The 277,763-nt window shown below is 38.8% G+C and overlaps 20 protein-coding genes and 2 long non-coding RNA genes across 32 annotated transcripts in view; 4 read left to right on the top strand and 18 right to left on the bottom strand.

Annotated features, from left to right (window-relative positions):
* tnfsf10l (TNF superfamily member 10, like) overlaps positions 1–16,720 on the top strand; it is a 19,369-nt gene extending 2,649 nt beyond the window's left edge. The window contains exons 2-5 of the mRNA XM_017473213.3: positions 4,618–4,767; positions 11,577–11,613; positions 11,748–11,840; positions 15,160–16,720. Coding sequence (XP_017328702.1) covers positions 4,618–4,767; positions 11,577–11,613; positions 11,748–11,840; positions 15,160–15,617 — 738 coding nt within the window. The 3' untranslated portion in view covers positions 15,618–16,720. The remainder of the gene's footprint in view (positions 1–4,617; positions 4,768–11,576; positions 11,614–11,747; positions 11,841–15,159) is intronic.
* Positions 16,721–23,926: 7,206 nt separating this feature from the next.
* clcn5b (chloride channel, voltage-sensitive 5b) lies at positions 23,927–52,568 on the bottom strand. Its single transcript, XM_017472268.3, has 13 exons — positions 52,221–52,568; positions 50,690–50,827; positions 41,315–41,463; positions 41,135–41,234; positions 38,446–38,633; positions 37,746–37,868; positions 36,814–37,020; positions 36,179–36,259; positions 33,169–33,744; positions 32,249–32,417; positions 30,737–31,135; positions 30,202–30,412; positions 23,927–26,967 (listed from the first exon to the last, which is right to left on the bottom strand). The coding sequence occupies exons 2-13, from the start codon at positions 50,817–50,819 to the stop codon at positions 26,877–26,879; spliced, it is 2,424 nt and encodes an 807-aa protein (XP_017327757.1). The 5' UTR covers positions 50,820–50,827; positions 52,221–52,568; the 3' UTR covers positions 23,927–26,876.
* Positions 52,569–53,940: 1,372 nt separating this feature from the next.
* On the bottom strand, positions 53,941–69,818 carry pygmb (phosphorylase, glycogen, muscle b). The gene is made up of 20 exons (XM_017471528.3): positions 69,461–69,818; positions 67,848–67,949; positions 67,558–67,636; positions 67,356–67,459; positions 67,107–67,238; positions 65,573–65,684; positions 65,260–65,342; positions 64,950–65,093; positions 63,909–64,001; positions 62,942–63,088; positions 61,656–61,819; positions 61,268–61,382; positions 60,178–60,279; positions 59,580–59,727; positions 57,938–57,996; positions 57,628–57,769; positions 57,184–57,391; positions 56,560–56,694; positions 56,268–56,334; positions 53,941–55,226 (listed from the first exon to the last, which is right to left on the bottom strand). The coding sequence occupies exons 1-20, from the start codon at positions 69,701–69,703 to the stop codon at positions 55,077–55,079; spliced, it is 2,529 nt and encodes an 842-aa protein (XP_017327017.1). The 5' UTR covers positions 69,704–69,818; the 3' UTR covers positions 53,941–55,076.
* Positions 69,819–72,479: 2,661 nt separating this feature from the next.
* On the bottom strand, positions 72,480–85,559 carry sf1 (splicing factor 1). Its single transcript, XM_017471529.3, has 12 exons — positions 85,162–85,559; positions 83,089–83,217; positions 81,028–81,103; positions 76,760–76,912; positions 76,582–76,671; positions 76,218–76,401; positions 75,991–76,106; positions 75,148–75,255; positions 74,848–75,031; positions 74,398–74,620; positions 74,066–74,230; positions 72,480–73,942 (listed from the first exon to the last, which is right to left on the bottom strand). The coding sequence occupies exons 1-12, from the start codon at positions 85,391–85,393 to the stop codon at positions 73,620–73,622; spliced, it is 1,983 nt and encodes a 660-aa protein (XP_017327018.1). The 5' UTR covers positions 85,394–85,559; the 3' UTR covers positions 72,480–73,619.
* Positions 85,560–87,307: 1,748 nt separating this feature from the next.
* rbm4.1 (RNA binding motif protein 4.1) lies at positions 87,308–91,190 on the bottom strand. 2 transcript variants are annotated; one of them, XM_017471530.3, is made up of 3 exons: positions 91,095–91,190; positions 89,972–90,411; positions 87,308–89,504 (listed from the first exon to the last, which is right to left on the bottom strand). In XM_017471530.3, the coding sequence occupies exons 2-3, from the start codon at positions 90,381–90,383 to the stop codon at positions 88,630–88,632; spliced, it is 1,287 nt and encodes a 428-aa protein (XP_017327019.1). In that variant the 5' UTR covers positions 90,384–90,411; positions 91,095–91,190; the 3' UTR covers positions 87,308–88,629. The 2 variants fall into 2 exon arrangements, with proteins under 2 accessions (XP_017327019.1, XP_017327021.1); XM_017471532.3 differs by lacking the exon at positions 91,095–91,190 and adding an exon at positions 90,863–91,079.
* Positions 91,191–92,534: 1,344 nt separating this feature from the next.
* Positions 92,535–96,412, bottom strand: rbm4.2 (RNA binding motif protein 4.2). 2 transcript variants are annotated; one of them, XM_017471533.3, is made up of 4 exons: positions 96,306–96,412; positions 95,063–95,496; positions 93,929–94,680; positions 92,535–93,711 (listed from the first exon to the last, which is right to left on the bottom strand). In XM_017471533.3, exons 2-3 carry the CDS (start codon positions 95,472–95,474, stop codon positions 93,947–93,949), a joined length of 1,146 nt encoding a protein of 381 aa, XP_017327022.1. In that variant the 5' UTR covers positions 95,475–95,496; positions 96,306–96,412; the 3' UTR covers positions 92,535–93,711; positions 93,929–93,946. The 2 variants fall into 2 exon arrangements, with proteins under 2 accessions (XP_017327022.1, XP_017327023.1); XM_017471534.3 differs by having other exon boundaries at positions 96,299–96,379.
* Positions 96,380–97,645, top strand: LOC124628333 (uncharacterized). The gene is made up of 2 exons (XR_006982813.2): positions 96,380–96,429; positions 96,547–97,645. It is a non-coding gene; the product is annotated as an uncharacterized LOC124628333 (long non-coding RNA).
* A 245-nt stretch (positions 97,646–97,890) lies between these two features.
* Positions 97,891–101,142, bottom strand: rbm4.3 (RNA binding motif protein 4.3). The gene is made up of 4 exons (XM_017471535.3): positions 101,074–101,142; positions 99,581–100,025; positions 98,834–99,493; positions 97,891–98,529 (listed from the first exon to the last, which is right to left on the bottom strand). The coding sequence occupies exons 2-3, from the start codon at positions 99,987–99,989 to the stop codon at positions 98,862–98,864; spliced, it is 1,041 nt and encodes a 346-aa protein (XP_017327024.1). The 5' UTR covers positions 99,990–100,025; positions 101,074–101,142; the 3' UTR covers positions 97,891–98,529; positions 98,834–98,861.
* Positions 101,143–103,358: 2,216 nt separating this feature from the next.
* tifa (TRAF interacting protein with forkhead associated domain) lies at positions 103,359–110,076 on the top strand. Its single transcript, XM_017471536.1, has 3 exons — positions 103,359–103,629; positions 108,561–108,670; positions 108,855–110,076. The coding sequence occupies exon 3, from the start codon at positions 108,893–108,895 to the stop codon at positions 109,466–109,468; it is 576 nt and encodes a 191-aa protein (XP_017327025.1). The 5' UTR covers positions 103,359–103,629; positions 108,561–108,670; positions 108,855–108,892; the 3' UTR covers positions 109,469–110,076.
* A 3,466-nt stretch (positions 110,077–113,542) lies between these two features.
* Positions 113,543–125,089, bottom strand: ponzr6 (plac8 onzin related protein 6). 4 transcript variants are annotated; one of them, XM_017471538.3, is made up of 5 exons: positions 124,963–125,089; positions 124,417–124,507; positions 116,055–116,178; positions 114,176–114,336; positions 113,543–114,026 (listed from the first exon to the last, which is right to left on the bottom strand). In XM_017471538.3, the coding sequence occupies exons 3-5, from the start codon at positions 116,161–116,163 to the stop codon at positions 113,742–113,744; spliced, it is 555 nt and encodes a 184-aa protein (XP_017327027.1). In that variant the 5' UTR covers positions 116,164–116,178; positions 124,417–124,507; positions 124,963–125,089; the 3' UTR covers positions 113,543–113,741. The 4 variants fall into 4 exon arrangements, with proteins under 4 accessions (XP_017327027.1, XP_017327028.1, XP_017327026.1 ...); XM_017471539.3 differs by having other exon boundaries at positions 124,466–124,507; XM_017471537.3 differs by lacking the exon at positions 124,417–124,507.
* A 4,915-nt stretch (positions 125,090–130,004) lies between these two features.
* fxr2 (FMR1 autosomal homolog 2) lies at positions 130,005–148,500 on the bottom strand. The gene is made up of 18 exons (XM_017471543.3): positions 148,147–148,500; positions 147,800–148,000; positions 144,714–144,766; positions 143,021–143,114; positions 142,361–142,432; positions 139,279–139,427; positions 138,859–138,952; positions 138,634–138,750; positions 138,199–138,369; positions 137,694–137,772; positions 137,153–137,262; positions 136,887–136,973; positions 135,190–135,409; positions 133,086–133,265; positions 132,748–132,948; positions 132,545–132,643; positions 132,228–132,322; positions 130,005–131,806 (listed from the first exon to the last, which is right to left on the bottom strand). The coding sequence occupies exons 2-18, from the start codon at positions 147,848–147,850 to the stop codon at positions 131,696–131,698; spliced, it is 1,983 nt and encodes a 660-aa protein (XP_017327032.1). The 5' UTR covers positions 147,851–148,000; positions 148,147–148,500; the 3' UTR covers positions 130,005–131,695.
* Positions 148,501–156,683: 8,183 nt separating this feature from the next.
* On the bottom strand, positions 156,684–161,089 carry si:dkey-165a24.9 (probable G-protein coupled receptor 132). The gene is made up of 4 exons (XM_017471140.3): positions 159,853–161,089; positions 159,255–159,373; positions 158,539–159,121; positions 156,684–157,573 (listed from the first exon to the last, which is right to left on the bottom strand). The coding sequence occupies exons 2-4, from the start codon at positions 159,262–159,264 to the stop codon at positions 157,225–157,227; spliced, it is 942 nt and encodes a 313-aa protein (XP_017326629.1). The 5' UTR covers positions 159,265–159,373; positions 159,853–161,089; the 3' UTR covers positions 156,684–157,224.
* An 81-nt stretch (positions 161,090–161,170) lies between these two features.
* On the bottom strand, positions 161,171–173,634 carry ugt5g1 (UDP glucuronosyltransferase 5 family, polypeptide G1). 4 transcript variants are annotated; one of them, XM_017473243.3, is made up of 2 exons: positions 165,687–165,947; positions 161,171–164,712 (listed from the first exon to the last, which is right to left on the bottom strand). In XM_017473243.3, the coding sequence occupies exons 1-2, from the start codon at positions 165,805–165,807 to the stop codon at positions 163,118–163,120; spliced, it is 1,716 nt and encodes a 571-aa protein (XP_017328732.1). In that variant the 5' UTR covers positions 165,808–165,947; the 3' UTR covers positions 161,171–163,117. The 4 variants fall into 4 exon arrangements, 3 of the variants coding, with proteins under 3 accessions (XP_017328732.1, XP_017328734.1, XP_017328733.1); XM_017473245.3 differs by lacking the exon at positions 165,687–165,947 and adding an exon at positions 173,410–173,603 and having other exon boundaries at positions 161,173–164,712; XM_017473244.3 differs by having other exon boundaries at positions 161,176–164,712; positions 165,557–165,937.
* A 3,735-nt stretch (positions 173,635–177,369) lies between these two features.
* On the bottom strand, positions 177,370–179,412 carry LOC108267307 (cornifelin homolog). The gene is made up of 4 exons (XM_017471312.3): positions 179,360–179,412; positions 178,796–178,906; positions 178,244–178,398; positions 177,370–178,126 (listed from the first exon to the last, which is right to left on the bottom strand). Exons 2-4 carry the CDS (start codon positions 178,896–178,898, stop codon positions 178,001–178,003), a joined length of 384 nt encoding a protein of 127 aa, XP_017326801.1. The 5' UTR covers positions 178,899–178,906; positions 179,360–179,412; the 3' UTR covers positions 177,370–178,000.
* A 1,558-nt stretch (positions 179,413–180,970) lies between these two features.
* On the bottom strand, positions 180,971–182,933 carry LOC108267264 (cornifelin homolog). The gene is made up of 4 exons (XM_017471255.3): positions 182,596–182,933; positions 182,198–182,311; positions 181,731–181,885; positions 180,971–181,431 (listed from the first exon to the last, which is right to left on the bottom strand). The coding sequence occupies exons 2-4, from the start codon at positions 182,298–182,300 to the stop codon at positions 181,312–181,314; spliced, it is 378 nt and encodes a 125-aa protein (XP_017326744.1). The 5' UTR covers positions 182,301–182,311; positions 182,596–182,933; the 3' UTR covers positions 180,971–181,311.
* A 5,370-nt stretch (positions 182,934–188,303) lies between these two features.
* On the bottom strand, positions 188,304–193,476 carry cnfnb (cornifelin-like protein b). Of its 2 annotated transcripts, none has more exons than XM_017470993.3 (4): positions 192,409–192,525; positions 192,054–192,167; positions 190,471–190,625; positions 188,304–189,294 (listed from the first exon to the last, which is right to left on the bottom strand). In XM_017470993.3, exons 2-4 carry the CDS (start codon positions 192,160–192,162, stop codon positions 189,172–189,174), a joined length of 387 nt encoding a protein of 128 aa, XP_017326482.1. In that variant the 5' UTR covers positions 192,163–192,167; positions 192,409–192,525; the 3' UTR covers positions 188,304–189,171. The 2 variants fall into 2 exon arrangements, with proteins under 2 accessions (XP_017326482.1, NP_001188228.1); NM_001201299.1 differs by lacking the exon at positions 192,409–192,525 and adding an exon at positions 193,461–193,476 and having other exon boundaries at positions 189,125–189,294.
* Positions 193,477–196,342: 2,866 nt separating this feature from the next.
* LOC108268321 (cornifelin homolog B) lies at positions 196,343–201,452 on the bottom strand. Of its 2 annotated transcripts, XM_017473217.2 has the most exons (4): positions 201,407–201,452; positions 201,196–201,318; positions 200,903–201,057; positions 196,343–197,024 (listed from the first exon to the last, which is right to left on the bottom strand). In XM_017473217.2, exons 2-4 carry the CDS (start codon positions 201,302–201,304, stop codon positions 196,848–196,850), a joined length of 441 nt encoding a protein of 146 aa, XP_017328706.1. In that variant the 5' UTR covers positions 201,305–201,318; positions 201,407–201,452; the 3' UTR covers positions 196,343–196,847. The 2 variants fall into 2 exon arrangements, with proteins under 2 accessions (XP_017328706.1, XP_017328705.1); XM_017473216.3 differs by having other exon boundaries at positions 201,196–201,439.
* A 2,913-nt stretch (positions 201,453–204,365) lies between these two features.
* LOC108267142 (uncharacterized) lies at positions 204,366–205,782 on the bottom strand. Its single transcript, XR_001813027.3, has 4 exons — positions 205,623–205,782; positions 205,100–205,156; positions 204,918–204,998; positions 204,366–204,789 (listed from the first exon to the last, which is right to left on the bottom strand). It is a non-coding gene; the product is annotated as an uncharacterized LOC108267142 (long non-coding RNA).
* Positions 205,783–209,979: 4,197 nt separating this feature from the next.
* si:dkey-112a7.4 (calcium/calmodulin-dependent protein kinase II inhibitor 2) lies at positions 209,980–213,500 on the top strand. Its single transcript, XM_017472750.3, has 3 exons — positions 209,980–210,137; positions 210,475–210,770; positions 212,680–213,500. Exons 2-3 carry the CDS (start codon positions 210,545–210,547, stop codon positions 212,763–212,765), a joined length of 312 nt encoding a protein of 103 aa, XP_017328239.1. The 5' UTR covers positions 209,980–210,137; positions 210,475–210,544; the 3' UTR covers positions 212,766–213,500.
* A 289-nt stretch (positions 213,501–213,789) lies between these two features.
* On the bottom strand, positions 213,790–221,675 carry cldn7a (claudin 7a). The gene is made up of 4 exons (XM_017472752.3): positions 221,285–221,675; positions 218,216–218,380; positions 217,800–217,884; positions 213,790–217,063 (listed from the first exon to the last, which is right to left on the bottom strand). Exons 1-4 carry the CDS (start codon positions 221,505–221,507, stop codon positions 216,904–216,906), a joined length of 633 nt encoding a protein of 210 aa, XP_017328241.1. The 5' UTR covers positions 221,508–221,675; the 3' UTR covers positions 213,790–216,903.
* Positions 221,676–228,832: 7,157 nt separating this feature from the next.
* On the bottom strand, positions 228,833–242,217 carry chrnb1l (cholinergic receptor, nicotinic, beta 1 (muscle) like). The gene is made up of 11 exons (XM_017472751.3): positions 241,539–242,217; positions 239,818–239,951; positions 239,032–239,076; positions 238,379–238,488; positions 237,977–238,085; positions 237,710–237,857; positions 237,156–237,341; positions 236,723–236,946; positions 235,620–235,801; positions 230,768–230,909; positions 228,833–230,547 (listed from the first exon to the last, which is right to left on the bottom strand). The coding sequence occupies exons 1-11, from the start codon at positions 241,627–241,629 to the stop codon at positions 230,407–230,409; spliced, it is 1,512 nt and encodes a 503-aa protein (XP_017328240.1). The 5' UTR covers positions 241,630–242,217; the 3' UTR covers positions 228,833–230,406.
* A 4,304-nt stretch (positions 242,218–246,521) lies between these two features.
* On the bottom strand, positions 246,522–272,538 carry chrnb1 (cholinergic receptor, nicotinic, beta 1 (muscle)). Its single transcript, XM_017471158.3, has 11 exons — positions 272,343–272,538; positions 270,706–270,839; positions 265,652–265,696; positions 265,050–265,159; positions 260,066–260,174; positions 258,976–259,120; positions 258,636–258,824; positions 254,884–255,107; positions 252,808–252,980; positions 248,432–248,579; positions 246,522–247,141 (listed from the first exon to the last, which is right to left on the bottom strand). Exons 1-11 carry the CDS (start codon positions 272,401–272,403, stop codon positions 246,995–246,997), a joined length of 1,485 nt encoding a protein of 494 aa, XP_017326647.1. The 5' UTR covers positions 272,404–272,538; the 3' UTR covers positions 246,522–246,994.
* Positions 272,539–277,763: the final 5,225 nt, after the last annotated feature.

The following is a 277,763-nucleotide window of genomic DNA, read 5'->3' as shown; positions in this document are numbered from 1 at the left end:
GTTTGCAAATCATGCACTTGAAACACACACACACACACACACACACACGTACATGTTTGTTTTACTATCCATGTGAGGACAATCTACTAACAATTATTAATGTGGCTAATTAATAATTAATGCTATGCCTACAATTAAGCCTAACCCTAACCTTCACCTTAGTAACCAAAAGGAATCCTTTATGCTATTTTAGGTGTTTTTGTTCCTCAAGTGGACCAGCTGCAACCTAATGAAGGGTCATTAGAGCTAATGTAAATATCCCGAGCTCACACACGGCGTAGCGGCCAGATGGGTCGGCCTACCAGCACTGTTGTCCTAGAAGCATGTAAACATTTCTGCTCAGGCTCACGTTATCACAACCCGTAAGAACAATATTGGCAAAATAAAAAGACCCAGCCGTTAACTGGACCTCTGGTTTACTCCAGCCCTACATGAAAAGATAGATGCTATCTCTTCATTAGGGCTCATTTGTGAGGCACGTCACACACAGCAGGTTCTTCTCGCTTCTCAAGGCTCTTACTTGTGCTGGAAATAAAACTTCAGGAAGGGAGATTACATTTTACAATCATATCACACATACTTTTCTTTTTGAATGTGCTCAGAGCTGATGAAGGCTGGACAGGCTGCATTCCTTCAGGCCCAACAAGCAACACTTTAAGATTTAAATGTGTTTGTTACTCCAAGAGCCGCTTGAGTCTGGACTGATTTTTGTATAAATTAGAATACAAGGGGAATTACCGCCTATCCTGAGCGCCTCGCTGCCTTAATGGGAAACTTTTGGTGGTTTTTGCTGCAGGATATCGATCTGATTCAACTGTCAGGCCTATAGTTAGTATGCCGCAAGCACTCTCTGTGATGAACCCGAGCTGAAGACAAACAGCACAGAAAGCAAGAGAATTGAGAGGCATTCGAACGACCACAATCTCTTTGAAAGCGTCTTACAATGACGTCTCAAAGGGGCCAGTCTCCACTGGTCATTTAAGAGATTTACGAGCCAATGAGAATAGGCAAAAGAAAGGAGATTATGCGTAGAAGCATGGTTTTCTGTAGCAACATGTGGGTGATTTTTTTGGTCATCGTCTTTCTGCCTTGTGTGATTGCCTTTGTGCTTGTGCACTCAGGTGTGAGATTTGGTGTTATGGAGCTGCCGAGATGGCATGTTAATTTTCACTCAGCGATCTACAGGGAAGCGAAAATTAAACATTCACTACACCTCTGGGGCTTATCAGCAGGCACTCCTTGTTGTGCAGTGATTTCTGAGAAATGGAATAATCTCCACCCGGAAGGCTTTCTAGTCTTATAATACGGAAGTATGTTTAAGTGCTATGTCAATACCTTGATCTAATGTCTCGTAATTTCAACTTAACTTGTTATATAGACATATTACTTCGATTTCTAACAGTTAAACTGACCAAATATTATTTTGACAGTTTGAATTAGACGTATCATGTCTGAACCCATTTAGGTGAATTCCATATTAGTAGATGTATATGCGTGTATATTAGACGTAGATGTATATTCCACTTAAGCAACATCTGGGAAGCAGCATACTGAAGAAGATTTATAAGCTAATAGTCAATAATTTAGTCTTACTTTGATTGTAGGGTGTTTTATATTGTCTAAGTCAAACTAAACAATATAATACAGTACTGTGCAAAAGTCTTCGGCACGTGCAAAGAAATGCTGTAAAGCAAAGATGCCTCCAAAAATAATTAAATTAAATCTTTCTCCGTTTGAAAAATACTACAAAGAGCTGTAAACTGTAATAAATGAAACAAAGGCAATATATAGTGTGACGACCCTTTGCTTTAAAAAAAATAATAAAAAAATAGTCTCCAGTAGAATTAGTGCAGTTTTATAAGGAAATGAGCTGTAAGTTTTATTGAGCATCTTGCAGACCCAGACACGGTTCTTCTGGAGATTTTGACTGTCGCAATCGCTTCTTATTTTTGCAGCAAAACCCATCAGCCTTCATTGTGTTTTTTGTCTAAAAAGTGTCTCTTACCACTTAATCTGCTGCTTTCTTTACTGACATACAAACATTTTTCTGTTACATTTAATTTTGTGCTGGACAACTAAAGTTTTTGCACAGTAATGTATGTCAAAATAATGACAAGTCTAAATAATGAGTTATAACATTGAAATAAATATGTAATACCTTGAAATACCAAGTTTTTAAGCTAAAAAGTCGTTTGTTTACAACTTAAAACAGTTCAAGACTTCAGGAGTATTAGACTTCATTTGCATTACAGCAATTAGGAACAATAATTAAATAGTTATTATCCTTTACAGGGTGCAGTTACATAATGTATAATTAAACAATAGTTATTATCCTTGACATTGGATTATTAATGGTTACTATTGACATTTAGTTTTAATCCTAGTACAAGAAAGATCTTCGAAAACTTTTTCCACTTAGCGGTATGAGTAGCCTATATTTTAAAAAAAAACTAAAAGATCTCCCCCAGTCCGAGTTTAGTTTCCCAAAGCTCAAGCCAAGCAGATGAGCTGGAACAGAGAGAAGCACAAAAACCTTTCCCCACAAACCCTGATGAATCCTGCTGTTTCCTTCTGACATCACAGGTGAGAATTTGGAAAAAATCACCAACAAAAATTTACACATTAAAAAAGAGACAGGATGATTGAGAGGGGGAGAGAGAGAGAGAGATCCTGGCAGGGCTTTAAGTTACTGGTTTCTCTTTTTAATCCTTCCCCAAAAAGTAGCGATATGTTGAGTGAAGCATAAAGTTCAGCAGTGGCAGGTCCACTCCACTCTTCCCCCGGCTCCAGAAACCAGGAGTAACACTAGAGCATTGTTCCTCAATTCCTGCTACTCTCTCTGGGATCAGAAATCCTTGCTCACCATTTCTGGACCCCACACTTGCATCCCTACAACCGGCATGCAACTACTGTTGATTCTATAGCATTTTGTTGTACTGTATATTTTACTACCAATACATGTAATACGTTACATGTGGATATGGAGCCTGCTGCACAGATTCTATAAGGAAGCATGACTAGGTACATAGCTCTAATGCCACAGCTTGTTTTGTATCTTAAGCCATGGGCGTGCCACAGATTACTGGCATATAATAATAAGCCACACCTTGGACAGTGCTTTCAGATATAATATATAGTAAACAAATATGCTACTACCTGTAGAATTCTTTTCTTTCTTGTTTTTTGCTGCAACTTCAATCAAGCATGAACTTGTAAAAGCCAGGCTGTATTTGTCAAGTAGACAGTAAAATATTAAAGTGGCTCCAGCAGTTTGGCATGAACCAAGAAAAACGTTAACAGTCCTACCAAAAATCCAAAATAATAACCGTACCCATTACAAGAAAACCACAAAGCTGTCCTCAGGTCATTTTTTAAAGACCTCAGTGTGCTCTGCATGTCACAGACACAATTTAGAATCTATACAAGTAACTGAAAAACTGATGAAATGCATGAAAAGGAGCTTGATTTCCCGTAAAGCATTGAGGTTGCCTTGTCCAGTGTAAACCAACGTTTGTTTTTAATTGAGGGTCTGTTCGCCTCCCAAGTCATAGCCCTAAAATCATGATATAACCTATAAAACTGGCCTCGATTCAGCCGTGCCCTACATGCTGCAAGGGTAAAGCCCACTCATTAGCTGCCTGATTCACACTGCCTGATTTGTTTAACATCATTGGCTCTGAAAAAGAGACCCCTTCACCCTGCCCTCTCTGTCATGCTCTGGAGGCAACTGCTAAAGAATCATTAAGAGCAAATGCCAACCGTGACGCTAAGCAATTTCTGATCCTAGGCTTCAAATTGCACGCAGACCTCCTTCCTAGATCATTTGCAAAGATTTGCGAATGTGGATAAAGAGAAAGGGAGAGAAAGGACTTGCCTCTTAGCAAGGTCACTTAATCTTCTCCCTCGAGGATGTAACAGCTCTTCACCTAGCTCACAGTCGTTGAGTTTAACATGTCCTTACTTATTTGCCCTAGCATGTTCATATGCACTTCTCACAGAAAAGGTCAAGAATTGTGTTCAAACTGGCCACAAACCGTGTCCTGGGCTTCAGACTGCTCGATTGTTAACCACCCCTTGGGTCTTGTTCGGATTGTTCTTTGATTGTTGTTCAGAATTTGTTGGGTTAGATTCATGACAGCGGGAGAACAAAGCAATCTGAGTCAGTTATAGTGTTCCTTTGCCAAAGCACACATCGGTCCACTGATTTCTCTAGGTACATGTCTCTAAATCTAAATCAGATCATGGATAGGAGATATGAAATGCATAAAAATGAGTAGACAATAAAAGATGAAGATATTTACAGGTGTACAGTGTGATGCAACTGGCGAAAAAAAAGAAGTGTAAAAAAAAAAAAAAAAGAAGTCAAATCTGTCAAACAATCAGAAATGCCAGCCTGATCTATAAAACTTGGTGTATTGGAGGGTGTTGAGCCGATGAGTGAAAGTTATAAGGGGTCATATATAAAGTATAATATATAATGGATGTCAGTGTGCTCTGTGTGTCACAGGCACAATCTATAATTTTTCATTATCCAAAATAATATATATAGCTAACTGAAAAAAACTAAAGAAACTCAGCTTGATCATTGAAACCTTCCTGTGATTGGTGCATTGACAGGTGAAGAACCAAGGAGTAACAGAAGAGCTGCGATGCCTGGGATTGCTCAACGCCCTGGATAAAAACCGGGATATTCCAGAGGACCTGGCCCAGCTCTTAGGAGAATCTTGCATCAAACTGGCTGAAGGCATCAAGGCCTACATCTCTAAGGTAAGTCTACATCTGGAACCAGTTAAGAAGCCCAAGCGCTCCATTACAAAACCTGTGAAGCTGATGCGTGCCGTCGCCAGGCCTGTTTATCAACAGGCGGCTCATTTCGCTGACTTCGACAGATCAGTGCTTTTTAAATAATATGTTTCACTCGAGTGTTTGGGCTCAGTGGCGAAACCAGTAGGCGGTTTCTAGTTATGCTCTTCATTACTGTTACCATAAATGTGTCAAAGCAAGTCAGTCATTTCTTAGTGCATAAAATATAGACGCCTGACTCATTAATTGCTTTAAGGCAATGATTGTGCCTGTGTTTCTCAGCAATAAGCCAAGTGAGTCACCAGTGTGCCCTATTCATGAACCACTTCACTATCCCAGCTCAAAGGGAAATACTTGGTTTTCCCCAGGAACATCTGGTTAATCCTGTGTTCAGTTATTTCATGTTCTATCCTGTAGAAAAACGCTGAGCAAGTTTTTGTCATCGAGTATCTTTAGGTGATGGAGGACCACACGTTTGACCGCACGTGTGTTTTGTGTGTAAAAGTGCATCTATCCATCATAAGCACCAAATATATATGATTTGAATCAATTTCTTTTGTTTGCTCTAGTCCAGCACCTCCATTTCTCCACACTTACAGACTTTATGACGCATATCACCCCCTCCCACTCTGTCAAATCTTTCGCTACTAATTGAGTGAGGCTGCAAACAATTTATTGGTGCTGGGAGACTGAGGCATTTGGCACTTAATTCAAAACACATGTGCCATTTTCAGAGAGATGTGGACGCAATTATGGCTCCTTAAAGAATACCCAGATCGACTTAGGGGTCAGCCACTGGAAAAAAAAAACTTATGAGGACACATATATGTCCTTGACACAAGAACAGAGAACGATATATAATATTATATATGGATACACATGACTCTCTGTTTGTATTTGCTCGCGTGTCTACACAAGTTAGCGAGTGAGATTTGGGCTTAGAGGAAGAAAGAAACAGGTCCTGTAAGCAGTTGGAATGAGGGAGAGAGAGAGAGAGAGAGAGAGAGAGAGAGAGGAGAAAGAGAAACAAAACAACTGAACAGTCGAGAAAACAACTGAGGCAGTGAAAGAGAGAGGAATGTTTATTAAGAGTAGGCCTTCAGAATGTTGTGAACGCCAGCACACGTGGTAGTTATTACTAATGGATTGAAACAAGAAAAAATCTCAGTCTCACTCTTACACATTACGTAGCAGAGTGTGAGATTGCTATAACGCCCCTCGAACACGCACACACACCATCGACCCAGGCCTTTGTTACTGCGGCAATAATTGTGCTCAAATTTGATGTGAAGCCAAAACAAATATATGCTGCTCAACTCCAATATAAAGAGAGTTTTTCTGTTTAATCCTGCACACAGAGACCTGCACGGATATTCTCGAGTAGAAATGAGCAGTTGTAAATGCATCAGAATGCACCAGGCCGAGACTGATAATATCAGCCTTCCTGTGCCAGTTAATATCATGAACACTGACTCTACCTGAGTAAGTGGGAGCAGAGGAGAAGCCAACAAAGCCCTCTGAAAATCCCTAAATCCAGGCTCTATTTCCCCCTTGTTGCTCAATGGGACTTTTTGTCCCTTCATCCTGGTCCCATGTCCATCTTTGATTCAGTCTAATGACTCATTAAATCATAGAGAAAGCATTCCTTCTTCAAGCTCAAGAATCACTTTTCCACCATCCCAAAGTAAAAATACAAAAAAATCTCCTTCTGTCTAAATGTTAGAAGCAATGCTCAAATGCCACAGCAAAATCCTATAAGTAAAATCGAAGGGGAAGAATATACTATTGCAAATTGTATCTCTCAGGATTTTTTTCTCCTCAAAGGTACAAACAGTGGAATGCATTGTAAAGTACAATAGCTGGCTCTTAAAGCACAGTTATGTACCGTCCTTCAATCTATACCATAGCACTATTCGATTCTTGAATCTGATTGGCCAGAAGGTGATGTTTAATTAATGATTAAACAGAAAACTACTTAGAAAATAACCAAAACATCAAGCTCTAGAAAGACGTTTTGCCAAACTTGATCTATAGAAACGAACTTTTATTAACTATTGGCATCTTAACATACACTATTTGAACAATTCTTTTATTTGTGATCATTAAAGAACATCTGTAAAACACAACACACTAAATGCCGCTTTGGTTAAAAAGGTTCATTTATCCTAAGGGTATACAAACTTTTGCACTCAGCGATATGCATTTTTTCTAACCTTCTTTTCAGATGTTTTTGAGGTAGAGAGTGTGCATAGGGATCGTGAGCAAGAGACATTTGGGAAAGAGAAGGGACAAAAAAAAAAAAGTTAGAAAGAAACGCAAAAAGCCAGGGAAGAAAAAAGGAGAAGTTAATAAGGTGATGGAGCTGGGGCCTGCTGGCGCTCTCGTGTTGCTCTGCTGCGGAGTACGCGAGGGCTGACCTCCTGCCAAAAATGTTCTCGAAGTGCTCAAAGCTGGTTCTACTTAGAGTCAGATTTCACTAACCCACTACAGCGACCTTCTGAGTGAGAGAGGCAGAGCGCTTTAAAATGTTTGGAAGCCACCGTGACAGTTTTGTGTACTGCCAAGGCCGAAGGCAAACTGTCATGTCTTTAACACCCGCATTAAGTGTTGAAAAGTCAAGTAAAGGGGAAGGAACGAGTCCAGACGAGACAAGGGTGCACTCTCGAACAAGATTGAAAAAGTCTGAAAAAGTGTGTATCGGATCAACAACGAGGTCTCTGCTCAGGGGCAACAGAGCGGGACGCCGTTTTTGGGTCAGCTTCATCATGCAGCCGTGAAAGCCAAACTGCACTGACCCGAAAACACAGCAGAAATACACCGTGTTTGAACACACATATACATGTGCATGAAAAACATAGGAACGACATAGTTTATATGTGTTTTCATTCGTCTAATCAACACTGTGATCAATCTCTGTTGGTGCATTCCACAGTGCAAAGTCTGGCTATTTGAGATTTATGGTTAACTCAGTCACTCTCTTCCTGAAGCACAGCCACTGTTACTTATTAATGCTTCTCCTTAAGAATGCACAGTGGAGAAAGTGTTATCTAGAAAAATAAAATTGACTCCAAACCCCAATCTCATGCTGATATTAAGGAATTAGATTATCTGCTTAGCTCAGGCAGAGAAGAAGCTAAATAGTTTTCTCCACAGTGTGTGCTTTTGTGTGTGTGTGTGTGTGTGTGTGTGTGTGTGCGTGTGTGTTTGGAGAAATACTCCCCAGCACCTCTGCCCATCTCTTTCACTTTGCGGTCAAAGGTTTCACGTCGAGTTTGTTTACTGTTATTGTTGGGGCGCATTTATAGTTCCTATTCCTGACCTCAACCGTCAGCGTCTTGCAGTTTACAAAACAGCTGTTTTCTCTGCACACCAATTATCCCTGTTTCCTGTCTAACTTCCTGTAAGTCCTATGAGTATAAACTCAGGGATTACAGATTTCAAAGGCTTTACGGAGCCCAGCATCCAACAGAATTAACGTTCTTTTATGGACCGAATAATTAACATTATGTACTCTAACAGGCAAGGGATAACCTACAGACAGTCAGTGATTATCACAAAGTAAACCGTGGTGCAGAAAACAGAGGTCTTGTCTTGCCCTAGAGGAGTTGATATTAACCCACCTATTACACGGCTACTTAACAATGATGTCATACATTTGACACAGAGAATATTTATTGCTGAATATCTTCGAAAATAGTCCAGCAGGACTACAAAGCCATGTACATAGCAACACTGAGTAGAATTTGTAAACCTCCATTCACACCCCTCCCACATGCGAAAGAGATGTTGGAAGCACACAATTGTATAGGATGTGTTTGTGTACCATTACAATTTCCCTTCACTGGAGCTAAGAGGACCAAATCTGTTCCAACATGACAATACCCCTGTGTATAAAGCGAGCTTCATGAAGACATGGTTTGGCAAGAACCCGCACAGACAGAGCCCTGACCTCAACCCCACTGATAGCCCTTTTGATATGAATTGCCATGTAGACTGCACCCAGACCTCCTCACCCAACATCAGTGGCTGATCTCACTAATGCTCTTGTGGCTGAATGAGCAAATCCTCACAGTCACATTCCATAATCTAGTGGAAAGCCTTCCCAGAAGAGTGGAGGTTATTATAACAGCAAAGGGCATTGAATCTGTAATAAGATATTCAACAAGCACATATGAGTGTGATGAGCAGGTGTCCACAAATTTTTAGCCTGGTTAGCAATGACTTTTTATACTCACCTATTCTATAACTTGACACTCGTACTCTTGACTCATTTTTATATGATTTGACGTTTGATTAGGATTTGCTTAATCTATGACTTAGACTTGGACTCACTTTTTATCATTCTAAGACTTGAGACTCTACTCAGACTCACTTCTCTAAAACCTGAGACACTAGGCAGACTCACTTCTCTAAGACCTGAGACTCTACTCATACTCACTTCTCTAAGACCTGAGACTCTACTCATACTCACTTCTCTGAGACCTGAGACTCTACTCATACTCACGTCTCTAAGACTTGATACTCAGCTTGGGCTTGCTTATCTATTACTTCAGACTTGACTTGGACTCGTAAATAAAGACTTGAGAGCCGACTTAGATTCCCTTCTGTAAGACTTGAAACTCTACTCAGACTCACTTATCTAAAATTTGAGACTCAACTCTGACTCACTTATCTATGACATGAGACACCCCATCCCTGACACACTTATCAGACTCATTTATTTGTGAACTGACACTTGAATCAGACTCATTCATTTATATAATGACTTATATAACTTGACACTTGATTTGTCACTTATCAATGACTTCTGACTCACTTATCAACCACTTGAGGCTTGACTCTGTCTCACTTACATATGACCAGAGATTCAACTTGGACTCATTTATATACGACTTAAGCTGTTTAAGAAGGATTGATCAATATTTGTTTCTTTAACAATCAATAGCTTTGCCCAAACTGCACTGCTACATTCTTCTGCAATCTATTATTCCCATGCCAGAAGCCCCATTCTGGACTTAATTTGATGTGAGTAACATCTTGACTGGGATGTAAGGGTGAGATCACTTAGACTCAACATAGACAAGGGTAAACGGCTTGATTACAACACTAGCATGTGACGGTACTGCAGCTAAATCTTTGCCATTACAGTACAAACAGCTTGGGTGTAAGTTCATCACATTACAATACATTTACAGTATATTACAATAAAAATAGTCTTAATCAGTGTCATGTGTGAAACAGTGTTGGCAGATTTCATGTCAAGTCGACGGAGAGGAACTCCAGAGGCGAGCGTGCCTCCATCCGCTGGCCCTCATGCTGTCACGGGGAGATTATGTCATTTTAGTGAGTGCGTAGGCGCTTCTATGTCTGATGAATAGCAAGACAGCTTCGCGCCAACATCAACAGAGTCTCCATAGTGCACTTACACAGAGCGCTGAAGGCTAGACGGAGAAAAGGAAGAAAAGACTGAAGGAGGGGGCGAGTTCTGCATCTGCAGGAGAGAACAGAAACAGACCATAAATAGAGAATGATAATAAACTTTACTTATGGAGAAAAATGATTGCTTTGCATTTCTGCAAGCAGGCACTTGTTAGGAATATACCAAGTGTTTCACATTTCTGGTAAAAACTAGTCAGAGTCATGGGTTTTATGTTTGTCACTGTATCAGCCTAATACACTGTGTAGATAGAAGGAAGACCGGTTTCTAATCCAGCATAAAGGAGTTGCTTCACCGAACATGCTACTTAGTAATTTCTTGAAATCCGATACATACAGAAGACATTCTTTAGCCCTTGAGTAGGTTTTTTTTTTTTTTTTTGAGTGTTGCTTTTCAAGTCACCATTTTGTTTTCCCACCATTGTGTGCTGAGACTTCACAGTCGACACCAGTTTGAAGACTGATGTGTGTTACATAGGCATACTGTATGTCTCGCAGCATTATGCTTGGCATTATGTTCAGAGATTTCCTTCTTCCAAACTTTTTCATTCAGGCACCTGCAAGACATTAAACGCACGTGCCTTTGTTGAAACGTACAGTTTGCTCACAACACATTTTTAAGTATAATGCGAGCATTTCCATTTAACTACACAATCAAAAAGTCATTAAGTGAGTGATTAGTTTAATTGGATGTTTCCATGTGGGGTTAAAACAAAATGAAGTCATAGGTTGGGACTGGCCTTGAGGCATGCGAACACAAGCCCATTATGCTGAAAGTTGCTGGTTCAAATCCTGGTCAGCCTGACAGGGACAAATGGACTGGATACTGGAGGATGACTGGTATAAAATATGACTGTCACAGGTTACTGCAGATTTCACCCCCCTGAGCAATACAACCCCCACAAAAAAAAAAAACTAATTCCAGCCTTCATGAACTACCTCAGGCCCCAATTTCACCTACACAGCTGGCAAGTACCCCTTCAGCACAAAACTTATCCAAAATTTGTACATGTAGCTGCAAAAACTAATCTAATTTCTATTGTATAATAAACTCTAAAATGCAGCTGTAATGTTGGCACGCTTGAGATAAACCAAAACTGCACACAGTAACCCGGAATGCGTGAGAGATATAAGACAGAAGGTTGGGGGGCAGGGGGGGACTTTCAGAAAACTGAAATGTACTGTGTTAGGTTGCACAGAGCTGCATGCCAGGACGGAGACACAAACAAAACAGATAAAATATCCTCAGGTGTTTAAGATGGTCAGGAATGTTGATGAGTCATTGCATGTTCTCTCTGAGCTTCCTGCACTAACAAGATATGTCTTGTCTGTCACAGGTAACAGAGAATATCATCTCCAGACAAACATTACAAGGTGAGCATCAAATTATTGTATGTAATCATGTTCATTCAGCCATGTAAAACCGATTACTGATTAACTCAAGGCTTCTCTTCGGACTTGGGTTTGTTTTGTCAGTCCTGCACTGATTTGATTCTTTCCTACTCCAGAAGCGAGAACCTTACCACATAGTTACAACACTACAGGGGCAACGTTTGTGACACAGAGACCTTCAGCCCACCTTACACTCAGCAGCCTACAAGGTGAGTCATGTCTGCTTTAATTAAGAATTAAGCTTTATAAGTAAAGGTCATTGTTTTGTACTTTTAATTCTACTGTATATCCAGTTAACTTTTTACTCCGCTTTGTGTTGGAGTGTAACCAAAATGTAGAAATAGCCTAAGCATACACTGAAAGGAGTTGATGTACATTTACAAGTTTAACTACTTTCAGACATTAACTCTATGCACTGTGTACTCTACTGTCTAGTGTATGAATTCTAGAAAGATAATATCATCTCAAATATATCAATAGCGTTTTTTTTTACTACCCGGAAGTATAAGCCGCTTCCTAGTCGATGGCGCATGACGTCATACGCACGTAACGTGACGCCGCTAGCTTTAGCCTAATACCCAGAGTCACCGACAATGACTTTCTTCAGTTTACTGTTTATATACTTAGTTATATACTTAGTTTATTTTATATATTAGTATTTATGCGTTATTTTTTTATGGATGCACAAAAAGCACTGAAATAACTACAGTCCTAAATGAACAATATATTTTCTGGTGTGTGTGTGTGTATTGAGTTCTTCTATAATTGGGTCTTGTATAATTGGACAGACAGTCGTGTAAAGTTTTAGTCTGAAGTTTATATTTGCAACACTCAGTTTGTGGATTTTATTTAAAATAAATGGAAAATGGTACTGAAAGTAAGCCCCCCACCCCCACCCCCCAATTAATCGAAGAAAGAAAAAAAAAATTGGGCAAATAATGGATTATGAAAATAATCGTTAGTTGCAGCCCCAATGTTCACTCTTGTTTTTGCTTTACATTTATTTCCTTTCTGTTTCTAATCTTTACATAGTGCTATCCTGTGTTAATCCTCTGTTAAGACAATCTTTCATTCTTAGACATCGTTGCTTTGGTTTAAGTGGCTCTGAAACGCTTTTTCACTGGGGGAAACAACGTGTCATCATATTTTAACGTTATGTACAATGCACTCTGGTTTACACAGCACTTTAACTGACAACTGAATGTCATTCTGGAAACAAGCATTCAGTACTGAGAAGGCTTGGGTTTTGGGTTATGACAATTCAAGCAAATGCATCACTGTGTAAGATTTGTACACAGTATAAAACTATCATCAACTGATTTTGTTAGAAAAGTGAAGATAAACACAGTTGAATTTTATTTTTCATGCATTTTGTATTTTGCATGAGGACAAAATGAAAGGTGTTTTTGCAAGTAAAATATTGTTAAATCACATCCAGATTTTCGTTATTGGAAAGCTTTATTTCGAAATCTTCACCGGACATACTCCCACCTTGTGATCCAGATGGAGGAAAAGGTTGAACACTTCTCCCTGGTCAAATATTAAGGGTTGTGCCAAAATACTGCAGAGATTATTATTCCTTTATATTTCAGTAATGAGATGAAACTTGTTTTCAGAATTGTTGAAAAAGTTTTAAAGGTCAAGACAAACACATTTGAATTTAATTTCAGTAGAGTTTAAAAGGTCGTTTAAGAAGAAAAACACATCACATTTATGAATTCATTGTTTAAAAGATTCCAATTGTATCTGTAAATACTTTTATAAGTTTATAAATATACTTTATTACCTCATATCAATTCAAAAAGCACATTCCTCAACTGATTTTAAGTAAACCAGCTGATCTTTGTTAGCCAGCAGTGTTACACACACACATGCTAAGCAAGCCAAAACGGCTGTGGTTCCACACCATGAGTCACAAGCATGATAATTAAACTGCGAAAGAGTTGAAGCTGGAGTTTCACTTCCTCAAGTGTTTTCCTGTTTGATTGCAAAGATATGCACTGATTTCACTCCAAAAAAAATGTCGACAGACAGTAAAGAATTGTTCTATAACATGTATGTAAGTGATCTCACTTACAGGCATGTATTACATTCAAAAACCTCAAAATGCCACGACTCTGCAAATGTTTATATCACAGAGCTGGCGATGAAAGCAAAAGTCTAATGTAGACATCTGCTGCTCATCTGCAGATTTGTGTCTGTGTCTCAGGCAGCTTGCAGTTAAGAAATCTTTTGAATCTTGGAATATAAGTCATGGATTTCGTCTTGCGTGATCTATTGATCTTTATTGAGGAATTCTGCTTGTTTTGTTTGAATAACCTCCCACTGTGTCTCCCACATACACACACACACACACAAACTCCTCACTTGTCCTGGACATTCTTCCTCTTCTTCTTCCTCTTCTTCCTCTTCTTCTTCTTCTTCTTCTTCTTCTTCTTCTTCTTCTTCTTCTTCTTCTTCTTCTTCTGCTTTCTGTCAGCTTCAGATCCATACCTTCCTCTAAGCACTAATCCTCTATATTCATCACTCAAGATTCTCTGAGCTCCATCCTGTCCTCCTTACATCCCAGCACTTGTGTTCTTCAGTCTCGCCCTGTTACGTGATAATATGATGAGGAAATCTGTAATAGTTACATCATTAATGTTAAGCTGCAAGGTTTTCAGAAACATGGTCTTAAAGCATATTAAACGTCTGTCAGATTTCTGCATTCACATGGTTATCTACTGAAATTTAAGTCCATGAAGTCCATTTTAACCAAAAAAAAGTCAATTTTAACCAAATCTATAGAACAGAGTTGCTGCAGTTTTGTACCATTTAATGTCGCTCCTTTTTATGGAGTTGTTTGGCACAGTGACAAAAAATATAAGTGATTACTATATCCTGTTGAACTCGTAAAAGTCTAATTGGTCAGAAGGTATATGGCAAATCACAAGTTTATATCAATGCACTAGTTCTAATATTACTATCGTTACTGTCGATGTTACTGTTAATGTGGTAAAGTTTTCTGTAAAGAGGTGTTTATAAAGCATTTTTGGAAGGAGTCACCAGTGTCAGCACTTTGTAACAGTCAGTGAAAAACTTGTAGTTTTCTAGTTACACAGTAGCATTTTCAGGAAGGAGGGCTTCGTAGTTTCTCTACTTATTAACATCAAGAGAAAAAAAAAAGAGACGCATGTGAGGCATATAACTATATGAACATTTATACAGGCTTATGCCAGGCATCATAAGGTGTTATGTATGCTGTCCTATAAACAATAGATTCATAAGAAAGTGTTACAAATTGTTTTTGTATTTTAGAATAAAAACAAACAATATTAGACTTTTTAATACGTTGTTATTAATATGAAATATCGTATTAATATTTGTGTTTTTTTATGTTGAGATTCTGCGGGGTTTTTATGCGTCGTTCCAGTTGTAAACTCAGCAAATATGAATATCACGATGCGTATCACATATTGTAAAAACATCTCCGTCAGATGGCCTGCATTCTAGACATGCATTGAATCTGAACATATCTCCCTCTTGCAGGTGCCACTTCTCAGTATCCGAGTCCGCAGGCGGACCTGCACCAGTCCTGCCGCCACCCCGTGCGCTCCTGGGCCAATCAGAGCTTCGGCGCCCACCTGCACAACATGACACTGGCCAATGGGCGTCTCCGCGTGCCTCAGGACGGTCGCTACTACCTGTACGCACAGGTCTACTTCCGCTACCCATCACCCAGCGAGGGCGAGCAGAAGGGCACCAGCCACCAGCTGGTTCAGTGTGTCTACAAGAAAACATCATACCTGAGGCCCATCCAGCTGCTGAAGGGTGTAGGCACCAAGTGCTGGGCACCTGACGCTGAATACGCCCTGCACTCCGTCTACCAGGGAGGTCTGTTTGAGCTGCGTGCTGGCGACGAGGTGTTTGTGTCCGTCTCCTCCCCCTCAATGGTACACGCCGAGGACTCCTCCAGCTACTTCGGAGCTTTCCGGCTGGACCTCTGAGGGCAGATCAGAGAGACTGCGCCAAGGTTACATTACCCAAGAGGCACTGGGAGGCTTTCGTTGTCTCTGTGTGGTCCCAGAAGACAGCTCAGACATTGCATTGTTTTATTTTCTTTTAACAGATTGAGATTTTTTTTTTTATATCATATGTGAAGGAAGTGGTTCAGACAATTGGACCCCCCCTTGTTTTTTTAAGGCGGAAGAATGTATGTATATTTTTAAAAGCACATCAAAGATGTGGATCTTGGAAATGGTAGCAAAAAGGACAGTAGGATTGTCAGAACTTTGCGAGGCTTTATCTGTGCCAATCATGTGCATGTCTGACGTATGAGGAAAAACTGTGCTTTCACCTCAGGCCACTGGGCATCGGATATAATGCATTTTTTCAAATGTACTGAGATACAAGAAGAGGAACACGTGCCAGGGGAAAGAGAGGCGTATGCTGTGCAGATGCAGGAATTCTCTGTGGCCCGTCCAACCAGTGGAGCAGCATACAATCCCAGATAGAGACCTAAAAACAGATACCACCACCTGGACTCTCTCTTTCTCTCTCAGACACACACGCAGATACAAACACAGACAATACAGAATGCACTTACTTAACCCAGTAAGCAAGAGACGTTGGCGCATGAGATTTGTTGATCCTTTCATTAAGTAGTCAGACTCAATAAATCAAAGGCAGAGACATGTTTATTTTCGAATACACATAAATCATATACTCCCGCTTAAGTCCTGCTTTCTAAAAGCACACACGCCTCACTCACCCAAACACAAACACGCCCTCAATCAACAAGAACGCAGTCCACTCGGCTTGGACATCTGTGATTTAAAAAAAATGACTGTATGAAAGGTTAAACACACAGGGTGCCATACAGTTTAAATGTCACACCCGTGGCCTTTTAATGCTTTGTTTTCTCCAAAACAACAATCACATGATCGCAAACATTTTCAGTATGTACAGTAAGTAACCCTTTGTCTCTTTCTCTCTCTCTTTCTCTTCTCAGTTGTGTGTGTGTGTGTGTGTGTGTGTGTGTGTGTGTGTGTGTGTGTGTGTGTGTGTGTGTGTGTGTGTGTGTGTGTATATATATATATATATATATATATATATATATATATATATATATATATATATATATATATATATATATATATACATACACACACACACACAGTACATGATGGATATTTAAGTTTTCAACATGCCTCATATATTGGGAGTGTGACCTCAACTCCAGCGTACTGAGGTTCTGAATAAGCAATGGGTGACTGCAAATGAGAAGAAAAATCAGCAGGCCAACGTCTCTGCCTGTACATATCATTTGATGGACAACAGACTAAGGGTGAGGCAATAATGTGTAATATAAATGGCCAGATTCTTGATAAAGGGCCAAGCTGGACTTCAATGTAAAAAAAATGTTTCTTCCTGACTGGACTCCAGCCTGAAGTTTCCCTGATAATGCCACTATTCTCAAGGCTTAAAAAGCAACTGCTGCCAATACACAATACACACAAGAGTGAAATGCACAGCCCGGGCACTTTCTGTTTCCTTTCCCAAGGACTTGGCTGTGAGCCACAACAAACGTTATAAATCATCATCTCCATCTGGGACGACATCTTGGAAGGAGTAAATGCATCAAGGAGACGTATTGTGCAACAGGCATAATCGATTCGAGTAAGCATGAATGCGCAAGATCAGTCATTGTAGACTCAAATGCCGAAGTGCCTTTCAGTGCTGCATTGATCCGAATGTGTTAGCGTGCAAGGCTATTGGACTTGGTCTGCACAATCAGTATAACAGAGGTTATGAGAAGGTGTTACAAGTGATTTGGCAGAGGCTGAGCAACAACAAAAAAGACTATACAGATTCAAACAGTGTGTTAGGATTCATATTACAGGCACAAGGCACAAACATGTATGCTAGGATTTATTTGTTTAAACTATAACTTGTTTCCTAAAACTTTAGCAAGGCTACACATAAGGTTTACAGCTTTGTGTGAATCTTGGGGCCGTGGCACACCAAGTCAGAGTCGAAGAACTAGCACTAACAAGGGTAACTAGTGATCATTTCCTGATGCCCTATATCCTGCACACAAAAACACAACACAAAACTACAGCTGAAAGCATGTAGGCATGCATGTCTGTTCCTTTCTTGTGTCAAAGAAAATAACTCTCCATACCAGCAGGTGGCAGTACTCTGTCTTCATAATCAAAGACTTTACAGTTAGGTCTCACATCTCACACTACCGCAATAAATAGTATGTAACTATCACACATCATCTACTGAGTAGGTACCCTGGATTATTAAAGTAGCATACGATTTAGTACAGTAGTATGCAGAGATGCCAACATCTGTAATTTTGCCATAATATTTACGAGTTGATTCCTTGCTATGACAATACAGGAGATCCATCAAAACATCGTCAGCTAAAGCAGTAGTCAGAGCAAACAAATAAAATATGTGCAGCAGAAAAAGTCTATTCACTGAAGGGGAAAGGACACTGGGCATGAAAGAAACACATTTTCTCCGGGTAGCAGATTTTTTGCATTACTTTTGTTTTGCGTTGTCTTTATCTGGATGAAGGATTTTGACCTGTGAATTCACTGTGGTTTTGTGGCCTATAGAAAACAAGTGGGTGGAGCTATGTTCTCTGGTGTGTGTAGTGCATGGTGCTGTTTATTATTTACGCTGTTAGCATGAAGCCATTTCTTTAATCGACATATGCTATATGGCCAAAAGTATGTGGATTTCTGACCATCACCCCCACATGTGTTCCTTCGCCAAAGTTGGAAGCACACAGTTGTATGGAATGTGTTCTGTATGCTGTAGCATTATGATTTCCCTTCACTGGAACCAAGAGGCTCAAAGCTGTTCTAGCATGACAATGCCTCTGTAGACAAAATGAGCTCCATGTAGACATGGTTTGCCAAAGTTGATGTGAAAGAATTTGTGGCCTAGACTGAGCCCTAACCTCAACCCCACTGAACACCTTTGGGATGAATTGGAACGCCAAATGCACCCCAGGTCTCCTCACTGAACATCAGTTCCTGGCTTCTCTAATGCTCTTGTGGCTGAATGAGCAAGGAAACAAGGAAAGCCTTCCCAAAAGAGTGGAGACCATTGTAATAGCGGGGGGGGTCTGAAAAGGCACGTTCAGCAAGCACATCAGTTTGTGATGGTCAAGCCTCGACATACTTTTGGCCATATAGTTTCTGCAAAGATTTTTGTGGTAAAAGATTTTTTTTTTTCTCTCTAGCTGCTAGGACTTTCTTGCTTGGTGTGTAGGTACAAACTAGCCTAGCTGGACACTTCTTGTTTTTTTTTTGTTTGTTTGGTTTTTTTTTTTATACGTGCTGTCTTGTGATTGTAGTTTCTTGTCTTGTGATGTAGCTCGTCTCTTCTCTTCTCCTTTTTCTGTGCCACCAATTCAACTGGTGTTGATGAGAACCAACAGTACAGAACAAACCACATAAAAACTCTGATAGTTAGCCACTCACATATAATGTCCTCAAATTACCGACAGTCAGCTTGGTGTGTCAGGGTCCTCACTAGAAACAGTCAGGTCTGGTTGCACAGTAGCCCAACAGGGCCACATGTTTACCTAAGAGTAACCCCACACCAATCTAAAGCACATGTATCTGTGCGAGTTTGAACAATTTAGAATTTCACTGTGGAATACCGGCTAAACACACAAACTCCACTACAAACAAGCAAACACTACCCTCTAACCCTGATATCGAGCGTTAGTGTGTGGCAGGTAGCGGGTCTCCATGGAAAGGCCGAAACTGTTACATTCTGCAGAATCCCCGCGGCTTTAAACAGATTCCAGACGGGATCACCTTCTCGACATACAGCGAGGAACCAAATGTGAAATTGGTGGAAGAAACGTGACTTAAAGTGAATGTGTTTAAAAATAGACAAAATAGTGCATCCACAAAATAGTGGATGTAATTTCTAAAATGCCCGGATCTGAAATATTCATGAACTGTATGAGTTTTATTTGACACCAGACTGTGTTTCGGTGAAATTCCTTGCGGAAAAAAATGAATGTAGTCCGAACCCCGTGAGCAATACCGAACAAAGGGGCTTTTGTTTTTCTTCTGCCCAGGGCTGTGTATGTTTTTTTTTCTCCTTTCGAATTGTTCATAATCTTTAAAATCACCAATATGTGGGTCTCATTTTTCCATTGATGAAAGATAACATGCACTGTTTACCACTGTTGTTTTCTCTCTATACGAATGTAAAAAAAAAAAAAAAAAAAAAAAAAAAAACAATCCTTTGATCTTTTGTGATCTGTGATTTTGAGGGACATGTGTCATTTCTAACAATAAAACTGCTTGTTTTCCAGCAGACAGTTTACTCATGAGTGTGTTTTAAAAGTCTAGACGGGTTCATTAATTTTGTTTTACTCATCTGGTTGCCATACATCATGTTCTCTTAGAGCTTAAAACTTTTCCTCTCTCTCCCCCACATACCCCCCCCCCCCACCCCCCAGACTTAATGCTGAGTTTCAGATCACGCCCCCGTCCATCTCCCACCCCCACATCTCTCATAACTCACCGAGACAAGCCAAACGTGAGTCACCATCAGTCTCATACTTGTTGGGGGTCCTGACCCAACCCCCTCATCCTCCCTCCTGCAATCTCGTACACACACACACTTGGTCATTTACACAAGGACAGACCACACACACATCTAACCAATTCACACAAACCCCCAATCCAACCTATTCAGCAGTGACCACACACCTACTTATTCTTTGTCTATCAAGCAAACATGTGTATACACACCCTGTCTTTGTCCAACTCGACCTCACATACACAGTGACCCCACACACTCGTCTCACCAGCTCATTCTGTTCACCAGCCTGTTCGACTGTGCACACGCATGTGTCATCTTAACCCATCATGAGTCCTTCTCCGAGACTGCCAGACATTCTGTCAGATAAATGCATCCTTCTGCTTTCTTGTGCTGGAATGCCATCAGATACCATGCGCAGGAACAAGACCTGTCTAAAACCACTCAGACTTTCAACACACAAGCTCCCGACATCGTCTTCCCCTGACAGACAGTAAACACAAACAAACAGATGAGACCAGCTGGCAGTGCAAGAGCAGCTCCAGAACGTCTCGTTCTCTCGAGAACTCATGCAGACGCCCAGTGAGCGACTTTAATGAGTGTATAATGTATGTAACTGATGAAAAAAATCCCTCAGTAAAAATATTCAGTATTTGAATAGGGTTTGTGGTAATCCATTAAGCCATACCCATTAAGCATTTGAGTAGGAAACTTATAAGTAAAAGCAAGTTCTCAAGATTTATAATACATAAAAATGGAAGTAAAAGTGCTTGAGCGTCATTGGAGGAGACGTTCCAAATACTTGTTCCACATATCAAACGCATGACTTATGCACATTATTTATGTACTGTATTTATTCCACAGAGTTCTCAATTCTGATTAGTCAGAAGGTGTTGATTAGTTTTCTATAACAGCAGCTCTGACACCTGTAAGGCAAATAACATCATAGTTTTTTGAAGGTAAAGGTTTAGTTGATGCATGCAACATGTTATAAAAAAGTTGGGATAGAGGCAATTGGGGAATTGGGGTTGTACATCACTTTTCAATGATATGGTAACCATCGTCAGTAATTTTCGGACATTAAAATGGTTTTGTCAATGCTCTTCTTCGAATATGTTATTGCTTATATATTAACTTGTATGGTGGATATGCCACATAAACAGAGTGTGCAGTTGGTTTCATCATGATGCCTTCTGTGAGGGGACGTTTATTGAACACTTTTGGTCTCCAGTGACAGCACTTTGTAACAATCAGCAGTAAGAGATAAATGGAAGTTTTCCACCCTTGCAGAATCTTCAGGACAAATGACTTTACACTTTCTAGTGTCTCTGTAACATGACAGCTGACAGCCCATCGTTTTGTTTTTGAGTGGCTATAAGACTTTTCAGTATTTTTCAGTACTTCCTTTCAACCCCGCATAAGAGTCCACATAAGAGTCCACATAAATTTTAACAAATTGTCAAGAATTGACAAAGAAATTCATGAACAGAGACATTTGACAGCCTAAATGCTAGTTAAGCAATACCATTTAGAAATGGCGTAATCTTTGTGATATACACACACACAGTGTACACTATATCGCCAACGGTAGTGGACACCTGATCAATTACACCTGTATGGGCTTGTTAAATACCCCATCTCAGATTTAGTCCCCTTTGCTGTGATGATAACCTCCACTCTTCTGGACCCTCGCTTTGGGACGATTGAGTAGCGAATGTTTTCTTGGTGCTTGAGTGAACTCGCTTGTTTGTTATACTGTGTACGAGTGAAAGAAGCGAATGATTGTCTGAAGTTAATGAAGTTTCATATCGTGGTGTTTAGGTAGGATATTGTGTTGTCCCATTCCCATGTAATGCCTTATATGTTGTGGCTGAGTGTACACCTTTATTTGTACATACACCTATTGTACCTATTGTAAATATTTATTTTCAGGGTATCACGAAAGCTGTAGGGATTGGGTGCCGTTCATTTTGAGTCAATCTTTGTTCTCTGTTTTTGAATCAGCTAGGGAGTTAGGTTAGACTCTGTATTTTACTTTGAATGACCTTTTCTGTTGTTAGGTTATTTAAATTAATACGGGGCAAGATAGCACCTGTTTTGTTTATTATTTTGGCCTTGCCTTGCCCAGAAGAGATTTTGCTTTCTGAGTCATTCTGTTTATTTGGGATTATTTTCTTTCAATCATTAAATTGGCAAGGTAATCAAAAAATTGAATGACACATGTGTCAAGCTCATTAATTTGATTGTGATTTATGTTTAATACTTTTTATGTTACACCTCGACCCTAGACCGGGGTCGTAACATTGTTCCACACTTCCTTGGGAAACCATAAACCTCGCTTTGTGCACCATCATGCTGGAACAGATTTAGGCTCCTTAATCTCAGTGAAGGGAAATATTAATGGTACAGTGTACAAAGACATTGTGCTTCCAACTTATAGTGGCCATATAGTGTACATCATGCCAAAAATGGACTTGAATTTGGGAGAAAGACCACACCTGAAGCTCCATCTACTTCTTAATTACCATCCTGTAAATTCCCATCTCTTTCTTTCTTTCTCTCTCTCTCTCTCTCTCTCTAGTGAGTTTCCACACCCACCACTTCCCCACGTCCTCCCTATTTCACAACTCCTACTCAAGACTCTTTAAGCACCCAGATCATCAGCCCTCAAGTTCTCATAATTTTTTCCACCTTTTTACAGTTTCACAATCCCTCTTCATTTAATTTAGTAGAGGGTGTGGTCTGTACTTCCAAGTTAAAAAAAAAAAAAAAAAGGGGTAGACATTTCTAAAATAGACAAAAGTCTAACCAGAGATCCTCCATTACATCATGATGCTGTTGTGAACAAGGAGGATTTCTTTAATAATAAGTGTCGCACCTGGTCCTTGATAAAATGTAAGCAATGATAAAGTAACTTAGTGATCCTACTCTGAGCTGTGAGGAATTTTAGTCATAAAAACACCTCTTGGCATGATTCTCAGGAGTGAATTCTAAGAGATACAGACCCAAGCCTCATTGAGGTGAAACTGTGGAATGGTGAGAATCAGGCAGGATGAGGGATACAGCCTTTAGGCCTGTACTTCTCGCAGTGCTGCTAAAGCCACATGAAGAGAAAAGCTGCACCTGAACAGAAAAAGAATGTGGGATGACAAAGAGCTCGATTTATGGGTTAAAATAGCCTCTGTGTGTGTGTGTGTGTGTGTGTGTGTGTGTAGTTCATCATGTTTGTGAATTTCCTCCTGGGAATAATAACTCAACTCGTTCAAAGAGGACACCATCATGTGATGTCAAAAGCACTCGCTACTTTATGAACAAGTGAAAATAATAGATCAATATCTCATGGTGGGGGGTGGGAAGGGGGGCGGTTGGGGAGGAGTTGCGGGGGGTTGACGGGAGGTATTTCTGGACTGAGGCCAGAGCTGTAATCCTTTGTAGGATGTGCTCTGCAATTTGCTTTAAAGAATGCATATTTTACAGAGCGGCATATGGGGCCAATTTGCAATTGGCCAGAAGTGCGCTGACAATTTTGGGGATTTTCTTTGGAGCAGAAACATGAGTTAATGTCAATATTACAGTCTATTTCATTTCTTAAACAAGTTTTTGATTGACTGAAACAAAACACCAAGCATTCCTGATTCCTCACATACTTGATCATGTGCACACACACACACACACACACACACACACACACACACACACACACACACACCCCAAAAGAATACATAGCCCAGAATCGAAACGCTTCACATTTACTCTTTTGATTACAAATTCCACAGTGCAGTCAGCATTTTACAAAATAAATAAAGTTAGAAATCCATTTTGTGTAAAGGTCCTAAAGAATGCATTACATTGACCTTCAGGTTCTTTGTGGACCGATTTCCCAGAATAATACTACTGTGAACACTGTGGGGACTCAGTGTTCTCGTTCACCTTTAAACTGAAACGGTATTAGTGCTCGGATGGGAAGCAGGTCTGAGTTCGGCCGTGTGCATGGAGAAAACAAACCTACTGATGGTCCAGTAACTCTGAGAGGTGTATCCATCTGCAGGGTGGAGTCTCTGTATACTGCTCGCTCCAGAATCTGCATCTTCAGCGCTTCAGACGCAACACACAAGCATTTGGTCTTGTATTTGCAACGACAATTTGTTTGCCATGTCTCCACCTGTCACTGCTGCTCTCAGAGCAAGAACAGGCGTCTTTTCAAACAAGCGCCTTGAAAACAAGCCTTTTTTTTTCCTTCTTTGTTTGTTTTCCTGAGTTTGAATGGCACATTTGTTATACAAAAGCGCTTTTTTGGCAGGTGGTTAATAACCACAGCTGGATAAAGCACCAAGTCGAACATTCTTCCACAGGGTGGTGTGCAGCTTGGTACAGATAAGAACGGGGAGGAGGAGAGAAGGCAGGCGGAGGGTTGGGGATTGGGGGGGGTCTGTGGTATGTCCTGCTCTAGATGACATTTCATTCAGCCCTGGACCGAGCCCTTAAAGCCAATCAAGGGTTGGATTACAACAGAGAGCTTGGACACTCGGTAACCCAGCAGCAATGAGCAAGCCAACAAGCCAAATCTCTCTCTCTCTCTCATAACCCTGATGCCACAAAAAGGGACCTTTGTGAATGTGACCCGGCCACGCTGTTTAATTAACCTCCTCTCTAGCCTCTCCCAGCAACACTCGCCTTGTTTTCTCAGGGGGTCAGAAAAGAAAGGATTAATCTCTCATTCCCGCGCACCTTGCAAGCGCGCACACAAACATTTACTTTCAATCAGCGGAGGCAGAGATTGTTTCGTTCCACGCCTCTATTATATTACAATAATGCAGAATTGGCTGTTGTTGTACGGAAATTGGCTCTCTAAGAGTGGAAGAGGGCCGGGCAGCATGGAAATGCCGTCGGTGAACATCCTGGCGACCACTAGCCCAGACGAGCATGAGTGGGAACAATAGCCTCCTCCGACCTCCGCGCCCTCGCTCCTGCTCGCGGGAATATTAGGGAAAGAAAGAGAGAGAAGAAGTGGCCGCGGGATGTATTTGAAAGGACTAACATGCTTTTAACATCATGTTAAGGTAGATAAACATGCGAGTACAATGGATGTGGCGTGAGCGTGCCGAGGACGGGGAGTAGAGTAAATAGAGGCCGCACTCCGCCTACGCTTCCTTTGGGAGGAGCCTCTTCTTAGGTCATTATTGGATTGTCACAACCACTAAAACAAAAGGAGGGAATGGAAAGACATGATGCTCAACCGAGGTTGTCCAGGGTCATAATGAATGCAAACAAGATAAACAGAGTATGGAGGATACACCCAAGATGAGACGATCACGCTCAGAGGGCAGCACAGGAAGATAAGCAATGCAGAAGGGACAAACTTCGACTCCCTTCAACTTCAGTTCTCTGGAGTGAGATGGAGACATGTAACTCGCTAACACTAGGGCACGTGAGCAGTCATGAGAAGAGAAGGAAAGCTCGCCAAAAAGGATCAGAATAGTCACAGTGCAGCTGTGTGAGATCGTGAGAGAGATAGTGACCTCTACTGGCCTGGGCTGGGAAAGACAACACAGGTCCACTGGTGAACCCCCATGTCCATAAAACACAAGAAACATACTATGGATATTCTGTGGCTGCTCATATTTACACAGTGCAAGAAATGTTCTCTAGTATACTTTGCTACAAAATGGTAGAAATCCCAACATGATCTAAAGGATATTGCAGGACATACCGACTGTTAACACACTTTACACAAACTGACCAACTTTGTAAAATAATCCGAGCTAAATGGCAGATGCTAAGAGATCCTCGCAGAGTATCTCCTCAAAAGATCTTTCTGAATGATGTAAACATATAAAGTTGACCACAGTGGCTTAAATAATTCCCTTCAGCATACAGAACAGAATGGCTGCTCAATTTCAAGTTACATTCAATCACTAACATTCAGACACTGACACTTTAAATTAACACTTCGATTCTACCAAGCTCGAACACAACACTGTCTCTGGCTTTTATCTGCATGAGTGTCTGACAGGGTGGCTGAGTTTGAGGAAGACAGAGTGTGTGACTTTTTAACATGATACACTCTCGTCTCATCTCCCATCTACTTCCCACAGTGATTGTCTGACCTGGGCAAGTTCAGGCATGTCAGCTAGAGTGAGAGAGAGACAGAGAGAGTGAGAGTGAGAGAGAGAGCCAAATGCATGACGTTCCAAAAATGCCCTTCACCTGCCATGGCTTCCCTCAAAGAGAATCCAGGAATGACATATGCAGGATTAAAAAAAAGGCAAAGTTCAAAGTCAGTGTTCACAGGAATGTCTTTGTGACAGTCTTCCAAGGAAGATGTGGATCAGTGGTGCGCTTGTGTGTGTGTGCAGTAGGCAGCAGTGGAGTGTGTGACAGCTTCAGGGTAAGCTGTAAAGTCAGATCCCCTGGAAGACAGGACTTCCCGTCTAGGCATGTCGCCCAACTCCGCTTCTCCATCTACGCCAAAGCCGCAGGACATTCACACAAAACATTCTGCTACACACACACACACACACACACACACACACACACACACACACACACACACACACACACACACACACACACACACACACACACTTTCCACCAAGTAATTGGGATGATCCAGTCTGGGAAGTGTGTCCATGTGATGGAATGGGATTTAATGTCTCTCCTGCTGAGTGGGGTGGAACAGGTTCTCAGTTGAAAAGAATGGACTCGGGGTCTCTGTTTGTCATCTGGGCCATGTGCTTCAAAATGTCCTTCTTAGTGATAATCCCCAACAAACGCCTACAAAGACAGAAGAGGAAGAAAAGAAAGAAAGAATGAGTAAAATCTATTTGATGATCACATTAATTGAAAAATCTGGCAGCGCCATATAAATAACAGAAAACAAGAACAAAAGGTCCTCACTAGGGCATGACTGACAAAAGCCATGATATAATATGTTTGTACACATGACTACATAAATGAATATGCAATCCACACGTATGTGCGTGTGTCTGTGTGTATTAAGCAGTCAGTCAACCCTCAATCACTCACAGATGTCATTTCCATTTGCTGGCAAGAAGTTTGGCTCCAGGGAGGGAGAAAAAGATAAACAGACTGCTCATCTTTCCCTTTTGTGTGTGCATGCGTGCACACACACACGCACACACACAACAATTACAGTTGCAATCAGAATCATTCTACCCCATTGCAAATCAGGTTTATTGTCAAATTTTACAGACTTTCAGCTATTTGCAATGAACAAATCAAACAAAAGCGAATGCTTCAAGTGATTTCCCCAAATCCAACTGAAAATGCAACTTATGATGATTTCTCCATTTTCAAAATGATTAAATTAAATCCCCTGAATAGAATCCCTCACAACAGCACAAATATGCAAAGCAGGTGCTGTCTCAAGCACACCTGACGCAGCTAATCAAGGACTTGTTTAGTTACACCAGGTGTGCTTGAGCTGGAACACATGAAATACCTGAACTGGCTAGGGGAAGAAAGTGTATGAAATACCTGGACGGGGCAGAAAATACATTAAATACCTGGACGGGGCGAAAAACTAAGCTATCAACGGTTGCAAGCAGAGTTCTGAGAAGGCAGGTTGTGAAAAACCCTCGAGTGACTGCAAAAGACCAGCAGCAAGACTTGGTGGTAACAGACACTGAGGTTTCAGTGAGCGCAGTAAGGCACGTACTAAACGCAGAAGGTTTGACCCAAAACACAAGAGAACTCGGCTCAAAATCACATAAATAACCCTCAGAAGTTTTGGGATTCTGTTCTGTGGAGTGATTAAACAAAACTGGAACTTTTCGGCACGATCAATAAATCCTAGGAGAAAACCTCATGGTGTCTGTGAGGAAGCTGAAGCTTGGGCATCATTGGACCTTCAAACAGGACAATGATCCCAAACATACCTCAAATTCCACCAAGGCTTGTTTGCAGAAAAAGTCCAAGAAGATTCTACAGGGCCATCACAGTCACCTGACTTGAACCCCATAGAAAATCTTTGGTGGGATTTGAAGAAGGCTTTTGCAGAATGCAAACCGAAGAATATCACTGAACTGGAGGCCATTGCTCATGAGGAATGGGATAAGATTCCTCAGGAACGCTGCCAGAAGCTATGCATCTCGTTTGCAGCAGGTCATAAGAGCAAAAGCGTGCGCTACTAAGTACTAAAGATGCTTGCCATGAAGGGGTTGAATAATTTTGAAACTGGAGAAGTCATTATAAGTTGCATTTTCAGTTGAATTTGGGGAAACCATTGAAGCATTTGTTGTGTTGAACTATTTCAATTGCATTTGTTTGATTTGTTCATTGCAAACAGCTGAAAATCTGTAAATTTTGACAATAAACCTGATTTGCAGTGGGGGGTGAATCATTTTGATTGCAACTGTATGTGACCGCCTATAGCACAGATTGTATACCAGCTAAACCACAGAGGCAGCTTAACTTCAGTATTAACTAGGATTGCATAATTCATTATATTTGAATCAGGATCACAATTTTTAGTTCCTCAATCGAACAAAATATCTGCAATGTTGAGGAGTTTGCTTAACGTTACCTAATTATCTAATATTAGAGATCTTTTTTATTATTATTATTAACTTCAGTACATTAAATCACAAGATTTCTATTCAGGTTCTAGTTGCCTCTTTGGTTGCACCACTGTTGGTTTGTCTATTTGTTCAGTGTCTTATTTTTGTTTATATATAACATTTAAAAGACCAGTGCCACTGGATGCACTATTTGGGAATTCTGTTATCCCTGCTATTGCTAACTACATCCAGAAGAATATTTTATTAACATGGGCTGTGCTGCACTCTTGTCCATGGCATGAATTAATCTCACGACTATGAGTGCAAATTCAATACACAGTCAGAGACAATTCAAGGCTGTGTTCCAAACAGCATACTGCATACTATTTAGTCACTCCACTGTAATCTCACAGCATGCTTCTTGGGGCCAGACCACAGGCTGAATGTACGGTTTTCTCTACAGGATACACATATGACCAAGGCCAAGGATAGTACGATAACCAGCTAAAGTACAGTGTGGGGAAAACAATCCCATCTGGATGGTGAAATACTAGACGAATACTGTTTGCAATATAATAGAGTTAGAAGTGCAAAATACACAGAAGCACACAAAACACCATTTCACTTGCCAGCTTTCATTTTCTATTCAGCTAAAACTATTTTACAATTTGTTAATGATACAAATTCCATAACAAGGATAAATCAGACGACTATCATACACTACCGACCCACGAAAGAAATGCCTCAACAGTTTAACAAGAAATGACCTCTTATTGATGGTCTCTCTCTCTCTATCTCTCTCTGTCTCAGTCTCGGTCTCTCGATTTGACTTGTACAGTAGTGTGCAAACGTTTTAGGCGAAGAAATGCTGTAGAGCAAAGATGACTTCAAAATAATGAAATTAAATGTTTGTACATTTAAAAAAAATACCGTATAGAGCAGTAAAAAATAATAAATGAAACAAAGTCTATATTTGGTGTGACAAATAAATAAATACATTTTAAAAAGTAGTCTCTAGTACAATTAGTGTAGTTTTATAAGGAACTGAGATGTAAGTTTTATTGAGCATCCTGCAGAATCAGACACGGTTCTTCTGGAGATTTTGACTGTTGCACTTTGCTTCTTATATTTGCAGCAAAACCCATCAGCCTTCATTGTGTTTTTTGTCTAAAATGTCTCTTACAACTTAATCTGCTGCTTTCTTTAATGACATACAAACATTTTTCTGTAACATTTAATTTTTTTCTGGAAAGCTAATGTTTGTATCTAAAATGTTTTTGTAGCGACTCGATAATGTAGTCATAAAGTCATAAAATAAAAAAAAGCTATAACAAAGTTAGTACTATATAAATAGATAGGCCGCCTAAAATTTCTGCACAGTACTGTATATTTGAAGGAATATTGCACTATAGGACTAACACACACACACACACACACACACACACACACACACACACACACACACACACACACACACACACACACACACCCGTTCTGTGTGACAAGGCACTGGCGTAATCCGAGCTTGCGGAAGATGTCCACTGTGATGTCAATGGGTGTGTGGTCAGTGATGGCTAGTGGACTGAGGTCTATGATGCTGCGCAGACTGAGTGGAGGAGGGCCAACAGGATTCGAAGTCTGTTCGGTGAAGAGGACCTGCGATGCTCCCACGATGCCCTCCTGGCAGCGCCGTGCGTTATCTGGTAAAGAGGAGGCAGAAATGAGACAGGAATGAGGAACCAGATAAGTCTAAGGAAAACCTTACACAGTCCTGATGATAAAGCTACTAAAAAATATAAAATACACAAATATTTTAAAACTGCAGAGTAATAATAATAATAATAATAATAATAATAATAATATTTCTACAAAGCACAAAAGAAAATTAATTATACTTCAGATAAAACAACAACAACAAAAATATGCTTGTCAATTGTACACACACACACACACACACACACACACACACACACACACACACACACACACACACACACACACACTTCTCTCTCAGCCTTTCTCACCTATTGATATTACCAGGTCCCGCCGCAGCACAAAGCCCACCAGCCTTGGACTCTCCTGGGACACGACTATGGGGAAACCGCTGTATGACGTATCAGCTATTATGGCCTCCACCTGGTCCACGCTCATGCCGCTTTGCGTGAGGACAGAAAGTGGAGGATCAGACTGCCGTGGACGCATTACATCCATGGCCAGGGTCTTGTGCTCAAACTCCTCCTTGGGCTCGAGGAAAGGGTAGCCGTTCAGCCGGATGTGCGCCTCGTAGATGCCCTCTCGGCCTAGCGCATCCGCCACCCACTTACTGGTCATAGTAGCTGCCATGAGGGGCACGATATACTCTAGTCCTCCGGTCAGCTCAAACATGATGACCACCAGAGACACCGTCATCCGAGTTACACCACCTGTAAAGGGAATTGGAGAGAGACGATGGGAAGTGGAAGGGAATGTGATTAGCCAAGGAGCAGCAATGCATAAAATCAATTTAATGTTCACATCAAACAGAATGTGGAAAAATGTGATCTCAGTGACTGACATTAACTTTGGTATGGTTGTTGGTGCCAAATGAGTATTTCAGAAACTGTACTTTGGTAACTCAAATAAACATTCTTTACAACTGTGTTGAGCAGAAAAGCATCTCATAATGCACAACACATCAAACCTTTGAGGTGGATGGGCTACAACAGCAGGAGACAACATCGGGTTCAACTCCTGTCAGCCATTAAGCCAGAATCTGATGCTACAGTGTGCACGGGTTCACCAAAAAAACTGATCCATTTCATAGAGTCCACTTGAATTAGGTTATTAATTCGATTTGAATTACTGAATTAACCATGGCGCTAAAACTATACTTAACTAAAGCTGTTGGTATCTGAATAATTTCTGTCCATATATTTTTATATTATCAGAATTTTTGGCTCCATAAAAACAAGATCAGAGGCAAAATGTTGTATATCAATCAGGGCTGGAAAGCAACAGAGAAAAAGACTAAAAACTAAAAGAAATGAAAATAATGAATGAGTGCAAAAACCACTGTGAGCCCATGTGAAACAATTTAGCATGCAAACATTTTGTCCCTGTAGAATTAACAAGCGTTCCAGACTGAATGTGAAGTCCCATGCTGAAGTGTGTAATGTTCCTGCACTGTCACGGAAGACCAGCACTGAAAATGTCGTTCGGGCTGCGCATCAAAGAGCTGCAGCTACACCATAACTACAACAGACCATTTTATAAATCCAAACAGCCATACAGGCATTTTCCTCATCAGATGGGCTTTCATACTCCAGTGACCTCCATGTAACGTCTCCAGCACGGCTTACGATTTAAATGTGCCTGCCAGTTTGAAGGTTTATGAGCTGTGAAACTTGTGCTGTGGACTTATTGGGCAGCAACGAGCAACAGTAAGGATGAAACAAACACTTGTGATTAAATGTATGAGCAGGCACATTCCGGTTAGTGGAAAGCAGATGAAATGGGGTGATTTTGTGATCTTCTTTAATGATGTGTGTTAGACATACCCAGACATGCTGCAGCCCCGAGCATGGCGTAAAGGCCTGGCGTAATGCAACAGCCGCTAAAGATGGACCAGTCGTGGTGGTAGAATGCCAGCTGCTCCATGCCGATGCCCAGCAGTCTGCCTGCTATTGCCCCTACCGCCATGCTGGGAATAAATAGACCAGAAGGCACCTATGACAGAGAAGGGCAAAGGAAACAGAAGATGGATGGAGCCGAGATTAGGGCTGGGCGATAAGATGATATAATGTCAATATTGTGATGAATTGCAAATCCAGTTCCGAAAAAGTTGGGACAATAGGGAAAATGCTAATAAAAAAGCGAAATGGTTTGTAAATGTACTTTGACTTGTATTTAAACAGAAACATATAAAGACAAGGTTTTTGATGATTTTTTTAAGGTAAATGTTTATTTTGAAATTGATGCATGCAAAATGTTCCAAAAAAAGTTGGGACAGGGGTGATTGGGGAATTGGGGTTGTACATCACTTTTCAAAAGATAAGGTAAGCATCGTCGTTAGTTTTTCGGACATTAAAACTGTTTTGTACTAGATTTAAATGACTCTTTTTTGATGAATAATTTATTGTTGTAGTTGTAAAAGTATTATTGACCCCAAAAATTTTACCATATGTAAAATTTTTATCATATGTACAGTAATATTAACTTGATCATGTATGTCTGTGGGTCTGGGGGACAAAAACCCATTGGATGTCACTAAGCCTGAAATCTGGCAAAAATGGCAAAAGATTTTCCGCCTTCAATAAATACAAAGATATTTGCCCCAAACGATGTAGAAATAACATCTACCCTACCTTCTAACCTGGCCTATGGTGTCTGCAAAGGTTATGATGGATAGAAAAGGGGCCAGTATAACAAATGCGGCCGTAAAAAACAGTCTGAAAAATAGTGCTCGCTGCAGTAATACCTTCATGCCAAACGTAACCACAGTGGTCAGCGTCTTAAAGAGAATTGCTAGCGCCAGCTGCCAGATGGCCGTGTACACTCCAGGCCCAGCTGCCCGCTCAGACAGGCCGTTGCTGAAGTTAGCACCGTGACTTAAGTTACCATTCATTGCTCCACCCTGCACTTGGGTGGTGTAGTCACACAGCTGGGAGGAGTCAAGCAGACTGCAGTCATTGAACAGCTCGGAGATGAGTTGACTGCCACTCATGCGTGTGTAGTCATTTGGAAAGGCCAACAGCGCTGTAGCCAGTGCCACCAGCACCACTTCCAACACAGGGTATTGACCCAGACGCGTGTTCTTTCTCCATCTACACCAGGCCATGTTGGCACGGATGAAAAATGCCCCCCAAAGGCCGCCGAAAATACCAAGCAAAACAAAAGGGAAGAGCTCCAGAAAGTGCCATGGGTTGTGGAACTCCACGTAGAAGAGGACGAGTTGGCTGTTGCCAAAGGGATTGATTGAGCGTAGGGTGAAGGCGGCCACCAGAGCGGCGAAGAATGAACGCCACATTGTCTTTAAGGGGAAGTAGTAGCTGACCTGGCCCAGGGGACAGAAATACAGAAAAGACTCAATATGACATTATAGCAGGAAATAGTTCTCAGAATATAACAATGATGTATGACACTCAGTGGACACTAATGATACACACTCATGGGATGCTGTAGTCATCTCCAGAATTATTCACACTCTTCAAGAAAATTAGCTGAAATTATAAATGTATAAAATAACCAAACTCTATAAACACCTATATGTTGCACAAGTTCATCTCAAAGGCAACCCACATAATGTAGCACCTGTACTTCATTATCATTAGCAAAAGGCAAATGCATACATCGAAAAGAACCAGATAACTACAATTGAATATGATGGTGGCTCCTTGAGACGGTGGGGCTGTTTTGTAGCTGGTGGTCTAGCAGATTTTGTGAAGACTGATGAGATTATGAATTCTACCAAGTACCAGGTAATATCAGTCCAAAACTGGTTGCTTCTGCCAGAAGGTTAAAAGATGGCTGTAGATGAACCTTGCAATAAGATAATGATCCCAAACGTGGAAAGAAATCAGCGAAAAATTGCTGCAGAAACACAAAAATTGTATGTGTGTGTGGGGGGGGGGAGGGGGTTAATATTCAAATTACCCATATACAGTGGCAAGAAAAAGTATGTGAACCCAATATGTGAATTACCTGCATTTATGTATAAATTTGTCTTAAAATCTGGTTTGATCTTCATCTAAGTTACAATAATCAACAAACACAATTTGTTTTAACTAATAACACACAAATGACTGCATTGTTCTGCATTGCACATATTACATGTCATTCAAATATTCACAGTATAGCATGGAAAAAGTATGTGAAAGCCTAGGATAATGACGTCAACAAAAGCTCATTAGAGTCGGAAGTTGGCAAAGCTAGTGTCCAATTAATGAGACGAGATTGGAGGTGTGGGTTAGAGCTACTTTGACTTATAAAAAGCACTCAAACTTTTCGAGTTTTCTACACACAAGAAGCATCTGCTGATGTGAACCATGCCTCGCAAAAATCAGATCTCTGAAGACTATGATCAAGTTGCATAAAGCTGGAACAAAGTTAAAGTTAAAGAGCTTGAATATCCATCTGTCCACTGTTAGACATACCATCTATAAATGGAGATGATTTCGTATTCTGGCTACTCTCCCTAGAAGTGGCCGTCCAGCCAGGATGATTCAAAGGGCACACCGCAGAATTCTCAATGAGGTAAATAAAAAAAAATAATAAAAAAACCCTAGATTGACAGCTGAAGACTTGAAGAAATCACTGCAACTGGTTAACATCTCTGTTCATGAGTCTATATGAAAAACAATACACAGGCATGATGTCCATGTCAGGACACCATGAATAAAGCCACTGCTTTCCAAAAAAACCCAAAAAAAACGAAAAAAAAAAAAACATTTCTGCATGCCTGAAGCTTGCCAAAGGCCACCTTGACACTCCACAACACTACTTGTGAAAATGTTTTGTGGACTGATGAAACTAAGATTAAGTTGCTTGGGAAGAACACGCATCATTACGTATTTGGTTTAAAAAAAAAAAAAAAAAAAAAAAAAAAAAAAAAAAAAAAAAAAAAGGACAACGCATACCAGTGTGAAAACATCATCCAATGGTTAAGTACTGTGGAGGGAGCATCATGATTTAGGGCTGCTTTGCTGCTTCGGGACCACTTACCATTATTGTGGAAAAAATTTATTCCCAAGTTTATGAAGATATCTTATAGGATAATATCAGGGTGGCTGAGTGCCAGTTAAAGCTCAGTAGAAGTTGGGTGAAGCAGCAGGACTATGATCCAAAACACTGATGTAAATCCACTACAGAATGGCTTCAAAATAAGAAAATATGCCTTTTTTTATATATAGTGGCCCATTCAGAGCCCAGACCTTAACCCCATAGAGATACCAAGAAATGACTTTAAAAAAGCTGTTTATAGCAGATATCCTAAGAATATGGCTGAGCTGAAGCATTTCTGTAAGGAAGAGTGGTCCAAACACTTGGTTGAGGTTACTGCTGCCAAAAGGAGTATTGACCAACTTTTTCCACAGCACTGTGAAGGTTTAATAGGATGTCTTCAATAAAGACATGAACGATTAGAACTATATAAACTATAAGATTATAATTATGTTTGTGTGTTGTTAGTTTATGCACATTGAATTTGTCTACACTTCTGACTTTGATGAAGATGAGATCACAGCGTATGACCAATTCATACAGAAAACCAACTCCAATTCCAACCAAAATCAATTCCAATGGGATTCACATACTTTTACTTTCCACTCTATTTAAGCTCAAAATAGCATATAAAGGGTACCAATAATTATGGAGTTGACTCTACATATTATTGATGTACACAGAGCGGTACACAGATTCTGTATGCATGACATGAAACAGCATTTTAACGATACATTAATACTGGAAATATTCACGGCTTTAATTCAGACCTCTTCCAGACTGAAGAGCACGCCTCCTATAGGAGCTCCAAATGCTACAGACACGCCCACAGCGGAGGCTGCTGACAAGACCTGAGACAATCCAGCAGAAACATTTCAAAACACACACACACACACACACACACACACACACACACACACACACACACACAAACATACAAATATATTAGCACTCAAACACATACAAAAAGAATGCATAAAAATAATTACCCCAATTTATTATCCCAACTACAGGCTAATTAACCCATACACCCAACATCCTGTTTAATTAAGGCACATCCATGAAACACAGTTATTATTTTAATTTCACATTCTAGTGTAAATGGAGCTAATTTAAGCAGTAGAGCGTAGCTATCTGCCTGCTCAGTAATCTGTCCAGCTCGATTAACTTTTGCCGTGTTCTCTTACTGCCGTGTCTGGAGTAAATCTCTTTATATTATATTACTGTTTCTTGGCTTAAGACACAAAGGGTCCTGTCTTCCTCCTCATCCGTTCCCAAATCTCTCCCAATCCTCTTTCTTCTTATCTTGTTGTGCTTTACATCAATCTCCCACCCTTTCTTCCATATCTTTCAATCACTCCTCTCCATTTTCCACTCCCTCCCGCGGTCGCCCCGTGTCTCCTACCTCCCTCCTCTTGGCCTCGTTCTTGCGGTACTTGGTGAAAAGATGGCAGAGGATGTTTCCACAGCAGCAGGCCACATGCACCAGTGGGCCCTCTTTCCCCAGACTGAGCCCTGAAGACACGGCCAGCACCAGAGTGATCGTTTTTATCACTAGAGTCCACTTTCCTAAGTAGCCCCGGATTATAAACCCACTTAGGATAGTCTTTATCTGAAAGAGAGCAAGAAAGGTTTAACACCAAGCCATTTCTCTCAACGTTACTTATCAGAGAGTGACTTAACACAGGAGAGACTAATGAATAAGTGTCTTGGGAAACGCATGAAAGTCAACAACCTCTAATCCATTAATCCACTCAGGATGATGTGTGAAAGGGAGGAACTAAAGTTTTCGCTTTCCCTGGATCATCATTTATGTGACAGTTTCTTGCTCTTGGCAGGAACCAAGTGCTGAAAAGGCCTTTTGAGGAAATGGATCATTTTGAGATCTCAGTGAAGAAGGAGGAGAAATTCCTTAAATCTTATGGTTTTAAACAATCTTTTATTTATTTTTTAAATTTTTTTAAAATCTCATGACGGGAGATGACATTCGGGGCTTTTGATACACAAAATGTTTTGGTTTTTTTCCTGTCTGTGTGTGTTTATAGTACGCAAATAATGAGAGTTTAACATCTGCAAACACTTTGCTAGATTTCTGAAATAAAAGTGGCAAAGGATTTTTAAACATTTTTTTTTTTAAACACACACGAGTTTTCTTTTCATGCTGCTAAAACAAGTCACAGCTGCTCTGCACATTGGGTGGAACACACAGACCCACAGAGCATTTTTACCATACTGACTGCATTTAAATATGGCTAATCAGTCACTAATAATAATGACAAGCGTGTGTATGCACAAGTGTATCAGTGGGTGAGATGGTCAAACATACAAGCGTGTTACCTCAGGGATTCCTGAGCCACAGGCGTATGGGGCGAAGGCTCTGACGATGACCACAGCCAGGTAGGAGAAGAGCAGAGCCCAGCTCACATACATCAGATAGTTCACCACATAGGCACTCGCCCCCTAGTGCACACACATGGAACAGTGCAATCTCTTACTTTTTAGTGCGTGTATGCACAAGCAAAATATTTAGGCTAATGTAATGTTGGATAAAGCACACTTATCTAAAAATAAATATATAAAGGGGGTGGGGATCACTTCTTATTGTATGACTTTTTTTTGTTAATATATAAATGATGATATATCCAGTGATTGGATGCTTTACTGTAAAATCAGAACAAACGCATAATAAATCAGAATCGAATTGAAATCAATGAGTGCTTTAGCTTGTATCCGTTCTGTACTGTAAGCTCTGGGGCAGACATTTCAGACAAGCAAGTAAAATGTACTTTCACATATTCAGTTGCAGTCATTTCCTGTTGTGGTTTTGAACTCTACGCCACTAGAGGGAGTGACGACCACCACACATCGGAAACCAGACTCACTTCTCAGTGAAAAACCTGTATGTGTGCTTTTAAACTAGATTTTAGGCAAGCTTTTTATTCATTTATTTTATTAACCGTGTGTGTGCACCTGTGTGTAATAATGTAGCTTGTCGGTCTGCCTGTATTTGTGTGTGTACTAGTTAATCAGCACCCACCTCATTGACTCCCACCGTGAGCTCGGCCCAGCTCTTCCAGTTTGGACATTTTTCTCTCTCCTGGAAGGTGGTCTCTTTGGAGTCCCAACAGCAGTGCTCGTGGTTGAACCAGAAGCCGTTCATACATATACCCTCTTTCAGGTCTGTTAGCCAGTGAGTTGCGATGTCTATGCCTCCAGCTAATGCTCCTACACAGAGAGAGAGAGAGAGAGAGAGAGAGAGAGAGAGAGAGAGAGAGAGAGAGAGAGAGAGCAAAGGAAGCATTAATACCCAATCAGAGAAGTATCACAATAATCAAATAGGAGTTGGCCACATAGCTACAATTTAAAATTTTCAAAATATCAGATGGTAACATAATACATCACTATATACATTCTTATAACCAGTTATGGAAATTCCAGCTCTTTTCAGTGAGTCGGATCATTTGGCTCAGTTCACCAATAAGAGCAGACTCTTTCATCTCTCAAATGGTTGATTGGCCATTTTTTTCTCACCTCTTGAAGTGGACAACATTTGGGATATTTTGACCAGAGGTAGTTTTTCTTTGTATAACTCTGGTTGCAGTTATTTCCTAAAATCTTCCTCTATATTTCAAATAACAGAATAACCTTACTATGCGTTGCATTTCATAAAGTTCATTTAAATAACTGACAAATCTGCAAGGTAAGTGAATGTGTGAGAATCCCTGCGCAAATGTTATTGTGTCTGAGCTTCGTTAAGAAAATTCATTCGATACTGGCTTCATCGACCAAAAAAGTGAATGACTGTGAATCGCTTGTGAATGACTCATCGCTACTAATAATGGCCCCTATAGTAACTTAAATCGACACTAAATCAAACAACTAGTGCCTCTACCCCAAACTTAATCAGTCTGTACAGGATTTTGCAGTCTTTTTTTTTTGTTGCGGCCAAAAATGCTTGATTTTGCTGCGGCTTTTAAAAAATTGCAGAAAACTACTTGAATTGGCGAAAGGGCAACTGCACGAAATTGTTTTGCACTGTATTTAGAAAATGAGGTCTTTTAGCTGTACTCATGTTTTCAACACATGTGAATCAAGAGGGCTTTGACCAAATATGCGTTATAATGATGTTACATGACACATCTTGGCCCAAATCTGCTGAAAATCTGCTGTAATTTATTCATATTGCAAAGTCTCCTTGACAATCACAAAATCCTGGAGGGACATTTTCTATTTCAGTAATTATCTATTTCATGGTAAACTGCAATGACATAAACCAAAGAGCAGATATGCAATAAAAACATTTTTTTAAAAACAACAAAAGAAACTGCACTACAAACCAATCTAGCATCAGAGCAAAACAGCATACATTACTAAAATCTTACTAAAATGTCAATTTTAACCAGTCCTGGTCTTCTTGTGGTAATGTGGATGTTATACCCACTTTGTTTTTCTGCATGGCAGCTGAACATGGCGTTTAATTTTTGCCTGACAGACTCACTATAGGTGTGTATTTATAGTGACTGCCATCATGAGTAGTCATATTGTGAAAATGATGTAATCAGTAGAAATTCATTAATCTGATACGGAGTATTGTTCTCATTGCCGATACTGGCCTCAAGTTAGAAAGTGGCGAGCCACAAAGAGGATGTCGGCACTGGATGATAATCAGTTATTGGTCAATACCACCAAGCGCTGATATTCATAAACATACTAAAAATGAAGAAAATGGAGTTGGTTACATCTCTACTACTGGCTGTTTTGTAAAGTATTGTCAAACGGTATTTGAAACTCTCTGCTGGCTGAGAAATGTCCATTAGATCTGTTTTTCTGTGTATAGTACACTTGCTCTTATCTCCAACCAATGTCTCTACCAATCAACAGCACTTCGATTATTTTCTACTCTTTTGTTGTATTTGATTGACATCTGAATATTTTCAGTACTTCTGTAGGACTGAGTGGACTGAAGCAACTGTGTGGAGTAAAATAATGAAACAGAGGATTTTAGTATACATCCATCCATCTTCTATACTGCTTATCCTTCCTTCAGGGTCACGGGGAAACCTGGAGCCTATCCCAGGGAACATCGGGCACAAGGCGGGGTTTCAGTATACAAGCAATTTCAATTTAACATCCTAAAAAGACATTTTCTATATTGAACAACCAACTAACCACTAGAAAGTGGTGATGTAATATAGGTAAAAAGAAGTGGGAAAAAGTAAGCAGGAAGAAGTGTGTGTGTGTGTGTGTGTGTGTGTGTGTGTGTGTGTGTGTGTGTGTGTGTGTGTGTGTGTGCCTACCTTGAGCCTACTCTGCGTGGTTCAAGGTCCCTTTCCAGAACCTTCAAACTAACCGTCCCTCAGTGATGGAATGAACTTCCAACTTCCATCCGAACTGCAGAATCTGTCACTATTTTCGAAAAATAACTAAAGACCCACCTCTTCCATGAACACTTAACTAACCCCTAACCTGCCAACCACCGCATTATTTATTTAAAAAAATAATAATAATAATAATAAAAAAAAACCCACACTGTTTCTTACAGCTCTACTCTGCGCACTTTGCTTCTCTAGAACATAATTAAAAACCTTGCACGGTAGCACTACTTGTATTGTTCTCCGCTTGATATATCGCTTTGCTTGTAGTTCCTCATTTGCAACTCACTTTGGATAAAAACGTCTGTTAAATGAACGTGTGTGTGCGTGCGTGTGGGGTAAGGCGTCACTAACCAGACATGAGGCCGATGAGGAGCATGAGGAGCCAGCCTGAGAAAGCATCACTCACACTCAAGAGAAGATCCAGTACAGACTGCCTCTTCTTCTTGCTGATCTGAGAGAGACACAGAGTGTCTGTTAATGACCACTTAAATACCGTGTACCTCTGGTGCAGGCTGTGTCCTGCAGTCTTACCTCTCTGTGACGGTCTCGGTCCTTGGATTTCTCCCTCACCCAGTCGATGGTGTTGAAATCATCGTACGTTCCCAACCCGTGCAACCCGTCGTCTAAAAGATCCAGCAGCTTAGCAGTGCCATTCTGTCCTCGGCCTCCTGTACTGTAGCCTGAATGGGACCAAAAAAAAAGCAGCGGCGCATTTTGATTAATAGAAAATGCCATATTAATGAAAATGTGACCACAGCAAATTTCAACATGTGTAAATATTTGTATGAACATAAAAAAGATTCAACAATGAATGAATGAATGAATGCCTTTTATTGTCACTATACACATGTACAATGAAATTAAGAGCCACTCCTTTTTGTTCCGTGCCAACATGTTCAAAAAATTAAACAAGATAAAATAAAATTAAATTAAATTAAAAAAATACAACACGAAATAAGTAAATTAAAAATAAATAAATAAATAAATAGATAGATAAATAAATAGGGCCGGGGGTTGGGTACTATAAAATGCACAGTTCTGAGACACTATATACCTATACTGTGAAATCAACTGAGACATCAACTGAACAAGTTTCACAGACATTTGACGAACAGAAATGGTATAACGAGTCCTTGTACAAAGGGGGGAGGGGGTCAATATAAAAGGAACAGTGAGTATCTGGTGTGGTCTCCAGCAGCTTTAAGTACTACAGAGCATCTCATCCTCATGGACTGCACCAGATTTGTCAGTTCTTGCTGTGAGATGTTACTCCACTCTTCCACCAAGGCATTTACAAGTTCCCCATCACTTATGGGGGGGACACATGATTATATGTAATTTTCCACTGCAAGGACGATCAGCTGTCCTTCCTGTCTCCCTGTAGCACTGTCTTAGGCGTCTTACATTACAGACATTGCAGTTTATTGCTCTGGCCACATCTGCAGTCCTCATGCCTCCCTGCAGCAGGTCTATGGCATGTACACGCAGGTGAGCAGGAACCCTAGACATCTTTCTTCTGGTGTTTAGTGTCCTAACTTATTGTAACTGTGACCATAATTGCCTACCGCCAGTAAACTATTCGTGTCTTAAGGACTGTTCCACAGGTGGATGAGCAGTAATTGTTTATGGTTCATTGAACAAGCATGAAAAACATTGTTTAAACCCTTTCCAATAAAGATCTGTAAAGCTTATTTGGATCTGACAAAATTATCATTAAAATACAGTCTCCTGAAAAAAGGGACGTTTCTTTTTTTTTGCTGAGTATATGTTATCGACAGTATGAGACAGTCCAAAGCAATGTTGTGCCAACAGGCGCAGTGTATGAAAAGAGGAATTCCAGCATTCATTAAACCCATAGTGAGATGGCTAACAATGACACTGCAAGAAATGACAAAGCGACAAGAAGTCAAGAGATGAAAATCATGTGAACTTTCTTTATAACTGAACAAAAAAAGATGCCAACATTAACATTAGTAATGAAGATCAGCTTGAACATGCTGTTATCTAAAGCCACGGCTTGAAAACTGACCGGGGTGCCAAGGTTACAATCTTATTCGTCACCATGTTAATACCCTAAATCAAATAAGGGACATATGACCTTGCACATGTAAAACGAAGGTACACACAAGCTTATTATCGAAAGGCTTTAAGATGTAACAAACAAGTAGAGCAGGCTCTGTAATTCATAGGATGAGTGACATTAAGGGTGTGAAAGTAATGTGTTAAAGAACATTGGCTTAAAATATTCATCATGATAATCAACTGCACCTCACGTATTTATATAACTCTTCAATACAGATTCATTCAGTCTGCTATTTTTTTTTAGAGCATTTCATACAGACAAATTTGTATAAATGAAAATGTATAAAATATCATTTGTTATTGTTTCTCTAATAAACTGATTGATATGGCAGTTTCATAACAACATAGCACAGACAGAGAAGCCTACATGCCTATATGTTTAACTTTATTAAGAAGGTCATATTTATAAGATTATGCAAACTGTAAACACACCCTAAAAAAATTAAATTAATTTGTATAAAACTTTGCATATTGGTTCCTGACTGGCTCTTCTATTTTATGATGCAATAATAATAATAATAATAATAATAATAATAATAATAATAATAATAATAATAATAATAATAGCCTGTGTTCAGTACTACATCGGATTTTCCGATAATATTTTATCAGAATATTATACCTGTTACTTAAAAGAATGCAGCAATAACAATTTTCATACTTGGGCTAACCTGCACAGACAAATTAATTCCACCTCAAAGAGTTTAATTAGTAAAAACATGACTTTTTATACAAAACAATACCGTAATGTATGTTAATGTTTAATATATGAAACGAATATATAGCTAATATCGAGCGAAAATCTGTTCCGGAAATATCTACAAAATGGGAACTGAAGGTGTTGACAGTATATCGTATACTATTTAACAGCAAAGAGCTTAAGCCCCAGTGCTTGCTGTGTGAACTGAAGCACTAAATACACATCAGTGTCAAACATTATCAGACTTTTGTTTTAACGTCATATTTAACTCATGAGTAGGGCCTGACACAATGACTCATCACACTGTAATTAGACACTACTGTACTTCTAGAAGTTCCAGCTCTGCACATATGCCCTCTGAGGAAGGTGAAGCCTAATACCATATATTTTAAAAATAGCTTCCTTGAAATGACTAGGTGATTATTCATATTGGATTCTACTTTAATTCTGGCATCATTATAATGATATATTAACCTCAACACTCAACATACACTTCACTGATTATCCTCAGGTGTCAGCGAGTTTATAACGTTAGACATGCGTAAACACTAGCGAGCAGTCGGGCTGCACAAGACAATCATTCAGATTGCAATCTTGATACATTTCTCAATATAATTTGATTCAAGGACAGCATTTGCATTCAGGCAACCACTGCCTAAAACAGAGCAGCACTATTGCACTTCCTTCACTATAACCATTGACCGTAGATGTTGTATAACGCGACGACATGAACACAACTAAAGGCTACACATTAAGCCGGATAAATTTGAAAACGCATCTTTTTCCCCCTCTACGTTTCGGTCTTCCGTCCACACTGAACCAGCATTTCTGTCCAGCGAAAACGAGTATGTTCACAAACAATGACGTATTTTTAGTCACATGACCCATTTAACTCAAAACAAACAAGATGGTGGACGATGTTGCACTGGAGCTGTTGTGCCTGCTCTCCAGATTGATAGCTTTGTTAAAGATTAATCGGACTTTGTACAACGTTCAGTTGCATTTTTAAATAAATGCCTGATGGACATGATGCAGGCCAATGCTTATGTTTTTACGCGTGCACAGTATAGGGGTGTAAGCATTGTCAGACGTTGCAGTGTGGATGAGCAATTTTTGGAAAACATTTAAAAATGCCAGTGTAGATAGACAGCATTATAAAAACGGAAAAAAGCGATCCGGATTAATGTAGACAGACAGCATTATAAAAACGAAAAAAGCGATCCGGATTAATGTAGACGGAACCTAAATCACAGCAGGTCTACACAACAAAAAGGGGAGAAACAAGTTGTGACCTTTTTTTTTTTCTTCCAAAAATCCCAAATGCCTGGCTGTACTGAGAAGGAATGCATTTGAACAAATGTTTAATATTATGTACTGAACATTAAATTGCCAATTACTAAACAACTAATGAGTAAATGTATGAAATGAATGAACGGGGTGAACTGTGGCTGCATGACTCAAGGACAATTTCCACACCCATGAATGTCATTGTCACATTGCTGGTTTCTATTTAAACTTGGGAGGACACACTGAACATGATTCCAGTTTTATACTAATTAGTAGTAAGTTCATAAGCCATCATTCTCAAACATTTGTTAGGAGAACGTAGATGCCACATTCTGCTACAGTAATGCACAAATATAATAGATATACATACTGGCTTACAAAATTGGTTAAAGAAATCTAAGTGAGAATTGTGATTTCAGTTCTGAGCCCAAAACTCATGAATCTGATTTCACTGAGAATCTTGCAACCCTACCAGGTGACTATTCTTAGATAAGCATGCCATATCAGAGCCACAACTTCAGAGACAAGAGTTCTCAATTTTATGGTCTGCAGTATAATCCAGTAAAAATTCAGACCAGTCCTATGTCACCAGTCATCTGATGTCTTCCAGAATATCTATTCTAAAAATTTCAGTTCCTGCGATAAGTTCCTTTTCAACACCTCTGAAATATCAAAGAGAGTCTTGTAACTGTGAGCTTGTACATTTTACTACAACATTAAAATCCATTTTGAAGCATTTTAACACACTGATGAGTAAACTGTATACACCGATCAGCCATAAAATGAAAAGGACTTGCCTAATATTGTGTAGGTCCCCCGTGTGCCGCCAACACAGCTCTGACCTGTCAAGGCATGGAGTCCACAAGAATTCTGAAGGTGTGCTGTGGCACGAAGACATTAGCAGCAGATCCCCATATGCGTGTTCTGACTCCTTTCTCTCATAGCCAGCATGAACTGTTTCAGCAATCTGTGCTGCAGTAGCTCTTCTGTGGGATCCGACCAGACGGGCTAGCCTTCACTCCCCATACGCATCAGTGAGCCTTAGGCGCCCATGACCCTGTTGCCGGTTGTCTTGCACCACTTTTGGTAGGTACTAACCACAGCATACCGGGAACACTCCACAAAACCTGCCGCTTTAGAGATATTCTGACCCAGTCGTCCAGCAAATCACTATCTGGGCCTAGTTAAAGTCACTCAGATCCTTACGCTTGCCCATTTTTCCTGCTTCCATCAAATCAAATTCAAGAACTGACAGTACACCTGCTGCCTAATATACCCCACCCCTTGAAAGAAGCCACTGTAATGAGATTACCTGTGTATATTATGGCTACTATTATAACATATCAGAATACTTACAAACCACATCCACAAGTAAGTACAGTAGTAAGTACAGTAGCAGTCACTACACAACCAATGGTGGCTTGGCGGTTAAGGCTCTGGGTTACTGATCGGAAGGTCAGGGGTTCAACCCCCAGTTCTGGGGTTCAAGCTACCAAGCTTCCACTGTTGAGCAAGGCTCTTATCCCTCTCTGCTGCAGGGGTGCTGTATCATGGCTGACCCTGCGCTCTGAACCCAGCTTCCTGACATGCTGGGGTATGTGAAGAAAATAATTTCTGTAAATGTGCTGTAATGTATATGTGATTAATAAAGACTCATTATCATTAACCACAAGAGACCATTCACTATAAACAAAGATCAGATTATAATTGATTCAACATTGGACAATTGTTTCAATTTCCCTCCTTCTCATTACTACATACCACTAGCTTTATAAATCTTTAACTTAAAAATAAAAATAAATGTAAAAAAACTCAGTACTAACCATTTATTATGATATAGCTTCACTGGCCTTTTGCTAACAAAATCTCAGCTAAACTCTAAAGTGAAGATCCTGTGAATTATTAAAATTTGGACATTTTGTTTACACATTGTAAGAACACAGTTCTTATTTTTTACCCTTAAGAATGACACAGTACTATGAGAACAACGCAGATTTTAACCGAGCCTTTATTTTGAATTACACTTAAGAAGTGTGCAGTTAAAACACAAGCAAAGACATCTATACAGGTCAGAGGTGGCCAAAGAATAACCGGCTGTCCACAAAACATATACTGTAGCAGACAGTTGAGTTGTGTTGACAAGTGTGTCAGCAAACATCACACAGTTCAGTTACAATATGATCTTGTCTGAGTGTGTGATCTCATCAGTAATATGAGATCTGAGGAGAAGGAAAGAATTATTAAAGAAAGAGCTTGGAAATGCGCATTCACTATGAATGTGCTGACTCTCAGTCATTTGTCCTCCAGGGCTATGCTCTTGTGCAATTCTAATTCCTCTTTCCTGGAAATACCCAAACACACACACACACAACCCGGGGAGCATGGGAAACAGCTCGGAGTGGTTAATAGCTTTCCTTATGAGACTACTACATCAGAAATCATAGTGACCTTTGACTTTGACTTTGACCTGTGATGATAACCAGATCAATCCACAGGGAACAGGAATTATGGGAGAGAAAAATATTTATGTGACTCCCTGCATGATCTGTTCTTTGTTCTGGTTGCAACATAGCAGAAAGTTCTGACTAACTGTTTTTCCTGGAACGAATGAAAACTCAAGTTCCTGATCTCTGCAGTGGGTGCAGTGTCTTTAACCTCCTCAGTATTGTCTTTCTCCTTATCAAGTTATGAGAGTTACATCTAAATTAGGCAATATATGAAAGTCAAATTGCATTAAAGATACAGCGCATATACTATTTTGTTTTCAAAATTGATTAATGAGTTAGTAGAGCAAAGCTGACACCCTGACAATCCTGCTCTAGTAATTCAAAGTCAGTGTCAGGGGTGTCTGGTTAAAACTGGTGGGAAATTTGTACCTATATAGCAGCTCATATACTGTATGACAAACATCATCAAACCCCAAACTTAGGCATGAAAAAAGTCTGGCTGCACGGTGACTGTCAGGAGAGTCAGGATTGTAGCCAATCAGGAGAGACAGAGTAAGATCAACAGGGTGAGAATAAACAAACCAGGGCTGAGAGAGTGAAAGAGACATTCTACTATAGTGGAGCTTATAAGCGAAGCTGGTGAATGAGAGATGATAGCTGATTAATCCTTGTCCTGGAAAAGGCATCATTACCCAATTGTTTTAGCTAGTGTACTCATGTTGTCCAGTAGTGACTAATAGAAGTTGTTTTTTTTGGGGGGGCGGGGGGTTTCAAAAGAAAGAGAGCAGGGAGGATGGGGAGGGGGAATAGGTGGTGTTGCAGCAAGGGGAAAATATGAGTCATCCAGGATGTCTACTTACATTTGTTGCTGTGTGAGTACATAATATACACACATGAAGCGACTAGAGCTAATAGTTTCTATGCTAGTTCTAGGACTAGTGGACACAATCAAATACACCAGCACGCTGTGAGATTATGGTGGAGCAAATGAGAGATTTTTGTCCTTCACCTCACCGAGGAACTGTGATAGGCACATTGATGTGTACAATAAAGTTATTTTATTCTGCAAAACCAGTATTACTGATGAAACAGCATCAGATAATTATATCCTCAGTGTTTTGGCCTCAGTTTTTAGTGCTATATCTCAACCATTATGAAGCAGTATTGTGCCCGCAGCGTTTGATGCATTCATAAACCCTGATCCCCTATAACAACAAACAAAAGGCGCATGAAATAGCACCCAATCACTGGTTTTCATTTGAGCCTTTGACTGCAATCAAAGCGACATCACAAAATATCATTTTATGATGTGCATTTGTTAATAATAAAAGCTGCTGGCTGCTGGCCTGAGAGCAGAGGCCACATAATTTGGAAATTTTACCAAACAGATGAATCTCTTTTACAGAAACAAATTCATTTCTTTGCATGCTTCTCAGTTGCACAATCAAAATAGAGTCCTGTTTTCATTAACTATTAAAGTAATGTTTTTGTACCATATACACTCTCTGCCTACTTGAAAACACCTGAGCACCTGCTCATTCAAGTAATTCTCCAATCCAGCAATCATGTGGCAGCAGCACAATGAATAAATATCACGCAGACAACGTACACATCAACAACCTTCCTAACAATTATCACTGGTAGGATAGCCTATCACCCCTACACCACACACTCATATTGTCCTCTCCTCTTCTTCTGCTTTTGTAGATCTGAGGTCTACAAAAGCAGAAGAAGAGGAGAGGACAATAGGACAACACTGTGATCTAATCTCACCGCAGGATGTACAGACATGTTACAAACTCATCACCTTTATATTACAATGAAATAGCAGAACCACAAATCATAAAAAAAAAATAATAATAATAAAAAATAAAAAAATATATCTTTTCACAATCCTCTCATTTACTTTCTCCTTCTTTATCTAGTCATTGAAAGAAAAAATGTAGCTGAGATAATTTCCCCTGCCTGGGCAAGGACGAGGTCACATTGCTCTGAGCTCAACCGGGACATTCAGACTTAATGTCTCTTAAGGTGCACACACACACACACACACACACACACACACACACACACACACACACACTGGTGTACAGGTTCTCATTTGAATACTGTACTGACTTAATGAGGAGCAGGAACTGAGTGTCAGTGACAGAAGGAAGAGAAATGAGGAAGAAAAACCGTGCCCATCCTCATGCAGACGGGGAAACTAACGTTTCAATCTTTAATGAGTGAATTTGCCTTGTCATCTAATGAAATGTGTTTGACGTCATCGAAATGTCACCAGTATCTAAGAAGCAGGAACTTGGAGAGAGAACATGCTCTCTGCACTGGATATATGCCTTGTGTTATGGAACAGTGCAATTAGATAACCATGAGATACAAGCACAATCATTAAAAGCCTGATAAGTTTACAGTCTTAATAGGATATGGTGACAAAATAACACCAACCTGAGAGAATAACAATCTCCGAGTCCAAATCTCATCGTTTTGACGTTTCCATGTGTAGATACTCTTCATGCGACTAATTGTAATTACAAACGGGTTTTGTTCGGTTTTTAAACATGCACCATTATTAGGTGCTAATTAACTAGACTGGTCTATTGTGCCAATTTACCAAAAATAGTAAATGTACATAATGCAACAGTTAGAGATGTAGGACAGTGTTTAAGGACTAATCAGTGATTACTAACTTTAGAAAAAAAAATTAAAAATATGAAATATGAAAACCACACTTCTGTCCACTACAGAATAAAGGCTAGTAACAGGTCATACACACAATCATCTCAAACTTGCAATTTAAAACTTGCATCTTTTAGGTTGGGAACTAGTATTTACAATAATTCTGTAGAACAGGGTTTTAAAAAAATGACTAGTTGAAATAGGAGAATTCCCTGAAAATTATATTTGTTTGATATTCAAGCAGGATATCCGAACTGTTAAAATCATGACACTATGTGCAGGGTAAAATGCAAACTAGTACATCCTACAGCAAAGTGAGTAAATGCCATTTATTTATTTTATCCGATTTTATTCGATCCATGCCCTTTTTGTCGCCTCGTGCTTTCCGTACCCAGCCGAGATTTTATCTGGTGTGCTCGAGAATTTTTGCAATGTGAAATACAAGATATTTTGGGTGTATGTGCAGCATAAAAGCAGAGGAATGTAGCAAAGAAAAAGAAAGTCTGCTTTCTGTTCAACTCAAATCTTCCCAATTTCCAGTTTTCCAGTAAATTATCATGCACTGTTCCTGACAGTGCTCCAATAGCGGTCACCAGAGATTAAGCAAAGAATATTTTTCTCCATTTATATTCAGACTATAGCAAAGACCACAAGAACCTTCAATAAAGGTTCTAGATGAAGTACAACACAGATCCGGTGCTGCAGGCATACCTTGACCATAGTACTGCTCATCGTAAGGCAGATCTTCCAGGAGATCCTGAGCACTGGCACTGACGTCAACCAGGTCATCATCACTGCTTTCATTGCCGTATTTGTCGTTACAAAAGCCATTGTTCTCCATCTTCTCTCCTTACAAGGCACAAACAAGCAAACAGGATTATAAGAAGTAATCACAGATACACGGTGTAAACTAGAGGAGCCTGACTCCTGCTTCTGGATGTCCCGAGTGTGGGAATGTTTGTTGATTCCCACTTATAAATGACCATCAAAAATGTGATGTGCTCAATCTACAAACTATGAACCTAGGAAACAGAACATGAAGCTAACAGGCACAAGAAGCAGGAAACATGTTATATACATTCATATGCATGTACAAAATTAGCGACATATCTGAGGCAGGAGTTTAGATTATATACTAAGGTTGTGAAACATTGAGAAAATAATGGTTTTCTTTCACCTTATTACAAACACACTCCGGCCAAAACACACTTTTTCCAACCCCACAGACACTCTTAACCCAAATGATTCACGCACCACGAGCCGACTTAATGAAAAAAATATTGTTCATTAAAGGAAAACTCCACCCTGAAACACACGAAATGTCTTTATATTGAAATATGTGTGACGTGTTTAGTGAGCATGGTGTGAATTTGGTTAACGCTGTATTTTCATTCTTCCTGCGAGTTTGCAGTTGTGCTCTGCTGCTCTGATACAACAGGGAGACTTTATTCAGTGGAGTAACAATGGTGTGCATGACAGTGTAACAGTCAGGTTTCACTGTTAGCTCTTAAAAAACAAAAGAACAAGAGCTTCTTTTCTAACTTCACCATTTTCCAGAGACGTACATTTACATTGACATTTACATGTATGGTATTTGGCAGATGCCCTTATCCAGAGCGACTTACAGAAGTGCTTTGAAGTCTCTATCGATAAATACATCCCGATACTGGTTCACTAGGTCACAGCTATACACCAGCAACGTGGCTCAGCTAGTTAGTGACCTACAGTATGAAATGACGAGCATGATGATATTGACGGTGGTACTGGTATGAAAGTTGAAGCTTTGGAAGCTGATCTGTTTGAGCACAGGGTGTACAGATGAGGAGCGGGACGGACTAAAGGATTAAAGCACTGCTGCATCACTCTCACACAGCTGGCGCTCCCACTGTAGGAATCCGAAGAGACCAACTTGCCAATGAAATCAGTTTAAACTAAACCAGACAACTCAGAAGATCATGTGTTAATTACAACAACAACAACAACAACAACAACAACAACAAATGAATATGCGAGTCATTCAGGGTGGATTTATTTCCCACCCTTTAAATAACAGCTGTATGGACTGAAGAAGAGCTCCAAACTGAAACAGAGGTCAGCTGTACTGTAGTACAGGGAAGATTATTACACAGTTGAATGGCATGAGGATGAAGTTACATTTCAAACGGCACTGAATTTTTTTTTTTTTTTTTTTTTTTTTAAAGAGTTAAGTTGGAGTTTCTAACAGAAGCTTTTCTGTACATACCTTCTGCAGGGTTTAGAGGCGTCACAGGATCACTAATGTTTCAGCTTCCATTGAGACACAACTTCTCTTGTGATACGGATTTGTGATAGTGTGTGTGAGTGAGTGAGTGAGTGTGAGAGAGAGAGAACCGCCACTAATCCTCTTCCCTGTTGCCAGTTCCTCTAATGAACTGAAGAGTGTTCATGCAACTGTCTCATTTTCACATCGACTGGTTCTTTCACAAAAGCAGGCAAAGTAATGTATTTCCTCTGCAGGTAAATCCTCCAACTGACTAACTTGTAGCGCACAAAAACTTCCTCCCTGATGACAGCAGCCTGGCCGCGTCCAAACCGCCTACTGTCAGGAATGTAGTGCACTACATACAGCATAGACGCCATCATCTTAAACCCTAAGTAGTGCACTTATATAGAAGGAAAAAAAGGAGGCATTTGGGTTTCAGCTGTTCTTCCGTCCAAAACTGCATACTACCGTACTAAAGAGTGTACTATATTACCAGAATTGGGCGCCCTATTATGAAGATTGGGACGCGTCCTGAATTAAATGGCTGATTTGTTTTGTATGGTCGATGCTGCCACCTTTGTGTCTGTATCTTTTACGCTCACGCTAATATATATCTACACAGGACAGACATGAACTGTATAGCTTTTTGAATTAAGTTTTGGTCAAATCACAACTGTACAGTAAGTTAGGTTTCAGTTTATTGCTCGAATGTAAACAGTAGTGAAGAAAATGAAGTCAAATACAATGTATTTCAGCCTCCTGTAACTTTATTTTTTGTTACATTTAAAGTAACGTTATTCCTTTTTTTCCCCAATAAAACATAGTGCAGTTGTTTTACAAACAATGATAATAACCCTCACAGAAATTTTTATGGTTTCCACTACAAATACCATTACAGACCATCAGCTAAATGTAAAAACCATTAGCATTATTGGTCCTTAATGGTCTTCACTAGACATAACATGCGACCAACAGAAATAAATAAATTACCAATAAAGACCCACAGGGATGATTACACTGTCCATTAAAACCAATACAATGGTCATTATAATCATTATAACCATTTTAAAAATCCCTGAGGGTTTCTACTGGGTTTTTTTTTTTCCATCAGGGATAAGCCAGGAGTTATACCAGTCAGCTGTCTTCTCTGAGGATGATATCAATTTGGCAGTGAATCTTATTAAAGTTTTAACAATACTCGTTCATCGTTATACAGTATGTACTAATGACAGTACTTGTGCCCATATTATTATTATTATTATAAGTTATTACTTACTTTTATAGAGCGCCACTGCAGAAATCTTTCTCAGGTCTTTTTTTCTTGAAGTCTCTTGTCATGTGACCAGTTAAACTACTTACATAAGCATATTTACAGGAAAACAAGACAACCTATAATTTAACTTATACCACAGGGCTGTTGAATTCTTGATTCTGATTGGACAGAAGGTGTTGAGAGGATGCGCTGTTATAGGAAAATAATCAACTCCAGGGTGGTAACGCATCACACACATCTCACTACCCAGTCTTTGATATTGTCGTGTTTTATTCCTTACTTTTAGCGTCCTTTTCAGGCACAAAAAAGTCTCAAGACAAACATTTGATGACAAAGATGAGAAATTTGCCTTTGTTAATGTTTGTAATGTTGATGAAGATTACATTCACTGAGCTATTTGTGAGAACTTATCCAATAGTCTATTCCATGACAGAGAGGCAATAGGCATGTGCTCTGTGGTATACTTTATTTCATTATTATTTTGAGTTGGTTTTCGCTGACAGATGTTGGCCCATGCTGTATGATCTGTCAGCTATTACAACCAACAGAGGATTAACATTCAGAGTACATTACAGAGGCACAGGTCCAAACCGCCATAGCTTATAGTCATGTACGTATAGCCATCACTTTTTTGACTATGATTAAACATATATTACACAGTTGAATATTTTTCACACTCCAGTGAAAGCACTTTGTTTAAAACACACTCCTAAATCTTCTATATTTTATTAAGTATAGATTTAAAAATATTTCAGTTTTTTAAAGTGGCTTGTTCACCAGTCTCTAGGCTTAGGACTTGTTGCATCATCTATAGGCTCTCATACACACTAGCACACATGTTCACGCACACAGACACGCAAACTAAGGCAGCTTTTCTTAGCGTGCTGTCAAACCGAGAAATTCCAGGAGCAAAGACAGCATAATGTATGCATGTAGAAGTGCCACATTACATCCCTATGCTTTTTGTGTGATTTACATGAATACTGAGCTTTAATGACTGAATGTCAGTTTATGTGACGTGACGTGACTAATAAACGGCCTCTATTAATATTAAAAACATGTTAAAGCACTTCAGAAACACTACACACAAAATCGTGCAGGAATATCTCAATGACTCCAAGCAAGTAACAGTCATCCATGTGGCTGAATATGAGACACTGACAGAAAGACGTTCACTTAAACCTTCAGTGGTTGCTCTATATGTCACAGTGGGTCCATGTAAATTCTCTATAACTGGGTTGCTCTTTGGTTAATGAGAAGACAAACTAGACAGACCATATTGATACATTCAAAAAAATATATATTAAAACTATTAAATGCTTAGCTTTCTGTTCCCAGACCCATTTTAGTTCATCTGAGTAACATGAATAAAACATTCCTTTCTCGTGTTATTACACACTACACTGAAATTAATTTCTGAAACTGAGGCCAGGGAACCAGATCTCACAGGACAGGAAGACATTTGTTACGCAATCAAGTAATGACAGAATCACACAGCACACATGTCCACAAGCACAATGCAGAAATTAACTAAATGTGAGAACAACTCCAGTTAAAAGAGCTTTTGAATGCTGAGTAGCTGCTTAGCGAGGGTCGTCTGGAGCGGCGATCTTCTCCAAACTCGGCTCCATACCCCAAATCTCACGGGCGTACTGAGTGATGGTCCTGTCACTCGAGAACTTGCCACAACCGGCTATGTTGTGGATCACCAGTTTGGTCCATTCCTTAGTGTTCTGTTTGAAGAACACCATTAATAATTAGTTCAGCTTTAAATTTATATTTATATATAATACAACCATAGACAAGTATAGACAGTGACAGAAAGTGCTGTAAGACTCATCATATGACCACAAACAAGTATGACATAAGCTCACTGGACAAAAAAAGCATTAGCCACTAATAGAGGGATCTGAATATAACATTTCAGTCAGTAGTGCATATAGATGAAGGTAAGTTTAGTTAGCTGTTGGTCAGGCTATGAGGTTTGCCTTTTATGCTTCATGTCCAAGCAGGACACAACATTGACCCTCTTCTGTCGCAGGATGACAACTGTAGGGTCAAACCTGTGTGTGACTTGTTCAATATACATAATCAAACACTCTGGCACTTTGACTGGTCAGTAAAATCCCATCTTAAACATTTAGGAGCAATTATTTGAATTGTGTGCAAGTGGGTTTAAATTGACAGGAGCTACCTCAAGACACTGGAGATGTTATTATGGCAAGGCAAGGAGAGGCACAACCAAGTATTAGGAAAGAAACTGGACGTCATTTTTTGTTTTTTTGTCCACGGAGCTTAAGTGGATGAAGAACGGAGTGAGACCTACGATTTAACACAAAAGTGCACTAAGTGCTAGTACTCAAGTGTGTTACAAAAGCTGTAAAATACAGACACAACTGCATGTTTACACTAAGGGTTTTGGGGTTGTTGTTGTTGTTTTGTGTGGAAACAGATTTGTAGGTTATAAACACTTGTCAGAGTGTCTGCTTGATTATAGTTTATATTAAATGAACAACTACATTCCTAGAAAAGAGGGTACAATACCGAGGTTTGAAGGTTACCTTATAAGTATATCTTTGGGTTAGAGAAATGGAACCAGTCACTGAACCTGGTTCTAAATTTAAGGGTACATTTTGTACTTTGGGAAACACAATACCTTCATGCACTACTTTTTCATGACAGCTGAGAAACTCCAGAGTATTGCATTTCTATCTATTTGTATTTAGAAAAACAAATGTTTTTCAACCTCTACTGAAAAGTTGCTGCGCACTAACCTTGTACACAGTGCTAACTCTCTCCTGGCATTTAATATAGTCCTCATAGTCAGCAAATACTTTGAACCTGCCAAAGGGAAACACAGACAATAATGGTATGGATATTTAATTAAGAATTTCCATGTGCCAAGACTAGAGAGAGGAAGAGAGAAAATCTTCTGTTCGTATGTATAAAAGACAGTATAATGTTACTAATCCCCAATCGTAAAACATGCAACATTCTTATTCAAAGCCTATTCATACACAATAGAGCAAGAGTTTAGTATCCTGCCAGGGAGGAATTAGTTCTGACCTGTCATGATTCATCAGCATGTTGACGATGTCCTTGAAGAGGTCTGGCTGACTGGGACTGAAAAATCCTCCAGAAATTTGATCAATGGCTTGCTTTAGCTCTGGGATGCGGTTGTAATACTCAGCAGCATTGTACCTAGAAGGCATAATTATATGAAGAAAAAATATTTTTCAAACCATGTTTGAAACTTTGCATTCAAAGAAATTATCTATTTGCATTCAAAGTCCCATTTCTATTTGTATTTTTGCAAAATGGGACAAGACCAGAATGGGAACATCTCCTTACAAGACAATAGAGTGCGATCATCAAGCTGATGTCTAGAATTTACTTTTAAAACAATTTATGCTTTTAATACAGATAAATTAATCACTGCTTTGCTCATTCTTGTGCAAACTGTTCGAAGAAAAAGAAACACATCCTACAGAGGCCACACCTCCTTCACTGAGATTGACAAGTACAGAGGCCACATCCCTTTCACTGAGATGTTGATGTCGTATCAGACTTTAGTAATGCAGAAACACTGTATACACTCAATCATGAAGTCTTGTCCAATACATGGTAACTTGAATGGGTCTTACTCAGTTAGCATTAGCTACCCAGATTCATAAAGCAAATTTTTTTTACCCTTTCTTATCCATGGCCTCGACATCCTCCACTCTCATTCCAAATATGAAGAGATTTCCTTCTCCGGCCTCCTCTGCCATCTCCACATTGGCTCCATCCATAGTGCCGATTGTCAGAGAGCCGTTCAACATGAACTTCATATTTCCTGTTCCAGAAGCTTCTGTCCCTGCAGTGGAAATCTGCTGAGACAGGTCAGCTGCTGGGATTGCTACATAGAGAGTGTAGAGAAAGGGAAAAAGATAAATAATTGTCCAAAAAAAAAAAAAAAACAATATGACTGACAGAAAAATCCAAACATAAATCTAAATATGATGCAACTTTACATGACCACTGATCCCACAAATGGGGGAAAAGAAGCAGATAAGAAGCAAGGAATTATAAAGAGTACTACAGCAACCTTTTGTGAAATCGTAAACAAACTGAGTTTATAGCAAAACACCAAACCTTTCTCAGCCAGTGTAACCCTGTAGTTCTCCAGGAAGATGACTTTAAGGCGGTCTCCCACCACCGGGTCATTATTCACCACCTCTCCAATAGATGTAATGAGCTTAATGATCATCTTAGCCATGTGGTAGCCTGGAGCAGCCTGGTGTAAAATAACCAGTAAAACAGCATGATTCAGAAGAATATGAAAACAGGAAAACCTCTCACTATTTAATTCCCAGTCAGCTACTGAGCGAAAAATAGCCAAACTAATTTATCCACATAATCACAACTCATGAAAATAACCAAAACAAGACACGATCACACTCACTTTTCCTCCGATCATAACCGTCCTGGGTGTCCAGGCCTTGTTTGGTTCCTTCCTGATACCTGAGTGGAGACACATTAGTGTTATTTAAGCTCTACAACAAGGATCAACTGATTAAAGTGTTGATTAAAGTAAAACGCTGCACTATGTTCAAACAAATTAGTCTGTATAAAACTATTGACACTACCAGCCTTGTTTAATGAGCCAGACAACCCAAACTGCAGCCTGAGATATTTTACATAATTAACAGTTTAAAAAAATATGCACACTGAAAAATACATCAAATGTTAAAGCTGCAGTGCTTAGGATTTTTGTTTAAAAATAAAAGAAAAATCTATTATATTGAGTCAGGAGAGAGAAAAAAAAACTTAATATCTTGAATATAGTAAGATTTATTTAGTATTTCCTGTTATAAGATTGCAATAAACTAAATATGAAATTATTAAAGTTATTCTGAGACATTTTTGTAAAGACATTTAAACTTTACATTTTCTTATTCTATTGGCAGATCGTTTTCCTTCTTTCTAGAAATAAGTGCTTAAAATGAGAAAACTTGAATTAGTAAAAAAAATTTTTAAAAAAAGTAAAGAAAGAAAGAAAAGAAATAGGTTTCATAATCTCATTTTTATGCTAAGCTTATGATAGGAAATACTAGATGAATTTGACTATATTCAAGATATTTTCATTGACGTTATATTTTGCAGTGAACAATTCGCAATCAGCGCCGGGTCAGGGGTGCCGGGTCGGAATTGGTGGAAAATATGTATGTGTACGTCATACACAAACTCAAATATGTCAATTTTAGGCATGAAAGATGTCTGAATATACAGACAAGAGACACAGCCAGTCAATCAGGAGGGAGATAGAGTGAGCGCGAGAGCGAGAGAGAAAGAGAGAGAGAGAGAGAGAGAGAGAGAGAGAGAGAGAGAGAGAAAGAGAGAGAGAGAGAGAGAGAGAGAGAGAGAGAGAAAGAAAGAGGTTTAGCTTTTTGCTGCACAGATAAGGCATTTATATGTTCTCTAATATAGTGGGAAGGTAATAAGTCAGCCGATTAATCCTCCTTGTGGGATCTGTATCGTTACCCAGTAGTTGTGTTATGATAGACTAATTATGAGTTTCAGTGTATTTGTGTATTTCAAACTCATCAGGCGAGTGTCTCTTCCGCTTGCCTGATTAATTGTCGTATGACTTGGAGCGACAGATCCATTTTATACTTATATAACATACAACTATAACAGAGTCCCAGACCTGAATTTGTTTTTGGGTAGTTAGATTTAAACAGTTTTAAATCCATCGTGGTTTAATTTGCTCCTGCATTTTAACGTAGATATTTTACATCAGTGTAAACTTTATACTGACACTCAAGACACATGAAAGAAACAGGTGTAAACGTCACACATATGAAGGCATTTGAATAATTCAATTAAATCGAATGTTAATACTTGGGAAAGTAAACACTTTTAGGAAATATATAAAGAAACACTTTATATAAGAAAATGCTGCAAACATTATACATTAAATTTCACTGGAAAATTCCTAGTGGCCTGGACATGTTTTATGTGTCTAAGTGTAAAGTGTACTGGATACTATCATTTTACTATTAGGCACTGGTGATGAGAAGAGTTGTATGAAACGGTGTAATTACGGTTATAGAAAGTGATGATGTGCAGGCAGTTCAGCAGCTGCCTCTTGTACTCATGGATCCTCTTCACTTGAATATCAAACATGGAGTTCGGGTTGATTTTAACCTTATAATGCTCTTCGAGATGCACAGCAAATTTCATCTTATTCTCCTGCAAATATAAAGTAGGTAAAAGGATGAAAACAGTAGAATATGAATCTAGAAAGACAAACCAAAGGACCCTTAATGGTGCTAGATTTCATCTATTTTTATATAAACGGGCCTGATGTTCCCAATATTTGTAGCGTTCTCCCTGTTCCAATATACTTACAAGACTTGTTTCAATGCAGATTTTAAGCAGCTCAAACAGACAATTTAACTGTATTTTTTTTTTATAATAATAATTTTTCAAACAAAAACAACAGATACTCATAAAGACGTTAAAAATTACCCGAACTGAGAAATGCTTATAGATGAAAAACTCAGAGCATGCACTTAAATCTTATAATTATAGAAATTAAAGCTCAACGTTATTTGTTGCATAACAGCACAGTGTTGATATTCCCATTATTTGTCTTTCAGCACAGACTATACTGAGGATGAGCTCGAGTCGTCTCCTCACCTGTTTGATCTTGGCAATATCTCGGATGAAGGCCTCATCATCCACAAACTCCAGGAGTTTCTTCAGCTGATCCAGATCACGAATGTAGTCCTCACCGATTCGCTAATGTGTAACATACAGGATTACATGGCACAAGCTTTAAAACCCGTTTATCTCCTCAGACTATTTACAATACATACTGGATCTTATAATAAGCAAAATATTTTTTTTAAAAACACGCAGTACTATTTCTCATTCACTGTCTATGCATCCTCCAAGTGATTCAAATATGTGTGGCAGCCTGGGAAAACTCTTCATGAAACTCTTTATGAAATGTTCTGCTTTATATAGTACTGAAAATGATTTACCTGTTTACCTCCAAAATTGAGACGGGAAACAAATTGCCATTAATTATATTAAATGTTTCTATATTTAAAAAATATATATATATATATATATATATATATATATATATATATATATATATATATATATATATATGGTGTATAAAAAAATACTATAAAAAGGAGTAAACAGTGATAAACGAAACAAAGGCAATATTAGATATTAGATTAGATTATCAGCATTAAATCCATGCTGAGTGTGGCGCAGAAGCACCACAGCTGATATTTGTTGATAAACTGAACTGAACTGTCTAATGTCTAATCTGTTTTGCTACAGCACATAGCTAGCCAACAACTGTGTGGAGAAATCATAAATAGCTAGCAAGGTTTTCAATATCTTGAAGCAGACTATCTGTGTAACTGTTCATTAAACTGCCTCTTTACCTAACATGATCATGCAGGAAGATAGCCAGGTTAAGATTAAAAAGCGAAAAAAAAAAATCCATGTCATTTGCATGAAAAATTTGGGTTTCTTAAAGTAGAGTTGTCAAAGTTTATTAAAGGCAAAAACCACCATTTTTGCCAAATATGTTTTTGATTTTTCAACATTTTGGACAGAATTTAGCCACAGTGATACCCGATGGGTTTTCCCAGACCGCCTTGTCAACTTATAATCAGCACCACATTGAAAGAAGGGCAACGCTTTTCACTTGTCATTATCTACAGTGTCACCTATCACACGTTTGTTTATTTTTGGCACCTCTCACCTCAGCAATGACTTCCGCCAGGCCAGGGTTGCACATGACTAGCCAGCGGCGAGGGGTGATGCCGTTGGTCTTGTTCTGGAACTTCTGTGGGTCCACTTCATAAAAGTCCTTAAACCTGGAGACAAGACACTGTTTTCAGGAATGGACATTTACCAGAGCATATAATAACATCGTAACTCATCAAATATAAATCCATATAACAAGATGTTCCCGTGGACTGTAGTGGCCAAATGAAGGTATTTAGTCATTTTATCTTCGTGCTCTTTAAACACTGCTGATCAGGATGTCACATGTCGCATGCTCTCTAGTAAGTCATCTTCCCCAGAAAAGCTTCTCAGCACATGTATAGCTGCTAAATCTGATCCTACATGTTGTAGTTGACCCTTACACTGTGTTTTTGATGATTTCTGAGTGGATTCGAGCCACACCGTTTACAGCATGAGAGCCGACGATGCACAGATGAGCCATGTTGATCTTCTTCAGTCCTCCTTCTTCGATCAGAGACATGCGCCTCAAACGGTCGTTATCACCAGGGTACAGAGTGGAGATTCGCTTGAAGAAATAAAGAGATATACTGATCAGGTAAACAGGATGACAACAATAAATTGATGGACAACCTCCAGCATCACCTAAATGTAAATCCTAAATACCCATTAACATTCTGGATTCGATAATATTTGACATCTTTCAACCTCACAGACTAGCTGGATCTGGAAAAAGTTATATAAGTATATATGGGATATATATGGTTGTTGTTTTTTCATTACAAACTGGAAATAAAAAGGTTTTAGAATTTTTAAATATGTAAAACAGAGAAAGCAAATGTTCAATATTAAATATTCAAGATTTTGCACTATTTCTAGGTCACTATTTAAATGTAAGCAAATTAGTGAACTTGACCATGTTATCTGCTTTGTGCAAAAGGTCCCGATTTTCCTCATTCCTAATCTCTTCTATCGAAGCATGTGTTCAGATGACACTCCGATGGATTCGCTCTAAAATGGATCATAAGATTGTGCACTTCTTGTGAAGTCCATGCCGGCATGAGTGCACTCTGTCGTTAAAGGAAAAAGTGGGCATTCCAAATCCTAAGAAACTCTGACGTTCATATAAATATTTCAAAGATTCTACTGTTCACGCAAGTTGTTCTCAGTAATATAAATTTTGATGAAAATTGTTGCATTAAATGAGAAAAGAATGCAAAATAGAAGCATTTTCACCAGTGCTCCCAGACTTTTGTACATCACAGTAAGTCTAACTAAATCCATTCCAGATTGTAACACTACAAAATGTGGAAAAGTTCAAGGGGGGTGAATACTTATGCAATGCGCTGTAACTATTAATTACACTTACTAAAACTAATAACCCAGATATACTATCTGCTTGTGATGGCGCTTCTTCCTCTCAAACAGGCTAGGGATTTGTCCACCTCTGCAAGTGCTGGTTTGCATACTATGCACAGCATACAGCAGGTTTCAACCAGACACACAATTAAATACAGGTGTAAATGCATGTGGCATACAATCCGACCAAGTGTAAACATGTTCTTGTCATTAAATATAACATTAATATTTAAAATAATTAAATAATTAAGTCGCTTTGGATAAAAGTGGCAACTAAATGAATAAATGTAACTGTAAATTAAAATATAATAAAGAGGATTTCTCAGCTGACCTCCAGGTGGTGCTGGTTGATCTCGTAGATGATCTCCAGGTGGCGAGGCAGGAGATTCTGGAACAGGTCGACAGGCCAACGCTCCAGAGCCTCTGGAAGGACGGTGTGGTTAGTGTAGGCGCAAGTACGCACGGTAATGTCCCATGCCTGCAAGATGAGAGAGAGAAGAAGTGGATTGAAAACACATGTAGGATAGGATCATGTTAGGAATAAAACCTGACGGGGGTCTGCTGTTATAGCGAAATAATCCGTGACGAGGTGGTGTGACCGATATGCATCACACCATTCCTCTATATTTGTTAAGGCTAGCATTTTGTACATTTATTAATGAACAATATGTCATATTTTTATCATTACATTTTTTATAGTTACATTCAATGTTGTGGAATGTCCACGACAAGTTAGTTCACCATCTCTTTCTTGAAGTTAATTAAAACACACACACACACACACACACACACACACACACACACACACACACACACACACACAGAGAGAGAGCTTGTCTTGTTACTGAGAAATTGGAAAAGCACAAAATCCTCTGCTCTGCTACTCTCCTGTGGCAGAAAACGTACTTAATGTTACTGACACTGGAGACTCCTTCCATAAATGTTAAGTAAAAGTCTCCTTATAGAATCATTATTGTTATACATTTTTCTTTGTTAAATAGAAACCTGTCTTTTAATTGGTTTATTATTAGGTTTAGATTATGTGGAGAGTCTGCCACACAAATCCATGTGGATTGCAATAGAAATAATAATATTGTATTCAAACAAGCACATTTATATAAACCTGTGACTATCAGAGCTGTGCTGTTATAGAAGATTATAGAAGATTAGTCAACAACTTCTGACCAATCAGATTCAAAATATAATCATCAATATATGCCTGGAGTAGTGGCCTGGAAAAGAATTTTACTATTGTATGTTATAATCTAAAGTACACAATGGAATAGACATCAGCATACTGTTTCCCAGGAGACTTTCTCCTCATCCAGCAGGATCCTCATCAGTTCAGGGATAGCGAGGGCTGGGTGTGTGTCATTCAGCTGGATGGCCACCTGAATGGCAAAACAAAGCAAGACAGGAAACAATCTCAGCAAGGAAAATCTCTCAGAATATACTGAATTACTCAGCTGAATTTAATTATGAGGGTGCATTATATGTATTAGTACATATTCTGTTATATATAATATTTTCTGTTCTTTCTTTTTTTTCATATCCTTATCAATCATAACACATTTACACATGATCTCTCAGTAGGTGTTGAGATCAGATCTTCCTTGCAATGTTATAAATGTTTTATTGTACATTTTACTGTAAAGGAAGATTTTACACTGTCTCATTATCAAAATCTAGTCTTATCGTACCTCACAGTTTTATTGTAACGTTCAGAAAAAAAAACATGTACACTTAACTGTAATACGACTTTTAAAAACCCTCTGTGTGTTTAACCATTTCTCATAGTACACTGGCGTTCAATCTACTTATCAGACATGTTCAATCAGTATAAACAAATTAATTATTTTATCACCACACGTCTGTTATAAGATTAGTCAGGACACTGTTGGGTTTCTGTGTGTAGAGTATCATGACTCTATGTTTAGCTGCTGATGAGAAGGGCGATGGGAAAGGGGAGGGGTGTGAGGGGTGTGAGCCTCATGCTGGACAAACAATCCACATCTCTCCTCAATAATGCTGATAGAGATAAATTGGACAAAAGCTTTTTTGATCTTTTTTGAACTGTCACAATAACATTATAACATTTAAACCTAGTAAGCTAGGTAGAAAAATAAATACTTATGAAAGTTCTTAAAGCCCCTGAGTGTATACTTTCATGTGAACCATTAACCACTACTGTGGGGTGTGACATCACAAATAAATTCAATGCTGATCACATTCAATGCCTCCCCCCCCCCCCCCCCCCCCCCGGAAAAAAAACATCCAGAACAACATTTTTTTGGTCTCTGGTAATGTAATTGATCTATTTGGAGAATTCCGGTTCTCACCTTCTCAGGTAACTTGTTCAGGTCTGTGCGCACCACCTCTGTCGAGCCGAACTTAGAGGCCTTGAAACGGCGGATGATGTCCTGAAGAGTAGCAGCCACCACAAAGTACTCCTGTTTGAGACGGAGCTCCTTCCCCTCAAAGAACTGGCCCACACACACACACACACACACACACAGACACACATTTAACAAATGCAGAGGTGTCATTTACTAACAATTCAATTCAACTGCAGTGAAAATAGCGTACTACTTCATAGTGTGGCTATTTTCCTGTTGATCAGCTGAATTATTAATATAAAATTATACTCACATTGTCATTGGGGTAGAGCACGCGGGAAATATTCTCAGCCAGATTTCTGTCCAGAACAGCTTGGATGTAGCCCCCAACATTAACTGTTAAACACAGTGTGTATTAGTGTGTAACAAACGTGATTTTCAGATTCCTGATTTTCCCACAAGCATTTAGGATCCAAATTATTTCTACTATGTACATCACGTGTAAGAATAGTCTGAGTAGAGTAGTCTCTACAAATGAATAAAAATGTCTAATATTAGTGTTGATATTTAAAAGACATCGACAACAAATGGACAGTATATTCAGTGATTTGTGATGAAGTACTCACAGTCCTTGAGGTTAAATTCACAGGGGGCTTTGGCTGACCACAGTCTCATAGTGTTAACAACATTGTTTCTGTATCCAGGGACTGGAGTGTCATATGGCAGGGCCAGAACCACCTGTTCAAACAAACCGGCCATGCTTTAAAAACAGCTTTTTTCCCCATCAAACACCAGCTCATGCTAATAAAGGCGAGACAATGACTATGGCATTTCAAAGTACTTTACAATTAGTGAATAGAGGGACCGGAACTAAAGAATTACTGGCAACCCTGTCCATGAAGGTCATACCTATAATAAACGATGAACAAGTTCATGAATAATGTTATAGTGCATTCATAAGCCGTTATGCGCACTGTTATTTATAAATTAACTATGAAAATTCATTACACTTTGTAGTTATCTTTGTTATGCATTATGAGTTAACATGGAGCATTTGAAGTAGTGTGCACATTAACACGTCACCTTTTGTTCTTTAATAACTCATCTACAATTAAACATAATGCACTAAGAAAACTAGAGCTGAATTTCTTTGTTGTTGGTAATAAACACTGCTTATAATGCATTAACGTTACGAACTCTGAAATCCGATATGAACGTTGTTATAAACTGTAACTTTTTTAACATATATATATATATATATATAATTATGTACATGTATAAGATGCAATATTAATGTGTTATAACATGCTATGAATGTAATGTATTCATATGTCATTACACATTATGGCCTACATTATCGTCTTTGCGTAACACGCGTTTAAAAGGGGCGGTCTGATCAGTCCTAACTTCTGTCAGATGGTCATCATGCATATGCCACAATGCTGGAATTAGATAAACTATTGCTACATATTATTTCAGAGCTACTCAAATCTGAAACCCTCAAGGGCTTTATTAGCATCTTAATATCAAAGCTAGCTGTATTAAATTAAATTAGAGCTCAACCTACATGTACAGGTTTTGAAAACATAGTTTAGAAAATGTAAACATTTTTTACCTTGTCCTAAAATAATTTAGTAAATTCCTTGGAATTATTGACATTCATTTTGTTTATCACCTAACCATCATCCCTAAACATGTTAGCTTAAAGGAGACGTGTTTGTGATGTTTAAAAGTGTTTCTTCACCAATAACAATAATAATAATAATAATAACATTCTAAAGATATATTTTAAAGACTATGAACCAAGATTTAACGAGTTTCACCATTAAAGGCTTGTTTTTACATTTTTTCCAGCCCAGAAATAAGCTCCTCTTCATCTATAACAGAGATCACCTTTTTCATTAAAAAGCAACTCATGATGCATATGTAAATATAACAGAAGGGTATGGAGTCAGTTGTGCGGAAGGGGTAGGATCGTAGCTGTTTTCACTGCATTTGAAGTTCATCTCAAAAGTAGCAGGGAGCTCTAAAAATTACACACCGCTCCTTTAAATGTTTGTGTTCTTTCTAACAAGCTGGTTCATTGTCAGTCACTTTTTGCGAAACATAATATTTCATGATCAGAACAGGACTCTACGTTGGTGTTGATTATGTTCATACCTGTGTGTCTACCCATTTGACTCCATCAGGATGGTGCTCCACTCGGCCGTAAAAGTGCACAGGGCGCATGTACTCGGGACGGGCCTTCTCCCACGGGTTACCATATCGCAGCCAATCATCTGCCTCCTCGACCTGTCAGACATCAGTCAAAGGCACTGCTGTGGAACTACTAAATATGAGGTCTAATAGCTTTAGACAGTACATTGCTGCTGTGCTCGCTCTCTCTCACACACACACAAACACACTGACCTGCCAACCATTGACAATTTTCTGGTTGAAAATGCCAAACTCGTAACGGATTCCATAACCATAAGCTGCCAAGCCCAGAGACGCCATCGAGTCGAGGAAGCAGGCTATGGAGGATATACAGGAAGAAGAATTTTTTTTCTAGAATGAATGACAAAACTCTTACATGCAGTTTAATAACAAACTGAGTCATATTGAATCTGACCTGCCAGACGGCCCAGGCCTCCATTGCCCAAGCCTGCGTCCTCCTCAATGTCCTGCAGCTCCTCCATATCCAGTCCCAACTACAGAGAGGATAGATTTAGAGACGTTTAATCAAGTACATGAAAGATACCACCTATCCTGAAAGGCACTTGTTGTTATTTGCACATTTCTCATTTTCTAAAGGGTACTCCCACTATGTGTCATTTGGTGAAGGCTGCATCACAGTTCTGTTCTGTTCTCCTAGTAGCAAAAATAGCTTTATTCGCCACTAGTTTTTATTGCGCATCTCACCTGGTAAGTGGCCTCATCGCAGGCGCCCTCAAGGGCCAAATTGACCATGGTGTTCTGCAGGGTGCGCCCCATGTAGAACTCCAGAGAAAGGTAGTACACCCGCTGCAGACGGGGTTGGGGGGGGGGGGGGGGTATGGGTGAGACGGTGTATTTGATCACAAATCAATACAATCATAATTACAATAAAATTTTATTTGTGTAACTCACACAGCTTTCAAATCACTTAAGTTGCTAATCTATGTTCATACACACATGATCAGACCAGCGAGGGTTAATGTGTGTGATGAGTGCAGAGGCCCATCAGCTGAGTCTGTGTGCTCTTCAGTCCTTCACTACAATCTGTCAGCAAGGGTTCTCTCTCTCTCGCTCTGTATCACCTCAGATTACACTTATGGTGTGTCACTGTAAGGAATGAAGTAGGGAGAACAACTGTGTGTGTGTGTGTGTGTGTGTGACCTGGCATTTGTGCTTGTGTATAAATAACTGCATTGGTGAGTTTCTGAAAAGGTCTGTCTTTGTGAAGAGGCCAGCCATTCATTCCACTCACACACAGACACACACACACACCACAGAGAACAACATTACAACACAGACACTTCAGGATTTTTTTTTCCTAAAGGTGATGCCATTATATTAATTTAGCTACATTTGCAGAACATAATTTGATGTTTTAAGTGACAGTGAGCTGCTCTGTGCTTTATAGCCACACAGCACAGCTGATAAATCAGCTTGCTTTCCCTCCGCCTTTCAGTCTGCAGCCGAAAAGTACAAACATCAATCCTCACATTGTACTTATGTAACAGGCTGAATGCATCAGGACTGCCAGATTATCATATCCATCCCTTACAATAGCTATAAACAATTAGCTATAAACAATTCCATATAAAAATAGAATGTACCTCTCCCAAATAGATCATGTTCCTATACGTAAATAATAAATATAGAAATAATAAGAATTTTCAAAAAATGTCAATTTTAATCGAGTTTGGATTTGGAAGTGTATATTTTCTGTGGAGCAGGAAAACACAATCTGGCAACACAGCGAAAACAGATTCAAAGGAAGTTCACACAGAAGGGTAAAAAATGCAGGTTATATCATTGTTAGGCAGTTCTCGACATTTTAAATACCCCAACACCGAAGCACACACACACACACACACTCAAAAGCTTACTATCCTTGTAAGGACATTCCATTAATACTATGATTAATTAATGCTAGGTTGACACCTAAATCTAACACTAATCTTAACCTCACTAACCAAAAAGAAACCTTTGGCTATTTAATCTATTTAATACAGCATTGTTTTTTTTTTTTTTTTGCTGGGCCAAATGTCCTCGACAAGGTCAAAACTGTCAGATACCTCTGTGTTTGTTTGGATATTCGGTCCCCACTAAGATATAAACGCCCGCGCGCGCAGACACACTGCGCAAAATGGCTACGTGCTGACCTGCACACTAACCTACTGCATAGTATCCGTCTGAAACAGAACGCAGCAGTGGAAACAGACTGTGCGTCACCATGGCGATCTCTCAGCCCGCACTACTTAGTATGTTAGTGCGCGGATTGGGACCGAGCCGCTATGTGAATGCAGGAACTGGCAATTCGTGCTTACTTTCGGATCGGTCTCGTAGTAGTGCTGCTGTGTCCTGATCCATCTGCCCACTAGGTGGTCCCGCACGGTGTTGGCCAGCGCCAGGTAGTAATCCCGTTTCGTGGCCACATTGCGGTCCTTCACCAGGGTGAAATGCAGGTGCCGGTTGAAGTTGGTCTTAAGGTCGGCGACGTTTTCCACCCCGGCAAGACCGCGCACCGAGATCTGTTTCCTCCTGTCCTGGTCGGTCAGAGGCTTGGACATGGTGACAAGATGAGAGGCTTTATTTCAGAGATGACGGTGAGCTGCAAGGACGCGACGTTTTAACTCTCTCTCTCTCTCTCTCTCTCTCTCTCTCTCTCTCTCTCTCCCTCTCAGCTGCTGCGGTAGCGCCGAATAGCGATGTGTCATGGGGGTGGGCCAGTGGGAACTAGAGTTTTATACATGGGGTGGCCAGCGGGTGGCCACTGCTACTTTCGGGGGCACACACACACGCACACACACACACACACACACACACACACACACACACACACACAATGTTGGGATTCCACATTTTATGGGGAATTTCCATAATGATTTTTATACTGTACAAACTGTATTTTCTATCCCTCTAAACTTATCCATCACCTAAACATCACAAAAATGCATTTTTACATTTAAAAAATGTAGTATGTATGTTTTATAAGCTGTTTTCCACTTGGGGACCAAACATTTCTGGTATTGATAGTAATAACACACACACACACACACACACACACACACACACACACACAGAGTACTCATATGGTGGAAAGAATTGGGTCACCCTGTCTGTGTCTATAAGTGTTGTCCAAAATATTTTCAGAAAATAAAGCTTAAGCACTAAGGAGATGAGATACAGTAGTGTGTGTCTGTTACATGAACTGCTGAGTTTACATTACTTCAAATATGATGTTTTTTTATTCTACAGTATCGTGCAACCATATTCTCTCATCCTCGGGTCCTCCGTGATTTGAAAACTGCACATGCTGCCTGTGAACATAAAATAAAAATAAAAAACCCTCTTCTTTAAACAAACGATGTCAATCAGCATCAGCAACTGCCAGTAGTGAATAAAATGTTGGGGTGGTACCCGGGGTGGCCAATCGGATGTACCTTTTAGATTTGACAATTATTTACATAGATTTTATGAAATGCAATGCATAGTGACATTATTCTGTTATTTACAATATAGAGTAATATTTTAGCAAACAACTGCAATAATAGTTATGCAAAGACAATCAATCACTGGTCAAAATATCCCAAACGTTTTAGAGAGGGGGGAAAAACCCGGCAGTGAACCGTTTGAGAAATGAAAGAGTCGGCTCTTATTGGTGAACCGAGTCAAATGATCCGACTCTCTGAAAAGAGCCGGAATTTTCATCACTACGCTGTACAGGCGTGCACACACTCAGGTCCGTTAGGTTAGTGCACTGTATGGAGCGTGCTGTTGCCAGGCAAGTTGCCAGATAGTGAGACTTCCCCGTCCAGCTGACCTTGTGCTAGTATTTTCACTTGGTGGTATTGTTATCTAGTAATCCGACCATATATGACCATTTTATAGGTGAATAATAATTAACTGTAGCCTGTTCGGTGCTATGGGCAGTTTCTCAGCCTCCCAGATACATTCCTCAGAGGTGATCACCACAGAATAATTACTGATCAAGCAATAATTTAGATAACAGGTTCCCACCCCTGGGAATACTGTATATTCTTTATCTCTGTGCACTGCTTAAACACTTGGGCACAAAAAACTGTCACTGATTACTGTCTATTGCACCTACCTCATGCTGTGATGTATATATAGGCCCTACAGAGTGTTAGTTGTAAAGTATGTCCATTGTATTAAGCACTTTGTCACTTTGTCATATTTAGGGTATACAGTGTGTCACTGCAAACCAGCGAAAAATTAATGGTATGTACAAGCTTGGCCAATACTGGGGCAGTGGTGGTGGTTAAGGCTCTGGGTTACTGATTGGAAGGTCAGGGGGTTCAAGCCCCAGCACTGCCATAGGTGTGCTGTATCATGGCTGACCCTGTGTTCTAACCCCAGCTTCCTGACATGCTGGGGTATCTGAAGAGAATTTCACTGTACTGTATGTGATCAATAAAGACTCATTAACAAAACTGGTTCTGATGATTATTTATAGCTTGGGGGTGGTTCATAGTGAACTGAGGTTGGTTTTTATCAATGATTGTCCTAGAAACAGGAATCAACCTGCCAACCCTGGCAGAAAGCATCAATAAGAACTGAAACTACCATAATAAATAAATAAACGATGTGAATGAAGTGACTGCAGTTTTTACAGGAACAGAAAGATATTAAACTGCTCAAACTTTCAAGAAATTTCACTTTTAATCAATCGTTTAAAAGTCATAACACTTTAAAGTTTGGAAGTTTCTATTACTACCCTAAAGTGGATTATGCTCCTAACAGCACATGCTGATGTGTTTTATTCCTCTTATACTACAGCAGTTTGCTAACAAATGAAGTTTTAATGAACAACTTTTCATACTTTGTAACAGTTTATCTAATGCTCTAGAACAGTTATAATGGCTGTAAATAGTCGTTCTCTCAGCCCCTTAAATTTTTCCGTCCTGAAATTAAGAAGACATTAAGAAATATTTGTTTCATGTTACCGAAAAGCTGGAAAAAGCAGTTTCTGCACTGAAGCCTCTCCTGTGGCAGAAAACTAACCCCTACAAACCACTGAGACTGGACACTCTTTATTAAACACCACCATCAGAATAAAATAAATAAATAAAAAAAAATATATACAAAATTTTTTTTAAAAAAGTCATCAGCACAGAGGTTTAAACAGTTTTGTAAACATGTCTGAGCACATGGGCTACAGGAGAGCTTTATATAGCAGCACTACCATAATAGGCACATTCCTGTTGAGATCCACGGCAAAAAGCAGGACACTGAAGATTACCGGAATGACACTTTTCATTGGTTTTATGTTTTCAGGTTATTCGTATTGTACCTCAACCTTAAAAAAGAGAGATCACCATGGTGTTATTTTAATAGAAATGTAGAATCCCCTTTATTTTAAGAGTACAGGAACTTAACATATATTCACTTTGTCCATTTTGTACTGTACATACAATAAAAATAGTTGCACACTTTAGGACTGGAAAGCTGCACAAACAAAGCAAAAAAAAACAATCCTGGTGGGGGGGGCCCTGGGGGGGGGGGGGAGACCAAAAACAAATTTAGACAACTATCAGAAGACCTCAAAGAAACCCAATGGACAAGGTTCACACATCTTAAATCACTGTTTCAATTCCATGATTTTGCAGGAGGAACTCATTGTGAAGGTGCAATTTCCAGCAAAAAGACCTATACAATGGTTTATTTCATCGCATCTTAATCATTCCTTTTCTTGAGGCAAAATCCTCAGACTTTCAACTTGTTTGAGTTGAGCTCACGAAAAGACACTACAGTGAGAAAAGTGGGGCACAAGAGTGGGACGGTTTTCTTGCAGAAGCAGTCAGGAATACAAATGTAGTTAAACTCCTGTTTAACATCAATCGAGTGAAGTAGCTTCAAGTCTTTTATGCACAGACATTCTAAAATAAATCCTAAAACTAATAAACAACCAAACCTGGAACTGCAAAAGCACAACATACGTGAAGAATCTGCCCACCTGTTTCTGTTACTATGTAAATGTGAAGCCATTTCAACTTTTATTTAACTGAAGTTATAATTACAAAAATATTCAAAACAACAATCTTTTTTTTTCCTTTACATATGAATTAACAAAAGAAAGCTTTTGGATGCCAAATGTTTTTGGATTCATTACAGAGGAAACTATCTGATTTTGTAATGCATGAAAAAAAAATTGGATGCTTAACATAACTGTTCAATTACTATGGTCTGGAATGTCACTTAGCACTGAAATTTGGGCCAACCAATGAAACAAAAGCCCTGCAAACACACATACCATTCCCTTCACATCAAAAAACAAAAATAATCTACCAATTGAGCAAACACTACAATTTTAAAATCAGAAACAAATTAAGTTAAGCAAATGTACATGTCAACTATGCCAGCCTTACCCCCCCCCCCCCCCCCCCCCCCCCCTTGTATTAACAATCAAGTAGAACCAAGTCATGTTGTCCTCCAGCTTTTAGTATGTGGTTGATGTGGGGGTATTTAATTTTGGGGTGGTGGGGGAGGTGGGGCAGGTGGCATCCCAAATGGAGGCATTCCTGGGATTCCCATCATGGTAACAAAGTTGGGGTCCATGGGTGGTGGAGGTGGAGGGGGTGCATACATCATGCCTGCTGAGCCTGGTGGTGGTGGAGGGGGAGGAGGAGGGGCACCAGGGGGCAGTGGGGGCTGAACTCCAGGAGGAGGGGGCACCATGGAGGGGTTTCCCATAGGAGGAGGGGGCTGGGCAGCAGAGCTTGCTGCTGGCTGGGGTTGCTGCCATGGAGGCAGGTTACCCGTAGCTGGGGTAGAAGTGGTAGTGGTATCTGTAACAAAAGACAAAAAAAAAACACAAACACAATTGAACACTCAAAAATTGAGTCTTGCGTTGAGTTGATCGAGTGCCATACACTCTAGTATAAAATACATTGCCTATGGTGTGTACTTACTCTGCTGCCATGGCAGCGGGGCACTAGTTGCCATGCTGCTGGTAGGTGGAGGGGGTGGGGCCTGCTGTTGCCAAGGTGGCAGAGGTCCGGATGGGGGTGGGGGAGGTTGGTTGTTTGGTGGCGGTGGGGGCGGTGGCATCATGCCCATAGGAGGAGGCAACAAACCTATAAAAGTGAAAAAAGAATTTTAGAAGTTTGAATCAATACTTCCACATTTCATAAATACTACCTTGTGCCTTGTATTCTCCAATGCCATCCATGTATGGTTCAATGACAAATTTGCTTTCTGCATTCATTTACAGGGTTTGTATTTTAACTGATTTGCAACTCACCCATCGGGTGTCCATGAGGAGAAGGGCCCTGGCCCATGGGTGGAGGGGGAGGTTGCATCCATGGTGGGGGCATGCCATTAGGGTTGGGAGGCATGGGTGGTCCACCCATGTTGGGCATGGGTGGAGGGAAATTGTGGGGACCTCCATGACCACCTGGACCGCCATGCATGCCATGGAAGTTCCTGTTGTCTGAATGGCCAGAGTTCATCCAGGGAGGACGGTTCTAGACAAGAAATAGGAGAGTGTAAGGAGGAATACGGAATGAGTGGGGTAGATGGGTGTTTGCAGGTCATACCAGAAATGACCAAATCATACAAAATTTTAAATTGTGGGTGTGCACTTCTGCTATTATAGATTTACTGTCCTTTAGAGCTCAGATCCACACTTATCCAACACCTGTGATCCAGATAAAGGAGGAGAAACAGAGCAGAACAACCCTGGTGTACTCACTGGAGGTGGCTGGTTGCTGTTAGGTCCAGTTCCTCGGGGGCCACTGGATGGGTTGTTGTGTCCACCACCGGGTGCGGGAACCGGAGCCTCTCCCAGTTCGGCCATTAGAGACAGATACTCTTTATCCATACGGGCCTTATCCTGGGCTGACTGGGGTGGATCACCTTGCCTCTGGGTATAAGTACTACAATGGGATGAGATTCAAGGTTGAATACATGATGTTCTCAAAATTGAACACACTACTGCAATATAGCAAACAAACACTTCAATAGGGATTCAAGCACAGGTCTGGCCTGTTACCTAGTAAACTTGCAGTCAGAGGCGATATGTCCAGCTCCTCCGCACTTCGTGCACAGGGTAGTGTTGGTAATGCTACGAGGCTCAGAATTTTGCCAAGGGCGCAGAATCCTGAAGAAGGAAACAAGGTTAGGATAAAGTGCTAGTAGACAGATTATTTGGTTAATTTCATAAACAGGTTGGAATGCTATTCATATGCCTGTAAGACATGTTTTACAGCAAATTACTGCTATAAAAAAATGTTTATCAAGGTCTTATTTTTTTTCCCTCTGCTCATTCTCCATCTGTACTGAACATTGCAATGCAATCAGTAAAAAAAATTAAGGGGAGAAAGGAAAGAAGAAGAAGAAAAAAAAATGAAGGAAGTAACCGACAATTTCCACAGGAAAATAAAGACATTCAACATGTTCAAGCATCCAATAATCCAAATTTCCTTTTAAATCAGTTTAGAACATCTGAAGTTCTCACTCTAGTAGCTGTCAAAATATCTGCTGAGGCAAGACTCTGACCGACTCTTTTAAACAGGAAGGGAACTGGCTGGTTGGATGTTGCAGACCCCAAACCTTCATTTTTTGCACTCATGTTGCCTGTCGATTCAGAAAACATCCACTCTTCTATCTATCTTTCAGACTGTAACAGTTTTTGGAAGATCAACTTTAAAAGGAAACACAGAAGGGGCTGTGCTTATGCTCAACAGTCAAATCATTTCAAAGCAGGCCGATAAACAGGTTTGTAATTGCATATGGGAAAATTTAGATTCGTTCTACTATAAGATTTGTCTTTCAAGAGTATGATACTTTGCTTGTAGACCTAGGGCTAGGGTGTATTAAGCTTGAGGACCGTTACCTGTTATCGTCCTCTCTCAGAGTGCCATTGAGTCGAGCCAGCTCCCTCAGCTGCATCTTCCTCAAGTCATTCTGATCCTCTGGGGTCTCAATACCCTGCTTCAGGATATTACGGATCTAGAGAGAACCCAAAAAGCAAATTCAGCCACGAGCTTCACAAACAATTGAAAAATAATGTCACTGTAGGGTGGCCTATAAAAGACATTGTGTCCTACAGTCCTAACTGACCTGCTCTACGGCCTTCTTGACGTTCTCCATGGTGTTGGCAGTGACCAAGGCGTGTAGAGGCTCGTCCTCTCCTGGGAGCATCTGTCCATCCTTACGGCCCACTTTGCCCTCCTTAACAGAACCCTTCCCACGGATCATGATCTTAGCACAGCACTCTTTCTCAATGTTCTTCAGCGTGTTGCCACTGTGTACCATAGAGGAGGAATGCAAAGGCAGTCAAGTTAACTCTGCACGTACCCAGAGACCTTTGGTTTTGTTTAACTTAATTCAAAGTGTTCATCTAGACCAAGGTTCAATGGTCAATTTTAGTCTTGGACACCCTCACTGCATTAGCAGTGTCCAGTGATGTATGGAGGGCACATACCGTGGCCCAATGAGAAGTCCAACAAAGTTGATTTCTGGATACTCGTCCTGTGGGATCATCACTTTATCACTGACTCTGGTGGCTGGAGGCCTGAAACATTAGTAATGGTTAATAGACAATAGCTCAAAAGATAATACAATCAAACTTGACCACCAACTGAGAGGTCAGAAACGCTTACTTATAGTCAGCAGGTGGCTTAAACTCAGGGTTCAGCCCAACCATCTCAGTGATGAGTGAATGCCTCTCCTCTTCCAGTTTTTTTCTGGTGCGGTACTCACGCGTGTTCAACCTCTTCCCCTCGCTGTTATAGATTGGCTCGGGAGAAGGGGACCTGTTGGGGAAATCGAGAATACACAGACAGAAAAATGTACCCACAATTTAAAAAAACAAAATTCTTTAAAGGAACGGCAAACAACACTCACTTCCCTAAACCTAACAAAACCCTAATTTATCTTCAGCTGTTTTTTTTATGGTCACTTTAGAAGTGCACAGGATGCCCCAGAATCATATCACACCAGGGCATAGTGATAGGGAAAAGTTTGGCAGAGAGAAGGGGAAAACCTCTTTTTCTTTTTTTTTTTTCTTTTTTTTTTTAAAAACCATTGAGGAGGATTAGAAATAAAGGATGCTCTCAATTTTAGAGATGGCAGCATATGAAGCCTGGTTGGGATACCCAAACATCAAAACAGGTATTTTATCTACTGTATCTATAACAGGGGCAAAAAAAAATGAAATCAATGTCCACTTTGGACAAACGGGGCAACCAACACAATTCGGGATCAGTGTCTCTCTGTGGAAACTGAACTACCCCTTCACACTGGAGCAGGCGACGCTCTGGCATGAGAAGTCTTTGGATGAGTGTAGTAGACTTCACACTCCTGAGAAGAGCATTCTAGCTTCGGCTGCAATCGTTACCTTACCCTTGGATGCTGCTGAAAACCTGTTATGCTGCGTTATGAAGCTCTGTGCTTGAAAAAGGTTACGAGAGGGGAATTTGGGTTAGAGAAAATGGATTATGATTAGACAATAAACCTTTGAGAGAGGTCTCAAAAAAAAAAAGAGAGACGACGTTAATAGGTTCATGAGAGACAGCGCAAAAAGAAAAGTGAATCAACAAAAAATACCCCCAAGATTCAAGTCTCTCGCATTTGGCTTGCAAACTCCAGCGCTGGCAACCTGAAAGACCCTCAACATTTTTTTTTTTTTTTGGCGTGGTGGAAGTGGGGGGTGTGATCCTAAAATCCTGGATCTTCTCAAACATACCTTGTTTTTGGCCGTGCTGTGGAAACTTCGGATTAGGTTCATGCTGGAGAGATTATGGCAGGAAGAGATAGCTGGCTAGCAAAGAGAGACTCGTGCTTGAGCAACATTAAAATTCCAGCTTTAAAATTAAAGGCTTATGCAAACTATGTGCAAGCCATCATTGTCATTAGGGTTATGGTTACACCAGGAAGGACAGTGTTCTCCAAGAGAGGTCTTCCAGGGTGGAAATCTGGCATACTGCGAAAATTCCTGGACAACGTGGTGTAATCCCCTTTATGGAAAATCATTAGTGACCTTCACAAGAGTCAGCAATTCAAAACTGAAGAGGAGAGTGTTTAAAATCAGTAAAACTAAACTACGGATTTTAGTAGGGGCTGTCTTAGCAGAGCTTAATCTGAAATACAGAAAATGAATATGTATTTTAAAATGTTCAACTACACGTTCAAACCAATGACTAAAAAGGGAAAACATACACCTACAACTGATTTTCTTCTTATTCACACATTCATACAACCCAGTTCTTTCAGCTATTCTTTAGAGCAGTTACACGACAAATCTCTATAACTTCATGCATACAACTGCACTATGTATACATGACAAACATTTTAAAAAAATTTTTTTTAAATGGATCAAAGATTACAAATATATACCCCATTCGTCTGGTGGGAATCAGCCAAAACCTTAATGATTTTTTTTTTTAAACATTTGATGAAGCACATTATATAAGACACCCACCACCAACATTAAGTGCTCCATTAAGACAAATTTTAAGCTCAAATTCTGTGCATGAAAAGCAATACAGTAAACTGTCACATCATCTAGTACAAATAGTACATCTATGATTAAACATTGGAATTTAATTAAAAAATAATTCTACTGCCCTATAGAAATGTAGAAATCTACTGTACTCTAGAAAAGAAAATAGAAATTCTTGCTAATGATATCTGAATATACCTCAAATCTGGAATAACGTTACTCTCCCTGTATTATTTAAAGTAAAGGAAGCATGCAAAATATACAGATATCTAAAACTAAAAACAACCCGATAAACATTTTAAACAGCAAGTGGTTAACGTGCACCAATTATGCTTTTTCAGATATTACCTTTCATGTAGTGAGTTATACTGCTCTTAGTGAATGTAAAAAGAAGAGGAAAAAAAAAAGTCTGCAAAGTCTCAAAAATCGCACGACAAATGGAGTTATTGACTCCCAGAAGAAGGAACTAATTCTGAAACGGCCGAAAGGAGTCGTCAGTAATTCCAGACTTACTTTCTGTACTAACATACGTAGGCTTGTAACAAAAAAACAAAACAAAAAAAAAACTCTGCCTCTGGTCTTCACTGGCTGCTCGCGAACATCATGTACTTTGACCCGCCCTCAAACACCACAGTTGAGGTTGCATCCTAAAAGAGTTAGGTTCGTATCTAGAAGACGATGTTTTCCGCGCTGCAAAAGCAAGACCACGTTGCATCGACTCGCAAAGGATGAGGATATAAAGCGTCAGTGGTTAGAATGCATTTTAAAATGTTACCACAGCAGTTCAACTCCGATCTTTGTGTTCCCGTCATTTCATGGACGACTGCTTCTCAAATCTAGCTTAACTCAAGGCTGGATTTGCGAAATGATTATTAAAGAGGGGCTGTACACACTTTATTTGGACCGTCTTGCACCTCTGGATCACAACCTGCAAACTGGATAAATAAATTATGTATATATTTTCTACCGAGTGTTCCAAATGCGTAGTTTTGTGTTGTATATGTGTACAGCCAGTGCACAGCGGTAGGCCTCTGCTAACCAGCTAACTCACGTTATTGCCAAGCTACATATAAACTTACCACCGAGAAAAGTCCTGTTCTCGTCATGCTTGCAATGGTGGTTCGGGTTGATCTTCCAACATATCATTATCGGACACGGGCTCAAATTGATAAGGTAAAAACGACATTACGGTGATGAAACTCTGATAGGGTAGTGGGTGTTTCCTTCCCAACACGCATTTGTAAGCGGTAGACCAATCACAAAAGACTGGCACATCTGACCAATCAGAGCATGGTATGCACTCTGAAAGGAGGAGTTCAGAGTGAATCCTTTAGAACGGATCATTGAAAGAGTTGCTTGTGACAGGTGGGGGGGAAGCAGTGTAAATTATGAGAAAATTAAAGTGCGTTTTGACCTTGGATGCATGTAAACCTATTGTATGAAACAAAATGAGGCACATTTCAAAACCATAATAGGTGCACTTTAAGGATAATATACAATTAAATATTTATTTGTACTCACTTGAACTAAACTACTAAGGGCAGGGCTTAAAGTAGAATTAAAGAAAGAAAGAAAAAAACCCACACATTTGATGGGATTTAAGCCATTTGTATTAAAACGAGCCAAGATTCTAGTTCTAATGTGAAAGAGTGAATGACTGTAGAAAGGATAATCTAAAGAATTTAGTTCACTTGTGATGCCAAAATGTGAAATGCTTCCTTTACTTTAATATTATTCGCTTAGCTTAAAGGTGAATGCCAGCAAAACATCTCCAGCATTTTCATATTTGCCTTGCTGACAATTTAATATGATACTGCTTTCCAGTATAGAGAAATATTACTTCTGTGTTTTCTAATTAAACATGTCTGGTGGTTGAAAAAAATTAAGTAAAATAATTCTATATACTGGAAGGTGTTCATCTGGTCAAATGCCATTTTCTCAGCAGGTCACAGACTGACAAATACAAAAATGATTTTTGGGCAGAATTACCCTTAAGTGCCAAGCGTTCATCATGCCTTTGCCTGTCCAGATAAAATGGTTAACTGAGGGGGGGTGGGGGGTGGGGGGTGGGGGACTACTTTGACCACATATACATTGATAATAAAAGTGCCAAGCAGTATAATGTTCTTAAAGTGCTACATGTTAACTTAAACAAATAAATAAATAAATAAATAAATAAATAAATAAATACAGGAGAAGCAAAGACATGATATCCCCTAACATAATACCTGGATGATTACCAAATTTAGAACCTGCTTAAACACTACCATGGCTACATTTCTAAAGACACGACTGAATTATTTCCTTATATGTATAGTTTGTATAAAACAGAGCCATTTTCTTTTAAGATTTGGCTTCATAATTGACGACAGATAAAAAGAGGTAAAGAAGGTGTTACTGTTGTTGGGTTTAAATGGTTATTCCGACCTGTCCTCAGGATTAACAGGGATTCCCAGGTCTCCTGTACGCAGTTTACGAGTCAGGTCTTCGATCTGCAGTTGGACTGGAAGAAATCAGGTTAGGAAAGAAAACAAAAAACAAGGATGGAGAAAAATGTGGTTAGCAGAAAAAAACACCCAAAACAAAGAGAGCATTTCATTTCTCAGTGGCACAGTCTGATAATAAGTCGTAAAAAGAAACAATATGATTAATATGATGCATAAGACTTTCAGTGCTATAGAACATTCTGAAACCCTTCCTAATATCTGGAAAGAGCAGACATACAGCTTTGGACTAGGAATCATAACTCCTATGCTCCTAGGGAGCCTGTAATGAAAGCAACGTTTCTTAGACACGCAGCAGAAGCAGTATATACATTTGTTAAACACAACTGAAGAAAAAAACGGACAGTTAAAATTTACATAAAGCGGGAAGGGTTTCAATTTAATTTCACAATCATTTCACAAAACATTTAATGAGAAAACGTTCACTGAGGCAGGCTTCCACTGAATGCCACCACACTCTTATTTACACACCTTTACTATAGTTTCACACAACTTTCCTTTGTTGCTGCTTAAAATCATTGATTTCAGGTTATTCTGAACAACGAGTGGTGCCACAAAAAGGAAGTCTGCCAGAGGAAAGTGTAGTTTCTCTGAAAACTGACAAGTAATCATTCCTAGAAGTTTAGTGATCCATGCTGCATCACAACACTTACATTTCACTGTTTTATTGTGAACGCACCAGATTTGCGTGGTCACCGAGAAGAAGAAGAAGAAAATAAATAAATAAAAGCACAGGGAGAAAGTTCGGCTGAGGATAAAGTCTCAGGCTGTGTGAACATTGCTGATGTCATTAATGGAAATTGACGATGACTGACAGAGCGCATGTGCTAACCTACAAGCCCGCAGAAACGGAAAGTTCTGTTTTGCATACAGCGTACATGATGTGTTTCGACTACAACGAGAAATACGGGTGCCAAAAATAACAAACAAGTGAAGATATCTGAACAATTTCTAACACCCTGGAATACAAGTGGGCTTTGGGAGGGATCGACTATCATATTTTATTCCTTGTCATTAACTCGTACCATTATCAACAGGCCCACGTTAGTGGTGACTTACCAGGAACAAGATCTATCCAACTCAATGCATTTATCTAACTAAACGCATTTGCATAGTTATAGCTTCACATATTGGATTTTAGATTGTTTCCAGCAATGTTTGTAAAACAAATCATCAAACTGACCAAAGTTAACCTGGAATAATAATTAGGCCATTATGATTTAACCTGCCCAGAGAGGTTTGCGCTGCAAAACCCATGCAATTTAACAGACCTAGGTGGAATGGACTGAGGAAATATTTGTGAAGGGACAGAGTATAAGATTAGTCACATGCAGTTTGGAATACAACTGACAGAAATGGAGACACCACACTGATTACACAGCGCACAAACACACAAACACACACACACAGGTGATGAAGATGACTGCAATTCATGTTAGCCCCGCTTTGCCTGCTCTGCAGCCAATCAGATTCCAGTTAAAACCTTTTCCATGGTTAACATGAGCAGCAATGATATCCTACAGCCAGACAACTCACAACATCAGAGAGACTGTGGGTAATATTACTGGGACAATATTACAAACAACTCAATCACAGTGCACAGTTTGTGCAATTTGAAAACATCCCTACCACAATTTGAGGCCGATTTAACGTGACCCTGTATTCTATATGTCCAGACATTAAAGAACACCACTGCAAACGTGTAGAGCTGGACTGCATCTCACTACGCTAGCAGCGTTTTGGCATGCATGTTCATTAATGTCTGAACAATATGTAGCGGAATCAGTTCAACAACCACGTCCTCTGAATGATGTGCAAATTGTTACGAAGCAATGGGCACATAACTTCTCGTACTGAAAAGAAATGAACTTAAAAGGGAGCTGTTGGAATGTAGAGAGGGAGTATAAACTTTGCAGGGTGTCCACCAACAAGACAGATTAATCAATCTCAGACATTCAGAGGAGAAATCAAGTACCATAATTACCTATATAAGCTCTCTCCTGTTCACGAGAAAGGCCGGGAGGGATGACAGTGGGCATTCCTGGGATAATGGTCTTCTGATCAGGGGTCTCGCTGCTCCAGCGACTCTTTTTCCTCTTCTTCAGACTCATATCTGTCAGAGATGGGTATTCAGGTATCAGTGAACAGCACCGTACCAAAACGTGTACACATCAGAACTAGAGAAAGGACTGAGAGACTGGTGGTAGACGCATATTGTACCAACACTCCTTCTACGTTTGATCAGGTGAATCAGAGAGATACAGGATGCCGACTGTATCCCTGTATCCATCAGTTTCTGTAGTATGTAAACCCATTCATCAGTGAAAAGGCACCACCACCGAGTGTGTGCTACTGCAGACACTTATAGGTCACTTTTTTTTTTTTTTACCCCTGAAGTTGTAGCTGTACAACTTCACCCTTGTATATCTAGCCTTTCATCAGGATCAGTTTCTGAATATTCTCAACGAGATGTGTTTAAAACCCTAGTAATGGTGATACACTTTTTCCAGTGCCAAACTCCCTGCCCCACGAGTCCTGGTGTTGTGCTAATAATAGTCTACCAAACATTATCTTGTCATATAGCAGCCTCAAACCAATCCAGCGATGGAAAAATCACTGATAAATTGTTCATAATGAAAGACAGACTGCGATCGGTAATGCTTTACCTGAAAATGGCTAATGGGTGTCTAACCAAGAAAACACATACAAAAATAAACATGCCTCTGTAAAGATGATTTCCACCTAGCACTATAATAACCTTTGAGTACTGCAATAAAATTGTGTACATCAGTTAGCATAACTAAGTAGATATGATGTTCAATGGTAGTAACTAGGGCTGGAATGATCAGTCCAACATTGATTACTTTGATCAGAAAAATACACATTATAGGCACAAAAACAAAGCCGACTTACAGGGACACCAGTTTGTATGGAATTTCTGTCATGTTCGGTTTTGTTGCGACCAAAAACGCTTTATTGTGCTGTGAATTTTTTTTTTCAAAATTTGCGACACAACTTGAAGCTTTTTGTTCCGTTTTCTTTTGCGGAAAACTATTTGAATCGGCGAAATTGTATTTGCACGGTCTTTCGCAGTGATGTTTGTGGGTAAGTGAGTAAACCTTTTAGCTGTACTCATGTTCGACGCATGTGAATCGACGAGGGTTTTGGCTGAATGTGCGTTGTGATGACGCGTCTTGGTCCAAATCTGCGTTAGTTTCGAAAAATTGCAAGCTTCTCCAAACATTGTGGCATTTGCTTGATTTTGCGTTAATTTCTGCAATTGCAAAAATTGCAAAATCATGGTGGGACCAGGGACACATCTGCTCATAACCACCCTGTTGGAAAAAAACGAACAGAAACAAACCACAGAATGTCTAATGGCTTCCACTACAAATACCAATACAAACCATCAGTTGATAAACCATTAATGGTCCTTGAAGGGTATCCACTAGATACCATTTAAGAATCAGTAATGGCACCAACAGGAGGCAACAAATTACCAGTAGGGACCATTACAGTTTCCATTAAAACCATTACACGTTCTTTGAGAGTTTCTGTTTTTTTTCCGTCAAGGTACAAGGTACATGTTACATATTGCGCAATTACAAAATGGCGAACTCTGCACGTACACCTTTTAAATCTTCACTCGGACCAGCGTATACAATACCATTCCTCCTTGAATCAGCAAAGCACAGTGCACAGTGGTGGGTCCTTGCTGAAATATCTGGCCAATCGGATATTTTAAAGAAAGATCTCTCTGTAATTTCTATGAAATTGTACGTGCAGAAAGTGAACATGGTGCTACAGCGTGGGGCTGCACTGCAGTCTCTGAGCCGCGACGAACAAACACCAGGCTTTGGCTCGGTAAATTATCGAATAATACGAATAGTCGACTATGTGGTTTTAAAGAGGTTTTTAAAAACTTGTGGAAAAGTAGTCTTGGTGTCTCGCGCCTTCGAACTGAAGTCTTAGAACGTTCTGGAGCGGAAGCCCCGCGCGCGTGCACCAAAATTAGCTAATGCTACTTAAACAGTATCCCACGCAGATTATACTTTACCTCCGATCTGAGACTGCGGTCCGACAATGGGTGGGGTTGGAAATGAACCAGCAGCCCCGGGAAATCCTGGGAAAGCAGCACCCGGCATCTGTGGAAAGTTTTGGAGCGGGAAAGAGGCCGGAGGCCCCGGCGGAGGCATTAAGCCAGCACCGGGCCCCGAGTCGAAGCCCCGTTTAGCGCCGATACTCGGGTGCAGCTTCCCCAGCGGGGTTGCGTTTGCTCCCGTTGCCATTTCCTGGTGTATTAATTTTTCCTCTACTCGGTCGACTTTCTTCTACTAATTTTTTTTTTAAATAAAATCATAAGACTAACGTCTTCACGAAATTAAACTGGACCGCACCGAATACTTTACAACCTTCCTGTGTCACGATATGGTTGACCAAGATGGCGTCGTTAAGGTGGACAAAGAACGTTCAGGGTCGACCTAGGCGCCTTCTCATTGGTCAAAAGAGGTATCAATCATGACGTGTCCAAATCTTATTGGATGGATATTCTGTAGGGTTGTGCCGCCTTGATTCTTTATTTAATTTTACCGCTATTGGATGAATCGACGCTCAATAACCAGAGCTCAAAAATACCTCATGCTGAACACGCATGGAGGAGAGCCATGTTCACTACACAGTGCACTGGAGGAGGAGGAGGTTTGGCATTTTGTGCATCAGGTCTAAAAGCTATAACACATAGGGAATTTTGAGCAGCCATTTGTAGGGAATAGGGTGCTGTTTCGGACGTGGAATGACTGGGCGATTTCAGGAGTAGTGATGGCTGATACACGTGGATTAAAAACTCCAACAACAAAAAGCTCAGCCATTGGGATCTGGTCCGGGGAAATAATTTTGCCACCACCAGACTCCATGTCACAGTCAAACTTCCTGCAATAAATACAATTTTCCAGTTTATTATAGAGCAACACCTGAGCATTAGTTAAACTTCACAATTGATCCAGTGGTCATAAGTGCAGATTTTCCAACTCTTTGATATGTGCATATCATATTTGATTACATATATGCATTCATTAATTCATCATGATCACTGGCATATCTAATGACAAAAAAGGGTATAGGAAGATGGACGATTTTATAAACACACTTAGCTTATAATAAAAATAGAATAATTAGAAAACATAATAATAATAGAATAGCTTAGCTTATAAGGTAATAGTTACGGTTGGCATGGTGGTTTAGTGGTTAGTACCGTTGCCTTGCACCTCCAGGGTTAAGGGCTTGAATCCCGTCTCCACCCTGTGTGTGAGGAGCTTGTATGTTCACCCCATGGTTTCCTCCCAGTCCAAAGACAAGCGTTGTAGGCTGATTGGCATTTCCAAATTGTACATAGTGTGTGAATGTTGCTAAGCGATGGGTTGGCACCCCATCCAAGCTGTCAACAAACAACAGGCCACAAACTAACCTTCTACATATTTACAGAATACTATACTTTCTAGCAAGAATGCAGACAAAATGGAGCCATGATAAGTGAGTAGTCATGAAAGGTGAGTTATAATGAAGGAAACAGAAATAAAGTCATTAAAAGGGTCGAGAGTGTCCCATGTTCTTCTCATGTCCACACAGTTTCCTCCTAAAAATATGCAGGTAGGTGGGTTGGCTACACTAAGTTGTCTGTAGGTGTGATTGTGTGTGCATGGTGTCAAGCCATGGACTGGTTCCCATCCAGCATGAAATCCCACCCTGCGCCGTGTTCCTGGGATAGACTCCGGGTACGCTGCGATCCTGACCAGGATAAAGCAGTTACTGAAGATTAATGATTTAATTTAAAATATGTGGGTGTAGAGGTAATTATCATTATTTCAAACAGGACTCTGTGCTTGGGTGTCACAGGGTGCGTGTTAAGGTATAGTGTATATACAGTACACTCAGTTGGCAGATTGTTAGGTACACTCTTACCTTAACGCTGCTTCATCTGTAACAATTATACCAGTACAGATACACACTACAACATCACTAATAGTGATATATCATCTGTAATGTGATGTTTATCATTAAGTTGGCTCTTTTAGGTGAACATACATTGTTTTGTTACAATTTCAGTTTTATTTATTCAGTTGTAGTGTTAAATAAAATAATGTGAAAGGTTTGTTGTTGTTTTTTTATATAACTATAAGCATATACAGAACACACGGACATATGTCTGCATACATTGCCTTTATTAAGGAATAAATTGCAGTACAACTTGTAATATTACAAGGATAAATCCTATCGCCGGTGCAACTGCTGCTACTACTACTGCTGCCTATGACCTTTCCACTGGGATCATTTTATTACACAAGAAATTGGTTCATTTAATTAAAAACATCAGAACACACTTTGTAGTGGTCTAATTTTATGTGGGGACAGATCTATAAATTTTCTTAAAGGGGTCAGTACATTTACAATAGTCAAACAGAAAGTTATATTTTGTATGAAATTACATGAAGTGCTGTAGAAGCTGGCCTTCATGATGAATATTCATGCTGAAAAATTGTGAAGCACAGGAGGTGAATAATGGAAATAACAAAACCAACAGTATTAAAAAATAAATCACTGAATTCTAAGCAAGTACCAAAACTTTTTTTTTTTTTTTGATACTAACAGAAATCACATAACGAGTTTCAACAAAGAAAGAAAATCACAAAAATTTTTTACGACTGCTCTTCAATCTGACTTTTCAGATCAAAGCTGATATTTACTCGTTCGGTTCAAAATCTACAGGTAGGTCTAAATCTGCAATATACCTGGTTTCAGCTGATTTATTCTATACACTACATATCGATTCGCTCCAATTTTGATTTCATATTACAACATTTTTAAGTAGATTAGTCCGCATTTACATTAAAAATCATGTAACGTCAAAAAGAATTTAAACCCCACCCAGTTGAGGATTATAGTTATTATTCCTTAATTAGTATTCCTATGTGCCATAACATGTAAAAGCTTACAGAATTCAAAATGTGGAATTGTCCCAACTACTCGAGCAGGATTCAGTATGGATCTAAGCATTGTTTTATCTCCTTGGGAGATTAAAAAAAAGCCAAGAAACTGAAACCAATGTGAAGATGTTAATGAAATGCTACTCTGATAACACCTACAAGTAATACAACTATTAGAATAAAGCACCTAATCTGCTCCACCACACTCAAGCACCATAGTATTCACTGTATGGTTAAAAGTGATGACTGAATGACTGTGTCTGTGGAGGCATGATTGAAGGACACCTGAAAAAAAAGAGTCATCACAACACAACCAGTTAATCATTAGAGCAATCAAGGATTTTCTGCTAGGATTATGACTGCACCGTTTGAATAAGCTTAAACAATAACAAAAATCGACCACAGAATATTTCACATGATAGCATGACTACTACTCAATACAGAATGCTAGACACGCGTCCAAAAAACATCACTAGCTGTATCAACATCCACTTTACTGTATAGTCTGTGTTGTGCACACTTATGAATCGCGCACAGGTGTTAGCTTAATACGCATAGCGTGCCCGGTCGGCGTAAGGATCCCGCGGCATGTCAAACGCAGAGCTCCGAGGAAGCGAAGAGATGGGGGCGACATGCGCACGATCATACGCGTATCCTTCCACCTCGAGGGGGAGCCTTCGAATTGGGCTCCTATCACGGCCGTAGTACGAAGAACCCGGAGCCTGAGGAGGAGCAAGGGGATTTCGCTCATAGAGGTCAAGGCTAGACGAGGGCATGCGCTCTGTGCTTATGGCCGAGGACGCAGGGGGGGGGGGAGGAGGAGGGCCGGGAAGCGGGACAGCTTGTCTGTCATCAAAATAATTGCCTCCATAGGGACGCGCACGATACTTTTCATAGTAGTCCACCACCCCGTACGGATCCCGTTCATCATAGGACGCTCGCCGCGCAGGGAACCCGGGCACCGCGCTGCCGTAGCTGACGCCACTGCTGTATGCCGCCTCACTGCCGTACGTCGCGCCCATGCCGTATCCCGCCGCGACACCGAAACTCATCGCACCATTATAGCCCGTGCCCGTGCTTGTGCTCGTTCCCATGCCTGTGCCCATGCCCCTGCCATACCCAGGACCCCCATAACCAGTACCACGGGAGAAGCCTTGCACAGGCCCATAGTTGCTGCCAAAGCTCGGTTCGCCATTGAAGCCCTGTTGGAAACCGCGATCACCACCACCGCCACTCGTACCGAACCGGGGAGCGCCATATCCCTCTGAGCCCTGGCCCTCACGATAGGAGCCGTTCTGGTCCAGTGGGCACTCTTTGGACCAGTGGCCTTCCTGCCCGCACCGATAACAACCCGTTCTCTCTCCCATTCCCGGCGCTGTACGCAGGCGGCTAGTCGAAAGCTTCACGCTCATCAGTTTGCCTTAGGGAAAAGAAAGACGGAAGACAATTTCCACGATGCTTCTTAATAAATCCTAGCCAAACAAACTGAAAATCTGGGTTGTATGCAGAATTTAAGACTGGGTTGAAATGTGGCCATGCAATTTCGGAAGGACTTTTAAAAATGACTTAATCATAAGTGGCTAAAAAGATTCAGTACACACCTCAATGAAATACCTCAAGATTCTGAAGCATGCAACTACACAAAAACATTTATTTTACAGCTAACTTTTGAACAAGATGAAAAAGGGGTCAGTACTCCACTGAAATATGGACTTACTCAGATTTCAATGATCATATGGCCTCTGATATTGTACATGTACTTACCCACCTGCTTCACGCTATAAAACGGTACAAAGCGTTAAAACCACAATCTAAAACGCTTCAGATTTTGGATCATGAACACCTTCCATGGACAGGCAGACAATCTAGCTGTATATGCTGGTTCACCTTGAAATGCCGTGTTGTCTAGGCCTCGGATGGCCTCCATCGCATCCTCTACCCGCTCCATGTGGACAAAGGCATAATCCTTTACTATGTCACACTCAACCACAGGGCCAAACTCTTCAAACTTGGCCCGCAGCTCTTGGTTGGTACAACTACTACTGATATTGCCTACGTGGAGCTTGGTGGAGGCTTTGGGTTTCCCTCGGCTCATCTCCACATTCATGGCTAGACCGTTGAGCATATAATGGTGAAGGTTGCGAATGGCTTCCTCAGCCTCGGCTTTGTTTTCCATGTGGACGAAGCCGAAGTTCTTCACGATGTCGCACTCGGATATTTTACCATACTGGGAGAACAAGGACCGAAGCTCGTCCGTAGTTGTGTTTGGGGAAAGGTTCCCTACGAAGATTTTGACCATTCTGGTGCGTTGAGGTCACAACTCAGGCCTGTATAGTGAAGCAAAAACACAAGTAAAAATAATAGCAACACTAACGGGTAATTTTTTCTCTAATAACACTCCAAGAAGAATTTTTTTTTTTTTTAAAAAAAAGAAGGTGCTTAGAAGATCTTAAAATGTTCGCAATCCTCATTTTTAATAAGAACCCCACCAGAAGTTCATCATCAAGACCAGAAGTATTCATCATGGCATAAACACATGTCTAGAAACAGAAATGGCACTTAAATGAGTATGAGTGAGTGTGTGTGTGAGTGTGTGTGTATAATATAAGCTGCATGTAGCGGCTGTGCTTTTTCTGTTAGAGAACAATAGAGCAACGTGAAGGCAGAAACCGGAGCTAGCTTACAAGCAGCACCAGATTCATAAAACTGCCCAAACAAACACAATACACAGTACTGCAGAAGTCTAAGCCACGTTAATACAACGCATTATCTACTTACCTGATTATCTGCTTCCGCTCACCACAAATACACCAGCCAACAGTTCACTCGGTACGACCGGAGGATTTCAAATGAAGTGAACTAGCTAGCGAGGCTAATATAAAGCTGAGGCGACATCAGTGCTAACAAATATCGAAACCAGTGCTTTATCATCAATAATCATGTCAACACCTGACTCCTGTAATCGGCTAGACTCTAAAGGTGATATATATATACTGATTTAGCGACGTACCTTTACAGTAGTTTTTGAGAAATCGCCGGTCTGACTTCAAATGGCTAGGACACACACACACACACACACACACACATAGACACGCGCACGCGCACTCACTCACACTCTCTCTCTCTCTCTCTCTGTGTGTGTGTGTGTGAATGAGTGTGTGTGAGAGAGAACACGTTCATTACTAGAGGCATGAATTAAAAGAACTCTAAACCAAATGTAAGGTTGAACACACTGCAGTGTAAAGTAGGGGTTCACAAACTTTTTTACACACTGACCCCTTTAACTGCAAAACGCGTTTTCACACACCCTTTGAGTGCAGATTCCTTTTCAGCGATAAGCCATCTATTATTTGTTTATGTGGACATTTTAAGCTGCACTGTATGACCAAAGGTTTGTGGACACCTGACCGTCACACTCCTTCCTTTCCACACCATTTGCTTCTCGAAACTGTTTTCCACAGTTGCATAAGATGTCTCTGTATGCTGTAGCATTGCTTAGCCTTTCCCTGAAGACATGGTTGGCCAAGGTTGAAGTGGAAGAACTGGAGTGTCCTGCACAGAGCCCTGAACTTCACCTCACTGAACACCTTTGGGGTGAATTGGAACGCTGACTGCACCCCAGGCCTTTCCACCAACAGGCCTACTTGTGATTTAGGATTAAACTGACCAGTCAAATATTTCTATCTTCTCTCTAACAAGCTTTTAGCTTGATAGGTTTTCTTACACCTTGACCTATTTGTAATAGGTTGAGGATAGTTATGATGGAGACTACAGAGCACTTCTGCATAAATCTGGATAAGAGTATCAAATGCTTTAAATGCAATGTAAAAAAAAAAAAAAAAAACAACAACCCAAAACTATAGGAACTTAATAAATATAATAACTTTGATAATGGTAGTGTCTATTTTCTCCAGACTTTGAGAACTATTAAATACAGAACATATCTATACCACTATAGATGTATAGTGATTAATACTGTATATTGTAACTTTTTTTTTCCCAGTTTAGCAAAAATGAGCATATTTTTAATCTTTGCACTGAGCAATTATGCACATTCGTTTTTGCTCTATTCGTATTTTAAAATAAATAAAAAAATAGTCATTTCACTGCTTTGGCAATGCTGTACCACTTAGACATGAGAGTCAAGTTAATTGAATGTTTTCCCCCCCTTACAAAAAAATTGAATTGTGTTCCTAAGGAAACCCGAGTCCAGATTAAATAATTTAAAAAATCAGCCAAATGTGGTCATCCCCATTGACACACCTTAGTTAATTTATTGTAAATAAAATAAAAAGTTAAATAAATCAGACAGTGTGTAGTGAGCAGCCAGGAGGATCAGGAAAATGTCAACACTGAACTGGATATAAAAATATATTAGTTTAAGGGGGTAGGGTCAATATGTTTGGTTTTGAACCTTAAAGCAACGCACAACACAGCACATTTTTCCACCATAAAGTATTGGTTTATTTAAAAAAAAAAAGAAAAAAAAGGAAGATACAAAAAAAAAACAAAAAAAAAACACACGACTTCTTGAGGGAAATCAAATTTATAAACATCACAGATCTTACCAAGGCGCCCATACAGAAATGACTTTCACCAGAAGTCACTCAGGAGTCCCGAGTGATTGCTGGTCAGCACATTTCTATATTTACTCGATCTTACTTTACTATTATGTACAATCCTACCTCAGCTTTTCACCATACACTGCCACAAGGCAAACTCTGCACAAGTACCAGTTGTTCAAATAATCTAGCCCTGGCCTCTTACAAAATATCCTGTTGCCAATAGTCTGTATGGAAAAAAATTGTCTTTAAAGCATGTGTGCATGTAGAGATAAAATAATCCTCTCTTTAATCTTTCAAATTCATGACTGATGTACTTTGAATCTAATAAACTAACTCACCCTCAATCCCACATAGGGACAAAAAGTATCCAGAATCTTGATGTTACTTGAACATCTCAATTCGCCACTGTTCCAGCTCCCTAATTAAGTGTGCAGTACGAGAGACGAACAAGCATCAAGCAAGTGACAAGTCAGTGTCACAGAATGAAAGTAATAGGAATGTTTGTTTTGGGTTTCATTTTCTCCATAAAGCTTGGGGAAACCCCTCACTTAACGGTGATATCAAGAACTAAAACAGATCGTCATCACATGACATGCAATGCTTGCTAAATGAAATAAATCTTGAAACTGGCAGTGTTTTTAGCACCCCCAAACAAAGCACGCACACAAAGTAACTAAATGGCAGATCACATCAGGTCAGAAGCAAACAGCGACGATGCTTCTCAGTATGTGTGGAAAACTTTAAAATATTGTAGAAGAAATCTGCAAAAACTGAAATGCAAACATGCAAGGAACATTCTTACAAAGACTTGAACAAAAAATGTGTAATAAGAATTTAGTATTCACACTGGGCAATGCAGAAAAGTCTATCTTAACAGCTCTAAATAAGTCTGATAAAGTTAACCATTCAGAAGTTGAACGTGACTCTACATGATAATGGGCTGCGTGTGTCTTCTCAGTCCTGCTTCCTTCAAATCCAATCGTGTCTCCGGAAATATTTCTGTTCACCAGAGGAAGGTTGAAGGAATGACCGCTAAAAGAAAGTCCTGCTGTTTGAAAGCGCCTGGAAAGACAAAAATTTAGAAGATACATTTCTCAAATCACCACTCAGACTTAGCCACACAACCCGAGAGAAATTCTTTCCCTTTACGACTTTAAACACTTGACGTGTTACATAATCATATTTCTTTGCTCTTAAAAACTGTCAGTGAAATGTGCATCGCAATACACCCTTGCGATCAGAACAAAACCACGCTGAGTCACGCCCCCCATTCGCTCACCTTGGCATTGCGCGCGGCTTAGTATTCATACCGAGCCCGATCAGTGGGGGTGTCCCTGGCCCGCGACACGCTGTACGAGCTGCTCCTTGAAACCGGGGAAAGACGCGAGCGCTCATACGAGTAGCCCTCAGAGCCGGCGCCGACTCTTCGGATCGGGCTACGGTCCCGCGAGTAGTACGCCGAGGCCGCGGTGGCAGAGGACGGTGGCGGTACAGCACGTCGGTCATAAGGGTCAAGGCTGGAAGGAGCCAACCGCATCCTTGAGAGAGAGGAAGAAGAGAGAGGGGGAGGAGGGGGAATGGAGAAACGTCTATCCTCGAGATAGCTAGAAGCAAACGGCCGAGCCCGATACTTCTCATAGAAATCGATGCTGCCGTAGTGCTCGTATGAGGTGGCCCTCTCTGGTAAGACACTCATCGGTTTGCTGAGGTACCGAGTTTCCCCAGCATACTCTCGTGAAATCCCATAGGTGGGGGTGTGACTCACTGTCGGGACAGGGGGCAGTGCTGCTGGATAGCTCCGGCTGGGGAACGCTGCAGGGCCTCCACTGCCAAAAGCAGGACCTGCTCTAGGGAAACCCCTGGCACCACGGATTCCCCCCATGTGACCGCCGCCAAAGCTACCGTTCTGACTGCGCCTGCAGTCTTTGGACCAGTGACCGGGTTCTCCGCAGACGTAACAGCCGGTTATGTCTCCCATGCCGGGCACAGTGCGGAGGCGACTGGTGGACAGTTGTACATTAATCACCTTACCTTATGAGAGGAAGAGAAGACACGCAAGACATTGTCAAATAAACTTTCGCTTTTGCCATCACATCCAAGAGCATGAACAAAACCCATAACGCATTGACTCACTGTGGGATCTTGTATGCATCTAGTTCCTGATTAGACTATGTACTTACGCACTGAAACGTTACATGAATGTAGACAAACAAAACGCTAATTAATTAGTTAGAAGGTAAGGAAAAAGTAGCGTGGCACCCGGTAACCGTAAAAAAACAAACAAAAAAAACTATCGCTTCTTCTTAGACAGATGGGAAGAATTCTGCACCTACTCAACTAGAAATACAAATCAAGAAAAACTTTAAACTCTGAATAGCTCTGCCTTTCTTCGTTTTTCTGTGAGAGAGTTCACCTTGGAAGGTAGCGTTGTCCAGCGCATTGATGGCCTCCATCGCATCTTCTCTTCTCTCCATGTGGACGAAAGCATAGTCCTTCACAATGTCGCACTCAACCACAGGACCATACTCCTCAAACTTGTCGCGCAGCTCCTGATTAGTGCAGCTACTGCTAATGTTGCCTACGTGCAGTTTGGTAGTTCCTTTGGGCTTCCCTCGACTCATCTCCACATTCATGGCCTGCCCGTGCAATTCGTGGTGGTGAAGTTTACGCACGGCCTCCTCGGCTTCCTTTTGGGAATCCATGTGCACAAAGCCAAAGTTTCTCAGCACGTCGCAATCCGCAACTTTGCCATATTGCGAGAAAAGACTGCGCAGGTCTTCTTTGGTCGCACTCGAAGAAAGGTTGCCGACAAAGATCTTAACCATCTTTACTGCCGATTTATTGTTCCTGGGTAGAAAGTATAGTTGCGAGATTCACGTTATACAAGTTTCGTCGAGCGATATGGTTTAGCTAGCTTGCTAACAGATCACTTTAACGCGAGTCTAATGAGCTCGGAGTTACTCACCGGCCCTTTAAACTTATTAATATTTTTAACCGCGGCATAACGCTCATGTATGATTAACGATGAAATGCCAAGGGAAAACACACACACACAACCGACTACCGAAAGCGTTAAACGGAGCGGTATAGGAGCTAATGACCCAGCTAGCCAAAACGTTGGAGTTGTGCTAGCTGTATTATTAATGCCATGTTGCAGTCGGTAGTGTTCAGTCACCTCGGCTTTTAACAAGCATCGGGTGTTTATCCGGTGTTCAAACGTCTGAATCTCTTGCTGAATAAGAGTTTGAGCGACGACACGGACGTCTGTAACTAACCGGCCGTGAGTAGGTCGCTAGCAAGCCTGTAAAGTTAGCCAAAGCTCCGTTAAAACCGCCGACGAATGTACTAAACAGTGTGTAAATACACACCAGTGTGTGTTCCCGTCAGCCACTCAGGGCGCGTTTCTGTTTTTGTAAACTATTTAGTACAGTGCGCGTAAACCCGTGTTATCAACACGAGGCCATAAAAGTTAGCCATAGCTAGCTAACCGAGTTAGCTCCCCGGGAGACGTCACGAAAACACTAGGCAACAACAAACAAAAAATAAAGAGAGGCAGACCAGAGCAAATATTCTGCTATGGATTTATGTAATCTAAGAAACAAGTAATAACTGCATTTTTATAAGATAAGCATTCGTTTCAAACATTCACCTCTTACCGTAGAAACAATTACGAAAGCAACCGCCAAATGAATAAATCACGAAATGGCGTCGCCAGGAAGTCGACAAAGCACTTCCGGTACAGGGAAAGCTCCACACAGCGTTTCACCCGCGTTGAAAAATGTAGGTAAAAAACAAAAAAACCTTACATATATACAGTCCGTCGTCTTACGAGAAACTAATCGGTAATTAATTAAACCCATAATTAAAAGAGATCCTTTATTTTTTGTATTATTTCAGTGTGAAGCGGGCGACGGTAGCCTAGGGAGTAAGACGCTGGACTACTGCTCAGAAGATCCTGAGTTCAAATCCCAGCACCACTAAGCCGTCACTGCTGGGCCCTGGAGCAAAACCCTCAGCCATCACCTGCCCAGCTAATGGGGTCTGTTAAATGCCATAAATGTAAATGAATTAGTCCTTTATCAGGTTAGTACTGGTGTGACAGTTACTGTCATGAATATACACCTGTGTAGATGAACTACTTTTAACGTAAGCTAAATATTATTGCTAGCAATGATTTAAATATATATTTCCATCTCTTGCATTCATTCACAACTGTAACGGAAATCGTGTGTGTGGGGGGAAAAAAAAAACCACAGTACAACTTTTGCCAAAATAATTTTTTTTATTGTGCAATTTCATGAACGGCAGCTTATCTGAATGTTATTCCAATATAGTTAACCTGCATGCACTAAGGTATCAAACAGTTTAAAAATTGAAAAGACACATTTACAAAATTTACACAATACCCCATAGGAAAAATATATAAACCCATGCACGGCCTGACCTGGAACAGCCCCTTTTTTTATTCCCCAGGATGCTTGCCTGTATTACATAAAGTCCACCCATGAGGAAGTGTTACCTGATCAGCCAGCTTTTCTTATAGACTTATCTAAAGTACACCCTCATACAGCACTATAATAAGGATTGTGGAACAATGCTGTTTTCCAAACCCATTACTAGACAGCTTGAGTTTATACGTATATGACTTAAAAACAAGCCAAAACCCACCCTTTCCCAGTGAAACTTTTTAGAAAAAAACTTGCAAAATATCTACCTTTACTTAAGTTTCCTGAAAATGCCAATTATCCAGCAGCCTTATTGCTTTTCTTCCTCCACTTGCAACTTAAAAGACATGCAACATCATTAAAACACCACAATCAACTTACCTGAGTTTGTGTCAGTCAACTGGCAAGCAGTTTAATAAGGTGAAGGGCTGATTGTGTTTTAAGTGCTTAAAACTTTGTCAATGGGCAATTCAGGCTCACAGCATTCAGAAGAGAGGATGTTAGATATGGCTGTTAGGCATGTGGGAACAGGTGGTTTAGAGTTAGAAGGGGATACGAGGGGCATAATCTAATAGCGAGCATCGCTTAAGGTGTCAAATGATCTATTGCAGTGGACATGGCAATATTCTGCATTACTGAGAGACAGCTAGCAGGAAGTTCCAACAGCGTTGCACCTCCCTCACGCACGCTCAAGTGACGCGTTTATCGTCAAAAACTGACACACTGGATTATTTTTAATTAATATTAAAGTGATGTTTCAAAGGGAAGACAAATAAAGATAAAACAAATCGACGCATTAGTGTGAGACTTTTTATTTAAAAAAGAAACGATCCCTAAAAGAGTACATCGTATTAGAGGGGATGCCATTCTGACTAAATGTCAATCTAAAAGGTAAAACCTCAATTGAACAGTAGTCGCAATTATTGCTGACCTATTAGATGTTTAGATCGCAAGGCGCACACGTGTACCCATTAATTCTAAAGACGTGGCACTGTTCAGACGTTTTTACAGGGTTGAAGAAACAAAAGAGGGATGGGTTTCAAATAAAACAAAAGCGTTTTGATCTCACAAAAGGAAAGGAAAAAAAAAAAAAGTTACAAAATGTACACAATTTTGAACAAATAACAGCTTTAAGAGTTACCGGCTTGACAAGATCTAAAACTTTTAGCTTGTCTGCTGGATGCTTTCAGTCCAATAACCTACTGAACTCTATACAGTAAAAAAAACAAGCCGAACAGAATAAGCAAATTACAGTTTAGCAAGAGGACGAAATTGAGTCGGGTAAAAATCATTTAAGTTTAAAGCGTGAAGTCCGCACTAGAACTCTTCTGATAAGCGAGGCGCAGGCAAACGAAACGCGCTCCGTCAGACGAGGGGCGAATCGCGTCATGTGCACCTGGAGGCAACGACGACGATCTTGTCGAATAAATTACACCTGAAAAGAGAGCAAACCACATGAGTCAAGTGCCTAGGAGAACCATTTGATACTGCACTGATCAAGCCCACTGTGCCTTTTTTAAATTAAACACAATAATGCCTTTTCGCAAAGTTTGTTTACTTTTACGCGCCTTGGCTAGACCACATGGTTAGTTCACTTTAGCCTTAATCATATTAGCTGATACAGCTGTATATTATGCATTCCCCTCACGTTACGCATCAATCAACAGCACGCAACGCAGGTTTAAGTGAAAGACTGGATCTTGCTTTAGGAAAACACTTTTAAGCCCCTTAGGCCTCACCTTAGGTACACAAGTGCAGATTCACACTTTAGTATGTATAGCGCGGAGGTGGTGGCGGCGGAGGCACCCTTTCAGTGTAGGGGTCCCTGGAACGAGGCGCATTGTACATTTGGTTCCGAGACATGGAAAGAGGCGAGAGACGGGAGCGCTCGTATGAATAGCCATTTCCAGCAGAGGCTGGAGGGGCTGGCGGTGCCCTTCCGATGGGGCTACGATCGCGGAAAAACGAAGACGGCGGGGGTGGGAGAGGGCGTCGATCGTAGGGGTCGATATTGGAAGGGGGCATGCGCTCTCTCATCATGCCTGAAGGGGGTGGCGGGGGTGGCGGGATGCCGCCCATACGGCGATCCTCATATGAGGGCATACCATAAGGACGAGCACGAAATTTCTCATAATAATCCACTACCCCATTGCCCTCACGATCACCACCACCGTAGCCACCCCCAGGAAAGGGGGGGCGTCTGGGTGGAGGGGGTGGGGGTGGAGGTACGGCAGGGGGGTAACCAGGAGGACCAAAGCGGCCTCTGCCAAAACCAGGAGGGCCTGGCTGTGGGTGGTCACCAGGGAAACGAGGTGGCCAATAGCCACCTCTCTCTGGAGGACCGTAACCATCCTCATCTCGCGGTCGGCTTTTGGAGATCTGGACATGAATCCTTTTGCCTGGGAAATAAAGAAAACAGGCTATTACAAAAACATCAATAAATGCACACAAACTCAATACAATCTCAAGTGCTGAGAATTTCCTACCTTGGAAATCAGAGTTGTCCAAACCCTTAATGGCATCCATGGCCTCATCAGAGTTGTTCATGTGTATAAACGCGAAGTTTTTTATAATAGAACACTCCGTTACCGTCCCATAATCTTCAAACAGAGCTCTGAGCTCATCCTCTGCACCTTTCTCAACATTGGCCACGTGCAACTTGACCGGGCCCTGGTTTTTGCCGTGGCTGGCCTCAACATTAATGGGAGTGCCATGTAGCTTGTACAAATGGAGGTTGCGTATGGCCTTTGTGGCATTCTTGCGATCGTCCATATGAACGAAGGCAAAGTTCTTGATGATGGCACACTCTGTGACGGTGCCATACTGAGCAAACAGACCTTTGATTTCATCACTCTCTGCCTGGGGTGGCAGGTTCCCAACGAAGATCTTCACCATTGTTTGGGGTGAACAGAAAGCAGAGCCTGAAACACACTGAGAAATGGATAGGGTTGATCAGATATGCAAAACAATCATTCTTAACTTGAAGAGAAAACAGGTGGAGCAAGAATAAATGCCCTCCATCTCTATTCATATGACTAAATAATCAACTGTTCATTAGAAGTATACAACTTCATGTTAGGTCTGAAGTTAAACGTATCCAACAGGAGCACTGGGCCACTAAGCGTACCTGCTCTGTGAAGACACGTTTACTAAACCAGCCGGTTAGCTCTCTATACAACATGGCGGTGCATGATATAAACCAAGTGTATTCAAAAACTTAAAATAAATAATAATAATAATAATAATAATAATAATAACAACAACAATAATAATAATAATCTTATAAGAGCACATTCTAGACACGACGGACTAAACTCGGTTATTAATCCGACTTCATGCAGGATTATGATAGCCTTCTTCACCTGGCTAACGTGCTAATGCTAAGTCCGCCAATGGGATATACCATCTCACAATAAATGTCGACCGCGTTATGGAAACGTTCAAGAACGCAACAGCCAAGAAAACATTTACAAGATAGCTATGACATTATATGTATAAAGTTTAAGGTCGACTTTAAAGCCTCGTTACACGGTTGGTAGTGTACAATGAATGGCGGAAAGGCGCGAGGCAGCGACTTAAAATGGCGCCCGCTTTAGCTCTGAAGCTAGCTAAAGGGGGAACACGGACTGCCTCAAACTGCTAAATGGATAAACTTATTTTCGGATATGTTGAAAGCGGCTTTTCAATTAAAACGAGTTATATAACTTAGTTCGGTTTCCCCGAACAGAGTTTTAGCACTAGTTTCAAATAACACTATTAGCAATATTTGCAAACGCAGCGATATCGAAAGTTAACACTGCAAACTAGAAACAGAGCAGCTGAGGCGCAAAACAAACTTAAGGAGACTAAATATACAAACACGCGGAAATTTCGAATTCGGATTTCGAATCTTCAGAAAACAGCATTTCATAGTACAAAAATTGCATTAACACTATTATTAACGACAATTATTACCAGTACTGGCGTAGGAACAACTTACCACTTCCCCCACGCCACAATGAAAGGAAACAGGAACAGTTGTCGTGTTAAATCTGCTGGTTTTAGCCCCGCCCGCTCACACGCTCAGCCAATCAGCGTGAGGCTACGTCCAAAACGCATACTTCCATACTATATCGTTCATAAAATAGTACGTATCACAGACGGTACCGTACTAATGAGTACAGTAGTATGTGTTCTTGGACGTAACTTGAACATACCGCAAGGATGCGCTCCTTCTAGCGGGCTTAAATGAGACAGTCAGTACGTTTACATGGACAACAATATTCCGATATTAACCCGATTAAGACAATACTCTGATTAAGAAACTACCATGTAAATACGTACACACCTTAATCACACTATTAACACTATTAACCACGCCGTATTTTGCGACAGGACACATACACACACTGCAGTGCGCAACCGTTTGATGGCAAACAAGAGAGCCCGGCTGGTCCGAAATCGCATAAGTATGCGCAGCCCACGGCTTCAAGCAGTCGTCTATTTGCACGTATAGCAGGACAAATAATTAATTGCACTTGAAGCTTTTGTAAAATTAAAAATGAAACACACAAAACTGTATACAGTACCATAACGAAGACAAAAAAATTTATGTCAATACGTGAAATTCTGGAGGAAACGTCAGACGGCGTGGCATGGGGACGTAATGGCGTGTGCCGTTAATCTCTATGTCCTATAACATGTAAAACCCGAACATGAAAGGAATATTCTAAAAGCAACTCATGTAAACGCCTTAATCACAATATTGTCTTTTTCAGAATAAGGTCAAAAAATAGATTATTGCTGTCCATGTAAACATAGTCACTGTGAGGAGGAGAAATAGGGAAATAATTCTTGAATTGTGTAGTCTTTTTCTAGCCATAAGGTCATACCCTCTTATTTTTAGAATTATTCTCAAAACTCATATTGATCTTTCATAAACAATCTTGCTGCATTTTTATTATGTACAGTTGTGAATCTGGATTTATAACTGAGGAAGTGGGCACAAATGTGCACACTCAATACAGTAAACCCCAAGGCAAGGTGGTCTGCCTTTTCCAATGTCTGTATATTTTTAGTATAATTTTTAGGGAAGGCCAATCAACAATTTTTCTGTTTCATCAAAAGTATTGGGTAATTGAGCAGCAGTGGTTCAGCAGTTAAGTCAATGGATTACTGGGTTACTGCTCAGAAGGTTGGGAGTTCAAGCCCCAGCACTACCAAGCTGTCACTGTTGGACCCTTGAGCAAGACCCTTAATCCTATCTGCTGCAGGGGCACTGTATCATGGCTGACAGTGTACTCTGACCCCAGCTTCCTAACAAGCTGGGATATGCAGGGGAAAAAAAAGAAAGAAAAGAATTTCACTGTGCTGTAATGTATACGTTACAAATAAAGGCTTCTTCCTTAAAAATGGTGCCTACTCAATTAATTTAAACCCAGTTGTTATTTGCATTTGGCTATCATTCTAAATATACTACTGTTTTTTCCTTGAACAAACTCCCAATTCTTTATCACACCAACTTTAATAGTTTTTTAAATTATTATTCCGTTCAGACTAAAACAGGAATTCAACCAGGTTTTGATCATGAGACCCAATGTTTTCAGCTTATTTACATAAACAGTCTACAAAAAGCATGCAGATTCAATCAACAATACATCTGTTAGTACAACCTCCAGGTTTCTATGAAACTGAAATGATTTAAATCAGCATCAAAGTGGTTTGAAAACTCATGTCTGACACGTAACACCAAAAAATGTTTCTATATGCTTCTTATCTAGAAGATAATTTAACATCTGATCATTTAAATCACCTAACTGCAAAACTTCCTTTAGTTAAACACCATGGCAGTACACTGTGTTTATATGTGGAGCTCACTCTGTGCTGTTTTGTATGTACAGTTGAAAGAAAATGAATACACACCCTTTAACTATTTCCTTATTTATTTGGCCTAATGTGGAAATAAAATAGAATACATCTACACAGTACACAGCATCATATGCAAGCATGTAGTCTACTAGCATAATTTTAAAAGTCAGAACAGTCCAGACTTAGAGCTGATACGGTGTATACAGCTTGGGGGAAAACGCTGTCCCAGTATGCGGTAGTCTTGGTTATAATTGCCCTGCATTGTTTTCCAGAAAGGGTTGCTTGGGCAACTGTGTTGCCTGGGTAAAGATAATCAGCACTTCTTGTTTGTTTCCTAATCCTGGAGACAGACAGGTTCAGGAGGGTGGTCACATTACAGCCAATTATTCTCTCGGATGATGCTCTGTAGCCAGGCCTTGTCCTGTGTGGTGGATGGGCTGAACAAGCACGAGAACAACACTGACTGTGGTAGATGGTACATTTTCAATTGCCTCAGAAAGTACATCCAAACGGAGATTTTCCTGAGAGTACTCCAGTACTAAGAGAAGAAAGTTGTTGATCCACCTACAAGGAGAGTCCAACACAGACATCTGGGAGAGTTTGGCCTGTTGGAGCTAAGGGAAGATTAAGTGCAGACAGAATCTCCAGATCTGTGCAATTCAGATCTTCAGGGTTTGTTTCAGATGAGGTAAGACAAAATAATGAGAGATTTGGAACAAAAGCAAAGCAATGGATATATATATATAAATAAAAATACATAAATAAATAAATATATGTTGTCGTTTAGGTCATAGATGATGGATTATATGGGCAGAGTTAAAGGTCCAATGACTGATAAATAATGTGTGTAAGGCTCGACATGACAGTTGATTAACACGCTTTATTAAGGCTGGAAATATGGAGACAGACCATGGAGGAGGGAGGGGGATGGCTGGGCAGTTAAGGTAACAGTGTGAGCACGACTTGGTAAGAGGTGTGAACTGTGAGAGAGGAGGTTGGGTGTGGTGAGAAGTGGGGTTATTTTTCAGCTTTTCAAATCTGCAGTAGATCTCATCTTTTGGACATTTGGTGGGCATCAGTTGGGAGTCTAGTTCTTTTTTTGGTTGATGAGAGTCTGCATTTCTTTTTAAAACTAATGATGGCTCATTAACAGAGGAGCATTTTTTCAGTTTCTGCAGTTTGAAGGTTTTACAGGGTATGCTTGGCTGTTTTAAAGAGGCCTTCATCCCCACTTATAGAGGTATAAATATAAAAAAAGGGAGACACACCTTGTCTGCCATTCCTAGAGCCATCTTAAATCACACAGCTGTAAATGTTACAGCTGTCATCTGATATAATTTTTTTTGTTGTTGTTATTCCTATTTTATATTATAAAAGAATACAAGACTACAATCTTAGGAAAAAAACAACCCTTAAAAAGTAATATCTAGAACCCTTAAGATTTTATCAGATTTTGCTCTTCTGGGTAACCCTTAAAGGTTCCTTAAAGCATAATTCCTTATCGTGAAGGGTTCCAAACTATAACAGTTACAAAATATTTTGAGGATGTACAAAATATCAAATTTGAAATTGATGAGGATGAGAATAAATGGTGCCACCACACTGCCACAGCACTGCCATGTCCTGTTTCAAGCGCTCAGGAGAGTTGCCATAAGACACACACACACAAGATCAGATAGCAAAGTCTCTCAGTTTATTCAAAAATACAAGAGTTTATATATCAGACAATCAGACAGTTAGGTGCCTCAACAACAGTGTGCTCACTGTTCAAGGTAAAATGGTGGGCCGTCGGTACATCCCGTACCAGGTGCAATATAAGAGAAACTAGGAGATAATGACACATTCCTGTGATATTGGTTGTTGAGGAGACAAGAAAAAGGTCACAGTGTTCTCAAGAGAGAGAGAGAGAGAGCATTCATAAACTCATGAGCTAAAGTAAGAGAGCATGCCATATTAATATTTATCAATAACACTTTTAGTAAGCTAACAACCCTTGGCTATTTTTCTATGAGTGTGGAGAAGTATGTGATTTGGAAAATGAAAACTTTCACACAGTCACAGATAGGGTGTAACTTATATAGAGGGTTTGCTTACTCTCTATACAGTATGTACATTCATGTGAAAAAATAAGTACACCCCATGGGAATCGATGATGTTTTTGACATATTTGGACAAGCAATCATCTTTGAAACATTTGACTCATAGGCATGCACAGAAAAAGGCATTTTCTGAAGGTCTTACAGAACTCTTTATATCTTTGCATGATGACACCACACACCTCAATAGCAAAGGGAACATCAGACACTAGATGTGAGAGATTTAAATAAGACAGGTCTTTTGTCCTCATCAATCCTGAAAAATTTAACAATAATTTTCAGGAGTACAGAAATAAATTAACTTCCTGATGAACACATTTAAACCTAATTTAATAGGCTGCAAACACCGACGATATGTCATGACCGCCAAGGGCAAGTCCACCATGGACCACTAGAGGGCATGTCTGTGTTATGCTTGTGTTATACTTGTGTTATTTGCACAATGTTTTTGATTAGCTAGCATTTTTGTTAGTGTTTACTTTCTAGTTTATTTAGTTCTGATAATCCTGGTTCCTAGCATGTTTACTCCTCGTGTTTTTTCCTTAAGTCCGATTCCTTGAGCCTGTTCCCTGTGTTGTTCTGCAATAAGTTTTGCATGTGTATCCGCCTCTCTGAACTCTCCCCCGTGACACAAAAATAAAAATGACAAGCATAAAATTGCCTATTTGGGAGTTGTGAAACCTTAGCTGTGTCAGAAGTATTCTGCTTATGAGGAAGGCATGCATCAAGACTCTTCTCTGTTCTGGCACCTAGTTGGTGGAATGAACTTCCATAGATGTCAGAACATCTGAGTCCCTTGCAATCTTCAAACAATGACTAAGGACCTACCTCTTCTGGAGGTACATAAATTAGCACTTTAATAAAAAAAGAATTGTGTTGTCTGCGCATTCTCTTACTCTTACCCCAACAGAGTTTCTGACTGATGGTATTCTTTGACCTAGTGAACCAGTATCAGGATGTATTTATTGATAGAGACTTCAAAGCATTTCTGTAAGTCTCTAAGTTCATCTGCCAAATGTCATAAATCTTCAATCAAATGTAAGTAGAAAGCACCTGCCTTGATGCCTATGCTGTCTCAAAGGCCAATTGTCTTATAAAGACAGTGCTTTAATATTGTGAAAGTAGCTATAAGAAAATGCTTCAAGACAGGCCAGGTTACACACATACATTAATGGTAACTAATCCTAAAGTCCATTATATAAGATGGAATAAAGCATGGATAGGTAAAATGGAACTAATATTCTACACCAGTCATTTCTCACTAGAATAAAATCTTAAATCAAAAAATCCATGGTGTTTTCCATTGCTTTTTTTGTACAGGATGGCTTACACACTGGATCATTAGATGAGTAGGACAGTGTATTCAAAAATCAGCACCTTGGAAAACAGTAGTCAATGAAAACATCGATTAGGACATGCCTTTATGCCTTCCTGTCTCCAAATACAGCCTTACTTGGAAATGAAAATAACAACAACATGGAAGATTATGGGTAAATTGTCGAGCCGAGTCATACTCAAGTAGCTCAAGTAGGAATAGCTCAAATACAAAAAGTGTTTTTCCTGTTCACAATGAACAATCCTAAACTAGGTTGAACTAGGTGAGTTAGAGCCACAATCCTCAAACAGGGGTCAGTGAAATATAGGGTGATCCATGATTTTAAAATGTTAGTGGAAATTACAATTCACCTTTAATAGAGTTATTAAAGTAAGTACTGTATTGTTAAGGTAACTTACATATGTGACTTAGAACAGGTTCAATCCAAGCCTAAATAAGTCAAAAACAAGTAGGCCTATAAATAATTTTAACTTGAATCTAATGACAATTCATTCATTTGTCCTCAGTAATCACTTTATTTGAGGTGGGAAACTGGGAAACAGTGCCCATGAGATGGGAAAACACCATGATCATGTCAGTGCACCATGCATACATACACATTAACACACACACATTCACACCTAGGGGCAATTTAGTCAATTCACCCTCTTGTATGTTTTTGGGAGTTTAGAGTAAACCAAAGAACCCCACATAAGCATCAAAATGGGTAAAGCATCTACACAACACTGCATCATCTCTTATAACAATTTAAATTTTAATATAAATACACTCCAAGGGGAACAATGGATCAAGCCCAAATCATTCAGCAGGAAATTAGCCAGAATTAAACAAATAGATAAAGTAACTTGTTATCTGATAGCTTTTTCCTTTTTCCTTTGATTTCTCTATTATTATTATTATTATTATTATTATTATTATTATTATTATTATTATTATTATTATTATTATTATTTTACATTTTGTATTTTATTTTATTTTTTACTTTATTTTAATTGTGTACACCCAGACATGTGTTTTTTACATAAAACATTTTAATCATGACTTTTCATTGCATACAAGAAGAATTTGAATACAAGAAGAAGAAGAAGAAGAAGAAGAAGAATAGAATACAAGAAGAAGAAGAATACATGAAGACTTTTCCTTTACATACAAGAAGAAACAGTGAATTTCTCTGTTTCTAACTTTCCCCAAAAACAGTTCACTACAGCAAATGGTGGCACAGGAGGTCTCAGGAGTGCATTTGTTTAATTCTTGCAATTTTTCTGACCACCAATGGTGTGGAGTTATTATATTTAGTTCCATGAAAAGCTTAATATTTTTGCCATTTTGGGCTTGGGCCATTATTTATTTAATTATTTTTGTTCTGTTAATGTTCCTAATATCTAAATATCTTGGATGATGATTATAAAATAAAATATTTTTCACTTAAAGGGGTCCATGGCAGCAAATAAATAAATAAATAAAATAAAATAAAAATAAAAGTTGAAAAACCCTGAGTTAAACCCCGACCGTAAAGACAGCCTTCAAGATCGTCGGGGATTTCCCCAAGGGTTAATGGCCAGGGAATAAGGGAAAGTTAAAATGAGCACTGAAACAGAAACATGGTCTCAAAGACAGAACTGTGTATTATGGTGTCTATATCTGTATCTATATCAGCTACTGCTCATATATATATATATATATATATATATATATATATATATATATATATATATATATATATATATATATATATATATATATATATATATATATATATATATATATATATATATATATATATATATATATATATGAATGATAAGGTCACAGTAATAAAGTAGACAAAAATAATAAATACTGCTGTAATCTTTTGAGAAGAGCTTCTTTAAGGCAGGACAAACACCGGCACGTGACCATGATTTATTTTCTACCTGGATCTGATATATTATAGTATTGTGTGTTTGGGCACAAAAAAAAATAGTTCTACAACCTTACAAGTTTTAAATCCGTGATTGCAACACTGAGTGTCACATATCTGGAATAAATTTCATTATACAGTAGTTTATTTCATATCGAAATTATTTAAAAGAAGGCTATTGCGCAACGCTGGACTTTCCATGTCACGTGGAGCAGTTGTTCTGTAGGAGCTGACGCAATCACCTTCTGTTTCCGCCCCTTGTCTGTGTGTGTGTCTGAAAACAACAGAGCTCCGTTAGTTTGAAGATGAGCAATGTGCTACACAGTCGAAGAGTGTTTCACTCCAAAGCAGAAGACAAAAGCAGGACGTGTTTAAGATAGTGCTTTGGTGTTAAAAGGTAGGCTAATCCAAAACAATAATAGCAAAAGTAGCAGCACTTATTTATTTAACTTATGTATGTAGTTATAACAATTCATAACTACTCTTTTTTAATGTAACTGTACACCTACTATGATGTTGTTTAGCTTGTGAAGCATACTTACCTGTGTTAAAATGGTTTTACTTTGGTTTCTGTCCTGTAGTTGACATTCTAAAGAGAAGTCTGAGATCACCCAGAACAATGCTGGCTGTATCTCAAACCATGGTGACGGAGGAAAGCCTCACCTGTCTCCACATTCAGCTGTATCATCCAGACCAGTCCACGCAACCTCTGTTCAGCTTTCTGCGCATGAAAGAACCTTACAAGATCAGCGTCGAAGATCCCATCAGGCTGGGCCGAGATGGACAGTCGTGCTCGTTTGTGCTGAATGACACCCGTGTCTCCCGAAAGCAGCTCTCCATCCAGGGGTATCGCAAGGCTGGTAGCCCAAACCTACACTTCACTGTGCAGAACATGAGCCAGAGAAGCAAGGTTATGGTAAACGGGTATGAACTGGGCCATCTGGAGCGGGCTGATCTGCAGGAAAAGGCCCTGCTCAGATTTAGCAAGTATGAGTTGCTGATTTGGCAAGAGCCTGGTGAGGCACAGGAGAGATTTGAAGTTTTGTTTGAAAAGCTGAATGTTTCCCCGTCAAGGGAAATGGGTATAGACGTGCCATGCAGGATAGCAGTGATGGATACAGGTGTGAGAAACTGTCAGAATGGACCACCAATGATTCCAGAGCCACTGGAAAGTGATGAGACACTGTATATGTAGCAGTCAAGAGAACATTTTTAGGGATCCAAAGATGAGCCGAGGGGTTATTTTTAGTGCAAGGATGGTACGAGGCTGCTGATTTAGCACATGACATTTCCTCATTTCATTGTGTATGAGGACAAACATGTTCACAGTTACAGAGTTTTGGTTCTGTTCTGTCATTCTTGTCATGTTTTTTTTTTCTTGCCTGAACTCTATCTTTTGATTCTGTTACTTAAATACTTTTTGTAAATTGTTGACAAATAGTTGAACAATATTTTGAGTAGCATTTCTGACTCGTTTACTATATTTTTTTGCTAACTGCCACTGAGGCAGATGTTTAGCTTCTCTCTCTGTATAAAATTGTCATAAACACTTAACTGCACATTATTATTTATCTAAGACTATCATTAAGACTAACTACCATGCATTTATTTAGTATGTACATATATAGTGTTACACAGGCCATGGTAAAGTGTACAATAGCATACCATCCTTTTAAAAAATGTGAATTAGTTAAAGAAGCATTATTATTATTATTATTATTATTATTATTATTATTATTATGAACATGTCTCTTTTTTAACCATAATTCTGTTTTAAACAAATAAAAACAATCTTGCAAACTTGCTGGAGTATTCAAAAATTTATTTAAAAATATTTAAAAAATTAAATGACATGAGATAACTTCTTGTTGTACAGTAATTCCAGTGAACACATTGTATGAACTACTGTGAAAGAAAGGGTGAACAATGTTTTCTCAAATATGTCAAGTATTCAGCACATTCTTTCAGTACAGATTACACTGAATGATAATAGACTTGAATTGGATTTAAAGTAAACATTAGGTCACATCTGGGTCATCAAGGCTCCTGTCTTATAGCCCTGTGAGAACAACTAAAAAAGCAGACACTGCCCTGGGCTGTTTCTCAGAAACCTGCAACAGGAAGCTCCTAGTCAGACACCCAGTCATAAGACCTGGTGCAGTGCAGAAGCTAGAAAACATATCTGGTTGATGAGTTACATTAAAATGTCTTTTGATCATTTGTAGGAGAGCCCTCTAAGATCCAGAATCAGCTGCTAAACCAATGAAAAGGCAAAAGGTTAAAAATACAAAATCAGATTTCATTGTTTGTTTCTTGTACGTTTGAAGGAGACACACAAATTACGTAATGCTATATTATCATCATATTCAGTAACTGCTTTTCCCGGTCAGGGTTACAGTACATCCGGAGCCAATTCCCGGAAGACTGGCTAAGAAATACGACCTGTATGGGAACATTGATAGGCGCCATACACACATTCACCCACTTGTTCACACATGGGGCAATTTTAGAGTCACCAACTGACTTACTGAAATGTTTTTGGGAGGTGGGAAGACACCTGAGTACCTGCAGGAGATCCATTGGGAGAACATATGAAACTCCACACAGCCCTGAGCTTAGGATCAATCCCCATCCCCCAAAGCTCAATACACATAAGAACGACAACAACAAAAAAAACCTGTCCAGCAGGTTTATGGCACAGGGCCATAAAATTACATGACAGAACTCTTATCTTATCAGTATAGGTGGGTACCGATGGGAAAAGGATTCTTAAACTCAGTTAAGTTGAAGGTGTATTAGAAGCCGAAAGAGTTGAGCTCATGGTGAAGTTGAAGCACTGAGGGGAATTTACTTTATTTCACTGAGTGACACCAGTTTTTGTCATAGCAGAGTCAAGGGTTATAGTAAACTGAAACTAAAATGATGAAATGTTTTGTGAACAGAAATGAATTCAGCGAGAAACTATGTATAATGTGATAATCATCTCTAGTAAAACCAACTGAAATTTATTTTTAAATAAATGGGTTCTATGTACACAAATGGTACATGATGATACAACTACAACTAAATGAAAAATGTCATGGTGTTCTCTCTACATTATCCAGTTTTCTCCCACTTCCAAATAACTTATTGGGGACTTTATATTGCACCTAGATGTAGTCTCTAGATCCAGGGTGCATTCCCACTTCCCACGCGTTCAGTGTTACAGTATATCCACCACAGCCTGATCAGGATAAAGTGGATAACTGGAGATGAATGAATAAATCTTAAACATGCCACATTAATTAAACATTAATAAAACAAAACAAAACCCCCCAACATTATGATGAAATTACAAAGGACCATAACTTACAGGCCCTATAAGATTACCTGGTAAATTTTAGTTTTAAGTATTGTCATCAGTTCTATTACCATTGTCCAATGGTATAAGTATTTCCCATTGTAGATTTAACGATAGTTTCTGGTTCAAACACCTGCGTATCACCATGACAGCCATTGTTAAATAAAGGGTGAACTTGCACACAGTTAGATCAGGTGTATGGTAAGGAGAATTGAGCACAAACAGGTATCAAGACAGAAAAATTGCATTCAGGTCTAAAAGAGTTTATTATCTTATACTATCGTCTCCCTGCGTTCATGTTCTTGGTAAGAGCTGAAGTTTTGCTAGGCATGCCACAGGCATGCCATTTCTACCACTTGCTTGGGCTTGAACCCCCGACTTTCCCATCACCAGAGTAACCCAGAGCCTTAACCACCAAGCCACCACTGCCCCCACCTGTTGCCAAACTTATCAACAAATTCAAAAACACTGGAAGTGTCCACAAACAACCACTGACAAAGGCACAACAGCCGTGGTGCTGGCATACATAGTCCCCTATATACAGGGTTTTGGGATACCCTGTATATAGATGTATGTATTCATGTATTCATAATTTGTAGTACTAGCCACTGTATTGCTATAATTTATAAGAACCTGTAAGAATCTATGAATATGAACAATTTTGGATGATTCCAGATTGTGAACAAAGCTCTAGATGCCAATTTGTTCTGGGAATAGAGAACGATGTTATAATATATTCTAGAGCCATGGTTCTCAGAGTCCCTAGAGTCCGTATCCAGCATAACCAGGGGGTCCATATTTTTTTAAACTTTTAATCTACTAGTTTAAAAGTTGTTATGTCTCTAAATAATATCAACTTAAATATAATGACAGTTTTAATAAAAAGGGGTTCTATGGGTAGAAAAGCTCCAATTAATGGCTAAAGTATTATTTAAATAATGTACCTAATGGTTTAATAGTTTGTATGTAAACGAGGTCCCAATATTTAATAAGCTACAATAAATTTTAAGGTGGATATATTTATCATTCATTCATGCTACTTCAGTAAGAGCTTCATCCTGGTCAGGGTGAAAGTGGATGTGCACCCTATCCTGGGAACACTGGCAGGAACACAGTCTGTATGGGACACCAGTCCATCGCAGGAAACCTTTGCAAAAATAAAAAATTGCATATCTGTGAGCCCTCATGGCTGCCAGTTAATGTGGTGTTTAATGTATATGTTTTTATTAGCATATTAATGAAGAGATGTGTTTACAGGTTTTGCAATGCGGCTGCAAGCTACTACACAGCCGTATGCAGGTTTGTAGCCTCAGTGCAAGCTCCAGAATGTAGAATCAGAAAGACTTCTTAAATTCATGCTCACTTGTAGACCCTCATACGCTACCGATATATAATTAACATGGTGCCAGACCATTGGCTGGTACGGAGATATCAGTAGACCTCATTGTGAATGTTCCTGGATGAACGATCATAGGGGAATGCAAACCGGTAAAGTTATGATAGCATTAATCTCCAGGAATTCAACGCACATCCTCAAAGGCATACTCAGACAAATATCTATTACGCATTATTTCCCAACACTGCCCTGGTGATTTGACAGACACTGACTGTGTATGAGTAATGAGCTCGATGTAGTGAATGATTTTCTGTTGTGGCAAGAACATGTTTTTTATTTACTTACTTGAGTTTAGCCACAAATAAACTGTATATTGAAGGTTTCAGCTATTCCTATCTCATTATATATCTATAATATCTCATATTATCTATTATTGTCACAGGATGTCACTGCAATAACATCAACAAGTGGCTATGTAAGTTAAAAAACCTAGACTGAACACCATATTTTAATTGTGCTAAAGCCTCCAAATGTTTTGAATTAGAAGGCTGACACATAGTCAAAGAATAAAAAAAACTGATAGTGCTGCATAATTAATATTGTGAGGTATTATGTTTTAATGATGCCTCCAAAGAAAAAAGGAACAGGTTTAACACAAAAATAGACTTTGTATACTTGTGAATATATTCTTTCAAACATACATAACGAACTACAATCGAAACTATAAAAATGCAGGAAAAAAGACTCTACATAAAATAGACTTTTTATAGAATTCTGTAGATTATATGTAGCTTATACAGCCGGATACAGTCCTGCACCATGAGGGTCAGTTGACTTGGAAGGCTGGGCGTACATAGGAGGGTTATTAGGCTGCAGTGGCTGGTAGCCCGGATTCACAGCAGGCTGCTGGTAGGACGGATTCACCAACGGTGCGTTCGCTGGTGCTTGGTAGGTCACGTTCACCGGCGGGTTCACAAACACCTGGGGCTGTCTGCGGAGCTTCAGCTCTCTGGCCATCTGACACCATGAGCAGATTCCACAGCAGGACACCACGCAACAGTCATCACACATTGTGCCCTTGTAGGAGACAAGTCCACAGCAGATAACATCAGTCCGACAATCCAAAAAGCGTACAACTCAGTGCTGTTCTTTGGTATATTTGATTTTGGGTGCATATGGATTTGGAGCTGTAGTCTAGCCATAGTGCAGCTTAGAACATCATGTACCTGGATGCGGTATCTCTCTCTCATGGCACTTCTCACAGAATAACTGGCGGGTGGTATGAGGGCCCCGAAGCACAGATCCAGCAGAGGGAGACAAAGGCATTCTCCAAACTCTTGGCTGGTAGTACACATCAAACACCAGGGGCACCAGAAACCAAAACAGCCTGTGCAGACAAATTTTGTGTAAATAAAAAAAGGAGATTAAAAATAAAAAAGGTAAAATAAGGGTTGTAGGTAGTTCCCCCGGTGTATCTGACTTACCTTAGCCCCCTAACCCTAGCTTTGCGTTTTCCATTCTGCCTGTCAATGGCTTTTTAAGCAATTCGATTTGGTGTAAAATATTTTACACAGACATATATCAGAAGACTTGTGTCTGGCTTGTCTTTAAAAAATAGTTCACTGTAAATCAGGATACCCCCATTAACTTATGTGAACTTACAGTGCCCTCTATTAATATTGGCAACCTTGGTAAATATGAGCAAAGAAATCTATGAAAAATTGTCTTTATTGATCAACCTTTTGATCTTTTGTTAAAAAAATTCACAAAAATACTCTGCTCTCATGGATATCAAAAAATTGCAAACAAAACACAGGTTTGTCAAAAAAATTATATATATTTGTTAAATATAGGTATGCAACAATGATTGGCACCCTTTTACTTAATACTTTGTGCTACTTCCCTTTTCCAAGATCACAGCTCTGAACCTTCTCCTATAATGCCTGATGAGGTTGGAGAATACATGGCAAGGGATCTGAGACCATTCCTCCATACAGAATCTCTCCAGATCCTTCAAATTTTTAGGTCCACGCTATGGGGTTGAAGTCAGGGGACTGGGATGGTCATGGCAGGACCTTGATTTTGTGGACAGTAAACCATTTTTGTGTTGATTTTGATGTATGTTTTGGATCATTGTCCTGCTGGAAGATCCAACCACGGCCCATTTTAAGCTTTCTGGCAGAGGCAGTCAGGTTTTCATTTAGCATCTATATAGTTCTGGAGACTTCCTGACCCCAAGATGCAACTAACTTTTTTTTTAAACAAAATATCAAAAGTTTAAACAATAAAGACAAATTTTCACAGCCTTCTAAACTCATATCTACCAAGGGTGCCAATATTAATGGAGGGCACTGTATTTCTTCTCTTTAACTCCAAATGTCATGACAAGTTTTAGATATTAAAATCAAGTTTATAACAAGTATATATATAAATGAAACTTAAAGTAATCCATTGTCTTGACTTGTAAAATGTAACGTTATGAGTTGAATCTTGTCTTCAAGTTGGGTTTACTCGTGTTTTCAAGGTAGAAGGTGAATTACGTTTCTAAGTTTAACCACCTGAAACGCTTTAGAGTGTTGTCGTTATAAATTAACACATTTCCATCATATTTTGTCTAGGTTATCTGGGTTTTTGAACATGTATTACACGATACAGGATGGAGAAACCATTATAACTATATTATAGAGCTTCATACAGTAAATACAAAGGAGTAACAAATAACATTAACAAATACTCAAGTATTCAAATTATTTGGCCAGCAGAATAGTTTTAAGTTGTTTCTCCATTTTCTCTCACTAGCTAGGTCTATCACGACAGCTTCCGGCTGGGAGGATGAATTTTAAAATGGAAAATTCCATTTTAAAAACATGATGGCTGGCTTCACGTGTCTCGGACGAAGCATGTACGACTAGTACATGCTTTGTCCGAGACACGTGAAGCCAGCCATCATGTTTTGGAACATGGTGAGCTCATGCTGTGTCACGTGTGGTTGAGCTTATGCTGGTTGAGCTCATGCTGTGTTACATATAAATGCAGCATATAATAATTGAATTAAAAAACCACCACCTTTCCTCTCAATCAGATCATTTATATGCAGATACTCACAGACGCTCATGTCGTCGCAGCAGTCACACAAGCCAGTGCTCCATGTGCTAGTTTTGGCATAAGCCGGCAACATCACCCCTGGCTGGACGGTGATTGTAGTATTAGCCATTATAGTAACTCAGTCCTAAAGAACACACACACACATACACAGATCATAAATGCAGGTGCAAACATAATGGTACAGTAATACTGTCATCACAAACAATTTTTAACAATGAGCTCATATCTGTCTGGTAATTTGGCATTAAAATTCAACCAGGTCAAATGACAGTTGGCAAAGGGATCAAGAATATAGCAGTTATGAATACAGCAAGATCCAAAAGTGGTATAATGACTGAGTGAGAACATCACAGACAATCCAAAGCCAAATTCATGTGTGGAAACTAAACTACAGTGCTGGTGGTTGAGTTGTACCTTATGGAAGGTTGAAACAACTAGTCTTATACCTTATTTTTAAATAGTCTAACAATTAAAATCATTCATTCATCTTCAGTAACGGTGTATCTTAATCCGGGTGCCGATGGATCTGGAGTCTATCCCAGTAATAGTGGGTTTGAGGTGGGAATATACTTTGGATGGCATGCCAGTCCGTCACAGTGCACCAAGCACACATATTTGCATATCTACAGGCAATCCACTGTAGGCAATCTACCTGCTATCTTTATACGAAGTGGCAGGAAACCAGAGACCACAGTGAAAAGCACAGAGATGTGTAGAGAACATGTGAAACTCATGTGGTTGACACTTTTATTCAAAATAATTTACAGCTGAGATATACAACTGAGTAAGTGAGGATTAGGTGTCTAGCTCAAGGACCCAATGTCAGCTTGGTTGTGGGATTTGATCTCACAACCTTCCGATCACTAGATGCTGATTTAACTGCTGAGTCACAGAAAGTCGTGAGAGCAACAGTAATCGAAGTCTGAAGCACGGATCCTGGTGCTGTGTGTATACAATATTCTCCCTCAGCAAACAAGGATTGGCTGACGTTTTCCGCATCTGACATTTGCTTCATTAGTTTTGCCCTGGAGCGACATGCTAACAAAGCGTAGAGCTTTAGCATTGTGCAACTAAATCGATGCAGCATACTTTTGTCTACTTTTGGTAAAAGTGTCATACAGAAACGTCATACCATGTGCATTCATAGTTAGTTCAAACCTCAACATGGTTTGAGAATGTTATGACAAAGACGTGTATGTTTATACAAAGCTAATGTTAGCAAATATTAATTTCCTTTACTTGTTAGCACTGAAGCTCCAGTGACAAATTAAGGAAGAAAACATCAAATGTTTTGGGTAAATTCCAACAAACTGTTGCCAGAAAATCGGAAGCACACAATTGTATATAATGTCTTTGTATACTGTCACTGGAGTTAAGAGGCACAAACCTGTTCCAGCATGACCATGCCCCTGTGCACAAACTGAGCTCCATGAAACAGTGGCTGTGTCCGAATATCCCTACTACAGTGATATACATGCTGAAATCGTTTTTTCCCAATAAAAGATAAAAATATATTTTAGATTAAGCTCTGTTTTTACTAAAAATCTTAATACATGACACTGTATTAAGATCTTATATTCAGATTAAGTTTTTACTTCTTGTCTTTCATGCAATTCCAAATGCCACCCTGTTCATATATAAACCCTTATAGGACGCCATCTCTGGCAAAGTGGATTATTGAAATTTTTTGCATAGTCAGTCTAGCAACCAGCATGTTTTTAGAGGTCAACCAGAGAACCTGGAGGAAAATCACATGGACATATGCAAAACTACGCACAGACAGTCATTTGAGCTCAGATTACAAACCTGAACTGTGAAGCAGCAATACTGCCTACTGTACCGCCCTAGGTAAAATCCTTTTTAATTCCCAGTAGGGCATTTGGTAATCAGATACCTACAAATCTTTATTTTATTTTATTTTATTATTTTTTTTAAAACACTGAATCACTGCACAAAGTGAGAAACCACACATCAGTTTCAGGATAATGAACGATTAACGCCTTCATGACATCAACAAGCTAGGAAGTTAGCATGAAAGATGCCTATCTTGACTCGTGTGCTGTGGTCAGATACGACCAAAATCAGCTTTTTGGGCTTTGCACACTAATAATCTGCACATATAACTTACCCTTGGTAAATTACTCCTGGTAATGATGCTTGAGGCTGTTTGTTAAATGAGCCCAGGGGCACTTATGTGGATTGGTGGAATTTTGCTAGTTACCAGGATATTTTAGCTCTGCTTAGCCTGGTTAATTCTTCCAGGACGTTAAGGGTATTTCTGCTGGGTCTGAATACTTGAAGCAGCACCCTGAACTGATACTAGTCTTGTCTAGGTAAGATTCTTCACACAGAAGAATTCCTTGCGAATAGTGGACTGATTGAAAACTCTATAAGTCACATTTGTGCATGCAGGTTTGCAAAATAGTAGACCAGACTACTGTTTTTAAGAGGACCAGAGATCAGTTCTCTGAAGCGATCGCAGGCTTGAAAACACCAATCACACTTCAGCAAAAATACCAAACTATGGTGTCAGAGCAACTTGAGTTCCAAAAAATACAATAAAATAAAAGCAAGTCTGAAAACAATCAAGTTTGTGAGCACAAACGTACTTCCAAATCAACAAATCAGCCGAAGGAACGCAAACACAAACAACCATCTCAGTCCTCATCTCTGAACCCTGAAAAGGGAAACGCACAAATCTTAGAATATAAAGGAGGCTCATTTTTATGAAGGGTGCCAATAATTCTGAAGTTGCCTGCATACCCTGAGCACTATCTGATAACAAGCTGAAACTTGAGGAACTGTTTTGGATGAGATTTATTCATACATTTCACAATCCAGTGTAGAGAAAACCGTTACTGAAAAAGAGTCTCATTTCCCCTAACCTGTCATTGTGGTAAAGAAAAAAAGAAGAAAAGAAGGGAAAAAAAAAACCAAACCACATATTGTAACACTACCACACACTCATTTAGACATTTTTCAGCTCCTGTCTCATCAACATGTTCAGTTAACAGAAGGCTTGTCTTTCTATATAACATGATTCAAACTACATGTGACTTTGGATTTGACATATACTAAATTAAATGCTTCCTGTGTTTGAAATAAAATTCTGACAGTAAACATGAATGTTTTTTTCTTTACTTAATAGCTTCAGTTTTCACACAGGGATTCTTCAAAGTTCAAGACTGTAAACTTTACTTTATAAACATAGTGAGGCATTTTTTTTGAGACACCTGATCTCATTATTCACATCTGCAACAAAGTCTATGAAATTCCTTCCCCAGTTTATAACAGTACCTTAGTAAAATAACAATAGTTCAATAACAATAGCCCTGTATTCATCACTAAGAGGAGCGTAGCACACACAAAAACAAAAAAAAAGCACAGAAAATTAGTATCCGTTTCCATTTTGGTCCAACATTTCACTTGCAAACATGCATATGAGTCACAGGCAGATGAAATCCACCGAGACTAATTTCACTGTTTCTAATTTCCTCTTTCTGCGTTCTTCTTTCATTTTCTAAGGTATACAGTGCATCCAGAAAGTATTCACAACGCTTCACTTTTTCCACATTTTGTTATGTTACAGCCTTATTATAAATGGATTAAATTAATTATTTTCCTCAAAATTCTACAAACAATACCCCATAATGACAACGGGAAAGAAGTTTGTTTGATATCTTTGCAAATTTATTAAAAATAAAAAACAAAAAAAAAGCACATGTACATAAGTATTCACAGCCTTTGCTCAATACTTTGTTGAAGCACCTTTGGCACCAATTACAGCCTCAAGTCTTTTTGAGTATGATGCTACAAGCTTGGCACAGCTATTTTTGGGTAGTTTCTCCTATTCTTCTTTGCAGAACCTCTCAAGCTCCATCAGGTTGGATGGGGAGCGTCAGTGCACAGCCATTTTCAGATCTCTCCAGAGATGTTCAATCAGGTTCTGGCTGGGCCACTCAAGGACATTCACAGAGTTGTCCTGGAGCCACTCCTTTGTTATCTTGGCTGTGTGCTTAGGGTCGTTGCCCTGTTGGAAGATGAACCTTTGCCCCAGTCTGAGGTCCAGAGCGCTCTGGAGCAGGTTTTCATCAAGGATGTCTCTGTACATTGCTGCATTCATCTTTCCCTCCATCCTGACTAGTCTCCCAGTTCCTGCCGCTGAAAAACATCCCCACAGCATGATGCTGCCACCACCATGCTTCACTGTATTGATGGTATTGGCCAGGTGATGAGTGGTGTCTGGTTTCGTCCAGACATGAAGCTTGCCCTTCAGGCCAAAGAGTTCAATCTTTGTTTCATCATGGTCTGAGAGTCCTTCAGTTGCCTTTTGGCAAACTCCAGGCAGGCTGTCATGTGCCTTTTACTGAGGAGTGGCTTCCGTCTGGCCACTCTACCATACAGGACTGGTGTAGTGCGTGGAGTGCTGCAGAGATGGAAGTTCTCCTCTCTCCACAGAGACACGTTGGAGCTCTGTCAGAGTGACCATTGGATTTTTGGTCACGTCCCCGACTAAGGCCCTTTTCCCCCGATCGCTCAGTTTGGCCGGGCGATCAGCTCTAGGAAGAGTCCTGCTGGTTCCAGACTTCTTCCATTTATGGATGATGGAGGCCACTGTGCTCATTGGGACCTTCAATGCTGCAGAAATGTTTCTCTACCCTTCCCCAGATCTGTGCCTCGATACAATCCTGTCTCAAAGGTCTACAGTCAGTTCCTTGGACTTCATGGCTTGGTTTGTGCTCGGACATGCATTGTTAACTGTGGGACCTTATACAGACAGGTGTGTGTCTTTCCAAATCATGTTCAATCAACTGAATTTACCACAGGTGGACTCCAATCAAGTTGTAGAAACATCTCAAAGATGATCAGTGGAAACAGGATGCACCTGAGCTCAAGTTTGAGTGTCATGACAAAGGCTGTGAATACTTATGTACATGTGCTTTTTTTTGTTTTTTATTTTTAATAAATCTGCAAAGATTTCAAACAAACTTCTTTCCCATTGTCATTATGGGGTATTGTTTGTAGAATTTTGAGGAAAATAATTAATTTAATCCATTTTGGAATAAGACTGTAACATAACAAAATGTGGAAAAAGTGAAGCACTGTGAATACTTTCCGGATGCACTGTACATTGTAGATGGTACATTCATTTATACACCCATGTTATTACTGAACAATGTTCACTTGTTCAACTATTTATTTAGACATCCATTATTATCCTTATTGTAAGGGACAAATACTTTTCGTGTGCCGAGCATCAAAATACCGACTCGGATTTCTAAAATCTCATTCAAATTTTGTGGAAGAATACAATTAGAAATTGCATGTCTGTGCAAATAAAAAAACCTAATCCATGAAGCAACGGTCAGTAAGATACAGTGCCCTCCACTAATATTGGCACTCTTGGTAAATATGAGCAAAGAAGCCTGTGCAAAATTGTCTCTATTGATTTAAACTTTTGATCTTTTTTTCAAATAATTCACAAAAATACTCTGCTCTCACGGATATCAAACAACTGCAAACAAAACAGGTTTATAAAACAAAAATTGGTACCCCTTTAGTTAATACTTTGCGCTACCTCCATTTGCCAAGATAACAGCTGAGTCTTCTCCTATAATGCCTGATGAGGTTGGAGAATACATGGCAAGGCATCTGAGACCATTCCTCCATACAGAATCTCTCCAGATCCTTCACATTTTGAGGTCCACACTGAAGGACTCTCCTCTTCAGTTCACTCCACAGGTTTTCTATGGTTTTTAAGTCAGCGGACTGGGATGGCCATGGCAGGACCTTGATTTTGTGGTCAGTAATCCATCTTTGTGTTGATTTTGATGTATGTTTTGGATCATTATTCTGCTGGAAGATCCAACCACGGCCCATTTTAAGCGTTCTGGCAGAGGCAGTCAGGTTTTCATTTAATATCTGTTGATATTTGATAGAGTCCATGATGTCATGTATCCTAACATAATGTTCAGGTCCTCTGGCAGAAAAACAGCCCCAAAACATTAAAGAGCCACCACCATATTTAACCGTGGGAATGAGGTACTTTTCTATATGGCTACCTCTCTGTGTGCGACAAAACCACCTATGGTGTTTATTGTCAAAAAGCTTTATTTTATCTGACCACAGAACCCAATCCCATTTGAAGTTCCAGTAGTGTCTGGCAAACTGAAGACGATTGAGTTTGTTTTTGGATGAGTAGAGGTTTTTTTCGTAAAACTCTTCCAAACAACTTGTGGGTATTTTGGTTACTTTGGATTGTAGTTTTGGAGATTTTCTGACCTCAAGAGGCAAATAACTTCTGCAATTCTCCAGCTGTGATCCTTGGAGATTTTTTGGCCACTCGAACCATCCTCTTCACAGTGCGTTGAGATAATATAGACACACGTCCAATTCCAGGTTGATTCATAACATTTCCAGTTGACTGGAACTTCTTAATTATTGCCCTGATGGTGGAAATGGCCATTTTCAATGCTTGTGCTATTTTCTTATAGCCACTTCTCATATTGTGAAGCTCAACAACCTTTTGCCACACATCACAGCTACATACCGTTCCTTACCCATTGTTATGAATGACTAAGGGAATTTGGCCTATGTGTTGCCTCATATTTATGTGAAACAGGAAGTCATGATTGAACAATTTCCTGTTCCTAGTCACACTGGTATACTAAAAAAATGGAAAAAATCAATGGAAATATACTTCAAATATATATTATCCTCATATGAATTCATAGGGATGCCAATAATCGTGGCACAAATATATTTAACACTTTTTTTTTTTTTTTTGATAAACCTGTGTTTTGTTTGCAATTGTTTGATATCCATGAGAGCAGAGTATTTTTGTGATTTTTTTTAACAAAAGATCAAAAGGTTAAACAATAAAGACAATTTTTCACAGCCTTCTTTGCTCATATTTACCAAGGGTGCCAATATTAGCGGAGGGCACTGTAAACTTCCTAAATCAAGTTTACTTCAAGACAAAAATTCTGACTGTATGACAGATTGTTAAGCATATTAAACATTCCATCTTAAAAACAAAGAATATAAATTGTACAGTGAAATTTACATTACAGATCCTTGAAGGATAGATTTTTAATTTGTTTACCTAGAGCACTACAATTCTACCATAATGAGTTCTTTCCTGACAGAATTATAGCATTAAGGATTAGTCAGTTAAACAATGAAAAAAACTCATTAGTAAAATCAATTTTACATTTGTAATAGATGCAGAAAACACACACTGTACCTGCTGGAGTTGGATGTAAGCTGTGAAGCCAAAAAGTAGACGAACTTTCTCTCTTACGTGCGTGTGTGTGTGTGTGTGTGTATAAAATGTCAGCAGGACTGTGGACAGGTGCAGGGACGGACATAAAAGGCACACCCATACTTTTTTACACTGCTGTTTGTTTTGGCAACAATGCATTCGTGTAAAGGCAAATAATACTTTTTTTTATTTATTTTTTTAAAATGATGTAATCATTTCTAGAGTGTCCAAATTGTCCTTAGTGGGATCAAGCACAAATGCTGTACCAAAATAAGCTTTAAAATTTCAACTTTAGGATTTATATATCTAGATAAATAACAGGCTGTCACTGCCATTGCGTTAAGACGTGACAAAAATTTAGAAGAAAAATAGCCTGATGCTACATTAACCGCAAATTTCCTGAGCATTGTACAGATGCTTGTAAATCAGATTTGAATAACTTAATCATAGCAAAACAAACTGCGAAAGGTTTGTGGCCGGAAACCCGAATGTCAAAGGTTGCACTCGTATACCCACGAGGTACTTTTGATCGTTGACAACAGAACCTGCCTTATACGCACAAACTGCAGAAGCATATCAAAAACTAAACCTTGCCTACTTTTAGGTTAGTTGGTTGTCCCTATCAAAAAGGATTCCCGGGCCTTTAGAACCCTTAATAACCTTTAATTAATCCTTAAAGAACCACTTTTTTTCTAAGAGAATACCAATAGGAAAGACTAGAGTTGCTACATTTTAAATACCTGACTGGTTCTAGGTAAGAATAAAATAATTAGCAATCATTTAGAGATTGTACCACACATTTAACCAGTTAACGGATGCTATGTTTACTCTCAGAAAAAAAAAGTTCAGCAGACTCTCAGCTTTCCTTGTTGCTGGGGTGCTATCCTCAAGGGTACATCTTTTGTATCTTTAGCCTGTGTAGTTCCTTGAAAACGTCAAGTAGCTGTAGACATACCTTTAATGTAGGACTCGAAAAGCTAATTAAAGGTAAAAGAGTGGTCTTTATGGTCCAGTGATATAACTGAAATCATTTTAAACGCACACTACATTCACATTACCATGTAATATACACTCTATAGGTATAAAAGGTGTAGCAACCTGGTGAAATGGAAAGGTACAGGGTTCTTGAAGAGTTTTGCTTTGGTACCTTTTTGCTGACAGGAAAGCAACTACACCATTAAAGCTTCCTCTAGGGGAACGTTTTGGAGAGAAAAAAGAAAAGAAGAAGAAGAAGAAGATGAACAAAGTTAGCATCATTTATGATAACGTCTCGAGTACATCTTATGCTTTGAATTTTTTTCCGCCATGATTTGCGATGACACAGTTCTTCCATGCGCCCATGCTTTAATTTTATCTTTAAATTTTATTTATTTATTTATTTTTACAGCGTAATAATAATAATAATAATAAAACATTTGTACAAGCTTTGAAACTTGGTGATGGTATGGACCATTGTGGCTCTCGCGTCAGTAAAAAAAAAAAAAAAAAAAAAGAAGAAAAAGAATCACAGCCGAGTTTCGTTTATGTTTAACGGTTGCATCTAGTTTTATTGCATTTCACTGATGCCTGAACACAGCCATAAAAAGTTAAACACGTAGCGACGAGTTACAAAGAAAAGAAACAGCATAAGTTTCGATTTCTTACCAGTCTTTATCCTTCAGGAAGATGGTGGTATGTAAGCCACAGCTCTGTACTTACTTGGTAAAAGACAACTCAACCCCTCTGTATTGTTTGTCAGCTTTTACTCCCCTGTGGTTAATGCGTCACTTCCAGTCACTTCTCTCTGCCTTTATGCAAAACGTCCACCTGAGTGGTAATGTCCTCTTTTGGTCTCCAAACTCTCTTCTAATCCCTGCTCTGTGAATAAAATGCAACTGTATCGAGATTTATTCAAGTGTAGACCAAGCAACTTAAGGAGCAAGAGTGCAAGTTGAGTTAAAGGCTGTAGCATCAAATATCTTAGCGTTTATTTTCTGGTATTTACATCTAGATGTGTTAAACATCATAATACATAGAAATTTTTGTAATCAAATCACCCAATTTGTAGCTGAGCAAAAGTATTGGAAAAGATAAATCGATAAGTAAATAACATTTTAATATCCGGTTGCATATCCCTTGCTTGCATCAAGCCTACCACTCAGTGACATCACCAAATTGTTGGTTTCTTCCTTGTGATGCTTTTCTAGGCTTTCACCACAGCCCCCTTCAGTTATTGTTTGTTTTGCTGGGTTTCTCGATCCAGTCTCCTCTTCAGGAGGTGAAATGCTGCTCAGTTAGTTTAAGGTCTAGTGATTGACTTGGCCAATGTAAAACCTTCCACTTTTCCCCACCCGATAAAGTTCTTTGTTGAGTTGGCAGTGTGTTTTGGATCATTGTCTTGCTGCATGATAAAGTTCCTTCCAATTAATTTGGATGCATTTCTCTGACAGAGAAAATGTTTCTGTTAACTTCTGAATTAATTCTGCTGCGAACATCAAAATTGCAGCTGGGTTTCATTTATGATTAACATTTGTATCTAGTTTTATTGCATTTTACTGATGCGAGAAATCAGCCATAAAAAGATAAAAAGTAGCAATGAGATACAAAGAAAAAACACCGTTAAGTTTTGTTCTCTTAATAGTTAAATCATCAATAGAGATTAGTGAGCCTGTTCTAGAAGCACCCATGCAAACCAAAGTCATGACACCACCTCCACCATGTTCCACAGATGAGTATGTTTTGGATCATGAGCAGATCCTCTCTTTCTCCACACTTTTCTTATTGCTGATGAGTGGTTTGCATCTTGTGGTATGTCCTCTATATTTCTGCTCTCAAACTTCTTCTAACGGTGTGTAAATGTAAAAAGATTTAAAATACATAAGGTGTACTTTAAACTTTTCTAGGTAAATGATGCATACTGAAGGTACAAAAGATGTACAAAAGAAGGTACCTTCAACTGAGAGCATTACCTCAGCAACAAGGAATGGCACGGTTTCGTACCCTTTCTTTTCCAGAGGTTCCCAGCCCTGGTCCAGGAATACACCTTGAACTACATATTTTAGTGTTTGCCATGCGCTAACACACCCACTTCAACTCATGAAATGCTGGTAATTAACCGATTAAATAGATCAGGTGTATTGGGAACAGAGAAACCACTGAAGAGTGCAGGACAAAGGGTACTCCAGGACCAGGGTTGGGAACCTGTATTCTAATGTATACAAGGACTTTGACTTAGTTGTTGAGTGCTCATTATGCTTATAAACATTAAACAACCATAAAGACAAGGAAATAGAGAACACTGGTTATACAACACACACTTGCTAGTATGAGCACAAGTGGTTACTATATAAGTATTACAAGTGAACCAGACTTTTATTCAGATGGTGAGCATAGTCTGAAATGTGTCTATATAGAATAGGCCATACAGCCCCTGTGGATGCAGAACTACATCCTCTGCTATGCCTTCCACAGTGCTCCAACTGCACCAGAGGACCAGCCATGCAACTTCCTGTCCGTATGCAAACTCCTTGACTGTAGTCTCATATGAAAACATCAAGAATTTAACAAAAATGTCCTTGGAGGTGTAGTCATTACCTTATATAATTAGTTCCCCCCCCCCAATGCCAATGTAAATTCAAGCATTTATTAGATAAACCTGAAATTAGGTCATAAGAACGGATTTTGTTGGCAGGGCCACTTTAAAAACCACAGGTGATGGTTTTCATTAGGAGGTGAGGCATGACTGCGAGCAAAGCAGAGGTTGAAGTCACAGCAGATGGTATAATCAGTAACTTAACTCTTTTAGCAAGCTGTGCAGTTGTGAACTTTGGATGGCCTGCACCTACATACTAACTGTGGACATCTAGTGTTCTGTGTTTGGAGGGTAAATCAAAAGCTGTAGCAGGGATTAAAGTTAAATAAAATGAATCAAGGGAGATTCCTCGTGTGACCAGCAGAGGACAGTAGACAACTGTAATTTTCACAAAAGCGCACCAGTAGAAGTAGGGCAAAAACAAAAGAGCTTGCAAACGAGCGGCATTCAAATGATCCTAGGTTTCACACGCTTTCAGTTTAGCTTGCCATGTTGTAGATTTAAAAAAAAAAAAAAAAACAAAACAAAAAAACATTGCCAGTCCATACAAGTAAGCAAGCACTATAAGGTTTAACCATAATCCTGTTCTGCTCTTTTCATTTCTTGATAAGGCAAAAAAAATTAGGTGCCAATGCACATAGTTGCTCTAAGCAGCAGTTAATTTCCTGTCTGCCGTGTTCTGATGGTAAAGCCTCATACATTGTGGTTTGCAGGATTACAGTTTTCAGACATGTTTCAGCTTTGATGTAGAATTTAATTGCATTGATATATGGTGTAGTAGCCTGTCCTGAAATAAAAAATGAGACTGTAAAGAAACTATACAAGGAACCACTCAAACAAGACAGGTAGTGTTAAAATACCATATTAAAACGTATTTGCCACATCCTGATTTCTTCTGTTTTTGTGTCTCATATACTAAAATTTTAGATTTTCAAATGAAATACAACATAAAACAAAGGCAACCTGAGTAAACACACTACAGTTTAAAACATATATTTTTTAATTAAAGCAAAAAAAAATAAAAATAAAAATAAAAAAATAAAAAATCCCCCCCAAACCTATCACCAGCGTGAAAAACCAATTTCCCCCTTAAATTTAAAATCTGGGTGTGCCACCTTTAGCAGCAATGACTGCGACCAAACGCTTCTGATAACTGGAGATCATTCACTCACTTCTAGAACTAGACCCTTCCCAGACTGATGTATTTCAATCAACTTCAACATTCTGGAATTTCTTTCAATTTTGGCTTAGGGTGTTACTGAGTAAAACCCTTTGACCAACTACACATTGTTGAAACACTTTTAAGTGTTGATTTGATTTAACGGGGCTTGTAGTAATCAGGCCTGGTTTCCAGATTACTGATAAATTGTTCTGAAACAATTTAGTACGAGATGTACACAAAAACAGATTAAATCAGGCAAATAATTTTTCACAGCACTGTATACAGAGACATCTCTACATTTTTTATGAATCAAAGCCTTGTTTCAGTGGCTATTTTATACCATTTTAGTTTACAGTGGTGCTTGAAAGTTTATGAACCCTTTAGAATTTTTTATATATTGCATAAATGACCCAAAACAAGATCAGATTTTCACACGTCCTAAAAGTAGACAAAGAGAACCCTAATTAAACAAATGAGACAAAAAATATTATACTTTGTCATTTATTTATTGAGGAAACTTATCTAATATTGCATATCTGAGTGGCAAAAGTATGTGAACCTCTAGGATTAGCAGTTAATTTGAAGGTGAAATTGGAGTCAGGTGTTTTCAGTCAATGGGCTGACAAGTGTGAGTGAGCACCTTGTTTTATTTGAAGAACAGGGATCGATAAAAGTCTGATCCTCACAACACATGTTTGTGGAAGTCTAACATGGCACAAACAAAGATTTCAGAGGACCTCAGAAAAAGAGTTGATGTTTGTCAGACTGGAAAAGGTTACACATTGCTAAAGAGTTTGGACTCTACCAATCCACAGTCAGACTGTGTACAAATGGAGGAAATTCAAGCCCATTGTTACCCTCCTCAGGTGTGGTTGACCAACAAAGATCACGCCAAGAGCAGGATGCATGAGAGTTCATGAGGTCACAAAGGAACCCAGGGCAACTTCTAAGCAGCTAAAGGCCTCGCTCACATTGGTTAATGTTAATGAGTACACAATCAGGAAAACAACAATGGTGTGCATGGCAGTGTTGCAAGAAGAAAGCTACTGCTCTCCAAAAAGAACATTGCTGGCCCTCTGCAGTTTGCTAAAGATCAAAGGCTACTGAAACAATATTTTGTAGGTGGATGAGAGAAAAATATAATTTTTTTGTTCAAATGAGAAGGGTTATCTTTGGAGAAAGAAAAACACTTCATTCCAGCATTATCCTGTCATGGTTTGGACCTGTTTTGCTGCCTCTGGGTCGGGATGACTTGCCATTATTGATGGAACAATGAATTCTGAATTATATCAGCGAATACTAAAAACGTCAGGACATCTGTCTATGATCTGAATCTCAACAGAAAGTGAATCCTGCAGCAAGACAACTCTAAGCACACTAACCCTATGCAATAACCCTAAGTCATTCTACCAAAGAATGGTTAAAGAAGAGTATAAGTTAATGTTTTGAGACGGCCAAGTCTAAGTCCTGACCTTAATCCAATAGAAATGTTGTGGAAGAACCTGAAGCAAGCAGTTCGTGTGAGGAAACCCACCGACATCCCAGAGTTGAAGCTGTTCTGTACTGAGGAATGCGCTCAAATTCCTGCAAGCCGATGTGCAGGACTGATCAACAGTTACCGGAAACATTTAGTTGCAGTTATTGCTACACAAGGGGGTCACACCAGACACTGAAAGCAAAAGGTTCACATACTTTTGCCACTCACAAATATGTAATATTGAATCATTTTCCTCAATAAATAAATTACCAAGTATAAAATTCTCTCATTTGTTATATTGACTTCTCTTTATCTACTTTTAGGACTTTGAAGTTTTAGGTCATATTTATGCAAAATATAGAAATTTCTAAAGGGTCACAAACTTTCAAGCACCACTGTAGATGAGCACAATTAGCCTAAATGATCTTTACATAAAGAACAATAAATCTATGAAATAAATTGCAGAAATGCAGAAATGTTTTTTTCATTTCCATTTTATTCTTTTTTTAATGATGTGAAAAGTACAACCAAAAAAGTTTGAGAGCAAAAACCAAGATGACAGTAATGTGAGCCAAAGGGAGACACGAATCCCCCGGTTGCGTCTTTTTTGACCGCGACAATCAGGAACGCGACAGACATCCTGTTCCGTATAAATACCACGCTTGCCTGGCCTCCGAGGCACGTGGATTAAAACTCGGGTTTAAACCTCCTCGACCAGAGACCCAGGAAGTCTAAACTGTGTAGTGATAACATTGGAGTGTACTGTATATTCACATACACAATCGTGTGTGTGCGTGTTTGCGTGGCTCTCAACTTTTCTGAGGCCGTGTTGTTCCCTACACAACCTGCCTTCTTGATCACTAGGTTGTGTACAACCCCAGCTCATCCAGTAGGGGGCACCACAGAGGAGTCGTCACCGTTTAAAACGATCAGCAGGCACAGCGAGAATAAACTACATCAATCTACTGTGGTGTCAAAGCTGCAACTGGGTGCGTTATCCATCACTTTACCACACAATCACGTTCCACACACCCTCTCAGAAACAGCAGTGGTTTTTGGGGGGGTCAGAGGCACTGATGTACGTTTGTATATTGGTTCTGGGAAAATTAGCAATCTGGGTCTGGCAGGTTTCTACCTGTATGTCTGTGTGTGAGGCTGTTCCTGATGCAGCCATGCCTGTTTTCCTCCATAATGTAAAGCACAGAGAGGTGAACACCCATCCTTTAACTAACATGGCTGCATCCCTTCATCTCTCTCTATAGAGTCGGCTCTCAGACGATATAACAGTTCTCCCAATTTATGTCTACGGTTGCATACTAACTACACGTGTACAAACGTACATACACGCACGCGCACACACACGCACAATAAACGCTGTCCAGATCATGACTCCTACCACATATGAATGTTCCTACCTTCTTGTTTGCCATTAGTATCAAATTGTATCCTCTCTTCTCTCTCCTAGCATAACCCTGCCATGATGTTCTCAACTGGATTCTCGTTTAATTGAAGAAAAAAAGCATAAGAAACAGTATTTGTTGTTCCACGAACAAAAACAAAAATGCTCGTTTTTTTTTTTCAAATTCAAGGCACAATGTCTTTCCTCCCCACCCCCCACACAACGTTAATCTTAGAGTACCTTAGCCACAACTGCCAGTCACATGAGAGGCTCCGCCCACATCCCCCACAATCTCTTGGCTAGCTCCTCCCCTCGCCTCTAACACTGTTTCAGAGATGCATCTGCTTGGGAATGTGACCAATCCCACACCAGTGAAGAAAAACAAACAAAACAAAACAACGACAACAGTGACGAACAAAAAGAAAACTGTTTCTCCAAAAATTAAAACATATAGTCACGTCCTGTGTTCAGTTACGTCAGATTTTGGAAGCGTATCCACCAGCTCTTTTTTGGCAAGCTTCTCTTACATAAGCACTAAGTACTGATAGATAGAATAAACATACACCGTTAAAGTGTTTAAGTAGATGCGTTTGTCAAATTTTTTTTTTTATATCTTTTTCTCCTCAATCTCATATGAACTCAAGATTTTTAGTCGATTTTCACTCGTCTGTTTAAAGGTTTACGTAAATGCAAGCAGGGACAGATCGCTGTAGTGTCTTGCTCTAGACAATGGTCTCGAGTGGTGAGCTGACGTTTTGCGTTTTCCATTTAGGAAACGCCATTCACCAGGGTCAGAGTCTCCCCAGATGATGCAACACCATTGCTAGGGGAACGCTTGGACGGGGTATGCTCTTCCTTCTTCACACTAGTCCCATTCTCCTGTAGAGGAAACCAATGAGTTGATTGGTCTAATGCCCGTGTGTGTAATATGTCATTTTATATATACATACATACATACATACATACATACATACATACATACATATGTATATATACACACACACATATACACATACATATATATATACACACACACACACACATATACACACACATATACACATACACATATATATATATATATATACACACACACACACACACACACACACATACACATACATATATATTTATTTATTTATTTATTTATTTATTTATTTATTTATTTTTTTTTAATTAAAAGTACCAAATTAAATTTTAATTAATTACAAAAAAGAAAGGGAACTACCGCAATCTTATTCCAAGCAGCAGTCAAACCAACAGCATTAAGCATTAAACTAAGCCATTAGGCGTTATGTACCTTAGGATGGGAGGCATGTTGAATTTCTTCTTTCTTCACTGGAAGGTTCTGTCTGCTCTGAGATTCTGCACGAGAGATGAAGTCGGCCACAGTAACTGCAAATGACAACAAAAATAAATGCATCAAACAACTCAGAAATGCTATGATTTGGTAGTTTCCCTTATGTGTGCACACACATAATTGTGAACCAAGTCTAATTATGTCTAGAAACTGCATAGTTACACCGCAGCTGAAAAAGAATGTTAAAAATAAAAAAAAAATCTGCATTTTCCTGAACAAAGTTTATTTTGTGTGTTATTTTAACATGTTTCTCTCACCTGGCTGTCTGTCACGGCTGGCAGAGCCCCCCTCTGGTCGGGTGGCACGATTACGGCGACGGCGGCTTCTGTTGCGCCTCTGGGGTTTGCCGTCATCATCTGAAAAGCAACGAGAGCAGGTCAAGGTCTCGAGTGCTGCATAATTTAAAGGAACCATCTTGCTATCATCAGAGCACTTTAAACTATGCAGGTGTTCCTCTTACCCAATCCATTCTCACTAGTAGCTGCCTGGCCATCCGATTCATTGGCGGCATCAATCACACTGGGCTCCTGGTCGTTGCGGCGACGGCGGGAACGGCGACGGCGGTCATTGCCGCCCATGCTCTCGCTGGCATCGGTGTCTCCACCCAGATCACCTTCACCCTCCAGCAGGGAGTAGGGGTTACTGTCAGGGTCCTTGAGCACTGATGAAATAAAGAGAGTATGTTACACACACACACACACACACCTCTCCCAACTTTGCTGTGGTCAAAACACAACTGCTCCTAAAACCACCAATACAACAATCCTCAGCGATCATACAAGCTGGCGAACTGGGTACCTGAGCTGATTGTGTTCGAGCTGCGGGATCCTGGGCCTCCACGGCCTCTGCCTGTGCTGGATCCTCGGCCACGACCTCCTCTCCGGGAGCCCCTCTCATCACCTCCCACTCCCCGGGGCCTAGGATCCCGCTCAGCCAGATCCTCTGACTCGGACGCATTGGACAACTCAGAGTTTGTTCCTATCAGAGTTCAAAATGCCAGAAGTCATCAGGTTTATTAGGACAAACCTTAACTTTGACCATGTTGTCTGGCATATACTTGGGCAAAGGCAGTACCCAGTGACTTACAAAAGGTCATGCAGCACCTGGTCAGGATTAAACCACATAAAAATGAAGGTAGTAAATGCACCAACTGATTTAAATCAGTGTGCACAAAATCAGCAGTCTGCAGACACATTTTAGCCACACAACGCATATAAATACATCGTATGTACATCAAGATCTAACAGATTTTACATTATGTAGCAATCTTTTGCACGGAAACGTACAAACACCACCACCGAAAGCTTCTAGTCTTAAGTGTTGAGCTGAGATTGCATATTATACAGTAATCTGCTGCATCTGTAAACGTATGTGATGAAAAGCTAACAATGCAGAACAAATCAGGCTTTTGTAGAATACACCATGTCCAGCTTTGGCTTCATATATTATAAAAGAACAAAATACAGGGAAAAAAGAACCCAAATTACATAATTAAGATTTAATTCAACCCCGTGCATTGGAAATATTCAATCTATCCATTACAACCACAACGTCTGCGCAAAGATTTAATTTAACTGTCAAAAAAAAAACCAAAAAAACACCCAACATTTTTTATTTAAACCCTTTTACAGGGTTCGTACAGATGTTTCATAATGAAATTCGAGGATTTTCAAGGACTTTTCAAACACTTCTTCACTATAACGTCAGTTTAACTCCATGTGAGTGACAGGAGCACTGTTCCAACAACTTTCAATGGAAAGTAGCTAAATGGCGCTAGATGATGTCACACGCTAATTAGCATATTCATTACATCATCGCAAATTACTTTTCCTACTCTGTGCTCACATACTGTATTTTAATACAACCAAATTCCCAATAAAGCTGTTCTCGTTTACATATTTTTTCTGTTTCTGCTGTCAGACAAGGGAACGATCTGGACTTTATAACTGCGATGTTGTCTGACAAAATCATCATACACATAAGTTAAAGACAACCGCTGTGCTGTGATTTTACCGATAACTACATGTAAAATGATCACTCAGTGAGAATGTTATAAGTGACAATGTCTTTTATTCTTTCTCTCACACTGAATGTGCTGCTCCTCTCTGTCCCTCACTGAACAGAGTAGCTGCAGAGAGAGGTAGACCTGGGGCGGCTGTGTCTCAGGTGGTAGAGCGGGTTGTCCACCAATCGTAGGGTTGTCAGTTCATTTCCTGTCCCACATGACTCCACATACCTTGGGCAAGACACTGAACCAAAAGTTGCTCCCGATGGCAAGTTAGCACCTTGCATGGCAGCTCTGCTACCATTGGTGTGTGTGTGAATGGGTGAATGAGAACCAGTGTAAAGCACTTTGGATAAAAGTGCTATATCTGCAGACCATTTACCATTTACTTCCTGGGGGAAAGCAGGATCTTGTGCTCGTGGGGCAGCACTGACTACTCTCTTCTACAGAAAGTAGCCAAGGTTTGTCCACAAAGTCCCTGGATTTGTCACTAGGTGCTTTTTTTGGCAGAAAAAAAGCCACTAATGTTGCCTGGAAAGTGGACCGGAGCTGCCTTTGTTAAAATGTGTAAGCAAATAGTGGGCCTGCAGCAGGGTCATATAATCATATATTGAGTGAAAGGATTATATTCGTGTTCTATCAAAAAGAAACATTTTAAAGTCATTTACCGATTTTGACTTTGTTGACTTTTTATAATTTCAAGCACTTTTTAAAACACCACTAGGTTAAAAAAAGGCCTACTTTCAAGGTTTTCCAGTAGTTACATTTCAAAAAGTCAAATTCAAAACACTTCGAGCACCTTGAACAAACCCTGCTTTTAAATATTCCAACCTTTCCCATCTGTGTCTTCAAAATGTACAAAGCAATAGTGGAAGAGATCATGTACAGTTGGCTCACCATAACCAGAGTATGCGTTGTTGGACTTGCGCCCACGACCTCGTCCACCGTACGTGCGGGAGGTCTGTAGAGAGTTGCTGCTCTCGTCAGTCTGGTATCCCCTCTCACGGTCTCCAGCTCCGGGTGCCCCGGAGCGGTTTGGGGCGCCACGGTAACCAACACCGATCTGACGAAGCTGCTCATCAATCTGCAGCCGCTCCAGACGCAACTGTTCCACCTCCTACCGTTGAGAGACACACAGAAACACAACAAGCGGGCTTAATCATCATCGTCATCATCCAATAATATCGGCATAGAATAAAAGTCCCCAAAATACACAACACAAAGCTAAGGTGGTAAGATCACCTGTACGTATACATCTATAGTGGTGTATAGATGTATAGGTACAGTGTACTATACATGTATAGTGGTGGCTGATTAAACAAGCCTGTTAATATACAGGAAAATAAGACATATTCCCGTTAAGGTGAATCACAGGTGCAGAGATGACCAACATGCAGAATCTTACGTATTAGTAAAGCTAAACTACAAAGACAGCAGTCAGTGTGTTCAGTAAGGGGAAGTGTGTGTGAGAGGATGTCACTGCGGTGTGCGACAGCTGCATCGTTGAACAACAGCTGAAGGGTGGTACACTGAAGGCTAGCGCAGGGGCTGAGGGGCTATTCTGGGAAGCACAGAGCCACGTAGCTTGTAATCCATCCATCCAACATACCCTCACCCCCCCGGAACTGCCCTAATGGTTATCTTTAGCTGTTGGTGGTTAAAAGAGAGGTGTGATCAGCAGGTTTCCATGAGAGAGTACGTCAGGTGACCGGTCTAGATTGAGCCGCCATCTCCAGCGCTGCAGTGAGCTTAACATGGCCGCCTGCCATTTCTGCACATAATCAAAAACGCAGGTCTGTGTAACCGTTTTTAAATTAAGATAGTATTTGAACATTGACCTCTCATGTCTCCGCTGACTGCTAATCTTGGATACCAAGGGAAGGAAAAAAAACAAAACAAAAAACAAAAAAAACAACCATCACCCCTGAAGCACTTTTATAAGGCGTTGTCGAGTTCAACTGCACCTCGCCTTGACTGTCAGTAAGCTTATCTGGTTACAGACAGGGGAAGAGATGAAAAGACAGTCGTCAATTCGGATAGTTCCTTTGCTTAGTGCGTTGCCGCCGGTGACGAGAACATTTTTGCGCAGAAATTTATGGGTGCAGGTTGATTAAAAAATAAAAAATGCTCAATGCAAAAAATGAAAAATAAAGTGATATTTCACTGTAAAAAAATCTAAGTATTGTTTTCAAAACAGTGTGTCTATATGAGGGCTTATTATTCTTCAATTCCTAATCACGTAAAGTCTGTATTGTTCATCCATTTAATTAGGATAAACACAAGATATGTTCACGATTACATAAAAACATAACCTACTGACGGGGTGTATAACACCATTAAATACATCACACATTTAATCTGGAACAACATCTTTAGGCATTTATTATAGCTGCCAGAGGAGCTAACCAATCAAGATTTAAGTTCCGTCCTCAAACAAGACGACTCGTAGTTTGTGCAGTCGGTAGGAAGCAGCTGGCTCTAAAAAACCTCAAATCTGCCTTACTCAGGCAGATTGGTACAGGTGCACTGTACTAAGCCAAGTGGTGATGGAGTTAAGTCGAACACAAATATAGTATCCTCAGAAGTCGGCTAACCTGCAGGTAGGCCACATGGTACTCCAGCAAGGCTTGGGCATTACTGATGTTTTCTTTGGTTCCTACAAAGATGAAGGGAACCATACCCTGAAAGATGGGAACACAAGAGACATAGTAAGTTACACTCTTTTATGAAAGCAAATAAACACATACATATATATAGAATCAGAATAAAGGTCTATAGTGTGTAGTTTCTATAGTGTGTAGTTGTGACTGTATGTCAGTCAGAACTACTGAGAGTTGCGTGTTGGTGTTTGGAGGCTTACCTCCTCTCTGGGCAGCTTTTTCTCGTTGTCCCCTTCGATCCGAACACGCACCACACCAGACTTGTCCACAATTTCCTGGATGATTTTGCCACTTTTCCCAATAACTTTGCCTAGATGACATGAGAGAGAGAGATTTAAAAGTGACTGGTATTTTACGCTACCAGCTACAGTCAAAATTTTATTTAGTGGGCATTTGAACCTTGCACTCATAACAGCAATAATTTTCTAATACTGAGAGTAAAGCATCAGAAGAATCATTTAAACCCTGTGATCATTTGTAAAAATCCAGGATACATATGGAATGTGGCACTGCAGAAAAATCACTCCGATCTCAGCAAAACATCCTGTCTGAACCTGACTCTCGAGCATGTCCTTTGGTGTCTCTGAGCTACCGTCAGTAGTACTGCTACCGTCAGTAAAGACTGCTCCTAAACTATTCTTAAGACTAAAAGCCCAACTTTGTTACCCCCCCCCAATTCAAGATGACAACCAGATGTCTCATTCCGCTAAATGAGCTCCGTGTTTCACAAAGTAAACTCACCTACAAGATTCCTGGGTACCTGGAAGGAGTCTTCTTTAAACTCTAGATATACTCTAGCCTGTTTCACAGCTTCGGGGGTCTGACACAGCAAAAGAGTAGAGGAGAGAACAGAAAAGAACTTGTTCAGTCATTTCACACATATTGAGAACACCCTATTATTCTAGTTCTCAGTTCTTTCAGAGAAAATGAGCAACATAATTGTGACAGCATTTTCTGGGTTTCATTAAAATCGTGTTCAGCAGTTAAGTCGGGAGTTTTTGTTTGTCCTTAAGACAACATTAAACTTGAATATCGCCTGGTTTAAAGTTGCTAGAGGGCTAGCACCGTTTGATCGATTCCCTGTTTACAGAACAGCTTTAGGCATTGTACGTTACATCGCATTAAAACTCTTGCTTACGTAACCACTGGTTAAAAAAAAAAAAAAAAAAGTACCGCAGGACATACTACAAATGCAAACGTGCCAACACAACTGCAGTTGCCTGTTCATTTTACTTAAAACACACACCTCTCCGTAGATCCTGAAGGTGCAGCTCTCCTCCTCAAGCTCAATGGCGGTGACCCCAGGAACCTTGCGTGCCTGCTGGATGTTGGCGCCGTGGGAGCCGATGGCCAAACCCATCAAATCCTCCCGCACCCGTACCTCCTCCTGATAGGCTGATGCCAGCTGTTTACTCGTCTGAAGCGCACACACGGTGGCAAGACAGACATTAAGCTTCTACTTATTTTCTTGCTTAATCAGGCAGCATAAGTTAAGATCCCTGCAGTGTAGTTCCTAAATTTTGATTCTCTTTTGACATTTGCTGTCTTTTTCTGCTCCAACATCCCATCATTAACTAACAAATCACTAAACTAGTGTCACTGAATGGGAAGGAATTTAAAAACAAACAAAAAAGAGTTTCAAGGTTTCAACGTTGACGTTTGAATACGTGTGTGCACGCACCTCAAGGTGTTTGGTGGCCTCCTCGTTGCGAGACATGAGCATGAGCTTGGTGCGAATGCTGCGGAAATGCATGTCACTCAGAAGGGAGGCACGCTTCACTGTCGAGTCATTTGTGGACTGTGGAAAGACAGCGTTTCCTGTTCCATTACCGTGCACTCGAGGGAAAGAAATTACTACAAGGAAAGAATAATGATGGAGAGGACCAGAAACAGAAAATGTACTGACCAGTACAACCAGCTCATGTGATGAAGTGTTGTAGAAGATGCAGTTGGCCCCGATTGCTTTCCTGAAGTCTTTGTGGATGTTGTCACTTAAGCAGCTGCCAGATTTAATCAAAGTTTAAAAGGAAAAAAAAAAAAACATTATGGTTGAGTCCATCTTCTCATTCCTTCCTCCTCTCTTCCCTGTCTCATCATTTACCAACACCACAGACATCAAATGTATGTGTTGTGTGAACCAATCTGTGTATTACAGCTATCAAATTCTTTTTGACTAAAGAATCATTTAGCCAAAAGCTTAAAACAGACGTATATTATGTGCTTGAAACTGTAACGTCCAATCCTAATACAGAATACATAAATATGACGAAAATAGCGGTCACATTTGTTGTGACCGCTTGTGTGTGTATGAAGGCATCACACTCACATTTCTCTGAGGTCCTCGGGCACAGCGATGGTAGTTTTGTAGAAGGAGTTGCGAGTGGAAGGGCTGTTGGGGTTGACAGGCCGGATTCTTTCGGATGTGACTATTTCGTTGTATGTGGCGTCGCATGCAGCATACTCGATTACATAGAACTGAAAACACAAAGTCCACATAGCGAGAACTTCCTTCAACGAGCCTATACAGTTTACGTTAACGAGCCTCTATAGTTTACTTCAATGCGTATACCAATAATGTGCCTCTATATCATTAATATACCTCTTAGATTAAAACTACATGAAAACATTTAAAACAAGTAAACATGTTACTAGTAATAAATAAAAACAGACATTCATACAGAGTACATTTTACAGAAATATGTATGTGTTAAAGAGCTGCAAGTAAAAAATAAATAAATACAAAATAAACACTGGTAATGAAAAATAATTCTTCTGAAACACAAGACAAAGGACAAGTCATGCACTAACAATGTTCTTTCTCTCACACACTAACCTCCAGCTAAAGAAGTTCAAAGACAGCATTGTGTTGTGTATTAAGCTCAGAGGAAAAAAAAATAATAATAAAAAAAGCAGTCATCAGTCTTTTGGTCAAGCGTCGATTGGGTTGATAATGTACTATAACGCCGTGCGCAGTGTTATCAGTGAACTCCATGGGAGGACTTTTATTCTGCCAAGCATCTCGCTGACCAAATGAATCGGTTCATTAACTTCAATTCAGTTTTATCATATAGAACATTTGACAAAAGATACTGCCACCAAGCGGTTTTAAAATTCAGACGCTCACGCGTTGAACCAGGATCAGACCCACTTACCCCAACTACATCATTTTCAATCAGAGGTGGAATCAAAAGAGCTATTCTATCACACCACGTCCAAGTGTGATGTACTACTGTGCTGCTGATGGAGTGGATAAGATCGCAGCAGCAGCTTGAGCTTCATATTAAACCAGAAGATCGTTTAATGCTGCACATTACCCAAAGTGCTGTCATAACTGAGTTACACAGCCTGTGTCTGTGTGTGGAAGAGAGCTAACCAAGGTGCTAGCAAGAGGACGCAAGAGCAGTTGTGAAGGAAGCCAAGTGTTTTGCTCTATGCAGTATTTTCACCAGGGTGCTGCTACACGCGCGCACACACACACACACACACACACACACACCCCAACACTCTGCCAGCATGATAGCATGCAGCATTGTGTACATGCCCCACAGAGAAAGCCTTCACTGTAATAGATTATAATAGTGTTGGACTCCAAGTCAAGCGGACAAACGTGGGCAGTGGAGAACAGCTTAAAGCGCGCTCAATTTGGTAAAGTCTATTTAAACATTAGGGTCAACTTTAATTATTTAAAGCCTAAAACTAAATGAAGCATTACAACAGTGATACGAGGTAAAAAAAAAATAATAAAAATGCTCAAACATGGTCATTTTCTATGCAATTCTGCCATCACAGATGAAGTCACATCTTAGAGGTACGTTTATGGGTAACTGGGTCAAGAGCTATGTATCTGTGCTATTAGGCCAAAAATGTGCTCCCAAAGGGCTTGAAACGCCTCAAATCAATATTCACGTTCCAGGTCTGAGGGTACAAACGCACAGCTCAACAGTGCAGATGTGAGCCTGAATGCCAGAATTCAGGTTTAAGACTAATCAGTATCATGTAATGCCATCATTCACCTTGTAGCTCTATTCAATACTATTATTCCAATATAAAGATCATCACCTCTGGAATTACTGCAATAAACACCATCGTTATGGAAACTCAATAACAAAGCATCACTGATGCTTAATTACAATTAGCCTAGCTTATAACATTAGTCAACTTAAAAAGTTTGGCAATATTTAATGAACACCAATGGGGTATACGCTAATTACTACAGTTATATATTATATTAAGTCAACTCTTATTATTCACCCAGCTTTTTATTAGTACCAGCTAGCATTACGGGATCACATTGTCAGCCATTCTTCTGGCTTATTCGCACAAAACTCATAAAAATAAAAAAATAAATAAAAGACAGCAGAGAATATAAATAAAGAAACTACCACAGAAACAGACTTCATTTTATCTGCGTTAGTTGAGGATACATTTTCAAGCTTAAAAGTTAACAAGCTCTTTTATTGCCCTGAGCCAGAGCATGCATGTTTACTTTATAAGCAGGTTAAAGGTGTTTAGTCCCGATATCTTAACAGGTTAACGTTGCTGGATTTTTATGATTGCTTTCTCGGTATTGGAGGACAAGAAGATTCGGGGAGCACGTATGTTGACTTCCTTCACCTCATGTTAAACTCTTCCAGTATACACTGATTCCAGAGTCCAGCTCAGACAAAGGTCTCACTTTTGAAAAGCCTTGAATCATGTCATGTTAGCAAGTAAAGTAACATACAACCAAATTTTCAAAGATGGGAAATGTACACGTATTCACACAACTCTTCTTGGATTTCTCTTGCCTCGTGCGTTGATGTATACCTCGGCCCATTAATTAGTCGTTAAACGCTCTATGCTCGTACTGACGCATGTAGTTCATTTGTATACATCCCAGCATTCTGTGTTTTAACTGAAAATCCAAGTTATAGCATCCCGAGGGTCAAATTTATACATAGTGGCAGAATTCTGTTGATATATTTAATTGCATTTTTCCTATTAGAGAAACTTGTACACTAATCACATATAAGGATGATTAAATATAAAATAACACTATTACATAGGAGTTCTGACAAAAGAAGTGCATGTACACAAAGCATCTAAAAAGTTTGAACTAGATTGAAAGTTAATCTACATGCTAGCAAGAATGAGCATCTCTGTCCGGTGCCTATGCAAGTAATCATTTGAAAGCCTCAATGACTATAAGCCACAATCACAAGCTGAGTCTTCTCCTCTGAACTCACTGATACACTCAGCTATGTGACATGGATTATAATTTGAAACAACAGAACTGGACGTGAATGGGAGGCGTGTATGGCCCCTTCCAGATTTCATGCTATTTATGATAGGATAAATGAACAATGAAGGAGAATTCCTACAGACACACAAACACGGTAAGCACGGTGAACCAACAGTCTTAGACTCACCTCGCCCTTCATCATCCTCACCCTCGCCAGCCACCAGCCGCAAGGTTCTTGTTCGTTTGCTCGGGAGTACACCTGACACACAACAGATACACAAACAGGTGAGCGTCTATGAGTGGAGTGTGTGAATTATTAAGTGCAAAGAGGAAATTCAAAAGGTAACATCTGTGACGTAAGTGCAGCGCTGTAAACAACTGAATTAGATGGCGAAGTACGTAGGGGCACATGTGCATATTAAGCTCTTTTATGAAGATTGAGTTTGGGGAGAAAAACTCCGATATTTACAACCAAAAAAAGATTTCAATCAAATCTGTATGTATGTATGTATGTATGTATGTATGTGTATATATGTATATATATATATATATATATATATATATATATATATATATATATATATATATATATATATATATATATATATATATATATATATAAACAACAACAAATGGTTGATGCAGATAAACTCAGGATAAAACAACAGCACGATGTGTTGAAGTGGCCATGTGTCAAAGGTCAGCCATGCTTGCTAATAGCCCCCCAACAGCTGTCATGTTGAGAACTAAGGGGCCTGCAAGGCGATCTTGCACACTGCAATGGTTAACAAAAGGTGTGTAAAGTTGTGACTTGGACAAGAGATGTCTGGTGTAACAATAGCCTTACCTCCACTTCCTCTCCCTCACCGATGTCCTTGTGGTAGTCGGATGGGGGTGGCAACCTCACATCACTGAATGGTAGCTGTCTCTCTGGTTGCCAGCTATTTAAAATACAAACAAAAAAAGAAACACATATGCACACGCATCCATCAGTATCTTAAGCAGAAATATGTTTCCGCATTTAATTCTTTGCAAGGAACAAAATCTAAGTTAACCAAGTACTTGATTAGTGTCGTCACACTCAAACCCCAAGACACTACTGGCACACCCTGATCACACTATGTGGCTTTCAATGTGCACACATTCAATCACATTTCCCATTGCACAGAATGTAAATCGTTATAAATCCAACATCACAGGATATTTGATGGAATTTATGTTTTTAATGCTTGAGCATGTTTAGCAGTGCAGCCACATACCATATTATTAATGTGATGAGGACTATTCTTCTCACCACAAATGGCTAACAACTTCCAGAAACTATGTTTTGTTTTTTTTGGAAGAGATTACTTTTTCCTCAGCGTCAGTTTAATGTGCTAACGTGTTAAATCTGCCACTTTAAAAAGTGGCAGCGCGTTGTACCATAAATATTCAACAACACATCATGCTCCACAATGTTAAAGTATTGGCTTCTGTTCAGACCCTCCCGATAACTGCATATGGTGTTTCCCCCCAGTGAACATTTATGTCAGTCTTCCCAGGACTTCCTGCTGGGATCGTACTTAACCAATTCCTGATTAACCACCGGTGAATTCCTTTGTAAAACTGATTCTCTGAAAATAGTTCAATGGATTTTTAATTCTAGTAAACGTCACGTATATCCTTATGTACAAATGCGCCTTCTGCATTAGACCTGTTTGGTACACATGGAACAGCATGGGACAAAGATTGCCACCAAGGCACCACCCATCCCTCTCCTGCTCTCGATCACACACACACACATCTTAATCAGTATGGTGAATCATTCTTAAACATGGGTAAAAACCTAATGGGACATGGGGTACTCCAATATTTTTTTTCTGAACCACTTGTCAGAATACAGCACAATTTAAATGACAGAATTATCCTAAACTGAAGCATTTATGCAAGAGCACAGGTGAATGGCTACAGTTGTAGTTGATGGTAGGTCAACGTAACCAGCCAAGAATGCCAGGGCTGTCATCAACCCCCCACCCGAGTTCACATATCTCATAGGGCTATTTCTGTCTCACCCTCATCAGGGCAGGCAGAGACAGAATGAACATGACTGTGCTAGGGCTTGTATGAAAATATGGCCCAATGAGTATACTGGTCAACTTGCTGACAGGGAATTGTTCAGTTCAACATCATGAATGCTCAAATGGAAGTGTAGATTAGAGAAAATAAACAGAAATTGCGAGAGAGGACAGGAACAGGAACGGAGAAGGGGGGGGGGGGGGGGGTTTACATAAAAGAGAGAAAGAGACACAGAAAGACAGGCTAACAGGTGCGGAGAGAAAGAGAGACAGGGACAAATCGGGGATGTACCCAGGGAAAGTTGGGTTAAAAGAAATGGACAACACTAACTACTGGGTGAAACGTCATACATATAAATGTAGATGTGTTGTTTAAGGTCAGGTGGGCCCAAAAACTGCAGAAGTCGATTTAGACTGTGTGTATTGCTTTAGGGGTCGAGGGTCTTCCACTAGTACTCAAACCCATTAGAAGTGACATTAACTTACTTGTTCTCAAAAACTATTGTGAGGGAGTCTTCATGGACATCTTTGATGAATGCCTGAAAGGACACAGAAGAAAAAAAAAAAAAAAAGAGCATGTTCAGCTTCACATAGATGCTTGACCGTGATAAACCCGCACTAAATAGAAAGCTTTCCTTGTAAAGAAAAAAAAAAGAAAACTGCTGTAATTGTTTCTCGTTTCTTGATGCTGGCACAGCCATTTTATAGGGAAGCAGAAGAAACAGCACACAAGTTTCTCTCTCCACATTCACATATTCCTGACATCTCTGGTCTCAAGGGGCATGAGAGCCCTTTCAAGTTCCCTTGACAGTCAGGCCAGGTTTTGTATACGGATGAACACACACCCACATAGTATGTGACAAAAGTTTGTGGGAAGTGGTGGTCTGGCACACATCACAGGGAAAGTGAAATACGTATTACGAATAGCCCATTAGGATTATGAGAACATGAGAGAGAGACACAGAAAGCGAGGACCCCTTCTCAAAATCTGTTCCTCATCAATCATGCCACCACTCAGTTTTATCAAGACACACCTCTAATCCACAGCACAGAACGAGTGACGGAGCTGGCAGGGTGACGCTGCCTAATATGGAGCAGCGAGGAATGGAAAAGATAAAGAGAGTAAACCAAGACCTCTGGTATACCACCTGCTTGGAGAGACACCTTCTTGCCTTCTCACTGGTTTCATTTTCTTATGTATGCACGTTCCACTGCACTACATCATAATAAGTTTACAATATTAAATAAAGCACTTAAAGACACATGTATGCAAGATAAAAACTGAAAAATCTGTTCAGATGGTACTTTAAAAAAAAAATCTATTAAGTATCTGTATAAAAGCGTTGTCGAGTTCCAAACGTTTTACAGTTCAGTAAAATGTGCTTGATGGCCATAGGGGTTTGGCATGGTACAACGGGAGGATCTTCACCAGTCAGTCAAAACACACGTGTTAGTCTTGAATGGCCCAGTCGGCATCTGGTAAACACTATTTGGTCATGTCTAGATGTAAAATTATGAGTGTAATTTCTTTGGATCCTGAGGTTTATTCCGTATAATTCTGTTGCACTCAGTCCATTCTGATCACCACTGACCGGTGATATACGAGTTCATTAAGGGCGACAGGTCAGTGCGATATCCACACACACAGCACTAACTTGCTTTGCGTTCAAAATCGGTACAAAAATAGATAGTTAGAAAGAGTTTGAAAAGTTAAGTGTAAGCTGAGCGCATGAAAGAGGTGTGTATGTTACATCCATTTTGGGACACATGCCTGAAGACTAATGATGTCCAATGCGTCCCTTGCATGTGCCACTCTTCCAAATGAGAACGTAGCCAGTCCCTTTTTGGTTCGAGAGCTCTGAGAGCGTCACGGCTTTCTGCATTAGATGGGTCATCAATGAACCAATCAGCACTGACCACCTACATGACTATGATGTAGCATAAACTGCTCAGTAGACCATCATTTTCAATTCGGCAAGTAAACCCTTGGCAAATGTCTTAGCAGTACCAGGAACTCAACTGTAATCAGACCTCTGTGCAGATCTTGAAACCACAGAGGTAGCCAATTATATAACTCTGATATCGAAAGTGAAGAGATCCAAGCATGCTTTTGATTTCAATCCCCAATTACAATGTTACGAACTGAACGTAAAAATGACAGACCGGTAATATCCATCCTAGTATCGCAAAGACCTAATCAATTCTCAAATCCAGGTGAAGGATAGGTAAAAATTATTTACAGAAGTGTAAGAGAACAATACAACTATAAGTCCTTTTGCAAATTTGTAAAAAGGATTTAAAACAAGTTAATAGAGAACGCAAAAAAAAAAGGGGAAAGCCGTGAATAAGGAAGTGATGAGGAAGATAAACATTACCAAAGGAATAAGCAGTAAGTGAAAGTATTAAAAGGATCAAACAGAGAGGTGGAAGAGAGTGAAAACGTGATGGCACACAGCAAAAGTAGCAGTGAATTAAATGAACTTCTGATTCGAGTTAAAGTTATGCCGACCGAGCAGAACTGGATTCAGCCGAGCCGAGAGCAGTGACTGCACTGAGCAGCCGTGGGGTGGGGGGTTGGAGAGAGTGTTGAGTGTCAGGGCTGAGATCACCTGTTCCTTTTCCACCTGCTCTCATCCCTCAGATTCAAACTTTCAGACAACTAATGTCACCGCTCAGTATAGAACGTGCACTACACCAACACTACTACAGCAACTAATAATCCCATGAGAAAACCAGAGCAATGATTTGCACTATTAAAGTCTCTGCTTTCACAAGCCCTGAAATGAAAACGCCAAGGCATCAAACATTATGAAACCTGTGGGTAGAACGCTGAGGTTTATACAACCGGTATCAGTCTGGTGAACTGGATTGGGCTGCCTAATCAAACTGGAGCAATTGGAAAACGTTAAACCGAAAGGGGGTTTCTGGTGTGGGGGAAATCGTGCACACATGGTTCATAACAAGGCTCACTCGTTAAAAGTCATTACTGTGATCATGAAGACTGGAACGATATGACTCGGCTTGTAGGGAGTCGATCTTAAAAGGTGCCCATGACAGGCTGTATGAGATACGGCACACAAGCACGCTGTTAATAGATGGAGTGAAAGTCTAAAGCCTTGTGCCACTACATAATCCAGACTTCCTATGTTTCGCTAAAGGTCACTAAATATGATGAAGAGAAGAAGTGTGTGCTGCTCATTTGGGAGGATGTGTTAATGCAGATAATAAGGGAAATGTCCAAACACACCCGAGTCAGAACCTTAGTGTCTGTACTCTGCGTTCATTTGACAACACATCGTCTGGAATTTTTTTCCAAAACACTTCCTGAATGTCCACATTTCTCCACAGAGCCTTCAGTGCTGCTCGGACCTGCGAAGGAACGTGGAAAAGCGAGCTCACCGTGTGCCAAGGCCTCCTTCACAACAAAGTGATGGCGAACCTCGTTTCATGCATGAGATATGGTATAAAATCCTAGCTCAGTCTAGGTCTTATGACGAGCCGCTTAAACGGCGGTGTTGGGATTTGTCCCGGGTTTAAACTCGGCACTTTTGGGTTTGACTGAAGTGAGTTACCTTGTAGAAGGCCCCGTTAGAGCCGCGCACCTCCACAGGCAGCCCGTCCATGGCGGCCGCTGCGTCCCCACTGCTGTGCCTCTCCGCGGGTCCTCCTCCGCCTCCACTGTGCGGCTCCGCTAACAGCCCCAGCTTCGCCGGCCCTTCGCCCGTCTCCGGCCGCTTGCGGATTTCCAGCGTTTCGGTGTGGAGGGAGAGGGGCTGGGTAAGTTAGCAAAGAGATGTCTGCGGTTAGCCTGTTAGCTCCCCTTAGACACCCCTGGTATTACAGCAGAATGAACTCAATAACGGTAACGTTAGCACTAGATAGCTAGCCGTCGATTGACCCAGAGACAGTTTGGTCTTACTTGTGTTGTTTGGACAGTTGAGCCGCGCCGGTCCGGCTAATGCAGCTAGCTGCTCGGGTCAGGATGCAGGCTGTCGGCTAATGTCTCAGGCGATGTTAGCAAACAGCTAATGATCGCTAATTAGCTCTCACGAACACCGCCTCCCTCTGTTACCGGGCTACTAGCTAAGTAACACAGCAAGTAAGTCTTACTGCTTATGTTTAGGGGACAGTATGAGCGTGCGTTATAGCGTAATTACGAATCGCCTCAACGCGTCGTACAGCTAGCTTAAAAATCCTCTTATTGCCCGGCAACTCCTCTCAGCCCCGTTGCCCGTCCTCCCCTCGCACGCGCGCCGTCCGAGTGAAAATTCGCGACTGTGAATGACCCCCCCAAATGCCCACCCCTACCACAGCAAGCTCCGCCCACACTCTGATTAGCCGCCGGCGATTGCACAGAACCCCTGCCATTCAATAAGAACACCGCTGCTTATTGGCGGAGCCGTTAGAGGCCGGTCAACACAAATCCAGTGCCCGAACTGCTGATTGGTTGTAGTTTCTCTGTGCTAAATTTAGCCGACTCGTTCCACGATCCATCCCGATTCACAAAACCATTTGTGTACACATTTGTCTACGGTGTATTTATACAGGAACTACACGGCTGTGGTTCTCAAAGTATTGTACTCTATCTATCTATCTATCTATCTATCTATCTATCTATCTATCTACAGTTATCACCGAACTGATTACTATCAAAATAGTTCTATCTATCTATCTATCTATCTATCTATCTATCTATCTATCTATCTATCTACAGTTATCACTGAACTGATTACTATCAAAATAGTTCTATCTATCTATCTATCTATCTATCTACAGTTATCACCGAACTGATTACTATCAAAATAGTTCTATCTATCTATCTATCTATCTATCTATCTATCTATCTATCTATCTATCTATCTATCTACAGTTATCACCGAACTGATTACTATCAAAATAGTTCTATCTATCTCTCTATCTATCTATCTGTCTGTCTGTCCATTTATCTATGTATCACTGACTACTATCAAAACAGTTCAAGATTTACTATCACTTGAGCTAAATATGCTTGATCCAAATATCAATACATTACCAAGTAGAAATAATATCTACCTGCAGTTTTAACACCGCTATACACACACACACACACACACACACACACACACACACATTATATATATATATATATATATATATATATATATATATATATATATATATATATATATATATATATGTGTGTGTGTGTGTGTGTGTGTGTGTGTGTGTGTGTGTGTGTGTGTGTGTGTGTATATGTACGGTATCTCGCAAAAGGGAGTACACCCTTCACATTTTTGTAAATATTTGATTATATCTTTTCATGTGACAACACTGAAGAAATGACACTTTGATACAATGTAAAGTAGTGAGTGTACAGCTTGTGTAACAGTGTAAATTTGCTGTCCCCTCAAAATAATTCAACACACAGCCATTAATGTCTAAACCGCTGGTAACAAAAGTGAGTACACCCCTAAGTGTAAATGTCCAAATGTCCAAATGTCCAAAGTGTCAATATTTTGTGTGGCCACCATTATTTTCCAGCGCTGCCTTAACCCTCTTGGGCATGGAGTTCACCAGAGCTTCACAGGTTGCCACTGGAGTCCTCTTGCACTCCTCCATGATGACATCACGGAGCTGGTGGATGTTAGAGACCTTGTGCTCCTGCACCTTCCGTTTGAGGATGCCCCACAGATGCTCAATAGGGTTTAGGTCTGGAGACATGCTTGGCCAGTCCATCACCTTCATCCTCAGCTTCTTTAGCAAGGCAGTGGTCATCTTGGTGGTGTGTTTGGGGTCGTTATCATGCTGGAATACTGCCCGGCGATCATGTGCTGCTTCAGTATGTCACAGTACATGTTAGCATTCATTATTCCCTCAATGAACTGTAGTTCCCCAGTGCCGGCAGCAATCATGCAGCCCCAGACCATGACACTTCCACCACCATGCTTGACTGTAGGCAAGACACACTTGTCTTTGTACTCCTCACCTGGTTGCCGCCACACACGCTTGACACCATCTGAACCAAATAAGTTTATCTTGGTCTCATCAGACCACAGGACATGGTTCCAGAAATCCATGTCCTTAGTCTGCTTGCCTTCAGCAAACTGTTTGGGGCTTTCTTGTGCATCATCTTTAGAAGAGGGTTCCTTCTGGGACGACAGCCATGCAGACCAATTTGATGCAGTGTGTGGCATATCGTCTGAGAACTGACAGGCTGACCCCCCACCCCTTCAACCTCTGCAGCAGTGCTGGCAGCACTCATACATCTATTTCCCAAAGACAACCTCTGGATATGACACTGAGCACGTGCACTCAACTTCTTTGGTCGACCATGGCGAGGCCTGTTCTGAGTGGAACCTGTCCTGTTAAACCGCTGTATGGTCTTCGTCACTGTGCTGCAGCTCAGTGTCAGGGTCTTGGCAATCTTCTTATAGCCTAGGCCATCTTTTTGTAGAGCAACAATTCTTATTTTCAGATCCTCAGCGAGTTCTTTGCCATGAGGTGCCATGTTGAACTTCCAGTGACCAGTATGAGGGAGTGTGAGAGCGATGACACCAAATTTAACACACCTGCTCCCCATTCACACCTGAGACCTTGTAACACTAACAAGTCACATGACACCGGGAAGGGAAAATGGCTAATTGGGCCAAATTTTGACATTTACACTTAGGGGTGTACTCACATTTGTTGCCAGTGGTTTAGACATTAATGGCTGTGTGAGTTATTTTGAGGGGACGGCAAATTTACACTGTTACACAAGCTGTACACTCACTACTTTACATTGTAGCAGTGTCATTTCTTCAGTGTTGTCACATTAAAATATATAATCAAATATTTATAAAAATGTGTACTCACTTTTGTGAGATACTATATATACTCAACACACACACACACACACACACACACACACACACACACACACACATACACACACACACACACACACACGCACACATTTTAGCATTTTAAATAGTTTGGGTTCTGTGGCTAAAAATGTCAGGAGCAATAAGCCAAAATAGCTCTTATAAATAAATACAATATGTGCATTCATTAATCTTCAGTAACCACTTTATCCCGGTCAGGGTTACAGTGGATCCAGAGTGTGTCCCAGATACACCGGTTGGGAATACACCCTGCATGGGACGCTAATTCATGACAGGACACCGTACACACACACACACACACACACACACACACACACACACACACACACACACACACACACACACACACACACACACACACACACACACACACACACACACACACGCACGCAGACAGAGGGCAATTTATCATTTCAATCCATCTACTGTCATGTTGTTGAAAGGCAGGAGGAAACTGGAGAACCCACAGGAAACCCACACAGACACGAGGAGGCAGTAACCCCATTTCAGGATCAAACCAGGGACCAGCTGTGAGATGACAAAAATAATATCAAATCCATGCCTCCAATATAATGCAAATTTGCCAGTATTTGTAATGTTGAACTATATTCATAAAATAAACTTGTGCTGTGATCATAAGAAGGTACATGGGAAGGCAAATGGTTCCTGCCTGTAAGAAACCCTGTCCTAGTGTATCAGTGAGATACTATCTGTAACTTTGCAAGTAATTTGACACAGATTTGCTCTTAAATATGATTACGGTGTAAGATGTAGTTGACCTTTCCCCACCCATCATTAGTATGATAATAGATGCTGATTCTATCTACCCAATAAATATATAGATATGTATATGGAGGATTTTAGCCATCTGGATCATGATAGTAGCATGCCCTGGAGTTTAAGTTCATGAAGATGCTTGGCCACATTTGAGAGGGTTTACCCAATCGCAAAGAAGTTTCCTCACTGACTGCAAGTCCAATCTCAATGACTTACATTGGATACTTTCATTCAGGATATCAAGTTTTACACTTTGGCCTGTTATTATAGCCATACTGGTCAGGTCACATGGCTGACCACATGGATTGCCAGGATATGTCAGTGGAAAGTTTCTCAAAAGCATGTTTACATCATGTTAAAACTTTGTGTTCAGATTAATGCTAATATATTTTTTATTATTTTTCTGTGCTATCCTAGAAACTCTTCACACAGTGAAATGTCTTTTTAAAAAAATCTATATTCAGTTGTGCATTTATTAGCTGCTAGATAGGTGTAACCATTAAACTGGTAACTCAGTTGATAGAAAATTCTAAAAGCTAAAAGTTCATCCGGTCATGTGAACAAATAAGTACACTCCATGGAATTTATTTACATATTTGGACAAGAAAACATTTGATCCTTTTTGAAACAGTGCCTATCAATAAAGATGATACACCCTATCAAATGACACATAAAATTGACATTTTGTAGTAATTTTCACAATTTAAATGACAACCCCCTACAAAACAAACAAACAAACAAACAAACAAACAAACAAACAAAACAGATCAGTCACATGGAAAAAGTAAGTACACTCCTACATTTACCACACCTTCATATCCATAAAATTAGATTCAGGTTTTCAGGATTGAGTGCCAGTGATTAGAACCTACTTAGGGAGTGCAGGTGGAACCTGTCTTGTTTAAACCTCTCACATCTAGTGTCTGGTGTTCCCTTTGCTATTGAGGTGCGTGATGTCATCATGTCAAGATCTAAAGAGTTCTGTAAAGCCTTTTGAAAAAAGGTTGTGGATACCTATGAGTCTGGCAAGGGATTTAAAAATATATCCAAATTATTTGAAATACATAATTCCACTGTAAGGAAAATCATCTACAAATGGCGCTGATTTCAAATGACTGCCAAAATGTACAGTACTGGCTGTCCCATTTGGGTTGTATTGTCCCAAATACAACCCAAGAGCAGACCGTCTGATGCAAAAAGAAGTCTCCAAGAAACCCAAAATTTAATCACAGGATCTGCTAGTAAGTCTTGCAACTGTTGGTGTCAAAGTGCATGCTTCTACAATCAGAATGAGATTGCACAGATTTGAAACAGGCAGTACATGCAAGAAAAACCTCAAACATCTTGCAACTGAAAGAATATTGCATGGAAGAGTGGTAAAAATCCCAGAAAGCCTGGTGGACAATTATGCAAAACACCTACAAGAAGTTATTTCTGCTAACGGGGCAATACTAGCGTCTGAGACCAGGGGTGTACTTACTTTTTCCATAGAAGGATATCTCATCTATTTATATTTCTGTTGAATAAATGATTGAAAAAGCTAATTTTCCTTGTGGGTTTATTCAAGTATATCAACTTTATTAATAGGCACGGTTTCAAAGATGACCAAATGTTTGCTTGTCCAAATACGTCAAAAAAGCCAACAATTTCCATGTGGGGTACTTAGTTTTATCACATGACTGTGTACCTATTAAACTTTGGACAAAACCTATGGACAATACTATGTAATTTATAGTGAATGGAACTTTCCAAGGTAGTATTACAAAATTGATAAAAAAGGGACCAAGGGAACAGCTGAAGACAGCAGATGTGGGAGGTCTGGTTGAGGTTATTTGATCCAGTCACTCTCACATGTTCTGTATCCATTAGTGACTGATATTTTAACATGACCATGAGCTGAATCAGCGAAATGCTTTATTGAATGAGCATTCTGACTCGTTTCTGATGTTAAACTTATTTAAAATGTGTTTTCCTGTGTTTTATTATATTCAGTCATTGACCATTGAAGATCCTCAAAGGCAAAACAGGTGCTGATAAACAGACAAATGTCAGCTGTAATCACAGGCAACCCCCCATCTGAAAAACAACAACAACAACAACAACCCCAAACTGCTTACATTTTGTTTATTCAGGGTTCTCTTTATTGCCAGTGCTGTCAGTGTTTTGATTTTAGTTAATACCAGCAGAGGGCAACAGAGCTTTTTCTATCACACACTTGGATAATTCATGATGCAGATTTGATGCAGAAGCAAAAAAGCAAAAATGTAAAATCAAAATGTAAAGGACAGAATTATGCTTTGTGCAAAACAAAACAAGAATTTTCATTGAATTTGAACTGAATTTGCATGTTCTCCCTTTGGGTTTCTTTTGGGTATTCCGATTTCCTCCCCCAGTCCATAGACATACGTTGTATGCTGATTGGCATTTCCAAATTGTCCACAGTGTGTGAATGGATGTGAGAGTTGTGCTCTCCTATGACCCTGTGTAGGATAAGCGGTATGGAAAATGGATGGATGGATGGATGGATGAATTGATAGTACAGAAAACAACAGCAAAAATTAAAGTAGACCAATAAAACAATGCAAATACACTATATTGTTTATACCTTTAGAAAAACAGGTTTAAAATATGCCACAGAGATTATTTAGTACTTGTAATTTCTTAAAACATGTAATCCATTATTCCTCTATCTATTCTTCCCCCTCTTGATTCAGCTTTATATGACAACAGAGAACAATGTGTAATATTTTCATTTCTTGAAATGAACGGCCTCAGGATATGGAAGTGGAATGTCTTGTCTTTGCCCCAGATCTCACACTTGGATATTCACTGAAGGTTTGACTCCAGTCTGGGAGATTCATAGGTCTGTCTTATTTATATTTTTCCTGCTCAAGCATGTCTGGAAAACTCATAAAGTGTTTTTAAGCCCCTTCATGGTTTCGTCAAGCATATTACCAGAGGGAAAATAGAATTTTACAGAGAACTTTAGTTTTGTTCTAGGGCCCAATGACTGAAGGAAAAAAAGGGGAATAAATTTGGTCTGTTGTGTGGAAACAAACTCTTTGGAAAACTAATAATGAAAAGGTCAAAAGCTCAGGTGTGAGAACAGCTTGTACTTAACCATTCTCCTTAACATGTAGTAAATGTTATTCTAATTAAAGAACCTTCCCAGACAGAGGGCAACCATATAAAGAATATGCTTGTGTGTCTAAAATTGTCTGTGTATATGTGTGTGTATCTGTTTACCAGTTGTTATCACTAGTCCAACTGCCTTCATTAAAAACAATCATTAAATCTGTTTACTATAGACGCAACAGTCTAAGCAGTCATAAGCTAAATCTGGTTAATCCTGTTGTATGCTGCATTTGTCAATTCACTCATGCATTAACCGGTAGATCTTGACGTTCAATATGGCAAATGGTGACAAATCGCAGTATTAAGAAAACAGTGCCAATGAGGCATCTACTTATATAAAGTGGTGCTTTAAAGTTTGTGAACCCTTTAGAATTTTCTATATATGTCTGCATAAATATGATATAAAACATCTTCAGATATTCATATATTTCATAGAAGTCCTAAAAGCAGACAAAGAGAACCCAGTTAAACAAATGAGATGAGATGGTCATTTATTTATTAAGGAAAATGATCCAATATTACATATCTGTGAGTGGCAAAAGTATGTGAAACTCTAAGATTAGCAGTTTAATTTGAAGTTGAAATTAGATTCAGGATGTTATGTTTGGAGCAAAGAAAACATCGCATTCCTGCATAAGAACCTTATGACATCTGTGAAACATGGTGGTGGTAGCATCACGGTTTGGGCCTCTTTTGCTGCATCTGGGCCTGGATGGTTTACCATCATTGATGGAACAATGAATTATGAATTATATCAGTGAATTCTAAAGGAGAATGCCAGGACATCTGTCCATGATCTGAATCTCAAGAGAAAGTGTGACATGCAGCAAGACAACGACCCTAAGCACACAATTTGCTCTACCAAAGAATGGTTAAAGAAGAATAAAGTTAATGTTTTGGAACGGCCAGGTCAAAGTCCTGACCTTAATCCAATAGAAATGTTGTGGAAGGACCTGAAGCAAGCAGTTCATGTGAGGAAACTCACCAACATCCCAGAGTTGAAGCTGTTCTGTACTGAGGAATGCGCTCAAATTCCTCCAAGCCGATGTGCAGGACTGATCAACCGTTACCACAAACGTTTAGTTGCAGTTATTGCTGCACAAGGGAGTCACACCAGATACTGAAATCAAAGATTCACATACTTTCCCACTCACAGATACGTAATATTGGATCATTTTCCTCAATAAATAAATGGCCAAGTATAATATTTTTGTCTCATTTGTTTAATTGGGCTCTCTACTTTTAGGACAATCTGATGATGTTTTAGGTCATATTTATGCAGAAATCACAGACTCTTAAGCACCTCTGTATGTGTGTGTGTGTGTGTGAGAGAGAGAGAGAGAGTGTGTGCGTGTGTGTGCGTATGTGTGTGTGTATGCTCGCTCACTGTAATCACTATTTGGATACAGTTTCATTGCCTCTCAATGGACTGTTCACTGTATAGTTCTGACTGTTTTTTTCTCTCTTTTTTTGTTGTTTTAGAGATTTTAGCAGTCAGCATCCCATCCCAGCGACAGTACCATACTAAGTTTAAACAAATAACATTTAGTTAATTCCACATGAATCACATTCCTACTAAACTCCTGGGCAGTTCCAGGCAAAACTCTAGACTGAAATCTCGAGCTCTAGTGTTATAGCGACATCTCTGAACACACCGTATTTGAAGAAGACTCGTGAAAACTGAAAAAAAAAACATACATTTTATTTCAGTTTGGTAAAGGTAGTTTAAAAATCATAAATGTATAGAAATCCTAAAAAAAAAAAAAACCCACTATGGTAAATAAAGTACATGCACATTTTCACTCCTAGGAACGGTACTGTTTGTGCACATGTCTGAAAAATGAATAATATTTGTAGAATGCTGCCTGATTAAGAGCATAAATTTTACTGAATATGACGCATAAGACATTTGAACAATTCATACATGCTAACATGAAACTTTTTATTTGGTTTCAGAACCTGCATGCTTGGCTGAAGGTGTTGTCATCATAGAACTGCATATCACTGCCTGACACGTAGCATCTGTATGTCTCTCATTCCAGCAGACCCAGTAACACAACAGATGCAATCAGAGCTCTGACAGGCCATCAGTCAAAAATCCCCAGATAAGCCTTTTAAGCATCTTTATTTTTTCTTCATAAAAACAACCTGCAGGCTTTTTTTTTTGTTAACACAAAAAAACCAGTCTGCCCCTGGCAACTACACATATTCCTGGTCAAAAGTCACGGACCCTCAGACCTACGTGAGCATGCAAGGCAGGGGAGAGATCTCTGGAGCTCAAGACGAGCATTCTGACAAAGGAAAATATAGAAGAGGGGATCTAACAGTGTGTTTAGACTGGTTAGTCCGTAGCAGATCCTGTAGTACAGGTAGATAGAGCGTTCCAGTGCACACTGGTCTTCAGTTAGAAGCAGCGCTACGAATCTATAACCGCCCACCATGTGATAAGGGCCGAAGACCACGATGAAAATGATGGTGATGACCGTTAGGGTGCCCACAATTTTGTTGCGCTCATGATCAGTGATGGAGGGGGAGTTGTGGAGTGTTATCCCGATTCTGGCAGAAGTGCAGCTGTCGGAAAGAAGGGTAGATAAATTAACAAGGTATATATAACTGGAAAAAAAATTATGTGCTTCTTAATGAAAGATTCATACATACTTTTTATGAACAAAACATGATATGGAATGCTGTTATAGGAAAATAATCAACTGTAGGGTGGTGTGATGTGGCTGGATGTGAAGCAGAGTTACTATTACTAGCACAAAATTGAGTATATCTCCTAAAGTATTTTATTCCTCTTATACCACAGAAATTTGCCAACAGTAACATTAAAAAAAATATTACACAGCATGCTTTTTAAATGGTTTAGTTACATTAATGTTGTGGGAGACAACTTAGTTCCTGTCATCCATTATATTATAACAGCTATAATCAGTCATTCCTTCACCATCCTCCCTTGAAATTATTAACACACTGTTATCACTCAGCTTGACATATTACAGAGTAACCAGAATGTGCAAACTCCTTTTCTGAGGTGGAAAACCTACTGACTGTTACAAAGCACTGACACGGGAGACTAATTCCATAAATGATAAATCTTACCTTTACAGAAATATTTGCTATATCAGTGGTTATACATTTTTCTCTGTTAAATAACAACACTTAAAAAACCCCAAAACGATATATTATTAGGCTTATATTATGTGAGGCTCCACTACAAGTCCACTATAAATGTAGGAGGTTTTACTATAGAAACAATAACATTTTAGGGCAAGCACATTAATATTAACCTGCGATTTTAATTACAGCTGGTACTACTGTCAGAACTGATGTTATAGAAAATGAAATAAAACACTTTCGGACTAACAGGATTGAGAATTCAACAGTGCTGTGGTATAAAGATTATTAATCAATAGAAACAGTATTATCTTTTGCCAAGATATTGTATTTTTGTGCACACACACGCACACTCACACACATACACAAACACACACAGACACACATAAACACACTTTTACATGAACTCACTCACTTACCCAAGTATAGAGCATGGCATCAGGAAACCCAGGACCACCGTGGCTATTTTAAAGTATGCGTATCTTGGAGTGACGGGATAGTGCTCCAGACACAAACCCTCCTGGGGCTCAAATACAGATGGGTAGAGACCAATTAGACAGAACAGGAACACAAGAGTCCAGACGACCACTCCAGAGAACGCAGACAGCCGTACATTCCTCATACGACGGCTGCTTAATGGGTATACAATGGCCAGACAGCGGTCCATTGCTATGAGACACAGAAAGGCGATGCTTGCATATATGTTCACGTAGAAGACATAGCCCACCAACTGACATGCGATGGAACCATAGGGCCAGCGATGATCTCTCTGAAGATAGAGGATCCACAGAGGCAAGGTGAGCAGTTGAAGAAGATCTGAGAGCAGGAGGTTGAGGATATAAACCAGCTGAGTGCCAGCTCCGCTTGAGCGGCCCAGCTGGTAAAGTCCCCACAGTGAAAGCAGATTTGCTGGCAGACCCAGAGAGAAAGCTAGGCTGTAGATGTAGGTTAGTCCAACCCGATCTGTCTCCAGTGGAATGTGGCAGCTTCCATTTGTCAGGTCTGTGGAGAGAATCAGGAAAAGTGGTGGCCTTACATGTGAGCAGTCTGCCTCTGGTAGCACTCAACATCAAAGTTGGGGACTCAAATAAAATATTTTGTTATGCATCAGTGCCATATTCTAGAAATTACTCACTCATAAACATGATTTCTATGACATTCCCACGTGAAAGACATTTGAAGGGTTGAACATTTAGCTGTTCACACCGCCGAGCTCTAACCGTTCCAGCTGTCCATGCAATGCATGTGTTGACCCTTGGAAAACAATGACAGGGAGTTTTATGCAAAAAAACAACAACCCTTCATTACATTCAATAATCAAACACATACTGAAAAAAAATGAAGTGAATGTATCTTGGATATAGTCAAAAGTATCTAGTATTTCTTATTATAAGATTACAGTAAACCAACTGTACGATTATTAAACATATTTCAAGCCATTTGAACTTATTTCAAGATTGAAATAGTCTTATTCTATTGGCAGACAATTTTGCTTCTTATTAGAAATAAATAAAATGAGCAAAATTATCTGCCAATAGAAGACTATTTCAATCTTGAAATGAGTTCAAATGGCTTGAAATACGTTTAATAATCTTATATTTGGTTTACTGTAATCCTATAATAGGAAATCCTTAATACTTAATTTGACTATATTCAAGGTATTTCCACTTGCTAAGATGCCATTTTTTTTGCAGTGCATTCATTTCTTCCGAATTGCGAATGCTTTTCCTTACCTTACATCTGCCTATGATGGGAGACTGTGCTCAGTGTGCAAAGACCTGTGAGAGTCAGAGTGCATAATTCATCCCTCCATGAGGGGCTTGTCTGAAATTTTTGATCATTTCCCCCAGCAGGAAGCCACTTCTACTGCCTTTGAGCAGCCACATCCTGGGGCCTTTCTCCTCAAGAACAAAAACACATTCGAGGGATACAAGTTTGGCCAAACTGTTCACACCGACGGAAGGGCTGCTGAGAGACAAGCGAAACACCCTCATTCTACTTTCATTTCCCATGTGACACCCAGTCCCCATTTGTACTGTCATTTTTATGTGAAAGTTCATGAAGTTTTGGATAAAACTTGTACAGTATAGTATATCAAAAGTATATCATTTTGAAGGTGACAGGCTAGGTAATTAGTATATTGTTGGTTATAAAGTTAAGAAAATAATAGTTAAAAGGATAATGGTAGCTCAGAGGTTAAGACATTGGACTACTGATTGGAAGGTCGTAGCAGTCTGAATAATTCCAATGATGTTGGAAAGTAGGAAATTCATATATTAGCACATTTCAGTCACTTCACTTCTCAATATTCAATGGTGGCTAATGCTAGCTAGGATTAGTAATTTTTAAGCCAGCACTGATTATGCTAATGTGTGTTGTCACTAATGTTCTAGCCAACAGTATTGCACATGATAACTAAAAGTCACATAAAATACACAAAAGCCAAATTTTGGATCACTTTTTCTGATCTTGTGAAAAGTGCAATAAAGAATTAACCAGAAAGGTGAACGCCATGCGATCTTAATAAGCTGTCATAAGTAAATATCTAGATGCCATACTCACAGTAAACTGTTTCTCTGGTGAGATTCTGTATAACATGAAATTCAAACTGACCTAGATCATATGGTCATGAATGAATGTGTAATGAATAAAGTACAAAGTAGGAAATCCTGATGAAACTATGTGAACTGAATTTGATTTAGCAATTCAATGCTCAAAACTAGAGCGTGAAATTGAACACAAAGAAGCCTTTCCTCCAAATTCCCAAGATTAGATCAGTACTACAGATTGTTTAACTTTGCTCACAATTTTGGAATGCCGAAAACATGCCATCTGCAGTTTCGTAGAAATGGCCAATTATTTACAGAAATCAATGCTGGGCAGTGAATTCTTTACATTTTTGTAAAGTTTTAAACATGTTTTGAAAAAAAAAAAAGGTGTCTGGCTTGCTTATGTCATACTTTTTTCTTTATGTTACATGATGTTTAATTAATTAATTAATGAAGTAATTAATTAATTAATTATTTAATTAATTAATTGTTTTTTTATTGTATTTTTTTCAAAGTAAAATCTATCTTTTGTGAAGATAGATCCTAGAGGATAGTAATGAAATGTTCATAGAGGATAGAGATGAAAGCATGGCTTTAATGCATGCTGAGATGATCAGGGATCTTAGTACCAGAGAGTGGAAAAAGACTATTGGGGAATCAAGTGATGTCTATCCTCATTGCTGATCCAGTAAATACTGAAATTTATTGGTTTCTATTGATTTAATATTTTTAAATCCTTTACTTCAATATCCATTAATATAATGAATAAGCGGTCCTGGACAAATGTCTTCATATTGACCTCTGCTTAATTTGTACTGCCTTTTTTTTGTATATACAGTGGGGGAAATAAGTATTGGACGTGTCAACATTTTTTCATTAAATATATTTCCAATGAGGCTATTTACATGAAATTTTCACCAGACATCAGTATTAACTCAAGAAATCTGGAAAAATAAGGAATTCACAACATTAAAATCCATAAATAAAGTTATGTGTAATAAAGTGGAATGACACAGGAAAAAAGTATTGAACACGCTAACTGAAATTTATTTGGTACTTAGTGGAGAAGCCTTTGTGTTTAATAACAGATTCAAGACACTTATTGTATTCAGGTGTGATTTTGGCCCATTCTTCTAAACATATTGTCTTTAAACCTTGTTCAATTGGATTCAAGTCAGGTGATTGACTGGGCCATTCTAACGCCTTGATTTATTTTCTCTGAAACCAACTGAGAGTTTCCTTTGCTGTATGTTTTGGATCGTTGTCCTGCTGGAAGCTCAACCCACGTCTCATCTTCATCATCCTGATGGATGGCAGCAGATTTTTCAAAAGAATCTCCTGGGAAAGGGCTCCATTCATCGTTCCTTCAATTATATGAAGTCTGCAGTATTATGTGATGAAAAAGAGCCCCACACCATGATGCTTTCCCCTCCAAACTTCACTGTTGGTATAGTGTTCTTAGGGCGATGTGCAGTGCATCTCCAAAAAGTAAAATTTTGCTCTTGTCTGACCAGACTAGACTCTCCCAGTATTTCTCTGTGACGATGGCACCTGCTGCCTCCAAGCGTTTCTGAAGCTCTTTCTGAGCGGTCCTTGGCTCTTGGGCTACTCTTCTGACTCCCTGGTCAGAAATCTTGTGATGAGCTCCTGTGCGTTCATGACGGAGTGATGTTGCTTCCACTTGTGAATAATGGCCCCAGTGGTGCTTACTGGAGGATTCAGAAGTTTTGAAATACGTCTGCATCCAATTCCATCAATATGTTTCTCAACAATACGGTTGTGAAGGTCTTGGGAGAACTCTTTGCTTTTACCCATCATGAGATGTTTCTTGTGTGACACCTTGGTAATGAAAAGCCTTTTTATAGAACATGAATTTACTAACCCAGCTGATATCAATGTGCACAGATGGGGGTATAATTACTTACAGATTTCAACTATTTTCGCGTGTTCAATACTTTTTTCCTGTGTCATTTCACTTTATTACACATAACTTTATTTATAAATATTTGTTTTGAAGACTGCCAATATATTTATTTGTGATAAAAAAAATATTTTTCATATGATCTCATATGCACAATTTCATCTTTTGTGTTTTGTTTGTTTTCTGACTTGTAAATAAATGATGCATACTGATTTGATATGATTAAAAGCAAATTTTATTCCAAGTCATGTACATTGTAATGAGTACAAATGACACTAGAAGTGAAATTATTTTTGATCAATCAGGAAAACCTTTAAGGCTGTAATGAAGATTATGTAACAAACACAATTTCTAGTGGTCTTAGCTCTTATATGATCTACTTTGAAAGGGTAGCAATATTAGTTATCACAGTTAGTGCACAACATAAAAAAGTGCTTACCCAAAATCAACAACAACAATAATAACAATAAAAAACCCAACAACCCCAAACACATATTTCTGCTTGTCTGTGAATGCCTCAGGTTCAGTTCACTCAACCTTTTGCTTCCTGTATGGCGTACAACAAAGAAATTTAACAAGATATACCAAGGCCCAGAGTACAGCTAAAATTATTACCAACAGAAAACCTACGACATCTAGATTGTGGTAGGAGTACCAAGGAAGACTGCTACCTTCTGAGTACAGGTGTTGAGCTCCTTTGTGCCTGATGACATACTCAATCCAGAAAGTAGCACTGTCTAGAGGAGAAAAGGGCTGATCACGGTGAAGCTCTGAGAGCTCCTGAATGTTGCTTTTGTAAGATGGATTCTTAATGACATCCTTGAGGGCTTCAAGGAATTCTTTAGAAGTCAACGTGCTGACCTCAAGCACACGGGCTGCACCTCGGGTTTCCAGTCTGATTGCATTGTCAAACTGATCAAAGAGAAGTGGCAGAAGCAACACAGGAATCCCATGGTAAATAGCTTCGTAGATGCCATTTGTGCCACCATGAGACACAAATGCACATGTTTTTGGGTGCCCCAGGAGATTATTTTGAGGAAGCCATTCAAGAAGCAACGTGTTGTTACCCAGAGATGAAGGTCGATCACCCACATACCTCCATATAACTTTTTGAGGTATCTTAGCAAAGGCAGCTGCAATGGCTTCTGTGATATGTTTGGGAAGGGCGGTGACCATGACTCCCAGGGACATAACCACCACACCATGCTCCCCAGAACTTTGCATAAACTCCTCCAGCTCTGTAACAATGGGTTCAGCCGGGCGACACTGGAACCCACCTATGTAGACTACATTAGGCATGCTAGGGCGTGGGTACTCAAAAATAAAGTCAACACGCATCAACCAAATATCTGCTGAGCGCTGCATGCTGAGAAGATCTGATCCTGGTGGAAAGTGCCTCTTGAGCAATTCTTCATAAATGGGGAGGATAACAAATTGCTCCTGGAGGAGGCTGACCATATATCGAAGGAAGTTCTCGGTCCTCTGCAGGAAGTCCATCCTGTCTCTAAACAATGAGTTGTACATCGGAACATAAGATGGTGTCGATGGAGCAATGGCCATATGTGCATCTCCTGCATTGAGCCAGCGTACATTATACACCAAGGGTAAATGGAGATAGTGGGCCAGGAGAACCCCAGCAGGGAAAGCAGGGTCAGTGAGCATTAGGTCAAACTTAGAATCTTGCAGTTTTCCCATCAGTGCTGAGTCATCCAATATGGTAGAGATAATACTAAGGGTTACACCGTGGAATATCTTCAACATGGTCATCACATCCTTCTGCTGTTCAAAAAAGCGCAGGATTGGTGTCATCCTACGTAAAGACAGTGACCGCTCTAACAAGGTCTCAAATATCCCCCTGCTAGCATCTTCTGTGCTAGTGAGGTTAACACTAATGAATGTGTAGAGAGAAGATCTGTCATGAATATACCAGCTTCTGGAAGAATGTACCACTGTCAGACTGTGTCCGTGGGCATGCAACTCCTTGAGTATGACCTGCATATTCACCCAGTGGCTGCCATCTTCTGGAAACACTAAGATTCGACCACCATTGCAATAGCCAGTCACAACAAGTATGCAGGAGAAGAAGAGTAGCCGATTTGCATTCACTCCCATGTTCCAGAAAGCTGAGAAAAGCAGAGGGAACAAAGAGCAAATGTTACACCAAGTTAAGACTGAGCTCAGACATATCAAACTAGATCTATTACATAGCTACACACAGATGCCTGTTATGAAGTCATACTTTCATTGTGCTCATTTAGATCTTGATGTAGCTCCTAAATATGTTATCTTATCTAATTTTTTTTCCCCTGTCAGAAAACACTGTCATTAATGGTAAGTGAGTCACAGGGTAAGAACCATACAGTTATTGCTGAGATCGCATAAAGACATCTGTACAAGTTCAACTCCGATTACTCAGAGCGTCCAGAGATATACATAAAAAAACACCATTAGATACACTGTGTAGTGCACCACTGGTGTCCTATTCTCGGTACGGTACACTCTGATCTGAGAAAACATGCTGATATCTTGATGAAGAGAAACAGGGAGAGTCTCCTTTACCAGTTCAACGTCTTCCGCTTATATCAAGTTTCATATTCATGTCCTTGACAGAAACTTTTTTCCTCCCATAAGCACACATTTTCCACAAACTGTTTTCCATTTCCATTATATTTTGGTATATTTATCAGGTGCTACTAGATAAAAAAAATATCCAGGAGACACACAACAGCAAATGTCCAGGTCTTAAGACAATATTACTACCCTGATTTACTAACTGAGATATAAATTACATTAGCCATTTCCATAACATTTTAATAACATCAGCATTCACCTGCAATTGACTGTAACAGCTATTAGATTGAACATAAAGACATTAGATTTAGCATACGCACAGTATGCCTGGAAACTACACATTACTTAGTAAGACAGGAAATACCAGACTTCGAGGGTGAGGTGGTTGTACTATACCTGTTTTGTATCACTGATAATTCCTGACTCTTCAGTTACTTGTAGCAAACCCGATCAAACCAACTTTGAAATGTCCAGATCTAGCCGTAAACCTCCACAGGCATGCAGTACGTTTTGAAGACATACTCACAGCAGGCAGACTGTTTCCAAGTCACCCGTCTGCAGGCTCTGTGTAACATGAGATCCAAATTGACCTGGATTATGTGGTCACGCATTAACATGTCGTAATCATGTGGAATGCAAATGATCATGTGAAATCTTCTTCCTGGCTCTTTTCTCTTTGTGTGTCTCAAGTCATTGATTTATACTCAGTGATTCATTTGAAATTGGGACACGAAACAAAAAGTGCCAGTGGAAGACAAAGAAGTCTGTTTCCCCATCACAGTAGCCCAGGAGAGATTTGTGGGTGCCAAAAACATTTTAAGCACATCTCTTTTTTCTCTCATGTCTCTTACAGACTAGAGCTAGGCAAGTAAATATTTTATTCTTATGTACAATATAAAAAGTACAATCAAACAAACAAAAAGAAAAACACTGAATGAAATAACTTTTATTAAGCTGTATGTTTTTTTTTAAATTTCTTTATTTAGTTTCTTGAAATAAGCTGACTGTGGGATTTTGCATGAAAATCCATCAGCATAGATATTTTTAGGCATTCAGGCCTGTGAAAACCTAATGCCAAAATCTGGAAGTAATACACCAAAGAATTTTTATTATGTTTGAATACGTCATCATATTGACTGATAGGCAGCATGGTCCATTATGGTATAGTCAAGCAACTCCTTCAATGAGGTGTTGCTTCAAGATGATAAAGTAATAGTAAAAGTAATAGAATAAAATGTTATTTTGGAGCAGCATGGTAGTACAATAAGCTCAAGGGTCTAGGATTTGGTCCTGAGTCTCTGTGGAGTTCAGCATATTTTCTTTATTCTGTTTTCTTTTCACTTCCCCAGTACATTCTGGTAACTATGCATGAATGAGTGTGCGATGCCCTGTGACTGACAGGGGTATTATGCCTTGTGCCCAGTATTTCTGCCTTCAGATCATAGTCTACTTATAGAATGTACCTGTTTTCTTTCAGTAAGCTGTCAGAGATAACAGAGACAAAGAAAACATTGAGCTCAAGCAAGTTATATTATATTAGGAGCCAAGCCGGTTTGTTTATTGTTTATAGGACTGTTTAGACTTTGTGGCACCACACAGTCCCCAGCCAATGAACGATTCATCCATGGTGATCTGTTTCAGATGGAGTGTTCTGATTGTGCTGCTCCCATGCTCCTACCATGAACAATTGTGACATGGTGGCTAGCATTCTGAATGAGCATAGCGTCACACTGATGAATTATCTGGCCTGCTTTGGTACTAGGGAGCTTTTTTCTGAGTGCACAATAATATGTTCAAGAGGTATAGATAGCCTGCTCCATGGTGGGGGCACATAGGAGCCAATTAACCAATTATGGCGGTATCCTTATCCTTGTCTCTGGCAATTTCAATTCAATTCAATTCAATTTTATTTGTAAAGCGCTTTTTACAATAGACATTGTCTCAAAGCAGCTTTACAGAAATATCAACATGGTATACAGATATTAAAGGTGCAAATTTATCCCAACTGAGCAAGCCACTGAGTGGCGACGGTGGCAAGGAAAAACTCCCTAAGATGTTTTAAGAGGAAGAAACCTTGAGAGGAACCAGACTCAGAAGGGAACCCATCCTCATCTGGGTAACAACAGTTAGTGTGAAAAAGTTCATTATGCATTTATATGAAGTCTGTATGGCAATCAAAGATGACATGGCTGTCTGCACACACAGTACTGCAGAGAGGCCCAAGAGTACTTTAAATTGCAATGCCTGTCCTTGGAAGACAAAACTTAAAGAGCACCCTTACACAACAGGAAAATATGAATGATGTAGAACCACAGGCAAGAGCAAATCTTGTGGGTGCACAGAATGAATAACATCTGATAGCTTTAAGCAATTGGAGGACTTGTTGTAATCTATTCAGCCCTGACAAATCTGATGGAAACCACTGTCCTTTCTCTGGACTAGGACGTACATTGCATAGTACCCTTTGTTCTGAACTGCAGAATCTACAGTTTCTATTGGGCCACTGTCCAAAAGGGAACAAATTACTTAGAACAAAGTGTCAAACCTGATGGGGTCTGAACTTGACGAGGCCCTGAGCCCCCCAAAAGTTTGTGAGTGGATGGTGGAAATAAAGTTTGTACCCCGTGACATTGTCATCAGGAACCTAACGTCCAATGTAGTCACTGCACAATGAGAAATGTTTTTAGCTGTATAGCATCCTTCATGGGTAGACTAAGTTATTAAACTTGTGAGGCCAATGTCTAAGGTTTCTGGCAGCTGAGGATAAACAACAGATATGTGTCTGTTTTCTAAGTATTAACCATCTTAGAGAAGCATTCACCAGTTCGGACATACCTTGCGATGACTGACATTGTTTTAGACACTGATTCAGAGTTGAATTAAGTGCTGTGTAAGTCCTAAATGGAGAGAGTCAAACTCTGAGGTCCCTAGCAGGTTCTAGGGACCCTGTTTATCCCATGGGCCAGGCTCCAAACAGCACCCCACCACTAAAGAGTTCTGTGATGTCTACCCATGAAGGATGCTATACAGCTAAAAACATTTCTCATATGGCAGTGACTACACCAGACTGGTAGTTCCTGATGACAAAGTCCATTTAGGGCTTGCACATCTTTGTACACTTGCATAGTGTAATATTCAACTCTGAATCAGTGTCTAAAACAATGTCAGTGTTGCTGCACAGTCAGCTCAGGGGACGTTCGAATCGGTGAAAGCTTCACTAAGATAGCTAATGCTGAGGCGGCAGACACATAGCTGTTGTTTAGACATTGGCCTCACAAGCTTAATTCCTGTAAGATAGCCTATTAGTCATTCGGAGACCAGGCTGTGTATTGTATTCAACTGGTTCATTCTGCATGCTCCTTGTGGTTAGCCACTGAGATAGTTGGCTTTCAAAATGCAGAATCATGTTGTCAATCAGCAGAACCACTTGAATGCACTAACAATCTGGTTAACATAGTAGGCTAATTATGTCTCCAAACACTATCAGTGCTTTTCACTGGCACAGTTATGCTTCTGCTACACCATCAGGTATTCTTAGAGATAAAAACTAGGTTTGTTTCACAACAGATCAGTGTTTAAAAAAAACAACAACAAACAATAAAATAATATTATATATATAGTAGAAAATACATTATAGCTGAATTTGTGAGCACAGACCATGCTTTCAACTGAGAGTGTTTGTAGAAATGTCAAAGGGAACTCTGGGAACTTTGAGTTCTTGATTAATTCTATTTCTCATTAGACAGCCAGGCCCCCCACTAAAGATTCCTGAGTATGAGTTATTGAATAGTACAGGGGAGACAGGGAGGTGGTGGGTGTGGAAACTTTGTCACTAGTAGAGAAAGATAGAGCTACGACTTAATAGAAAATTAAATGGAGTTAAGTGGAAGAATGTGGAGCTTCACGTGTGGTCTTTCTACCAAATTTCAGCTATATCATAACTCAAAAGAGTGCCATTATGGTGTGTGTGTGTGTGTGTGTGTGTGTGTGTTTCTTCTTTATTGCTATTTTTATTGCCATGGTGAGAAGTATGGAAGAGAAAGAGAGGAGCCAAAAGAAAAACAAAAGCTGGTTTAATAGGGATTACATAGACAATGCATGAGTCAGACCTTGGGCCTTATCACCAAGCTCCAGCTTCCTCTCCTTCTCTCTGTATTGCTCCTTTCTACTCATATCAAGCAGGTACAACAATTTCCTGCCCTATGCAATGCAGGCCGGTAGGAGAACTGGATATCCCTAAGGATTATACTATTGTGGCTCCTAATGGTTTGAATTATTCCAAAGACCTGTGGTACTGCCATGCCTAAGTCATACATTGAAAGAGTAAATAACATTTTTATGTGTATGAAAATGATTCATAATATTACAATGGCAATGTAAGATTTTACTGTTTTACATGAAGATAGTTTTGCCATTTTGTACACCATATTATCATTATCAGTCTCACATGTACGTACAGTTGCAATCAACATTATTCAACCCCATTGCAAATCAGGTTTATCGTCAAAATTCGATGAACAAATCAAACAAAAGCAATTGAAATAGTTCAACACAATGAATGCTTCAAGTGATTTCCCCAAATTCAACTGAAAATGCAACGTATAATGATTTCTCCAGTTTCAAAATTATTCAACCCCCTGAATAGAATCCCTCACAACAGCACAAATATGCAAAGCAGGTGTTGTCTCAAGCACACCTGATGCAGCTAATCAAGGGCTTCATTAGTTGTATCAGGTGTGCTTGAGCTGGAATACATGAAATACCTGAATTATTTATTTTCAAATAAATGAAATACCTGAAAATTAAGCTATCAATGGCTGCAACAAGATTTCTGAGTAGGCAGGTTGTGAAAAACCCTTGAGTGACTGCAAAAGTCCTGCATTAAGACTTGGTAGTAACAGGCACTGAGGTTTTAGTGAGCACAGTAAAGCATGTACTAAACGCAGAAGGTTTCCATGCCAGAACTCCAAGACGTATTCCACTACTGATCCAAAAGCACAAGAAAACTTGGCTCAAAATCATATAAATAAGCCTCAGAAGTTTTGGGATTCAGTTCTGTGGACAGATGTTCTGTGGAGTGATGAAACAGAACTGGAAATTTTCAGCATGATGGCTCAGCGGTATGTCTGGAAGACGAAGAATGAAGAAAGAACACTGTCCATAGTTAAACATAGTTGGGGCTCGGTGATGCTCTGGGGCTGCTTTGCATCCTCTGGTACTGGAAACCTGCAGCGTGTGGAAGGCAAGATTGATTTATTGACGTATCAGGAAATCCTAGGAGAAAACCTCATGGTGTCTGTGAGGAAGCTGAAGCTTGGGAGTCATTGGACCTTTCAACAGGACAGTGATCCCAAGCGTACCTCAAATTCCACCAAGGCTTGGTTGCAGAAAAAGTCCTGGAAGATTCTACAGGGCCATCACAGTCACCTGACTTGAACCCCATAGAAAATCTCTGGTGGGATTTGAAGAAGGCGAATGCAGCACGCAAACCCAAGAATATCACTGAACTGGAGTCCATTGCTCATGAGGAATGGGATAAGATTCCTCAGGAACGCTGCCAGAAGCTGGTGTCTGGCTATGCATCTCGTTTGCAGTAGGTCATAAAAGCAAAAGTGTGCGCTACTAAGTAATAAAGATGCTTACCATGAAGGGACTGAATAATTTTGAAGCTAGAGAAGTCATTATAAGTTGCATTTTCAGATGAATTTGGGGAAACCACTTGAAGCATTCGTTGTGTTGAAATATTTCAATTGCTTTTGTTTGATTTGTTCATTGCAAATAGCTGAAAGTCTGTACATTTTGAAAATAAACCTGATTTGCAATGGGGTGGGGGTTGAATAATTTTGATTGCAATTGCATAGGTATTAAACTATATACACTATAATAAATGAGAGTACAAATGGTAGATTTTTGTAAATGTCATATACAGGCGGTAACAAAATACATATAAGGAACAAACACACATGGATTTTTGTTAATAATTTTTTTGGTGAGCATGCCCTTTTAATTAAGTTAGATTTTCTTTAAAGCGCAAGTTACAGCCTTGATGTCTGTATAATTATTATCCTATTTCATTAAAAGGAAAAAGATTGATGAAATTTGAGATTGAATTAAAATCTCAATGCATGGGCTAAGACATCTAGCTAGACTCACAGCTTTGGGCATATGGATAGTTAAAAATAGATATTTTATGTATACCTACAAATATTCCTAATATATGTATTAGGCTATTCATTTATGGTCCACTTAAAATAATATATGTAAATGCTCTAAAATGAAATGAGCAGTTTGTAACTTTTAATAACTGCAAACTTAAATTGCAATGAATACAGTCACTCTCTAACTCACTTTCCCCCTTTTCCCCAAAACAATCCAAACTTCTTTCTTTAAATTTATAATAAATTCTGCTGCAATGCATCTCTTCCAACTATGAGCAATCAGTGACAATGTTAACACTAGGTGAACACACTATTACAAAAAAAAAAACCATTGTGTACTATTTAGTTGAAACATTTTAATGTTCAGGCTTCACCCCAAATGGTTGGTGGTTACGTGATTGGTCTTGACCACAGGAGGAGATGCAATGTATGCTGCCTGGGCATTGACAATAGTGCAGGGAGCATGGCGTCTCTGGGGCTATCTGGCACCCAGATCACACATTGCATAAGTTGGAGTACAGGCGATCACTGGCCAGATCACTACAGATAGGAACACAAGCAGATTGTTTATTTATAATGAATTTTTAATTAATTTCACTTTTGTTACTTCTATACCATAATTTTGACTTTGACACCAGGACTTAGAATCACATCCAATGCCAAAAAAAGTTAAAATGAATAAATTTAGGTCTTGGTGTAAGTCTCAAATTTCTGTCCTGAATGTGTTCTCAAAGGAAAAATTTCAAAACTTATAATAATATTGCAATCACTTCAGATGTAAAACAAAACAAAAAACATAACTTCAACTTGGAAAATTTTGGGAATTACAAATAGGAATTTTGGGAACATTCTGACATCCCTGATATCTCCAACCCAACCCAGAAGTGAAGTGTAGTGAAGACAGTTCACTGCATAAACATGCCCTGTCTCTAATAGGTATTTTAGTATATATTTTTAGTTTGTGATGAATTCCTAATGTTATTATACATTGCACCACCAACGCTATTAAAGATTATGAAGAAATAATATAACCATAATAATGTTTAATTATTATACCTTCCAGAAAAATCAGAAAAGTTTGCACACACTAACAGAATCCACCGGATGCTACAGTGCTGCTGCGAGTCAAACTGGGATCCTTTAAGTGGCATTTCAATATAATCCTGTATGATTTTCTAAGCTACTTGCTACGTACACTCACCAGAAGCACCAACAGTCAGTATGTTTACATGGACAACAATAATTCTATATTAACCCGATTAAGACAATACTCTGGTTAAGAAACTAGCATGTAAACAGCGATTACTGATTACCTTAATCTGACTAAAGTCATACTTAAAGTAAACACAAATAGAATTAAGACATGTGGAGTGTTCCTATTTTAGTCACATTATCAAAGTGCATTATAGACATGTACACACCTTAATCACACTATTAACGTTGTGTGGGAGTTTTCACCACATTTTGCGACAGGACACATACACACAGCAGCACAAACAAGAGAGCATGGCTGCATCTGAAACTGTGTACTTACCTACTATATATAGTAGGTGAAATACATGTATCTCGGTTACTATATAGTAGGTAAATACGTGGTTTTGGACGCAGCCCATGGCTTCAAGCAGTCGACTATTTGAACGTATAGCATGACAAATAATTAACTGCACTTGAAGCTTTCGTAAAATTAAAAATGTAACACCCAAAACTGTATATGGTACCATAACGATGATGAACTGTATGTCGATACGTGAAATTCTGGAGTGAATGTCGGACGGCGTGGCGTGAGGACGTAATGACGTGTGCCATTAATCTCCCTATGTTCTATAACATGTAAAACCTGAACATGAAAGGAATATTCTAAAAGCAACTCATGTATACACCTTAATCACAATATTGGTCAAAATTAGATTAATGCTGTCCATGTAAACATAGTCACTGTCTGCTACGTTCTTCCAAGCTTCATTTTTCTTCCTAATATCTCTATACACATTTTCGGATTCCTGCTTCCATTTTTATGTGTCAGACAGTAAAAAGGAACAAACTGCAGCTAGTAAGTTATGAGTAGGTATGAGTAGGTACTTTATACTTTACCATGTCATGCTGAATTGTCATAGAATTGAGAAAATCTCTATTCAAAAGTTGCTTGTAGTGCTGCAGCATTGTTGGTTGCTGCTGTCACTGAAATTGTAGCTCTGTTTGGCCATGTGCATTGAAAAGGAATGGTCTTCTGTTGCTCTGTGCTCATGCTAGTGTGAATGTAAGGTTTAGACTTTTGTCTTTAGCCCAAAGGCACATACAACCCACATACAACAAGCCAGATATATTAGAGCAGGAGTGTCCAATCTTATACAGAATGGGCTGGTTTGAGTGCAGGTTTACATTCCAACCAAGCAGAAGCCACACCTGGGTCTACTGAAAGCCAAGATCAACTGATTAAACAGGTAGAATCAGGTGTGGCTCCTGCTTGAGTTGAATGAAAACCTGCACTCACACCAGCCTTTGCAGATATGATTGGACACCCCTGTATTAGAGGGATGCTAAGATAATCCAACAAGGGTAGACAAAAACGTTCCCTAAAGTCATATGTCATATTGCAGACAAACACCATACAAGAACAAATTACAGAGAGTAGTGAACCAAAGCAGGAATTCATTATGCATAGTCCAACAACATTTCCTACAGATATGAAAATAAATTTAATTTTAAGCTAGAAAGATTGATTTCAACTTGTTTCCTAAATTCCATAACACAGCTGATTGGGCATTTGAAAGGTTTAAAAGTGTACATTTAAATTAAATGTGATAGAACAGGGAAAACTACAACTTTCACATTTTTTTGATCTGTTGCTCATTCAGTTTAACAGGGAAGCACAGTATGTTCTGAGGAAAGCACTATCTGTTCTATTCTGCATGCATGAGCACACAGGCGCCTGAGGATGGCTAGTGTCACTGTGAGCAACAGGAGAGAGAAAGTATGCCATCTCTCTCAACCCGGAAGCACAATTTTGCTCTCACATCGTCAAGATTTGAACTCGTGATTTCTGGTTGATACGGCGCCACACAGCAGGCCCCTTCTTTTTACTTTTAATATTCCAGTTTCCACCCTAGTCACAAAACATGCAGGTAGATGGATTGTCTGTACTAAATTTCCCCAAAATATGAATGTGTGAATAAGAGTACATAGAGTTCCATTCAAGGTGTTTTCAAGACCTTGCATCCAGTGTTCCCAGTATATGTGTGACCATAACTAGGATAACATGCTTACTGAAGATGAATAAATGAATGTAGACTGTGATTAGAATTTACATGACCCATAAACACGATATACAGTGGTGTTTGAAAAGTTTGTGAACTCTTTTCAATATTTCTACATAAATATGACCTAAACATCATCATATTTTCAAACAAGTCCTAAAAGTAGATAAAGAGAATCCAATTAAACAAATGAGACAAAAATATTATACTTGGTCATTCATTTATTGAGGAAAATGTTCCGATATTACATATCTGTGAGTAGCAAACGTATGTGAATCTCTAGGATTAGCAGTTCATTTGAAGGTGAAATTAGAGTCAGGTGTTTTTCAATAAATGGGATTTATTTTAATTAAAGAACAGGGATCTTTCTATGTCTGATCTTCACAACACATGCTTGTGGAAGTGTATCATGGCATGTGTCACGAGTTCCCCTTTAAGCAGCGTGCTGTGGAGCATGTGAGCGTGTACGCGTGCACGAGCAGGTGCGCGAGCACCTACTTTTCCCTTGTTGACAATCGTGACATTTCGACACGTGCATTTGGTTATGTTTCTGTTATGTCTCCTCCCTATTCTGTCATTAGTTGTTGTTTCATGTGTGTCTGAATTGCCCTCAGCCGTCAGCAATTACAACGCTGATTATGTCCGCATATATACCGAGCGCCTCCCAGCACACAACGCGGAACATTGAGTTAGATAGTAGATTAGTTTAGAGTCCGTACAATACACAGCCACAGCCACAGCCACAGCCACCGCCACCGCCACAGCCACCGCCACAGCCACCGCCACAGCCACCATGTTTCGATTCTTAGTTCATGTCATGTTTAGGTTCGTTAGTTTAGTTCATGCTGGTTTCTCCGCTACCAGTCCCTCGCTGTAGCTTATGTTTTATGTTTTGTATCTCGACCCTATTTTCTGTGGCCACGACCTTGATTCCTACCTAGCCCTGTGTATGCTTGTTTGCCGATCGCCTGAACTTTGCATGTTACTGGATTACGTTTGTGGATCACGTTTTGGATTTGTCTGCCTGTCTCTCTCTTAAATAAGACCTGCTCATCCTGCGCTTGCATCCATCCTGAACTTCCTCACGTCACGAAATGTGACAGCATGAACAAAGGAGATTTCTAAGGACCTCAGAAAAAGAGTTGTTGAAGCTCACCAGGCTGTAAAAGGTTACAAAACCATCTCTAAAGAGTTTGGACTCCACCAATCCACAGACAGACAGATTGTGTACAAATGAGGGAAATTCAAGACCATTATTACCCTCCCCAAGATGGGTAGCCTGGGATAGGCTCCAGGCTTCCCCGTGACCCTGAAGGAAGGATCATGGCATGTGCGGTATAGAAGATGCGGTATAGAAGATGGATGGATGGATGGATGGATGTTTTGGAAAAATGTTTTGTTGGATGGATGAGAACAAAATAGAGCTGGAATGCAAAAATACTGAATTCCAGCATAAGAACCTTATCCTGTCTGTGGTGGTGGTGGTATCATGGTTTGGGCCTCTTTTGCTGCATCTGGGCCTGGACGACTTGCCATCATTGATGGAACAATGAATTCTGAATGATACTAGTGAATTATAAAGGAAAATGTCAGGACACCTGTCTGTGAACTGAATCTCAAGAGAAAGTGGGGCATGCAGCAAGACAACCACCCTAAGCACACAAGTCATTCTACCAAAGAATGGTTAAAGAAATATAAAGTTAATGTTTTGAAACCCGTTCTAAAAATAATCAATTCTTTCCTTAGCACTGGCTATGTACCTAAATCATTTAAACTAGCAGTTATCAAAACCCTGATTAAAATACCTGACATTGACCCCTGTCAACTGTCCAGCTATAGACCAATATCAAATCTGCCCTTTTTCTCCAAGACCTTGGAAAAGGTTGTAGCACAGCAGCTATGCTCATACCTACATAGGAATAACATACATGAAATGTATCAGTCAGGATTTAGACCTCATCATAGCACAGAGACAGCGCTGGTTAAAGTGGTAAACAACCTACTACTGGCCTCTGATCAGGGTTGTCTCCTTGCTTGTGTTACTTGACCTTAGTCAAATAGGTCAAATTCTTCAAAATTTGATTTGTCCCTTGAAGGTCTTATGTAGAACCCTTTCAGAAAAGATTCCTGTACAATGCCTTTAGGAAGCATATTTAAAGGCGTTTTCAGAAGTGACAAACTCACAGACATGGCACTGATCAAAGCAGTCACAGATGCCTGTGGTCCACTGGTTTGAATTAACACAAAGAAGTGGTGTGGACTGAGGCTGTTGAAGTATCAGACTCGGTGCAAAAAGACCATTGTACTGTTTCAAAGCTGAAAATTCAAAATGTAAAATAAAAGAATGTGTCTGTTTGCATTTTGCCTCTTTTCCAATATCACTGCGTAATGTTGTAGATCTCTTTATAGTAAACGTTGTAAATAATTGTTTTAGAGAGAAAAGACCATACCCCATAATCCACAAAGGAAACATTCACATATGAGGTAAAAAGGGATAATGAATTGCACAGTATATTGATAGAAAAAAAATAGAAATGCTCTCCCCTTACCCGCAACCTCCTAGCTGTTACTGCGTGTAATTGTGTCTCTACCATAGCCTCATAATAAGAAAGTAAATGGTCTCCTGGAGTATCTGAATATGAACAAAGAACTTGGTTTAAAAAAAAAATCTCCATTCCTCAGTGTCCTCAAATTCTTCAAATTTCTCAAGGTTCTGAAATATCATTGCCACTGACTGTATAGAAGTCTTACACAACAACAAATGTCCTTTTTGTTTAGAGAAATGTATTTATTGATAATTACTTCAAAAGCACACATTTACATCAATTGAAGCACAACTTCATTTGAATCTTTATACACACAATTCTGTTATTATTTCCTTACATGCTTTCAGTGATGAGAGTGAGGCAGACATGCCTTAAAATATGAGTACGTGTATGTGATAACAGTATAGTAAGTATGGTAAGTATGTAATCATCATTACATTTAAAAAAAAATATTAAGAATAAAATCCTAGTGAAATGTACCATATTTAAAGTAGTCTTCAACTGAATTTTGTAATAGCCTTTTTAAACATCGCTGTAATAAATGCATTAACATGTAACATTTCTATACATGGAGAAAGTTGTTATCTGATCTATTATATGTGAGCTGCATTCCTCATCACTCCTGGAGCTGATGCCAAACAGTGATTAGACAGCATGCCACTCTCTTATCTGACTGAAAGAAAATAAACTGAACTTTTGGTTCAGTTTGTATGGGAGGGAGTGGTATTTGAGACTCTAGATTTCACCAGGATACACAAACATTCATGATTAGTTGTGGAACAAGGCATATGTGTTGCTAGGTAGAGATGCGGACTTCACTTGCTGATGATGGTAATGATGACAGTAAGGATAATGATGAGATGATGATGATGATGTGGGTCTTTAGCCCATTGGCCTGTTGTTCAGCAGGGTAACAGGATGAAGTCTGGCCTTCAACTCCCTCCTGATTTGACACCAGCTGCACGGGCCACAGAAGAAAGCATACACGCAGTCGTTGCAAATAGTGTCCTGAGAAGAGAAAGTTTATTCATTGTTTGTTATTATTAACAGTTTTTTGTTAATTGACAGCATTTAAAGTCATGAATTTAATGTTGACTAGCTGGAGAGTTACAAAAATAGGTTTACCGTAATCCCATAGCGTTTGCGTGTTGCCACCCTCATGGATAGTGTGGCCGGTGGGATGAGGCCGAACATATCCAGCAGAGGGAGGCAGAGACATTGTCCATGGTCTCGAGCTACGATGCAGGCGAAGCAAGGAAAGCACCACACCGAGAAACAGCCTGGACACACACACACACGGACACACACACACACACATATGATAAGATAAGATAAGATAAGATGATAAGATGTACCTTTATTGATCCCCTTATTGATCCTGAAATTCAAGTAGACAAAGCAGCACAAGTAGGAGGAGTAACATCAAAGAAAATAAAAGAATTTCCATAAATACCTATATATCAGAAATTGTATAAAATAAAATGAATAAAGTAGAAATAATAGGAATGATAAAATAGATCAGCAATCACACACACACACTTCATAAATGACTGTTGTATAATTAATCGTTTTAAGTGATAATTTGAATGTCTTTAAACCTTATTGCTACATTATGTGCCAGTACATTCATGTTAATACATAAAACCGGTGCCTAACAAACAACTTTAACAAACTTACATTCGTTGACGCTATCACACTCGCAGATGCTGGTGGTCCACTGGTCCGAGGCAGCTGTCACTGCAATTGGCCTTGGCTGCTGGATGACCATCTTGGTAGCCATACTGAAGACTTTATAACAGGAAAAACAAAAAAGACTTAAATATAAATATAAATAGACGGTAATTTATTATTTTATTTTATTTATTTTTTTTTTTTTAAAACCTGAGCATCTGTGAAATGCTTCAGGACTGCATCAACCTTTTTTTGTAATTAAATAAATAATAATTTTAAATAATTCAATACAATTTTAAAGCCCCATAAATGAAAGTAATGCACTATAATAATAACAATAACAACAACAGCAACAATAATAATAATAATAATAATAATAATAATAATAATAATTATTATTATTATTATTAGTAGTAGTAGTAATAATATTAATAGTAGTAGTAGTAGAATTACAGAGTAAAAAATTATAGTAAAAGCATTACGTTTCCTTAAAATAAATTGTAAAACAAAGGTCTATTACCCTAACCCATGACCCTTATCGCTCAGGTTTAAAGCTGTCTGCTGACTTACCTGTGAGATGAACCCCAGGAGAGGACTGAAAGGTGATTGTTGACTGGGCCACTTTATTTAGACAAAAAGGGCAGTGGCCAGGAATGCCATGATGCAATTTCCTTTTTCACGCAGAAAGGTCAACACAGGGACACGCAGACGTGTGAACACACTTGCGACCAGTCACGCACGCATATACATTCGCACGTCCTCCGGGATCACAGAAAAGCTGCTACGTGACTGGTTCAGCCAGACAGGTGCACATTAGTGATACAAAATCTGAACAATGCCAGATCAATAGATTGAGTAGGTCACAATGTTCTTACTCTGAAAGTCTAATACACTGAGATGCTTTAGCACATCTGCAAGTTTCATTAGATGTCAATGTAATCGTATGCTAAAGGTATGCAGCATTTTCATAGTCTGGAATCATTTCATGGATCGTTTTAGTTTTGTAATTTAAGTTAATTACTTGAACTTGAACTTGAACTTAATAGGAAATAACCCCAGCACCCGACTATATCACGTATATAAGATAAATCATTTTGTGAAACTTTTGATCACATAGATCAAGCTGAAGGGACACTGATTATATAATTGTAAGAAACACTTGTATGAAAAGTCCTGAAAATTTTCAAGGTAGAGCTGTTTGAACATTGATATAAACAATAAACAATGATTATTTAATACATTCTGGGAATATGGTGTGGTGTGAATTTTTGAGTGATGGCTAAGACGGTTGTTATTTTAAAAAGCAAATATTTCCAGGCTTATTACATTTTTAATATACTGTTTGATTTAATTGTGTTTTTTTTGTTGTTGTTATTTTCAGGAGCACTAATTTCTTACACCATTTGCAAATACAGTTTTGCAAAACAAAAATATTTGAAGTTATATAACATTTATAAACAGGGCAGTGGTACCTCAGTGGTTAAGATGTTGCACTTCAAATCCCAGCACCACTGCTGGGCCCTTGAGCAAGGCCCTTAACCCTCAACTGCTCAAATGTATAAATAAGATGAATGTAAGTTGCTCTGGATAAGGGCGTCTACCAAATGCAGTAAATGTAAATAAACCAGCCACATACTGTATAAGAAATGTGACTTGCGTATACTTTAAACACTTCATATTTTAGTACTTCACAGCAAACCATGTCAATATTGCCTTTATTTCTGCTCAAAGTATATTTTACCTTGGCTAATATATAAGAAGTAAAACACTATGGCTGTAACCTAGATGTGATGGTTAAAGCACACAACAGATGAAAATATCAGGTTAGAAGTGCATGTAACCAGTATTAACCGATACTTTCCATAGTATTGTCCCTTTGGCACAATTATACACCCGTTCCAGTTACCACATACAAGATCAACCACAACCTTGCCTCAGGGGTGAAATGAAGGAGTGCTGATATTTTTGTTGTAGATTTTTATACCATTATGTACTGGCCTTAAAGAGCTATAAATTTTCCTTTGTTGCAACTTTACCACACAGATAAAACTAGAACATTATTATCAGAAGGTATATTACAATTAGAACATATATTCTGAATGTTTTGAGCACTTATCTTCTGATAATTTATATTTTTATATTGTAAAATAGGGACAGACAAGAAGAGGAATAGTTTCTGACAATATTTTATTTATGTCTGTGTATCTGTGTACATATTTTGATACAACTTCAGCAAAGTTTTGTAGGTTTGAGAATAAGTAAATATTATACATTATAATATATCACATAATTTTAAATATAAAAGGGGCACTGAACATTTAACAGAATGCTTTTTTTTTTTTTTTTTAAGAAAGTATACGTCTTCATACATGAGCATTTTGATGGACACATATCAGACTTGAGCCACAAACAGTGAACAAACAAAAGATGCACAAAAGTGTCTCTGTTGTCATTTGCATGATTCTGACAGCATTAAAATTCATGTAATGTAGAAGGTGATGGTGATGATGATGATAACGATGTTATCTATTTCTTCGAAAGCTTGTGACAGGATGGTTACGAGCCTTCATCTCACGTCTTATTTGGCACCAGGAGCACGGGCCACAGCAGCAGGCGTACACGCAGTCATTGCATAAGGTGTCCTGGTGAACCAGCATTGCAGGGAGATGAGAAAAATTAAATATTCAAATGCAACTTTGACTGAGAATGCAACTCATTACTCCAGGGGTTCAATGAGTTTCCATTGATATATAATTTCACACATTATTTCGCATTTTGCCCACATTACTATTACACTAATAATGAGAAGTAATTGTGATTATTTAGGATTATTTGGTACTAAATCTGATCCTGAACCTCTGTAGCTAAGGAGGTAATAAATAGTTGAAAAATAAATCAAACAGTGAAATAATTGGCCGGTGAATGTCCGACGCATCTTTACCTCAATTCCATAGGTGAGTCTAGTGGACACTCTCATGGCCATGGTAATGGGTGGGATGAGTCCCCAGCACTCTAGCAGAGGTAGACACAAACACTCGCCGTGGTCCCTGGCTGTGATGCAGTTGAAGCAGGGGTAACACCAGAATGCCATGCAACCTGTACAGACACAAAGCACAGAGTTCACTATTTAGCTGCTAATTCTTTAAGAAGTTAATTTCATATACTGTATAAAGACAATGACTCCTTTCTTATTATTTAAGTATTAATCTTAAAACATATTATTTGATACTTATGTTTTTCAGTTATTTATTCAGTAACTACAGTGAAATGTATATAAATGAAAGATATGTTGTTATTAACATGAGGAGTGTAAGTCTAACGGTAAGTAAGAGGTAGTGACAAATTCAGTTTACATAGGGTACTAACGAAAAAAATTCAAAGCATAAAAGGAACAGCTGTTTCACTTACAGTCACAGACGCTGTCACACTCGCAGAGGTTGGTGGACCACTGTTCAATTTGTAGAGAGATCACGACTGGCTTGGGCTGCTCGGCGACCATACTGGTTGCCATGGTTTAATTGTCTAAAATCCAAAAGTATGATAACACTATGTTAACAGTGAATTAGTATTGGTTAATACTAATTCTAATGAATTAGTATTAGTGAATTAGTATTGGTTAATACTAATTCATCGGTCACCTGGAAAAGTTAGTTTTTTTTTATATGGTCATATAGATAAATAATCAAGCAGCTGAAAAACTAATTCTTACATTGAACTATTTAAGGCAAGTTGTAGCAAAGTCAAATAATACATTTTACATCAGCCAAGTTATAGCAGTAATATGTCATGTCAGTGTAGTATCCTACCTTAATGGTGTGTCGAGGTAGAGGAGACAGGTGAGGCAGACATAGATGAAAACAAGTGTCTGAACTCTGAGGAAAAGGTGTGTGTGGCTTTATATGACAGACACGCACGCACACACGTACACACTCACATGCATGCATACATACAGCTTCCCCTATTACAAAGTGTGTTTTCACATGATTGTCATGTAAATGCATCTCTTTTCTACTGGAGCAGGTTGGATGAGTGCATACCCTAACACTTTTATCAGCAGATGTGGAGATATGTGCATGCTTCTCACACTAACTGTAGCCGAATGTAATATACGACTCTTAAATTCTGCAAAATAAATAAATAAATCATAAAACCACCAAAATATAAGTATATATATATATATAATATATATACACACACACACACATATATATATATATATATATATATATATATATATATATATATATATATATATATATATATATATATATATATATATATGTGAACCTCACACGAGCACATGAATGATTTTTGTAAATGCCCCTGATTAAAAAAGTTTTGCTACTCTTTATTTTGGTTTGAATGATTGAGGGGAAAGTGTAATAATTATTCTGAAATAGATCTTTGAAATAATTACATTAAAATAATGGCACTGTGCATTTAAAGAGGACATTATGTTAGCTCCTTAAAATCACAGTTTAATATTTAGTTATTAATCTTATGACATATTATGCAGTCACTATCATTAATTATTCAGGAAATACAGTGAAACTAGCAGGAAAAGGGTGAAGTAGAAAATTATGGAACAACTTTATTTATTTATTTATTATTTATTTAGTTATTTATACATTTTTAACCACCACCTCACACAACCCCACAAGTACTAACTAATATTCTGGAGTACCAAAAATGTCAGTTTTGGAAAACAAGTTGAATAAATGTCATAATCGTATATTTTCTTTGTAGTGAAGGAGGCTCAACATTCTAGCTATGTAACGATTGTCATGCTGTAGATAACAGTTGTATTTGAGTTCCACCTCTGCCTCACTTCACCGAAAATCTGAGTTGTCTGCATTCGAGGAAGGTGTTAGTCACACAGTTACAACATAGTAATGTAACATTTTGTGTATATGATTATAAATGCAGAATGATACTGAGCTGTGATATGAAAATGATCATAATTCAATCTGAATTATCCTTCTTCATGAATACTAGGTGAAAAAAGTGAGATACAGTGGGGGAAATAAGTATTGAATGCCTCAAAAAAAATTTTTTAAATATATTTTTTAATATATTTCTAGTGAAGTTATTCACATGAAATTTTCACCAGACATCAGTATTAACGAAAGAAATCTGGAAATATAAAGAATTCACAACATTAAAGCCCATAAATAATGTTATGTGTAATAAAGTGGAATGACACAGGAAAAAAGCATTGAACATGCTAAGAAAAAGCAGTTCTCCAAGGCAGGGTAAGGCAACGAACCAGCTGCAATCCGTAAGTAATTATACCCCCTAGCTGTGCAAATTAATATCAGCTGGGTTAGTAAATTGAAGATCTATAAAAAGGCTTTTCATTACCAAGGTGTCACAAAAGAAACAGCTCATGATGGGTAAAAGGAAAGAGTTCTCCCAAGACCTTCGCAACCTTATTGTTATGAAACATATTGATGGAATCGGATACAGACGTATTTAAAAACTTCTGAATCTTCCAGTAAGCACCATTGGGGCCATTATCCACAAGTGGAAGCAACATCACTCCGTCATCAACTGGCCACACACAGGAGCTCCTCGCAAGATTTCTGACCAGGGAGTCAGAAGAATAGTCAGAAGAGTAGCCCAAGAGCCAAGGACCACTCGGAAAGAGCGCCAAAAACACTTGGAGGCAGCAGGTACCATCGTCACAGAGAAAACAATAGGCAATGCACTCAACTGCTCACGCTCACCCCGCAAGACTCCATTACTAAAGAAAAGGCATGTCGAAGCTTGTTTAAAGTTTGCTACAACTCATTTGGAAAAGACTATGAAATACTGGGAGAGTGTAGTCTGCTCAGACGAGAGCAAAATTGAACTTTTTGTCTGTCATATTACACACCATGTTTGGAGAAGAAATTGCACTGCACATCATCCAAAAAACACTATACCAACAGTGAAGTTTGGAGGTGGAAGCATCATGGTGTGGGGCTGTTTTTCATCACATGGTACTGGCAGACTTCATATAATTGAAGGAACGATGAATGGAGCCCTTTACTGGGAGATTCTTGAGAAGAATCTGCTGTCATCCACCAGGATGATGAAGATGAGACGTGGGTGTAGCTTCCAGCAGGACAACGATCCAAAGCAACAGCAAAGGAAACTCTCAATTGGTTTCAGAGAAAAAAAAAATTAAGGTGTTAGAATGGCCCAGTCAATCTCCTGACTTGAATCCAATTGAACAAGATTTAAAGATAATATGTTTAGAAGAATGGGCCAAAATCACACCTGAATACTGCGGCCCATTAATTTCTTCATACAAGAAGCTTCTTGAAGCTGTCATTACAAACAAAGGCTTCTCCACTAAGTATTAAATAAATTCATTTAGTGGCTCAATACTTTTTTCCTGTGTCATTCCACTTTATTACACATAACTTCATTTATGAACTTTAATGTTATAAATTCTTTATCTTTGCGGATTTCTTGAGTTAATACTGATCTCTGGTGAAAATTTCATGTGAATAGCCTCATTGCCAATATATTTACTGAAACAAATGTTGACCCATCCAATAGTTATTTCCCCCAATGTAGGTGACCAGTGAAATATAATTTCTCATTTTCCATTTAACTCTAACAACAAACACTGCATATTTAATAGGCTAAATGCTGTTTTCGATATCAGAGTCTGCATTTTTATATAAACATTTGAATATGCATTAATTTGGGTAAACTTGACAAGGAACATAATTTAAGATTAAGGTCTTAAGGTGTTAAGATCAATAAAGTTATTATTACACATTATCACAAAAGTCTTTATTAGAGATAATAGACTTGAATGTCTGTAGTGTAGGCTTTGTACTAAATAATGCCAGTCCTGGATTAAAAGATGCTTAAATAGAATAACTTAAATAGAATAACTTCACAATCACTTATTTTCCATCAATGGCATTCTCATAATTCATACAGATGTGCGGTGAGGGAGGCTCCTCCTAGTGGATATATAAAGTATGGCATGCTGAAGTAGAAACTGGGACTGTTGGTGAGAGAAAAAATATGAATCCAAGCTAGAGTTACCTTAGGCAACATTAGAATGTAAACATCTTCCTGTAGTGTTAGATCTGGTAAAAACAATACTGAAAAACTTAGAAACTGAGAACAGTCTACATTTCAGCACACTATATATAGAGTCACATTGTAAATTAGAGTACAGACAGTATTAATGTACTTTACTTTGTAAATGATGTTAATGATTTTGGGAAAAAAAAGCCGCAGCAAAATAAAGCAAGCTCTCTCTCTCTCTCTCTCTCTCTCTCTCTCTCTCTCTCTCTCTCTCTCTCTCTCTCTCTCTCACACACACACACACACACACACACACACATACACACACACCCTCCACGAAATCCTGTATGAACTTTTAAACCCATGAACATATGAATAAAATCTAGGGTTACCTTATGCAATATTAGAATACAAACACCTCCCTCTAATGCTTAGATCAGGTAAAAACAGTACTGACAATTTGTGTACGTTTCCCTTGTGCCACCAAAACAGCTCTAACCTATCGAGCCATTGACTCCACAAGACCTCTGAAGGTGTGCTGGGGTCTCTGGCACCAAGATATTAGCATCAGATCTTTTAAGTCCTGTAAGTTGCGAGGTGGGGCCTCCATGGATTGGACTTGTTTGTCCAGCATATCACACAGATGCTCGATCGGATTGAGATCTGGGGAATTTGGAGGCCAAGTCAACACCTTGAACTCTTTGCCATGTTCCTCAAACCATTCCTGAGCATTTTTTGCAGTGTGGCAGGGCACATTATCCTGCTGAAAAAGGCCACAGCCATTAGGGAATACTGTTACCATGAAGGGGTGAACTTGGTCTACAGCAATGTTTAGGTAGGTGGTACATGTCAAAGTAACATCCACATGAACACCAGGACCCAAGGTTTCCCAGCAGAACATTGCCCAGAGTATCACACTACCTCCACCGGTTTGCCTTCTTCCCATAGTGCATCCTGGTGCCATCTCTTCCAACAGGTAAGCAACGCACATGCACCTCTCCATCCACATGATGTAAAAGAAAATGTGATTCATCAGACTGGGCCATCTTCTTCCATTGCTCCATGGTCCATTTCTGATGCCCACATGCCCATTGTAGATGCTTTTGGCTGTGGACCGGGGTCAGCAATGGGCACTCTGACCGGTCTGTGGCTATGCAGCCCCATACACAGCAAGCTGTTATGCAGTGTGTGTTCTGACACCTTTATATCATAACCAGCTTTAGCTTTTACAGCAATTTGTTATACAGTAGCTCTTCTGTGATTAACTCATTACAATGGCATGTGTCAAGGGGTGGTATATATTAGGTAGCAAGTGAACAGTCAGTTCTCAAAGTTGATGTTTTGGAATCAGGAAAAATGGGCAAGCGTAAGAATCTGAGTCACTTTGTCAAATGAAAATTGTGATGGCTAGCGACTGGGTCAGAGCATCTACAAAACAGCAGGTCTTGTGGGGTGTTCCTGGTATGCAGTGGTTAATACCTACCAAAAGTGGCCCATACAAGGACAACTGGTAAATAAAACGTGAGATTACAAGGAACCCATTAGCCTTCAGTGGCACCATATTTCAAAACTGCAATCTTCCAGAAGTATCCAAGATGTCAAGTGCTCAAAGACATGGCTAAGGTAAGGAAGGCTGAAACACAAACACCACTGAATAAGACTCAAAGACTCACAAGCTGAAGTGTCATGACAGGGATTGACTCTAGATGGACCAGATAAGTGGGCCCATGGGTGGATCACTAATGGGCACAGAGTACCAGCGTGAGTGAAGCAAAAAGTGGCGGTCTTGTTACTGATGAGCTAATTTACATTTACATTTATGGCATTTGGCAGACACCCTTATCCAGACCGACTTACATTTATCTCATTTATACAACTGAGCAGTTGAGGGTTAAGGTGGCTATTTTCATCACTGAATATTTTTGAATGGCCAAACTAGTTTTTTTTTTTGATAATCGTTATATGTTATTTTATGTTATTTATTTATTAAATAATACTTTAAGACTGAGGAATAAACAAGTAAGTGAAAATAAAGATTTGATATTTAGTTGCCTAGTAATTGTACACAATAAAACTTGCCTAATAATTTCCGCTGAGAAAGACAATTTTTTTCTTTGTTAATCATTCTATTTCGATGTGAAATCAACATTTAGGATCAACTAAGATCATTAAATTTTCTCACCAATAAAATTAAGCTGAGAAATACCATTTGCCAAATAATAATAATTGTGCACACAATGTAGATTCATTACCACATTGTAAATTATTGTACAGACAGTATTATTGTACTTTACTTTGTAAATGATGTCATTTGTAACAGGGAGTATTCATTAATGATCATGATGTTGAGGCTTCACCTTGCTTGAGAATGAATAAATTTGACTGATTACATGCTTTCATCTCTTTATTTGGATAAACATGACAATGAATATGATTAAGATTAAAGTCTTAAGTAGTTAAGATCAATAAAGTTACTATTACATGTTATCACACAACTCTTTATTAGAGAAAACAGACATAGGTGTCTGTACTGTAAACTTTGTGCTTAATAATGCCAGTACTGGAGGAAAAGTTGCTTAAATAGAGTAATTTCATGATCACTTGTTTTTCCATCACTGACATCATAATTTAAACAGATGTGTGGTGAAGGAGGCTCCTCTTAGTGCATATATAACTGGGACTGTTGTTGAGAAAAAAACTACAGCTATCAAGTCAGACAGTTTTCTCCTATAGTATGCTTCTGTGTAATGCTATGGTATTCTTTCATGAGAAAATTCAATATATAAACTAAAAGGAACTGAACATTTTGTGTATATGTGCATGGGTTCAGAATTAAACTGAATATTGATATAGAAATGTTCAAAGGAGACTGTTTCATTTGAATTGTCTGATGTGTCTTCTAAATGAATAGTTGGATAAGGTCAGCTATTTTGTAAACCATTTTACATGTAATAAAAAAACACTTATCTTATAGCCTATGCTTCTCTTATATACTGTATACTCAATAAATTTGAATCTGAATTTTTATCATCCATTTTATTAGGGAAACACATAACATGAGATATGATAACGATTAAAGATTGTAGCCTAGTAGTACAGTCAGTGGTATTATTTAAGATGAGATAATACTTTATTAATCCCCAGATGGAGTAATTAGAGAAATTAGAAATTATTAATGACTAACTCTAACCCAGAAACTAAGAAAAACAAACTACCTTTCAACATGCAGTATATAGAGTCATTTCCACATTGAAAATTATTGTACAGGCAGGCAGTATTATTGCACTTTCCTGTCTAAATGGCGTCATTGAAAACATGGAGTATTTATTAACGATCATGAAGTTGAGTCTTCATCTTGTGTGAGAATTAATTAATGTGACTGAATGATTACGTGCCTTCATCTCTCGGGACATCTGGCACCAAACGCAGGTAAGGCAGAAGAATGAATATATGCAGTCATTGCATATAGATCCCTGATGGAGAAAGAGATATAGACAAAGACAGAGAAAAATTGAGAGACTCATAAATAACATACAAAGTAGTTTAGAAATTATAAATGCATACTGAGCCTGGACATAAGAGAGTGCCACTTTTTGATTTACAGCATACAACCCTAGGCTGAGATACTGTATGCCTTTTCAGCCTTACAGGTGTGAGCTATTAGAATTCTAAACATCACCATGATATAGTCTAGGGATAAATGGCGCACTTATGTAGTGCTTTTATCCAAATCACTTTACACTGGTTCTCATTCACCCATTCCAATGGTAGCAGAGCTGCCATGCAAAGCACTAACTTGCCATCAGGAGCAACTTGGGGTTCAGTGTCTTGCACAAGGACACTTTGTCATGTGGAGTCATGTGGGCCGGGAATCGAACCGCCAACCAAACAATTAATGGACAAGCCACTCTACCAACTGAGCCACAGCCGCCCCAGATAATTGTTAATATAAAGTAATCATTAATATATAAAATGAAAACCCTTAAATATAGACAATTTTTAGACAAAAGTGGACACAAGTGTATTTATGAGTATTTATGCACTACTGCCCCCTGTGTACTCACCCCATTGTTTCCCCATTATCCCCTCTCTGTATACTTCTCATACCTACTACACTTTATTTTTATCTTGGACTCTGAATGAAACGCTATTTCATCTCACTATGTACTGCACACTGTGTATGGCTGTGAAGACAATAAAGGTCTACTTGACTTGACTTGATTTCCCCCATGTACCCAGTAAAGAGGATTTCTCCAAGGATCACAGATGGAGATTTGCAAAAGATCATGGTTAGTCTCCAAACCTACAATGAAACACAATCTCCAGCCCTTAAAAATATTTGGAAAGTGTGCCAAAATAAAGCCTTTTCTTTCATCTAACCACAAACCTAAATGACTGGAGTTTGCTAGATGCTTTGACTGGATCTGGGTTCTACAGTCAGATGAGACAAAAATAGAGCAGTTTACCAGAACCTGATTTAAAATGAGGGATGACTGGTGGATAAGACCATAAACTCCTAACAAGGTTAAACAGTGTGTGCAATTATAGGTCAAGTATTTTTTTTATTTTTAAATTTTTTTTTACTACATTTGGTTGTCTCCATCTAGCATTTACTGAATGACTCCCCCTCTCCATTATTGTGTCCTAACCTCAATGCCATAGCGCTGGCGCATTGATGCCCTCATGGCCAGGGTTATTGGGGGAATCAAGCCATAACCATCCAGCATCGGTAAACACAAACACTCGCCAAACTTCCTTGACGTACTGCAGGCGAAGCAGGGGAAACACCAGAATGAGAAACAACCTGTGAACACAAAGAGAAATATAAGGAAATTCAGTTATGACCAATGTGGGTCTGCTCAAATCGTTTGGAGGTGTATAGAGGCTAGTGTTGCACATTATATCATCAGTATGCAATAATAAGGTTATACTATTATATTATCTATAATAAGATAATAAGAATAACTGTCGGAATAAACATAATGCCTACTGAGACATTTACTTAACCTATGGAATATTATGAACATAATTAATGGGTTCCTAAAAAAACAGGTTTACCCTGTTCTCAGGGCAGTGAAGGTTCACAAAGTTGATAATATGGCAAATATTCTGGTCATAAAGGGCATTTAATGTGTGCCTGGTGAAGCAGTGGAAGCTAATACAGCTAGAAACCCTGTTGAAAAGTCCAGCTTGGTCTGACCTAACACATGCTGAGCTGCTGGTAGACTGTACGACTATATTTGCACCTTATTTCTTGAATACGTTGATCAATAACTATGTGAGTTTTTCTAATTACCTTGCTGTTGTGTAATTTTCTTAAAAACAACATGTCTACAGTGAAACTCTGTTTCCTTTGGACCAGTTTGACCAGCTCCAAATGTTTTTTGGCAGCTGGTAGCTAGCATGACTAAGCTGGAATTTGTAGCTTAGCATTTCACAAAACTGCTATTCTAATCATGCTTGCTTCAAACAATGTCATGTTGTTACATATTGTGTAGACATGCCCATGTGGTTTGTGACACTATAGAAGTACATAGGACACCACACAGATAAACACAGTAGCAGAAGCCAGTTTAAAGCTGGAAACTCTTTACTTTCTCTGCACATGTTCTGTAGGTGGTATGTCCATATGTCCATATATGTTAAAATATGATCTAATCATTGGTATCTAAGATAGATAGATAGATAGATAGATAGGTCTTGTTTTCATCACACTCATTAAGCTCACTTGAGTATTAACCTGCTTTATTTTGAAAGAAATGACTTTTTCATTTGTTTCTGAACAGTGTCACCACCCTTCCTGACATTGTTTGGCAGTCACAGCTAATCTTCACTCACAGCTTTCAGAGCTGAATCAGAGGTTTTCAGACTTTAGCACTGTTGTAGGACTGAATGTGTGAACTGTCCTCTTTCTTATACATAAGCTCACAGAAAACAAATCCAGTTATGTATGTAGTTGGATTGGCTAGTGTCACTTTGAATGATAGGGGAGAAAGAGAGGAAGGTCATTCATCACAAAGTTGTGTATAAAAGGAGTTTGTCTGTAGTATGTGCTCAGATTACAAAGAATAAAAAAATGCAGAAACTATTTCCTGCACCTGTGTCCTTCAGATGTCATGCATGACTGTCTAGTTCTCAGGTGTCTAGTCATGTATGACTGGGTTTTTATTTATTTATTTATTTTTTAAAATACATCATTATAATGTAAATAAAAACATTTATGCAGACTCACACTCTGCAACATTTTCACAGCAGTCAAAGATTCCTGAGCTCCATTGATTGGAGTATGATGTGTTCGCCATCATGACAGGCTGAGGTTGCTGCACGACCATCTTCGCCATGATGCCTGCAGACATATGCACATAGACAGTGATAATTGAATCATGAAGTTTTTCTGCAATAAAACTAAAATAAAATAATGAAACTATTTTGGCCATGTCAATCATTTTCCAAGTTTCTGGATAAAGTGCCTCTATAACATGTTAACTCTTAAACCATACTAATAAAAATGGTGGAATCAGTATTAACTTCACTGTTTTTATTCCACTCACAACCACTGCATTATCTGAAAGTTATCTGAAAGCAACCTTGAAGAAACCTTTAAGCCCTGGCCACTCTGCACAATCACAATGTCATATATCCCTGAAAAACATTGGGTTAAGTTATGTGTCATCATGAAACACATCCATTTCTTTAAAAAACAAACAAACTGTACATCATACTCAAAAATCGCAGTTTCTAGATTTTATACTGTATATGCTCTTTTTATACAGTGCATGCTATTATCTTGATTAAATCATAAATAATTGACATTCCAACAAATGCTTCTGTAAATGTTTTTTTTATTTTTTGGATTTATTAACTAAACAAATGAATGCATATTTAATTTGATGAAGCTCATTGCAGACTACATGTAGTTTTGAAAGTAATTTTTGAAAAAGTTGCAGTTAACCAAATAGAGTATTTTTGTGAATTTTTTAACAAAATATCAACAAAAGGTTAAACAATAAAGGCAAATTTTCACAGCCTTCTTGGCTCATATTTACCAAGGGTGTCAATATTAGTGGAGGGCACTGTATCTGTGAGGTCAAGTCAATAAACTATGAATAATTTAATAATGCTAAATTAATGCTAAATTATATATATATATATATATATATATATATATATATATATATATATATATATATTTTTATATATATATATATATATATATATATATATATATATATATATATATATATATATATATATATATATATATATATGAATTGACAAATTTTCACAGCCTTCATATTTACCAAAGGTACCAGTATTTGTGGAGGGCACTGAATATGCAACTTATAACTACATTATTATTAACTAATATTTCTGAAAGTCACCGCTTCCTCTATTAAAAAGCAAGATGAAAAGAATCACTGGTGGGTAAAAAGAAAACAATTTATTGCTATGTGTAAATCAAAGAATGTTATTTCATATGCTATTATATGGAAACAAAAGGTTAAACCTCAAACCGTTAAGCATTTGTCAGTTGCGCTCTAAGTGAATTCTTAAACTTTAACTATTCAAAGAAGTGTATACTTTTCTAAGAGGAAACTGATTATGAGTAAATACGCATGTAGCTGATGTAGCTACTTACCTGTGCGAAGTTCTGCAGAGTAAAGTTGTGAGACTGAGAAACTGACTGCTCTTTGAGATTTGAGAGTGATTATAAATAAGGGTTACATTCACACCTTCAGGTTTGTGCTACTGGTCTAGCTAGTCAGACAAGTGTCTTATCTAAATGTCATGCATAGCGTAAAGTTGCAAAAAACCTCCCTCTTTATTCATTAATTAGTAGACGGCACGCTTGATGAAAAAATATTTGGAAAAAATTCTGGTTTGGCCTGAGTTTAATTTAAGCATACATTTACAGCATGTGCTAATTAGGGTTCATACAAATTCTTGAAAATTAATTTTCAGAAAATCTGAGAAGATTTTAAGCACATATATTTTTTTTTTTTACACAAATTACTGTGTAAAGTCCCTGACTAAAAACCTTTTATTTATTTTATTTATTTATATTATTGACTTTAGAACTTTTATAATACACAGGACCCATAACAAGCCAGCTCTTACTATCTAAACCATGTTGTTATGAATATGTGTATAGAACAAGCAGGTTAATCCAGTTTCGGTGCGCCTGTGCCCAGTGTAGCCTGACTGACAGGAGTGAAACCTGAAGTGGTTTTCTGCTGTTGTAGTCTATCAATGGATGTTCATTTTTTTTCTTTTGCACCATTTTGTGTAAACTCTAGAGATGTGGAAATTTGCCACATCTATAGTAAAAATAGTAAATCAGCAGTTTCTGAAATACTCAAACCAGCCCCATCTAGCACCAACAACCATGCCACAGTCACTGAGATCACGTTTTCCCCCATTCTGATGTTTGATGAGAACTTTAACTGAAACACTTAACCTGTAGCTGCATGATTTTATGCATTGTGCACAAGATTGACTGATTGGTTAATTGCATTAATATGTAGATGAGTGTATGTTGAATTATCACATTTGATTAGTCAGAAGCCGTTGATTAACTTTCTATAACATCAGCTCTGACAATAGTCCTGGCTCTAAGTCAAATCATGAGTTTATATTGATACGTTCTAATACAGTACATTATTGTTTCTATAGTAATAGTTCATTCCACTTGTATGGTGAACATTCCATATAATTTGAGCCTAACAATGATCAGATTTTTAAAAACTTGTTATTTAACCTTGCTCTGGTTAAGCTTCATGTAAGGTCAAATGCTTCAGTCAGTGTCAGAGCTTTGAGATAAAGCTGTTTAAGTTTTCAAACAGTGGGAAGGTCTTCTGGCATGCAAAACATTTTTTCCACGGTCCCCTTCTTCCCCCAAGAAGAGAAGTTTACTTTGGTGTGTTGAAGTGCGACACCCTTTCTATTCTGATGAACCGGACAGACCAGTCAACAGAGTCATCAGCTTCATCAGCTTGTTAATCTTAATGAATAATATTTCAGAGCGTGCTGTGGTTTACTGTTATGAATGAGGTGTGTGTGTCCTACACAAGGTGAGTGTTAGACAGACGGACCAGTGGCACACGCCATATTTTAGATAAGCGTGAGGAAGACTGGGCATTGGACAGTGCAGCTGCTCTTCTCTTAATCTCTCTGGAGATCTGACACCAGGACAAATGATAACAAAAGTAGATGTAGAAACAATCACTATAAAGCCTGACCAGAAAACCAGCTCTTACTATTTATACCACATTGTTATGAATATGTGTATAGAACAAGCAGGTTAACCCAGTTTCGGTTCGCTTGTGCCGAATATAGTCTCAGACGTCTGTGACTGACAGGAGTGAAACCTGAAGTGGTCTTCTGCTGTTGTAGTCCATCTCCTTTCAGGTTAAGCGTGTTCTGGGAGTTCTGAGCTGCTTTTCTGTTTATCCTGGGTTTAAAGAGTGTTTATTTGAGTTAATGTGAACTTAATTTCAGCTCAAATGATTCAGGCCATTCTCCTGTGACCTCTCTCATCAATAAGGTGTTTCCATTTGCAGAACTACGCCTCAGTGGATGTTACTTTTTTTTTTCTTTTGCACCATTCTGTGTAAACTCTAGAAATGTGAAAATTCCAGGAAATCAGCAGTTTCTGAAATGTTCAAACCAGCCCCATCTGGCACCAACAACCATGCCACAGTCAATGAGATCACGTTTTCCCCCATTCTGATGTTTGATGAGAACTTTAACTGAAACACTTAACCTGTAGCTGCATGATTTTATGCATTGTGCACATGATTGACTGATTGGTTAATTGCATTATTATGTAGATGTACAGGTATTCCTAATAAAGTAAACAATGAGTGCATGTTGAATTATTGAATTTGATTAGTCAGTAGCTGCTGATTAACTTTCTATAACATCAGCTCTAACAGTAGTCCTGGGTCTAAGTCAAATCATGAGTTTATATTGATGCTCTCGTTCTAATACAGTACATTATTGTTTCTATAGTAATAGTTCATTCCACTTGTATAGTGGATATTCCATATAATTTGAGCCTAACAGTTAACAGATTTTTAAAAAGTTGTTATTTAACCTTGCTCTGGTTAAGCTTCATGTAAGGTCAAACGCTTCAGTCAGTGTCAGAGGTTTGAGATAAAGCTGTTTAAGTTTCCCAACATGGGGAAGATCTTCAGGACAGAGAAGTTTGTGCTTTTCAATTTTTGTTATAAGGTGTAGTTATCTTTGTATTAGCTCCAAGAAACAGAGAAAAGAGAGAGAGGCTGGTATAATTAAAGTCATAACGGGAGCTTGTTTCGCAAATGTTTCACAACATTAAATATAATTATAAACAGATAAAACATTTGGTGTACTGTATGTTGTGTTTCCAATAAAGAAAAAATTAACAAGTAACCTTGTGAAGTTCAATAAGCAGTACTTAAAGTATGTATCAGAAAATGCTTAAGGGATATTTATGGAATAACTTCATAAATCTGTTTTGTATTTTTAAAAGCCTTTAAGTCATGTTACTGCAATTTATTTTTAATTCCCATCTGGATTTCTGCCAACAAACAAAACTGTTCAAGTATTCATACAGATACAACAGATACACAACAGAAACAAAGGAAGAATAAATGGAGCATAAGTAATAATGAATAACTCAAATAAAATGGAAACAAAAATTGTCAAAGATATTACACATACATACATAAATGTGCATAAACACACCAAAGGTTAACATTGCACATTCACAACTTTGGCATACATTAACAGACAGCATTCTTCAGAATTCAGTAGGGGAGAGTTCAGGACTAGTTTTTATAAGGATAAATTGTGGAATGCAAAAAAATTTTTTTCTGAAAAGAATTTTCCTTTGTGTGTTGAAGTGCCACACCCTTTCTATTCAGATGAACCGGACAGACCAGTCAACAGAGTCATCAGCTTTGTCAGCTTCTCAATCTTAATGAATAATCTTTCAGAGCGTGCTGTGGTTTACTGTTATGAATGAGGTGTGTGTGCTTGTGTCCTACACAAGGTGAGCATTAGACAGACGGACCAGTGGCACACGCCATCTTTTAGAAGAGTGTGAGGAAGACTGGGCATTGGACAGTGCAGCTGCTCTTCTCTTAATCTCTCTGGAGATCTGACACCAGGACAGAGGATAACAACAGCAGCCATAGAAACAATCACTATAGAGACTGCCCTGAAAGAGACAGGAAGAGTCAGAGTAAGAGAGAGAAGAAGAAGTGGAGAGAGAAGAAGAGGGAGTGGGAGTGGGAGTGGGAGGATAAAGACAAGTAAGGGCAAATGTGGGAGCTCAGTGATGGTAATTGTGGCTTTTTACAGGTAGTATCTACTGTTTCCTAGTATTAAAACAGTGTTTATATACTTTATGCCTGACAGTCAGAAGGTTTTTATTAATTTTCTATAACAGCAGCGGTGACAATAATGTTGGCTGTAATTCCAATCACAGATTCACATTAAAGCTCTCATTCTAATATTCATCGCTTCCTTAATAACAGCTCATTCACAACAACTTGTGGAATCATGTACTTGTATGGCGGTAAATATATATATATATATATATATATATATATATATATATATATATATATATATATATATATATATATATATATATATTCTAATGTTTTTTTTTCTTCACATTTAAGTAGTAGACTAGTAGTAGACTAGTAGTCTCTGGTGTCAGTGCTTTTTAACAGTCGGCAAGTTTTCCTCCATGGGAAATTCTTCAGGAAAGAGGACAAGATTTCATTGCATTATTAACTTAATTGTTAAGAGAGATAAAAAACAAGACATGATAAGGGATGATGGTTTGTAGCTGCTACTATGTAAATTATAACAGGAATTAACTTGCCTCACAGATGTTCCACAACATGTAAATGTAACTATAAATGGTTCAAACGCACGGTGTGCTGTTCTTTAATAACTTACAATTTATTGGCTAATCATTGTGGCACAAGAGGAAGGGTAATTAAATAATTACCATGATTTATTGTAGATGCTGTAAATGTTTAACACAAAAATGTACACAAAGTCTCTAAAGAAACAGGACATTTTGGATAAAAGTCCATCATTAGCTGTGCAAGCAAAGTGCTCCTGATGAGATGAAACAAGTAGATACTCAAAATGCTTCATTATGTTGTCCAAACATATCATCACATCCATTCCATGGGGCTCCAAAATTTTGAGAGTGTAGTTGAGCTCTTTCTGCTTATGCTTCCTTAATTCATTCCTCCCATAACAACCAATAGCAATGTAAACAGTGATGTCATTAATGTTATGGAATGAAGAAATCCTTCATTCTGACCTTCAGTCCTACTATTAGTATCCTGTATACAGGTTAACTTCATTCTCTTTATTCTCAGCTATCAAGAAATGGATTTGCAATGAGAATGATAAACTTCCTGTAGGAAAATTATCCTGTGTTGGGAACACTGGGAGTGAGGCGGGAATACACAATGGCGATTTACTTCAGAAAAGTAAAACAATGGCTCACTATATTTATGACTAAGGATTTCCTAAAAAAGTTATAAAGCTCATGACATGACCTGTATTACCAACATTGGGCCTCATTTATCAAGCTGGATACGAATGGATGTATGTGGAAATCACTCATTTGAGTGTTTACAAAAAAAATAATAAAGTGTGGTGGTCGTCAAAATCCCATAAATTCAGAAACATATTTGTATATTTATCCAACCCAAATCCATTTTGAGTCAAATAAGTTTAAGTTGTTTAATTAAGATGGGCTGGTCTGTTCAGATGGTAGCTGTAAGCCAGTATTTAGAGACCAGTATGATTTTTTTTTCAGCGTATTACAGCAGGCTTAGAAGATGGTTCTGTTTGCTATGGCGTCTGCTCAATTTTATAAAGCTGTGTCATGGTTAGGCCTGCACAGTTATTACAGAAACTCTGTTAATTAGCAGTAGTGTTTTTTTTCTTTCTTTCTGTCAAACCACTTTATTTTGTCATCACTTTTTTGTCATATTGTGCTGGATGGACACCGAATTCACCTCCAAAATTTCTCTCCATATTTTGGATACACTGCTAAGCAATATATTGAAGTAATTCAAAAGTAATTCAACTTCTCCCTCCTCTTTTTTTCCCCGTTTAGTAGCCATTTTGCGCTTTCCACACTGTGAACGTGGCCTATTATGGAGTTTAGCGGGTGTCACCAAATGCAAATCTTCTGTGCTGTGTACATGCCTGGTAATTTACGGGTGATGGCCATTTCTAAACTTACACATGCATTTATGAAAAAGAAATCAGCATTCATGTAATTTTTGTAAATCCAAAGTGGATTTTTAGCTTGGTTTGATTTACACAAACATTTACATTACTCAAACATTGAAGAATGATGCCCATTGAGACATCAGATGCACTGAACTCTACACAATACACTTCTGGGTCAGAGAGAATTCATCTGGAGCAAATGTAACATCCTACTAATAAAACAGTGGCTGAAAATATTCTTCAAATCTTAAAAAGCATACATTGCCTTGATCTGATCATGTCTGGAGTTTTAAGGAATTTTGATAAAACTCCTACTGCTTTTTGTTGGTTATTTATCCTTTTTTTCCTTCATCCTGGTCAGGATCATGGTGAATCTGGAACCTATCTTGGAAACTAAGAACGTGAGGTGGGAATACACCATGGATGAGCCTCCAATCCATTGTAGGACATCAAGGACACACACGTTCACACACTCTTTCACACATAGTGGCAGTTTAGTGTAGCCAATCCACACACTGGTATGTTTTTAGGAGGTTGGAGGAAAACTGAAAACCTATGGAGAACATGCACAGAAACTCCACACTGACAGTAACCCAAGCTTGTCGAACTGGTGATACTGCGAGCTGCCAACGCTACCTGTCTTTGCTCTTTTCAGACCATTTTTCTTGATTTGGGTTTAGATTTACTTTAGATTGCTGTCTGGCAGTATACATCCATATGCTGAAGAAATCAACACACTCTGCAATCCAACACAGTATTTAAATGAGCAATCTGGTCATTGCAAAAACGTCTCGGCAAATTATTTATCCTTGCACTTAATATAATTGACATACACTTAAGTAACGTGATCATATGAAACTGATGATGTACACGAGTCATTCATTAATGAGGTTTCTTTTCAAGTACATGACACATGCACCTCTACAGTTCCTTAAAACCCACTAATTAACCTGCAAAAGAAGAAGGGTGTGTCAAAAGTTGGTTTAGCCCCATTTAGAAAGGTGTAGAGTTAAATGAAGTCTGTAGGGGGCAGGTTTTCTCTTTCTGTTTATGTTTGTAGATGTGCACGTATGTGTGGTAGGCTATACAGGTGCCAAATAGCATGTTGCGTTATCTCTAATAACAACTTTAATCTGGAAAAAAAGTATGTCAACTGAATAATTGAATTAAAGCTTAAAGTCGCACTATGAATGTCCTATGATTGTAAACTCGTTCAGTGTCTTACAGTTCTAGATTTTGCATTAAACTTGTAGTCAATTACAAATTATTTAATCCAACCTTTATCCATTTTTTTAAAAATATCCATTTTTCCCAGTAAACGTAAATATACAGCATACGTTTGAGGTGAACCATACAGAGTTCTCTGAGGGAGTGTGTCTGTAAACCACGGCAGGGTTTTTTTTTTTGTGTGTGGGTGTGTGTGTGCAAGTGTGGGTAATTTGGCCCTTGGCTGACTTCATCATCTAACCCCCATTGACACCCTACACTCACAGTGTTGCTGAATGCTGGGAAGTTTGAGGTTACAGGTACGTGAAATGCTCTTATCAGTCCTTAGTCTCTAACTGTCAACAATACATAGTTCCCACTAGATGAAAAACCAAGATGAAGATGTTTATCTTAATGTGTTTTACAAATGGTATGAAGCGCAAGAGTTTAGAAAATGACCTGGCCTCTTGAATAAGTGTGTATGCACCTTCTGGTATGTATTTTCCTGGTGAGCATAAGTATGTACAGTATGTAGATGTATGTTTACCTTAACAGTAATGTATATCAATTAGTGTGTGTGTGTGTGTGTGTGTGTGTGTGTGTGTGTGTGTGTGTTACCTCTATGCCGTAGCGTTCTCTTACTGCAGCACGCATAGCCAGGGACGCTGGAGGAACACAGCTGACACAATCCAGCAGAGGCAAACACACACATCCTCCTGCAGCTCTGCTCGTCTTACATGCAAACACAGGCAAACACCAGAGAGCAAAACAACCTACACATATACACAAAATCATGCACACAACCACCCACACATAGTTATGAGCACATCATAAGTGTAGCTGAATTTGTGAAGGTTTCTCAAGTTATATCAATACTGTATAAGGCATCCCAGAAGAGGAAGAGTACTCACAGTCACCCATGTCCCCCCAACATTCACACAGTCCTGTGCTCCACTGACCATCAGAAACTGGACCAGGCTGAGACCGTACAACTGTCAACTCTACAGGGAGTCTTTCCATGTTCAAATCTAGTTCTGAAGCACAAATATTCTGCTTCAAATGTCCCAAATTACAGTACTCATTATACACAATGCGACAATATACCATAAGAATGAAACAGACCTTTTTAGTAGAACCTTCTTCTTTCTCACAATAGAGAGTGTGATCATGTGATCTATGTATACTATAAACAGTAATCAGATAACTGGGATGATTTGTCAGCTCAGGGTTTAAGCTACTTACTGAGCAGGTTTTTTTTTTTTTAAATTTTTTTTTTATTATCATTATTATTATTATTATTATTATTATAATTATTATTATTATTATTATTATTATTTTTTTTTTTTACATGTATTAGGGAAACAACAGACATTTACACCAAAGGTAATACATATATCTATGAAACATAGCAACTAACTGTACTCAGATGAAACCTGACTATTAAGACAGTAGTTCTCAAACTGGGAGTCCACTAGGGGCGCCAAGGGGCCAAAAGTAATTTTTGTTTTTGACAAATTTATTAAACCTTACTTCTGCCAAATGTTAAAAAGTGGTACGTGTGTAAAAGTAGTTAGTATTAAACATGATTAAAATGGAATATTTTCCAGCCAATCACAATTCACGGCCATTCTGCCCACTTAACAAGTTTACAGTGATGTCATCAGAACAGTGTAATGCCTCTCTGGACAGCGATAGCTTTTGATTGCCGGTTTAAGAGAAAATTATTACATTACACAGACTAGTTAACAACATTCATATTAACTTCTCCATTTCCCCATAGCACAGTGGAAGGAAAAATGGACTTGGTGAAATTTTTTTTGTTCCAGTAACACTGGCAATGAAACAGACAGGAAAAGAAGTCAGACTGAATTCTGATCACTTAAACCTTTTACAATATGTACATCCGGCATGGTTTTGACTGAGAGGTTTCTTTATTTATTCTCTTTCCATTACCATATTATGATTTGCATAACTTCCTGGACTGAGTGTAAAGATGATGCCAGTTATGAGTAGCCTGTTATGTGATTATGATGATTAAGATATTTACTGTAACAACATAAGGGAGAGATGAACCTGAGCTGTTTGAATTCACATCACACTAGATCACTACACACTTTTCCAGAAGATATTGTAATTCCTTATAACAGTCACTTTGCAAAACTATCACAGTCATATTAATGATTAGGTCTGAAAAGGAGCTATAAACTTTCCCTTATCATGTATTGCTATACTCTGCTAAGTCCACTTCTAATGCTTGTATAGATTTATGTACCAAAATATTCCAGTTATAATTAAAATTTTATTCCTTAAAAATAGCTGGTTTTTGTTACTATGCCTTGAAAAATGATAAGTGGCCAGTGTTTTTATTGGCTGACTTTCATTCTGTATTTCCATTCTTTTTTTCAGAGAAGTTGTAAGGATTTTTGATAACTAAAAGTTAAATGTCTGTAAATTTTAGTTTATTTTATGGGTAACACTTTACGATAACAGTACATGAATAATTGTGCACTAACTATGAACTATTGATGAGTTAAGGCATGTACTAATCATGAACTAATGAAGAGCTAACCTTAATTATGACATGAGCCATGAATTAATGCGTGAATAACGACCATCTTTAGTACATATTGCTTAATTAATGTATTAATTAACATGTAGGGGTAAACTAAATAAAACATGCTCTATAAGAAAGGATATGAATTAAAAGTGCATGATTAAAAATTGTTTATATAATTTGCCATAAGCAGCTGCATACACAAACATCATTGGATGGCGCTGGATTACTTTCATAATACTGGATTTAAATATTAGCGGATAGAATCTGCTAAGTGTATAAATGTACTATTACTATTAATTTCATCCTTGTGCAAAGCAGCATAACCCTGACCCTTAGCCATCCAGTGGGATCTAAAGAAAAATGGATGGAGAATGATGCAAAATGGGTTGAGATGAAATTATTGGTGTTGAATTTTAGTGCGTCTTTTGATGTTCGACAAGGAGGATCATGTAAATTATGAAAGTAATCCATCGTCATCAAGTGATGTTTGTGAATGCAGCTGCATATGGCAAATTGTATAAACAATTATATTAAACTAACATGTACTTAAGGTGGTGGTTATTTACGCATGAACTCATAACACTCACGTCGTAGTTAAGATCAGATCCTCATTAGTTTGTGATTAGTACATGCCTTAACTCATCATTAGTTCATATTTAAGTAAGTATTAATTTAGATATTAGTGCATGAATAGTCATGTACTCTTATTGTAAAGTGTTACAATTTTATGTCATATAATCAATATGCTTAATTTGCTTAAACAAGTCTTATCCAATTGTTAGATTTTTGGTTGGAAATCAAAGGGTTAAAATCCTGAAACATCAAACGAAAGCATGCATTCATTAAAACAGAAATTATATATGTTAAAGTTATATCAGAAAAAGTCCTGTCCCATATCTGGTGTCAAATGTGACGGCATGTTCAAAGGGCTTCGACCCAAAATGCACAGTCCAGCTCTAAGATTTCCATATGGAAATTTGTTCATGGCAGTGAATTTTAAATGAGCTGTTCTTCCAGCTTAATTTCTATATAAGGACTACATAAGGTGGAAAGGGGTTTAACTCTATGAAGCTTTTCACATTTCATTAAGTTTCAATGGACATTTTGACCTCTTCTTCTTCTCCTTCTTCTTCTTCTTCTTCTTCTTCCATAAAGCCATTATAAATTCTTAATGATTAACATGAAATATCACAGCTCACATGCAACCATTCAAACAGTCATAGAGTGGTAGTGTTTCTTTATCTTCACGCAATAAATACACATAGAGGTCAGAGAGAGAGTCATGAACCACCAGGAGCTGAGCTGATAGTACTTTCAGATAGAAACTGCTATGCATGAGAGAAATGCACTGGCTCTGAAACAGAGTGTTTCAACCATGTGGACACAAACTTGTTGAAACTTGTTTAATGCCATAGTTTAGGCTTGAATCTGGCTAAACTGAACTCCACCACGATAAACGATTATATCAGAGTCACAACATCCTGTTCAGGAGGTAAAGACAAAAGGAGATAAGCGTGAGGAAAATTTGGCATTTATCATACATTTAATCAAAACATTTGAAAATGATAGCACAACAGATGTATGTCTTTGTCATTGTTATTGTGTAAAAATGTAAAACCATAACAATATATGTAAAGCTATTTTATATAAAAGACATAGACAAAAGAACCAGCAACCAATAAATTGCTAAATATAGGAAAATTACAGCATCTAGATAATTAATTGATTATATATATATCACGCTAAAGATCAAGAAATATAGCTCAAATGGGTTAAGTTGAATGTTACACAGCAAGCAGCCAGACAAATGAGAAATGTAGAGGAAGTTTTTGTTTTGTCCTGAATATACTCTTCTGAAATTGGATTAGAGCAGTTTAAAAAGGCATGGGATAGCTGTCCAAACTGTTGCCACTGCTCTTGTTTGTAGGTGACGTCTTGGGCTTGGCACCTGAGCGAAGTCAAACACACACACACACACACACACACACAGATTAAAATAATGATTAATCAATGCCATACAGTACATGTAAACTGTGATATTAAAAATAAAAATGGAACATGGGCGAAATAAATTACCATTGTCCTGCTTTTTGCATGTATATTGTCCATTAGCTTTAGGATATGGTGTCTTTAAATTTACAATGTTGTTTCTGTGGACTGGAGAGACAATGAGAGAATGATTTCTGATCTGGACTTTTTGCATTGTATTCTTAGAAAAAAAGATCAGCCCTTACATAAAATATTAACAGGATACTTACATGTGCATATGCAACGATTCCCTGTTATGGTCTGCTGCTTCGGTCTCTGTGATTGTACTAACAAATATAAAAGATGACTTAAAAGAAGTACTGTGCAAAAGTCTTAGGCACCCTATTTTTAGTACAAACTTTGTTACAGATTTTTATTTGATGATTATGGAGTCAGTACAAAAACATTTTAGATTTCCAAACATTAGTTTTCCAGCACAATATTAAATGTTAGAGATTAATGTTTGTATATCAGTAAAGAAAGCAGCGTATTACAACAGAGACCACTTTTCAGACAAAAAACATAATGAAGTTTTGTTTTGCATGCAAAAATAAGACGCAAGTGCAACAGTCAAACACAACTATGCAGAAATTGCGAAACCAATTAGATGTCAACTATATGAAAGGTTTAACTTCTTGAAATTAACATATGAATATGAATTAAACATCTACAGAGGATTGGACATCCATAAAACAGCATTTTACTACATTTGCAAGAATATATATGTAAAATAAAATGATTCATAGTTATTACCTGAGTGGTTGCTTAAGATGGTGGCCAGGATGACCAAGGTGAAAATCATCAGAATGAGCTTGGACATCTTTTCAGTGGTATTGGTTTTTATAATTTGTCACTGTTCTTCTTCCTTCTGAGTTATAGATGTGGAGAGGTCTTGCTTCTACTTATATACCCTTAGACAAACTATCTGTAATCACCTCCCTGATCTCTAACTCACACAATAAGAACGCATATTAGGTTAGCAAACTGGTCAAAGCAAATAGGTCTCAACAGGTCCTAACATATCTTAATCTTGTACGGATGTCTGAGAACAAAGATTTGTTGTTTATTGCCAAATTCTGTAAACAGAACCACTGAAGAGAAAAAAAATTGAATTCTTCAGGGTTTGATTACAATCTATGGTTATGCACCAACTGATCAGAGTGACAAAGTTGTTGATGAACGTTCTCACTGGCTCATCTTTGCACTGGAATTCTTGGCAGAAAATAAAAACTTGTACATTCACCTGCACTTGACCACGTTTACCCTTGTAAATTCTTTGCAGTTCACACTCCTTTGAGATGTGACTAGGAAAATTTGTTTAGCTCACTGTTTCCAAGAAAGACAATCTGCAAATTCTATATATATATATATATATATATATATATATATATATATATATATATATATATATATATATATATATATATATATATAAGCAACATATTTAATTGAAAGAGCCACACTATAGAAAAGTATGCAATGAATACATTGTCCTATTTCGAACCTGACACAATTAGAGATAGTGTGGCATCACCAGCACTTGACTTTGGCAAACAAATAGAGATGTTCCGTAACAGAGTGCATTTATTTGGGAACGGTAGTCATTTGTAAGGGATGTCTTCCTGCGGTGCAAGCTGTTCACAGAAATAAATTGTTTACTGACCAACCAGATGTGGCATTTTGTCACGCGGTTTCACGCGATTCGTCACGTGTGATCAGGGGTACCCTGCAGGCCCACTTCACACAATAACCACCAGGTGGCGCATGAAACAACATACTTTAGGTGAACACAGTACGATAATTTTCTTTTTATATTTGGTTGAATGGTTCACATAAAATATAAACAAGTTTCTACAAGATTTAGTAATATAAAGTGAGTGTGATCGAGCCACATAGTACAGATAATGTGCAGGTTCTGTTACACCAGTGACCCAGGGTTCAAGCCTCAGCGCAGTTCAGAGTTTTTTAAATGAGCGGGTTTTTTTTTTCCACTGTAGAAGGTTGCTCAACGTAACGTTGAATGAATTCCATCTTCTCCTTTCTTGTCAATGGAAACTTTATTCTTTTCTTAGATTAAAAGTTTTATTATTGAAAAAACTGGTTTGAAGTGAACACAGAATTCCACACACTGAAAATAAAGCTCATTGAATTTACTTAATTCAAATGTGTACATTGGTTCAACGTGATTGAATTGAGTTAAATACATTAACATAATTTCTTTTCGTACATCAAACATGATTTGATCTATATATTTTCAATGCCCTGAATAAAATTAAACTTCACCTGAGCTAAGGATTGAACCCTGATTGCTGACATTCTGAATCAGCCACATTATTCCAGCACACACACTTTACCCATGTTAAATTAAATTCCATAGATATAGTACCTGTACTGTGTGACTTGATCAAAATGAAACCAAATATTTCTGGTCTGGTCTGTGCTATGGGCTGTGTGTAGAGAGATGGTCATCTCTCTGAGATGTACCAGTTCCCCTTCCAGCACTGTGAATCTTTTATGTCAGTGCAGTAACAGTATGGATGTCATGTATTTCTGGTGCCCGCAGCATGCACGTGATTTTGCGTGATCCTGCATGAAATTGTAAGATCCCTTTTCCTTTGGCATGCATTTGTAATGGTCACATTTGTACATGTGATCAAGACTGCTTGTTTGTGCAAGTCTTTGCATTGTAAATGTTCTTTAGGAAGAAATTTGACAGGTTTATTAGGGAGAAACCTGAAAACTTGATAAAACTCAGATTCACAGGTTTCAGAAGTGAGTCTTGATTATAAAGACACTATTGATATGCATATGAATGAGAATGTCTTATATTTCTTTAGGGTTTTAGGTTCAGACTTTATTTTTAGACCCTGATGAAGACATCTTTATCAGAAGTTAAATGACCTTTAGAATACTCATATGGTTAAATTTTTATAGATACATTTTTATAGATACAAATTTTTATAGATAAACACTCATATGCTTAAATTTGTATTTTTGTTTATGGCATTTGGTAGATGCCCGTATCCAGCGTGACTAACATTCATCTTATATATATGTATATATTTGAGCAGTTGAGGGTTAAGGGCCTTGTTCAAGGGCCCAGCAGAGGTAGCTTGGCAGTGCTGGGATTTGAATTCATGACCTGGGCGGCTGTGGCTCTGGTGGTAGACCGAGTTGTCCATTAATCATAGGGTTTTGCGGTTCGATTCCCGGCCCACTGAACCCCAAGTTGCTCCCGATGGCTAGTTAGTGTCTTGCATGGCACCTCTGCTACCACTGGTGAGTGAGTGTGTGTGTGTGAATTGGTGAATGAGACACAGTGTAAAGTGCTATATAAGTGCAGACCATTTACCTTCTGGTCAGATGGCCAACGTCTTAATCACTGAGCTACCACTGCCCAGATAGAGGCTATCTACACTTGCTCATTCATGCAATCATTCAATCAGCCAATAATATGGCAACAGAGGAGATGTTAGAAGAGAATGGCCAAAATGGTTAGAGCTGACAGGATGTCTACAATATAGTAACTCAAATAAGCACTCTCGAAAAGCAGAGTTGAGCAGAAAAACATCTCAAAAAACACAACATGTCAAACATTTAGGCAGATGGGCTACAACAGCAGAAGACCACACCAGGTTCCACTCCTGTCAGCCAAGAACAGGAAAGTAGCCTTAACAAAACTGGAGAGTTGGAGATTGGAAAATAAAACATTGCCTGTTCTTAATATTACAAATCTTTAGTCTTATATTTTCTGGAGAACTACTAGCAAATATTCACTAATAATGAGTTGTCATGTGTTTAACATTATAATACTGTTTCAGGTCATCATTAACTCCTAGGGAAGGACACACTGACACACCCGTCATTTTTTACTATATACAAATGACTTACTCATTCAGTAATGTTTGAAAAATATCATTCAGAGACTACAACACATATAAGACACATACACAAAGTGATGGATTTATGTGAGCCGTCTCTTATGAGAGGTCTAGAAGAAATCTAATCTACACAATCATTTTTTAGCTTCCAGCTTGAGTCGCATTTGTAGGCCAATGTGCAAATAGGCTCAAACTGCTGCATATAAATGTTCAAAGAGTACTCAGAAGCAAGAGTGATGTATATGCGGTGTGTTTTATGTTTATAATAATAAATGAAAAAAAATTATAGTTACTTAAGTGATGAATCAGGACAGACAGTGTTTCAGACATCATTTCAGGACTTGATACTATTAGTGATTAATCAGTAGTTAGTTGTTAGTTCTTAATGAAATTCCAAACCAATCCTTTATTATTACTTACTTATTAATTCCCCAGTGTTCATTCGTAGTAGTGATTTAGGTGTCAATATAGTGCTACTTTTTCTTTCCTGCTTATGCCCTTCATAGTTTCCTATGAGTTATTGACCAATATTGTAAATTGGAACTGTGAGTTTTTAAATGAAAGGCTATTGAAAGGCTACATTATGGAGCAAAATAGTATGTTTGTCACATTCTCGTTGCTGCTGATCTAGGATCAATGACCTTAAGTTAAATGACCTTCAGATGTTTTGATCTATATCAAAACATGACGTCAATACCAGCTTTATGGGGTTCATAGATGAAAACGGACTGTAGTGTTTAGAATTTAAGCAAAGAGCCTGAAGTTATTTTCTTTTGCGTGGGATATGCAAACACCTCTGCTGTGTATGACTCATGTAGTAGCCTACACTGCCCACATGAGTGTGTAGGAAGATATTTGCATGTGGTTTTGTGGCCTCGATGTGCGTATGCCAACACTGTCCTCCCACAACTGCTAAGATTCACCACTGTGCTGTAGTGCACATACACACACATACAGGTTTTTTTCTGTATGTTCCATTGACATAATGACTTCTGTTACTAATAACGTTGTGCCTACATCTAACTGTAATCAAAATCACAATAACTATAAGAAAATATTTGAGTTTTGGCTTCTTCAAAATAAAGCTTTTCACATAAAAGTTGTAGAAACTGTAATTTTGTGAGGTAATTATGCACGATCCTATCATTGTGTCCTATTATTTGGCCATGTTTGGACCTCAGAAAAGCTCAAACACACACACAAAGCCCTTCCCTCGCAGTGACGCGTTCAGAAACGACCAAGGAAATCCCCAAAGCAGGAGTTACGACACAATTAGCTGTCCGTGTAAAACAGCCTACTTCCGGTTTGTAACACTGAAAACAAGCAGCAGTGCTGATTTACCGGCTTTATAGGCGTCTTTCTCTCCGCTAGGACTAACGTTAAACGGGTAAGTTTCCTGTTTTGGGTTTGTATCTCACTGATTCGTCGAAGAAATTAAATTTGGTGGGTTTATCTATCCGGCGGAAACCCGGATACCTGCGCGCGCGCGTGTGTGTATACCTTTGTTGACAGATCAACACGAGGAAGGGAAAAAAGCTACAAAACCATCGGATCTTCAGTAGATCTGAGACATTAGAGACTTTTCCCGTCCACACATTGAGTGGTTGTGTGTCAGTGTTCTCCAGGACAGACTAGATGTGTTTATTAAAGTAGTTTTCAGTCTTCTTGGTGTTAAGACGCTAGCGTTTCGCCCACGCAGCTAAATCCGCATTGAACATCCACAGGTGGTTTAAAGCGACCTCACAGCGCTGCTACACCAACAAGACGAGCTCCTTCAGGACACAAAGGAGATATATGAAGAGATCGTGTGAATTTGAGAAGCTAGACGCGGCCGCTGTCATGTACGGAAGTGCAGGTCTGCCCGAGCTCATCCCGCCCGCATGCGCACTGCGACCCAGCGCCGTCCTGCCCTACAGCCCCGGACCCGGAGCAGGGGACAGACACGGGGCACAGCTGTCCTCTAACCCCCGCATGATGCACAGAGCCCCCAAACTCGGCCAGATCGGTCGCTCCAAGAGAGGTTAGTACTCACTGATTGTCTAGGTTTCATTTGCATTCCTGAGCGACACACCTATGTTCAACATACCTATGATGCTCCACCTTTTACCATGATGAAAAACAACAATAGAAACCATCACAGAAATTATGGTTTCCACTACAAATACTATTACAAACCATCAGCTAACCATAAAACCATTACCATTATTGTATCCAGTAGGCATAGTATAACAAGTAACCAGTAGAGACCAACAGGGACCTTTATAGTTTCCATTAAAAACAATACATTTCTGTTTACAACTAGTCAAACCATTACAAAATCTATGGAGGATTTCTATTTTTCTTTTTTCAGAAGGGGTGGCAATTAGAGATGCACGATACTAAATTTAATACTAGGCCGATACGATAACCGATTATTCAGAGTGGTATCGGCCGATACCGACAATTCTGCCTTTTATGCCTTCTTTTAAGTTAATAATAATTAATCCCTCATTTCTGAAAGAAATGCAAATAAAAACTTTATTCTCTCCATTTCAGCAAGCTGTTTCACAGTAACTGGTTTCATAAACAGAAAACACAAGTTAATGTTACTCAAATTAACATTAACACATGAACTAAATTCTGAAGATTAAAGTAAGATTTCTTAACTTATTGAATGTTATTAATTCATATTAACATTGAATTCTAAAAAACCTCCTGTTAGTCTGACATTCACTCACCACTAACAAATGCATTTCTACTTCATCATTAACATCAAACTGGTCATATATAATATAAACTTTTTATATATTAACATTAACTGGATATGAAATACACTACAAATATATTTTTCTGTGCAGTATATAGATATACTTTTTGTCAACTCATCTTCGTTGAAATCTTTCAACCGTGTACTGGTGCTTTTAATTCAGCTCGAGCAGTGTGGCAAAAAAAAAAAAAAAAAAAAAAAAATTAGACTCTCACTTCCCACAAAACTCCCGTTGCACTGCTGCAGCATCCGGTGTAAAATTTGATCAGTGCAGAGCTTACAGAGATTACAAACTGCAGTTTTGTCATCGTTCCACACAAGAGATATCATCTTTACACACAGCATGAAATCGATGTGTTTTCCCGCCCTCTTTTGATTGACACGATATAATCGGCCCTGATCATCGGATGTTTTTAAAATATCGGCCGATGGCCCATAGCGTGGAAAATTGCCTTTATCTGCCGATGCCAATTATCAGCCTGATACATCAGTGCATCTCTAGTGGCAACACCTGCGTATGTTATACGCTGAGATTAAAAAAAAAAAAAAAAAGTTCTAAACTGTAGGCTGCCTTTCCTGTGGTGTTGAACTCAGTGGCACATCTTTAATATGGATATTTCACCTGGAAATGTCTATGTAGTATACCTTTTAAAATGGATCGGAAATTTTTCCAGAAATGCTTTAACTCTACACTACATGCACATTTCTAGGTAAAAGCTACATATTAAATGTACAAAAGGTGTATTCAGATGTTTGCTGAATGTTTTGGATTAGGATGGTTAAGTCTACGTAGCACTAATACTGTGATTTGAGGTTAAAACTGGAGCAGCATGTTTAATTTCAAATGCGTCCACTGTGTCTTTTTGATATTTAGGGTACACAGTGGTATACCACATACAGTTTTGCCACATGACCAAATGTCAAATAGCTAAACCATCAGACATGATACATTGTCTTTTCTGATTTGAGTGGGGATTTTTTGTTTTTTCTGTTTATACATGTATACAGTGCAATGGTATAAATATACTGTGACTCTAGAAGTCTCTGAACATGGGGCTCTGTACACAAAATGGAAGAACCACAGTCGTCTACCTTGAATCATGTAATGTACTGTAGGTGTTAGTCACTAACTAACATTTCTCTTTTTTCGTTTTTTTTTTTCCCTCTCGCTTTTGTTAAAAAGTGGACCTTGATGATGAAGACTTGGATGATATCATGAACAACAACAGGAGCTTCCCTATTTCTATCAGTGTCTCACCTGTTGCTTAAAGCATGCTGGACTGTGCCAAAGCTGTCGTGGCCAACATCATTAATCAAGTTATGAACCATTACAAAATGCACACAATTATTACAAAGCGGAATCATTTAAAAACACACACACACACACACACACACACACACACACACACACACACACACAAACAATATCATCTCTCTCTCTTTCTGTATTTTTCTGTCTTTTATCTCAGGACTGCTGACTGTTCAGTGCTCTGCTGTGATCATTGCTTTTTCAGCACTTGTAACTTTAATCTTGTGACATTGACTGACTGTCGTCGTTCCCTCTTTGTTCACACTGCATTTTGATACTGAGATTGAAAATGAATTTCTAAAGGCACAGGGCTATATTCATAAAAAGAAAAAAAAAAAAAAGCACTTTACTGAGCGGACAAAGACCAAAGCTAGGTTTGCTCCGCTCACACAAATGTGTTCTGTGATAATCTGTTAACCTGTAACACACCATTAGCTTAGGATTCACAGTTACCTTGGAAACCGAGGTCTTTTGGCATGTTTCTGCTTCCTGGATATTTAGCAGTTCAAGTGTATTTACAGGGAGTGCTTTTCACCTTTGGTTTGAACGAATTACTTTCCAAAATGGTTTAATATCCTGGTTGTGCTAATATGTGGTTTGTGCATTATAATTGACTTGCATGAAATTGCTTGTTGATTTTCATTTTGTATTTGCAAATTGCATTTTTGAAAAATAAATTATGCATGATTATCATATTCTTCTGTCCTGTCAATTAAGTCAATAACACAAGCTTTGTATAATGTTAAGGAGCCAGGTTACTGTTCATTTATTCAAATTTTCAATCCATGACTGTAGAAAGCTTTATATTGCACTGCTATTAGGAAATATTTTCGTTTTTATTTTGTTTTTTTATAAACCGTATGCTTATGATCAGATGGTATGTGTTAATGACCAAACTAGTTTCTTTCTAGTTCTCTCTCTCTCTCTCTCCTCCCTTACACACAATGCAGTTTCATAATAATAAAATCAGACCTTACAGCAATGTTATAAATAATATAAATTTTATTTTGCATTCATAATTGTAGCAAGAAAAAACCCCCCAAAAGAAACATAACACAAAAATCACTGAACACAGAGCAATGTAACCTCACTTGTGGAAGCTTTACTATACTGCAATATGATACACAGGAAAACACTTGATTATATAGATCCACTTTATATGGTTCCTGTAAAAGTACAGAAATTGGTGCAAGGCTTACAAAACACACTGACTCACTGAATGTCTTTAGGACTTCAGACAATTATTCTCATCATTTGTTCTATTAAGGTGGTTTTTTTTTTTTTTTTGAATGGACTAGAGTACAATGGGATGTGAAACTGTAAGGTAAACACTTCTAGTTCTCACAACTGTAAAATCTTTCTGTTGATTTATACCATTAGACCACTAATAAACAGTCAAAAAAGCACATTTATCACACTTGCTTGTCTATCAGGACATCACTGTATTAACATTCAGCATTCCAAACAACAATGTAACTGTGCAAGAACAGGTGATCAAATCAAGTGCTTGATATATTCACTTCACTGAGTGAGTGATCCAGAACCCAGAGCTGTGTTGGGTTCAGTGTTAAAAGGTACAGTGCTGTGAAAAAATATTTGCCCCATCCAGATTTCATCTGTTTTTGTGTATATCTCATACTAAATAGTTTTAGATCTTCAAATGAAATACAACGTAAAACAAAAGCAACCTGAGTAAACGCATAATATAGTTTTTACATATTTTTTTTTAAACAGAAGCAAAAAAAGTTATCCAAAACCTATTACTAAGCGGCAAAGCATCCCCACACCATCACGCTGCCACCACTATGCTTGACCGTAGGTATGACGTTCTTTTTGTGGAATTCTGTGTTTGGTTTACGCCAGGTGTAACGGGACCCCTGTCTTCCAAACAGATCCACTTGCATCTCATCAATCCATAGAACATTCTCCCAAAATATTTGAGGATCATCAAACTGTGTTTTGGGAAAATTCAGAGGAGCCTTAATGATGTTCTGGGTTAGCAGTGGTTTTCACCTCACCACTCTTCCATGGAGGCCATTTATGCCCAGTGTCTTTCTGATAGTAGAGTCATGAACCTTTATTGATTGAAGAGAGGACTCTAGGTCCTTTTGATTTTGTCCTTAGCTCTTTTGTGACTTCCTGGATGAGTCATCGCTGTGCTCTTGGAGGAATTTTGGAAGGTTGGACACTTCTGGGAAGGTTCACTACTGTGCCGAGTTTTTCTATTTGGAGGTAATGGCTCTCACTGTGGTTCTTTGGAGTCCCAGAGCCTTTGAAACAGCTTCTATCCCTTCGCAGACTGATGTATTTCAATCACCTTCTTCCTCATCATTTCTGGAATTTCTTTCAATATTGGCATAGTGTGTTATAGGTAAGACCTTTTAACCAACTTCATGATAGAAAAAGTTCTATTTAAGTGTTGCTTTGATTGAACAAGGTTTGCAGTAATCAGGCCTGGTTGTATCTAGTCCAGCTGAAACCCATTATTAATGCAGTTTCATAGATTTGGGGAATTAGTAACTAAGGGGCAAATATATTTTCACACAGGCCCAATTGGTATTGGAAAACTTTATTGCTTCAATAAATAACATTATTATTTAGAAACTGCATTTTGTATTTACTCAGGTTGCCCATGTTTTATCCTAGATTTTGTTTTAATTTCTGAAACAATTTAGTATGAGACACACACACACACAGAAAAATAAATCAGGATGGTGCAAATACTTTTTCACAGCACTGTAGTGTGAGTGATGGATAAAGCAGAGAGTGCATCTTAAACTGGTCCCTTGTTCTGATCTAACAGAGATTCACACACTAGATCTTAAATCAGTGGTTGTTTTCATATTGTAGTCATGGGGACCCCATGTTTGGTGTGTTTTTGAGATGGTCATGCTCTAACACACCTGATTCAAGTCCTTTATGAGCAGCTTCAGGAGTGTTAGAGTAGAAAAAATATAAAAATGTGCCTAGTATCTGGTTGACAGAACTGGAATTGTGAAATAAGAAAACATCCTACAATGAAACTCAGACATTATGGAGCATACATGTGCTCCAACCCAGCTAGTGTATCATTAAAAAACCCTTCCAGATAGAGGCCCAATACACCTATAAATAGGCAAGTCACCACTAGATCTTGTATTTTTTATGTTTGTATGCATACTATTTTGTCAGTCATTTGTTAGCCATGCTATATTTGCTAAGATCTGTGGGGTTTTTTTTGTATTTTTACTCAAGACCATTCTTGTAGTTAAAAAAATTGTCAAGGTGCCTGTGGTAAGTAATTCATTACATATTAAAATGGAGGTTGAATTGAGACACACTTCCCAGAGATGAAGCAATTAATACTGTAAAAACGTCAGCCATCGAGGCTGCAATACTGTAGCTTTAGAGAAAGCACCACTAAATACATTAATTTCTCTATTACCAAATCTAGACAGACAAATATATCTCAAATACCAAAATTCCGTCCAAAAGAAATAGCAAAACGGCATTTGTTTAACTTTTGAATGCTGTTCACACAGTTTATTATTGGGTGTGTACTGGAATATGTACTTTGCTGGCCATGTTTTTCTTTCTTTCTTTATTTTTTTTTTAGCAAGAACCTTTGTTTTCAATAAAGCTAAAATTAAAAATCAAACTCCTAGGTTGGCCAGGGGGAATACACAGCTTCTCCTGTTGGACAGTGATGAAAGGTTTTGGTCCTTGTTATTCAGTTTTCTGGGCAGTTGTGCACTTTACACAACTAAAGGGCTCCTCTAGTGGTGATGATGATAGCTCACCACCATATACATTCAACACTAATCTTTCGGAAGAAGAGTGCTAGAAGCCTATTGTTTCCTATTATAACAAACTCAAAGAGCTAGTAATTCTTTACTGTTCCTTTGCACCATGGGCTATTATGTAAACTCTTGTTTTTCAGTAACTGCTGTATGTTATAATGCTGAAGATGGCATATTATATTCAGCACCTTCTGTCATTCTCACTCTATGGATTAACCATGGTTTCCACCTACTTCAGTTTTCCATCTGGCACAGTCCCATTTTCCTTTTACAGGGGTCCTTTATCATATACAGTTCCTGTCTGGTCATCTGTAAGCAATCACACATACTCCTTGGTGCTGCTGGAGGCGCGAGCAGAGTTTTTATGGTACTTGGACACCTGTTTGCTTTGAGGGCAAGAGGCCACCAATAAAGCTCCGCCAAGAGCATCGAGAAACGATCCGGCCCATGCGATGAAAATGGCTGTTCCAAACTCAAACCTGGTAAAAGACGGGAAAAGAAAAGAGAGAAATAACTACACTGTAAATCCACACATTTTATACACACCTGCAGTGACGGTCAGAAGTCTTGAGTATATACACGGTGAATGTATATATATATATATATATATATATATATATATATATATATATATATATATATATATATATATATAATTTCTTGATTAAGTTTTCTAATTCTAGCATTTGACTTGATCCCGTTGCAGGATTAACAAAAAATGTTAATACTGCGTGTTGTACATTTTATGTTAGATTGCCATTGACTGACTTCAGCATTGTAGTATTTAATTTTAAATGTGGAAACATGATTTTTTTTTTTATTATGAAGAATCTTCAGCAAAGAATATGGAATTCCATAACAGAGCCTGCAGAAGAACTGTTGCAAGTTCTCCACAAGACACTTGGAACAACGTATCAGCTAATTTCCTTATAAAGCGACACCTTGGAGAACTGTGTTTTTTTTTTTTTTTTTTTTTTTTAAAATTCAAAGGGTGTTCACATCAAATACTGATATAATTTAGTTTTTTACTATTTACTGCTCTAAATTTATATTTAGAAACTTTTCTGTGTAACATAACTTATTTGTAGAAGTTATTTACATGTGCTTAAGACTTCTGCACAGTACTAATCACACGAATGATCATTAATGATCATTGAAATGACTATTGAAATAAAAAATAAAAAACCTCCTCTAAGATTCTGTGAATTAACCTACTTGGTGTTGACCGGAGTATATGGGTTGTAGAAAGCACGGATCACGTTGTGGGCGAACCAAGAGCATGCAACAATTGCACTGAGAGCTGCGTGACCAGAACAAAAAGAACAGTGTCATACAACAAACTGCACGTATGCACACATCAAGCAGTTTTACTTCATAACTCGTCACAGCTTCTAAACACCACCAATCTTCATAATGAAGGCCTTTATTACAAGCTTCTATGAGTGCTCCTATGTGAACTCATAGCTTTGTACTAAGTGGCAGGGCTTTTGGCAGAAGATCAAACTCAGTCCTGGACATGCTTTAAAAATTTATACACACTGTAATCTCCAGTTGTTATTTTTTTTTTCCTTCTTATTTGTGCTTTGAAGTTACATGATCCTTATTAAAATAGGCATATTAAACACACTCACCCCCAATGAGCAGTATGATGCCTCCCATCATAGCAGTGCGGGCTTTACGCACTTTATTGTCCTCTCCACATGTGGTGCACTTCATGCCTATGCAGGCGACTCCCAGTCCAGCAATCGACACAATTATGCCAACTATCATTAGTGCGCGGGTTGCCTGGAGAGAACCTAACACGCGTACACACACACGCACACACACAATACACATTACAATCATACAAGCAAAACAACAGCAAATTCTTTATCACTGAAATCCTCACCATCATAAATAGTGTAATTGAACACTATCAACTGTAATAAATTAACTCATTTCAAGAATCCAAAGTTGGTTATAGGGTGGATCAATGGTTCAGTATGTAGTGTTGCCACCTCCCAGCTCCCATGGTTTGATACTGAGCTCAGGTTACTGTCTGTGTAGAGTTTGGCATGTTCTGCCTCCATGTCCCAATTTAAAATCATACTAGTAGGTGCATTAGTTATGATAAATAAGTATATGAATGTGTGTGTGCGCATGGTGCCCAGCGATCCCTTCACATGTTCCCAGAGTTTCCCATTATAGGCTCCAGATCTCCCATGACCCTGGCAAAGATAAAGTGTTTACTGAAAGTGAGAGAATGAGTGAAAATGCATCATGATAATTTGGATGCTTGTGTATGTTATTAATATTTCATGGGAACCATCTACGCAATATATTGTGCTTTCTGAAGAGCAGAACAATAAAAGTTATAATTAGTACATTTACTAAGTAGCATCCAGGATTTAAAAAAGGAAGACAGAGAATATGTGTGTATGTGTATGTGCGCATGTGTGTGAGGGGGTTTCACCCAACCAGAACCAGTCTGTACCAGTAAATCCCTGTATATTCACATGAAAAACAAGGGGAGGTGGGGAAGGGTGTAACGAAGTGAAAGAATGACTCCTCTAGCATCATTCATTACAGCACAGTAAAAGCTCTCTTGCCAGGCATTGAAAATACTTGAGTCTGGAATCCAGTAACTGCCCTCCCTACTCCCCCAATCTTATTCTCCCTCTTCCCTCTGTCTTAACTCAACCTGCTGTCAGGTGCAGCCGAAACCGGTTTGATCAGGACATCACCCCGACATTCCAGTTCAACAGCTGCCCATTTGACCAAGCCATATGGATATCGATGAGAGAGGGAGTAAATATATAAGATTGGAGAGGAATTGGACAGGATTGAGGGGACTGGCTGCCATTGTTTGAGGAGAGTGGTGTTGTGCTGCAATCTTATTAACAAAGCAATAGCCTTCTGTTTCCAGGGCTCCACTACTTTAATGTGATCAAAACCCATTTATCCAGCTTAGGCATTGCTGTGCTGCTCCCCTAGGAGAATTTTGTATGTGGAGGTTGTTGTTGCCAGTTGTAACCAGTAAAATAATCTTACACAAGCCTGCCAATGAAGAATAGTTTATTCTATTTAAATTAAAACACAGAAGTCCTGGAAATTATTTATACAAAATACTCAGACCTACTTTCTAAATTTGACTACTCTGCTGAAAAATCCAGCTTAGTCTGACCGGCTAGAAAGAATGTGTTTCTCAATTAAAGCTAATAATGCAACAACATAGACAAGTAATTTTTTAAAGACAGTAACACAACAGAAAGCCAATTATAATGTATAGTCTTAATAATGTATTGATCAACTTTAGACCCCCCCCCCCCCCCCCATAGAAACCCTGATAGAATTTATAATGGTTTAATGATTATATCGTTAATTGTATTGGTTGTATTGGTAACGGTCCCAGTGGGTCTCTACTGGTAATTTGTTGCCTTCTATTGGCCGCATGTTATATCTAGTGGATACCATTAAGGACCAATAACAGTAATGGTTTTAATGGTTAGCTGGTGGTTTGTAATGGTATTTGTAGTGGAAACCGTTATAATTTCTGTGATTGTTTCCATTGTTGTTGTTTTTTTCAGCAGGGAAGGAAGATGGAAAAAGTTACCAGCTGGCAAAGATGCCCCTACCAGTAGTCTATCAAGATGGATTTTATGAGGTTACAGTTTAGATAACAATATTTGTTTATATGCATTTTGTCCTTTTTTCCCCCAAAGGTATCTGAGTACCAGCTATGGTAATAATGTACTTTTGCACCTCCCAGTGCCTCCAGACCCCAACAATAAGCACAGTGTATGCTGATACAAAGCTTTCATAGACAGAGAGCTGAACGCTTGACCCTGAGGGAAATGACACGCCACATTATGTAGCAATGTAGCAAGAAGAAACCGCCAGCAGTAGTATATTAAACAGTAGTACATTAAAACTACAGGTGTTCACACACAATACATGTGCGCTTAGCTCAATCACCTCACAACCACACACACAGTCTGTTTATGTTTGTTTCTATTCTTTATTATTTTAACTGTTTTCAGAGCGTTACCTTTCTTGTAAACGCTGATGTATTGCTTGTCCAATATTTCGTCCACTGTATTTATATGGAGCCTATTTTCACGGAATTTTGACGTTAACAACGCAGTTTTCTAACTACCCCTAGCCTATTGACTATTTTCTACTGAACACTTCACTGCGTTTTTCTAACGCAGCCATGACGCTACAAAACGCAGTTAACGGTTCTGCACTAAATGATGCCGCGTTCAGACTTTAAAGTTCCACACAATAGCCTACTTCAAGACGTGTTTATTAGTTGGAGAAGATTAACCGATATATAAAAAAAATCCGCCATTGAAATAAGTGGTCGGTTAAGTGGTCAGTAGTTAGTTTGACATTTTATAGTTTCATTTGAAATAATATAACTTTTTCAATCAGCAAACACTAGCTCAGCATCAAATTATATAAAATATAAAATGATACGCATCAGAGGAAAATAACGTACCAAATTATCCAAACAGATTGTGCACAATTATGATTTCTCATTATGGTATCCCAATCTGTCTCGAGTCCAGCATTCACCTGACCAGGATAAAGCGCTTTGGAAGATGACTGACTGAATGAATGAATGAATGAACTAACACAATCCGAGGAGCACTTAAAGGCAGCATTAATACCGAGCAATGGAAAATGTATTCTAGTTTATTTCATTTGTTTACACTTACTGTCCAGCTGCAGGACGGAGTCGTAGATTTTGCACTGGAGTTGGCCAGTGCTCTGGAAAGCGCAGGACATCCACAGGCCCTGGTAAGTAGCCACTGCCGTGATGATGCTGTCTCCTACATGGGCTGACATTTTCCACTGCGGCAGCACCGTGCCAATGATGAGCCCCACGATGCCCACCAGAGACAGGGAAAACCCGAGCAGCTGCACTCCTGCGTTCGCCATGTTTGAGTTTAAAGGAAGTTTACTTTACTTTTCCAGCCGTGCACGTGTCCTTGAAGGAATAATAATAATAATAATAATAATAATAATAAAAGGTGTAGATGACAAAGTCTATGAGAGACGTTTATTTGGTTATTTTCTGACTCCAGTGAACTAACAGGAAAACTCAATGAGTGCTGGAGACGAAGTGCGACTTGGAGCGCGCGCCTGCCTACATCTACCCCTGGGCTAAACGGGATGCTGTGACGTCACGACCAATCGTTGGAGGTATTTTTTATTTTTATTTTTTTTTAATCCAGAACCTGTATCCAGATCAAACTGGATGAGACGGACGGAGTGTGGTTGCGCTCCAAAGTTGTTTTCTTTTCCCAAGGCTTGAAATATTAGCACATATAAGTGCCAGAGTGTTTTAAAATGCCAAGGATAGACGGAGAAAACTAATGCCTACTCAGCTGTGTGTCTCTGAGGTTGAACTGGCAGGGTTTAACGTTCCTCGCTGCAAAAACAAAAAAAAGAAAGAAAAAGAAAAAGTTTTGCCCATGCTCCTTCATTACGATATGGGTGATTATGGTACCATTTAGCTTTTAAAAGTTTACTTTTTTTTTTTTTTAAACATTAAGGGTGCAGCGTTGTTGCCTCAGAGGTCCATGGTTCCCAGTTTAATCTTGTGCTCGGGCTACTGTCTGTGTGGAGTTATGCATGTTTTCCCTTTGTCTACATGGGTTTTCTCTGGGTTTTCTGATTTCCTCCGTATTACACTCTGGATAGGCTCCGAGTCCATCGCAGGGCACAATCACATACACAGTCAAACATTATGGACACTTTAGACATACCAATTAGCCTACCATGCATGTCTTTGTTCTGGGGAGGAAACTAGAGTACCCAGAGGAAACCCCTGCAGCACGGGGAGAACATGCAAACTCCGCACACACAGGACAGTGGTGGGAATCGAACCCCCAACCCTGAAGGCGAACGTGCTGAACACTAAGCCGCGGTACGCCCCTCAGACTGCATTTGTATTGGAAATAGCCATTAAACCAACCTGTACAGGATTGAGCTGTTTTATTGTCTTTCACAGCTTGTTGGTAAATGAGACCTTTTAATTGTACTCATGTTTGACATGTGAATCAAAGAGGGCTTTGACTGAATTTACATTGTGATGATGTCACATGACGCATGTTGGCCCAAATCTGCAGAAAATCTGTGGTCATTTTGAAAAACTGCAAGCTCCTCTGAATATTGCAGAGTTAGCTTGATTTTGTGTTCATTGCAAAATCACGAAATCCTGGATGGACTGTTAAACATGAAGACTGTAGTGGGAAAGAGTGTGTGAATGTGTGTGTGTGTGTGTGTGTGCATGGTGTCCTAATATGTCGTTCCCAGAGTTCCCAGCACCCTGACCTAAGACATAGAATGAACAAATTAATTTTACAACTTATCTAAGAAAACATGCATTTAAACATTCAAAAATGTGTTACAGTGTTTATTTGCGGACAATGGTTACATTTGACTGTTAAATTAATAAAAGGGTTGAAAGGAACAGGGTTGTGTTTTTAGCACAGAATGAACAATATTATTCTGAAACATTTGGAATGACATTGTACCTGTGTTTTAAATCGCTTATCTTTACACTACATACATATTTTTAATATCAAGTGGGGCAGTACAATCGTGGAGTCACCCAAAAGTAACAAAAATAAAAAGTCTTTGTTAGGACCCAGTATTCTTTCTTTGAACTGCTTCACTGCTGTGTTTTTGGCATGAGGCACACTCATTCTTCAGGAAAGTCCTCTTTAGACAAACACAAAAGAGGCAGCACTTATGAAGCTGTTTGGAGAATAATAAGACTTACATTTCTGGGTTTTATGTCAAAGATGATATATTGTGACAAAAAAAGACAATGAAAATGCAAATATAAAGTATCAATTAGTGCCGTTTGTCTTTATTCTTCTCCAGTAGTATCCAGTAATGATATATAATCTCATCACCCGGTGTCACACAGAAGAAGATGGTTTCCCTCATGACGTATGGGAGTCTTTTTTTTTCTTTGCCAGTGTCGCCTCTGGTTTGCTCATTAGGGATATAACTGTATGTCTGGATTCCCGTAAAGCTGCTTTGTGTCAATGACAATGCTTTTACAAGAACTATACAAACAAAGTAAATACTTTCTGTTTTACTTTTGACATCACAGTTTTTCGGTCTATCCCATCCCTGCACACTTTCATCAGTAACCGTGTTTGAGTGCTTATATGCCCTTAAGGTCTCCTGACTGATACATGTCTTTGGTTGTCCTTCATGATTTCTTCAATTTTGTATTCTCAAGGTAAAGACAATGTAAATGTGCTCTCAAAGTAACAACAGTGGACCTTAGGGTGCTAATATTCCTCTACAATTATAGTCCTCCTACTATAGGTACAAAACTCATGCCCTTTAGTGTAGCACCCCAATCACACAGATTTTTACCTTAAAACCCCAGTTTCATTCATTCATTCATTCATTCATTCATTCAGTCAGTCAGTCAGTCAGTCAGTCATCCTCAAGTAACTGTTTAATTCATGTCAGGGTCGCGCAGGATCTCTAACTATCTTGCTATTAACATTTTTTGGGGTCTAGGCCCTATCCAGCTGATTGGCTCTAGCTAGATATAGATATGGGTTTGGGTTAGCTATTGTATGTTTGTAACTTGGTGGAAATAATACAAAACACACTGACTTGAGTAAAAGTCAGTGGGGCTACTGTAGCAATAATTCACTTGAGTAAAATTAAAACTCAAAAAAGAGCTGTACTCAAAAAAGAGTTCTACTCAAAAAAGAGCAACCAAAACATCCAAGGAAAAACAACCTGAGTAGTTACTTTACAAAATTACTTTTTATACGACCAAAATTGACACAACTAATAGACTTAATATTGTATATCTGAGGAATGCATTTTTGAACAATTATGTTAATCAACCAAACTATTGAGCTATACTGAAGTGAACACCACCTCAATTATCAACAGTGTATATAAAAAGAAAGATAAGATTAGCTGGCGAGCTAACTTTGCCAAATCAAATCAAATCAAATTTTATTTGTCACATATATAACCTTGCTTTTTTTATGACCACACCAATATTTAAAAGAGAATAAAAAGAAAAGAAAATATATTACAGATAAAGAAAATATAATATCACAGAGAATAAAACTAGAATATATGAAGATAATACAAAAAACAACAGGCACGATGAGGTAGTGCATGTTGTATTTGTGAGTCCAGTTCTAGTCCTTGGTGTTCCCCTGGTTGAGGGCCCAAATCACCTGCGGGAAAACGCTCCTCCTCATTCCATCTGTGTTGCCTTCAGGGAACGGAAACCTTTCCCTGACCATAACAGAGAATAGTCTATTGTTGGGAATGCTGAGGTCCTTTGTTATCTTCCTGGCCTTGGTCCAGCACCGCTTGTTGTAGTTGGACTGCAGGTCAGAGAGCTCAGTGCGGATGATACGTTCAGCTGTTCACACCAATCTCTGGAGAGATCGTCTGTCCTGCATGCTGTTCCTAAACCTGGCTGTAATGTTTCCCGTCAGGATTCTCTCAATGGTGCAGGTGTAAAGGTTCCTGAGCACCCTAGAGGGGAGTTTAATGCTGTTGGGGTTTCAGTAGCTTGCTAGGTTTGTTATCTAGCTAGTTCATGTTAATTCAAACATGTTTCTAGCTACATACACTAGTTATCTATCTAACAAATATGCCCCTTATTACTCTGTAGCAGCACTTAACACATTTGCTACAAAGCATCAAAATCAAATCTTAAGTTTATTACAGAGCTTTCATACTGTAAAACATGAAAAGATCTGGCTAGCTAGTCCAGCTCTCTCAGCTAGCTAATGGCTTAGCTGTACATGTTTCTGCAAGTTGGATGTTGAGCTGTGAAAGGCCGATATCTCCATGACTTTTGCCTTTGCATAATTTGCAGATCATTATCACATTATTTTGATTGGGTCTTTTTAAGCAGAATTATTTAACATTTGCACATACTGTCTTTTTAATTGGCTTACAGTCTTCTGGGGTTAAATGCATTATATTTTCTTTTCCTTTCTAACAGTGATCAAAAACAAAAAAAAATAAATTTAGCTAAGTTGAACAGTAAAAGTAAAATACTATGATTTAATTATACTCAAAACAGTACAGTTACAATCAACCATGTATGCAAGTACTGTAACAAGAGTACATGTAGTACTTTACATTTCACCCCTGGTAAGTTCAAGTCCTGGGTCTGCCAATGAGCCAGTGCTGTGTTTTGAAGCAAGACCTTCACTCCTTGATTGGATTCTATCTTGCCAAAATTGTAAATTGCCTTAGATAAAAGCATGTACCGCATATAATGATAGTGGCTTATGTGTTCTGTACACTCTTTGGATAAAATCACTGTGTTTCTGATACAAATTTAAAAGTAAATGCCAGTAAATTCAAATAAACACCATGAGAATGCTACAGAAAATATGTTAATTCCTTACAATATCCTCAGCACCCTGACAAGCGTACCCATACTTTAATTTACATAGGAAACACCAACCTGTGGTGTGCAAAGTGTCACATCCGAGCACTCTGTTTATTCACATCCTGTGTGTGTGTGCTAGAGAGCAACAAGTCCTGGAACAGTGTGAGCTATTGTGATCTGATCACAGTGATCTGAGCTGGCGCCACTGACTCAGTGAGCTCACCGGTAAGGAGACCATGCTCATTACTTGAGAAAGGAGGCAATAGTTGTAAATAAGGGAGGAAATTAATTTCTATTCACCCCAATGACACACTGTAGTGTTCAGGGTTGTTATAAACAAAGATTAATGACTTGGCATGGAGTGGGAAAGGGGTACTGGAGACAGATGGTATTTTGTGATATTGCACCACTTAACCTAAAATAACACTATCTGAATCTTAATTCACAAATGATATGTAAAAGTGAAGGGGTCAGTGCGCAGGTTCAGCAATTGTGTGATATCCCTAGAGAGGTCCCAATATTGGAAGGTCTAGGTTTTGAGCTCACAACCATCCAATCACTGAAAAAAATGAAGAAGAAGAGGCAGAAGAAGGAGAAGAAGAAGAAGAAGAAGAAGAAGAAGAAGAAGAAGAAACAGCTTTACTGTGCTTGCACACACAAGGAATTGGTTTCAGCTTACAGGTGCTTCCAGTAGGTACAGATTGCAACACACAATTATATGCAACATATAATAATGAAATATGTTAAACTAGAAAAGTATGGGAAAATGAGAAACAAATAAAACAATATAATTTTTTTTTTACTAATATAACCAACACACAGTATTGCATATGTCCATTAGGTGTGTTAAAAAAAAACAAAGAAAGTTGCAAAGCAGTACATGTTAGTTACAGAGTAGCAGTAACATGCCGAATACTATAGCCGAATAACTGCACTTAAAAGATTAGTGTCCATATTAACTGTTCCTGAGAGAAATGACCACGGGGGATAAAACTGTTCTTGTGCCTAATTGTTTTGGTGCAGAGTGCTCTGTGTTAGTCTCAGCTTGTTAGTAACTATAGTATATTTGATGACTGCGACTGTGTTCAATCCATGTTTTTCCTGAACATGGAAACCTGTTTATCATTTCTGGTCTCTGGTCTTAGCGTATGTTCCTAGCTGATAATATTACGTTAAACTTGTGAAAACGGCTTTAAAAATAGCATATAGCTGCATAGTGCTGACAGTTTACAATGTCGCAGCGAGCATCTTTTGACAGTTCCTCACTGGTCAAAGTGTAATGACTGGGTAGATGACATGAAGCTATGACCCGAAGTTAGCTACACTGATATTATTAACTACTTCGCATTGATAGCAAAGAACTCCAAAATTACAAAAGCACAGAAGTATGTACTGTAATTACCTGCACAGACCAGGTTTTGTACAGGAAAAATAGTGACTTTAGTTTTTTCTAATTAGAAGTAGAGCCCAGTCAGAAAGTTAGCCAAACTAATCATATAGCTTGTGTAACCAGTTTTTGCTGTTTTTAACATTCATATCCTAGCTACAGATCGGGTTGAAGTTCAGAGGGCTTTTTGTCAACACAATGATGAGCACACATACTGTATACCTTCTTTGGGTGGTATTTTAACTTCAACTTTCAACTTCAGTCTTTGGCATAGAATGCAAGGCATACAGCATTGGACACAGTCATTCCTTTCGGGTTTGCTGGTGCTCAAAACGAGTATTTTCCAGGAATTTCTAAAGCTTATTCCCGTTGTTGCTGCAATCACTGACAGCACAGCTTGACCCTGAGCTCATTTTTATTCTTACTAATGCTCAAAGTTTTTCTTTAATTGATTCAGTAGGTCTCTTTTGCCAGTATTAATAAAGGTTCCTATAGAGACGAAACAGGACAACAGTACAACGGAAGTTAAAATCCACCCAGGCAGCACTAATTGGTTTCTCAGGAAAAAGGTGGATAAAAGAAGTGTTTGGTACATGGTTGGATCAAATACCATTAGACTCATATCACGGATTCAGTGAACTCCCCTTGTTTTGAACCCTGCCCTCCTTCACTTGAAAAAATATCAAACTCACGTTCTGTTTTCTGTACTCTGATGGAAAGAAAATTCCAGCTCTGGCAGGATTTGTCTAGTCTTTCACTGAGAGTGAAAAAGTGGAGATCAGTGGGCTGAACAGAGGAGGAAGGAGGGAACAAGTCCTTGTCTCAGGAATCGCATACTATGGCCCAATTATGTGATTTATTTGACAGCTCATTGGCCAGTTCCCAAACTGTGGGCCAAATAACCTTGACACACAAAAGAGCTAAGCATTTTTTCAAACGTTTTCCCTCTCCTGGTTCCTGTAATCACACATTTATCTTGTGCTTCACCAGTGCATAAACCACTATAGCATAACAGGAACTGCTAAATCACCCGTGAAGAGCAGAATCTCTCCTTGCTGCCCTAGTCATGGCTAGATTGCTTCTTTTGTGAGGGGAGCAGATAGTGTGAAAGAAGGCTGGTTAAACTGCTCGAAGCCGGCTTAGAAGGGTGCTGAACCATGTGCAGTAAAACATGCTGGGTTCTAGTCCACCCTTAATGCCACTTCTTATAACAATGAAACAGTTTATACTGAGCAAATTGCAAATCTACAGAACGTTATAGTAGCAAAGCATGTACACTGACAAAATTATTTGGTTAAAAAAAAGTATTTGTAAGATATGATACATATAAGATGTATATTTTAAAAGCACAAGTGTTCTCAGCGAAATCCAGAATAGATATAGTGAATTAAATAATCAAAGATTTTCAATGATGCATTTCATTTTATTAATATTAAGTACATAATAGATATATATATATATGTGACATACCTGTATAAAGACATGCATTCCCATCATTTTACCTTGTAAAATGCACCTTGTAATTGAATGATATAAATAACTTTGTCTTGACTAGTTTATTATTTCCAATCTCATGTTTGTATACTGTTGTCTGAAAAAAGGCCACAGCATTCCTGATCATAGTTATGTCTGAGACAGGAATAGAGACAGGAATGAGAGAGAGATTAGAAGAGACGGCACGAGAGAAAGAGAGAGAGGGAGAGTGAATGATAAGAGAGAGAGAGAGAGAGAGAGAGAGATGTGGAATATGTCTGTTTCACATGTAATCTTAGAATTAGATATGTGGTACATGTCTAATTCTTAGATTATATGTGGAGTTGGCATGTTCCCTGCTCACACACACTTTTTAAACCTAGTGATTAACTGGTGAAGTGAATCCTGTGTCATCACTTCACTTTAATATGAATGAACTGTACACCTGCTCATTGATGCACTCATCCAGTCAGCTAATGTGGCAGCAGTGCAATACTTAAATCATGCAGAGCTTCAGGTAATATTCAGTTTGAAAATTAGCATGGGGGAAATGGGATCTTAGTGCCCGTGGCATGGTTGTTTTAACCAGATTGGCTGGTCTGAGTAACTGCGCTGCACAGAAAAGCATCTCAGAATGCACAACGCACCAAGACTTCAGATGGATGGTTTACAATAGCAGAAAACCACACTGGGTTCCACTCCTGTTGGCTAACAACAGGAATCTGAGGATATAGTGGACATATGTTCACTGAAACTGGACAGAAGATTGGAAAAAAAAAACCCTCAGGTTTATGAAATACTCCAACCAGCCCATCTGGTACCAACATACATGCCACGATCAAAGTCACTGACATCACACCTTTTCCCCATTCTGATGTTTGATGTAAACTTTAACTGAAGCTCTTGATCTGTATCTGTATTGTTTTATGCATTGCGCAGCTGCCACATGATTGGCTGATTGGATAATTGCATGAATGAGTAGGTGTACATGTATTCCTATTAAAGTGGTGAGTGTGTTTTATTCACAAATTAAAGTTCTCTACAGCAATACATTGCACATTTTAATCAAACATACACTGCATAATGTACAAAATATGATTTCCTCTGAACCGTGTTCCCTATACACACCCACCTCAGTGACAATTAAATGAGTAGAAGAAACGTCAGGAATTGTATAAAGACGTGAGTGATCTGCGTAATCCAAAGAATGCATTACAAGTAAAAAATTATTTGATCATGAGTCCATGCAAGATTAAATCTAGGATAAGTATGGTACCAACAACTGCACTGACTGGAACTCATAACTCACACTCTGGTGCCCTCTTCTGATGTGATGAAGGAACTACAATCTGAAAAATATCCAGTTTGTACTAAAAAAAAATGTTCCTAAGGTTTTAGGCAAATACTGGAAGATATTTGGAGACAGATGGGTGGTCACAGATGCTGTGGAGAGACTCTCTCTCTCTCTCTCTCTCTGTGTGTGTGTGTGTGTGTGTGTGTGTGTGTGTGTGTGTGTGTGTGTGTGCGCGTGTGCTTTTAGTCAGGTTGGCCTGGTGTGTGTGATACACTTATGGAAAAGGGTTCTCAGGTGTGTGATTGAAGCTGGCATCCAAAAACATGGCGAGGGTGCCCAGGGTGGTGATGATGATGAAAAGCCAGAGAAAGAGACGGTCCACAACCATGGCAATGTACTGCCAGTCATCAGTCATCTGACGGGACAAGCAAGTAGAAAATTAAATATTAAGTAATGAGAGAGAGAGAGAGAGAGAGAGAGAGAGAGAGAGAGAGAGAGAGAGATTGAGAGAGAGAGAGAGAGAGAGAGAGAGAGAGAAATGTCAAGAAAAGAGTTATTGCATAAAACTTAAATGAGTTTGTGTGTGTGTGTGTGTGTGTGTGTGTGTGTGTGTGTGTGTGTGTGTGTGTACTCACAGTATCATCCACATCTTGTTTTTTCAGTTGTTCAGCCATGTATGTGATTGCAGCGATGGCAGATTTAAGATCAGGAGGCAGGATCAGACAGTAGCTGTCACTGTCAAAAAACCTCTGCAGCTGCACCGTGTTATTGGGGTGACTGTAAAGCATATATATGCGACCACACACACACACACACACACACACACACACACACACACCCCGGAAACATTTTTAATCAGGAATATGTTTTGGTCTGATGGGGTCTGTTAAAAATGCTCCAATTTGAATATTGGCATCTAATGCTTTTAATAGTTTTAATGGAGTCTGTGGATTCTGGATTCAGTTACAGGTCTAGGATGGAACTGATCTTTTGACAGAATATAAATAATCATTAATGTGCTATATCAGTATTTGTGTGTGTGTGTGTGTGTGTGTGTGTGTGTGTGTGTGTGTGTGTGTGTGTGCGTTTGTGTGTGTGTTTGTGTGTGTGTTCATTCTGGACTTAGCCTGCAGTGCACAGTTATTGCACTTCTCACAGAATAGCCCAACAATCAATTAAACCATAGTTTCACTATTAGCCTATATTGTTTATTGCCACAAGGTCACCCTCAGAGACCACCAGATCCATGTAGCACATCTTTGAATGCCATTAGAAAACATCACATGTGTGTAGAGCCAGTCCCTGATCACTCGTTAAACCATTACCACATCGCCACCATTACCACGTCAACTTGCTTACAATGATATCCATCCATTGTCTGTAACACTGGAGCCTGGAGTCTATCCCAGGGAGCATGGAGCGAGGACACCCTGGATGGGGTGCCAACCCATTGCAGTGCACAACTGCACACCCATCCACACACTATGGACAATATGGAAATGCCAATCAGCCTACAACACATGCCTTTGGACTGGGGGAGGAAACCGGAGTACCTGAAGTAAACCCCAGAAGCACAGGGAGAACATGCAAACTCCACACATGCAGGGCAGAGGGAGGAATCAGACCCACAACCCCAGACGTGTGGGGCGAATGTGCTAAGCCACTGTGCCCACCCCCACTTACAATGATATCAACATACTGAAAACTAATACTATTATAGTCCACTAATCACAGTGTTGGCAGTTCGATTCCTGGCCCACATGTCTCCACATGCCAAAGTGTCCTTGGGCAAGACACCGAACTCCAAGTTGCTCCCAATGGCAGGTTAGTGCCTAGCATGGCAGCTCTGCTGTCATTGGTGTGTGAGTGTGTGAGTGTGTGTGAATGGATGAACTGCTAAGGTTAAAATGTGCTATATAAGTTCAGACCATTTACCATTACTAACCATTATCAAGGCCAGCCAAAACCAATAGAAACCACTAACATTTCACCCCAATTCCGCAGACTATCCCAGAACCACTGGGTCGTGAGCTGGGAACAAACTTTGGATGGGATGGGAGAAAACGTAGACAGATTTTAGAACCATTAACTTTAGAAAATTGTGCTAACTGAGCTGAGACATAAACAGGATTCATGAGAAATATATATATGAACAAACACATACTGTACATACATAGAAGACACTATAAATATTACTGCAGTGGTAAGTCTACTTGTGACCTTTCTCCTCACTGCCAAGTTACATGAGCACACACACACACACACACACACACACACACACACACACACACACATACATGTATATTCATAGTGTTCATGTTCTGTGTTCTCTAAAGACAGCTGAGTTCATATACTGACTACATGTCTGGAACACCTCTCTCTCTCTCTCTCTCTCACACACACACACACACACACACACACACACACACACACACACACACACACACACACACACACACACTCATTCAGTGATGCTACACAAAGACACCGCTACACAAAAGCTGCAGTGCATGCATCACCACATCACCACATCACCTCCATTTAAGGCTGAAGCCCCTCCCACAAGTATAAATCTCATACAGAAACTCTATAGAGGAGGCTTTATGACACATGAGTTATTATGTCTACAGACACCCTGTGTCTGCAGAGAGAAAGACAGACACACACATGTACACACACACACACACACACACACACACACACACACACACACACACACATTTACTTCTACTATCCTTCCTCTGACATTATTAGTAACACAGGCACATTATGCTACACCACAATCTAACCCTAACCTAACCCCACTAACCAAATGGAAACAGTATAAAATGGCTTTTTAAATGAAAGCTTCAGTTTTTCTAAAAAGATTTTTAAAAACGAACAAAAAATAGTTTTCCTCGTGGGGATCAGCGAAACATCCCCACAAGGTCAAAATGGTCAGAAATATCATTCAGTGACAGACGTATAGGTTCCACTTCCAAGAGTGCATGTGGCATGTGTGCATTTTAAAGGCAGCTGTTAAAATGCTATAAGGGAACCAAGGAACCAAATTAAGGGGAAGAGCGCATTAGAACTGAGCAACAAGGCATGAATTATTATCCAGAGGCACAGAAACAGTGGGAGTGAGATGAAAAAGGGAGCTGTAGGGTGAGAGAAAGAAAGAATGATAGAGAGACCTACTGAAGTGCTTGGCATGGCTGCTAACATTCCACTCTTTCTTCAGTACCATAGACAGATGGGAACTCCCATTCACACACACACACACACACACACACACACACACACACCGTGGAATTCCACAAACACTGTCATCTCCTTAAAAACATTTTAATTGAACTACATGCGCTTAGCACTAAAAAAATAAAATGTCTTGATTGACATTTCGCCACTTCAGTATTTTTCTACATTCCTTCACGCAGTTATCCGCTCCTCCTCACTTCACCCTCCCTTTGTGTACTGGGCAGGATTAGCCCTAATGCCCAAACTAAACAGGAGCTTAGAAGCTGGCGACAGTGGCTGGCGATTGGGCTTAGCTGGGCTGAAATCGAATGCCTTTGCAAGGAGAAGAGAAATAACCACAACCATATGACTGGAAGACCCCATTACTGTGTTTACAAGCTCAACGCACAATGTAGCAGGATAGTGTCAGTGCATGCTACAGACAGAGTGACATCTAACTGCCAGACTATCCCTTTAGGGCAAAAGACAGAGAGATGGTGTGTGTGAGAGAGAGGGTTCGATTTCTTTTTTTGCACAATGCTATAAGGATCTATAAAGAGCTCTGAATCATCTGCTTCATACTTTAACAGCTGAACTCTTTCTACAGGGACATTCCTTAATAAGCAGTCTGCTGCCAATTCTATTACATTTAGTCCACTGTGACAGGAGAGGAAATGAGATGACACACAGTGAAAATAAGACCAGCTGGAATGAGAGTTTTTGGCGTCCATTTAGTGCCAACATGTCAAAGCTGTACTGGATTAATTTCTGCTGTCATTATCGCATGTGCAACCAAGGAATTATGTTTAGTCTTCCCAAAAATCATCGAGTTCTACATCCCTTGGTTCAAATAGCAAGGCCATCACCTCTGTGGGTAGTCTTCAAAAGGTCCTTGTCGAGGAGTTGAGGTAGTGGATTCAAAGATGCTGGATGTAGCGCTGTAATCGTTTCTTTCTTTGCTAATAATAAACTTGCTATTGTTAAATCTGTATTGTCAGATGAGTGAACACACTGGGTGACTAATTCTAGTATCCATGTGTCCAGGGCAGGCTCTGAAGCACTATGTGGAAGTGACTGCCAGCTGGCAGGTCAGTGACATGCTGTTTATATGCTTTGGGGAACATCATAAGGATGCTCCACTGTCCACAGACAGGTTAAACTGGTGGCTAAAGGAAGTGAGGTCAATAGGTCAATTCATTTCTTGCTTTAAATGTAATGTGATGGATATATCCTGAGCATCACTTGCTGACATTTGTAATGCTTGCAATGGAGCTTATCGTCTAACTTTAACAGATTTTGGACTGAACGGCTTTATCGCCGGTCCATGGACTTTGTGGTGTGCATGAGTGATCTTAGTAATCGTCACCCTCAGTGGAACACAGTATCCGCGCCTTGAGAAATAGAAAACAATATCAAATTTCTGAGCAATTTTCGTTCTCAATTGGGAACAGTGTCAGAACTGTGAGTGATTCACATCCTCAATAAAGAACAATATGAGCACTTGAGTGATTCTCATCCTCAACAGGGAGCAGTATCACCACTTTGAGTGACTCAAATTTTCAACAAAGTACAGCATCAGTAGCATTTACGAGTGTTGTCGGTTATTGTTTAGCGAGGTACGTATCAGGAGGTGTTACGAATACTCATGCCGACTTTTAAACATGTCCTCAACCAATTCCAAAGGAAACTACCCTGGAAATCCAGACTGAAAAGCAGGAGAATGGGTTTCTGTGGTTCTGCAATTGAGTGGAGGGTCACCTGGGTCACCTGAGAAAGGCCAGAAGATGAGAATAATGTAGCAGGGACCTTTTATTAACTGCCAGTTTTAGGCCATGGTCATGAGGTGATGCCAGTTCTGAAGAAAACCATCCTGGCAGCCCTGTACTTAGTCATAGAACTACAGTTACATATACAGGTCATTTTTTTCTGTAATTTAATTCAAAAAGTGGAACTTTCATATAGTCTAGATTCATTACACATAAAGTGAAATATTTCAACCCTTTTTTTGTTTTAATCTCGATGATTACGGCTTATGGCTCATGGAAATCAAAAATCTAGTATCTCAAAATATTAAAATAAAGACTTTCTAATACAGAAATGTTGACCTTCTGTAAAGTATGTTAATTTGCACAAATTATTGCATTAATGTGGCGTGGCACGGAGGCAATCAGCCTGTGGCACTGCTGAGGTGTTAAAAGCCCTGGTTGCTTTGATAGCAGCCTATTAGCAGACAATTGAGGACATTATATCATCTTTTCTGCTTATTACCTTCCCCTCCATGGTGCGATCAGTTCAGGATTAATCTTTCGGATGAAATATTCTCCTCCGGGCCTGAGATTGTAGACAACATTAGCATTGGGAGGGTCCTCTTTAGGCTCCTCCAACTGTACAGGTTCTTCTGGGTGGGGTCTGAGCACACCCAGGTAGGGAGGCAGGAAGTTGATGAACACCTGAGATAATCAATAATCCTATAATAAGCAAACTGTAAATTCTCACTGGGAATAAGGTTTGATTCAAGGTTACCCTAAATATGTGATTTTAAAATAATCTACTTTCATTAATAATGTGTTTGATTAAAAAGAAAAACTCAACATGTTTGAAAAAAAAACAAAACAATCATTCACATTTAATCTTAAATTAACTCACATATTTCACAGGTAGACATTAGTAGGATTTCAGTATCGGAGTGTTTATCTGACATTAGTTAAAGCTTTCAAAAAATATACCATAACAACCATGATTTTGTTCATCAGTAACTTGCTAAGTTAGTTAGCATGCAGCTTAGCATGCCGACTCTGCAGCTAAAGGTTTCAGGGTATCACATCATCCTCTAAATTTGGCAGTCCTAAGCCCAAAGACATGGTGCTCATTTCATGATGTCACTGAGCTCATACATATCATTCCCCAAATATTTAAATCATTCTCCAAATATTTAAGTACAGAGAAACTTTATAAGTTTAATTTTTTTTTTTTTTTTTTTAAATTTTTTTTTTTAAATTTTTTTTTTTTTACAAAAATTAACTCAGCACTGCCTTAACATATCTGATCAAAACAACAGTCTATGTAATTGGAATTTGGTATGTATTTTGTGCTTACAAACTGCAGTCTAAGGGAAATCGTTTTTCAAATGTTCTTTGAATAGTAAAGGGTTCTTGATTTCATTAAAGGGTTTTATGTGGATTCCTTTACAATAGGGAAACCCTCATTCGTAATGTTCTTACAATTGACATTTAAGGGGTCCCAAATGAAGAACCCTTAATGGTTCTAGATTTATATTGAGTATTTGAGTATATAAATCAAGACAGTAAGAAAGAGAGTAAGGACAAAACCTTACTGCAGTAATGATTAACAGTATCACTATGCTGGCTGACCTTGCGCACCCAGATGGGCATATAATGTGTGCTGGGGGTCCTGTGGTGCAGGTTTATCACCACAACACTGAGTATGACTGAGAAGGTCACCAGGATCATTGTAAACATCACATAGTTCACAATAATTGGGATTCCCAGAGACGTCTCAGGGACTCTATCAGCCAGCAGGAGCATGAAGACAGTGAGGGCAATAAGGACAGAGATGGACAAAGTCATTTTCTCTCCTGTGGGGAACAACAAAGAAGTATGCTTTAATCATACAATCTTATAGAGCAGAAATATGACTCAAGTGGCATCCAAATGTTTAAGTTATATGTATAGATTTTTAAGCTTTTACAAGTACAAGTGGTAAAAGCTAAACAATGAATCACTTACACTGGCAAAAGACCACCATGCATAAGTGTGAATTCTTAACTATGCTATGCAACCCCACCTGCCCCTGGTGGTAGATAGAACACGAATATAGCCAGCACACTAGTAAGGATGCAGGGCACGATGATGTTGATGATGTAGAAAAGTGGTTTCCTCTCGATGATCAGGTAGAAGGTGATGTCTTCATAGAGGTCCTCCTGGATGTTCTTCCTGCTGGGTTTGTGGCAGATCTGCCACTCTCCATTCTCTGAGGAAAGAGGGGTGGATTTGAACACTCAAATCCATCCATCCATTTATTCATCCATTTATCCATCTATCCATCCACCCACCAATTCATCCATCCATCCATCCATCCATCTACAAACTATTTACACATCAGAGAGAGATCTAAGCAGAACCTTTAGGAAGCTAGGTATTATCTAAAGAACTCTTGATGATCAACATCAGAGAAAACGTAATGCACTCCAATAAGTTAGTATCCAAACAATCTATTCTACAGGATGCACAGCACCAATAATGCCTTGCAGTTTGTAGAGAGCCATATTTTGACACAGAGCAGCTGGAAAAAACATCAGACAAAGGACAGGAAGTCCCAGACACGGGAAGTGGACTGACCAGTAAAAGCATTTTCATCTATGACTATCTCATGAATCTCTTTTCCATCCTCATCCAGGCCGTACTGTAGATCCACCTCTGAGGCGTCATATGTATACGAGCGAAACACCATCGTGCAATTCTGCCAGTCAAACGGGAAATAGGCCACCTGGAGAAATAGAGCTGTGCGTTACCGTTAGCTTTTATCAGATGATTGCTTGTTTCATATTGTTAAGCTGATGAATGATTGCTGTTTGTAAGCAGTTGTTGCTACAGTTGTAGCTGTACCTCAATGGAGCAGGAGCTGCGGTATATAGCTGGAGGCAGCCAGGAAACCGTTCCATCGCTATTAACCAGCACATTCACATAAAGAGCAACGTCAAACTGCCCATCGTTACTGAAAAATGGACCAAATCGCACTCGCTTAGTGCTTTTTAACATCTGATATACAACAGATACAACTTTTGACCCACTTCCAGCCATAAGTGTGCAGCTCTGCCTTTGACTCTGTTGTTTCCACTGCATACACATTGCATTCCATGCTTTGGGTGCATGGACACAGAGGTCACATATATACTGGGCTTAAATAAGAAGCTATGACAGGCGGGACGTCATATTACAATAGACCCACATGTGTAGCTGTTATATTTAAATATGAACATAGTTTAAATATGGACAACGAGCACTCACTTGTTGATTAGGTAAATGTCTGGACGCCATACTTTGTTAGGGGGGATTCGGATAACATCAATATTCTCGTAGTCTTTTGGATTCCAGGACAACCTGTAGTCAGTCCATGCCTGAAGAGGGAAGGAAGAGAGGCAAAAGGAGGCAGGGACAGACAGACAGAGAATGAGGGTAGGAACATGGGTGATACGTAACGTTACAGGCCTCTAACCCTGTTCCTGGAAATTGGATTTCTCTAAAATCCAATTCCAACCCCACATGTCATCCAGATTATAAGCAGCCTGTGTTTTGGGACCTGAATTACATAGGAAGATTTATTATCAGGAAACAGGAAATAGCCTAGTATATTGATTTTTTTTTTAATAATCAAAACTAAATTTTATTTAGCTGTCTTTTTGAAACAAAACTTTATTTAGCCACACACATACACAAACACACAAAGAATGACACATTAGTGTAAATATGATAGCACACTAATTAGCCCTACAACACCAGAGAACATAAGAGACGTCACAAGAAAAAAGCAGTTGAGAGCAAAATGCTCGGAGCAAAACAGAGAAGTAATAAATTCTAATTATACAAAGTGACAAGTGAATTAAGACAGCACAGAAACAGAGTGAATCGGTGGAGGAAGATAAATAGAGTGTGCCTCTCACCATGTTCATGAATACATTGGTTGTCATCTCTCCATTCTTCTCGTCCTGCAGGAGAGGAGACACACTGACAGTATCATGCAGTGGCTAAATCCTGCAGCAGTGGAACACTCAATCCTGTTAGATGAATACTAATGGCCCACACATGACCCGGCACTTTATTAAACCTTTCATTGGTGCCACAGCCAACAATGAGGAAATGCTGGGGAAAATAGCATTGCATCAGACTATTTCCTTTAGCTCCTCTCTTCTGTGATTATTATTGAGCCCAGTTAATGTTCAGTAGTCCAACTGTAATCAATGGTTGAATTGTAAGACATTTTCAGTGTGAGTGGAGGTTTATACTGTATGCCTTCATTATGTAGTGGGATGCTAAGATGTTAGTCAGTGATCTTAACATAATTCTGTAGGCTTTAGACTTTGAACTGAGTTACAATGTGCCAGGATTAAATTTAATACAGTCTTATAATACCGAAGATCATTTCAATACACTTGCACTATAGTCTAAATCTATTCATGGTAGATTTTATTAATTAATTAATTAATTTTTGGCATATAACATCAAGACAACTTGCGCTGTACTATTAACTATGCAGTATTGATAATAGTGATATTGCATAGTTATTGCATGTTCAATATTGACATGAAATCCAGAGATATGGAAAATAGTACTGGTTGTTAGATTTTGCTAATTATTTTATCAAGGGAGCTGGCTTCCCCCTGAAACACGAAATACAGTGTGTGTGTGTGTGTGTGTGTGTGTGTGTGTGTCTGTGTGTGAAATCCTACCAGACTAATGAGCTGCACAAGCGTCATCCCGACTCTGACCATCACTGTCTCGTTCCAGACCCGAGCAGGACGCACCTTCAGGTTATAATCTTCAAATAGATCCTGCAACAACCTCCGCTCTGCCTCAGAACCCCCTAAACACACAGACATACATAATATGTTTGTTTATTAAGTAGTGTGGGGCATGGTAAGAAACATTTACAGTGAGGACTTTAGATGAATATTATAATAGATCATACAAATGTCACATTTGTTTAGATAGTACCGATGGGTCTGCATTGCGTGATCTGACCACATATGCTCATGCACAGGCAATATTTCTGAGACATATATTTGAAAAATAAACAATTAGACAGTTCTGATGAGGTTAACGTTAGCTATAATCCACCATTATGTTTATAATCCACATTATGTTTACTGGTTGAATTGCCTTTAGAAATAAATATTTCTCTCTCACAAAACATATTTCTGTATTTCCAAATACAAAATACTGTATTTAAGTTTAATGCATTTAAATGTGTGGTTGTTTGTTTTGAACTATGTATCACAATAGGGTGTATTAAAGTATATTGGGACATCAAGTAATCAACTCATGTTTATATATTTTTTTAAAGGTTTGACTCGTGCTGATACTGCAAGAAATAGAAAATTAATTATGTTACTTTCTTTTTAGTCGTGTTTTTTATTTTTTATTGTTTACTGGGATTATTAATCTGTTCTTAAGCTGTTCATACTGAATTGGAGAAAATAATGGGTATGAATTAGGAAAAGTAAAGGACCATTTTCTAAACCCTGCTACTGCTATTGTTACTGCTGTAAGAAATTAATGATAGAAAATTACTCAGTTCAACATCTTAATAGATGCATTTTATTTATCCTACTTAGTCTACTTTGTTCATACAATATTATAATATGTTGCAAAACTTGTTACTGAAATGTGATTTATTGATGCCCTGAATAAGTATGCTACAAATAAATAAATAATGTTTTATTTCAATAATCTAATTGAGGATGAAAGGAAAGGCCTAAACCATATGTGTACCAAATTGCCATATGTCATTAAAATCATTTTCAGTCAGTTTTGTCCAAAGGGTAAGCCATGCTTCTCTAGAATATGATATAAATACTTTTCCTTCACGTGTATATAGTCAACACCTTAAGGATTTTATAAATGTTTTGTGTTGGGTATTTTGTTACATTAATAGAGAGACAGCTTAGACAAAGCAGAAATTCAAAAACTCAGTAAAATTAATTCACCCTGCTTTATGATATTTTTCTGTCAATTCTTCTGTTTTTGTTTTCTGACACCTCTCTCTTTCTTTCATGCACAAACGCCATTCGCTGTTATGATAGTAAAGTGAGTCATGTGGCACCCAGCGTTAGTGTTACAGCCGGTCTACACCTGTGCACTGTATGTGTTTCTGTTTATATTCCCTGTACATTACAAGGTCAGATAGGACTATAGTGTTGCCCTTCGGTACTTGGGGTTAAATCCTTTCCTGTTTTAGAAATCTGTTTAAAACTGACTTCCAGAGACCATACCTGCAAACTGTCTGTTAACACACTAACAACTGAGTACTTAAGTCAATATAAAATACATCATATTTAAATAATTGAGTATATAATAACTAATGAATTAAAGTATGTTCATAACATTATGGAACACACCAAAAAACAAGCAAAGGAGAACTGATTAGAGCACACAAACCCATTTGTCTTACCTGTGTGATCGAACATGCTACTGGACCAAAGAACCCAAAGCAGAACCTTCATTCCTCGCTCCATTGTGCCTGTTTGACTCATGCCACACATTGGCCCCTCTACCAGATAGTGATGTGCAGTATGTCACAGACACGCTCACTCTCGGATACACACCAGATCTCTGCCTTGCTCTTCTGATCAGAGGTTTGTTCAGAAAATAGTTGTGTCAGTGGCGTGAACACAGCTCCTGTGACCAAATGCAGCTTTTTCCCTGAGCCACGGTATAGTCAAACCATCCTTTCTTTCCTCTCTGGGTTTCAGTGCTGTGTAGATCTGTGGGATGATTGACAGGACAGGGAATTATGGGATGTAAGGAATGGTCACATACCAGTGGCAGGCACCTGTCAATGGGTTTGTGTGTGTGTGTGTGTGTGTGTGTGTGTGTTGTTCAGTAATTGAACAAGAGGGGAAATCTATCACAATAGGGGTACTTTGGCAGTGAGAACAAAGTAACACAGAGAGCAGGAGCTTCTCCCCTCCAGGGTCCAGAGAGGACACAGACTCTCACACAGACAGGAAGTAGTCACCCAGCACGTCTCTCAGGAAGCTTTCAACATGCCACACTTTCATGCTTTCATTCTCTTTCTTTCATTCGTTCTCCCTCACCGTCTGTCTCTCAATCACTCGGCTCCCGGCTTTATCTGCTCTTTGTGTCTCCCAGAGGTATGACATGCATTCATCGGGGCTGCCCAGTGTCACCAGTACAAAGCATTGGACACTCAAGCATGCATGCACACACACACGCACACGCACATGCACATGCACACCCACATCTAAAAGAAAAAAACAAACATCCAGAGCTTTATCATGCAATATAAAAGCACATAAATGGATATAATAATAATAACAACAATAATAATAATAATAACAATAACAACAACAACACCTTTATTAATTGAGCACCTTTATTTCATGCAGTATCTTAAACTGCTGTACAATCAAGTAGTCAAAATAAAATTCATTTAAAAGAAATAAAATAAAAACTAATTTAATAGAATGCCCTGTATAAAATAATAAAAACAAATGTATACATTCTACTTGGGCATTCCTGACCTTAATAATTCACATGAACGTCCTTTAACTTGTAATTACAAGTAGGAGCCCCAAAAACAATTCCTTTACAAAAAAACTTCCTGAAATTCATGTGAATCATCACGATTTACATATACATTTTTTATATGTGGCTTTTGTAGACATTTCATGTTTCACACATTTTTCACATGTAGGACATATGGTTTATTATTTCACATGTAATATGCTATGTGGCCAAATGTTTGTGGACACATTACCATCACACCCATAAATGGTTCCTCCCCAAACTGTTGCCACAAAGTTGGATGCACACAAGTATATAGAATGTCTGTGTATGCTCTAGCATTGCAATTTCCCTTTAGTGGAACTAAGAGGCCCAAACCTGTACACAAAGTGAGCTCCATGAAGAGCTTGAGTGACCTGAGCAGATCCCTGACCTCAACCCTCGCCCCACACCGATGCTCTTGTGGCTGAATGAGCAAATCCCTACAGCCACGCTCCAAAATCTAGCGTAAAGCTTTCCCAGAAAGCGTGGAGGTTATTATAACAGCAAAAAGGAAACTAAATCTGGAAAGGAATGTTCAGAAAGCACATACTGTTTGGGTGTGTTGGTCAGGTGTCCACAAACATTTGCTCATAGTATATTTTATGCCATTTATTTTCCAGTTTAAATTTTTCACATTGTAGTTTGTGGTTTCACTTTGCAGATGTGATTTTCCCACATGAATCATTCTTTTTACAAGCGATCGCATATTGTTCATGCACCGTGTATTTCAGGGTGTAAGATATTGAAATGTTAAACCTTCATGTTTTCCTGTGATAACTTATTATATATATATATATATATATATATAATATAATATATATATATATATAATGTCTATACATGTCTTCTCTCCCCCAAAATACAGTTTTAATTGTCAGTGATTAAACTATAGACACTGGTTTATATCTTTAACATTATGTTCGTTATTAGATTAAAGAGAAATGTGAGGAAGATACTGAAATATGTCAAGTTAAATGCGCACTTGCACATGAAAACATCATTATTACATGTGTGTGGACCATCCAGTGAGCATGTGTTAGTAAAAGTTACAAAACTGTATTAAATTGTAAAACTTCAAACACATCTACTGTCTCACTCCTGTGGCTTCGCAGCCTGAACCTATGACATCAGCAGGAATTTAGAGGCCGCCATCAAATATTACACCGTACAGGTTATAAATAATTGTGCTCGGCCTCAGCGTCTTTTTTTATATTACATCTATAAACAAGGGTTGATCCTGCCTGGGAATCCTGATACATTCTTCTACCACACACCACACATAACGTGTACAGGAGCACAGAGAGAACGTTGAAGATGACAGCACTGAGCTTCCTGCACTTCCACGTTAATTCCCTTTGGACATTAAGCCAAGATATATTCAGTTCAGATAAGAGCGGGTTGAATGAGTAGAGCTGTTCACATGCAATACATGCTTGGCAAGTAAGCGCCGAGACCAGAATTGAACCGGATGTAACAGCAAGCCATTTTCCATAGCAGAGCCAAGCGAAGCATAAAAGAGCAACATAACATGGTAATTACACTGATTTAATCAAACTCTGTGGCCGGTACTGGAAATAAGATATGTCTGACAAATGTGAAATTTGGACAGAATGTGGAACATAACTCATACTGTATATATTATTTATCATATGCAGGATAAATAACACATGATGCCCAGAATTGGCATCAGAAAAACTGAAGGCCAACTAAAGGCTTTGTCTTATACTTTTATGCAGCTACGTCTTTTATTAACTTATTCTTTTCCATCAGACCTTGTATTGTGAAGCTTGCGGATGTGGCTTGATTGGAAACTCACTCACATTCTTAAACTGTAATTTGGCCAGGCAATTGTGTTAACTGTAAACTGAGGCTATACAACTAGTTATTAGTAATTTAACTAGCTCTCAGTAATTTACAGAACTGATTGCTCTAAAGATAAAAAAAATAAAAAAAATAATAATCCTTTTTTGTTGTGCTTGGGTTCAAGAGTAAAGGGTCAAAGTAGGTTATATTAAAATGAAATCTGGTCATTGTATAATCTAAAAACCCCCGAAAATTGTACTAACTGTATAATTCCATATGTATGCTATTCATATGTATATTTTACCTAGAAATGTGCAACTGACGCTTTCAGCTTATTTATTTCTCCAGCTATTCCAATCAGAGAGCAGCAAAGTGACCATGTGACAGGTACTAAGCCTTTCAAAATGTGTTTATGAGTTTTGCTTTATGAAATACTCCAGTGTCTTTTCAACCTCCTGCACTCCTGCATTTGAACTGAGAGGAAAAGTGTTAAGAATTAATTTATATAGTTTGCCCTTTCAGAGATTTTTTTTCCCTTAGAGAAGGATTTGCAATTATGCCTTAAACAACATAGCTAAAAGTACCTCAGTTTCTGATTGCATATGGATACCACAAAACCTTCAGGAAAGTGTAAGCAACCTGAATTACATTTTTGTTTGTCTGAATTATTATTACAATTATTATTGTTAGAAAGCTGAATAAAACTAGATAAAATCTTTGCTAACGCTTTCATTTCTGTCTCATCCTAAGACCTTTATAGTAACAATTTAATGGTTGTAGTTAACTAGCTAATTCAATTCAATATTCAGTTCAATATTTATTTGTAGAGAGCTTAACGATAGATATTGCCACAAAGCAGCTTTACAGAAATCCGGATGTACTTTAGATTTAGATCCCTAATAAGCAAGTCAGAGGCACCAACAGCAAGGAAAAAAAACCCTGAGATAACCTGAGGAAGAAACCTTGATAGGAAACAGACTCAAAGGAAACATGTGGGTGAGATCAGATAGTTGGGAGTATAAATAATTACAGTATACAGGTGCAGAAAAATAACGTTAAGCAATACTAAGAACATATTGTGAATAAGAGTCTGGCTGGTATGAGCACAGATCAGTCTTTATGATTACGGCAGCAGCATCTTAGTTTATATATATAAGTTAGTTTTTTAAATAAAAAAAAAAGTGAGAAATGTGTCAAAATATAAAAGATGAGTTTAATAGAGTGAAAGGAGATTCTCTTATGTACTCTCATATTATGAACTGTATTAAGACACCTTGGATACGGGGAATACTGGGTTATAGTTTCTGTTCGTGTGTCTCTGTGCTATCAGATACGTATGATGAATATGTACATTTAATTACCTCTTTGAATATGCTGATCAACTGCCATCCTTTCTTATAGCTGGCAGATGTATTTTCTGTCTCTTGAAAAGACTTATTTTCATAGGGTGCTGTGTGTTTTGTCTATCTGTCTGGCCCCTGCACCAGCAGAAACGCACTACTTGTTATCAATGTGTATAAATACTCTTGGTTTGCATGAATAAACTCAGATGTCTATTTGAGTATGTATGTGTTAGTGTGTGTTCATTTAGGCCCCCCAGATCGATCTGAAACGCTCTGAGGAGAACCACACTTTCTAAGCACAGAACTAAAAGTTAATAGAAGTAATTGTAGAACAGGCTGGAAGGCATGATGGAAGATCTGAAAGGCATAATCTGAGATTCCTGAGATACATGGAAATCTAACATAGAGGTTGAAAGTTCAAACACTGCAGTATTCCGTTAACAACAGTGAATGCTAGTATGGTGTACCATTTTTCCAACTGGTAATATTATATTCTATTCCTTCACTGCATCAGTGCTAATTAGTTAAAGTATCACATCGTGTCCTTGCTTGACTGTACCTTCCGGCTGTATTACCGAAAGATCAGAAGCTCACACATATTACCACAGATATTACATTCTAACAACAGATGGACGATCCTACCACTTTTCCTGACCTCACTTTGAAGTTAAACAGCAACACAACTGCTGTCTGTCTCACTGCATAGCTCAGTACATGTGTCAGTGTTTTTATTTTTTTAATTTTTTTTTTATATTGAGAATTCAATTGAAGACATACAGATTCTGACTAATAGATGGTGCTTTCTTGGTGATTTACACAATATCTTTATTTAACACATCAAGCTCATAAATTTATCAAAACAATATACATTTCTACAGAAACAATTCCTTATACGGATGAAACAATAATCCAATACACATTATCAGTAAACAACATAACAGCACTGAAGTGAGTCTAAAACCTGTGTTGCTTACTAAAACCTGTCTCTTATTGTTCTTGGCGTGTATTGATATTATTATGTGTCACTGTCAGGTTCTTTAGCATCCAGACGGTACACTGCCTCCCTTGCATATCACTTCACTTACTATAAAAGCATCTGCCAAGTGAATAAATGTCTGTAGCCAGCAGTATGTAAGTAACACACTGCCTAGTGCCGTGGAGTTCGAAAGGTCCGAAACGATGACCGCTAGGATCAAGCACTTATGAAGGGGTCAGTGGGAGTAGCATTAAAACTTGCGTACGCAAAAATGACCAATGTTCCAACAGTGGTGAAGATAACAAAGATCCAGAGGAAGAGTCGATCGACCACCATGGCCACATACTGCCAGTCTTCCTTTAACTGAGAATGAAAGGCAAGAAAAAAACGAGAGCATGAAAGACAAGTCAATAATAATAATCGATAAATGGTAAGGGCATGGAAAGAGGAAGGTGTAGAAAACTTAAAAGAAGGAAAGCATATTCACAGCAAACACAGCAGTAAGGTCAATGAAAAGGTCTTAGCAAAGAGCTTCAAAATATTTAAGACGTTAGTCAACTGTGCACAGATTTACACTGCTCTTCTCTGCTGAAACTTTTTTTTCTTCCAGATCAACACATATTTTCTGTTTTCACAAAAAATGCATATAGCAACTGCACATATCAATCATTTTATATGCCATTTCCTGCCTTTATAAAATGTGGAACTATATTTCTTTTAAAAAAGCATCACTTTGAAGCTACTTTAATGCTTCAAACTGCTCAACTCCAACAGCTTGAAGCATAATATGCTAATATTAGAGACTGTGCGTCTGGATGCAAAATTTTCTGCTGTTTTTGTAGTATTATATACTTTCTTATTCCTTGTGCTTTATCACTGAGCAACCAAGGTTAACTTTTAAATGATGCTTGCAAATTACATACATTTTGCTAACTATTCTGTAGTTCCTACTTAAGTACTGAATACTGAATGATATGCTTTAATATGTAAGAAATGGTTGAACCTTTTACTATTGTACAAGAGTACAATAGTACACCACGGTGTCCTGGTGAAATTCCCCCATTGGCCCTTCTATCATGGCCCCTAATAATCCCCATCCCTGAATTGGCTACATCACTCTCTTCTCTCCAATAATAGCTGGTGTGTGGTGGGCGTTCTGACGCACCATGGCTGCCGTCGCATCAATCCTACACACTAGTGACAGACACCGCCCCCCATACTATATATTGCACTGTGAGTGTCTAGAAAAAACACTATACAAATATAGCTGTAAATTATATTATTATTATTATTATTATTATTATTATTATTATTATTATTATGATTATTATGATTATTATTATTATTACTAAGCATGTTGCCTGTGTAGGATTTTTGAGGTGGTACTCGGTGGTAATCTTTTGAACCCATATTTAGTGGAACATAACTTAAGAGGAGCATCACTGGACCTTAAATAGGTTAATCAGGTTCAAAGGTCAGCACCAACAGCAATGGTGAAATATATGCACTGAATAATAAATATTGATTATAAAACCAATTCTGGACAGCTTCAGATGACTGATTTAGAATATTTACTAACTGACAGATAAACTACATATGGGTACTATATTAATGGCTAACACTAAAAAGCATGTAGATGCAAGAGTCTCTTACAGCTTCATAGTCTTTCTCAGCTTGTAGCTGCCCAGCGATGTAGCAGATTGCCTCCACGGCCGATTTCAGCTCAGGGGGCAGAGTCAGGTAGTGACTGGGGCCTTCGATGAACTTCCGCAGGTCAGTGCACAGGCCGTCTGGCTGGTACCTGGGACACAGTTCCATTATTGAATTAATTTGTGTGTAACTTCAGTTTCATTAGCACACGGCCGCACTACTGCTGTTAGTAATAGTAGTACCAAAACATCAATTTTAACAATAGTCACAATGTAAATTATTTTTAATTTTTAATTTAGGTATGCATTGCCCTGGTTTGTTCATTTTGGCATCCTGAGGAATTTTTTTCAGCCCCAGATCTAAACACTATGGTTGGCTCCTTTAAAGAGTCAAGAGAGTCATTTTTCACTTAATTTCAAATGAACAAGATTATTTCTTAAGTTGAAACTGACAGGGACATAGAAAGACAATAATGACACTGGGTTATTGTGTGCTTACGTATATATGTGTTTGTATATGATCTGATTACACTTATAATACCAAATTATAGAATGACAGCTTCCTCAAACACCATTTCCAAGGTGACTTCTGCTGGTAAGGACAGCAAGTCTCTCTTTCCTTTCACATCTCTCTCTCTCTCACTCTCTCTCTCTCATCTTTGTTATTTGGTGCCCGGGGGCTGCTCGACCACCTGCTACATTCCATATATGCTGATTGTCTGGCTCTCACAACAGCTGTGCTGTGTCTCCATTCCATTGGAGTGTCCTTTAACATCTGTTTCATTATGAAATCCTCTCACTTTCTCAGCTCCTCTCCATCCATCCCACACCTGACCTTTTATAGCACCTTATCAAGTTAATCTGATGGCCCTCGCAGTGCCATAATTTCACCATCCTGCCACTGGGAGGCAGAGTAGCCCTTCATTTCCTTCTACACATGTTTCTCAATACGTTTCTATGGGCTGGTTGAGTATTTTTGGGCATGCTGCAGTTGCTGTAGACTCCCAGCATGCACAAGAGACCTAAGCAGTATTACTTATTACAGAGGGAAGCCCATTCATTTGATTAAGTGCCTACTTTGTTCAGGTGGTATCAGTTTTCTATATTTACCTACACAAAGTCATGCATACACATACAGCAACCTGAGTGCAGGCATCTCATTCAATCCCCAAATCCTCTTAAAACATGAATATTGATTTATAAAAGAGCTTAGCAGACATTTTTATTCTGATCCACCTATTGGATCGATAATGTATAGGTAAGTAGAAAGTTTTGATTGTAATGATGGGAAGAAAAATAAAATAAAAATGGACATGTTTTACATAATGAATTAACCACAACAGCATGTGCTGTTATTGGAAGTTAATCATTTTCCTGTAACAGCACGTCACAAAGTGGTTTTTCCTCTAATGCCACAGCAAATTATCAACAATTACATTTGTTATTAATCAAAGAATGACACCTCATACTTTTTTTTTTATTAGTTTATAAATACATTTAAAGTAGTTGCTGTTATCACTTGTGCTATAAAAGTAAGAGGTAGTCATTCCCTCATCAGCCTCTCTTTTTTCTTTTGAAGTTTATAATACAAAAATACACTTTGGTGTTGAGAAAAAGTTACCAACTGTTACAATGCGCTGACACTGGAGACTCCTTCCATTAAATAAAGTTCATCTGACAAAAGCTACACCATTGAAAGAAGATACTGCAATATTGCACGGAACAGTAGAAAACACCCAAAATAATGGGTTGTCACAATAATATGTGCAATTCTGCTCTCTTAGATAGTTACACAGAAACATTCAATGGAATTCAACTCTATTTAACTTATTTAAATGTTTTGAGTTGAAAGAACATTCAACAATGCACATACTCGGTTGTCTGTTGGTCGTACATAGTGTAAACGTTTCTATAAAGGCAGGAAAATGTTCAGAGGGTCATGTCAGAAAGGATAGCATTTTACTCATTTACTTTTTTTTTTTTTTTTAATCATTTACTAAACTATCCAAAAGAATGTCCTTATAACTTTTTTCCCCTCCCATTTTCCTTCCATTCTGGCCAATTCCCATTTACCAACCAGTAACCCTCTATCATAAGACCTCTCTCATGTTACCAACCAGGGAGGATGAAGGCGAAAACATACTTCCTAAATTATTTTTAGTGTGAAGGCAACAACATACTGACATGTAAAGCCAGCCAACTGAAAGAGAGTATTCCACCCCTCCCACCCATAGAGCACAGCCAATTTTGCACCCTGGCTCATAGCCTGGATGACTGTAGTATCGGCAAGAATCAAAATTGCAATCTCTAGACAATATAATAGGGGTCCTGAAAACTTTTAAGGATATCCAGGAAAGTATGTTCTTTTTTTTTTTTACCTGCTTCATGATAGATAGCAATATTACATAGAGTACACTCAACAGGAGAGAAACCACACTAGAACCATACTGCTGCACAGATTTAAGACGCACAGGCAGCAATGGCAATAATTCATAATTCTCATGCCTTAACCCTGATATGTTTAAGCTGATAGGTTCACTTCCCTTGCCTTATATCTTCTTGCCATCTGTCCCACTTTAGATCCTGAGCTGTGGATCAGCAGGCACAAAAGACTAATCAAAACCAATTTGAGTACGACATGGTGCTTGTGATGCCAAGACACGTCTTAAAACCAATTAAAAGGTGTGAAGTACTGCCGCCTCATCAAATCACTTAGATATTCTCCCACCTCTCTTTTCCCTCTCATTTTTATCCTTCTTCTCTCTTCCACTTTTTCTTCCTGTTTCCTTCACTCTCTAACTCTCACATGTCTTGAGCTAATGTGTATCAACATGCACTGATTGTTAACTGGTTTTTCTTCTTCACAGTCCAGCATGATTTCCCGGATACAGATAGTCTCTTTGTGTCTTTTATCTTTCTGGCATCGAGTGTCCAATCAGAGCAGACCTTGGGCAGACATATTTTTGATTTATCACGCATGGCAACTTGAGTATATATACATAAAAAAAGTATACCTCTAAAAACGTTTTAATATTTGAACTTATTATCCACTCAGAAGAGCAAATTCCTTGTGGGAAGTAAACGTAGATTATGAAGTGTATTTGTACAATGAATATAATTACTTATGCTAACGGTATAAAATAATGAACATTAAATCACTATAATGGTATTATTCTAAAATATTTATAGTATTTTATATGGCCCAACTCTACTGCATAATAATGTGAGGCTGTCTATATGTATAAGATCTGTAAAATGTATAATCTTTCAGACTTACTCACACTTCTACATTGATTTTGCAGAAATAGATGTACTTCTGTGACACTTCAGTCATATACTTTCTATTATTTGTACAACATAATAGCAAAAGTCAGGGGCATGGTGGTTTAGTGGTTAGCACGTTTGCCTTGTACCTCCAGAGTTGGGGCTCAAATCCTACCTCTACCCTGTGTGCGCAGAGTTAGCATGCTCACCAGTGCCTACGGGGTTTCCTCTGGTTACTCTTGTTTGCTCCCCCAGTTCAAAGACATGCGTTGTAGGCTGACTGGCATCTCTAAATTGTCTGTAGTGTGTGAATGTGTGTGTGAATGTGCCCTGTGATGTGTTGGCACCTCTGCCTTAGATAAAGCATATAAATTCCTTGTGATAGGCTCCATGGTTCCTTGCGTCTTTGCGTACAATAAGCGGTATGGAAAATTGATGGATGGATGGAATAGCAGAAGCTCATTTGAGATCGTAGCCAAGTAGTGACATTTTGCATATGAGAATTGTTATGCATTTTCGTTAGCGTCTCATTACTTTAAAAAAACTGTAAAGGATTACTTACATAAAATTCCTTTCTTACATATCCAGATAAGCAACTAACATGACTAAATAATGATAAATGCTTTCAACATCGCAACAATGCTTAACTGTGATTAGTTCATGTCTGCAAGTAAGACACATTTTGAAGTGTTTATTCTGTATTTTGTTTCACACTGGTGCTTTTACTTTTTGACGAGTGCCACAGACTCTCATGAGATCAGGCATCTGTTCTGAACTTTTTTGAAGAATAAACACTTATTACTTGGTCCAGTTGCCTTTCAACATTCTGTTTTCATTGTACAGAAGCCAAAATGGTTCAAGTTTTTATTTATTTATTTATTTTTTTACATACATTGATCTGCTATGCTATGGTATTTTACGAGTGCTCAGTTCATTTTGCTGAAATACCCTGCTGGGTCCAGAACCAGACCGAGGCCTTCCTGTTGGTGTCCCCTACTATACAGAAAAGCTGTTTGTTTAATTGTTGCATTTTGCATATAATCAGCCATGGCTTCACACATTCACTACCTCCCCCTTGTGACACTGGTCTTCATGGTGAGTGCATGTTGAAGTTACCTGTTGGGCTTAGGAAAGAGCACACAGGTGTTGGGCTTGCGGATGAAGTATTCGTCTGCTGCCCGGCTGATGCTTTTGTGGTTCTCCTTCTTGTGTGGGTGCTCCAGAGATAGCGGTGTCTCCACTTTCGGCCTTAGGAGACCCAGATACGGGGGCAGCATGTGGATGAAAATCTGCAGAAAACGGACCACAATGGAAGCAGTTATGATATTAAGATGGAATTCCCATTTGGCTCAAATGTGAAACCATTTAATAGACCACTGTTAATAGTGTCCATAAACTTTCCCATAATTACTAAGTGTTTAATTATAGCAGTTAGCTGAAGTGACTGAAATTCTTAGCAATAAACAGTGTATATGAGATGCTTGCTTGCAATCAAGCAACATCTGGTTTGAACTTTCAAAGTTTACTGGAGTGTATAATTGTACTCTAAAAGTGTTGACAAGAAACGAGGGGTCGGCATGTAAAAAAGGTTGACTATGTGATGAAATATAACAACAAACACTGTCAGTGAAAGACAAATGAAAGACATATGAGCTCTAGAAGGTTTTCTGCCTCGTACAGACTTCTAAATGACCCATGTATCATGCATGAAAGTTGCCATGCATTGTTCAGAGAAAATTTTAAAGAGCACACATTCACATTCACATTTGTTACAGAGTCGGTGCTATAAATATAACCAGGGTGAAAATGACTTAAGACTGTAATTTAAGACCCTGTGTTTGGACTTTTTCTTTGAATAGCCTTGAATGGTAATGTAAAAAGTAGTGCGGCGTTGTACAGCTGCCAACTATTTAAGCTACAGATACTGGAGGCTTCCAGATACGACAGAAAACACAAAATTGTCCTATTCGTACAGTGTCTCTTCTGTTTCAGTCTGACTATTTAGACCACATACATAGAAAGGATGTAAAGAATACAAGGTAACTGAATTTGTGTTCATTTCCTTCATATGGGTTTCTTTTTGAAATAATAATAATAAAAAAAACTATGCAATTGAGATGTTCAAAACTATACCTGAGTTTAAAACAATAAATATTACAGGAAGCATTCATATTATTTCATATACATTTTGGAACTAAAAGTATTGAAAGATTGAAAGTGATTTGATTCTGAATAATAATAACTAAAAAAAATTGTTTCAATCAGTTATGTATTGTAACCCCCTGCTAGTCTCTGCTTGACGTACTTTGGAAGGTCCATGTACCTTTACAGATACTGAAAATATAGTGAAAGAGTCACAGGGCTCATGGAGTGATTAGTGTTGCAGTATCACATTCCTTACTTCTACATCCACCTTTCTTACCTAGTCACTATTCATTACCCTGTTTCTATTGCTCCAGAATACCTCTTGCCCCAGTTTGTAAGTGGTAGAAGAAACATGCTGGCCCAATGGCGTGTCTCATCTTTTCTCTAATGGGCTTTCAATAATGTGGAGGTGTGAATCTCTGAGCTGTTCTAAAATACTTTGTTTCTGGATCTCCATAGTGTGTTTTAATGTCCTTAATGTGTGTGTGTGTATGTGTGTTTAAGTCAGAGTAAGTAAAGAAAAAGTGCTGAATGTGTATTTTTCAGGAAAGTCATGAACCCAGCAAATGTGACCAAAGCAGGCTGCAAGGACAGCATCTCCTTTACTAATACTCGCACTTAAATCTTACCACTTTGCAAATAGACTTTTATGTCTATATGGCAAATTGGGTCTGCTATTTCAATTATACAGCTGCATTATAGAGCTCAAATCAACTCAGCAATTCAAAAAAATAAGTCTATAAGCTCACCAATTGAGTCATGAGTATTAAACCTATGACTTTAACTCCAAATCCAATTTTTTTTTAGTTCTTTAACTAGACCAGCTTTCCAAGGAGAAGCTTCTAAAAACTAGATCCAGATGTGTTTAAGATTCAATGCTTGAACAGCTGGTATTCAGCAGAAATATCAAATTACATATCAGGTTTTTACTTATTAAGGACAGTTTGCTAAAGACATCTGGTGAAGAAGAGTTGAATATCTTCTTATCTGACTCTGCATACATAATAACTCAGCAGATTTGTGTAGTGAGGTGAATGGTTGGCTAACCTTGCGCACCAACAAGGGCATATGGTGGGTGCTTGGTGAGCGGTGGTGCAGATTCAACACCACCACACTGAGAATAACAGAACACGTCACCAGGATCATGGTGAACATTAGGTAGTTGACGATGATGGGGACACCCAGAGATGTCTCGGGGACTTTATCAGCAAGCAGGAGCAGAAAGACAGTAAGGGTCAGCAGCACGTTGATGGACAAACCCATCTTCTCTCCTGAGCGGAGATAAATGGAAAGAGGATAAGAGGAGGAAGAATGGCATGATTAAGTGGTAATAAGGTCTTAGGCATTAACATATGTTTTCTTCTATTTTTGTCTCTCATACTAAATTGTTTCAGAAATTAAAGCAAAAGCGAAGATAAAACAAAAGTAACTTGAGTAAACACAAAATACAGTTTTTAAATAATAATATTATTTATTTAAACAAAATATTTATTCAATACCAACTGGGCCGGTGTGAAAATGTATTTGCCCCTATAGGTACTAATTCCCCAAATCTGTGAAACTGCATTCATAATGGGGTTCAGCTGGACTAGATGCAACCAGGCCTGATTTGACTTGAATATAACTTTTTCAACAGCATGAAGTTGGTTAACAGGTCTTACCCAGTAACACACTATGCCAAAATTGAAAGAAATTCCAGAAATGATGAGGAAGTAGGTGATTTAAATACATCAGTCTGGGAAGGTTATAAAGCTATTTCAAAGGAAATGGAAAAACACAGCACAGTAGTGAACCTTCCCAGAAGTGGCTGACATCCAAAATCCCTCAAGAGCACAGCGACAACTCATCCAGCAAGAGAGCCAAGGACAGCATCAAAGGAACTACAGTCCTTTCTTGCGTCAATAAAGGTCACTGTTCATGACTCCAATATCAGAAAGACACTGGGCAAAAAGTGACATCCATGGTAGAGTGGCGAGGTGAAAACCCCTGCTAACCCAGAAGCTAAAACACACCTTGATGATCCTCAAACCTTTTGGGAGAATGTTCTGTTCTTACATCTGGCATAAACCAAACACAGAATTCCATCATATCTACGGTCAAGCATGGTGGTGGAAGTGTGATGGAGTGGGGATGCTTTGCTGCTTCACGGTCTGGGCAATTTGCAATAATTGAGGTAAACATACTCTACCAGAAAATCCTAATGGAGAATGTCTGGTCTTCAGTCCGTAAGTTGAAACTCAGGTGCAACTGGATTATGCAGCAAGACAATCAGTGTGTTTACATGGACAACAATAAACCACTGTTAACCCGATTAAGACCATACTTTGATTAAGAAACTACCATGTAAACAGCAATTTTTAATTACCTTAATCTAATTAAGGTCATACTCGAAGTAAGCAATAATTGAATTAAGACAGGTGGAGTATTCCTGTTTTAGTTGTATTATGGACATGTATCACAGACTTGTAAACACCTTAATCACATTATGAATGTCGTGTGAGAGTTTTCACCGCATTTTGCGACAGGACACGATCACACACGGCAGGTTTACGTTTTACGGCGAACAAGAGAGTTCGGCTGCGTCCCAAACCACATACTTGCCTACTATAGGCCTGTAGTGGGGAAAAATACATGTATCTTGGCTACTATATAGACGGTAAGTACACGGTTTGGGACGTAGCCCATGGCTTCAAGCAGTTGTCTATTTGCACGTACAGCATGACAAATAATTAACTGCACTTAAAGCGTTCGTAAAAAAATTAAATAAAAACACCTAAAACTGTATACGGTACCATAACGAAGACTGTATGTTGATACGTGAAATTCTGGAGGGATGTCGGACGGTGTGGTGCGGTGACGTAATGGCGCGGGCTGTTAATCTAATTATGTTCTATGACATGTAAAACGGGGACATCACAGGAGTATTCTAAAAGCGACTCATGTAAACACCTTAATCACATTATTATCTTACTCAGAGTAAGGTCAATAATTAGATTACTGCTGTCCATGTAAATGTAGTCAATGATCCAAAGCAGAGTAATAAGTCCTAGTCCTAGAAGTAAGTGAAAGACTGATCTCCAGTTATCAGAACCATTTGGTTGCAGTTATTGCAGCTAAAGGTGGCACACCCAGATTTTAAGTTTAAGGGGGCAATTAGTTTTTCACATGGGTGACAGGTGTTTGAAAACTTTTCTTCAAAACAAAACAATCAAAACAATATTGTAAAATAAAAATATTGTTTACTCAGGTTGTTTTATGTTGTATTTCATTTGAAGATCCAAAACTATTTAGTATGAGACATACACCAAAAAACAAAAGAAATCAGTATATGTATACTTCAAGAATATCTTTACCTCATCCCATACATACCCATCCCAGTCCAATAGTCATTTCATTTATAAAGCTGTTTCTTTACACACAGTACCTGACCCACATAATAATATGGAAAAACAAACACTCTCTAATGTGCCGCTTCTTCCTCGAGGCACAGAGGTCAGTGAGGTCAGTCTGGGGAACTGAATGTAACATTGATTTATGGAGTGGATTTTACTAAGATAAAAAATGAACCTAGTGGTCATGGAATGAGCTGTAACGCTGCTGTTAGAGACCACACAGGAGAATGCTCTGGTAAAGCACCACTGGCTGAGTCAGAGTTTTAAACCAGTGAATCGAATGCAACATTCTCTCACACAGAACAATCTACATATCATATACTCAGAAACAAATATATAAAAAAAACTAAACATATATACTGCACCACATTATATCAAATAACCAGTTTTGTTTTCCATTACTCATATAAACATTTTTAGTCTAACACACACTGTTTGTGCCTCCATCTGGATTAGTGGCAGAGTGAATGATGATGAACCTGGTCATTGATTTCCAGCCTCAGGTTGTACTGTACCATGATTCATCTTTTATCCATTTTAGAATCAATAGTAGGATATTTGGATTATATTTTGAACTAGTCTGCTCCTGAATAATTGCCCATTCGAATAGTTTGGGGTGGTGACAGGCTGAAAATTGACGGTTGCTTTTGTAGCAGTTTGCTATTTGATAAAAGGTTTAGCTAAATATTCCTGATTTATTTGTGTGTGTTTATATCTAGGTCAGTATAAGATTAATTAAACAATTGCAATTGTAATTAGTAGCATTTTAGTTTTCTAAAATTTCTCCTTGCAGCTCACAATGACACCACTGGCCAACTGATCTGATAAAGTAGTAATTAAGTATTTCGTTTTAAAGTTAGAAATCGTCATGGTGACTTGAATAATTAAAGAAACTCATATTAGGATGAATGTCTAGGCAGTTCGTACAGGCTAAACTACACTCAATGTGTCTTTTCAAATGAAGACGGATCCCTAGCTTGGGGGAAAGGTACACACACAATGTCAGAACATTGTCCAACCCAAGGCTGGGGATGGGACTTGTGTTGTCAGAGTGTTTATATACAAAAATCCGTTCAGGTCAAGTTCATGTTTAAAATGAGTAGACACGATTAGTTAAAACTTGATCGTATATGTGAGGTGGTCTGTGAAACTACATTAGGTGATGTTGTGGATGATGAGTTGACACTGATCTTTGCATTTTCCCAGCATGTTGAGTAAAGAGAGAGTTCTGGCTGGAACTAGTGGGTCAAAACATCCCTCAGATTGGAAGACAATAACATTTTCAAATGATGAATGGTAACACTGACCTACCTCTAAAATACCGCTCCAATAGATAATTCCCAAAGAAGTATTAAGCTATTACTGTAAACTTCAAGAATGTTGCAGATTTGAGTTGACGCGCCTCACCAGCATCGGGTGGCAGGTAGAAGTTGAAGATGGCAATGATCGTAATGAGGATGCAGGGCAGGATGATGTTGAATACATAGTACATGGGTTTGCGCTCGATGATCAGGTAGAAGGTGATGTCTTCATATAGATCATCTTTCTTTACATTCTTCCTGGAAGGCTTGTGACGAATATGCCATTCACCGCTCTCTGTGGACAAGGCAACCAATTAAAAGTGTGTACATGTGTGTATTTAGTTTATTCATCCAATACTTTCTATGATGAAAAATGCAGATCTTTTGTCAGTTCTCTCTCTCAGAGTCTGTCCAGGCTTGTCTGAGCTGCTTGTGTGTATTCATACCACTGAAACCAGTGTCATAGATGATCTCTCGTATCTCGTTGCCTTTCTCGTCAAGGGCATACTGAAGATCCATTTCAGAGGAGTCATAAGTGAATGACTTGAACACCATGGTGCAGTTCTGCCAGTCAAATGGAAAGTATGTCACCTGCAAAATGAAATGAAGGATTTATGAGGAAAACGGATGCAAAAATGAGAGCATGAGAACGGAGTAAAGACACTTAGTGTTTCAGTATAATGTGTGTATGAATAACAAATATATAAATAAAGGAAGGTACATTTTAAGAAATAACGTGTGTGTTTGAGCGAAAAAAAAGACGATAAAAGGAGAGAAAAAGAGAGAATAAGCAGTAATGAGTGTCTGAGAGAGAACAAAGGAGAGAGTGAGTAATTTAGGAAAAAACAGCTCAGATTTATGTGATGAAAATGGAGGAGACAAATATACAAGCCTGGAACAAACACTTAAAGTTATTGTTACCACCGTGAAGTTGATTATTTTTCAATAAAAGCACACCCTGAAATGCTTTTATTTCACAGCAGTTTGCCAATGCTACTTCTTTTATTTATTAAAGAACGCTATGTTGCACATTTTAAACATGTACAGTTTAATAGTGTGGAAGACAATACGTTAGTGCTTTTACCGAGTAAGGATTTTGGCTACTCTAACCATCTCTAAGCCTAGGCCATAAGTATTTACACATTCATACAATGTATATCAATTTAAGTCCATAGGACTTAGTACCAGAAAGTCCATGGCTTTGGTTTTTGTGTTCCTGAGTCTGTGATGGTTGTGTATTTATTTCTTGCCTCTTTAATCATAACAATGCACCAAAAAATAATCTATCCATCCATCCATTTTCCGTATTGATTATCCTACACACGGTCACGGGGAGCCTAAAGCCTATACCAGGGGACTAGGGGCACAAGGTGGGGGACACCCTGGACAACATGAAAACGCATTGCAGGGCACAATCGCACACACGCTCACACACCCATTCACCTACTACGGACAATTTAGAGATGCCAATCAGCCTACAGCACTTGTCTTTGGACTGCTTTGTATATTTAATAAGTTGTGACATTTTTGTCTTACCTTTACAGCACAAGAGCTGCGGAAAAGGGCAGGAGGGGTCCATGTCACTCTGCCATTACTGTATACCTGAACATGAACGCGTAGAGCCACTTCAAACACACCATCGTTACTGCACACACACATGGAGAAGGAACAAGTTGATGTAAATACTTTCAAATAAATATTGGAGACCAACATTTGCATATTCTTGATTTAGATTAACAATGCACTTGCTTTGCATTCAGTATCAATATTATGGATCATTTTCCTACAGGAATATCACTTACAAAGTTTAAACGCTACATGATTTAGCTGAGTCATCTTTATAGAACATGCTTTATAGACACACACTGGGATATTGGATAACACATATGGCATATTAAACCTGAGCTAATGTAGTGGACCACTGACCATCAACCTGCAGGCTCACAGGGTCACTAATGAAGCAGCCCACACTTTCTGCATGAAGGAGTTAACCACATACAGTCACCTTGTTTTCTTGAAGTGTTGACACCATGTTAACAGCAAATAACTTTGTCTTATCATCAGACCTGCTGGTGTAGATTGTAGGATTGTAAAACACAATGTAGTTGTTCCTGTATTTCATGCAAATGGTGATATAATACAGTGTTCATGTAATGAGACAAGTCACAGTGTCGCTATTTTTGTGGTTTTGGCTCATGGATATGACATGAAATAATATTTAATGGTCCTGCTTTAATTTGAAGGTTGTATTTTGGCTGAACCAGGCATGTGGTATCCCCAGAAGTACCCCAAAAATACATATCATGTATGGAAACCATGCTCTTATTCAAGGTTTAAACTGAATGTGTATTTCCATCCTTCAATTTTCTGTATCGCTTATCCTACCGAGGTCACACGGAGCCTGGAGCCTATCCCAGCACAAGGCGGGGGACTTCCTAAACGGAGTGCCAACCCATCCCAAGGTACAATCACACACACACTCACACATCCATTCACACACTATGGACAATTTGGAAATGCCAATCAGCCTACAGAGCATGTCTTTGGACTGGGGGAGAAAACTGGAGTATCCAGTGGAAACCCCAAAAGCATGGGCTGAACATGTAAACTATTATGGCAGGAATTGAATCCCTAACACCAGAGGTGCGAGGCAAACATGCTAACCATTAAGCCATCGTGCCTAGTCCCTCCCGAGCCCCCCCACCCCCAACCCCCCAGCCCCTCCGAATATGTATTTGCTTTATAAAAAGTGCAGAATTCTCTGAAGGTTGATAGGACGTGCCCTGTGCCTGCTGTGTCCTTCAAGTCTCCAGCATCCCTGAATTAAGCTTAAGCTGTATAGGACTAGGAGTCGTTTTTATATACAATTATATTTATATACATATATTATATTTATATACAATTTTATATATACATTCTATTATACCCTTATGCCATCCGTGCTGATTCTCTGACAAAGCTTTAATGCAGCAATTTTAATTCGCCAGCTTGTTCCTAGGTCATTTTCACTGAAGCTTGTTTGTTCAATCAATAATATTCTACTTTTTATATTATGGAAATATTCACTTACAACAGTGTATTTCAACTCATCGTCCCACTGCATACAGTTTTGCGGTATTTAGTTGGATATTAGCAGTTATGATGTGTCTGTACTATTCTTTCACAGCTGGCTGTAGTTCATATATCAGTAAAAAAAAATAAGTAAGCAATTTCCAACAGCACTCATAAAAATCCCTGGCATGTGAACTAATCACAAATTGCTAGCAAAGAAAGAAACAGTTAAGCAGCATATTGTCCAATATCCTCTGAAATAGGCTGACTATGTATAAAAAGAGCTGCGATTCTTACTTGGTTTTGTCTAATACAGATGTATAGATAGATCTACATATGGATGTATGTAGGTAGCTATGTCTGTAGTTGGACAGGGGTGGTTCAGTTGTTTTGAGCAAGTAAGATTCTAGTTCAAATATCCCTTTAAAGATTCTAGTTCAAATCTTTGGATCGCTATTAAAACCACTGTTGGACCATTGAAAGGAGCATTCTGGCATAAAACTAGAATTTAATATGAATTTTTGTAATGGTATGTAATATTCAGTTTCACAGTATTATGTAGAATCCATGATTATGTATCATTTTCCTGTTTCATGCATCAATGTAGCGAAACTATAATACCCAGCATGTAATACACAAAGACATAATTCATCTGGACCTGCGAGTGAGACATGTCACTCTGATATGTCCACGGAAGCACCTTTAACGGGGATGTACAAATCAATGTGAGCTAACGGGGGTTGGGGTGGGGCTATAAAGCGAGTGTGGCTCCTTTGGGCTCTATTTCCATTAGCAGAGCAAAAATAAACAGAACCTTTGGCCATATTTATCTGAAATGTCACTTACTCTACATAAATTTCATGTTTATAGAACTGTTGTAGAAAAGCAATATTGCACTCGCAATCATGCGGTTATACTGAATATCATCCAGTACACAGTACAACTGCACTCTTGCTTGTTTCTAGGTACTATTTCAAATAAAATGTCCTGGAGTACAAAATAAAAATGAAAAAAAAAAAAAAAAAAAAAAAAACTCAGTGCCTGGCTCTCTAATAACTTATGGCTTGCAAAGTTATTGTCATTAATTGAGTTATTTTGAGGACTAACACACTTGCCATCACCCTAAAATGAAGTGGTGGACAGCTGTCTTTGAACTACTACCAACAATTAAAATGTGAGGTACTTTAATGGTATTTCAACATGTTTTAATCACATTATTTGGACCATAAATCATAATAAATTGACCAATAAATATATGAAACGCTATTCTACACCATGTGCACAACCTGGCCTGGGCATTCTGAGCTGTAGCTTCAAAGATTTGTTGCTTCAAAGATAATTCTCCACTTGGGGCCATTTGTCACTAAATAACTGAACATTAGTAAAAGAATACTGCCTGTTATTTTATATTTTCAGTGAACAGAGGTGAGACCAATCAGACAGAGTTTACAGGAAAATATATGGAAATACTCATGTCTTATTGGCTGACAGTCTCAATTCTGCCAGATGTTAGCTCACACAGTCAGTGTGAGGAAAAATGGATATGTGCAGATTTTTTTAAACCAGTAAATGGGTTGAAACTGGAACACTAGCATCCTCTCATGCTGAGCAGGAAGTTTGTAAATGTCTATGTATATGATGTATACGTATAAATGTATTTGAGCTCCAAGCTAGCCGAACATGATATAGCAGAGCATAAGGAAAGATAACGTACTCTGCATGGCACTGTAGCAGCTAAACCCATACAATGAGAGCTTAGTTGTGCCATCCCTTGGCTAGTGACACCAAACTTGTGTTAGATAGAGAAGTTTTTTAAAAATATTTTATCAGTCTGGTGGTCCTGCAAACAGTGATAACACCCGAGGCAAGATTTATGATAAATCCAGCTTTTTGTCAAATTTTTAAGCAATTAGCCTTACAAGCAAGAAAAAAAAATGCATGCAAACAGTCTATTTACAAGTACATTTTAAAAGGTTTTTTATTTATTTTTATTTTTTTTAAGAATCTGATCTCAGCCCCTAATGATTAACAGTTCAGCTAACGGTCCAGTTCTGCCCAAGTGTGTTCCTGTTCTGCAGTACAGTTTTTCAATACAGCAGTTTCATCCATCCTCCATCATACCTGACTCAACTCACTGGGGGTTTGATATTTAGCTGATTTAACATCTAGTATGCTAGCACTAATGTTCAGGGATCACTGTGATGGAAAAATATTGCCCTACACACCTGAATTAATATTATTAAATGTTATAATTGCATGTACAGCTTGATATAAATTAGCTTTATTTGTCTTATTATGTTTGATATACACTACAATATATCAGTTCCTGTCATAAAGTATTATATTGCATCTATATTTTCTGAATGAGTAAGATGCCATGCAAGATGCTGAGCTTAATTTAGTGTTAAGGCAAGACAATACATGCAAATTGAGTCAGTTTTGGAAACAATACATATCAGATGCAGTGGATTGCTGCTAGCTTTACAATGCAATTTTCCTAAATTTGCAATTAGTTATGCAGTGAGGTTCATCTGATTAAATGTGTGTAAATAATGCAAACAATCTCATGTTTGTATGATTGTGGAATTAAAATGTTAACTTCACAGTGAACCCTTTACAGAAAAAGAGTTTTAGAGAACAGGTTGTTGGACATTTTATGCTATTTTTCAGTCTAAAATTGATCATAAATCCAACAATTATCAACATTTTGAGAAATCTTATCAACAGGGATAGGATTTCACATGTAAATTTTCATGACTGTAAGTCATCTAGAAATTGGGATTCTTGGATCTGAACAAAGAAAAAAAGTATTTAAAAATAAATGTACAGTATATGATGTAATGTGAGCACATTTGCCTCGCACTTCCAGGGTTGGGGGTTCGAATCCCACCTCCGCCCTGTGTTCATGGAGTTTGCGTGTTCTGCCTGTGCATTCCTCCCCCAGTCCAAAGACATCCGTTGGAGGCTGATTGGCATTTCCAAATTGTCTGTAGTGAGTGAATGTGTGTGCGATTGTGCCCTGTGATGGGTTGGCACCCTGTCCCATGCCTTGTGCCCCAAGTTCCCTGGGATAGGCTCCAGACTCCCCGCGTCCCTGTGTAGGATAAGGGGTATGGAAAATGGGTGGATGGATGACATAATGTCATTTTGAAAAGTGGGCGGAGCTTAAATAATTCTTCCGTTGCTACCTTTCGGATAAAGTGGAGGGAAAAAGTGAAATAAACATATTAATGCTGAGTGGTTACATTACTATTATTACAGTTAAATAGTAGACATGCTATAGATTCATATTTTATCCAAAAATCTGAAAAATCTTTATCTATCTGTAGTGTGTTACATTAATAGAAATGTTTCCAAATGTGTAAGTAACAGTAGTCGACAAAGTGAAAGAGTGGAAAAAAGACAGTGTACTGACTTTGTACAACTGAATTTCTCATTGCTTGTCCACTTCATGGTAACACACACTCACTTGTTAATTAGAACGATGTCTGGGAGCCACATTTTTGCTGCGGGAATTCGCAGTATGTCAATGCCATCATGGTCTTTGGGATTCCAAGACAAACGGTGATCGTTCCACTCCTGTCAAAGATATCAGACCTGAATGTTATCCAGCAGTTTTACTCTTTTTATTGGCTCATATCAAAGCGAACACAGAGTTTGGAACAAAAAAAGGTGAAGGCAAGCGAGGATAAAACATGCAAGAACAAAGAGAGACGCCTGGGAAATGAGAAATCAAACCAGTTCATCATTTCATCGCGCTATTTCAAATTTTCCTCTCTGCACCATTAATTATACCAGATGCAATTTTTCTGTGCAGTTGTCTGTGAATAATATCCGGGACATTTGAATAATAATGGTTCATTTTGCATAATTTGTTCTTTATTGTTTCTAGTGTTCATAGCTCATGCATAATGGATGCATGTGTGTTGCGCTGGCATTTGGGCTCAGTAAGCTGCCGTGCTCCTGAGGCTGGCATTTCACTAAATGTACAAATAAGCCTTTCTAAATTTAAAATGATGAGCTGGTTAAATATTGTTCCCCTCCCCACATCTCTGCAGTAACAGCACTCACCAGGTTCATGATAACGATGGTGTTCATCTCTTCATCTTTCATGTTCTGTGGTGGAAAAAGGGGACAACATGAGAAGAAATCTGTTAATTAATGGCAAATAAGTATAAGTCATTTGTGAAGTTATTACACACATTTTAAAGATTATATGGGTATTATGGCTAATTTGAATAGCTGTCATATTTTTTTTGTCTTTGTCACCTAATTAAACTATGCTATTAGTGAGCTTAGCTAAAGTGAGCTAATTGGCTGTGTTACCACCCCGAACTTGATTATTTGCTTATAATAGCATGTCCTGGAGTTTTTATTTCACTTACACTGCAGCAATAGGCCAGTTATTACATTTATTATTGATGAAAGAACTGCTTTCTATCCATTTATAGTTACATTTAATGTTGTGGAACATCTGGGAAACACTTATCACTTATGCTAGAGCAGCAATAATTAGTCATTGCTTCACCAGCTCCAAAACACAGCAAACCCAAAAATGCGGCTTTGTCATGTTATCAAGAAACGGTAATGTGAAAAGTCCTCTGTCCTGAAGTCTTTCTCATGGAGGAAAACCTATTGATGGTCAAAAAGTTATAAAAGTTATAAAGACGCTGCAGACAATTTACATAAAAGATAAATAAACATCACCTTACAGAAAGCTTCACCAATGATTATATGTTTTTCTTGGTTATAAAAAAGCATGATTGGCAATGCATTTATTATTATTATTATTATTATTATTATTATTATTATTATTATTATTATTATTATTAATCCACTTGACAAGTACCCATGAATGAGCTGTTATGACAGAAACAAGCAACAACAAGCACATTCAAAAGAACATGCGATGTAAATTACAGCTGAATTACTGTCAGAGCTGCTGTTATAGAGTTATTGATCAACACCTTCTGACTAATCAGAATAGAGAATTAAACAGACCTGTGGTATAAAGCGCAATAAAACTATTTAATTCTTAAATCAGCTAAATAATTGCAATAAATAATCCTGATTACTATATTGAGCTAAACAATCATGATTTTTGTTTTTTATTTAACATCACACAGCCCTAATACATATATGTATGACATTTACAGCATGTGGCAGAATCCCTTATCCACAAGGAAATTACATTTATTACATTTATACAAGTGAGCAGTTGAGGGTTAAGGGCCTTTGCTCAAAGGCCCAACAGTGGCAGGTTGGCAGTACTGGGATTTGAACTCACAACCTTGTGAGCAGTAGCCCAGAAGTCTTAACCACTGAGATACCATTGTGTACCAGTTCAAGTGCCCTTGTAGAGAATTTAAGGATCCTCATATGTATGTCGAAGGTTGGGATATTGAGGCTCTGCTCACATAAGGCCAATCATTTAGTACAACAGGTGGGTATGTAGCTGTGATTAGCATGAAACGGGCTCTGAGGGATGGGAACAGCTCATTCTCCCCCATACTGCCGTGTGACCCAGTGGGATTGTTTGAGCACTGAGGGCATGGCGGCACACATGCAGGAGCTGCTATTTAAAACCAGCAGAGGAATGTTTGAGAGACAGCTGGTTTGACCCCCAGCACAGGAAAGATATGTGGGGGCTGGGGAAACAGAAGATCCAAAGATGTTTTGGGTGAAAAAATAATTTTAATTCTTTTTCTTAAAACATAAAATTTTGAAAATAAGGTGTAATTGCAAAATGTCTGAAATGACAAGTTTTTCTTACTTTAAAAATTTTAAATATACTATTAGAGAAGCCTAGTGTCCTTTTTGCTATGTTTCAACTCATGAATGCACATATACCACAGCTCATTATCATATGTTGTTGCCATATGGCAACAATGATATTTTACCATTTAACAGAATACTCAAAATATAAACAAAAAAACTTTTTTAGTGTTACAATTTTTTCCTTTAAGTAATTTTGCCTAAATATTGAAAAATTAAATAAAATTTAGAGCCCGCTAATGATCATGCCATGCCATGTAATTGCAGAGAAGGAAGTTCAAAAAACACTTCCTGGTCATGTGACAATGTAATTTCTTTTTTGTTATGTTAACGTTAAAGCCCCCTTCTTCCAGGTGCATAGGAAAAGAGTAGTTTTATATTATTGCCTATCAAAATTTTTTTAGATAAATTAACTGTTGCTATATGGCAACACCGTGCAGTAAAGGGTTAATTTGTGGTGTAAAAACTGAAGAAAAAATAACTGGTGTGACTGTTAGGTCATAAAGTCTGAAGCCATGCAGTTTTTGAATCATGCATTCTCCACTATCAAGTAGTGGCTCATATCTGCGGCTATGAACTTCCTAATAAGCTGCTGATTTCTTTAACATGGATTGAATCAGCCAGGAAATGCTGCCATAAAGAGAGAGAGAGAGAGAGAGAGAGAGAGAGAGAGTCATGTTTCTGTCTATGTGATGTTTGCGCAGATGCAATAGTAATAGGTAATAGCAAAAGCTAGTATGTAGTATGATCGAATATTAGGTTGAGAAAAACAGCATGCTTAGATGAAGCCATTTTTAATCCTTGTTACCTTATTCAAGATAATTATGAAGCTACTTTTTCAGAGGAGGTAGTGTGGGTTTCACGTATTATAAGTGGTATTTTTTTTTTGTTTCATGCACAGACATATCGAATCAAAAGCCTCAAATTGAATGATACAATACGCTGCAATGTTACACCCCTATTATACACTATACTGTACAGTATATAGAGATATACAATACATATTCATACATGTTTCCCAGGTTATTATAAATGCTGATTTATTAGTTATATTCAACATAGACTAGTTATATTTGACATAAATGCATTCTGAGTTATATTTAAGTCGTGGAATACTACTTTTACTCTGTGCATGTGAAAGAAGAAGAGAGATAGAAAGAGTGAGACAGACTGAGACGGTTGTGTCTCCCTCTATGTGTATGTATTTATTTGTGTGTGTGTGTGTGTGTGTGTGTGTGTGTGTGTGTGTTTGTGCGTTATCTGAGATTGCCTATTAAAATCCATGCACAGGAAGTAGAGGATACTGTGACCTGGCTAACACAGTGAGTGCAAATAGTTTGTGTCATATACACACAAATACAGATACACACTGACATCAACAGCTGGGCCAAACTCATTTACAGACACAGCGGCTTAAAAAATCGTAATGGATAAGAATGTTGAGCTTTAGACACTTCCTCTCAAACACAGTACCTCCATTCAGTGATGTAAACCAGCTAGACGTTAGAATGTAATGTGTACTGTATAATTAAGTCAAACTACTATAAAGTATGAAGCAGGTCTAAAGCTTTGGTGATAAGTGTGATAACAGGTGCTATAGTGTTGAGATATGCTCGAGGTTTTCTACTAGCCATGTGAGAAGCAGTTAGCAAGTATACAGTTCTGATATGCTGCAGTATCATGATATTCAATCAAGACAGGAAATGATATTTAATATCCCTGTAATATTCACACTCAGGAGGACACTTGCTCACCATGGGCTTGATGAAAAAAGCTTACAGAGGGAAATTAAAAGAAGATTTGGTTATTCACACTTTAACTTTTTAAAAAAATTATATATACACAGGCACTACTTTTTTAGGAGAAGTAAGGAGCAGATACATTAAATTCAAAAGAGCAGATAAGTTCCACAAAGCCCCAGAAAATGATTCAGAAGTTTCACAACTCTCACCATAAGCATTGCATTTATAACCAGGGCGAGCAGATTCAATTTTCCTGCTATTGTTTTTTTCATTCGTAGTTGCCCTGAGGATAAGTCGGGTAAAAGTACCGCTACCATAGTAATAATTCCCTTGAGTAAAACTAGTGATCAAGAAAATTAATACTTTGTCTGGTGAAAAACTACTTGAGTATTTATTTTACAAATTACTTTCAAACATGTCCACAATTCACACAACTGCAAAAAACGATCTATATCTGAGAAATGTATCTTTGAACAATTATGCTAACGAGCCAAATGAGCTATGCTGAAGTGAACACCACCTCCATTATCAACAGTATACAAAGTAAAGTATTATTAGCTGGCTAGCTAACTTAGTTGCTAGCTAAAAGGTGTATAGTAGCCTAATTCTGTTACGGCTTCTGTAGTTGCTAGGTTCATTAGCTAGCTAGCTCATATTAATTCATACATGTTTCTAGCTTTGTAGTTAGCTATCTAGCAAAGATGCATTATACATTATCAGGAGCATTACCTATAAACTGTAGCAGCACTTTAAAGAAAAAAAAAAATTCTCTACTACTGAATGTCCTAAAGAAAACGTTTTATCTGATATGTTTGTTTAAATGTAAAATGCTCCAATTGGTACATATCTCTCGTTGGAGCAAAATACCAATGCTGTGGCGTATGATACTGTTTTCTGAAGCTGACCACCTGCTTCACTACGCAAGTGAATTGAAGATGTGGTGTGGCTGTTGGTAGGAATTATTGTTTTACGTCATATTAATTAGCTTTAATGGATGCTAGACAATGTCTCTGGGATGTGGAAACAGTGACAAAAGTGCAGTGCTGCATAAAAACAGTTATATAACTCTAATGCTGGCACAACATGCAGTCACTTCACATTTTAAAAACTTCATCGAGGAATAATGAAGACACTTTTGTCAGACTCAAATAACATCTTTTCAAGCAGCAAGACAATGCCACAGCTCATATCTGAAATGTTAGAATAATACTTTCTTCATCTTTATCAATGATTTGCTTCAGGAAATGATTAACACTCAGGCTACATAAAGTCACCCCTCAAAGAGAGCTTCTTTTGTACTTTTGAAGGATGTTGTGTTGTTTCCTAAATGCTTTTAAGGTACATGACTGAATATTAAGCACCACACTTTTATGGTAGACAATGTTGCTGTAATGTTTACATGGGTACACTCTGAGCTGAATCAAGTCAAATTCCTTGTATGTGCAAGTGTATTTGGCCACTAAAGCAAAATTCTGTTTTACATTCAACAAGAATGTAGCTTTTTTCTCAGACAGTGTGTGTGTGTGTGTGTGTGTGTGTGTGTGTGTGTGTGTGTGTGTGTGTGTGTGTGTGTGTGTGTATGTGTGTGTGTGAAACATGGGACCATACCAGACTGACGAAAGATGACAGGGTCATGCCAATCCTCACAACTACTTTGCTCTCTGGTGTTTTCGATGGCCGCACTTTGACATTGTAAGAGGAGAAAAGCTGCTTCAGTAGCTTATTCTGTGCATCTGTGGTCTCTGTGGGAGAAAGCATGGGGCTGTTTAACCAATACTAATAATAATAAATAAATAATTCTTTTTGATTCTGTTTTCTGCCCCTGAACACCATTTTATTCTAAAAAAAAGACAGAGCAAGACAAATAGAACCCAAGCATAAAAAACAATAACCAATAATATACAGATCTAGCTGGATGAAACGAGCGCAGGAAAGGCCTGTGGCCTTCATTAAAAACATACGCTCTCCATGATGCACAATTTTGAAGGAGACTTGATTTTTGCTCCATAAAGTTGATGAGCCTGGTGTTTTTATGCATTACTCCTGTTTCGCTGTTTTTGAAGGTTAGGAGCATTTAGAAGCGGCAGCTTCACCGCTGCCACATCCATCAAATCTCTCTGAGCCACAGCCCTCCAGGATCCACTCTGACAAGAACAAATGATAACATCACCCCACGCCGCACTGCCATTAGCAGCCAGCAAGACGACCTGGTGCTCAATTCTGGCACATGACGAATATTTTCGACAGCCTCTGTTTTTTTGGGATGTACAGGCCACATACCCATTTAACCTGCAGTTGCTTGGAATGAACTGTAAACCTATGTAAAATGAACACTGACACTCAAGCTGGTGCACACCATGTGTAGATATAAGGGGGAAAACCACAACATGTGAAAACAAGCCGTCTCAAGCCAGCCTCTTGCTAATAATCAGTATCCGCTTCAAGGTACAACAGTTTTGAGTGGTTATTGAGCTAGTCTATGAAGACAATTTCAAACCATAAAACATTAAAAAAGCATGAAGGGAATATAAGGAAATATATAACTTTGATTCCATCCAGCCATTAAGTCAAAGGACAAGTTAATAATCAAAACGAGTTCATTAATGATCACAGGAGTTAACCCATTTAACCAGTACACACTGTCCTCTCATTAAAGGGTTACCCTTAGTGTTATTTTTTATTTTTATATTCATTCATTCATCCTCAGTAACTGCTTTATCCTGTCCAGGGTTGCAGAATTTTACACAGTTTTATTCAATAATGTCAAAAGTTAAGTTAGCTCTAAACCAAAACTGTGAGCTTTGATGGTATATAATTAAATAAGCAGTTTGGGTAGTAGACTATATCTCACTGTAAAACAGAATGAAAGAATATATATATTTTTTTTAATCCGAAATTTAATTTCTGTACAATAAAATGATCTCAGCAACTTTAGTATTATAAAAGTGATTCATTTTAGTGCTGGGTAAGTTTCTAGCATTAAACTATAGTTAACACTGACATGCTGTTCCGAAAGAAAGAAAGAAATGATGACACTTTAGTGTGAAACTTTAGAGTGGGGGTAGATGGAAATCCATATTTACGCACAAAACGCGCAAAACTTAATCTCTCTCTCTCTCTCTCTCTCTCTCTCTCTCTCTCTCTCTCTCTCTCACACACACACACACACATACACACACTGACCACTGCGTCCTGCATCTTAGCGGTATATTAGTGCCGTTTTTGAGCTTTTGGTGTCGTCTTACCTCCAATTACGCACAGACTGAAAAGGCAGCAGATAAACACGAGCCATTCCCAGGCCTTCATCCTGACGCACACGTCCAAACCTCTGTAATATGTTCATATACACGGTGTGCAGTTTGAGGAATGTGCGTTTCCTTTTCGGGACTGAGCTCGACTTTATCAGCCGCTGCGCTGCTGCACTGAAGCGCTCGGGTTACAGTTTACACTCCCCACTACATCCCAACAGCGCGCGCGCACACACACACACACACACACACACACACACACACGTATAATTTAGTTTCTGTACTATACTATAGGAGGAAAAGGTTAAAATTAGAACTCCAGGATTTTCACCTTGTCCCTCTTGGGAACACTAGAGCCCTAGAGGGTGTGTTTACATTTTAACTTGTGATTATGTGACTAATATGTGATCACGTGAAAAATATGTGCACTGTATGGCCAAAAGATTTGTTTGTGGACACATAACTAAAACACTCATATGTGTTATTCCACATTTATTCCACCTTGCCTCCGCTCTTCTGGGAAGGCTTTCCACTAGATTTTGTGGTTAGGTGTTCACAGAAGAGGTGGTCTTTAGCTGTTTTTTGAAGATAGCGACAGATTGTGCAGTCCGGATTGAGGTTGGAAGTTCATTCCACCACTGAGGAACAGTTAGTTTGAAGGTTCTTGAAAGGGACCTTGAGCCACGCTGAGTAGGTACTACTAAGCGTCGGTCGTTGATTGTTCGCAGATTGCATGAGGCAACATAAGCCTTCAGGAGAGAGTTGAGGTACGAGGGTGCTGTTCCAGACAAGGTCTTGTATGTGAGTATCAAGGCCTTGAATTTGCTACAGGAAGCCAGTGCACAGCAAAATCACCAGTGTGGATTTAACACCCACATTGTTGAATTTAAACCCTACAGTGTTTATATAAGTCCACTGGACTCAAATGAACACTCTGGGTGTTAATTCAACACTAGGGATTTTACTGTGTGGAGGGAGATGAAGAGGGGTGTGACATGGGTTATCTTGGGCTGGTCGAAGACGAGGCGTGCTGCTGCATTCCAAAACATCTGAAGGGGTTTGATGGAGCTGGCTGGGAGGCCCGAGAGTAGTGAGTTGCAGTAGTCCAGTTTTGAGATCACAAGAGCCTCACTAGTAGTTGTGTAGCCTGTTCAGTGAGGTAGGGTCTGATTTTCTTGATGGTGTACAGGATGAACCTACAGGACCGTGCAGTTGTTGAGATGTGGTCTGTAAAGGTCAAACTGTCATAGAGACTCACCCCAAGGTTCCTGGCTGTCCTGGTTGGCTTGAGTGTGGTTGAGCCGAGCTGTACAGAGAGGTTGTGGTTGATTGAGGGACAGGCTGGGATGACGAGAAGTTCAGATTTTGCCAGGTTGAGCTTAATGTGGTGTTCCCTCATCCAGACCGAGATGTCCGACAGGCAAGCAGAGATATGTGCAGGGACGGATGGATCGTCAGGTTGGAAGGACAAATTGAGCTGGGTGTCGTCAGCATAGCAATGGTATGAGAAGCCATGAGACTCAATCATCTGCCCCAGAGATGTAGTGTAGATAGAAAAGAGCAGTGGACCCAGAACTGACCCCTGTGGAACGCCAGTTGTGAGTTGCTGAGTTTCAAAAATACCTCCCCTCCATGATACCTCGAAGGATCTGTCTGAGAGATACGATTCCACCCAGCACAGAACCGTCCTGGTGATGCTCGGGCTGGAGAGAGTTGACAGGAGGATCTGATGGTTCACAGTTTCGAAAGCAGCAGAGAGGTCGAATAGGATGAGGACAAATGATCTAGAGGTTGCACTTGCTAGTCGTAAGGCTTCAGTGATGGAAAGAAGAGCAGTCTCCGTGGAGTGATTGCTATTGAAGCCAGACTGCTTGATGTCCATTAGGTTGTTCTGTCTGAGAAAATTGGAGAGCTGATTAAAAACGGCTCTTTCAAGAGTTTTGGAAAGAAAAGGGAGGAGGGAAACAGGTCTGTAGTTGCCAACAACAGCAGGGTCAAGTGATGGTTTTTTAAGCAGCAGGGTAACCCGGGCCTGCTTAAATGAGGTAGGGTATGTGCCAGTAGAGAGGGATGTGTTAAAGATGTATGTGAGTGCAGGTCATAGTGTGGGAGAGATGAACTGAAGAAGGTGAGAAGGGATAGGGTCAAGAGGACAGGTTGTGGGACGGCTAGAGAGGAGAAGTTTAGAGACATCAGTCTCTGAGAGGGGAGAGAAGGAAGTCAGTTAGGAGTTACATGGAGGAGGAGCCGGTCTATGCATGTCTGGGGTTGAGAACTGGTTCCTGATTGATGTAACCTTGTTGGAAAAGAAAGTGGAAAAGTCGTCTGCCGCGAGAGAGGTAGGGGAAGGAGGGGGACAGAGAAGAGGAAGGGGGAGGAGGGGGACAGAGAAGAGAAGAAAAGGTTTTGAAGAGAGTGTGGGTGTTGGGAGAACTGCCAATCTTCTCTTGGTGGTATCTGGAGTTCTTCCACTCCAACCTTGGCACACCATGTCTTCATGGAGCTCGCTTTGTGCACAGGGGCATTGTCACGCTGGAAAGGTTTAGGCCTCTTAGTTCCACTGAAGGGAAATCATAATGCTACAGCATACAAATACTTTCTAGTCAATTGTGTGCTTCCAACTTTGTGGCAGCAGATTGCGAAAGGAACACATATGGGTGTGATGGTTAGATATCCACATACTTCTGGCCATATAGTGTATTTCATCATGTTCTACTATGAATGTGAAATTGCATATGTGAACTTGAGTAAACGTGTGACTTTATGTGATTACATGTGAAAAGGAATCAAACCACACATGAAAGGAATCGTGTACAAATCACACGTGAAAATAAAAACACCATGTGTAAGCTTCACATGTGTGACCTTTCTGCTTTAATGATAATGATATTTGAAGTAACATTTAATCATTCAAATCAAATATTATTATTGAATAATGTTAGCTGTTGTACATGAAGGAAACATGTCTGTTTAGATCAAAACACTTAAATGAAAAATATTAATAAATAAATAATAATCAGATACATATCAAACAAGACTAAGAATAGACCAGTACAATTTAATAGTGAACCATCTATTATTATTATTATTATTATTATTATTATTATTATTATTATTATTATTATTATTATTATTATCCTTCTAGTGTGTTGTTCTGTGTCATTAACATGAATTATTGACAGGTTTTCTTGGCAATTGCACTAAAATATGATTCTTATCTTTTAGTCATGAGATTAATACCGCTGTTAAAGTGTGGTCACAGTTCAATGGATACTTAAGTGAGAGAGCAGGAGAAAATAAGACTGTGGTTCATAATTGTTTTGAACATACCCTTATCCACACTCTCCACTTCTCTGTGGGTGAATCGCTAGCATCATATTTAGGGCGCTGTTAGCTCAAGGCATTTAAATCAATATAACTGTAAACTTAATAAGTAGAACCTTTCCCAGCAGACATTGAAATGTGATGCAATTTTCTTCTTAAAGGCAGACAAAGCTGTTTATAAATGTAAATAATCTTTTTAAATGTATAACGTTACAAATTGAGTTTTATATCGCAAGACTACTAAATGAGTATGACGGCTGACTTGATTTTGTTAGTTTACAATCTAAGCGATTTATCATATATCAAGGGAATATGATTCATGTACAGTATTGTGCAAAAGTCTTAGGCACATGCAAAGAAATGTTGTAAAGCAAACATGCCTTCAAAAATAATGAAATTAAATGTTTCTATATTAAAAATATATATAGTGTAAAAAAAATACTGTAAAGAGCAGTAAACAAATGAAACAAAGGCAATATTTGGTGTGACAACCCTTTGCTTAAAAAAAATAGTAGTCTCAGGTAGAATTCGTACAGTTTTATAAGGAAATGAGATGTAAGTTTTATTGAGTATGTTGCAGAACCAGACAAGGTTCTTCTGGAGATTTTGACTGTCGCACTCGCTTCTTATTTTTGCAGCAAAACCCAGCAGCCTTCATTGTATTTTTTGCCTGAAAAATGTCTCTTACCACTTAATCTGCTGCTTTCTTTACTGACATACAAACACTTTTCTGTAACATTTAATTTTGTTCTTGTACAAAATGTTTTTGTACTGACTCGATAATGTACAAGTTATAAAATAAAAAATCCATAACAAAGTTTTTATTTAAAAAAATAGGGTGCCTAAAACTTTTGCACAGTACTGTACATAACATCTGCACATGCACACATCCAGCTTTCCTGTGCTATTCATTTATTCTAATTTATGACTTGCTTTTATCCCCTTTTTTGGTCCACATCCAACTGAAGGATCATAGACCATAACCATTTCTTTTCATACTAGATACCTGATTGGAATATAAAGACATCACTAATGATAGCAGAGTGACTCCAACAACACAGAAAATATAATAAAACTCTAGGACACCATTTTTACAATCATACAAATATATTAGTTTTATTCAATAATATCCAATAATATGTCTCCCTCAGACTTTGTGTAAGTTATTATAGAAATAGATACAGATTCTATTGCAAATGCAGGGCTGAGGATGGATGGGGGGAAGGTATAATGGATGGGGTCACTCTGACTTATTAAATAGGGATCTTTTTTTTTTTTTTTTTTTTTTTAATGTGTCCAGTAAATGCCGGTTCATGCATGCTTTTAGAGTATGGTTGCTTTTATGGTTCTTCAATCATGTCATTTTGCTTCAGTCATCAAAGTCTTCAATCATGTGTCCTTCAAACCTCTTCTAACGGTCCATGGTTATGTTTTTGGTGCCATGTTTTTTTGGCGTTCTGATGTTTTTGTGAAACCAATCCTCACACGATTCCACTTGGATTGTACTTCTCTGTTATAAAAAATAGTGTCATTGGAAGACTGTTGAACTATCTTGGTTTTGGAAGACAAGAAAAAAACAAAACGATGTGGTGAACTTTTTTAAAATCCATTTTGGAAGACTTCTTTACAGTAATCTGTCCGATCAGAGTAGGTCACACACATGGCTATAAGGTGTGCAGGTTTTAATACGGAGAGTAATAAACAAAACAAGCAGTCCATATTGCTGCAGGAGTTCCAGGTACATAACTGACAAAGGTGAAAGGTCATGAGCTTGGTCATCTTTTGAGAAGTGTGGGCTGCTGTTCAGAAAGTCCTGGTTCATTCATTAGACTGCAGGTTTTAGACTACAGTCCCATTTCACATGTTTCCATACAGGAATGAATCACAGACTTTGCAATATTAGTCACGATGCAGAGACCTATGCTTACATCAACATGTCAGTATTAATCCAGTCCTTATCAGACCTGCATCAAATAAGTAAGAAAAGAAAAAAGTGCTTATCAGTGACATGGCAAATGGAGACCCAAAAAAGGCCAGTAAACACTCTAATGGCTTTAGAATTTGAAATCCAATACTTTCTTCTGATACTGAATC

The sequence above is a fragment of the Ictalurus punctatus genome, chromosome 7 (assembly GCF_001660625.3).
Source record: "Ictalurus punctatus breed USDA103 chromosome 7, Coco_2.0, whole genome shotgun sequence".
In the NCBI taxonomy this organism is placed as follows: Eukaryota; Metazoa; Chordata; class Actinopteri; order Siluriformes; family Ictaluridae; genus Ictalurus; species Ictalurus punctatus.
Note: the sequence above shows the minus strand (reverse complement) of the source record. Positions and strands in the feature narration are given on the sequence as shown.

Bases quoted from the DNA above. Each gene is read 5' to 3' on its own strand.
- clcn5b (XM_017472268.3), bottom strand. From the start codon at position 50,819: ATGGAGAACAATGGCTTTTGTAACGACAAATACGGCAATGAAAGCAGT. The intron at 37,869-38,445 runs GTGGGTGCTGAT...TGTGTGCACTAG, and splicing joins TCACGGTGGGAGTCAATGAG to GGGGCGAGTGCCTATGTGGT. The intron at 26,968-30,201 runs GTGTGTGTGTGT...CTGTCTTTGTAG, and splicing joins TGCCTTGTCACACAGAACGG to GCGTTTGTTGGGGATTATCA.
- pygmb (XM_017471528.3), bottom strand. From the start codon at position 69,703: ATGTCCAAGCCTCTGACCGACCAGGACAGGAGGAAACAGATCTCGGTG. The intron at 61,820-62,941 runs GTCAGCTGAGAA...TATTTCTTCAAG, and splicing joins TCAACCAGCACCACCTGGAG to CGAATCTCCACTCTGTACCC. The intron at 57,392-57,627 runs GTTTGGTGTTTT...CTCTCTATGTAG, and splicing joins GGTTACACTGGCTGAGAAAG to CAATCCCAGCAGCTGACCTG.
- sf1 (XM_017471529.3), bottom strand. From the start codon at position 85,393: ATGGCAACGGGAGCAAACGCAACCCCGCTGGGGAAGCTGCACCCGAGT. The intron at 76,107-76,217 runs GTCAGTTAGGAC...GGTTCTCTCTAG, and splicing joins TCAAGAAGGCCGTAGAGCAG to ATCCGTAATATCCTGAAGCA. The intron at 74,231-74,397 runs GTGAGTTGCAAA...TCACTTTTATAG, and splicing joins TCCTCATGGACACCCGATGG to GTTTGTTGCCTCCTCCTATG.
- rbm4.1 (XM_017471530.3), bottom strand. From the start codon at position 90,383: ATGGTCAAAATCTTCGTAGGGAACCTTTCCCCAAACACAACTACGGAC. The intron at 89,505-89,971 runs GTGAACCAGCAT...CTTTTCCCTAAG, and splicing joins AGACAACACGGCATTTCAAG to GCAAACTGATGAGCGTGAAG.
- rbm4.2 (XM_017471533.3), bottom strand. From the start codon at position 95,474: ATGGTTAAGATCTTTGTCGGCAACCTTTCTTCGAGTGCGACCAAAGAA. The intron at 94,681-95,062 runs GTGAACTCTCTC...TCCTCTCATAAG, and splicing joins GGACAACGCTACCTTCCAAG to GTAAGGTGATTAATGTACAA.
- rbm4.3 (XM_017471535.3), bottom strand. From the start codon at position 99,989: ATGGTGAAGATCTTCGTTGGGAACCTGCCACCCCAGGCAGAGAGTGAT. The intron at 99,494-99,580 runs GTAGGAAATTCT...TTTATTTCCCAG, and splicing joins GGACAACTCTGATTTCCAAG to GCAAAAGGATTCATGTCCAG.
- tifa (XM_017471536.1), top strand. From the start codon at position 108,893: ATGCTGGCTGTATCTCAAACCATGGTGACGGAGGAAAGCCTCACCTGT.
- ponzr6 (XM_017471538.3), bottom strand. From the start codon at position 116,163: ATGGCTAATACTACAATCACCGTCCAGCCAGGGGTGATGTTGCCGGCT. The intron at 114,337-116,054 runs GTGAGTATCTGC...TTGTCTGCACAG, and splicing joins CTGCGACGACATGAGCGTCT to GCTGTTTTGGTTTCTGGTGC. The intron at 114,027-114,175 runs GTACATGATGTT...GTCTCCTACAAG, and splicing joins GAGAGAGATACCGCATCCAG to GGCACAATGTGTGATGACTG.
- fxr2 (XM_017471543.3), bottom strand. From the start codon at position 147,850: ATGGACGGGCTGCCTGTGGAGGTGCGCGGCTCTAACGGGGCCTTCTAC. The intron at 138,370-138,633 runs GTGCGTGCACAC...TGTGCGCTTCAG, and splicing joins AGGCCACCAAACACCTTGAG to ACGAGTAAACAGCTGGCATC. The intron at 132,949-133,085 runs GTACCCAGTTCG...TTATTTCATCAG, and splicing joins CTCGAACACAATCAGCTCAG to TGCTCAAGGACCCTGACAGT.
- si:dkey-165a24.9 (XM_017471140.3), bottom strand. The intron at 157,574-158,538 runs GTAAGTGAGTGA...TCTTTCCGACAG, and splicing joins ATGCCATGCTCTATACTTGG to CTGCACTTCTGCCAGAATCG.
- ugt5g1 (XM_017473243.3), bottom strand. From the start codon at position 165,807: ATGATCATTTGCATTCCACATGATTACGACATGTTAATGCGTGACCAC. The intron at 164,713-165,686 runs GTGAGTATGTCT...TGCTTTTCTCAG, and splicing joins TTGGAAACAGTCTGCCTGCT to CTTTCTGGAACATGGGAGTG.
- LOC108267307 (XM_017471312.3), bottom strand. From the start codon at position 178,898: ATGGCTACCAAGATGGTCATCCAGCAGCCAAGGCCAATTGCAGTGACA. The intron at 178,399-178,795 runs GTAAGTTTGTTA...GTGTGTGTCCAG, and splicing joins GTGTGATAGCGTCAACGAAT to GCTGTTTCTCGGTGTGGTGC. The intron at 178,127-178,243 runs GTAAACCTATTT...TTCTCTTCTCAG, and splicing joins GCAAACGCTATGGGATTACG to GACACTATTTGCAACGACTG.
- LOC108267264 (XM_017471255.3), bottom strand. From the start codon at position 182,300: ATGGCAACCAGTATGGTCGCCGAGCAGCCCAAGCCAGTCGTGATCTCT. The intron at 181,886-182,197 runs GTAAGTGAAACA...GTGTCTGTACAG, and splicing joins GTGTGACAGCGTCTGTGACT to GTTGCATGGCATTCTGGTGT. The intron at 181,432-181,730 runs GTAAAGATGCGT...CTGGTTCACCAG, and splicing joins GACTCACCTATGGAATTGAG to GACACCTTATGCAATGACTG.
- cnfnb (NM_001201299.1), bottom strand. From the start codon at position 192,162: ATGGCGAAGATGGTCGTGCAGCAACCTCAGCCTGTCATGATGGCGAAC. The intron at 190,626-192,053 runs GTGAGTCTGCAT...TTGTGTTCACAG, and splicing joins CTGTGAAAATGTTGCAGAGT to GTTGTTTCTCATTCTGGTGT. The intron at 189,295-190,470 runs GTTAGGACACAA...TTTCTCCATCAG, and splicing joins GCCAGCGCTATGGCATTGAG to GGATCTATATGCAATGACTG.
- LOC108268321 (XM_017473216.3), bottom strand. From the start codon at position 201,391: ATGGTATATTGTCGCATTGTGTATAATGAGTACTGTAATTTGGGACAT. The intron at 201,058-201,195 runs GTGAGTACTCTT...GTATATGTGTAG, and splicing joins TTGGGGGGACATGGGTGACT to GTTGTTTTGCTCTCTGGTGT. The intron at 197,025-200,902 runs GTAACACACACA...TGTCTCTTTCAG, and splicing joins GAGAACGCTACGGCATAGAG to GGCAGTCTCTATAGTGATTG.
- si:dkey-112a7.4 (XM_017472750.3), top strand. From the start codon at position 210,545: ATGAAGAGATCGTGTGAATTTGAGAAGCTAGACGCGGCCGCTGTCATG. The intron at 210,771-212,679 runs GTTAGTACTCAC...TTTGTTAAAAAG, and splicing joins GATCGGTCGCTCCAAGAGAG to TGGACCTTGATGATGAAGAC.
- cldn7a (XM_017472752.3), bottom strand. From the start codon at position 221,507: ATGGCGAACGCAGGAGTGCAGCTGCTCGGGTTTTCCCTGTCTCTGGTG. The intron at 218,381-221,284 runs GTAAGTGTAAAC...TACGCGTGTTAG, and splicing joins CTCCGTCCTGCAGCTGGACA to GTTCTCTCCAGGCAACCCGC. The intron at 217,885-218,215 runs GTGAGTGTGTTT...CTGGTCACGCAG, and splicing joins CATCATACTGCTCATTGGGG to CTCTCAGTGCAATTGTTGCA.
- chrnb1l (XM_017472751.3), bottom strand. From the start codon at position 241,629: ATGTGTGGCATGAGTCAAACAGGCACAATGGAGCGAGGAATGAAGGTT. The intron at 239,952-241,538 runs GTAAGACAAATG...CTGTGTGTTTAG, and splicing joins TAGCATGTTCGATCACACAG to GGGGTTCTGAGGCAGAGCGG. The intron at 236,947-237,155 runs GTGGGGTTGCAT...TGTTCCCCACAG, and splicing joins CTATCTACCACCAGGGGCAG to GAGAGAAAATGACTTTGTCC.
- chrnb1 (XM_017471158.3), bottom strand. From the start codon at position 272,403: ATGAAGGCCTGGGAATGGCTCGTGTTTATCTGCTGCCTTTTCAGTCTG. The intron at 270,840-272,342 runs GTAAGACGACAC...TTTCTCCCACAG, and splicing joins CAGTCTGTGCGTAATTGGAG to AGACCACAGATGCACAGAAT. The intron at 247,142-248,431 runs GTAAGAGACTCT...TTTCATTCTCAG, and splicing joins CTGAGAAAGACTATGAAGCT to TTAAAGGAAGACTGGCAGTA.